We start from the raw sequence: 288358 nt of genomic DNA on the forward strand, positions 1-288358 counted from the left end.
ACCAGTTAGCCTAACATCAATAGTATGTAAACTCTTAGAGGGGATGATAAGGAACTATATACAAGATTTTAGTAATGAGAACGGTATCATCAGCAGTAATCAGCATGGATTCATGAAGAATTGTTCTTGCCAAACCAATCTACTAACCTTCAATGAGGAGGTGAGTTGCCACCTAGATAAAGGAAGGCCCGTAGACGCGGTGTATCTGGATTTTGCAAAAGCATTTGACACAGTTCCCCATAAACGTTTACTGTACAAAATAAGGTCCGTTGGCATGGACCATAGGGTGAGTACATGGATTGAAAACTGGCTACAAGGGCGAGTTCAGAGGGTGGTGATAAATGAGGAATACTCGGAATGGTCAGAGCTGGGTAGAGGGGTTCCCCAGGGTTCTGTGCTGGGACCAATCCTATTTAATTTGTTCATAAACGACCTGGAGGATGGGATAAACAGTTAAATCTCTGTATTTGCAGACGATACTAAGCTAAGCAGGGCAATAACTTCTCCGCCGGATGTGGAAACCTTGCAAAAAGATCTGAACAAATTAATGGGGTGGGCAACTACATGGCAAATGAGGTTCAATGTAGAAAAATGTAAAATAATGCATTTGGGTGGCAAAAATATGAATGCAATCTATACACTGGGGGGAGAACCTCTGGGGGAATCTAGAATGGAAAAGGACATGCAATGCCAAGCTGCTGCTAACAAAGCAAACAGAATATTGGCATGCATTAAAAAGGGGATCAACTCCAGAGATAAAACGATAATTCTCCCACTCTACAAGACTCTGGTCCGGCCGCACCTAGAGTATGCTGTCCAGTTTTGGGCACCAGTCCTCAGGAAGGATGTACTGGAAATGGAGCAAGTACAAAGAAGGGCAACAAAGCTAATAAAGGGTCTGGAGGATCTTCATTATGAGGAAAGGGTTGCGAGCACGGAACTTATTTTCTCTGGAGAAGAGACGCTTGAGAGGGGATATGATTTCAATATACAAATACCGTACTGGTGACCCCACAATAGAAATAAAACTTTTTCGCAGAAGAGAGTTTAACAAGACTCGTGGCCACTCATTAAAATTAGAAGAAAAGAGGTTTAACCTTAAACTACGCAGAGGGTTCTTTACTGTAAAAGCGGCAAGGATGTGGAATTCCCTTCCACAGGCGGTGGTCTCAGCGGGGAGCATTGATAGCTTCAAGAAAATTAGATAAGTACCTGAATGACCTCAAAGTACAGGGATATACAATGTAATACTGACACATAATCACACATAGGTTGAACTTGATGGACTTGTGTCTTTTTTCAACCTCACCTACTATATAACTATGTAACTGGTCCTTTATGGACTGAGACACTCCAATTGCTGCAAAAGCCAGCTGCACCACTGAACTTGCCAGAAAACTTTTTGGAGGAAAAAACTGCTTACCTGGGTGTTTCCATTCAGAATACATCAGCTTTTTTAGCCATGAATGGATAGGAAAGGCATCCCCAGATGGGGGAGGCTTCAGTGATCCCAAATCAGAGGTGGGCTCATCAATAGACTGCGCTACTGGCAGCAAAAAAGTTGAGTGAACCAACTTAGTAAGGGAGTGTACCAACAAACCTTCTTGTGAGACCACACCCTCTATATTAGGATCCTCGGAAGAGGAGATATCAGCGTCCTTCTGATCTTTGGGGAGAACTTCCTGATCCCCTTGCACCTCAGTATGAGGGTCCTGAGCACTGGATGGGGATCTGCTACGCTTGGATCCACTATGGAAAGTGATCATAGCATCAATCTTCTGTTCCAAACTTGAAATGGTAGAAGAAAAAACCTCCTGGGTGATATATATAAGGGCTGAAGTGTCCAGCGCTGGCTCACTCTGACCGGCCACATCACTCTCAGAGGAGGTTGACATTTTCTTGGACATGGATTTAGGTTGTTGTAAAACAATTGATCCCTTAGAACCCTTTGAGGAGTTCCTTGTCCCCCTTTCACTCATAGCCTGATGCACAGAGCAGAGGCATTACCAGAAGGAATGCATACACTGCTAGGGCTATAGTTCAGCAAAAAATTGCTGCTATTAATGCCCAGCCTGAAGAAGTAAGAATGTGTCAAAAGGATAGAATGCCTGTGTCAAACCTGAAAAAATGCCACCTCTTTGCTCTTGTGTCCCTCCACAGCCAGCAGCAGCACACAGTGTGCTTATAAAAGCTTGCCTCCACGTGCACCTGGCGTCGGAGAACGCCGACAGCCCTGCCCCCCATGTCGCCTACGGCTCCACCCCCGTATTCAAAAAGATGGGTTTTCCTGCGCGAGCGGCGGACTACAGGTACCCTCAGACCCAAAGCGAGCATGGCGGGGGGGATTTACAAAAGCCGCCGAGCAGCAGATGCGTTTTCCTTTTTGTTTTATTTTTAAAAAAGGATCCAGGCGCTTTTCCCCGCACTAGGGGGGGAATTCCAGCATAGGGGGCAACAGGCGGGGAGACAAATTCCCCTTAGGCTTACTGGAGGCTCTGCTGCTTTGGCCGGAGGAGAAGGAGGAAGTGGTCGGCTCCTGACACCACGCTGTTTCCAGCATGAGGCAGTGAGTGTTTAATACGGCCCCCAGTGGTGACACATAGGCATGAGAACATTTTTTTTTTTTTTTAAAAGGAGACATTCATAAGTAAATTCAAAAGATTTCTTAGAAAACTCCACTTACCTTTCCCGCCGCAGGGTTTTCTGTGGTAAACCAACAGACTCAATCTTCACCCTTCACGGTGGGTTCCGTTAAGCCTTCAGGAGCAAGGGACCCTAGAGGAAACCCACAATCGTGGACCTGCAACAGCACCCTGCCAGTAAAACTTTATGGCCTCACTACTAAAAAGTACTGTATCCCAGGGTCCAGCTGTCTAAAAAGAGAAGCATTCACAGCCAAAACCTTGTTTCTTCGAATACGAGGCCCAGGTACCATTCTATTTGGCCCAAAATAAGACACTTTGAATGGATCCGGTCAGCATGGCTAGCCCCAGCAAGGATTGCTCCAGTGGAGCTCAGTACAGCACATCTTTTCTCGTGACCAACACCTTAGACACTGGCGAAAAAAAGATGAGGTACTCCCAGTAGTGGGAAGGGTTATATAGGGAGTGCACTTCTTGTCTTAGGGCCTGCCAGCATCCATCACCTGAAGGTGGCCTATAACCCACATAGTAACTACTATGGCTCTGTGTCCCCTCATGTATGAAAAGAAAGAAGAAGACTTCTTAGGCCATTATTGGTTCAAATGAGATTGGCTAATATTAAATATAGCTGGGGGTTATCAGCATCCCTAGTAGCCCAGAAAGAAGGCAGATCTGTGAGACTAAAATATCCAGAGGACTTAGAAGATTTATGTAAGGAAATAGGTGTTCCAAAGTTGGACATACCGGGATGGACAGAAGGATGAAGTCATGAAAGAGGGGGGAAAAGATATTAGCAGAAATTGTAGAAATCACAGAAAATCGCAAGAACTAAAAAAAAAACAGAGAAAAAAGGAAAGGAAAAAAAAAGAAGACACTATTCAAGTGGACTCTGGGGGGGAGGGGTTTGGGGAGGAGGGGGATGGGGGGAGATGGGAGTGGAGAAGCGGACTGAGCAGTTGGGAAGCCTGGAGCACCCTGGGGAAGAGCGGGCCGCCACGGTTGGAGTAACACCCCAAGGGTTGGAGACTCGTAGGAGGGAAATGGAGAGGGACTCCATTTGCGAGTCAGGAGCCAGAGAGAGGCGGGGGGACAAAACTTAGACCCCATAAAGAATAATCGTAAACTCAGAAATAGATTACATTTACATGAAAATAGGATGCAAATAACCCATCCCTATGAAAACAGGTTGCAAATAACTATAATTTTTTGACCTACAATGTGCGAGGGCTGAATACACCAACAAAAAGGCATAAAATCTTGAAAGAGATCGAGCATCATGGGGCCGGGGTGGTCTTCCTACAGGAGACACACCTGTCTCATGAAATTAATGTGAGGTTGTATTCCCATCAGCTTCCAACTTGGTACTATAGCGACTCAATGACAAATAAGGCAAAAGGGGTTGCAATTGGAATAGGCAAGGGAGTTCGGTTCTCCTCGGATAGATTAACTGACCCGGAGGGAAGATTTCTCTTCTTAAGGGTGAAGCTGTTGGGAATGGAATGCACATTGGCTAATATTTATTGCCCTAATAAAGGCCCAACTGTATATTTGGGGGGAGCCCTGGAAAAATTATCTGAATTTAAAAAAGGGAAAGTGTTCATGGCGGGGGACCTGAATTTTTGTATGGATCCAAAACAAGATAGTACGTCCCGTGTACAGGGGACAAGGAACATCCAATTGAAGGCGATAAAAACAGAAATTACACCAACACCAGTTAGTAGATATATGGAGAATACAACATCCCAGGACACAAGATTATATGTTCTACTCCCCTGTACAAGGGACATACACTAGGATCGATTATTGGCTGATAGAACATAGAATTCTAGACTTGGTAGTCTCCACCAATATAGAAATAACTACACTATCTGACCATGCGCCAATGACCATGAAAATAAAGATACTAGAAACTGAGATACAAGCGTATTCATGGAGGCTAAATGAAGATCTTCTAAATAAACAAGGGGAGGACATAATAAAAAAAAGAATTAGAGCAATATTTTAGCTGAAAGGGAACCAGTGAGATTGCGGACGATACCCTGTGGGAGGTTCATAAAACCTACATAAGGGGAATCCTGATCTCAATGGGAACTAGGAGAAAGAAGGAAAGAATAAAAAAGGGCAAAATTGATAGAAGAAATATACCTATTGGAGCAAAGACACAAAAAAGGGAGAGGGCAAGATCAGGAACTGTCACAAAAACTAGTAAAAAAAAAAAAAAAAAAAAAAGAGATGAATCAAAAGAACTATTAGAGCAGGAAATAAGGAAACTTTCAATAAAATCTTAAAGGAAAGATATCAATGGGGGAATAAAAATAGCAAGTGTCTAGCAAGGATGTTAAGAAAAAAAAAAAATCAATGAACTTCAAAGGGAAATTATGTATATTACAAAGGACATAGTAATGGTATTCCGAGACTTTTATGAACAACTATACTCAGTATACCAGAAAGGACAATGGGATAAGGGGAAAAAAGAAAGAATAAAAGAATATCTAAAAAAAAAAAAAAAAAAAAAAAAAAAAAAAGCTAGGATCCCCCGGATAACAGAGGAAAGAGCAATATCCTTAGAAATACCAACAACGGTAGAGGAGATTAATCGGGCATTAAAAGAATCAGCACTAGGAAAAAGTCCAGGGCCAGATGGGTATACAACATACTTAAAAAGGTTTAAAGACATCCTGACCCCAAAACTATACACATATATGAATGGATTGGGAAGGAGATACGAGATAAGTAAAGAGGCTTTACCATTATAGCAAAAGAAGGCAAAGATAGTACTAAGTGTTCAAACTATAGACCTATATCATTGTTAAACATGGACACAAAATTGTTCGCGAAAATATTAGCAACAAGGATGAAAGATTTAATGACGGAACTGGTCTATCCCGATTAAGTGGGCTTTGTACTAGGGAGAGACAATGGGTAAGAACACTTCTGTTATTCCAAAGAATAAAAGGGAGAGCCCCCGCTCTACTCCTGTCGATAGATGCCGAAAAGGCATTCGATAGGGTAGACTGGGGATTCATGATGAGCACCCTAGAGAGCATGGGGATAGGCCCAAGAATGATGCAGTGGATACAAGCATTATATAAAGGTCCTACAGCAATGGTGAAAGTAAATGGAACATTGTCACCCCCCTTTAGAATGAATAACGGCACGAGACAGGGATGCCCCCTGTCTCCGCTCCTGTTTGTGCTGGCGCTGGAACCTTTCCTGGCGACAGTGCTGGGGGATGCAGATATAGGGGGCTTCAAATTCGGAGAAGAGGAGTATAAATTAGCTGCATTCACAGGCAATATAATATTCTATAAATCAAACCCCCGAATTACAATGCCCAATCTTATGAAAGCACTAAAGGAATATGGAGATCTATCTAATTTTAAGATCAACCAGAGTAAATCTGAAATATTAAATATAAATATGAAATTGAAAGAGGAACAGAGTTTACAACAAGAGTTTCCATTCCCTTGGAGGAGGAAGGAAATAAAATATATTGGGATCAAATGGCATTGTCAGAGGAAATATATCAAGCAAACTATATCCCATTATTAGAGGAGATAAAAATAGAAATAAAAAGGATAGCAGCACGCCCCCTATCATGGATGGGCCGGATTAACACCCTAAAGTTGATACTACTTCCGAAGATCATGCACAAGTTTCAGATGCTCCCCATATATATAACCCCAGCATATTTTAGAACTTTGAGAATTTTAATCACTAAATTAATATGGCACAATAAGAAACCTAGAATTTCTCTGGAACTTCGGAAGAAAGTAAAAAAAAAAGCCAAGGGGGATTAAATGTACCTGACTATCAAAAATATTACGAGGTGGTTCTGTTAACACGCGGGGTGGAATGGGCTAAATCAAACAATGAGAAAAGGTGGGTTAATATAGAACACATAATGGGTAATACACATTTAGGAAGGGATAATTGCATACCACCACATAATAGGACATTGGGAAAAAATACACACACACATTGACACGGATGCACTACACAAGAAAAATAAAATGGGAATATAACTCACCATTGATGGCACGAAAGGAAAATAATTTATTTGTACCGGGGAAACGTTTGATAGGGGGGAACTGGATTAAAAAAGAAAAACTCACAACTACATGATATAATACAAGGGGGAAACATTTGCACTTTACAAGAATTAAAAATAAAAAGATATACTGGAGATTAATGAATGGAGGTATTTTCAGCTCTTCAACACTTCATAGCAGCACTTCCTCACCCAATAAGAGAAGGAGAAGCACTTTTGTACCATGTACCATGTGATTATGTACCATCGAAAAAACAAGTGGGAATATATCTAGGATATATAAATCTTTGACAGAAGGGGAAGATCTGGAAATTCCAACATTTATAAAAAATTTGGAGAGGGAATTGGGGAAAGAAAGAAGGAATCAAGAAGTAGGAAAAAATCTGAATCTGGTACATGGATCATCAGTAAATAATGGGATGGTGGAAATGAATTATAAATGCGTAACCCGGTGGTATAGAACCCCAGAAATACTAGGGAAATATCAAATAGCACAAACAACGGAGTGTTGGCGGGGCTGTAAACAAACGGAACCATGGCCCATATATGGTGGGGGTGCCCTAAAATTAGAACGTACTGGAAGGAAATACAGAGTTATATCAAGGAAATTACTAATATAGATATACCTGAGGAACCATGGACATGTCTTTTTCATGGGGTAGATATCCCGACAAAAGAATATAGAAACTCAATAATTGTACATATGATGAACGCTGCAAAAAGCTTAATACCAATGAAATGGAAGGAAGTAGAGAGTCCAAAAATTAGAGAGTGGTTTGATAAAATAGAAGAGATACGGTATATAACATGGAATTTCTAAGACAGAGCCATGAGGATACTAGAGAGGGATTCATTAAGAGATAAGAATAGTGAAACAAGTTTAAATTAAGAAATACAGTGAGATTAAGATTACCTAGAGAAGAAGAGAAAGAAGGGTCTGAGAATGGGGTGGAAGGGGGGGAGGCAGGAGGGTAAGGGTAGATAAAGGTATGGAAACAAAATTTGTTAATGTATATCCCTATTGAGTAGGGAAAATGTTTTTACCTTCTTGTGTATAATAAATTTTGATAAAATAAAGAATTAAAAAAAAAAAAAAAAACACACAAAACGCAGCACTTGCGTTTTGGAAGCGGGTCCATTAAACTCTATTATGTGCAAAACGCTGCATTTTGCAGGAAAAAAAAGTCCCTGACCCTTTCCAAAAAGGCAGAGGCACAAAAATGCATTGATGTGAACATGTTCCATAGGAACCCATGTTAAAAAATTTCCCTGCATTTCTGCAAAATGCATCAAAAAACACATTAGTGTGATTCGAGCCTTAGGTTTCGCTGGAAATTGGCAAAGCATTTTATCACACCGATCTTGGTGTGGTCAGATGCTTGAGGGCAGAGGAGAGATCTGGGGTCTAATAGACCCCATTTTTTTGTATTTGTCACTACCTATTGCTATCATGGGGGATATTTACATTACCTAAGATAACAATAAAAAAAAAAAAGGAACAGTATAAAAATAAAAAAGCAAAATAAATAATAAAAAAAACCCTGTCCCCCTGTGCTCATGCGCAAAGGTGAACGCAAGCGTCGGTCTGGTTTCATATGTAAACAGCAATTATACCATGCATGTGAGGTATCAACGCAAAGGTCAGTTCGAGGGCAGTAATTTTAGCAGTAGACCTCCTATGTAAATCTAAAATGGTAACCTGTAAAGGCTTTTAAAAATGTATGTAGTTTGTTCACCTCGTCGCTGCTTGTGCGCAATTTTAAAGCATGTCGTGTTTGGTATCCATGTACTCGGCATGAGATCATCTTTTTTATTTCATCAAACATGTGGGCAATATCATGTGTTTTAGTGCATTAAAATAAAAAAAGTGTGTTTTTTCCCAAAAAATTGTGTTTGAAAAATCACTGAGCAAATACTGTTTGAAAAAAAAAATTGCAACACCCACCATTTTAATCTGTAGGGCCTTTTCTTTAAAAAAATAATGTTTGGGGGTTCAAAGTAATTTTCTTGCAAAAACAAAATGTATTTTTTCATGCAAACAAAAAAAATGTCAGAAAGGGCTCTGTCTTCAAGTGGTTAAAGAGCGGATGATGTGTTAAGCTTCTAAATGCTGTGCATAAAATGCCAGGACAGTTCAACTCCCCCCCAAATAACCCCTTTTTGGAAAGTAGACACCCCAAGCTATTTGCTGAGAGGCATGTTGAGTCCATTGAATATTTTATATTTTGCCACAAGTTTTGGGAAAATTACACTTTTTTTATTCTGTTGCACAAAATTGTCACTAAATGATATATTGTTCAAACATGGCATGGTTATATGTGGAATTACAACCCAAAATACATTCTCCTGCTTCTCCTGAGTACGGGGATAACTCATGTGTTGGACTTTTTGGGAGCCTAGCCGCGTTCAGGACTCCGAAAACCAAGCACCGCCTTCAGGATTTCTAATGGTGTAAATTTTTGACTTCACTCCTCACTACCTATCACATAAGGCCATAAAATGCCAAGATAGCACCAACCCCCACCCCCAACGACCCCATTTTGGAAAGTAGACACCCCGAGCTATTTGATGAGAGGTATGTTGAGTCCATGGAATATTTTATATTTTGCCACAATTTGCAGGAAAATTACACTTTTAAAAAAAATGATTGCACAAAGTTGTCACTAAATGATTCCTTAGTGACAACTTTGTGCAAACATTTTTTTTAAAAAAGTGTAATTTTCCCACAACTTGTGGCCACCAAGCATCTAAGGCAGTGCTGCAAATGATGGTTACCAATAAAATAAAGTAACATTACAGTATAACAGTAAGACATATACCATACCTGCAAAGCAAATACAATAAAACATAGTTTCATAGTTACATAGTAGGTGAGGTTGAAAAAAGACACAAGTCCATCAAGTCCAACCTATGTGTGTGATTATGTGTCAGTATTACATTGTATATCCCTGTATGTTGCGGTCATTCAGGTGATTATCTAATAGTTTCTTGAAGCTATCAATGCTCCCCGCTGAGACCACCGACTGTGGAAGGGAATTCCACATCCTTGCCGCTCTTACAGTAAAGAACCCTCTACGTAGTTTAAGGTTAAACCTCTTTTCTTCTAATTGTAATGAGTGGCCACGAGTATTATTAAGCTCTCTTCTGCGAAAAAGTTTTATCCCTATTGTGGGGTCACCAGTACAGTATTTGTAAATTGAAATCATATCCCCTCTCAAGCGTCTCTTCTCCAGAGAGAATAAGTTCAGTGCTCGCAACCTTTCCTCATAACTAAGATCTTCCAGACCCTTTATTAGCTTTGTTGCCCTTCTTTGTACTCGCTCCATTTCCAGTACATCCTTCCTGAGGACTGGTGCTCAGAACTGGACAGCATACTCCAGGTGCGGCCGGACCAGAGCCTTGTAGAGTGGGAGAATTATCGTTTTATCTCTGGCGTTGATCCCCCTTTTAATGCATGCCAATATTCTGTTTGCTTTGTTAGCAGCAGCTTGGCATTGCATGCCATTGCTGAGCCTATCATCTACTAGGACCCTCAGGTCCTTTTCCATCCTAGATTCCCCCAGAGGTTCTCCCCCCAGTGTATAGATTGCATTCATATTTTTGCCACCCAAATGCATTATTTTACATTTTTCTACATTGAATCTCATTTGCCACGTAGTCGCCCACCCCATTAATTTGTTCAGGTCTTTTTGCAAGGTTTCCATATCCTGCGGAGAAGTTATTGCCCTGCTTAGCATCGTCTGCAAATACAGAGATTGAACTGTTTATCCCATCCTCCAGGTCATTCATGAACAAATTAAATAGGACTGGTCCCAGCACAAAACCCTGGGGAACCCCACTACCCACCCCTTACCATTCCGAGTACTCCTCATTTATCACCACCCTCTGAACTCGCCCTTGTAGCCAGTTTTCAATCCATGTACTCACCCTATGGTCCATGCCAACGGACCTTATATTGTACAGTAAACGTTTATGGGGAACTGTGTCAAATGCTTTTGCAAAATCCAGATACACCACGTCTACAGGCCTTCCTTTATCTAGATGGCAACTCACCTCCTCATAGAAGGTTAATAGATTGGTTTGGCAAGAACGATTCTTCATGAATCCATGCTGATTACTGCTGATGATACCGTTCTTATTACTAAAATCTTGTATATAGTCCCTTATCATCCCCTCCAAGAGTTTACATACTATTGTTGTTAGGCTAACTGGTCTGTAATTCCCAGGGATGTATTTTGGGCCCTTTTTAAATATTGGTGCTACATTGGCTTTTCTCCAATCAGCTGGTACCATTCCAGTCAGTAGACTATCTGTAAAAATTAGGAACAACGGTCTGGCAATCACTTGACTTAGTTCCCTAAGTACCCTCGGATGCAAGCCATCTGGTCCAGGTGATTTATTAATGTTAAGTTTCTCAAGTCTAATTTTAATTCTGTCCTCTGTTAACCATGGAGGTGCTTCCTGTGTTGTGTCATGAGGATAAACACTGCAGTTTTGGTTACTGAAGCCCCCCGATTCACTCGTGAAGACTGAGGAGAAGAATAAATTCAATACCTTCGCCATCTCCCTAATCCTTTGTAACCAGATGTCCTTCCTCATTCTTTATGGGGCCAATATGGTCTGTCCTCCCTTTTTTACTGTTTACATACTTAAAGAATTTCTTGGGATTTTTTTGCTCTCCTCCGCTATGTGTCTTTCATGTTCTATCTTAGCCGTCCTAATTGCACTCTTACATTTCTTGTTGCATTCTTTATAAAGTTTGAATGCTGAGGATGATCCCTCAACCTTGTAAAACATAGTAAAAATAAAACATTTTTTAATGCAATCTGTGTAAAAGAGAGCAGAACAATAGAGAGAACAATATAACGACAAGTATTTTTGGATTTTTATATTTTTTAATTTATTTTTTACTTTTATTTTTAACTGTAACGGTTGTAGTGGTTGTAACGGTTGTAGTGGTGGTAACAGTTCGGGTCTGTCAAAATGTGATGGCATTTTTGGAGACCCTGTGAATGTGTTCCCTAGTCTGTGCAGTGCTGTACCCTACGCTAATACTCCACTAGTGTGTGGTAGCGTTCAAAACATTCACCGATGCAAAGATCGGGATGGTCAGGACAGGAGGGACAATAATAGCGGGTGTCACGTCTATATCCGTGAGTTATACAGACACAACATTTTCTTTGGGGGGCTTGTTGGGTAGGGGCACCAGGGAGGACATACGGAAAATGCCTCTCATGCAGCCGGCTTACTGCATTTGGATTGGGAAGTTGGGCCACAGCACCGTCTGGAAACAGAAGGGCTGTGATGATCTCTTCCTGGAATTTATGGAAGGATCCAGTTCGTCCTTGGTCACTACATGATTCCTTAGGATGGATTGCGGGAGTGATGAGTGAACGTGTGTGAGTGAGTGCTCCTCCCCCCTCCATGTTCCCGGGCTGATCCCACAAGCAATCATCTGAACTACGGAGCAGTTTGTGTGAGAGAACGCTCTAACCCCCTCCCTGCTCCAAGGCGGACTTCACAGGCTGACTTGAATCCGACAAGTAACCAGCTGAACTTTTGATCAGAGTGCTTGATCGAGTGTCCCGCTATTCCCCTCGTTTTCGGGTTAACGTTACAAGCATCTAGCTGAGTGGCTGTTTAGCTGAAGATGACAACCCGCAGACAAGCCGCATTACAACGAGCGGGAAGGGGACAGAGCTCAATGGATGGCATCCGAGCCTACCTGTCGCCCCGTGCCTCCGAGCATGGGGAAGGACGACAAGCGGGGAGACAGGATGCAAGGAAGCGGAGTGGAGCTAACACCACTGGCGGCACGGATAGAGTGGAGCGGGGGATCCCGATGAAGAAGCCGGCTACCCAGGAGATAGGAGAAGGTCCCGCTGTGTATGGTAAAAGATCACCTACAGCAGGCAGGGGGGAGGAGAACTCCTGAACAAAGCCCTCCGGGTGGTGGATGGAGCCCCAGGAAGAATGGAGAAGAAGTGGGGGCTAAGGAACAGGGTCAATTAAACCCTGGTGTAGGACACCCATTGATGGACATTGATAAACAGGGCTCACTAGCACAGGACCCAGGTGTAATGAATCATTTGGAGGCTAATGGGTGGACATTAGAGGCGATACAAGGCACAGAGACCGTGGTGGTGACAGGAGGGGAAGCCCCAGCTTCAAATTTAGATCAAATTCCTATGAAGAGCTCCCAAATAGAAACAGAAGTGGACACAGGTCAGCGCCTGCTTGAACATAACCAGACTTTGATGCTTGACCAGATGAGCCCCCAAAAGAGGGAGAGGAGGTCTCAGGGGCCGACTGGACAGAGGGCAGACTCGGAGAGGGACACTTGGGAACTATTGAGGGCCCTTCCTACCAAAAATGATATTCAACAGCTAATTAATGCGGTGGAACAATCATGCCTGCAGGCAGTGGAAAGTTTAAAGGAAGACATCAGGGACTTGGGGTATAGAGTAGAGAAAGTGGAAAACAAACGAGACACCATAGTACACGCGGTGGCGGATGTTCAAGACTCCATTAAAAAGTACGAGGAGGTACTAAATTCTTACAGGGACCAGCTGGATGATTACAAAAACAGGGATAGAAGACAAAACATTCGTATAAAAGGATTGCCTGAATCAATTGCAACGTCAGAATTAGTTCCTATAACACAAAAAATTTTTGGACAGATTATGGGGGACCAAGCACCAAATACCATAGATATAGACCGGATACATCGGGATCCATCCCACAGTACAAAGGCTGAAGAATCTAGAGATGTTATTTGTAAAGTGCATAAATATGCAGTGAAAGAGAACATAATGAGGATGGCCCGTAGCAAGCCTACGATCATGTTTGAAGGTTTTAATATAGCACTGCACCCAGATATATCAGGCCGGACTATTTTTAAGCGACGGTCAGTCCGTCCACTGTTTGAAGCTCTACGGGTGGCAGAGATTAAATATCGGTGGGGGCTCCCATTTAGTTTGACAGCCTCCAGGAACGGAAGATCAGCTACATTACGAACAAAAGATGACTTAGAATCATTTGTGGGGAAACTTGACCTTCCTATAGTGGATTTTACAGATTGGAGAATAAACTTTTTAGGGCCCCCCTTACAGCGGTCTGACTAGTGGCAAGAAGTACCGGCAAGGGCCAATACGGGCACAGCCCAAAGAAGACCTAGATAGCTGATGAAAGGACTAAGCAGAGAGGGGACCCGTATAGATTTTTTTTTTTTTTCACCTAGGAAGGGGACTGTAAACTAATGCCTGGGAGGAGGGGGCAACATATGAGGGTGTGTGGTGGGAAATGGGGACCATTTTTTGGTCAATAGGTCAGCCCCAATTGAGGGGATTAGTTGACCTGCTAAAAGCAAGGAAGGGAGGTGATCGGTGCATAAGAGGTGCTTATCTGCACAGGCCCCTTCCCTGATTTTTAGATATACTCCAAGGGGGAGGTTTTTGGTATGAAAGAGGTTTATGTAAGGTTTCTCTTTATGGTATATATGATGAGCTGTTTTTTTTCTTTTTTTGTGGTTTTGTGTTTAATGTTGGGTGTTATTGTGGTAATGGGGTAGGTAGGATTAGCAGAAAGGAAGACAGAGAACAAGGTCAAGGGGATAATATCAAGGGACTGGTATGGGGAGTCCTAAGGATAAATTAAAAAATGACTGCCATATTGAAACTTCTGTCATATAATGTAAGGGGATTGCGTTCACAAAATAAGAGAAGGCGCCTCTGGGTGGAAGTGCAGCACCATGGGGCCGATGTTATCTTCTTACAAGAGACCCACTTTAGGGGCAGTTCTAACCCCAGTTTACCCCAGAATACAATGAATCAATGGTACCATGCAGTGTCACCAATTGCAAGGTCAAGAGGGGTTACAATTGCGTTTAAGAAGTCCTGCCCATGGAAAACGGAGACCTTGCAAAGAGATCCAGAAGGACGTTTCCTATTTGTGAAGGGTACACTGCATGGGGTACGATATACCTTTGCATCGATTATATGCACCTAATGAAGGGTCTGTTCATTTTTTGGTTAGAACATTTAGAAAATTGGAAGAATTCAGAGAAGGATGTTTAATGGTGGGCGGGGACTTTAATATGGTGCTGGATCCAAGTATAGATACTTCAACGGGTAGAACCGCCCTGTCCTTCAGAGCCATAAAACAGGTTAAGCAAATTCTACGTTCCCAACACCTTGTAGATAGCTGGCGAGTTCTGCATATGGGGATTAAGGACTTTAGTTACTACTCTAAAACTCACGATATGTACTCACGGTTGGACCTTTTCTTGGTGGACCAATTTTATTTAGAGAATGTCCTCGCGAGTACAATTGAACCTGATGACGCATACTATGATGCGAAACGCGTAGAGGCTGCTTGGAGTTTTTTGTACCCACGTGATCGGGAACGGTCGTGGTTGGTGAGGACGCGAACGGATACGAGGGGTGGAACACAAGCGGAACACGGAGGTCGCACAGCACACATAGGCGAACCAGGCTATAGTTCCTACCCGTCCCTAACTGCTGGATAAGCTCTGTGCCGGCTCGAGGGCACTTGTAAATGTGAGTGCACAGTCTGTCTTTGTTTTTACACAATAAATAGTTTTAAAACGTTATTGTGCGATGATCGTTTTATCCATATTTCATATGAGGAACAATAAGGTCCAATGATAGCCGTTGAAGAGGTTTTTTCCCTAAGTGGAGTGGTTATCCCATGAATGAACCAAAGGTGTAATATCAAAGAAATATCTGGTGAGTGGCCAATCTCACAGGTGGTGGTGGAGCACACAGTCACTTTATGTATATTGAAGGAACACAGGAGCACGCCAATCACGGCAATTGATAGAAGATTTGCAAGCATATATCTGGGGACTCTGTTACATATGTGATATATGTCATCGGATTGTTTATATGATTTTGGTCTAATGTGTTGTATTTAAGATGAGGTTTTCAAATAATAGGTAGGGTATATGAATATTGTAAAGGGTGTATAGATGGGAGTAGCGCATTCACACACAAAAAACAACACAATTGAACCTATAACTATGTCAGATCATGCCCCAATAACCCTGACCCTTCGTCCAATTCAAATGGGTCGTCTAGAGCGAACGTGGCTTTTGAACGAGTCATTGTTGGATAAGGAGGAAATAGTGGAGAAGTTAGGTATTAAAATAAAAGAATATTTTGAAATAAATAAGACAGAGGAAGTGTCAGATCAAGTGGTATGGGAGGCCCATAAAACATTTATCAGAGGGGACCTGATTGCTTATGGATCATATATAAAGAAAGAAGGTAAAAGAGAGATAAATGAATTATTAGAGAAGATTAGTGTTTTGGAGATGAGATAAGAAAAATCTTGACCCCGTGGATAGCAGGCACTTGGAGAGCTTGCGAGTAGAGCTCTCACAGTGCCTTGAGCGAAGAGTAAAAAATAAAACTAGGTTTTTTGCGAATAGATCATATGAACAGGGAAATAAGTGTGGACAGCTATTGGCTAAACAACTTAAAAAACAACAAGACTCTAGACATGTACACAGTTTATCAGTTCAAGGTAAGAAGGTAATTGAAACGAAAGCCATAGCGGCAGAATTTGGTAATTTTTATGAGGCGTTATATAATACTTCCAAGACAGATCCACCGGGAATAGGGGACGGAGAGAGATATGGTAGGAAGGAGATATGGGACTATATTGAAGAAGCCTCTATGCCTATGCTACCCAGAACAATCATAGACGAAACTGAACGTCCAATCACAGTAGAGGAGCTGAGTAAAGCGATAGCAACGCTACCACTGGTAAAGAGTCCAGGGCCGGATGGGTTGACGAACTTGTACTATAAAAAATTTCTTCCAGTATTAGTAAAACCACTAACTATTTTAACTCAATTAGTGCCTCTAACCCACTACCGCCAGAAGCACTTCTGGCGTACATAACGGTACTGCCAAAAGATGGGAAAGACCCCCAAATCTGCGCAAATTACAGGCCTATCTCTCTGCTTAACTCGGACACTAAACTGTTAGCAAAGATCTTGGCCCTGAGGCTTCAAGAACATATTGGAGACTTAGTTCATCCGGACCAGATGGGGTTCATGAGGGGACGTGAGGCGAGGGTTATAACTACTCGTGCGCTTCACGTTCTTCATTGGACGCAGTTTGGCCCGGACAGAGCCCCAAGGATCATTCTGTCAATGGATGCCGAAAAGGCGTTTGACAGAGTGAATTGGGGCTTTATGGGAGAGGTACTGGGGAGGATAGGCCTGGGGGAACGAATGATGGGATGGATTATGTCCCTGTATGCAGAACCAAGAGCAAGGATCAAGGTCAATGGCACATTATTAGATTGCTTTAACATACGAAATGGCACTAGGCAAGGGGTGCCCATTATCCCCTTTGATATTTGCAATAATAATGGAGCCATTTCTACATAAAATCAGGAATAATAGGGAGATAACTGGGACGTGCATAGGCCCTGTGGAACATAAGGTAGCAGCATATGCGGATGATCTCCTTTTTTTCTCTCCGCCCCACAGACATCTATAGCTGCACTTATGGTAGAAGTACAAAAATTTGGTATTGTATCTAATTTTAAAATTAATTTTGAGAAGTCGGTCATCCTCCCTAGCCATGTTCCGGCAGCAATGGAAAGGTCATTGAGAGGTATGTACCCATTTGTCTGGAATAGAGAGTCTCTAGTGTACTTGGGGGTACATATTAGTGCAGACCAGAAACTACTGTATGAACTTAATTATGGCTCATTATTGAAAGAAATAACAGAAGAGTTAAAAAAATGGAAGGGTAAATACTTGACTTGGTTCGGGAGAATTAGTGCTATAAAAATGAGTATATTACTCAGAATAATATATGTACTGCGCACTGTGCCAATCAGGTTACCGGAGACCCGATTCAGACAGGTGCATAGGTTGTTCGTGGCCTTTGTATGGAATGATAAGAGACCTAGATTGGCCTATGATATCCTGAGAAGGAATAGGGCTGAGCGGGGCCTGGGACTACCTGATATAGCATCATATTATAAGGCCATGACCCTAGTTCGGATACTGAACTGGTGCCATGACGCACAGAAAAAACTATGGGTTCAAGCAGAAATGTCAATGGCAGACAGAAATCGGGCAGGAGCACTTTGGATCCAAGGCCCTCTGAGAGGGCTTTCCCAGTGGGCGTCACCGTTAACACTGAACTCTTTGGAGGTGTGGGATAGGTTGAATAGGAGAGGTAAATATGCTCCCCAGATATCCCCTCTGGAGGGATTCCTTTGGTTCCCCCCGGGAGAGGAGATGGGGTATCTGGGGGCTTGGGGCCGGGATGGGGACACCAAGTGTGCCAAGTTTGCCCCAAGTGGAGTCCTACTACCCTTGACAGAAATGGTGTTGAGATTTGGGACGATACATCTGGCAGAGTGGAAATACCATCCAATGGCGAGTTTTTTCAATAAAATAAAGCCCTTAATAAGATCTATGAACTCACTCACTATGTTTGAAAGGCAATGTGTACAAATGCCAGAATCTAGACATATGCTATCACAAATGTATAGAGTGATTCTTAGTGGGCAGGAAGAGACAAATGAATATTTCGTAAGAGAATGGGAGAGGGAATTGGACCAGGTATGGACAAATAAACAAATTAAAAAAACGATCTTATTAACGTTTACCACTTCCATAAGTTCAAAGGTGCAAGAAATGGCATATAAGTTTCTGGTAAGATGTTACAGTACTCCAGCTAAATTAGCACAAATCTTCCCAAGTGATAGGTGCTGGAGAGGTTGTGGACAGAGGGGTACCTCTCTCCATTTGTGGTGGACATGCCCAATAATTAAGTCATTTTGGGAGTCAGTGGCCCCATGGATCGAGAGACTGACAGTAGGTCCTCTGGAGTTTAAGCCTCTACAGTACCTATTTAATGGAAAGCCGGGGCCCGTCAAAATTTATAGGGAAAGTATAACTCCGCACTTATTAAACGCAGCGAAAAAACTCATTCCGAAGTACTGGAGGCAAGTCCAGGGCCCTACAGTAATAGAATAGAGAAATGAAGTCAACTTAATAATGGAGGGGGGGGGTTGGGAGTGAGGAATGGATAGATCACTGATTAGTATTGAGAATGGAGGGAGAGGGAGGTGGGGGAGAGGAAGGAGAAAGGAGAAGGAGATTATTATAATCTTGTTTAAAAGGAAGGAAAAAGGAAAAAATTATAATACTTTTTTTTGTTTTGTTTAGGATTGATGGGATAGGTGGGGATAATTGTGGAATGATGTAATGTAATGGTGTAGTCTGTGTTTGTGGCTTGGGTGGAATGTAGGGGTATATAATGTTGTATAATTGTTGTATTTATAAAATGAAATAAAAACTTTGATTATAAAAAGAAAAATGATTCCTTATAAATCCTATAGGCGGTGCTTGGTTTTCGGGGTTCTGTTCGTGGCTAGGCTCCCAAAAAGTCTCACACGAGGTATCCCCATACTCGGGAGAAGCAGCAGAATGTATTTTGGGGTGTAATTCCACATATAACCATGGCACGTGTGAGCAATATATCATTTAGTGACAACTTTCTGTATTTTTTATGTCATTTTTCAATTGTGACAAAAAAATAAAATATTCAATGGGCTCAACATGCCTCAATTATTTCCTTGGGGTGTCTACTTTCTAAAATGGGGTCATATGGGGGGGGGGTTTGTACTGCCCTGCCATTTTAGCAGCTCAATAAATCGAACTAAAAGCTGCGAAAATTTCAAAAAATGCACCCTAGTTTGTAGACGCTATAACTTTTGCGCAGACCAAAAATTTACGCTTGACATTTTTTTAATAGCAAAAAGTAGAAAATATCAGTTTTCTAAATTTTCGGTCTTTTTCTGTCTATATCGCAAAAAATAAAAATCGCAGAGGCAATCAAATACCATCAAAAGAAAACTATTTGTGTGAAAAAAAGGACGCAAATTTTGTTTGGGTACAGCATTGCATGACCACGCAATTACCAGTTAAGCAGCGCAATGCCAAATTATAAAAAGTGCTCTGGTTATTGAGCAGCCAAATCCTCCGGGGCTGAAGTGGTTAATTTGGGATACAGTTGGGACGGACTCTGTTATATTGCAGCCATTTGCTAAAATCATTTAAGTTCATTTTTTTTCTCATTAATGTACACACAGCACCCCATATTGACAGAAAAACACAGAATTGTTGAGATTTTTGCAGATTTATGAAAAAAAGAAAAACTGAAAGATCACATGGTCCTATGTATTAAGACCCTTTGCTGTGACACTCATATTTACCTCAGGTGCTGTCCATTTCTTCTGATCATCCTTGAGATGGTTCTACACCTTCATTTGAGTCCAGCTGTGTTTGATTATACTGACTGGACTTGATTAGGAAAGCCACACACCTGTCTATATAAGACCTTACAGCTCACAGTGCATGTCAGAGCAAATGAGAATCATGAGGTCAAAAGGAACTGCATGAAGAGCTCAGAGACAGAATTGTGGCAAGGCACCGATCTGGCCAAGGTTACAAAAACATTTCTGCTGCACTTAAGGTTCCTAAGAGCACAGTGGCCTCCATAATCCTTAAATGGAAGACATTTAGGACGACCAGAACCCTTCCTAGAGCTGGCCGTCCGGCCAAACTGAGCTATCGGGGGAGGAGAGCCTTGGTTAGAGAGGTAAAGAAGAACCCAAAGATCACTGTGGCTCAGCTCCAGAGATGCAGTTGGAAGATGGGAGAAAGTTGTAGACAGTCAACCATCACTGCAGCCCTCCACCAGTCGGGGCTTTATGGCAGAGTGGGCCGACGGAAGCCTCTCAGTGCAAGACACATGAAAGCCCGCATAGAGTTTGCTAAAAAAAAACACCTGAAGGACTCCAAGATGGTGAGAAATAAGATTCTTTGGCCTGATGAGACCAAGATAGAACTTTTTGGCCTTAATTCTAAGTGGTATGTGTGGAGAAAACCAGGCACTGCTCATCACCTGTCCAATACAGTCCCAACAGTGAAGCATGGTGGTGGCAGCATCATGCTGTGGGGGTGTTTTTCAGCTGCAGGGCAGGACGGCTGGTTGCAATCAAGGGAAAGATGAATGTGGCCAAGTACAGGGATATCCTGGACGAAAACCTTCTCCAGAGTGCTCAGGACCTCAGACTGGGCCGAAGGTTTATCTTCCAACAAGACAATGACCCTAAGCACACAGCTAAAAGAACAAAGGAGTGGCTTCGCAACAACTCCCTGACTGTTCTTGAATGGCCCAGCCAGAGCCATGACTTACACCCAATTGAGCATCTCTGGAGAGACCTAAAAATGTCCACCAACATTTACCATCCAACCTGACAGAACTGGAGAGGATCTGCAAGGAGGAATGGCAGAGGATCCCCAAATCCAGGTGTGAAAAACTTGTTGCATCTTTCCCAAAAAGACTCATGGCTGTATTAGATCAAAAGGGTGCTTCTACTAAATACTGAGCAAAGGGTCTGAATACTCAGGACCATGTGATATTTCAGTTTTTCTTTTTTAATAAATCTGCAAAAATGTCAACAATTCTGTGTTTTTCTGTTAATATGGGGTGCTGTGTGTACATTAATGAGGAAAAAAAATAAACTTAAATGATTTTAGCAAATGGCTGCAATATAACAAACAGTGAAAAATTTAAGGGGGTCTGAATACTTTCGGTCCCCACTGTATTTATTATAGGAAAAAGTAAAAAATTGTTTTTTTCAAAATTGTGGCTCTTCTTTTGTTTATAGCGCAAAAAGTATAAACTGCTGAGGTGATCAAATACCACCAAAAGAAAGCTCTATTTGTGGAAAGAAAAATTGTCAGTTAAAGCGTCGCAGTGCCTGTAACGAGCCCCTCTGCTTGCTCGGTTCCACTCTCCCGACACTCCTCTGCAGCTATTGAATCAGATTGCAACGTCTGATGGTTCGGTCATCCAATGCTCCGGGATTAGAACTTCAGCTATGTGCCGTTCTAACCCAGTTGTGATAGCTCAGAACAAACACCAGGCAGGCTGTATGTAAGTTCCTGCTCATATTACTCTAACAATACAGCTGTAACCTAATTAACCTTATTAACATGAGCTAATTAACTAATCCCTTTAGACAGCCTAGATGACTCAGACATGACCTTTAGGCCAGACTGGCCATCTTGTAGTTCAGAAAATCCAATCAACATTATCACAATAGCAGAGTTAATTAACACAAACAACAATGGGGATCTAATGACTCTTAGATCCCATACTAGAGACTTATTTACAATACACATTTTAGCAGACAACAGACAGGTAGCTGGAATTGATGACATTAGAATTTAACAGTAGGAGTCCCAACGGTATGAATCAAGTCACTATTCCAATATGGCAAATCAAGGGTCCCCAGAGTCTGTGTGTCCTGGGGGACCAGGACCCGAATCCACAGTAATACCGCCTCAAGGGTCCCCAGGCATACAGCTCACAAAGAGCACTGTTCCCCCAAATGTCAGGGCCCACGATCGATCGGCAAGAGGCTAGCATACAGTCCCCTCTAAAAGTCTCTCTCCCAGCTAGGTCTGTCACATTTTTCCCCTTTCGGCAGGAGACTAACACAGGAGGAGACCCCAGACGGGTTGACTCCGAAGTTAGTCAGTAGTTCCAGTCCTCTAATGCCTGTACCCACACAGTACCCCAAACAAATTGTTCCAAACAGAGTATTACTCACCCAGCCAACCTCTGCCTCTCTCAGAGAACATATCTGCCGCTGGGGAGAGGCCTGGACTGGCCCTTCTCCCTGGAGTCCTTTCTGCCGCTGGAGAGAAGACAGGGTGTCTGGGCTAACTCCGTCATGCTGTTGGGGATCTGGGCCGACTGCCCAGCATCCCTGAGGTATATAGGTGGAGACTGAAGTCCCATCCACCTTCACAGGAAATCCATCCTCTGTAAGTTGAGGGCAGAGGCTGGCAGTACTCGGCCCTGTTGCCAGCTCTTCTGCTGGAAACCCCACACCATCTGCTCCGGCTAGCTGTTGGGGAGGGACGACAAACACCTCCTCTCCCTTCTCCCCCTGTATCCTGATCTGCTGCTGGGAAGTGACCACCGCCTTCTCACCCTGAGCCTCTGGAACCGACACAGGTGTAGGGCAGAGATCTTGGACCCTCTGTCCGGTTGCCAGCGCTTCAGCTGGGGAAGTTCCTTGTAACTTCACAGATACTTCTGTTGGTGCTGGGCAGAGCACAGTGAAGTTTGGCCCTAATAACAGCTCTTCTTCTGCTGGAGGCTCACCAGGTTGTTCTTCCTCAGCAGAAAAGTCTATCAAATCCCCTGTCTCTGCAACTGGTGTCTGGGGATAAAGGTTCACCATCTCCTCTCCGTAGAACCCAGAAGATGCTATCAGTGCTGGGCAGAGGTTAGCAGAGCTCTGCCCTGTTGTCAGCACTTCAGCTTTGGGGATAGCAATCTCCAGATTTTCCACTGCCGATTCCCTGGCATTCTGTTGAACAGGCACATTCCTCCATCCAAAATCATCCAATGCAGAAACAGGTTCATCAAGGTCAGTCAGCACTTGCTGCATCCGCCATAAGACCTCCGCCTCCATAGCTGTGGGGCCAGGTTGGCAAAGCACACTGTTACTCTGCCACATTGTCAACTCTTCAGCCAGGATTTCAGAGTTGTCAACTGGTATTTCCTGATAGTCCCAGGCAAAGGGAGCACCACCCTGCTGCTGAGCAGAGTCTAACAGCTGTTTGTAGGCGATCTCCAGCTCCCATTCCTGAACGGCCAGAAACTCCAAATCTTCCTGTGCCCAGTGCACTTCTGAGACATTCAGTCTCCACTCTCTGTGCTCCATTATTTCCTCCAAACGCCACTCCCGATCACTCCCAAAGTCAGGATCCCTTGACAGCCTCCAGTATAATAATCCCAGGCCATCGTAGTCAAAGCCTTCCGTGGGGCTGTCATCCGCTGTGCACGGGCACACTTGGGCTACATACTACTGGAGGGCTCTGTAGCTCTCGTCCAACCGCATTTCTGCCCGGATCAGCCTGCTTAACTCGGCTGTCCACTCCTGGTTCGGCTGTTCCCCCAAAAACAGCATTCGCACTTCATACTGCGACCAGTACCTCACATGGATGGAGGGGAGAACTTTTCCCTGGTGTCACTGCTCACGGGCTAGCGCTTCCTTCCAGAGTTCACAGTGGATAGAATCAAACCATCCTAGCAGGACCTGCTCTGATACTGGTCCTCTGTGCTGTATCTGCTTCTCTCGCAACCTCCTTCTGAATTCCTCTTCCATGGTGGCTGGTATCTCTCCTCTCCTGCTATCTGGATCTTGGATCCAGGTGATGGTTTGGATATGTTCACGGCAAGGAAGCACGATCCCACCATTCCTTCCACGGCTCTCAAGTAAGTTTTTCAGCGTGGCTCTCCTGCAGGCTGGTTTGGAGTGTCCCAGTAACTGGGGAGCAAATCCCACTTCTGCCACCAATGTAACAAGCCCCTCTGCTCACTCGGTTCCACTCTCCCGACACTCCTTTGCAGCTATTGAATCAGATTGCAACGTCTGATGGTTCGGTCATCCAATGCTCCGGGATTAGAACTTCAGCTATGTGCCGTTCTAACCCAGTTGTGATAGCTCAGAACAAACACCAGGCAGGCTGTATGTAAGTTCAAACAGGAATCTCTCTTTATTGACAGGAATACAGTCTTTTATACAATGCTCATATTACTCTAACAATACAGCTGTAACCTAATTAACCTTATTAACATGAGCTAATTAACTAATCCCTTTAGACAGCCTAGATGACTCAGACATGACCTTTAGGCCAGACTGGCCATCTTGTAGTTCAGAAAATCCAATCAACATTATCACAATAGCAGAGTTAATTAACACAAACAACAATGGGGATCTAATGACTCTTAGATCCCATACTAGAGACTTATTTACAATACACATTTTAGCAGACAACAGACAGGTAGCTGGAATTGATGACATTAGCATTTAACAGTAGGAGTCCCAACGGTATGAATCAGTCACTATTCCAATATGGCAAATCCAGGGTCCCCAGAGTCTGTGTGTCCTGGGGGACCAGGACCCGAATCCACAGTAATACCGCCTCAAGGGTCCCCAGGCATACAGCTCACAAAGAGCACCGTTCCCCCAAATGTCAGGGCCAACGATTGATCGGCAAGAGGCTAGCATACAGTCCCCTCCAAAAGTCTCTCTCCCGGCTAGGTCTGTCACAGTGCCGTATTGCAAAAAATGGCTTGGTCAGGAAGGGGGTAAATTATTCCAGGGCTGAAGTGGTTAAATCATAAACACAACAGAAACTACCCAAATGACCCTGATCAAAAGTTTACATACCCCATTTCTGAATACTGTGCATTACCTCCTTTAACCACTTCAGCCCCGGAAGGTTTTACCCCCTTCCTGACCAGAGCACTTTTTACGATTTGGCACTGCGTCGCTTTAACTGCTAATTGCGCGGTCATGCAATGTTGTACCCAAACGAAATTTGCATCCTTTTCTTCCCACAAATAGAGCTTTCTTTTGATGGTATTTGATCACCTCTGCGGTTTTTATTTTTTGCGCTATAAATGGAAAAAGACCGAAAATATTGAAAAAAAAATGATATTTTCAACTTTTTGTTATAAAAAAAATCCAATAAACTCAATTTTAGTCATACATTTAGGCCAAAATGTATTCAGCCACATGTCTTTGGTAAAAAAAAAAGTCAATAAGCGTATATTTATTGGTTTGCGCAAAAGTTATAGCGTCTACAAACTGGGGTACATTTTCTGGAATTTACACAGCTTTTAGTTTGAGTGCCTATCTCATTTCTTGAGGTGCTAAAATGGCAGGGCAGTACAAACCACCCCAAATGACCCCATTTTGGAAAGTAGACACCCCAAAGAAATTGCTGAGAGGCATGTTGAGCCCATTGAATATTTTGTTTTTTTGTCCCAAGTGATTGAATGACAAAAAAAAAAAATATATTTTACAAAAAGTTGTCACTAAATTATATATTGCTCATATGCGGAATTGCACCCCAAAATACATTTTGCTGCTTCTCCTGAGTACGGGGATACCACATGTGTGGGACTTTTTGGGAGCCTAGCTGCGTACGGGGGCCCCGAAAACCAATCACCGCTTTCAGGATTTCTAAGGGCGTAAATTTTTTATTTCACTCCTCACTGCCTATCACAGTTTTGAAGGCCATAAAATGCCAAGATGGCACAACCCCCCCCAAATGACCCCATTTTGGAAAGTAGACACCCAAAGCTATTTGCTGAGAGGCATGTTAAGTCCATGGAATATTTTATATTTTGCCACAAGTTACGAAATGACAAGGGGGAAGGGGAAATTGGGACTTTAAATGAAATTGTGCCTGGTAAGGTCGCATATTTCCATCCCTATGACTATACTTAAGAAACCCACAAGCATTGAGCGAGCAAGTAAAAAGGAAAGGGTTGGGACTGAAGCCAATGGTTTGCAAGCCGACACATGAACGGTGGGTTAATAAACTTTATTAATAGTTAAATACAAACAATGGTATCCAACAATGTATGGTTAACATTAGGTAAATTGTCATAGGATGCGTAATAGCACTAATAACCGAAGATCAGCATAAAAAATTACTAACATCAAATGTCACAGCAGATAAAGTAGATAATAACATTGGTACAAACATCATTGCTAAGTAAAAACAAGGGACCACCAGTGTCAGAGTAGGTAAACAATTAATAATGAGGTAAAGCCTGCCTGATTTCTGGCCTCAAAATCCTGTTAGAGAAGCAATAACGTATATATGCTCGAATGGGTAGATAAAAAGGGACTGGTAGCTCGACACGTTCCGTGATTCACGACCACTCATCAGGAGCGGACACGTCATGTTTCTGAAATTTATAATATTAGAATGAGTAAAAAAGTTAGAGTGGGTACAAGAGGGCAGATAATCCCCCGGGAAATAAAGAGTACTCACTGAAAGCATAGGTTAGTGGTGAATGGCCAGATGTGGCAAGCTGTCCGAAGGCACTGCAACCGGGAGCTGAGGCGGGCACCCTCTTTATCCTTAGGGTGCCTTGTGGTCCTGTGTCTCCTCGAGGCGTGCCTGTGTTTGTCGCCACAGCGACAAACACAGGCACGCCTCGAGGAGACACAGGACCACGAGGCACCCTAAGGATAAAGGTGGCAGGTGAACCAAAGTGAAGGGAATGCCTGGATGAAGGTTAGGGGGGAGGGGAGAGAAAGTGGGGGAGATGGAAGTGTAGGCGGGGGGGTGACCGTGGAGGGAGAGGTGAACAGAAGTAACGAAGAGAGAAAGGGTGATGAATAGGACTGGGAAGTGAAAGTGAGGTAAGGTTGCACGTGAAAAACACCAAAGGGAGGAAATTATGGGGTAGTGAGAGATGGTGAAGAAAGGGTATTACCTGGTGTGGCGTGAGAAAAATTTGTGGTGTGCAGAGAGGGACACCGACCACCGCCACAGCGTGTCTCGAGTGCCGCATCACCTCAAACAAGGGCACCCATATATAGGCGCCGCTGCGGGGAAGCCCGCGTGCATGACGTTGGCGGGCTTCTGAGAGGCATGGTGAGTATTTTGCAGCTCTCATTTGTTTTTGAAAATTAAGAAGAAAAATGTATTTTTTTTTTTTTTTTTCAATTTTCAAAACTTTGTGACAAAAAGTGAGGTCTGAAAAATACTCACCATACCTCTCACAAATAGCTTGGGGTGTCTACTTTCCAAAATGGGGTCATTTGGGAGAGGTTTTTGCCATCTGGGCATTCCATGGCCTCCGAAACTGTGATAGGCAGTGAGAAGAGAAATAAAAAATTTATACCCTTAGAAACCCTGAAGGTGGTGCTTGGTTTTCGGGGTACCGTACGCGGCTAGGCTTCCAAGAAGTCTCACACATGTGGTATCCCTGTACTCAGGAGAAGCAACAAAATGTATTTTGGGGTGTAATTTCACATATGCCCATGGCATGTTTGAGCAATATATCATTTAGTGACAACTTTGTGCAAAAAAAAAAAAAAAAAAAAATTGCTTTTTCCCGCAACTTGTGTCACAATATAAAATATTCCATGGACTCGACATGCCTCTCAGCAAATAGCTTGGGTGTCTACTTTCCAAAATGGGGTCATTTGGGGGGGGTTTGAACTGTAATGGCATTTTATGCACAACATTTAGAAGCTTATGTCACACATCACCCACTCTTCTAACCACTTGAAGACAAAGCCCTTTCTGACACTTTTTGTTTACATGAAAAAATATTTTTTGCAAGAAAATTACTTTGAACCCCCAAACATTATATATTTTTTTAAAGCAAAGGTCCTACAGATTAAAATAGTGGGTGTTTCATTTTTTGCGATTTTTCAAACGCTTTTTTTGGGAAAAAACACACTTTTTTAAAATTTTAATGCACTAAAACACTATATTGCCCAAATTTTTGATGAAATAAAAAAGATGATCTTAGGCCGAGTACATGGATACCAAACACGACATGCTTTAAAATTGCACACAAACTAAATACATTTTTAAAAGGCTTTACAGGTTACCACTTTAGATTTACAGAGGAGGTCTACTGCTAAAATTACTCCCCTCGATCTGACCTTCGTGGTGATACCTCACATGCATGGTGCAATTGCGGTTTTTGACGGCAGACCGACACTTGCGTTCGCCTTTGCGTGAGAGCAGGGGGGGACAGGGGTGATTGATTTTATTTATTTATTTATTTTTGCTTTTTTATCTTATTTTTAAACTGTCCCTTTCATTTTTTTTTAATCATTTTTATTGTTATCTCAGGGAATGTAAATATCCCCTATGATAGCAATAGGTAGTGACAGATACTCTTTTTTGAAAAAAATGGGGTCTATTAGACCCTAGATCTTTCCTCTGCCCTCAAAGCATCTGACCACACCAAGATCGGTGTGAAAAAATGCTTTCCCAATTTCCCAATGGCGCGGTTTACAGCCGGCGAAATCTAAGTCATGAAATGCTCGTAGCTTCCGGTTTCTTAGGCCATAGAGATGATTGGAGCCATTCTGGTCTCTGATCAGCTCTATGGTCAGCTGGCCGAATCACCGGCTGCATTCTCGGGTTCCCTGTTGGGACAGGAGAGCCAGAGAAAACCATGGAAGACGGTGGGAGAGGGGGGGAAATTCCCTCCCACTGCTTGTAAAAGCAGTCTAGAGGCTAATTAGCCGACCGCTGGCTGAAAAGAATGATACCAAGATGATGCCTAAACCTGCAGGCATCATTCTGGTATAACCACTCAAAGTCCAGCAACATACCAGTACATTGCTGGTCCTTGTTGGGCATATATTGTATTTTTTTTCATGCAGCCTGTGGACTGAACGAAAAAAAGATTGATCGTTGGGTATGCCCACCATTAGAATACCTCCCTTCATCCACCCACTTCTAAAGATGGGCATACATGCACCATTTATATATGCCGAAGCATGGGGGCATCCGCCCCAAAAGTTAGGAGCAAATCGCTCATGCAAAAACAAAAACTCTTGCGCATAAATGTGTTAGCCCGACAGTTCAAAGTTCAGGATGGACGGTAAGTTTCAGCCTTGCTGCCCTCAAGGATAAGGATATCCTAGCGATCAAACAAAAAAACAAAAAAGAGAGGGCGCACCGGTCTTGTGCATTATCCTTTAACAAGTTTATTTAAAAGAACACGTAAAAACTACTACTCACAAAAGGTAGATGAAAATTGCGCTAAAGATAATGTTTAACTTGTGACAATCTGTCCACTGGTGGCAGTCTCCAGATCCTATGAAGAGGACGTGCAAACCGCTGCTGGCTGACGCATCTTGAAGGTTAGACCTTCTTCTTCAGAGCCTAACAGTCAATCGCTCCTCTGCCCCTATGCTTCGGCATATATGCTCTTTTTTTTTTAAACTGTGGTGGTGAAATCACCTCCGACAGCGCTGGAGTCAGGGATTTATGTATCGTGGGAGCAAACCCTGTTGCTGTCAAGAGAAATAAATCCGCGCTGCAGCTGAATGGCATACCTGAAAACAAAAAAATGATTAACAATAAAACACAGTAAACAGTAAAGTATAAAAAAATTACATACCTGAAAAGCAAACATGATAAAACATAATAACAATAAAACATTGCAGAATAGAATACAGTAAAAAAGAGCAGAACAATCTTTCCAGCGCTTCCTATGTAGTCAGGGCAGTTTGTTGGCTCTACGTGACTATCTATTCCCTCGTAAACCATAAAACTACATGTATAGCCTGTGGCCTTGTCACAGGGCTTATACATCTTGACCCCGTTTCTGGCATGCTTGCTGGGAATGTACTGTTTGAATGACAAGCGGCCAGAAAACTTAATCAGGGACTCATCAACGCAGACAACTTGATGGGGAGTAAACAAGTCTGCAAAACGTTGGTTGAAGTGGTTTACGAGGGGCCGAATTTTGTAGAGCCGATCGTATCCAGGGTCTCCACGAGGACGACGGAGTTCATTGTTGTTGAAGTGCATGAACTGCAAAATCTGCTCGTATCGTGCCCTGGCTATGGAAGCAGAGAACACGGGCATATGGTGAATTGGGTCAGTGGACCAATATGACCGCAACTCACTATTTTTGGTTATGCCCATGAGGAATGAAAGGCCCAGAAAGATCTTAAATTCAGAAACCGTAATTGGTTTCCAATCTCTGGCAAGGGAGGACTGGGGAATAGAGGCGATGTGTTGACCAGCGTACAAATTGCTTTGGTCCACAATAGATCTATAGAAATTTTCGGTGAAAAACAGCGAGAAAAAATCAAGTGACGTAAAATCAACTGTTTCCACATGAATGCCGGGTTGGCCAGTGAATGGGGGGGGGGGGGGGAGTACGGGTGCTGCAGAAGTAGTGGGTTCCCAATTAGGATTGGCGAATGCAGCAGGAAGGGCACTATGGGCATGACAGGCCTGTTCATCTTCTTGGTGGCAGCGGGACACTACTTGTGCTTGCCACCTCGCCAGTTTCAACTGCACTTATGGGACTCGCCACGGCACCAAGTGTTACTGCAGTGTTGGATGTACGACCAGGGTGTACTAGGCCGCTGGTGCTTGCCAGTTCACCAGAAGGAAAAGCGGCGCTGGTACTTCTCTGCTCCATATGAGAGCCCTGCGGTTCTTGCACCTCAACAGCAGAAGATGATTGGGGTCTGGTACGCCTGACCTTGGTAGGGACCACAACTCCGTCGTCAGAGCTATCTGTCATGGAGCCGCTGCGGTCTACAGGTTCGTATTCTGAGCCTGAATCTGACAGATGAGTGACTTCCTCTTCACTATCTGTCATGCTCAGAAACGTGTAGGCCTCTTCACTAGTGTACCTTCGATTTGCCATTTTGGGCTCCAAATTTAGTGGTACACTAGTGAGACTCACAGGCAAAAAAGCTCCTGTTAGCGACTGTATCAAAACGCTACCAAAAAACTGTTATCAATCGCAGGGATCAGGCCTAACTGCGAACGCTGCAGTTATGTGTGTTTAGTGTTTTGTAAGTGACAGTGATCGATCGATACTGCACTTGGGTGGGCTGGGCGGAGGGGCAAAACGCAGGTGCTAGCAGGTATTTGGGCTGATCCCGCTAACACTGCGTTTTTGGGAACCCTAAACTGCTGGGGACGCTAGTATAGATCTGATCAGATATTGATCCGTTAGATACTATACTACTAAGGGAGGTGTATGGTGCGTGCGTGGGTGTTAGCAGTACTGGCACTAACCTGACGCTGCCTGGTGCTACGCAGACCCTATAACCTAATTTATATCACCCGCCGGGCGATTAGGGGGTTAAACCTTTATTAGGTAATAAACGGCGGATGCCCTAACACTATAAAAAATAAACTAACTAACCAGCATCACCGTAACAGTTAAACACTGATCACTGGTGACAGGGTTAACTAGGAGGCAATCAGGGGGTTAAAACCTTTACTAGGTAGTATATGGGGGTCCCTGACGCTATAAAACGCTGACGGCGAACCTAAATACTTACCTCCCTAACTAGCGTCACCTGTGACACTAATACAGCAATCAGAAAAATGATTGCTTAGTGACACTGGCAACGGGGGGTGATCAAGGGGTTAAAACTTTATTAGGGGGTTAGAGGGGTACCCTAGACCTAAAGGGGCCTAACACTAACTGACCTACCACTTATAACTGTCACAAAATGACACCAATGCAATAATCAGAAAAAAAAACTGCTATTGGTGTCACTGTGACAGGAGGTACAGGGGGGTGATCACGGGGTTGGGGGGGTAGGGTGTGTGAAAAGTGTGCCTAGAGTGTTCTACTGTACGTGTAGTGTTGGTGCAGACTTACTTGATGTCTTCTCTCCTCGGAAGCCGGAACGAAAAGGCTTCACGAGGAGCGATGACATCACTTCCTCTGCTGCTGTTTACATTACAGCAGCAGAGGAAGCATTCCATTCGCCAGGAGCGATCGTGAGGGGGTGGCCATGAATCTGGGGCCTCCCCCTCGGATTGCTCCGGACGATAATCCGACCGCCTGCGGGCAGGCAGGGATGTACAGGTAAGCCCTTATGCCTGCCCGTGCCATTATGCCGACATACATCGGTGTGTGGCGGTTGGCAACTGATTAACATCAATGACAGTTTGAAGTCTTTTGTGGATGAGGCTCCTTATCTTCTCAGATTGTAAAGCTGCCAATTCCTCTTGGCAAAAAGCCTCCAGTTCCTGTAAATTCTTGGGCTGTCTTGCATGAACTGCACATTTGAGATCTCCCCAGAGTGGCTCAATGATATTGAGGTCAGGAGACTAAGATTGCCACTCCTGAACCTTCACTTTATTCTGCTAAAGCCAATGACCGGTCGACTTCGCCTTGTGTTTTGGATCATTGTCATGTTCGAATGTCCAAGTACGTCCCATGTGCAGCTTCCTGGCTGATGAATGCAATTGCTCCTCCAGTATTTTCTGATAACATACTGCATTCATCTTGCCATTAATTTTGACCAAATTTCCGGTGGCTCACACATCCCTAAAACATCAGCGATCCACCTCCGTGTTTCACAGTAGGAATGGCATACCTTTCATCATAGGCCTTGTTGACTCCTCTCCAAATGTAGTGTTTATGGTTGTGATCAAAAAGCTCAATTTTGGTCTTATGACTCCAAATTACTTTGTGCCAGGTTTGAGGCTTGTCTCTGTGCTGTTTGGCATATTTTAAGCGGGATACTTTGTGGCATTTGCGTAGTAATGACTTTCTTCTGGCGACTTGACCATGCAGCCCATCTTTCTTCAAGTGCCTGCTTATTGTGCATCTTGAAACAGCCACACCACGTTTTCAGTCGTGTATTTCACCTGAAGTTATTTGTGGGTTTTTCTTTGCATCCCGAACAATTTTCCTGGCAGTTGTGGCTGAAATTTTAGTTGGTCTACCTGACTTTGGTTTGGTTTCAACAGAACCCCTCATTTTCCACTTCTTGATTAGAGTTTGAACACTGCTGATTGGCATTCTCAATTCCTTGGATATCTTTTTATATCCCTTTCCTTTTTTTTACAGTTCAACTACCTTTTCCCACAGATCCTTTGACAATTCTTTTGCTTCCCCATGACTCAGAATCCAGAAAGGTCAGTTCAGCACTGGATAAAATATGCAAGGGTCTGTCAGTCCAGAAACTCATTGACCTTTTATTCACACACACACTAATTACAAGCAACCAGATCACAGGTGTGGATAGTTACCTTTAATAGCCATTCAAACCCCTTTGTGTCAACTTGTGTGCATGTTATCAGGCCAAAATCACCAGGGTATGTAAACTTTTGATCGGGGTCATTTGGGTAGTTTCTGTTGTGATTACAATTTAAAAAGTGTAAAACACAGTTGATTGATAATAAATGGCTTCAGCCAAACACTAACCATGAGTGAAAGAAATGTTGTGTTATTCATATTCTCTGAAAAATGGCCAAGAAATAATACATTTTGCCAGGGTATGTAAACTTATTACAACTGTGTGTATATTAGAGCTGCACAGATTTGGCTAAAATGAGAATCACGATTTTTTTGCTCAGAATAAAGATCACGATTCTCTCGGTGTTACATCATCTTTCACATTCTACAAAAAAAGTGGGCTAACTTTACGGTTTCGTTTTTTAAAAATTCATTAAAGTGTATTTTTTAAACAAAAATTGTGTTTGAAAGACCGCTGCGCAAATACGGTGTGACATAAAATATTGCAACAGCCACCATTTTATTCTCTAGGGTCTCTGCTAAAAAAATATATATATATCATGTTAGGGTGTTTGAAGTAATTTTCTAGCAGAAAATGATTTATACTTGTATGCAACAAACTCGCAGGGTGGTACGTAAATGTGGATATGGTTTGTTATGACTTTATGCCGGGTGATATCAGCATTCATTTTTTGATCTCACCTTTTTATCCCTTTTACCAGCTATGTGTGGTCTAGCCTTAGCGATTTTATGGGGCGACATTGATGCTTTATAGTAGAGAATAGAAAAGTGGAAGAATCTAGTAACCTAAATTTTGTCACTGTACATTTATTTATATGGATATGAATTAATATTGAGGAAGGACCATATTATCTTTAGGGGATCAGATATTTCTGAGCTACATGCACCAGCATTGCGACGTGGGGGAGAGACGTCTCTTTGTTCTCGTTGTGTATTTGTTGGTTCATAGGAGTTTTTATTACATGTGACATTATTTTATGTGTTATGTCTTTTTTCTCTTTAGGTTGCACCGGTGTCTCATTTTCCTGAACATAAGTTTGTTCATGTTCTTTATTACTACATGCATTTTCAATATGTGAATTTTCAGCAAGTGGGAAGGATTGGCTCCACCTGCCTAATGGTTAAACTTTGGATTCTAGATGCTCACAGGTGCACTCCATATCATTATGACATACATGTTGTATCTATTTGTCTAATTACTTAGGTGTGTATATATTTCTGTATGTATATACTGCACGTTAGCTATGACTAAGCACCGTGTCTGGTGTGAAACATGTCAGCGGCTGTGCAGTTAGTCTGTACTTACCCTTGATTTTAATTTTTCAATAAAGGTGAATATTCGGAGTGCGGCTATCCAGCTATTTATTTTTTCAATTTCATCTCTGTTGCAAACAGAACCAGCACCCTATCTAATTGCGAAGACAGCTGTTTTTGGGAGAGGCTATCATGCTGGAGCGGTGAGCTCTTACATTTCAATCAGCATAGACAGAATAACTGTTTTTAAATAATTTTAACCACTGACAAATGTAACCCGAATCACCAAGATGGATATTGGTTGGCACTTTGTTTTTCCATAATATATTCCTTTTAATGTTTCCCCTCCTTTTAAATAATTTTCCCCATCACTTTAAAATAAATAATGCTCTCTCTTTAACGTTACTTATTTTAATATATGAATATATAATTGTTGGTAAATATCTCTCTCTCACATAACATACCCCTTATTTAAATATATTCGTACCCACAGCCATTAGCTTCTTTATTGTTGAATCATTACTTATTGCCTTACAAAGACAGAAGAACGAATAACATGTACCGTATATCCGAGTATAAGCCGAGTTTTTCAGCCCATTTTTTAGGCTGAAAGCCCCCCCTCGGCTTATACTCGAGTCAGGGTCTCGAGTGGGGGTGCAGCCTCACTGTGCCCATCTGCAGCCGTACATTTGATTACTAAAACAGCGAGTGTCTCCCGCTGTTATGCAGTCTGTTCGGCGCTGTCCATTGTAACAAAGCCCTGCCTCCTCCGTGATAGAGGAACACTGATACAATGCTGGGAAACTGTATTAGTGTTCCGCCTATCACAGATGAGGAGGCAGGGCTTTGTTACAATGGATGACCACCGAACAGACTGCATAACGCAGCGGGAGACACCCGCTGTTTTAGTAATCAAAGATACGGCTACAGATGGGCACAATGAGGCTGCAAATGGGCATTGTTTACCCAGTAGCTGCTGCATTTTTCCACCCTAGGCTTATACTCGAGTCAATAAGTTTTCACAGTTTTTTTTTGTGGTAAAATTAGGTGCCTCTGGCTTATATTTGGGTCAGCCTATATTCAAGTATATACGGTATTTTAAATAAACATGTATTTGTTTGGATGTTTTCTCTGGTCTACGCTCCATGTGAATTTCTATGTACACTGTTTAGATCAATAGCCGTTTAGATCTGATGAAGAAGCAGATAATTTGAAACGTTATCGCCATGTTCTGACGTCACTTCTGATGCGACTCCGAGTGTGTTCAATGCTGGTTCCGAGACAAGACGGATGTCCGGCCGTTTGTTCCTCTCCTCTCGTGTTAACATCTACATACCACCATCCATCGAGGACCCGCTGAGTGACTACAGTATCATATTGTTATATGCCTATTGATCCTTATAAAAGGATGAGTAGCCATTTGACTGATTTGAATTAAATATAACATTCGTTGCATCTCCTGCTGCACTTAGTTTGTGGCGCACCTTGTATTTCTCCCATTGTTCTTCCAGAGACTGCTTCATTCTTAAGGGAGCTGCCACTAATGCTGCATACGTATACTTCCTGGACTTTACAGACCTTTAGTTGTGTTATCAGTGTGTTTCACTACCCTCTCGTGCCCCATGCTGTTTTTTGTCTTAATGTTGCTTCAGGGTTTAAGCATAGAGCAGTTATTGGGGGGCGATTTGCTAAAGGCAGAGACTGTTCACTTTGCAAGGGAAGCTGCATTTTAGCAAGTGAATTTCCCCCAGAGCTTAATGAGTGTGAAGTTTCACTTTGCAGATAATAAAGTGCAAGAAAAAAAAAAAAAAAAAATTCTGCTAGCGCATGATTGGATGATGGATCTCAGCAATTTCACCTCACTCAGTAAACTCTTAGGCTGTTCACTTTGCAAGAGAACTTGCTTATTTGCCTTTAGTAAACCAACCCCATTACATAGTTGGTAAGGTTGTATAAAAATACTGGTCCATCTGGTTTTACCTGCGTGTGTGTTTGCCACTACCAATTTCCATACTGGATCAAATGCCTTTGTGCAATCTGGATACACAACCTCAACAGGCCTTCCCTCTATCCAAAATAAAGCCTCCTCATAGAATGTTAAAAGGTCACTAAATGAAGTTCACTCAGTTAGGGGCAGATGTCATTCCTTTGCCTATAGCTATACCACGTGAGTATCCTCTTATTGGGACTTTCAAAGGAAATCAAATCTACATTATTTAAAATCATTCATGTCTATTAAGATTCCTTAAAGCATTTGTTACCCCAAAACTTCATATTCCGGATACGTGCTTGCAGTACCAAGTTTCTCACCTTGTATGAGAAACCATCCTGTTCTCTTTGTAAGCTTCCTTATGTTTAATCCCTGGTGTTCCTGTCAGTCCCTCTGCTTTCCTAATAAAAACTGACCACACTAAGTAGGAGAACGTGGTCAGTTCTCTAGCTATGCTGGAAGCTGTGTGCTCTCCAATGATCAGACTTGTCCTGACACGCCCCCGCTGCACAACCCTTCACTGGGAAGCTCAGTGTGCTTCTGCTTCTACTCCCCCCAGTTCTTATGCAGCTAAAAACAGAGGGAATGTGATCACAAAAAAAAAGAGGAAAAAAAAAAAAAAAGGTATTCATAATGCATTTTTATATCTATACAAACAGTCAAAATTGATATGCAAAATACTGGGTGTTAGATGGCTGGAACTCCCAAAGATTATTCTTTCCTGTATAAAAACAGTTTTATCTTGTTTGGATGGAGTGGAAATCCAAAGCATTTCACATATAGCTTCTGCATCAGGGATATTTTACCAACAAGAAAATATAACAATCCGTCTCCAACTTGTCACTGCCCCATCAATGCGTTTTGAACTTTACACATCGCTTCTTCATCAGGGATATTTTAGTACCCTACAAAAGCAGAACAAAAATGTAGATAATATCCAATATACAGACACTGTTCAATTCTTTCCATATATTTCATACATGAATACTTAAAAGAAATTATAACAACCCATTGCTCTCCAACTTAAGTCATTCACAAGCAAGGACTGCCAATATCCAACTAGGACTATTGTTCTGTGTAAAAGGGACCTTTGTAGTGAAAAAAGGAGGAGAAAGGAAAAGTAAGTTTCTATATTGGTTTGCTACTACACGCCTAATTTAAAGTGCATAAACACATAGCATCACCCAGCCATTGAACATATAAAAAGAGCCTATTAATTTCAACACTCAAAGTTGCAAACATAGATGGGTTTTCATATAAGGTCTGGAATCATTTGCATGTGAATAAGGCCTCATACACACAGACGTTTTTGTTTTTTGTTTTTTAAAAAGAAGAGCAGTAAAGCTCGCTTGTGTGCTGAGAATTTTGAAGGGGGACCCCGCAAAAATGTAAGATTCATTTTGCGCGAGGTTCCCCCCCTCCCCCAAGACGATACCAGACCTTTCAGTCTGGTATGGATCTTAAGGGGAACCGCCATGCCCAAAAAAATGATACATACCAGACCCTTTTTCGAGCACGCAGCCCGGCAGGTCAGAAAGGGGGGATGGGGACGAGCGAGCGCCCCCCCCCCCCGGACCATACTAGGCCACATGCCCTCAATATATGGGGGGGTGCTTTGGGGCAGGGGGGGCTCTGCACCCCAAAAGCACCTTGTCCCAATGTTGGTGAGGACAAGAGCCTCTTCCCAACAACCCTTGGCTTTGGTTGTCGGGTCTGCGGGCAGGGGCTTATCGAAATCTGGACGCCCGCTTTAACAAGGGGGCCCCCAGATCACTGCCCCCCATCCTAAGTGAATGAGAATGGTGTACATTGTACCCCTACCCATTCACTTTAAAAATAAACACTGCACAGGTTTTTAAAGTATTTTATTAAGGCAGCTCCGCCTCTTCTGGCTACATTTTCTCCCTGTGCCGGTCTTTCTCCCCTCTGTGGTTCTTCTCCTCTCTGCTGTCTTTTTGCTCTATTGCTGGGTCTTCTCCCACTGCTCTTCCGATGTTGACTCGACGCGATTTCCCGGTGTAATGCTGGGTACGCCGTGTGCAATGACTTATGTTGGCACGGGGAGGGGTCACCCGATGACGCAATTTGGAGGCCAAGCCCCTTGTGACATCACCGCCCATGGCATAATGGGGCAATGACCTCACAAGGGGAGTGGCCTTCAAATTACATTGGGTAGCCCCGCCCCATGCCAATATAAGCCATTGCACGCGGCCGACCCAGCATTATACCGGGAGATTGCGTCGAGTCAACATTGGAAAAAGAACAGAGGGAAAAGACCAAGCAAAAGAGCAAGAAGACTCGGGAGAGGGAGATGACAGCGCAGAGGGAGAAGAACCGGCAGAGGGAGAAGACTTCACTAGAGGAGCTGAAGAGGGGAGAAGAAATCGAAAGAGTAGCCAGAGCGGATTTAATAAATTAAAAAACCTGTGTAGCGTTTTTATTTCTTAATACTCATTCACCTAGGGTGGGGGCAAGGATCTGGGGGGCCCCCCTTGTTAAAAGGGGGCTTCTAGATTCCGATAAGCCTCTGCCCACCACTGGGCAAGGGTTGTCAGGAAGAGGACCTTGTCCTCATCAACATGAGGACAAGGCGCTTTGGGGTGGGGGGCACAGGGGCCCCCGGCCCCGAAGCACCCACCCCCCATGTTGAGGGCATGTGGCCTGGTATGGTCTGGGGGGGCACTCGCTTGTCCCTCCTTTCCTGACCTTCTGGGATGCGTGCTTGGATAAGAGTCTGGTATGGATCTTGGGGGGACCCACCATGTCATTTTTTTTGGCGTGGGGGGGAATTCCCCTTAATATCCATGCCAGACCAAAGGGTCTGGTATCGTCTTGGGGGGGAACCTCACGCAAAAAAATATTTTTTTTACATTTTGGCTGGGGTTTCCCTTCAAGATTGTCAGCACACAAGTCAGATCATCTTGATCTGACTTTTGGTGCGACTTCTATTCAAATCAATAGGCTCCCATAGGGAACCATTGATTTTGAACAGAGGCAGAGAAAAGCCGGAGGAGGCTTAACGCTGTGTATACAGCATTAAGCCTCGTTAAACCGCGTTTAACACCTTTTATGGGCATCTGGGGTTTTTAGAGCTCTAGCACTGGAGCCTCAGAACGTGCTGGTCCTGGTTTTTTTTTGGAGTTTAAAAACACACACTATATATAAAATTATATATTATACACACACACACATATATACACATACACAGTATCTCACAAGTGAGTACACCTCTCACCTTTTTGTAAATACATTTTATTATATCTTTTCATGTGACAACACTGAAGAAATCATACTTTACTACAATAGTGAATATAACAGTGTAAAATTTGCTGTCCTCTCAAAATAACTCACAGTCATTCACATCTAAACTGCTGGAAACAAAAGTGAATACACCCCTAAGTGAGAATGTCCAAATTAGGCCCAATTAGCTATTTTCCCGTCCCGGTGTCATGTGACTCATTAGTGTTACAAGGTCTCAGGTGTGAATGGGGAGCAGGTGTGAAATTTGGTGTCATCACTCTCACCCTCTCAAACTGCTCACTGGAAGTTCAATATGGTACCTCATGGCAAAGAACTCCGAGGATCTGAAAAAAAGAATTGTTGCTCAACATAAGATTGCCTAGGCTATAAGAACATTGCCAAGACCCTGAAACTGAGCTGCAGAACTGGGGCCAAGACCATACAGCAGTTTAACGGGACCGGTTCCACTCAGAACAGGCCTCGCCATGGTCGACCATTGCTGCAGAGGTTGAAGGGGTGGGGGGACAGCCTGTCAGTGCTCAGACCATATGACGCACACTGCATGAAATTGGTCTGCATGACTGTCGCCCCAGAAGGAAGCCTCTTCTAAAGATGATGCACAAGAAAGCCTGCAAACAGTTTGCTGAAGACAAGCAGACTAAGGACATGGATTACTGGAACCATGTCATGTGGTCTGATGAGACCAAGATAGATAAACTTATTTGGGTTCAGATGGTGTCAAGCGTGTGTGGTGGCAACCAGGTGAGGAGTACAAAGACGAGTGTGTCTTGCCTACAGTCAAGACATGGTGGTGGGAGGGTCATGGTCTGGGGAGCTACAGTTCATTGGGGGAACCATGAATGCCATGTACTGTGACATACTGAAGCAGAGCATGATTCCCTCCCTTCCGAGACTGGGTCGAAGGGCAGTATTCCAACATAACCCCAAACACACCTCCAAGACGACCACTGCCTTGCTAAAGAAGCTGAGGGTAAAAGGTGATGGACTGGCCAAGCATGTCTCCAGACCTAAACCCTATTGAGCATCTGTGGGGCATCCTCAAACAGAAGGTGGAGAAGCACAAGGTCTCTAAAATCTACTAGCTCTGTGATGTCGTCATGGAGGAGCGAAATGGGACTCCAGTGGCAACCTGTGAAGATCTGGTGAATTCCATGCCCAAGAGGGCTAAGGCAGTGCTGGTAAATAATGGTGGCCACAGAAAATATTGACGCTTTGGGCTCAATTTGGACATTTTCACTTGGGGTGTACTCACTTTTTGCCAGCGGTTTAGACATTAATGGCTGTGTGTTGAGTTATTTTGAGAGGACAGCAAATGTACACTGTTATACAAGCTGTACGCTCACTACTTTACATTGTAGTGAAGTGTAGTTATTTCAGTGATTTTATATATATATATATATCTATATATATATATATATATATATATATAGATATATATATAGATATATATATATATATATATATATATATATATATATATATAGATATATATATATATATATATAGATATATATACACACATACACACACACACACATATAAATATACACACAGTGGATATAAAAAGTTAAAATGTCAGGTGTCTGATGTAAAAAAAAAATGACAAAGATATCATTTCAGTTAAACTGTACAACTCAGTTGAGCAACAAACTGAAATCTTTTAGGTGGACCGAAGTAAAAATAAAACAATATGGTTGCATAAGTGTGCATACCCTTAAACTAATACTTTGCTTAACCACTTGCCTACAGGGCACTTACTGCCCAGGCCATTTTTCAGCTCTCAGCGCTGTCGCACATTGAATGACAATTGTGCGGTCATGCTACACTGTACCCAAACTAATTTTTTTTTAATAATTTTCTTCACACAAATAGAGCTTTCTTTTGGTGGTATTTAATCACTGCTGGGTTTTTGTTTTTTAGTAAAAAATAAGACCAAAAATTTTGAAAAAAAAAAAAAAAAAAACATTTTTACTTGGTTTCTGTCCGTAAATTTTGTAACAAAGTAATTTTTCTCCTTCACTGATGTGCACTGATGAGGCAGCACTGAGAGGCTGAACTGGTGGGCAAAGTGCCGATGAAGTGGCACTAAAATGCCGCACTTATGGGCACTGATAGGCATTGATCGACAGCAGTGATGGGCACTTGATGGGCAGCACTGAAAGCCAGCACTGACTGGCATTGCTAATGGGCACTAATTGCTGCCACTGGTGGGCACTGATTGGTGATACAGTTGGCGCTATATTTTAATCAGGGCACTGATCATCGGTGCCCCAATTACATCTAATACTAATGTGTAGATGTCCCCCTGCGTGGAGATGCCGCTGATCGGCTCTCCCCGCCACACACTGTCAGAGCCGATCACATGGTTAACCACTTCAGCCCCGGAAGAATTTATCCCCTTCCTGACCAGAGCACTTTTTGCGATTCGGCACTGCGTCGATTTAACTGACAATTGCGCGGTCGTGCGACATTGTACCCAAACAAAATTGACGTCCTTTTTTTCCCCACAAATAGAGCTTTCTTTTGGAGGTATTTGATTGCCTCTGCGGTTATTTTATGCACTATAAACAAAAAAAAGAGCGACAATTTTGAAAAAAAACCCACATTTTTTACTTTTTGCTAATATAAATATCCACCCCCCCCCCAAAAAAAAAAAATTTTCCTCAGTTTAGGCCGATATGTAGTCTACATATTTTTGAAAAAAAAAAAATTCGCAAGAAGCGTATACTGATTGGTTTGCACAAATGTTATGGCGTCTACAAAATAGGGGATAGATTTATAGCATTTTTATTATTTTTTACTAGCAATGGCAGCGATCTGCGATTTTTATCGTGACTGCGACATTATGGCGGACATATCGGACAATTTTGCCACATTTTTAGAACCATTGGCATTAATACAGCGATCAGTGCGATTAAATATGCTTTGATTACTGTAAAAATGTCACTGGCAGTGAAGTGGTTAACACTAGGGGGCGGTGAAGGGGTTAACCGTGTTCCCTGGGCGGTAATTCTAACTGAAGGCAACTGCGGCGGCTGGTCCGGAAACGGTTAAAGAGCCGCGGACGCAGTTCTTTACAGAGATCGGGGTTGCACCGTGCCCTAGCAACACGGCGCGGCTGCGGTCGCCGTGCTGTGCACCCCCTGCAGCCGTCCTGGGAGCCGCACCGCCGTCATTTGATAGGCGGGAACTAGTTAAGCACCCTTTGATTTTATTACAGCACTTATGCCCCGTACACACGGTCGAACATTGATCGGACATTCAGACAACAAAATCCTAGGATTTTTTCCGACGGATGTTGGCTCAAACTTGTCTTGCATACGACCGTTCTGAACGCGGTGACGTAAAACACGTACGTCGGGACTATAAACGGGGCAGTGGCCAATAGCTTTCATCTCTTTATTTATTCTGAGCATGCGTGGCACTTTGTCCGTCGGATTTGTGTACACACAATCGGAATTTCCGACAACGGATTTTGTCGGAAAATTTTATATCCTGCTCCCAAACTTTGTGTGTCGGAAAATCCGATGGAAAATGTGTGATGGAGCCTACACACGGTCGGAATTTCCAACAAGGTCCTATCACACATTTTCCGTCGGAAAATCCGACCGTGTGTACGGGGCATTAGTCTTTTTGGGTACGAGTTCATCAGCATGGCACATCTTGCAAAAACACTCCAAATCTGTCAGATTGCGAGGGCATCTCCTGTGCACAGCCCGCTTCAGATCACCCCACAGATTTTCAATCAGATTCAGGCCTGGACCAATCAAACTTTAATCTTCTGGTGAAGCCATTCCTTTGTTGATTTGGATGTATGCTTTGAGTCATTGTCATGCTGAAAGCTTTAGTTCCTCTTCATGTTCAGCTTTCTAGCAGAAGCCTGAAGGTTTTGTGCAAATATTGACTGGTAATTTTAACTGTTTATAATTCCCTCTACCTTGAATAAGGCCTGTTTCAGCTAAAAGAAAAACTTCCCCAAAGCACTAAGCTGCCACCATCATGCTTCACTATGGTGTCCTTTTGGTGATGTGCAGTGTTTTTTTGTGTCAAACATATCTTTTGGAATTATGCCCAAAATGTTCAACCTTCGTTTCTTCAGACACATTTTCCCACATGCTTTAGGAGACTTCAGATGTGTTTTTCCAAAATTTAGCCGGGCTTGGATATTTTTCTTCATAAGAAAAGGCTTCCATCTTGCAACTCTACCCCATAGCCCAGACATATGAAGAATATGGGAGATTGTTGTCACATGTACAACACAGCCAGTACTTACCAGATATTTTCTGTAGCTCCTCAATGTTGCTGTAGGCCTCTTGGCAGCCTCCCTGACCAGTTCTCTTCTCATCAATTTTGGAGGGACGTCCAGGTTTGGGTAATGTCACTGTTGTGCCATATTTTCTCCACTTGATGACGGTCTTCACTGTTTCATGGTATATCCAATGCCTAGAAAATTATTTTGTACCCTTCTCCTGACTGATACCTTTTAACAATGAGATCCCGCTGATGCTTTGGGAGCTCTATGCGGACCATGGCTTTTGCTGTAGGATGCGTCTAAGAAAATGTCAGGAAAGACCTACTAGAACAGCTGAACTTTATTTGGGGTTAATCAGAGGCACTTTAACCACTAGCCACCCGCCCACTGTCATGATGGTGGGACGAGGCAGCTCTTGTTCTGGGCAGGAGTCATATGACGTGATCACCTTCCCGAGCCACTAGGGGGCGCGCGCCCAACGCATCACTGGGGACCCAATGCGCATGCCTGGCGGCCGCAATTTTTTCTTGGGGGGGGGGGGGGGTAAAAATATTTCAGTTCATTTTCCAATTGTGTTGTACAGTTTATAGGTCACATTAAGGTGGAAAAGTTTTGATTTTTTTTTTTTTTTTATCTTTGTCTCATTTTTACATCACAGAAACCTATTGAACACATCACCATTTTTTCTAGGTAAATATATTTCTAAAGGTGCTATTGACATAAAATTTTCACCACGTCGGTAACAACCCATGCAATCCATCCATGCAAAGAAACCAAAACAAATACCTTCAGAAATTAAGATGTGTAATAAAATGGAATAACACAGGGATAAAAGTATTGAACACGTTAACTTTAATTTAATACTTCATATAATATCCTTTGTTGGTAATGACAGCTTCAAGATGCCTCCTGTATGGAGAAACTAGTCGCATGCATTGCTTAGGTGTGATTTTGGCCCATTCTTCCACAGTCTTCAAATCTTGAAGGTTCCATGGGCCTCTTCGATGAACTCTGATCTTTAGATCTTTCCAAAAATGTTCTATTGCATTCACATCAGGTGATTGGCTGGGCCATTCTAGCAGTAGTATTTTCTTTGAAACCAATTGAGTTTCCTTGGCTTTGTGTTTGGGATCGTTGCCTTGCTGAAATGTCTACCCTTGCATCTGCATCATCCCGGCAGATGGCAGATTTTGATCAAGAATGTCTTGGAACATTTTTCAATTCATCCATCATTCAAAGATATGAAGTTTGCCAGTACCGTATACTGAAACACAGCCCCACACCATGATGTTCCCACCTCCAAACTTTACTGTTGGTATGGGGGTGTTTTTGGGGTGATGTGCAGTGCCATTTGACCTCCAAACATAGTGAGTATTTTGGCATCCAAAGAGTTAAATTTTGGTCTGATCTGACCAGACTATATTCTCCCAGTATTTCACAGGCTTGTCAAAATGTTGAGCAAACTTTAAATGAGTTTCAACATACTTTTTCTTTAGCAATGGAGTTGTGCGTGGTGAGCATGCATACAGGCTATGGCAGTTGAGTGCATTACTTATTGTTTGGTTAGAAACAAATGTACCTGCTAATTTCAGGTCTTTCTGAAGCTCTCCACAAGTGGTCCATTGCTCTTGGACAACTCTTCTGATAATTCTTTTAACTCTCCTCTGTCAGAAATCTTGTGAGGAGCACCTGGTTGAGGTCGGTTTATGGTGAAATAATGTTCTTTTCACTTACAGATTATGGCCCCAACAGTGCTCACTGAAACATTCCGAATTTTAGAAACCCTTCTGTAACCAATGCCATCAGTATGTTTTGCAAAAATAAGGTTGCAAAGGTCTTGATCGAGCCCTTTGCTTTTACCCATCATGAGAGGTTTCTGGTGTGACACCTGTTTATAAGCCATCAGTTGAGACTGAACCAGCTGAGATTAATTTGCACTGACAAGGGGCAGGATTGCTTTCTAATTACTAATAGATTTCAGATGGTGTCTTGGCTTTCCATGCCTTTTTGGCACCTCTCACCTTTAGAGCCCATTCACACAGGGGCAACACGACTTCCAGCACGACTTTGGGAGGCAACTTGGACACGACTTGAGTATGAATCACAGCACGACTTGGGGCAACTTACAACACAACTTGAAGTCGCCTCCAGGACAGGGAACTTTACAAGTGGCCAATCAGAGCTTATAAGCTGTGTGTGAGGAGGGGGCTGGGTATTTAGTGGAGGAAATTACTTTCTGTTTCTTTTCTGCTTCCTGTAAAGTTGCCTCAGTATGAACAGTGATCAGACTTGGAGGCAACTTCCATTGAAATCAATGGGTACAAGTTGCCTTCAAGTCGGATTGAAGTACTACAGGAACCTTTTCTGAAGTCGGAGCGACTGTAGTAGTGTGCATTAAGACAGATCCATTCACTTACATTGATTTTTTCGTGTAGCGTGACTTGAGGCGACTAGGGGCGACTTGAAGTCGGATCCAAAGTTGCCCCTGTGTGAACTGGCTCTTATGTGTTCAATACTTTTTCCCTGTGTCATTCCATTTTATTACACATAACTTAATTTCTGTACTATTCTGAAAATTTCACGTCAATAGTACCTTTAGAAATCTACTTACCTAGAAAAATGGTGACGTGTTCAGTACTTATTTTACACGCTGTGTGTGTGAGATTATATATATATATCTATCTATATATCTTTATATCTTATAAACTCCTCAGTTTGCCACAAAACATAATTAGTTCTGGTTTGGCGAGAAATTTTATCTCCAAGAGGGAGTAGCAATGGGGGCTAAATTCGCCCCAGTTTAGCCAAGTTGTTTATGGCCAAATGGGAGGAGAATGCCTGTCGTCTATACCCAGAGGAGACCGGAGTTGGTTCTCTGGGCACGTTATATAGAGGACATCCTCCTCCGATGGAACGGTGATCAGGAATCCTTACACAATTTCATCTCAGGCCTCAATACCAATGAGAGAGGTATTTCTCTGAGTTATGAGGCAAGCAGGGAAAAAATACGTTGACTTGGGTAGCAATTACCAATCAACAGTTCGAAATTAAGATACATTTCAAACCAACAAAATCATCACAGGTCATGGCTGAATTCAGTTCCACACAAACAATTCATTCACCTACAACGCAATTGTACCAACATTCAAGATTTCCTTGAAAAGGGTTACCAAAAAGTGGCTTGAGATAGGGAAATAGAAAGGGCGAGTAATGTTGAAATTAATTCTCTCGATGGATAAACTTCAACAGAAAGATGACAATATTAAATGGTGTCTTTACTTTTTCAGTACAGAACAAATTAAAGCTATTGTCAACAAACATTGGGACATCCTTACAAATGATGCATATTAGGTTCTATTCTACCAGAAAGGGCAAAGGTCCTTTATAGGGGAGCCCCCTCATTAAGAGGCAAGATTGCCCCAAATGTGGTTGATCCCCCTAGGAGAACCACATTTTTTACAACATGCCAGGTTATTACCAATGTCGCAAAGGCAAAGTTTGCTGTCATAACTCCTGTAGAAAAAAGACAAACTTTTGAAGCCACTATACCTGAACTGAAATATACAATGAAACACTTTACATATGCTACAAAAAATATTGTTTACCTAATAACCTGCCCATGCAGTAAATTATATATAGGTAGAACTATATGTTCGTTCTCCGTGAGGGTAAACGAATATGTTGCGACATAAGAGGAAAACAAATCAGTGTACCTAAACATTATTTGAGATACCTTAATAAGAATCCTAGTGGCACTTTATTTCAAATCATAGATAAATATTTGCCACCAATATAGGGGTAGATCAGAAGTTGGGGGTGTTTCCAGATTAGAAACCTTTTGGATCTACCAGTTAAGGTCTTACGTCCCACATGGTATAAACGTGGTGTGGGACATTAACTCTTTTATAAATACCTCTTGAGGTGGAACATTATTCTCTCTCTGGTTTTGATGTTACCCTATAGAGATATTTATTGTTTTTTTGGGCTCAGGTGAGAGGGGTAAGAATGAGTATTACCAGTTTATTACATTATTTTATTTTTCTCATGTAATGTTAGATAGGGGTGTCGTTTAACCGCCTAAGGACCAGCCTCGTTTTGGAATTTAGGTGTTTACATGTTTAAAACAGGTTTTTTGCTAGAAAATAACTTAGAACCACCAAACATTATATATTGTTTTTTTTCTAACACCCTAGAGAATAAAATGGCGGTCATTGCAATACTTTTTTCACACCGTATTTGCGCAGCGGTCTAACAAGCGCGCTTGAATAAAAAAAACACAGTAAAGTTAGCCCAATTTTTTTTATATTGTGAAAGATAATGTTACACTGAGTAAATTTATACCCAACATGTCACGCTTCAAAATTGCGCCCGCTCATGGAATGGCGTCAAACTTACCCTCAAAAATCTCCATAGGCGACGTTTAAAAAATCCTACAGGTTGCATGTTTTGCGTTACAGAGGTCTAGGGCTAGAATTATTGCTCTCGCTCTAACGATTGTGGCGATACCTCACATGTGTGGTTTGACCACCGTTTTCATATGCGGGCGCTACTCACATATGTGTTCGCTTCTGCGTGCGAGCTCGTCGGGACAGGGGGGTTTATTTATTTTACATGATTTATTTTTACACTGTTTAAAAAAAAAAAAAAAAAAAAAAAGGTGTCACTTTTATTCCTATTACAAGGAATGTAAACATCCCTTTTAATAGAAAAAAAGCATGACAGGACCTCTTAAATAGGAGATCTGGGGTCAAAAAGGCCTCATATTTACACTAAAATGCAATTAAAAAAAAAAAAAAGTAATTAAAAAAAAAAAGTAATTAAAAAAAAAAATGACATTGAAAAAAATGTGCCTTTAAGACGTATGGGCGAATGACGTTTTGACGTCGCTTCCGCCCTGCAGTGTCATGGAGACAAGTGGGCGCCATCTTAGCCTCACTCGTCTCCAGGCACAGCAAGGAGACAGACGCGATTGCCTCCGCCGCTACCGACGGCTCCGGTAAGCAGCGGAGGGCACCTGATTCCGCCACCGATAAAAGTGATCTCGCGGCGAACCACTTTTATCTGAAAGCCGACCGCGACACAAGAAAACAGGGATACCGGGGTTATTGGCAGCTAGCTGCTGCCATGAGGATATCCGCCGCCAAACTTTGGACGTACATCGGCGACCCACGTGTTTCCCAGCAGACAGCGGGGGGCGGGAAGGGGCGTAGACTCCTGCGGGAGTCTATGCCCGGAAGTGGGTGCAAATACCTGTATTATACAGGTATCTGCACCCCCCACCCCCCAGAAAGGTGCCAAATGTGACACCGGAGGGTTCCAAAAAGCGGAAGTTCCATTTTTGTGTGGAACTCCGCCTTAATTACAAAGTTGAGACATTTTTAATGGGCGGCTAGGAACGCATGTGGATCACTTGCGCAAAACAAATTACGATCGGTTGCGATAGAGGCTTGGAATGGCACGTGTTGCTTTAACCAAATCGAGGCGTGATAAACATGCAGAGCGCCATCTTGGAAGCAACTTCTGGGATAGATCGTCACCGATTTGCTTAGCAGTGAAGGATGGGGCGCTCAGACTCCAGATGATATCTTTTTAGACGAAACATGTCGGGTTAACGCTCATCTAACCACTGTTTTACTACAGATACTGCATTGTATAACAATAGGTCTGTTTATTTCCTGCTTGATGTAAGTGCAATATTCCTTTAATAAATATTATTTTAAATGATTTTACACTATGGATATTTCTGAGCTTTCATGATTGCCCTATTGAAAGAGGTTTACCTTGCTTGATATGGAATCAGATTGGTGACCTGCCATACAGCGGTAAGTTTGGGAGAGCTCAGTGTTGATAGTATTTGAGTCCATCCAATCTGGTAAGTGTATTTAAACCTTTGTATTGGTGGCGGCTTACACACCAGTGTGACTTCTTGGTTGGATTGGCTTGGTTCCCTTCTATCAAAATTGAAGTTTAATACATCTGTGACTTTGTTATTTTAACTCACATTCACTGGTTTAGTGTGGATAATCATATTTGGAAATGATCGTATGTTATATCATTATTTGGTTGAATACACATTTTTGCATCATTGTAATTTTGGTATAAGTCACTTTACATCACTATATATAGCGCAGCACTTTTTAACCTTTTTCTGTGATTGCACAATGGTTTGTCAAGTTGTGGTGCTTGCAGCTGTTCAATTTAAAAGGTTAATAGCGCAGTATATTAGAGATTATTACTTATAAACTCCTCCCTTATCAACGGAGGGATCTCCTGTCCTCTTCTTACTCCACATGAAGGATGGGGAAAAGATGGTGGCATTAGCGAAGTCCCCGGCATCTCAGGTAGCCACGCATGCACGTACGTCACTGCTGGTTCCAGCCGGAACCAGAGACGCCGTGAGTGCCATGTTTGATTTGCCGCCAGCACATCAATTGCGCTGTATTCCACCCAGTTTGGCATTAGACCGAAGTGCCTAGACAGGTCAGGACACCACAAGAGCCACCCAAGTCCACCCGGAGGAACGATCTACTGGAAGACCAGAGATGCCCAGCAGGCATGGCCGATAGCCATTCAGCGCCTCCTGGTGTGAATACCAAAAGCCCCACCTACACACGCAAGGAGAGGGGGCTTTTTGTGCCGGACTTTTAATGTACCCACTTCTAGGGAGAAAAAAAAGGATCTTAAAAATCAAGGAGCAATAGTTTACAAAACACATATAAAATACATAAATACAAGGGTATAAAAATACCTGATCAAATCCAAATGTTAATTATACCTATTGCAGTTATATAATTAGGTTTAATCTAGGGCTGCAACTATTTTCATAATCGATTAGTTGGCTGATTGTTTCAACTAATCGATTAATCGGATAATAACCTTAAAAAAAGTGTGGTGTATAATTTAGTTAATATGTAAAGTTTAAAAAAAAGCCCATTTATTCTTAAATATCTGTATGCAGTGGTTAATATAAATAAGCAGCTATATGGATAGGGAGCAAAATCTCTAATCCACTCTGAGAATAACAGACTGAAGAGATATACTGAATATACTATTAGAGGTTGAATCTGGTAAATATCAGACTCATATCAAATTTTTTATTTAAATAAAAAACAAAATGATAGACTGTTTTGGGAAATACGCAGCGGCTGATAAAAGCATAGGTGTGAACATGTCCCATAGGAAATCATGTTAAATGAACTGCAGTGTGTTTCTGCAAAAATCAAAAAATATATAGGTGTGAACCAGGCCTAATGCCGCATACACACGGTCGGACTTTTCGACCGGACTGGTCCGACGGACCAAAGCCAACGGACAATCCGATCATGTGTGGGCTTCACCGGACCTTCAGCGGACTTTTTCAGTCGCAAATCAAGTAATATATTACTTTTACTGTTTCATAGTACAAGTGAGCCCCTTATGCTGCTGCTACTAAACATCTAATGCCGCGTACACACGGTCTGACTTTTCGACCGGACTGGTCTGACAGACGTTCCAGCGTACTTTCAACAGACTTTCTAACGAACTTTCTAACGAACGGACTTGCCTACACACGATCACACCAAAGTCCGATAGATTCGTACGTGATGACGTACACCGGACTAAAATAAGGAAGTTGATAGCCAGTAGCCAATAGCTGCCCTAGCGTCGGTTTTTGGCCGTCGGACTAGCTTACAGACGAGTGGATTTCTGGGTCCGGCGGAGTTACGACGTAAAGATTTGAAGCAAGTTTCAACTACAAAGTCCATCAGATTTGCAACTGAAAAAGTCTGCTGAAGGTCCGGTGAAGCCCACACACGATTGGATTGTCCGTCGAACCAGTCCGGTTGAAAAGTCCTATTGGGGCACTCCAGTAGTGTAGCGTGGGTTGCCAGCACCCGGGGCAAGGCAAGTAATTTGCGCTCGCTAACCTGCAGACTTTTAGCACTCCCCTTCAAATACAATAGTACTGACCTACCTGATTCCTATACTGACTACTACACTAACCTACTTGATTTCAACACTGACCAACATGATTCCTTTACTGACCATTACACACTACACTAACCACTATACTATACTGTCCACTATACTATACACTACACTGAGAACTACACTGACCACTAAACTATACTGTCCACTACACTGACCACTAAACTATGCTGTCCACTACACTGACCACTATACTGTCCACTACACTGACCACTATACTGTCCACTATACTGACCCCTACACTGAGAACTATACTGAGAACTACACTATACTGTCCACTACACTGAGAACTATACTGACCACTACACTGTCCACTATTCTATATAGTCCACTACACTGACTAATATACTGTCCACTACACTGACCAATATACTGTACACTACACTGACCAATATACTGTACACTACACTGAGAACTACACTGACCACTATACTATACTGTCCACTATACTGACCACTACACTATACTGTTCACTACACTGACCAATATACTGACCCCTACACTGACCAATATACTGTCCACTACTGTATACTACACTGACCACTATACTACACTGACCACCATACTACACTACACTGACCACTATACTATACCTGTCCACTATACTATACTGAAAACTACACTGACCACCATACCACACTAGACTGACCGCTATACGGTCCACTACACTCCCCCCGCGGCCAGTAACACAACTCTCACGAGGGAGTCTCACTCACCTTCGTGTCTGGCTGGCCTGCATCAGTGCGGAGGAGAAGACAGCAGCGGCTTACCTTACTTCTCCGCCGCGCTCTAGCTGCCATGTTCAGTGTCCGGCGCAGCGCACTGTGATAGGGCGTATGGGGGTCATGTTCGGAGGCTGGACTTCAGGAGCGATCGCGGACAGGCCAGCTCTACGCCTCACATGACCCCCATACACAGGGCGCTGGACACTGAACATGGCGGCCGGAGCCCGGGGACACAGGAATTTAAAATTAGGAGGAGGCAGCCAGTGACACATACTGGCGCCCCCTAAATGTCATGCCCGGGGCCACGGCACCCCCCACGCTACGCCACTGGGGCACTCTGAAGGCAGAAAGAGCCAGAAGTGCAGGTGGGGGACCCCAGAAGAGGAGAATCAGAGCTGCTCTGTGCAAAACCATTTCACAGAGTAGATAAGTATAACAAGTTTGTTGTTTAAAAAAAAAAATAAAAAATCACTTGAAAGTGTGTGCAGGGAAGATCAGCATCTGAATCCAGAGAAGTTGCTGATAGACTGGAGGTAATATAAGGAATTACAATTACATTTAAAGTAAACTTTTACCAGTATTGTGCATTTTTTATATAAAATGATCATATCCATGAAAAAACAGTCTCAGCTTTTAGTACTACTTTAATGTAAAAGATTTCTATCTCCCTTCCACCCTTCATATAGCTTCATGTCTGACTCCTAGGTAAAATATCCATATATCCTACTTCTGGGTATATTTATTATTATATACAGTATATGATACAAGTAATATTACTTTTACTGTTTCAAAGTATAAATGAGCCCCTTATGCTGCTGCTACTAAACATCTAATGCCACGTACACACGGTCGGACTTTTCAGCTTACTTTTAACGGACTTGCCTACACACGATCACACCAAAAGTCAAGTACTGACCACTTTGCAACCGGACTGGTACGACGGCTGGACAATCCGATCGTGTGCTGGCAACCCACGCTACGCCACTGGAGTGCCCCAATAGCAAGCTGCAAAGTATAGTATAGTGTGCCCCTATAGCAAACTGCAAAATATAGTATAGAATGCCCCTCTAGCAAGGTAAAAAAAAAAAAAAACTTTAAGCCTTTAAAACCACTCCACTTCCTGCCCAGGACTACATGCCGCACGAGGCATTGCTCCTCACACATTCACAAGTTCTTGACTTACTTGACTTCCTGACATGTATGGATGGTGTACTGAGCTGTATGTGTGCTGCATTGCATTTCCTGATATGTAAACAAATAATGCATTCTGTATGCAGGCCAACTAATCAGCTGACCGATTAATCCATTATGAAAAGAGTTGACAACTATTTTCATAATCAATTAGTTGTCAATCAATTCATTGTTTTGGCCCTAGTTTAATCTAATAAGTGGTAAATTTATATAAGAAAACAGTGAAAAATGGGGCCACGGTCAAAATTTCAGATCTCAAGCATCCTATTCATACTAGCGATGGGAACATGTGTCCCATCCTACGACAATTTGTACCTGGGGTGGTAGTGGCTGAGTGGGAGCAGGGATTCCTTAGATAAAAACGTATTGCTATACACTAGACACATTAAGGATATATTTTTTTGTATGGGATGGACCAATAAATCAATTAATCCAATGCCAAGAGAGGATGAATAACAATTTGAATCTTTTTTCACTATGAGCTATGATTTGAAAGAAGTCAATTTCCTTGATGTTACAGTCTGCAAAAGATAAGGTGATTCACCCATGAGCAGGCTGTACAGAAAGGAAACTGCTGGAAATACCATCTTACAGGCGGAAAGCTTCCACTCGCAATTCCCCAAAAGATCTATACTATACAGCCAATTTTTGCAGTTAAAAAAAAACAAATTGTAGCAATAAGGAGGACTTTCAGAATGAGGTAATTAAACTGACAGAGATTGATGGAATGAGAATATTCAAAAACATCCAAGAAAAGCCTACAACATAGCTAAAACCAAAGTAAGAGATAATTTGATTTTTAAACATAAGGAAAAGAATAGGGCTACAGACAATACAACCAGATTGGTTCTCAAATACGATAATAAACATCAGGATATTTGTAAAATTACTAAACATTGGCCAATGTTAACAAAAGATCCAATAATAGGACAGCTAGTTACCTGCACTGCTTCTATAACATATAGGAGAGCAAGTTCTCTTAACCACTTCAGCCCCGGAAGAATTTACCCCCTTCCTGACCAGAGCACCTTTTGCGATTCGGCACTGCGTCGCTTTAACAGACAATTGCGCGGTCGTGCGACGTGGCTCCCAAACAAAATTGACGTCCTTTTTTCCCCACAAATAGAGCTTTCTTTTGGTGGTATTTGATCATCCCTGTGCTTTTTACTTTTTGCGCTATAAACAAAAAAAGAGCGACAATTTTGAAATTATTTTTTACTTTTTGCTATAATAAATATCCCCCAAAAATATATAAAAAAAAACTATTTTTTCCTCAGTTTAGGCCGATACGTATTCTTCTACATATTTTTGGTAAAAAAAAAAAAAAAAAAAAAAATTGCAATAAGCGATTGATCGGTTTGGGCAAAAGTTATAGCGTTTACAAAATAGGGGATAGTTTTATGGCATTTTTATTAATTTTTTTTTTAAATGGCGGTGATCAGCGATTTTTATTGCGACTGCGACATTATGGCGGACACATCGGACATTTTTGGGACCATTGTCATTTATACAGCAATCAGTGCTATACAAATGCACTGATTCCTGTGTAAATGACACTGGCAGTGAAGGGGTTAACCACTAGGTGGAAGTGTAGGGGTTAAGGGTGTCCTAGGGGCGTGTTTCTAACTGTAGGGGGGATGGGCTGTGTGTGACACGTCATTGATCTCTGCTCCGATGACAGGGACTAGGCAGAACGGGGAAGATGCTTGTTTACATTAGAATCTCCCCGTTCTTCCTCCCCGTGAGGCGATCGTGGGTATCCCCGCGGCGATAGAGTCCGCGGGGATAGAGTCCGCGGGGATACCCACGCATTATGAGAATGCATAATTACAAAATGGCTAAAGTAGTCTTTAGAGCACTGGATAGGACACATTTCAGGCAGAGGAAGAATTAAATTCTTCCATTATAAAGCGGAGTTCACAAAAAAGTTGAAGTTCCGCTTTAAGGATTCCCCACCCCCTTACATGCCACATTTGGCATGTAATTTTTTTTTTTTTGGGGGGGGGGGGGGGGATGGCTGGAGTGGGTACTCAGCACCCACTTCTGCTTGGGCAGCCTAGGCAACTCAAACGGAAGTTCTAATTTTTCCCTTCCTCCCTGCAATCTTCTGGGATATGTCACAGCTCCCAGAAGATTGCCCGGCCATTAGGAAGGCACATCGCGACTCACGCATACACATCCGGCTGTGAAGCCGCAAGCTGTCACAGCCGGGAGTCCACACTTGTGATGCCGGCGCCATAGAGAGGTGAGGGAGAACACCAAGGGTTCGGGCGGCCCGCATCGCTGGATCATGGGACAGGTGAGTGTGTGTATTAAAAGTCAGCAGCTACACTTTTGACTTTTAATAAACACAAAAATGACTGGAACTCTGCTTTAATAACCACACTTCAAGCATTTGTGTTTATACCTTTTAACTGTGTATATATTTCAATCTTGCTCACTCTTGGGTTACAAAGTTACCCTACTAGTATTGGTCTTGAAAACTTTAGATTCTCAATCATCTGGTTTCAGGGCTCCCCTCCGCCTTCCAACTTTGCTCACTAAGTTAATCAGAACTCCCCCCCCCACTGAGTCAATCAGAAATTCTGCATCATATTAAAGTGTGCTTGAATAGAATGGGAGGCCTTGAATAAAGCTGAACCAGAATTGGAAATTTTAACCACTTCCATACCGGCGTAGCAGGAGCACTCTCCTGGGGGGGCGTCATTTGATGTCCTCTGCTTCTCGCCCGCAGCGTGGCGATCAGGGATCAGGCATGTCCCTCGCACACAGCCCATCCCTGATCAGGGTAAAGAGCCAATGAAATCGGCTCTTTACCACATGACTGGCTGTGTCCAATCACAGCCGGTCACTTTGGAGATCTGCATGCGCACCCCGGGGGCGCGCAGCGTGGCAATCAGGCGTGTCCCTCGAACACAGCCCATCCCTGAACAGGATAAGGAGCCTATGACATTGGCTCTTTACCACGTGAGTGGCTGTGTCCAATCACAGCTGGTCACAAATGTCAACAAAGCGCCGTTTCTGGGTTCTCCTCCTCAGCGTGTAAAGAGGAGACCTGGAAGAAAAAGTGCAGTGATGTGGCCGATCCCCCCCCCCCCCCCCCAAATAAAGAGTACCTGTCATAGCCCACGAGTGTACCCATCACAGCCCATCAGAGTACCCATCACAGCCCACCAGCCACCAGCATCAGAGTACCCGCCACCAGCATATTTTACTTTTTATTTTTACACTGACCTTAACAAAATTTTAGGTCACTTTTATTACACATCCATTGTAATAGAAAAAAAGCATGACAGGACCCTTTAATGTGAAATCTGCCGTCAAAAAGACCTCATATTTACACTAAAATGCAAATTCCCCCCCTTAAGACCATTGGCGTCACTTTTGCCATCCAACAGTATGGAGCCGCGTGGGGGCCATCTTTCCCTCTGCTCTGCCGCAGAGACCACTTTTATCTGAAAGCGGATCGCCCACTATTTAAGAGAATACCGGGTTATGGCAGCTATCTGCTGCCATAACAACGGTATTCCACTTCAAACAGCCGACATACGATGGCGGGTGGTCTGCAAGTAGTTAAACTAGCACAGTGCTGAATAGCAAAAAAATGCACTGGTTATGAAGGGGGTAAAATCTTCCGGGGGTGAAGTGGCTAATAAATCTACAGTCAAGCAAAGTTTGCTTCCTGAGATTGTGAGGCCACCTGTCTAAAAGTTGAATCAAATAGATTTTTCAACACAATGACGTACATTAGTAAAGCCACCAAAAGGCTCAAAAATGCAGAAATTGATGTTTAGAAATTGAGGAACTTGGGGGATTTGAAATGTATAGTATATGTAAGAAAAACAGTTATTACCTGTTAAACTCACTTTTCAGGGCGGCTTACCAAGAGAGAGGCTCCACCCACCTAGTACAGGAAACACATGATCCACATTATAATAAAAGACAAGCAGTGACCAGACCCAGTCTTAATAACCGTAGGCATAGCAACAATAAAAATGTATCTTTTAAAACAATAATAGGGCGGTAACTGGCGCCGTCCTGGAAAATGAGTGAACGTGTAATAACTGTTTTTCCAGAGTTGTCAGAGTGATAGCAAGTCATTATATCACATCTATAGGTCATATCCCTGCCCATTACCTAAAGCAAAATGGCCTGTTACATCACCAGTCATACAAGCCTGTACTACTGTATAAATCCTAAACCCTAGGAAAGATTACAGTGACCACACAACCCTAATTAAAGGGCCCAGTGTTGCAATGGATATAGCTTTACATATTCAACTACAATGTTAAGACCTCCACTGGGGGAACAACACCATAAATACAATATAAGATGAGGAAACCTAAGTTACTTGGCTTAAAAAAGAAGAATTTTCTACTTCTTCCGTCTACCTTCAATGGTAGATGACTGGAACCATGTCCTCTAACCTTACCAGATTCAGGCACGGGGAGAGCAAATGGTAATGTGTTGAACGTAAGGGATTTGAGCAAAAATTCATGGGCCTTCCATGTACATATGCAAAGACAAATACCCTCCAAAAACATGTACGTAAAACATATAGCACAATTAGAAGTATCTTGTAGAATATACAGGACCAGTATTGAGCAGTGTTAATTTTGACATCAAATTTCGATTTAGTTATAGACTTTGGACTAATATTCCATTTTAGTTTTAGTCGTATTTTAGTTCACCAAAATCTAATGGGTTTAGTTAAATTGTAATGCATTATTTAAATCCTTTCGCTGCCAGGCCCTGTGCTTCATTTTGTACACTCAGGTAACCAGGCCATTTTTGCAATTTTTCCCTTAAAGCTTTCAGAGTTTATAAAAGACCCCCAAACCATATATTTTCTGAAAGCACATGCCCAGTAGAATAAAAAGAAGGTGCTGATTGCTAAGGTCCCATGATATTTGCGCAAATGTTTATCCAAACAATATTTTTGCAAAAAATCCACCAAAATCATGATTAGCAGATAATTACACAGCAAATTTTACAAAATCCCTACTAAATATAAAAGCTTAACCTGTATTGAGTTAATAAAAAACTTAATATTTGTAACTTTTAAATTGTGCCTTTTGGCGAAATGGTGAAAACTGAACTGATGCAAAAATGCAAATATACAAAATTTCTCAAAAAATCTGAAGGTATTCATTTTTCCCTTACAACTTTCAGAATTTGTGAAAGACCCTCAAAACCATATATTTTCTGAAAGCATATGACCTCTAGAATAAAAAGAAGGTGCTACTGACTTTAGACCCCACGTTATTTGCGCAAATGTTTATCAAACCAATATATTCGCTAAAAATATTCACTAAAGCCATTATTAGCTTCACAGCCGGTTTCCTTCTGCGTATGAGCGAGTCGCACTGCGCTTTGTGAATGGTCCTGCATTCTTCTGTGTGCGTCTCAGAAGGCTGTAGGGGGAAGAGGAGGGGCCAAGCAGCTTTCTAGATTTCTGCTGCGATCTTACACGGAAGTGGGTACCTGTCAAGACCAGATACCCACTCTCCCCCCTCCCCCATAAAAAAGGTGCCAAATGTGGCAGTGGAGTGGGGGAGGGTGCAAACAAGCAGAGCTTCCCTTTTGGGTGAAGCTCTGCTTTAAGCTGTAATAGGCAGTGGACAGGGTGCCGATGCCGCAATGCTTTGCACCTGTGGCAAACTTGACCCAACTTGTAGCGTTGTCTTCCGCCACACACTACACATTCATGTCAAGGGGATGCGCCGCAAACTCCCTGCAACCTTGTGCAATGCATGCGGTTGTGGTGCACTTGTTGGTAAAACGGGGCTATGGTTGGTGGGGAAAAGGCGTCGCATTGCTTCCTCACTGCCTGTCAGCCTCTGGAGCTCGATCGAAATGTGGATTGGGCTTCAGAGACCAGGGAGATTTAGACATGTCTAAACCTACCCTTAGGCTACTTTCACACTGAGGAGTTTTGCAGGTGTTTTTGCGCTAAAAATAGTGCTTTCACACTGGGGCGGTGCGCTTGCAGGATAGGAAAAAAAGTCCTGCAAGCAGCATCTTTGGGATGGTGCGGGAGCGCTGTATACACTGCTCCTAAACCGCCCCTGCCATTGAAATCAACGGGGCGCTTCAGCAGCAGAGCTTTTCGGGTGCTTTTAACCCTTTCCTTGGCCACTAGCGGGGGTTAAAACTGCCCCGCTAGCAGCTGAAAAGTGCAAACGCCACAAATCTTGTAGAACCTTCTGCAACAAGGACCATCTCTTGAAGAAGACTAATGTAATAACAAATATCACAAATATAATGTCATAGGTTGTGGAATTGATATGTCTGAATGGCCTGAGAGATAGCATAAAGATACCCTGGTAAGGGCTCAGCGACCAGAGATTTCTTCTCTAACCCATTTACAACACTGCTGTCTATGTACTTAAATGCATAAAGACAACATGTTGAAGATTGCACGTGACAATGTAAAGGACATGTAAAAGCCTCCTAATTCATACAGCCACAAACCAATAAGGGCTAAACTTCAAGCAGCCCATTTGAACTATTACATATGCAGTGTTGAGATACTGAATCACATATGAGATAATCCACAATGGTACCAAAAGAATATAAACAAAATAACACAAGCATTAGCTCCAAATGTTGTGCATTTTAAATACATAAAAAGACATAACATACTGGTGAAATATGAGGTCAGAATCAGTGTATTCATCTAAAAACCAAAAAGCATTAATTGATGCGCAATTGATGCCTATGCCACAAAGCCAACAATTCGCATAATCACATGCAATATAGCCTGGTCTCTGACTACCATCCATTCTATATCTATCCAGTGGTGGAACCCAGGGAGTACCAGATGACAGAAGTCTATGCCTAAGCACAAACTGGAGTGCATAGCAGATACTGTTAACTCACAATAGGTACAGATTCAGCTACTAGACATAACCAAATATTTTACTTGGAACAGAAGCAAATATGTCTCCTTAAAACAACATATTTAAACCATGTATATACACAGTGATTGCTGTACACCTAAATTGCTTTATATATCCCACACTAAGGTGGGAGACAAAGCCTCCCAGCTCATAACAAATCCAAATCTAGTGATAAAAGCTGCTGACACCTTTGGAAGAGATGGCGACCACATTAATCCTGAAGTGTGCAACCAGAGCAATCAGAAGGCAAACACCTACAGGCATTAATGAGTAATCAAACATAGGTTTGCCTGTGCACCCCTTGCATGGAGGTTAAGCCCAGGAGCCTGTCAATTAAATGTTGCAGAATCCACATTTTGTGTTTTTAGTTCATCCTAGGGGAGGGATATTGCCCAAATCCAATTAGTCCTAAATAAATCACAGCAGACCCCACTAGGCTTTCACCTCCCCTTGCTGAAAAAAAGGAGAGTGTAAACATGGAGTAAGCAGACCCCAGTAGCCATGCACAATTGTGACCTAAATGTAGGAAGAAGGCGTTAACAGGTTGTAGCTTCTGCTGAACTCAGTTTTCCAGCATCATCGCTGCAGATTGATAGGTGTCAACAGCCTCTGCCTTCAAATAACCACACTAATGGAGAAAAGGAACACAAAGCACATTCACCCTGTGCTCGTAAGAGGCACGCAAACACCAAAGAGAGGACATCCTCCTAAGGGTGACCCCCACACTGTGCCTCCCCACAGTACAGGTATGGTAGGAAGGAGAGCTATAGGCAAAAAAAAAGAAGGTGTAGTGAATTGCCCTTATACTCACACACAGTGATAGCACAAGTGAAAAGTGTTCTGCTGCTGCCAGCACTTTATAGCTTATCTGTAGCTATTGTGATAGATGTGAATGAAAAATAAATAAGTGCTTACCCTGGAGCTTGTTTTCGCAGCTGTTCAAAGTCTGGCACTCAACTTCATATTTGGTGGGATTGCCCAATTGCCAAAAAATGCTGGCAGGCAGTTTTTGACTTCAAAATCTTTGATACACCTATACAGCCCAATCCTGCTACAGCCCTATTAAACCTGATTGGATCGCACAGAATCAATTTCACCTTCCTTTTACAGCTCCTAACAGCCGCAAAGCAAAACATAGCTAAGGCATGGAAAATATTTAATTCTAGATGAAACCATACACAGAACTAATAAAGCTCTTATGCTAAAATGGAAGCAATCGAAAGAGCTTGAACTGGTCAATTGAGAAACTCTGGATTCCTTGGGTTAAGCACTGTTTACCTCCAGACTTTGATGACACCATTATTGCCTTGGTAATTTTACAGGCAGTCCCCGAGTTACGAACATCCGTGTTACGAACGACTCCCACTTACGAACGAAGGTGGTGTGATGTCACTGCTGGCCGCTTGCACTCCACACTGGTCCCAGATACCACCGAGCAGCCATCTTGCAGCGCCGGACACAGTGCTGTACTGCATGGCCGCAAGAGCCCAAAAAGACAACTGCACACATAGAAGCGCCCGAAACATCCCACTTTACTGCACAGGTTGGAGTTGCACTTAAAAATGCACAGTGCTGACTTACAAATTTGATTTAAGAACAAACCTACAGTCCCTAACTTGTTCGTAACCTGGGGACCGCCTGTATTTGCCTTGACTATACTTTCTATTCATTTGGGATCACATTGTCACCGTAACACCTCCCCCCCAATCCCTTCCCCCCCCCTTTTTTTCTATCTACTCCTATTTTTTATTTTATACCTATCTTTTAATATTGTGTGGTACCTACAGTATAAACACATTATCTCTTCTGTTTTTAATATATACCCATTAGATTTATCTCCTTATTACTGCTTTTGCAAAATGAATAGTCACTAGCTTACTTTTTTCCTTCTGATAGAATTTTCTAATGTTTTTGTTGTAATACTCTATTGGTTTATTCGTTGCCCTACTCGTTAAATTTTTACATTGTTATGTACTCATCCTGTTCATAAACCCATATGTTTAGCTTTATTGCAATTTGAATATTGTACCACCATCCTTGTATGTACTCAATTTGTCAATCTTTATTATATTTGAAATATAAACAAATTTGACGAGGAAAAAATAAATAACTGCTGCACTACCAGAAAAACATGTGGTTACTGTGCCTTACAAGTTCAATAAAATAAAATGCAAAGGTGTACAAACACTCAACCAAGTGTAGCTTGTAAATCCAGCAAAATTGAATGACACATAAATTAATTAAAGTAAATATGATACAATGTGCAAATCCAGGGAAAAGAAAATAGAAAATAATTGCTAATTACTAAAATAAAGTACAAATCTATTCAAACAGTGCAGTAAAGTATTCAGGGTGATCAATGTTCACTATAAACAAAGTGTCTATTCCAACTGAAAGAAACTGTCCTTTTTTGTATATAATGGTGGTATATCCCTTCACCATTAGCTGTGACTGTCCTTACAAATGAGTAATCTTTTCTTTCACCCACCGTAGTGTCACCTCTGTGCTCATTAGCCTCTCACATTGGCACAGCTTAGGGTAAGCATGTAATATTACAAATCTGGTGATGCTTTAGCATCTGCTCACTTCTAGGAGTCCTCTGTTTATTCTCCCAGTCAGCTGTTCTCTATGGTGGATCAGGGCTCTTCTCTCGATGTCATCCACAGATATATATGAAAGACCATTGTGTGATATCGTTTGCAAAGTTTATTAAATCCAAACAGCTATTACTCACATTTAAAAAACACGAAAATCCACAAGTGCCAAAATCGTACCAGTGCTGGCATCACTTCCATCACACTATGGGAGAGTCTTTCATATATATTTATAATATATACATAAACTGTGGATGACATGGAGATGACCCTCAGGAGCACCACAGAGCCCTGATCCACTATAGAGAACAGCTGACTGGGAGAACAAACAGAGGACCCCTGGAGGCGAGCAGATGCTAAAGCTTTAACAGATTTGTACTATCATTTCATGCTTACCCTAAGCTGTACCAAGGTGAGAGACTAGTGAACACAGAGGTGACACTACGGTAGAAAGGGAAGATTACTAATTTGTAAGGACAATCACAGCTAATGGTGAAGGGATATACCACAATTATATACAAAAAGACAGTTTTTTTCCCCCCTTTTCCCTTTTGTGGATTTTGACAATGCATATTATTTACTTTACTAATATATGCATCATGCCATTTTGCTGGATTTACAAAATAAACATGGTTGAGTGTTTGTACACCTTTGCATTTTATTCATTTATTATTTTGTTGACCTTGTAAAGGCACTGTAACCGCACTTTTTTTGGTAGCGCAGCACTAATTTATAGGCAAATAACCCCACCACACAACTTACCTTGGAGCCATCTGCCAAATTCATAGGTGTCATGGCGGAACTAGACAGCATGGTGTAGTTTTGCTGATCAGCAAGACTCCTGGGAAGATTCAGGTGTGCCTAATGCTTCATCCCCCACACATATGCGCTCTCTCCCCGGTGTCTGGATGACACCAGGGTATACTCACAAACCCACCATATTGCTGTCCATTCAGGGGAACCTACAGCATAGCAGGCTGCACTCTGGAATCCCGGAGGTGTTACAGATCAAGGGTCCAGAGGAACTTTCTGGTGACATACTCTGTGGTTTGTTTAAATTCAAATTCTCAGTCTCAGGAAACATGGCACTTCTCATGAACTGGATGAGGGGAGGGTGTATGAGAAGAAAGTGATTAAAAAAAAGTGAGCAAATGTGGGGCAACGGTAATGAGTGTAAGCAAAAGTTGATAACATGGGGTGAAAATTAGAGTGTAGCATTAGTAAGAGTGCGCGTGTTTGTTCAGTCTAGGGAACCAGTCTTTCAAACTTAGTGGTTGTTTTGATCGCCAATAGGAAGGCATGCACATTCTGACTGGAGAACTTTTTGTCACTGTAACAATTGCCTCACTGAAAGAATTCTATTCATGTTTCAGGGATAACAGTAAGATAGGTGAATTATGACCCTTAGATTGTAAGCTCCTTGAAGGCAGGGACTGATGTGAATGTACACTATATATGTAAAGCGCTACATACATTTATGGAGCTTACAAGTACCTGTAATAAAAAAAAAACAAAAAAAAAAAAACACTATCTACAAAAAGCTGAACTTAAGGCAGATAAACACAACATAGGATTATTGACTTACAGTGCATCTGGAACGTATTCACAGCACTTTAATTTTTCAACATTTTGTTCTTTTATAGCCTTATTCCAAAATGGATCAAATTCATTATTTTTCTCAAAATTCTTCAAATACTCCACAATGACAACATGAAAAAAGTTTGTTTGAAATCTTTGCAAATTTATTAAAAAAAAAAAAAAAAAATATCACATGTACATAAGTATTCAGAGCCTTTGCCATGACACTCAAAATTTAGCTCAGGTGCAACCTGTTTTCAATGATCATCCTTGAGAAGTTTCTACTGTGGTAAATTCAGTTGATTGGACATGATTTGGAAAAGCACACACCAGTCTATGCAAAGTCCCACAGTTAACAGTGCATGTAGGGAACACAAACCAAGCCATAAAATCCAAGAATTGTTCTGTAGACCTCCAAGACAGGATTGTATCAAGGCACAGATCTGGGGAAGGGTACAGAAAAATGTCTGCGGCATTGAAGGTCCCAATGAGCAGAGTGGCCTTCATCATCCGTAAATGGAAGTTTGGAACCACCAGGACCTCTTCCTAGAGCAGGCTGTTCGGCCAAAACGGAGCGATCGGGGGAGAAGGGCCTTAGTCTGGGAGGTGACCAAAAACCTGATGGTCACTCTGACAGAGCTCCAGCATTTCTCTGTAGAAAAACTTCCAGAAGAACAAACATCTCGGCAGCACCCCACCACCACCAGACGTAAGCCACTCCTCAGTAGAAGGCACATGACAGCCCAACTGGAGTTTCCCAAAAGGCACCTGAAGGACTCACAGACCGTGAGAAACAAAATCCTCTGGTCTCATGACACAAAGATTAAACTATTTGGCCTGAATCGCAAGCGTCATGTCTGGAGGTATAAAGGCACCGCTCATCACCTGACCAATACTATCACTACCGTGAGGCATGGTGGTGGCAGCATCATGTTGTCAGCGGCAGGAACTAGACTAGTCAGGATCGAGGGAAAGATGAATGCAGCAATGTACAGAGACATCCTCGATGAAAACCTGCTCCAGAGCACTGTGGACCTCAGACTCGAAGGTTAATCTTCCAATAGGACAACAACCCTAAGCACACAGCCAAGATAACAAAAGAGTGGCTACGGGACAACTCTGAATGTCCTTGAGTGGCCCAGCAAGAGCCCAGACTTGAACCTGATTGAACAACCCTGGAGAGATCTGGGAAAGGCTGTGCTCCCCATCCAACCTGATGGATCTTAAGAGGTCCTGCAAAAAAGAATGGGAGAAACTGCCCAAAAATAGGTGTGCCAAGCTTGTAGCATCATACACAAAAAGGCTGTAATTGGTGCCAGAGGTGTTTCAACAAAGTATTGAGCAAAGGCTGTGAATACCTATGTACATATGATTTTTTTCGTTTTTTATTTTTAATAAATTTGCAAAGGATCTCAAACAATCTTCTTTCATGTTGTCATTATGGGGTATTGTTAGTACAATTTTGAGGAAAAAATGAATTTAATACATTTTGAAATAAGGCTGTAACATAACAAAATGTGGAAAAAGTGAAGCACTGTGAATACTCTCCAGATGCATTGTACCAGTAAAATCCCTTCATTGCAGTACATCACAGGACACAGCAGAGCAAATTCTTAGACCATTGGATTATGCTGCACCTCCAGGTAATTTGACATTGGCAAAAAGCAAAGCTTTGCTCAGCGCTATAAAACCCAGTCCACTCCCAGCATTATCTTATCTTGAATCATAAATACTATACATGGAAAAAAAAATACACATATACACCTAGATGTTCAAACACTCTAATCAAGCGTTAAATTTAAAATCAGACATAGTCCAGAACCAGAGTTAAATAAAATTTGAATTCAAAAACTGGTAGTAAATAATGAACACAAAAAGTTGTCTCAGTCCAAGCGTGTCAACATTCAGTAAAAACACTCTTAAAGCAATAACTGTACCATTTGTCCCAAAACCAACTGCTTCTTCCTCCACCATGTGCCAGCCCAAGACCTCTTACACTACAAATTTGATGTTTTTATATTGACACATTTGGACTGTGGGACTGCACTTTGTGTTTGTTTATATTTATTTACTCCCACAATTTTTTCAGGCACTAATTCGGACCTGAATGGCACCAGAACTTGAGAGAAAAAAAAAAAACACACCTCACCCAAGGCTAGAAACCGCAGCCGCACACATGTGAACCCAGGAAAAAAATTATGAATTGAGGGCATGCCTTCAAGACAGACTTGCACAACCCTAACTACATTCAGACGGTGGAAAACAATCTCCTTAGGATGCTTGGGAGCTGAAAAAAGGAGGCAACACTATGTCCTGACTCAAATGAAATACCAAGATCACGTTAGGCAAAAAAAAAAAAAAAAGAAAAGAAAAGGAGGTCATAGTGAGGAAACAACCATGTCCTTGCGAAGTACAATAAACAGTTCTTTACAGGATAAGGCCACCACAGGTTCAGGCACCCTTCTAACCGAGGTAATGACCCAAAAAAAAAAAAAAAAATTACTAAACGGTACGCTGTTCCTTTAGTTTTGTGAACTCATGTGTTAATGTGCTAAAATAGCAGATAAGGTGAGTGAATTAATCTGACACAATCACTCCTATAACTTGTGCTCAAACAATAAATATGAATAATGTGTATAAATATACTCTAATCATTGTTTTTGCACCATTTTAGTGGTAAACCTATCATAATATATTACTCAAAAGATTTTCCAGTGTGCCAAAAACAAAAATATATATTAAATAAATTTGTAAATAATTATTCCACTGAAAAAAAGGGCTCCATCCACAAGAAAAGAGGATGGCCTCTTACCAGATTAGATGGATCCCTGCTACAGAGATCAAAGGGGCTTGTGCAGGAATGATCACAGGTGTGGAAGTTTCAAACAGCATGTCTTGATATGCTTGCAGGGATAAACTCCATGTTTCCAAAGACCATATATAGAAAAGAGAGAAGCCTCAGTGTAAGTCAGCCAAACATTTTTATTAAAAGGATACACTTAAATTGAGGTTAAGATATCCAAGCATGAACTGCATCACTAGTGGCAGTATGAGCCTGCCAACTAGTTAAGATAGCATTGCAAGTACTCTCCGATGCAAAAGAATCTCCATTTCCCAGTATAGGACAGTTGTGTGGAAACGCATCGGACTGGACAGTACTTGCAACACTATCTGAACTAGTTAGCAGGCTGATACCGCCGCTAGCGATACAGGTTCATGCTAAAAAAATAAATAAAAAAAAAAAATTTACCTCAATGTAAATGTAACCTTTATCCTTTCAATACAAGTTTGGCTGATTTACACTATATATGGTCTTTGGACAGATGGAGTTTATCCCTACAAGCATATCAAGACAAGCTGTTTGAAACTTCCACACCTGTGATCATTCCTGCATAAGCCCCTTTCATCTCTGTAATAGGGATCCATCGAAACTGTTAAGAGGCCATCCTCTTTTCCTGTGGATGGTGCACTTTTTTTCATTTTCTTTGAGCACTGGTGGACATGGAATGGAATATTTAATTTACACATTCATTTGCTACATACATTTTCTATCAAGTGTGTTGACTTGTTTTATGGACTTGAGTTTTTGGATTGCATATTATATTTTTGTTTTTGGCACACTGGAAAATCTTTTGAGTAATATATTGTGACAATTTTTTGCACCATTTTAGTGGTGAACCTATGATCAGGCGTACATTTATACACATTATTCACATTTATTGTTTGAGCCCAAGTTATAGGAGTGATTGTGTCAGATTAATTCACTCACCTTATCTGCTATTTTAGCACATTATCACAAGTTCACACATCTAAAAAGGAACAGCGCACCATTAGTATTTTTTGTTTTATTTAACATTCCTTTCCAGGATTTGGGTTGCAGCAGTCCTATACCAGACCAGCGCAAAGATATATTAATAGTTTATAATGGCCACAAAAAGGCAACCTTGCGGGAAAGAAAAGACAAGCCCCTGAAGGATCAGAACCACCAGATTGAGGTCCCATGGGGTTAATGCAGAGATTACTTGTGGTACAATGTGAGCCACCCTTCACGCCGATGTGACACATATGCGGCCTCACGGAAGTGTTCTTTTTTTCCATGGGGCCACATATATGCATATCTCCCTTTGTGCTGTGAGTGCACTGCACAGCACACTTCCAGCACTGGGTTCTCGCCCTAACGATCAGGACCCAGGACTGTCAGTTCCAAGTCACCTGATCGCTGTGATCGCATGATTGGCTATCAGTGATCAGTCACTGTGAGCCCGCATTGTGTTTATTTCCTCTTCTGAATGAACATGAAGATGCATTGCATTTTCCTCTAGCAAAATACGCACCATTGTTTCTGGGCTATACCACGGGTACAAAAACAGCACACACATTTGGTATCGTTGCAATTGTCCGAAGCAGGAACATTTATTTTGTGTTGTTCTTTGGTTGTAAATGATGTTAATAGCATGAAATATACAGCTAAATATAATATACACATATACATACACACGTGTGTTAAAAAGTATTTGCCCCCTTTCTGATTTTTTTTTTTTTGCATATTTGTCACACTTAAATAACTCAGATCAAACTAATTTTATTACAAAAAGATATCCCAAGTAAATACAAAATGCAGTTTTTAAATGATGGTTTCATTTATTAAGGCAAAAAAGCTGTACAAACCTGCCTGGCTTTATGTGAAAAAGTAATTGCGCCCTAAACCTAAAAACTGGTTGTGCCACCCTTGGCGGCAACAACTGCAATCGTTTGCGATAACTGGCAATGAGTTTCACATTGCCGTGGAGCAATTTTGGCCCACTCTTTGCAGAATTGTTTTAATTCAGCCACATTGGAGGGTTTTCCAGCATGAACAGCCTTTGTAAGGTCATGATACAGCATCTCAATTGGATTTAGGGCCGGGCTTCGACTAGGCCACTCCAAAACATAAATTTTGCTTTGTATGAACCATTTGGAGTTGGACTTGCTGTTGTGTTTCGGATCATTGTCCTGCTGCATAACCCAAATGCACTTGAGCTCATGAACTGATGGCTGGACATTCTCCTTTAGGATTTTCTGGTAGAGCTCAGAATTCATGGTTCCATCAATTATGGTAAGTCGTCCAGGTCCTGAAGCTGCAAAGCAGCCCCCAGACCATCATGCTACCACCACCATGTCTGACTGTTGGTATGATGTTCTTGTTATGAAATGCTGTATTTGTTTTATGCCAGATGTAATGGGACGCACACCTTCCAGAAAGTTACATTTTTGTCTCATCAGGCCACAAAATATTTGCCTAAAAGCCTTGGGGATAATGAAGATTTTTTTGGTAAATGTGAGATAAGCCTTTGTGTTCTTTTTGGTCAGCAGTAGCTTTGGCCTTGGGACTCTCCCATGGATGCCATTTTTGCCTAGTCTCCTTAATTGTTGAATCATGAACACCAACCTTACCTGAGACAAGTGAGGCCTGCAGTTCTTTGGATGTTGTTCTGGGTTCTTTTATGACCTCCTGGATGAGTCGTCATGCTCTTCGAGTAATTATTGTAGGCCGGCCACTCCTGGGAAGGTTCACCACTGTTCCAAATTATCTCCATTTGTGGAGAATGGCTCTACCCGTGGTTCACTTGATTTCCAAAGCCTTAGAAATGGCTTTGAAACCCTTCCTAGACCAATACATGGACATTACTTTTTTTCTAATCTGTTCTTGAAATTTTTTAGATTGTGGCATGATGTGTGGCTTTTTATGATCCGTTAGCGTGCTTCGCTTTGTCAGACAGCTTCTATTTATGTCATTTCTTCATTCAACAGGTTTGGCAGGATTCAGGCCTGGGTGTGGCCAGTGAAATTTAACTCATCTTTCCAAAAAATTGTGGTTAATCACAGTTCATTCATGATTCAGCATGGGAGGGGGCAATTACTTTTTCACATAGGGCCAGGCAGGTTTGAACAGCTTTTTTCCCTTAATAAAATGTAATAATTTAAAAACTGCATCTTGAATTTACTTGGGTTATCTTTGTGTAACAATAAAATTTGTTTGATGATCAGAGTCATTTAAGTGTGACAAATATGAAAAAAAAAAAATCAGGAAGGGGGGAAATACTTTATCACACAAGTGTGTGTGTGTGTATGTATATAATATATATATATATATATATATATATATATATATATATATATACATACACACACACATACACACATACATACATACATATACACACACACACACACACATATATACACACACACACTTTTTTTTTTTTTTTTAACCATTTTGGACCCGTTTTCCTTTGATATAAAAAAAAAAAAAAAAAAAAAGATCAGTTATAAATGAACCACCAAAAGAAAACCCAATTTGTCCTGAAAAAATAAAAACAAGGTATAATCCACCTGGATACACCAAGTAGTTATGACGACAATATATACAGTTTTACTGTCAAACTTGCAAAACTGTGCTTAGGCATTTAGATTGATTTTACCCTTAGGCGTGAAGGGGTTAAACAAAAGCCCTGCTATAAGGCAAAAACCTGACCCTTAATAGTTTCAGGGTAATTAACTAATCCAAGACTCGCTGAAGTAAAGATGAAACCTGTCCCAGGATGATCTCTCTTGGCACCAAGCAAAGAAGGCTTTCCATGTGCTGTGGTAGCCTTTGTGGCACAACAACTTTATGGCCTTCAGCAAGGTGGGGGTTCACAGATTCCAAAGGTCCTCCTGTCTTTTAGGACCAGAGCTTAAAGTGGACCTTCGGTAATTTTTTTCAACTTTCCATCTATAAAATCTTCTGCCCTTGTTTTAACTTTGGATAGTAAAACATTTTTTTCTGCCAGTAAATATATATACAGCCCACTTCCTGTTTCTTGTCTGGTAAAAAGCCTAAGCTTATGACATCATGCACAGCTCTCTCACTCTGCCGAGAGTTTGTCAGGAAGGGAGGGGGGTGAGTCATGTCAGGAAGGGAGGGGGGTGAGTCACGAAAGGGCCAATGAGAGCTGTAGGTGTGCCTCTGTAAATCCAGGAAGTGAACAGGCAGCAGCTTTAGCTGCCCACAATTAAAATGGATGCAGCCAGACTTAGTGGAGGGAAATTTCTGCAGCATATTTGGCAAGTACAGAATCACAGTATATATAAAATAATATGCAAAGTGGTCGGAGGGAAGCTTCAGAATGGCAAAGATGTTTTTTTTTACAAATTATGTAAGCAGACTGCAGTTCCTCTTTAAACAGCCAGGTTGTTTAAGCCAAGGTAAGCACATTTAGTGTCCCACCACCTAGAAGTCTGAGATCCCAATGTTGCAATGTGGCCCATACTGTACAATTTAGAAATGGAGAGGTTCTGCCCAGTGTGATTGGTGTTACAGGCAAACACCTGTAACACCTGGGTGAAGGATTGTGTATATGGGATTGTATTTTTTTTTTTTCTGGTTGAACTAGATGGACTTGTGTTTATTTCAACCTAACTATAACATTTAACAAGGTCCAGTGCACACAGACGGTTACAGGTCTTCTCCCCAGGGTTTAAAATCAGCCTGTAGGGATTCTCTACAAAACAAAGGTTCAATAGACGAACATATTTTTAATAACACCATTGAAAGAAAACTCTCAAAGCAGAGAGCGCCATGTTTATCACCTACTGACACTAGCGAAAAACCAAAGCCCTGATGGGAGTGGAAGGGGTGATGCAGGGCTGAATCAAGCTTTACTATTTGGCAATGTTCAATCACCGGGGGTGTGGTATATCTCAATGGTCTAAAAAAATCGGATTTTTATAACAGCTTACCTGTAAAATCATTTTCTTTTGAGGTACATCAGGGGACACAGAGCCTCAGTAATTGCTGATGGGTTATATAGGGTATCACTAGATGATTGGACACTGGCACACCCTAGACAGGAAGTTCATCCCCCTATATAATCCCTCCCCTTACTGGGAATACCTCAGTTTTGTAGCAAAGCAATACAAGTGTATTAGAAGAGGGGTGGGACCTCTGTGTCCCATGATGTACCTCAAAAGAAAAGGATTTTACAGGTAAGCTGTTATAAAAATCCTATTTTCTTTCTTGTACATCACAGGACACAGAGCCTCAGTAATTACTGATGGGATGTCCCAGAGCAATGCTAGCTGAGGGGAGGGGAACCACACAAAGTAGGGTGTAATCAGACCTGAGGACCTTGTACCACTGCCTGCAGCACACTATGCCCAAAGGCGTTATTCCTCATGCCTCCTCACATCCACCTGATAAAATTTGGTGAATGTATGGACCGACGACCAGGTTGCGGCCTTGCAGATCTGAGCCATGGAGGCCTGGTGATGCATTGCCCACGAATCACTAATAGCCCTAGCCTTGATCTGAAAAGGCGGAACTTTGTTTCAAAACAAAAGCTTCAACAATTACTTGTCAAATCCATTTAGAAATGGTAGATTTCGACGCTGCCTGTCCTCTGTTAGGAGCTTCTGGCAACACAAACAAAACATCTGTTTTGAGAACCTGAGCAGTTGCTTCCAGATAGGTTTTGACTGCTCTCACTACATCCAAAGAATGTAGTGACCTTTCTTCCGTAGAACAGGGATCTGGAAAAAAGGAAGGCAGAATAATATCTTTGTTTACATGAAAACCTGAAACCACCTTTGGTAGAAAGCTAGGATGAGGACGTAACAACACTCTATCCTTGTGCATTATTAGATATGGCTCTTTACAAGAAAGATCCTCTAATTCTGATACTCTTCTGGCAGAAGATATGGCCACCAGAAAAATGAATTTCCTTGTCATCAGAACTAAGGGAATTTGATGTATCGGTTCAAAAGGCTGCTTTTGTAAAGCTGACAGAACTAAATTCAAGTCCCAGGGTTTTAGGGGCACCTTAACCAGAGGATTAAGGCGCGTTACCCCCTGTATAAAGTTTTGGACCAAAGAATGCGAAGCAAGTGGACGTTGAAACAGAACTGATAAGGCTGAGACCTGGCCCTTGATGGTGCTCAAGGCTAACTTCATCTCTAACCCCATTTGCAGAAATTCAAGGATTCTGCCTATATATTTTCTGGGATGCCAACCCCTGGATTCACACCAGGAGACATATGCTTTCCAGACTCTATGATAAATCATTCTGGAAGCTGGCTTCCTTGCATTAATCAAGGTAGAATTCCAAGGACCTGAAAGCCCACGACTCTTTATAACGTGGGTTTCAATAGCCAAACCGTCAAATTTAGCATTTGTAAGGCAGGATGGAACACTGATCCCTGGGATAGCAGGTCTGGACGCGACGGTAGGGTCCAAGGGGAACCTACTGCCATCTTCACTATTTCCGCATACCAAGCTCTTCTGGGCCACCAGAAGCACCAACTTCTTTTCCTGCTTGATCCTGCAAAGAAGTCTTGGCAGCAGCAGAATAGGAGGAAATGCATAAATCAGAGAGAACCGATGCCATGGAGTCACCAACGCATCTGTCCCACATGCAGGTGGATCCCTTGTTCTTGACACAAAGTTGTCGATCTTGTTGTTGAACCTGAATGCAAAGAGATCTACATCCGGAACTCCCCATCTTTGGCATATGGCCAAGAAGATGGCGGGGTGAAGAGACTATTCCCCTGGAACTAACTGCTGGCGACTTAAGTAGTCCACCTACCAGTTCTCTACCCCCGGAATGAAGATTTCCGATATGCATGGCACATGCTTCTCTGCCCAGATTAAGATCTGGTTTACCTCTCCCTGAGCTGCATGACTCCTGGTTCCTCCTTGGTGATTGATATAAGCTACTGCTGTGGAATTGTCGGACTGGATCCTGACAGGGCAACCCTGTAACCTGCGTGTACAGCTTTTAGGGATAGATATGCCGCATGGATCTCCAGAATGTTGATGGGTAACTGCTCCCCAACCTGAAAGACTGGCATCTGTTACCACTGTCCAGGTAACTGGTAAAAAGGACTTTCCTTTTTGCAGATTCTCGGGAATCAACCAACTGAGGCTCTGACGCACTGTAGGAGACAGGCGCATTGGAAAATCCAACGCAGGGGCTTTTTTGTTCCAGACGGACAGGATACTGTTTTGCAGCAGTCTCGAATGAAACTGAGCATAGGGAACTGCTTTGAATGAAGCCACCATCTTTCCCAGCAGCCTCATACAAAGGCGAATAGAAGGACCCTTCTTTGCCCTGACTTCCTGAATCAGATTCTTTATGGCACTGATTTTTGCCTGGGGTAAATATACCCTTCTCTGGGCCATATCTATGACCAGACCCAAATACTCTAGTCTTCTTACTGGATTTAAAGAAGACTTCTCTAAGTTGAGGACCCAACCTAGGTATTTTAATGTGGTGACCAAGTTTTGGTCCAAGCGGGCCACTGACCGATCTACCAAGAGCAGGTCGTCTAGGTATGCCATTAGCGTTATACCCTGGGATCTTAATCTGGCTAGCGGAGGAGCCAAGATCTTTGTAAACACCCGAGGTGCAGTCACTAGCCCGAAAGGCCGGGCTACAAACTGAAAGTGCCGTTTTTCTACTTTGAAACGCAGATATTTTTGATGAGCAGGGAAAATAGGTACATGCAGGTATGCATCCTTGATGTCTATTGATGCCGGAAGCTCTCCTCCTTGTAGGATTAAGACAACTGATCGGATTGAATCCATGCGAAAGGACCGTACCTTTAGGAATCGGTTTAGATCTTTGAGATCTAGAATGGTCTGACATCTCCATTTGGCTTTGGTACCGTGAAAAGGTTTGAATAAAACCCCAATCCCTGCTCTTGTGTGGGAACTACCACGATAACCTTTTGCGACAAGTTGCTCCAACGCTAGAAAGAGACTTTTTTTTCCCTGGGTCTTTGGGGACATTTGATCTGAGGAAACGAGGAGAGGGGAAATCCCGGAACGCTATGTTTGTAACCTAGAGTCATTGTAGACACTACCCATCTGTCCTGAAAATCCTCCTGCCAGACCCTTGAGAACTTTAGCAGTCTTCCCCCATTCGAGCAAGCGGGGGAACCCCTTCATAAGGAGGTTTTAGCTTTTTGTCTTGTAGACTTCCTCCCCCAGGACTTCTTCTGTCCCTGGGGTTGACTCTGAGATTTAACTTTTGAGCCTGACGGAGGAGGCCGTCGTGACTGCTTGGAGGCTGATGCCCCTGGCACTGGAGAAAGAGCCCGTTTAAAAGGAAGGACGTTTACCCCTTTTCTTTACTGGTAAAAGAGTGCTTTTCCCACTAGAGATCCTTTGGATATAATTGTCCAAATCCTCTCCGAACAGTCTTGCACCACGAAAGGGAAATCCTGCTAGGAGTTTCTTACATGGTGATTCGGCTGACCAATTTTTCAACCATAAGATTCTACGCATATGTACCAACCCAAGCGCAAGGCGAGAGGTCAGAATCTCTGATTGCGTCAACAGCAAAACACAAAGCCGCTGGTAAGTTAGCCAACCCCTGAGCTTGCTGTTTAGGTAAAACTTTGAGCACCTGTTTAACATGGTCTCTCAAGTATTGACAAACTCCAATTGCTGCCACTGCAGGTTGAGCCACTGAACCTGCCAAGGAGAAAAAGTTTAACAGCAATTCCAATTTCTTATCAGTTGGATCCCTAAGCATCTGAGCGTTGTCAACAGGACAAGTCAGACTTTTATTTACGGAGGAAATGGCGGCGTCAATTGCCAGTATACCCCACATCTTAGTAAATTTTTCCTCCATAGGATAAAGCGTTGAAAACTTTTTAGGAGGGAAAAAATGTTTATCCCACTCAGAATAAATAAGCTTTTCCAGTAAACTATGAACAGGAAAGGCATGTGTAGTTTGAGGAGGCTTCTGTGAACCCAAACAAGAGGAGGGTTCTTTGACTCATCCTGAGAAGCTGAAGAGGGCCCTTCTCCACTAGATTCCTCAGAAGAGGAATCATCAGTCTCATCCCGATCTTGAGAGGGATTCCTCCCCCTTTTCCCATAGTTCCTCTGTTTGACGGTCCTGGGTGGTAGAGGGGGACCTAGTGCGTTTTCTTCCACTGAGTGAAGATGCGATTAAGCCCACTAATCTTTCCTCTAAACCATTTATGGTTTAGGAAAAAACCTCCTGCGTAATGGATACAGGGGTGCCAGAAGTGGCAGAAGCAGTTGCAACCCCTGACGACTAACCCTGGCCAGCTACCCCAGGTCCTTCAGGAGGGGAAGGTGCTGCAGAGGGGAGGTCCTCAGATCCTGAGGGGGATCCCTTTGAGCCCCTATTTTTCGGGGTATTTGTACCTCTTCGGCCCATAGTGCCAAGCAACAAAGATAGAGGTACCACAAAAAATGCACTGACTGCTGAGCGATGTAGTTCAGCAACTGCCGCTGATACCAATACTCAGTTTGGTGCTTAACCACTTCCCGACCGCCGCACGACTATGTACGTCCTAAGTTTGAACGGGGATATCGTTGTTATGGCAGCAGCTAGCTGCCATAACCCCCGTATCCCCGTTTTCGTGCGGCGGCCGGCTTTCAGATAAAAGTGGTCCCTTCGGCGGATTCGCCGCGAGATCACTTTTATCGGTGGTGGGAGAGGGCCCCCCCTTCCCGCCGCGATCCGGTGCCCTCCGACGCTTACCGGAGCCGTCGGTAGCGGCGGAGGCGATCGCGTCCTGTGCCGTGGTGTGTCTGGAGACGAGTGAGGCCAAGATGGCGCTCACTCGTCTCCATGACACTGCTGGGCGGAAGCGACGTCAAAACGTCACTAACGTCCACGCCTCTTAAAGGCATATTTTTTCAAATGTCATTTTTCTAAATGACTTTTTTTTTTTATTGTAAATATGAGATCTGAGGTCTTTTTGACCCCAGATCTCATATTTAAGAGGTCCTGCCATTCTTTTTTCTATTACAAGGGATGTTTACATTCCTTGTAATAGGAATAAAAGTGACACAATTTTTTTTTTTTAAACAGTGTAAAAATAAATAAAATATTGTAAAATAAATGAGAAAAAAAAAAAAAAAAAAATGTTTAAAACCCCCCTTGTCCCGTTGAGCTCGCGCGCAGAAGCAAACGCATACGCGAGTAGCGCCCGCATATGAAAACGGTGGTCAAACCACACGTGAGGTATCGCCGCGACCGGTAGAGCGAGAGCAATAATTCTAGCCCTAGACCTCCTCTGTAGCGCAAAATATGCAACCTGTAGAATTTTTTAAACGTCGCCTATGGAGATTTTTGAGGGTAAAAGTTTGACGCCATTCCACGAGCGGGCGCAATTTTCAAGCATGACATGTTGGGTATCAATTTACTTGGCGTAACATTATATTTCACAATATAAAAAAAAATTGGGATAACTTTACTGTTTTATTTTTTTATTCAAAAAAGTGAATTTTTTCCAAAAAAAGTGCGCTTATAAGACCGCTGCGCAAATACGGTGCAAAAAAAAGTATTGCAATGACCGCCATTGTATTCTCTAGGGTGTTAGAAGAAAAACCATATATAATGTTTGGGGGTTCTAAGTAATTTTTTAGCAGAAAAACCTGTTTTAAACACCTAAAATCCAAAACGAGGCTGGTCCTTAAGTGGTTAAAGCGGGGTTCCACCCAAATTTTGAACAATATCTGTTTGTATTCTCTTCCTTGCCTAGATGCTGACATGCCATTTAAAAAAATTTAAATCGCCGTAATTACCTTTTATTTTTCTATTCTTCTTTGCACTTCCTGGTTCTCCTCCCGTGGGAGTAGGCGTGTTTCTAGCCTCTCCCAGACTCCTGGGAGCTAGTCTCAGGCTTCCCAGGATGCCACTGAGCATGTGCGGGAACGAGCGGTGAATGCTGGGAGCACAGCATTCACCACATCCAGGAAATAAATGCTTGTGGGCTTCAAATGCCCACAATGAAGATGGAAACCGCCTGCAGCGAATAATATAAGTTATTCTTTCCGACGAAATCTGACACAGGCAGACATATTACACACAATATGTGAGTATGTAATGCTGAGAAGAAAAGTTTGTGAATGAACTCAAAAAAAAAAAAAACGATAGATAGGTGGACCCCCGCTTTAAGTAAATGCTGCCTGGGAAAGCCTGTGTCCCACACTCACATGCGCCCATCAGCTTTGTGTCCCTACATAAGCTGCCTGCACCTGAGAGTGCTCTTATAGCTTGTGTAGAAAGGCGAGGTGGGCGTCTAATCACGCCGGACGACGCGTTAATGCTCCGCCCCCCTCCTCCCATGACCCCTCCCGCCCCCCCCCTCGTTTTTCAAAAACTTGTGCTTTTCCCGCACGAGCTGAGGCTCCGATCCTCAGAACAAGATGGAGGGGAGACTGGGGCGGAGGGGAGAGAAGGGACGTTGGATGGGAAGCTGCCGAAATGGCGGTGGCGGCGGGTGGTGGGGTATACTACCGCTCCCTGCTAAGGCTCACCTCGGCCCCCTAAGCCATAGGGGAGAATCCCTGAAGATAAGAACCCCCCCTTTACCCACATCCTACCTGGAGCAAGGCTGGAGGAGTGTGCAGCATGGACACTGACACAGACAGAACAGGCATGAAAGGTATGTGCTCTTGACAGCCCCCGATGGCAACTATAGGCATAGCATACATTTGACTTAAAGGAGAAACCTACTAGAATTAAATTCTTGATGAGTCTCCCTTATCTTTTCCACCTGCAGGGTTCTGTATAACAGACCCAATCTTCACCTCTCACGGTGGGCTCCGTTTAGAAAAAAAACATTCAGAGACTGGGGCCCCCTTGAATAGGGGGATCCGCAGTTCTGGGCCCGTAAAGCACCCCGCCAGGAATATGGCTGAAAAAAACAAATACTGGATCCCGGGGTCCAGCTCTCTAAAAAGAGACGCGTTACAAGTAAAACCTTGTTTCTTCGGATACGGGGCCCGAGTTCAATTCGGCCTGGAAAAGACACCTTGAATGGATCCGGTTCCATGGCTTGCCCCAGTGCGGATATTCCAGCGGAGCTCAGCCAGCACATCTTTACTCGTGACCAACACCTAAGGGTCCTTTCACACTGGGGCGGTTTGCAGGATCTATTGCTCTAATAATAGCGCCTGCAAAACGACCCGAAAGTGCCGCTGCTTTCATTCCAGTGTGAAAGCCCCGAGGGCTTTCACACTGGAGCGATGCACTGGCAGGACGGTAAAAAAAGTCCTGCTAGCAGCATCTTCGGAGCGGTGAAAGAACGGAGTGTATACCGCTCCTGCCCATTGAAATCAATGGGACGGCGCGGTTATACCGCCACCAAAGCGCCTCTGCAGAGGCACTTTGCGGTGGTTTTTAACCATTTCTCGGCCGCTAGCGGGGGGTAAAACTGCCCCGCTAACGGCCGCATACCGACGGTAAAGCGTCGCTTACAATAGCGGCGCTTTACCGCCGACGCCCGCCCCAGTGTGAAAGGACCCTTAAACACTGGCGAAAAAACTGAGGTATTCCCAGTAAGGGGAGGGATTTTATAGGGGGTTGAACTTCCTGTCTAGGGCGTGCCAGTGTCCAATCACCTAGTGATACCCTATATAACCCATCAGTAATTACTGAGGCTTTGTGTCCTGTGATGTACGAGAAAGAAAAGAACTCTGTGCTGTACGAGTGGGAAATGAGTGCAGTTTTGCATTCTTTTACAAACATTAAATATACATTAAAATTTAATTTTTCTGAATTTGACCTGATATTAACCTCTTGCAGCACACTAAACAAAAAAAGATCAAACAGTGCAATCTACTGTGTCACTATCGACTGCTTAGCTAGGGAGGGCAAGTTCAGTAAGTGTAACTTAACCTACCTTACCAGACATGGCTGTTGTGTAGTGGAGCTGTGTGAATAAGTGGATGGAGATAAATAAAATTCATTTGGCAGGCAAGTATTTCATAAGTGTATTTGGCAGTTTGCCTGGAGCTGAAACTTTTAAAGCCTAAAGTATAGTTTTAAAAAAAATCCAGCGCAATGGACATTACTTACTATTCATCCAATGCACCCCTTGCCCCTTGTGCAGCTGGATTCTGCATTCCTTGAAATTCCCACCCTTTCCACCTACCGCCTCCATTTATAGAAGCCGTACTCTATGGAAGGTGGTGGGAAGAGCAGGCAGTCAGTAAAGCTTGATGCATGCCTGTCACAGCTTCCTCTATATTAGCCCCTGCCATACTGGAAGATTATTGCAGTGTGAGTAAGGTGGGGCATTGGAGAAAGATTTCAAGGAATGCGGGAGCCAGTAAAAATCAGGGACATAAATTAATCCAATGACGCCCTTGTGCTGATTTTTCTTTTAAACTAAACCTGTAGGGCTTAAAGCATTAAAAAAGGTAATGTAGGAGAAAATTATATATATATATATATACACACACACATACACATATATATATAATTCTCTATTGCAATGGTTGCACTTCAACACACAGACATAAGTATAGCCAACGATACAGAACATTAATGGGACGATTTCAAATCATCATGTAAACACATTACACAATTTATTCCTATGCGTAAAAAAAAAAACAAAAAATAAAACATTTGAAAATGTTAAACTTGAAGGAACGTTTACATAGTTACAATAGTTACAACAGGTAAATCACACTGGCAACTATGCAAAATGAAGGGCAGGATGCTAGAGAGAATAGGGCCAAAACAATCAATAAGAGCAAGGCATTCTGACAACCGATTGGCGACTGGAGCCTTCATCTACCATCAACAGCTCCATTTTTATTTTTATTCAAGTTAGTGAAAAAATAAAACAAACACCCTTTTTCATAATTTATTTACATATCTTTTCTTCTTGGTCTCTTTAAACATCAAAAACAGGTGTTATATCCACATATCTGGTCATAAAATGACTAGACAAACATGCTAATAAAGGTCCTGGATGAAATGGCCTACAATTTTTAGGCCTCAATGAATTCAGTTCATTCTAAAGCCATTGTTCCACATTTTGGAGAGATTTTTTTTTATCGACAGTTGTAGGATCAATGGATTTGTATATAGTAAATGTGTGAACCATACAATTAAAAGTATCCATGTCTTTGCTTAGTAACCATACACCTACAATTTGGACTTCTATTGAAAGGAATGTGATAGGTCATTAAGTGAACAGATATGTGATAAGTTAAAGTCAGCAAGAATTTATGCAAGTCAAGTGTTGTCAACAAATTTTCAATTTATTTTTATGAGGGAAAAAAGCAGAAGCCATGTTCACTTCAAGATTCTTCATAATTCGACATTTCCAAGATTGTCATACACCAGTGACCCGTGCCATACAATGAGGCCCCAACCTCCAAATCTCAAGTCACTGCTGTGCCATGCAATGATGTAGAAGTTGGAGAAGGAGAACCACTGCGCACAAAAAGAGAAACCAGAATCTGACGCTTCCATGAAATATCAAATACTGAAGACACTTGTGCACATAGAAAACTGAAGGCCAGCCTTCTTGTGGCTATAACCCATTCCACCTTACAATCATTCAGTCACAAGCAATCCAAAAGACAATGCTAGAATATAAAAAGGTGAAGGAGCTCTGTCCCTAAATTGACTCCAAAAAGAATTTTACATGGGAGTACAAAAATATTATCCATATTGTCCATTGAGAGACACAGTTAGGCCTCTTGCACACTAATGTTTGAGCTTCTGCTTTTTTTGGATGTAATTCCAGGTGTTTTGCGCGTATTGGCACATTTGCACACAAAATAAAATATATGCCTACGGAAAATGTATTAATAGTTATGCCCATATTTGTGCGTCTTTTTTTTTAACCCATTATAACGCAGCGCTTGTTTACACACACACACACGTGTGTAAAGGCACATTGTAAACAATGGGCTGCCTTTAAGATCAGAAAAAAAAAAAAAAACGGATACTGAGCTTTTTCAAGATGCAGTGTGCAAGAGGCCAGATCATAACATAAGTAACCTCAGGACATGCAAAAGCGGTTCAAACTGACGGAAGATAAACACTCAAACACAGTTATAGCTAGACCAATAGGAGGGGAGGGGGAATCATACAACAAAGGGTAACTAATAATCTCAAAAAGGGGAATTGGCACTGCTAAAACATTGCACAAGTGTCAGAAAGATTGCAATTTTTGCTATACAGCTCTTTCTATTCATAGCTTGGTGTTCATGCATATGTTTTAGGTGGGAATTAGATTTTGTATCTTTTTTGGTTCTCCATTGACTTTTGCATGATTCATTACACTATATAGGGACTTATTTTCACATATTGAATAATATAAAATTTAAACTTCAAAAGCACCATTATTCCATATACAAATGGGTACTTACAAAATAGTTGATAAAAACAGGGAGATATCAAAGACCTATTAGATTGTAAGCTCTTCTGAGCAGGGCCCTCTTAATCCTATTGTATTGTATTATATTATAACTGTATTGTCTCCCTTTTATATTGTAAAGCGCTGCGTAAACTGTTGACGCTATATAAATCCTGAATAATAATAATAATAATAATAACGCCCTGTAGGTTGGTGAAACATGTCGACGTATTTCTGGTGGCACTGACATTTCCTGCTCCTTGGAACGCACTTCCTGGTTTCTGGAACGCACGTCGTGAGCAGCATCCAGATCCATCTCTAATCCCTTTACATGCCTGTTTTTATCAACTATTTTGTAAGTACTCATTTGTATATGGAATAAATACCTTTTCAAACGGTACTTTTCACTATTGGTTCAATTTTTTCCTTTTTGGTGCCTGGTGATTCTGCTGAGAAATTCCAACAAGAAATCCTTTGATCTGATGTGCACAACACCACTCCTGAGCTTCTCTGGATACCATCACATAAGCCTGAAGTGACCCCCAGACTGCAAAGCTGGGGGTCATCACCATTTGGTGAGTGGGGACACATGTGGGGGTGGCGTTTCTGCACCTGAAAAGTCCTGGCGTGTCTGTGGTCCATTGCACTTCAAAAGTTTTTATCCCATTGCGGATCAGAACATTCAGCACATTTGGACTTTATTTACATGTTTTTTGCTTTGTATATTCACATCTGCACTCATCTACACTTGGTCACATGTTTAACATTTGCGAGCGCCACATTTCCATTATTTTCACATAAATCTTACTGTTCCCTATAGATCTCCCATTGTTACATATCAATTTACCATTGATCTTTATTAGGTGACACTTATGCAATGTTTTAGCAGCGCCAATTCCCCTTTTTGAGATTATTTGTTTATTGGGCACCACTTTGTGGTGTCTTTGTTTGGAGAGGCTGCAGCAATTTGATTTTTTTCCTAAGCGCGGAATCCTTCATTTAAATACAAAGGGAAACGAAGGTCACCAAATATCCGCTAGCAGAACCTTTCCATCAAAATTCTCAAACAGCCTAGTCTTTTTGTAAGATCAAATAAGGCTCCCTGCAGACCAGGGCTGATAACTCAGAAACCATCCAGGCTAAAGTGATTGCCACAAGAAAGGTTACCTTACAGGATAGCATCATCACAATATATGTCCCAAATAGGTTAAAAAAAAATGGGTCGTTGTTAACACTGACCATGCTAGATCCCATGGGTAGGGTGCAGGCCTAAAAAGGAGGAACAACCAGTGTAATTCCTTGTATAACAGTACAAAACAGTGAATGATTAGCAAGAGAATGTTTAGCAAAAAGGAAATAGAATGAACAGAGCAAATACCTAACCTGGATTATGCTAAGGGTCAAGTGTTGTTCTATTCCCAACTGTAGGAAAGAAAGCACACAACCCACTAAAAACGCACTTGGAGAAAACACCCAGAAGACTCACACCAGTGAAAATAAATTTGCCATGTGCGTTGTTAAATCTTCTGGGAAGATGATGATTTACAAGCTTTTAATCTTATGATTACAGAATCTAAAATGCCCTCTCTCAGAACCTACGTTTCAACAGCCAAGCTGTTAAAGCCAGTGAGCAAGAGCATAGATGGAGGATCGTTCATTGAGAAACGGATCTGGCCGAACTGGTAAAGGTTATGAAGCACTGGCTTAAAGATTAACAAGGCCAGTGAACCACACTCAACGAGCTATCAGAATGACTGGAAATGCTGGACCCTGATCCTTCAAAATAGACAAGGTAAATGAAATAAACAGCTACATAGGATTTTTAAAACTAGGTGAGGAACAGCCAAACTCTCTTACTAAGGTGAGGTTGTGGAAGACAGTTTCATATTACAGGTCATACACCATGGCAAGACTGAGCACAGCAACAAGACAAAAAGGTAGTTATACTGCATCAGCAAGGTCTCTCCTAGGCAAAGATTTCAAAGCAGACTGGGGGTTCAAGATGTGCTGTTCAAGCGCTTTTGAAGAAGCACAAATAAACTAGCAACATTGAGGACCGTAGACGCATTGGTCGGCCAAGGAAACTTAATGCCGCAGATGAAAGACACACCATGCTTACGTCCCTTTGCCATAGGAAGATGTCCAGCAGTGCCTTCAGCACAGAATAGGAGGAAACAAGTGGGACACAGGTACACCCATCTACTGTCTGGAAAGTTTGGCCATAAGTGGTCTTCATGGAAAAATTGCGGCCAAAAAGCCATACCTCAGACTTGGAAACAAGGCTAAGTGAACTCAACTATGCAAAAAACATGGAAACTGGGGTGCAGAAAAATGGCAGCAGGTGTTCTGAAATGAGTTGAAATTTTAAAATATTTGGTTGTAGCAGGAGGCAGTTTGTTCGCCGAAGGGTTGGAGAGTGGTAAAATAACGAGCGTCTGCAGGCAACAGTGAAGCATGGTGGAAGTTCCTTGAATGTTTTGGGCTGCATTTCTGCAAATAGGAATTGGAGATTTGGTCAGGATCAATGGTGTCCTCAATGCTGAGAAATACAGGCAGATACAGTTGTGCTCATAAATTTACATAGCCTGGCAGAATTTGATTTCTTGGCCATTTTTCAGAGAATATGAATGAAAACACAAACTTTTTTTTCAATCGTGGTTAGTGTTTGGCTGAAGCCATTATCAAACTGTGTCTACTCTTAAAATCATAATGGCAACAAAAACTACCCAAATGACCCTGATCAAAAGTTTGCATACCACAGTTCTTAATCTCGTGCATTGCCCCCTTTAACATCAATGATAGCTTGAAGTATTTTGTTGTATTTGTGGATGAGGCTCTTTATCTTCACAGATGGCAAAGCTGCCCACTCCTCTTGGCAAAAAGCCTCCAGTTCCTGTAAAATCTTATGCTGTCTTGCATGAACTGCACGTTTGAGATCTCCCCAGAGTGGCTCAATGATATTGAGGTCAGGAGACAGATGGCCACTCCAGAACCTTCACTTTATTCTGCTGAAGCCAATGACAGGTCGACTTGGCCTTGTGTTTTAGATCATGGTCATGTTGGAATGTCCAAGTACGTCCCATGCGCAGCTTCCTGGCTAATGAATGCAAATGTTCCTCCAGTATTCTTTGATAACATACTGCATTCATCTTTCCAACAATTTTGACCAAATTTCCTTTGCCTTTGTAGCTCACACATCTAAAAAACATCAGCCTTGTTGACTCTTAAAATATAGCATTTATGGTTGTGTCCAAAAAGCTAAATTTTGGTCTCATCACTCCAAATGACTTTGTGCCAGAAGGTTTGAGGTTTGTGTCTGTGCTGTTTGGCGTATTGTAAGTGGGATACTCTGTGGCATTTGCGTAGTAATGGCTTTCTTCTGGCGACAACCATACAGCCCATCTTTCTTCAAGTGCCTCCTTATAGAGCATCTTGAAACAGCCACATGTTTTCAGAGAGTCCTGTATTTCAGCTGAAGTTATTTGTGGTTTTTTCTTTGCATTCCAAACAATTTTCCTGGCAGTTGTGGCTGAAATTTTAGTTGGTCTACCTGACCGTGGTTTGGTTTGAACACCCCTCATTTTCCACTTCTTGATTAGAGGTTGAACACTACCGATTGGCATTCTCAATAACTTGGATATCTTTTTATATCCCTTTCCTGTTTTATACAGTTCAACTACCTTTTCCCACAGATCCTTTGACAATTATTTAGCTTTCCCCATAACTCAGAATCCAGAAACATTAGTGCAGCACTGGATGACAGATGCAAGGGTCTGTCAGGAGTCCAGAAACTCACTGACCTTTTATACGCACACACACACCAATTACAAGCAAACTGATCACAAGCGAGGATGGTTACCTTTAATAGCCATTCAAACTCCTTGTGTGCATGTTATCAGGCCAAAATCACCAGGGTATGTAAACTTTTGATCAGGGTCATTTGGGTAGTTTCAGTTGTCATTATGATTTAAAAAAAAAGAGTAAACACAGTGGAATTATAATAAATTGCTTAAGCCAAACACTATCAGTGAAAGAAATGTTTTTGTGTTATCATTCATATTCTCTGAAAAATGGCCAAGAAATCAAATTCTGCCAGGGTATGTAAACTTATGAGCACAGCTGTACATATCAATCATGCCATACCATCAGGGAGGCGTATGATTGGCCCCAATTTTATTCTGCAGCAGGACAATGATCCCAAACTTACAGCCAATGTAATTAAGAACGATCTTCAGCGTAAAGAACAAAAAGGTCCCGGAAATTGTTTAGCCCCCACAGAGCCCTGATCTCATCAAGCCTGTCTGGGATTACATGTGACAGAAGGATTTGAGGCAACCCACATCCACAGAGGATCTGTAGTTCTCCAAGATGTTTGAAACAACCTACCCGCCGAGTTCCTTCAAAAACTGTGTGCAAGTGTACCTAGAAGAATTAATGCTGTTTTGAAGGCAGAGTGGCCACACCAAATATTGATTTGATCTATTAAACTATTAAACACTTCTATTTCTGAAAGCAAGATGTCCCTTTTCAAAAGGTCCTGAGGGTAGGAAAAATAGGGAAGTTGTCTTCCTAAGAGAAGCTGTTACTTTGCGGTAAACTCTGGCGGCTGACTATGTCCAGGCAGCGAAGAGCAATTTCTTTCAAGTGCTTTGGAGCACAGCACAAAGTAGGCAGCACTAGGTCTTCATTAAGGTGGACTAGTGATAGAACTTTCCTTATCTTTATGAAAAAGGACTCCTTAGAAGAGAAAGATGCAAACCCAGAGACATGAAGGATGCCACCTTACAGGAGAGATCATCTAAGGGGATTTGCCTGATGGGTTTAAAGAGTGGTGTTTTTTGAGGTCCCAAGTAAACACAGAGCGCCGAAAGGGTAAACACAGGCTGCTGTAGGGGAGGCCTGATCCAAGATACACCTTAAATAAAGGCCTTGACAAGAAGGAGCAAGGTCAGAGGCTTTTGAAAAAGAATGGACAAGACCGAAACCTGTCCTTTCAGAGTGATTAAGGCAAAGTTATGGTTGGAGAATGGCCAGAATGCAAGGCACAGAGTAGTCTCTCGGATTGTTGAAGTTCCTGGGCTCAAAAACAGTACAAATCTGTATAAAATTCCTTAGAACCCCCAAACAGATTTTTTTTTTTAGCAGAGACACCAGAGAATAAAATGGCAGTCATTGCAATATTTTATATTACACTGTATTTGCACAGCGGTCTTTCAAAAGGCAATAATTTTGAAAAAAAAACCCCACACTTTAATGAATAAAAAAAAAAAAAAGAAAAGAAATAACACACAGCATGTCTCTCTGGGAGTGTTTTTGCTTTTAGCAAAGTAGGAATGAGTCAGAGACCTCTTATGTCCCTCAAGGCCTGGGTTATAACAGCCATGCCATTAAAGTCAGCGACTGAGAAGCAGGATTGAATAAAAAGGACACAGATAGCAGGCCTGGCCTGTTGGAAAGAGGCCAGGGATTGTCTGAGCATGTCTGTGTACCAGATTCTTCTGGGCTAGTGTGTGTGTTCAATGCGAATTCCACCTGGCCTGCTCCACAAACTAGGAGGCAAGCTATAGACTGAAATGAGAACCAGGAATCTCAAGGCATCCGATGCCAGTGCTAGAGTTAAGTTGGTCACTTGTTGAATCTGAAGGCCAGGATGCCCCATCTCTGACATAAGGTTGAAGATGTCAGAGTGAAGGGCCCATTTCCCTTGATCCAGGCGGTAACAGCTGAGGTAATCTGCCTTCTAGTTGTCCACTGCTGGGATGTGGACAGCAGAGATCGCTGGACAATGTTTCTCCATTGGAGACACAATCTGGCTTGCTTCCTTCAAGGCTGCATGACCCCTGGGGCCCCCTTGGTGGTTGATATAGGCCACAGCTGTGGTGTCTGACTGCACCTTAGTTGGGTGTCTTCACAGGATCCAGTGTTGCAGAACCATCCTTATTGCTCTGAGCTCCAGAATTTTAATGAGAGCTTGGCTTCCATTGATAACCCTGTTCATTGAATCTGTGAAGGACTGAATACTGCACCCCAGCCTGAAAGACTGACATCTTATAATTTTTCATTGATATGGAAGGATTGATTTTGCCATTGTTAAAGCTAGTCTGGAGATTCACAGAGCTAGGAATTTGCTTGCTTGGCTGGACAGCCGCATGGGTCAGTTGAGGGAAGGATCCTGCTTGTTCCATGCCAATAGGTTGTGTTGAAGTCTTGAATAAAATTGGGTGAACTGCAGAGCCTCAAAAAGGCTACCCACGAGACCCAGAATGTTCATGGAGAATCGCACAGATGGACGTCTCTGACCCAAAGTCCTGAGTCTGAGCTCTAAGAGAAAGTGGTTTCTTCTTGAAAAAAAGACTTGCGTGGAATGTGTTTAGAATCAGGACCCAAGAATTACAAAGGGAAAAGCCTGTGGACGATTGTAGTTGGAAGGCAGATAAGTTCTTCATAAGATTGTCTAGATCAGTGTTTCTCAACTCCAGTCCTCAAGGAGCACCAACAGGTCATGTTTTCAGGATTTCCCTCAGATGAAACAGCTGTGGTAATTACTAAGGCAATGAAACTGATCAAATCACCTGTGCAAAATAGTGGAAACCCTGAAAACATGACCTGTTGGTGCGCCTTGAGGACTGGAGTTGAGAAACATTGGTCTAGATAACCTATGACCTGCATGCCCTCAGTTCTTGGAAAAACAAGGAGGGGTGCAAGGACCTTTGGGGGCAGAGGATAGGCCAAATGGCAGTTCGACAAACTGAAGTGATCGTCTTATATTGCAATGAGTAGAAAGCACAGATATGTGGTGGATAATAAGAAATATACAGATAGACATCTTGGATGTTTATGGAAAGAAAGGGCTGAACTTGGGTTTTGGAGTGTGGGTTCCCAGTGAGGTCATTACCCTTGTGTGTTTTTGAGCTATGAGAGTGCCTGGATTATGGGATATAGGATTTTCTGAAACAATTTCTGCTTATGTGAATGTAGCTTTCTAGTAAAAAGTTTTTAATTAGTATTTCGCTATTGTTAGCCTGTTTTTCCATGCTTATGGCATTTACATCTTGACGTAACCATCCAGATTCATATATGAGGAAGGCAATCCAAAGTGGATTACACAGAACATATACCTCTGATGCAGCCGATGCGAATGGTGAAACTGGTCAGGTTATTTTCTTACCCTCCTTGCTCCAGCACTCTGGGGAGGGGAGGCCCCCCTCCAAAGTCTTTCTTAATGGACCAGAGACCACAGATTTTCTATATAAATGGATTAGAGCACATGTGCCTTATGGGATGGACTGAATTAATTACGTCTGACTTGGATAGCTAAGTATTCCTCTACTAATAAAATGGGTATTTACCTTCCAATTTGAAGCTGGTGTCTTCTTTTGTAAGCAAATACTGTTCATGCCACAGTGTATGGTTTGGCTTTAGGAGAGATCCCTGATAATGGGGCTTTGGTTTCTTGTTGGGAAGAACCTAATATACATTATTGGGTCAATCTACACACATGGCGGACTCAATATATGGTATACCCAGTCATATGAACTTTATAAGCCTTCAGCCTCCCATTGGAGTTACGCATCACCATTTACCCATATGCAACACAATTGTCTACAATATGAGGTCTCAGCGAGCCTAAAGTTGGGACTTGCCCAGCTATCCCTCAGAATTTCATGCTTACCAATCAAAAGGGCACATGTGATAATGTGGTCTGGTTAAAGTGTTACCACAATTTTTCTGTCTACTATTGAGAACATTATGTCCCTGTATTGGGATTACACCAACCATTGTGTTATATTGAGCTATTGAGGATACACAATTTCCAAATAACTATCTTCTTAGGGGGTGTTTTTTTCTGCAGCTGCTGTAGATTTTTAAATTTTGACAATTGTGTTTTATGGTGGTGGGGTGGTGTGTTTGTATCATCTTTTTGATATAGAATCATATACTTTTTATTCTTATATGTTTATCTTTGCAGAGTTGTCTCCCAGGTCCCATAGGGTACACACAGTGGTTTTGAGAGGGTTATACTTAGACGTAGGAGGTACAGCATTAGTCAGGGTTTTTTTTTGTTTTTATAACTGGATTATACAGAAGTGCTTTCAGACTTCCCATTAATGTTTGGGGTTGATTGTGATGGTGAGCAGCTATCCTATGGGATTAGTCACTGAGTGTTTTTGATTTATTTCTACCTTATCAGCACAATGGTGGCAGGAAGATTTTAATTTGCATCTTGGGTATTTAATCATTGACTTAGAGGTTTTATGGACTATACAATGAGTTTTTTAGATTTTCTGGTATGATACTCAAATGTATATATTTGCTAGGGTTTAAAGTAAAGTAGGCACTGCTTTGCTATTGATTTGACATTGCTTGTAAAGTTTCAGTAAAGTCTGCCTTAGTCTGAATGCCTCAGCGCTAGAATCGGATGCACAAACCAGTGTTAAAAAAAAGGGCCCTGCTCCAGTGCAAGGGAAGTTTTGAGGCAGAGTGCTGTGTAAGAATTGGACAGAGTGAAAAAAGTTTGTCGAAGCGTTTGCGGTGGCTCCCTTTCAAATGGTTTCCACCATAACTACAGGTGAAGGTAATTCTCTGGGGGTGGGGGATACCCATGGCATAGGGTGCGGAATACAGGGTAAGCATGTCCGCAAAGGAGTATGCAACAACCCGAAAGCAGACTGTCCTGTAGCAAAGTCCTTGTAGCAAAAGGGTGGGAAGTGCTCAAGTACCTTACAATGGGCTATGGGTGGAAGTGGCAGAAAAGTGTGCAACCTGTGGTGTAGCACCTGGTCTTCCACCTAAAAGTAAACTCTGAGTGGTTGAGTTTTAGCACCAAGTTTGAAAAATTTACCCTGTAAAGTGAAATTCAAACACAGTCCTAAGGTGGTGGTAAAGCTATTACCATAGTTGTACAGATCCAGATACTGTTTGTACTTGTGTTTTAGAAGATGGTGAAGTTGATTGAAGAGTTGATTGAATAATCTGAAAATAAAAATATAAAGAAGCCAAGCGTGGTTTCTCCATAAAGGAGAAGAGGCCCACCACCTTAGGACACTGGCAAAAAAAAAAAAAAAAATGAGTAGGATAGGGCAATCAGCGGGTGGGTCCTCAAAAGCTTGCCAGTTTCCAATCAACAGAAGGTTACAGACTGTTACTCAGGGTCTTGAATGCTCAGCTTGTGTCCTGTACTATACAAGATAGGAATTTTGTCTGTCTTACTTTGTAGTACATTACAGCACACAGGATAGTATTTTGATTCACTGAATTATAGTGCCACCTTCAGGAAAAGAGAATACCAGTAAAGCTTTAAGGGCAGCCCAGTATAAAACCTCCCGTTCCCAGCAAACTTAACTAGTTACCGACCAACCGCTGCAGTTGCATTGCTCCCGTGTGAATCGCCGTCATTGTACACAGCGATTTGTGCGCGTACCCATTCGTGAGCAATGGATCCAACCAGCGGGTCCGGCAGACTCAATGTCCGCCAGCCACCTGTGATCGCTCCAGAGATGGGCAGAACAGAGATCTGTCAGCGCAAACAAACAGATCCCCATTCTGTCAGGGGAGGAGAAAGATCGTCTGTTCCTAGTGATTAGGAACAACGATCTGTCTCTTTCTCCAGTCAACCCAGCCCCCATACAGTTAGCAACATCTCCCAGGGAACACACTTAAACCCTTGATCGCCCCTAGTGTTAATCCCTTCCCTGCCAATGACATTTATACAGTAATCAGTGGCTATTTTTAGCTCTGAAAGCTGTATAAGTGTCAATCGTCCCAAAAAAAAAAAAAAAAAAAACTGTCAAAAGTGTCCGATCTGTCCGCCGCAATGTTGCAGAGTCCCGCTAAAAATCGCAGACCACCAATACTAGTAAAAAAATAAATAAAAATGCCATAAATATATTCCCTATTTTGTAGACGCTATAACTTGAGGAAACCAATCAATATACGCTTATTGCAATTTTTTTTCAACAAAAATATGTAGAACAATACATAGGAGCATAAACTGATGAAGAAATTAGTTTTTTTAAATTGGGGATATTATAGCAAAAAAAAAAGAAAAACATTTTTTTCTCTTCAAAATGGTCGCTTTTTTGTTTATAGCGCAAAAAACAAAAAACTGCAGGAGGTGATTATATACCAAACAAAAGCTCTATTTGTGGAAAAAAACAAAAAAAGGACATCAATTTTGTTTGGGTACAGCGTGGCACGACCGCGCAATTGTCAGTTAAACCAACGCAGTGCCGTATCGCAAAAAATGGCCTGGTCATTAAGGGGGCAAATCTTCTGGTGCTTAAGTTTTGTAGCAAGCGATGATAGAACTGGATCATAATAAAAGACAGGAAGTGACTTGGGACCCATAATGTGCTCCAAAAAAAAGATTTCACAGGTAAGACAAAAAAATACCAATTTTCTTTTTGTCATAATTGCAAGACCAAGTGGCAGTCTTGCAATTAAAACCAAAAAAATGCCATGAAGCACTAACTGGTCTAGCGGAGTGTGCTTTAACTTGAAAAGGTGCGACTTTACCCCTGAGGTCATCGGCTTGAATGATGAGCTGTTGAATTCATATAGCAATAATGGAACGAGAAGGCGGCTGTCCCCTACAGGGACCTTAAGGGAAAAAAAAAAAAGAGCCAGACTGAAAAAACAAAACAAAAAAAAAGGAGCTATGTCCGGAGACCTATTCAAAAAGTGAGCACGACAACCAAACAGAAGATATGTCTTTAGGAGGTTTAGGAGCAGGACACAGCAGGAAAAGAAATGTCCTAGTTAAGGTTAAAGAAAGAAGTCACCTTGGGAAGAAAAGGGGACCCTGGCCTCAAAATAACTATCCTGTAGCACAAAGAAGGGTTCTTTACAGATTAAGGCTGCCAACTAAAACCTGCCTCATATCTTGCAAATAAGAACAGAGAAATACACTTAATGGTGTTTAAAAAGGAGATTTTAAAGAGCCAACAGAACCAGGCTGAAATATCAGAGTTACTGGGAAACATACAGAAGGAACACCCTGGTCTTCACAAGAAAGTTTGTAGTAAGCAGTCTCTGATATAGAATCACTAGGGTTGAGATTTAACCCTCAACAGCATTTGCAGATTCAGATCAGACTGGAGAAAAGAGGATTCATTCCAGAGAGTACTTCCTAGGATGACTTACTGGTCTTGCTCCACAAAAAAATACACACTTTCAAGGTGTAATAGTAGATTTTGCAAGAGTGTATGGATAAATTAAATCGGGTTGGTCCCTATCCCTCAGGATCTGGGCTTCAACAGTCAAGCCATTTTTAAAGCCAGTGGTCGAAAAAGGATGGAAAACTGGTAATTGGGAAATAATATAGTCTTGATATGCCAGGAAGATGGGGATGTGCAAGTACGCATTGGCTAATGTCCAGAAAGTCTCCCAAGTGGAGGGAAGCAATGACTGACTGGAGAGATTTCTCAGTGTTTTTGAACCCAAAACTACAGAGTCTCGAGATCCAGTATGGGATGGATGCCCCCTTTCGCTTTGGGGACAGTGAAAAGGCTGGAAAAGAAACCAAACTCCTCTCCCACCAGCACCATGGTTATGACCCCCTGTGAGAAGAGCTAGTCCAGAGCAGGCTTGGAGGTCCGCCAAACTTTTGCAGGGACGTTGGCAAGTTTGACAACATGAAGCGAAAGGCAGGGACCAAAATTCTAGTTTTCAGTCCCAGATGACAACTTTCCCAGACCCAACCATCTGCCCTAGAGCCAGATGGCTACGAAGGCGAAAAAGATGTCCCCCACCTTTTACACATGGGGGCACATCCTTATGTTGAGGAAGGCTTACCACAGGATTTGGTGGCGTCTGGGAATCCAGGGCTCATGGTGGAACTGAGATCCAAGCTTGGCCTTGGCAGTTTGGAATAAAAAAAAAAAAATAGCTCCCTTTAGATTTAACTTTAGCCACTGGAGGGAGTTTTTGGCTTCTTTTTCTGGGACAAAAAGGATATTCTGATCCCTTGGATTTCCTTGATAAAATTGTCCAGGGATTTGTCAAAAAGGCATTCCCTAGTGAACAGCATCCTCAACAAATGCTTCATGCATGGATGCTCCGGAGTCCAAAATTTAAGGGCCCTCCGTATATGTACCAAAATGAGGCCCTTCCAGGAAATGCAGGAGGATTTCCACTAGCCCATCAACGCAATAGTTCAGGGCCATAGGTAGAAGCACCAGGTGCTGAGGGATGGAAGGATCCATCAGTACAGAACCCGGATCCTGAGACATTGCCTAGGACTTGCAAGAGTTTTGCGGATAAACATGGTCTCAACAGCATGTTGCATAGCAGGGCCTGCAAGGACAAAGAGCATTAGAAAGTGCCTTCAACTGTTTATCTGTAGGATCCCTGAACATTGCAATAGCTTCAAAAGTAACAGTTAAGGTCTTGCTTAACCACTTCAGCCCCGGAAAGTTTTACCCCCTTAATGACCAGAGCATTTTTTGCGGTTTGGCACCGTGCCGTTTTAACTGACAATTGCGCCGTCGTTCAACGCTGTACCCAAACAAAACTTACATCTTTTTTTTCCATAAATAGGAGCTTTCTTATGGTGGTATTTGATCACCCCTGCGGTTTTTATTTTTTGCGCTATAGACAAAAAAAAGCGACAATTTCGAAAAAAAAAAAATACAAAAGCCAATATTTTTTACTGTTTGCTATAATACCCCACTTTTTTTTTTTCAAACAAATTTCTTCATCAGTTTAGGCCGATATATTCTACATATTTTAGGTTAAAAAAAAAAAATTTGCAATAAGCGTATATTGGTTTGGGTAAAAATTATAGCGTCTACAAAATAGGTATGGCATTTTTTTTTTTTTTTTTACTGGTATAGTGGGGATCTGTGATTTTTATCTTGACCGCAACATTGCGGTGGACAGATCAGACACTTGACACTTTTTTGGGATCAGCAACATTTATACAGCGATCAGAGCTATAAATAGCCCCTGATTACTGTGTAAATGTCACTGGCAGGGAAGGGGTTAACTGTATTCCCTATGAGTGTTTCTAACTGTGGGGGGTGATCTTACTGGGACACTGGGAACAGTAAATTCCTGTCATGTCTGTCAGAACGAGGAAATGCCTTGTTCACATTGCATTTCCCTGTTCTGCCTGTGTAAAAAGCAATTGCGGGCCACCGGAGGACATCAAGTCTTCCCGTCCCGCAGGCCAGCTCCCACAGCATTGCCGAGCCCGCCCCAGAGCAAACCGCCGTACACCTACGGCAATTCAAGGAGAGTCATTGTGCCGCCGTCAAACGGTCTTTAAGCAGTTAAGGTTAACAGGGACAGCCCACTTTTCTGGAAAATTCTGTTCAATAGGATACTGCATAGAAAAATTTAGCTTGGAAGGAGCGATGACCTTTTCAGGTTGAAGCAGGTCACCGTACAAAACAAGCTGCAACAGTGAAAGTACAGGGAAGGTTTTAGCAGGCCAAGATATTTTAAGAGAGCCTATGCTTGTGACCTTTGGCAAGGCTGAAACTGGCAGTTCTAAGACCCCATACACACTATACAACTTGTTGTCCGATTTACCAAAACCATGTAGTGCAAGGGCCTGCCTGATTGCATACAAATTGAAACTCTTAAAAGTGTTACTAAACCCAGTAATATGAAAATAGTTCATCCCCCCCCCCCCCCCCTTCTAGATCTTTTTACATTATAATACTGCCACTATATACCTTTTTGGATGATTTGTACACCACGTTCAGTGATGAACTGCACAGTTTCTCCAGTGCTGAGAGTCCAGGAAGGAGGAGATTTTTACTACATGTGTGATGTCAATATCATGTGACCTGGCTAGCTGAGAAGAAACTGTTCTCTCCAGCATAAAAGACACACAACTGAGCATGTGCAGGTTGTGGGTTTAGTAACATTTTAAGGTTTGACCTCATATTATATGGTTTTGGTAAATCTGAAGGAAAAAAAAAATCTACAGAAAATTGTATATAGTGTGTATCCAGCTTTAGCACATGCACACTGCATCAATAAGGACTGAAATTGTGTCCTTAACCACTTCAGCCCCGGAAGATTTGGCTGCCCAATGACCAGGCCATTTTTTGAAGTATGGCACTGTGTCAATTTAACATTTAACAATTTGACAATTGACAATTGTGCGGTCGTGCGACGCTGTAACCAAACAAAATTGACGTCCTTTTTTTCCCACAAACAGCTTTCTTTAGGTGGTATTTGATCACCTCTACGGTTTTCATTTTTTGCGCTATAAACAAAAGAGGGACAATTTTGAAAAAAACAAAAAAAAAAAACAAAAAAAAAACAAAAAAAAAAAAAAAAACAAACACATACACATTTTACTTTTTGCTATAATAAATATTCAACATTTAAAAAAAAAATTGTTCTCAGTTTAGGCCGATATGTATTCTACATATTTTTGGTAAAAAAAATAATAATTCGCAATAAGCGTATATTGATTGGTTTGTGTAAAAAATTATAGCATCTACAAATTAGGGGATAGATTAATGGCATTTTTAAAATTATTTTGTTTTTAACTAGTAATGGCGGCGATCTGCGATTTTTATCGGGACTGCGATATTGCGGCAAATTGGACACTTCTGACACATTTTTGGGACCATTGACAATTATACAGCGATCAGTGCTATAAAAATGCACTGATTACTGTATAAATGTCACTGGCAGGGAAGAGGTTAACACTAGGGGTGATCAAGGGGTTAACTGTGTTCCCTAGGTGTGTTCTAACTGTAGGTGGATCATGGTACTGACTAGGGGAAGAGAGAGATTGATGTTCATACTTAGTATGAACACCCAATCTGTCTTCTCTCCCCTGAGAGAACTGGGATCTATGTGTTTACACACACACACAGATCCCGGTTCTTGCTCTGTCACAAGCAGGCCCCCCTAGTGGCCAAAAGGCGAAGCGATGTAAAGCAACATAGATTTGCCCAGCTGAGCAAACCTGCCGCAGCAAAACTGCAGCAGCTGGTTCAAAAGTGGTTAACCACTTAAAGACCAGGCTTTTTTCTGACATTTATTTATAAGTAAAAATTATAATTTACTAGAAAATTACTTAGAACCCCAAACATTATAGATTTGTTTTTTAGCAGAGACCCTAGAGAATAAAACTGCGGTCATTGCAGTATTTTATGTCACACAGTATTTGCGCAGCAGTCTTTCAAACGCAATGTTTTGGGGAACAAAAAGTAAACAAAACAAAAAACACACGATAATTTACTACTTTTTTTTTTTTATAATTTGAAAGGTGATGTTACGCCCAGTAAATAGATACCCAACATGTCATGCTTTAAAACTGTGCCCGCTCAGTGAAATGGCGACAAAACTACAGTACTTAAAAATCTCCATAGATGACACTTTAAAATTTTTGTTACAAGTTACCTGTTTAGAGTTAGAGAAGGTCGGGTGCTACAATTTTTGCTCTCACTCTAATAATCGGGCCGATATCTCACGTGTGGTTTGAACACTGTTTACATACGCAGGTGCGACTTGCATATGAAGCGCTGTACTTTTTTTTTTTTTCTTATTTTTATATGGTCTCTAATTTTTTTTTAAATCACTTATTCCTTTTACAAGGAATGTAAATATTCCTTGCAATAGAAATAAGCATGACAGGTCCTCTTTATTAAGAGTTCTGGGGTCAAAAAAGACTTGTCTTTAAGCCCAAGAACCTGAAGTAGTGTGGAAGATTTCTCCAGTCCTCCAAGGGCATAGAGCTGATAGGGGGCTATCTTGCCCTCTCTCTAATTCTTGCCTAGCTATCGGCCGCATCAGATGGGTTCCGGGCTTACCAACGGCTCCGGTAAGCTCAGAAGCAACGAGAGGGGGGGCACCTCTCCCACCGCCTAAGGGAAAAAAAAAAAACAATATTGGGGTTATGGCAGCTAGCTACTGCCATAACAGTATTTAACCCCAAAATCATTCCCAGTTAGGCAGTCTGCAAGTGGTTAGGCTTTGGAGACATGTCAGTATTCCAACTCTGTACCATCATCACATTCTCATTTTCCACATTTAGAGGAAGATAAGTGACAGATGCTGTTGGAAAGGTAGATGAGGTTCACTTGTGGCTCCTGTGGGATGAGGACTAAGACTGAAAGCGGACTTGAACATTTTGACATGGTAGCAGAAAAATCCTCCCTTGACAAACCAGAGGTGTGGGCCACTCCAGCAACTCAGGCTTGGGGGCAGCAGTCAGAATGACACCGTAAGAACCCTTGACTAGAAAAGCAGCAGACACCCTTTCCATTGTTAGCCCAATATTAGGGGTACTTATAACAGTACACTGCATGGCAGGAAGTGTAAATGTCCCTTGTGACATCCACTAAAGGCAGCAGGAAGCCCAGAAGACACATCCTATAGAATCGCCGGTGTAAGTGAGGGTAATAGAGACGGCACAAGAAGCTGAACCTGGTCAGAGTATGTATCCCAAAATAGCACATACGCAGCGAATCTGACCTACAATAAAGCTGTGCAGACACCTGTGCCAAAACCAAGGAAACAAAAATGGTGCCAAGTTTAAACAGCAAGTGTTCCTTTCCCGCCACTAGCCTGTGACTGAAAATTGTTGCAGCTAGCACAAATAAGTGGTCCTGGCCCTGTAGAGTATTCTGTGGCTAACTCAACATGCCTAGGTGAACACCAAATGCAGAAGCTAGTTCTCGGGGGAAGGAGGGGTGGTATGTGTGACATTACAATTTGATGCTGTATAATGCCCAGGACGAAGACTAGAAATAATCTATCTAGAAGCTGCAAATAGGAACTTTAGTGGCTCTGAAGAATCTTGATAGAACAAAAAATGGTCTTGATAAAAAGTTAAGAAAAAAAAATGCTTCTTCCCAAGCAGATAGAAGATAATACATTCTCATAAGGACCCCTGTGCATTGGAAGCAGTTATACCAGGCTGTCCTTACACCTTTGTCAGTGTCCAATTCTCCTGAAAGAGTCAGTATAACCAAGGATTTCAGAATACTGTCCTGTGTCAGTAATGCACCACTAAGAAACTTCTTTGCTAGGAAAGAGCCAGTCATCCTGCGCCAAGCTATGTAGGATGACTTCTCTTAGAGTCAGACGTGTTACCAACAAGAAAATGGTATACTTTAAGAAAAAAGTGGCACACATCCCCCAAGAAATTAATGGACCGGGTCACCTATGTGAAGCTATGGCTAATAACCACTGCACATTGCATACATAGAAGCTGCTCTCTACCAATAGCTGTTGATAGTAGATAAATCTTCAAAATAACAGAAAAACAGCAGAATTAAAGTGTTAGCAGATAAGGGGGCTGGTCTTCAATTTTCTATGTGCCTAATGTCCATTTCTCCTGTGGGTGGCAGTAAAATCCTAGGTCACTCAATTATGAAACTGTCTCTCAATGGACAAGAAAATGCATTTTTACAAAGAGAAGCAGCAAGGGGAAAAGGGTGTGCTTGAAGCATAACTCAGAATCTACTTTTTAATATAAGAACACAGAGAGAAGTGCACAACTAGCACAATAATACACTTAACTGAAAAATTAGACAAAACTAAATGCATTCAAATGAGCCATATCAGGTGTGCGCCTTTAACATTACCACATTGATCATGACAGGATCCTGGCCAGGGATGCAGCAAACTCAAAAACAGACTCGCTTCTATTTTACAAGCTGTGCAGGAAGACAAATGGGGAAAGGATCACACTAACTCCTGGCTGGAGCCTGCCCCACTATGGAGCTCGCAGAGGGCTGTCAGGGTGTAGTATGTTGATGGCCACTCCATAAAGCTTCCTGGGTTGATACGACCATGCATTTCAGGGGCAGCACCCTTTCTCAAGTCTGCCAGCACCGCATCCCCCACTGCTCAATACAGAGACAGTGGGAACACTTGAGACACTTTGGTTATACACATTGGCACAGTTGGGACTATGTATAACCAAAACCTCCAAGAAGCGCTCCCACTGTCTCTATATTAAGCAGCGAGAGAGGCAGTGCTGGCAGATTTAAGAAGGATGCTGCCGTCATGGCAACCCAGGAAACTTGATCAGGGAGTGGCCAACAAGACTACACAAGCCGACATTCCACTGTGACCTCCATAATGGAAAAATCTCCAGCCGGGAGTTATGCCCTGTACACACGATAGGATTTTCTGACAACAAAACCCATGGTTTCTTTCCGACGGATGTTGGCTCAAACTTGTCTTGCATACACACGGTCACACAAAGTTGTTCGGAAATTCTGAACGTCAAGAACATGGTGACGTACGATGAGCCAAGAAAAATGAAGTTCAATAGCTAGTGCGGCTCTTCTGCTTGATTCCGAGCATGCGTGGCACTTTGTGCGTCGCAATTTTGTACACACGATCGGAATTTCCGACAACGGATTTTGTTGTCGGAAAATTTGAGAACCGGCTCTCAAATTTTGTGCGACGGAAATTCCTATGGAAAATGTGTGATGAAGCCTACACACGGTCGGAATTTCCGACAACAAGGTCCTATCACACATTTTCCGTAGGAAAATCCTATCGTGTGTACGGGGCATTAGTGTGCTTCTTTCTCCGGTCTGCCTGCACAGCTTGAAATAAGACTGAGAGGCTGTTTGAGTTGCACTGTATCCCTGTCCAGAATCCTGTCGTGATCAATGTGGTATTGTTAAAGTCTCTTATCTGATCTGGCTCATTTGAGCACATTCAGTTTTCTCTAATTTCTCAGTAATAAATGTCTTACTGTGCTAGCTGTCAGCTTCCCTCAGTTTCCTTACATTTTAAGTCAGTGCATTCCCTTGTGCATGATCCCTGGGAGGACTGCAGATCAACTATCATGGAGAGGGCATAATTCAAATGTCATTGCTCTGTGAAGCCTATTATAAAGGATACTTCAGCGCGATAAGTGGAAAAACTTTTTTGGCGGGATCTGCTTTTGGATCCGTACTAGAAAAGCTACAGATGGTACCTTGGTGGTTCTTATAAGCAACAATGCAGTCAGCTTTAAAGAGTAACAATCCACACAAAAATGCATTCACCATATTCTCCATGATTCAGGTTCTCTTGGTTAGCTCATGGAGAAATTTTGACATTAAGATGCCATCTGTAGCAGTAAAAATGGCAATGTTTAATTGACAAAGAACCAAGGCATGATATCTTGTGAAGTGTCTAAAAAAATGTATGAAGCAAGTAGAGAATTCAGCTGAACCTTGACCACCTGTAACCTCCAAATATCAGTTTGGGGGAGCGGGGACAAAAAAAAAAAAAAAAAACACAACATTTAATGAAAAATAGGTAGCTATTCAGGACCCTTTTGCTTCAATACAGGTGACCACGAACAACATTAATATCACTGTTAGCATACTTACTCTACGACTGTGACATTACGTGTAAGCGATTGCTCAAAAGCACTGAAGCAAAAAGGTCATCATGACATCCAAGTAACAAGCTTGAAAGGTCAACTGTACCTTTGGTAAGGTATGCCTATACATATGCCTGACTGACAGCCCACCTGAAGATTTTCATTGACCTGGAGCCACACATCCTTGCTCTATGCACTCTTCATTCTGCACATACATGTTTTTCATCCCTATAAGGAGATATGTACTCAGCAGAAGAGGTGAAAATTGACAAAAATTTGATTCCCCATGGGAATGAATAGGGACGAGGGCACATTGTGTAAAATAAGGAGAACACAGAAGGGACCCGTTTGGAAGCAATGTTGAGTGGCTTTGAGCAGGGCTTCATAGTGAAAAAGCGCTGAATGGAGGCCAAAGTATTTATTCAGGCAAGTTGCACTCAGGGGTGGGGCCATGCTTCAAAGGACGATTTGACAGTACCAGCTGTTCTATAAGAAGGGGGCCATCAAAGGCAGCCAATGCATATAGCTCAATACGGATTTCGATAAATATCTGCCAGAAGAAAAGTAGTAATAAAACAAAGGAAAAAACAAAAACAAAAGAAAACAAAAAACAAAAAAACAAAAGTTGAGCAAAAGAAAATCAAATTTAATGGTCGTAAATGCAAAATAAAACAAAACAAAACACAAAAAGCAAAAACAAAAACAAGAAACTCCAAGGCAGTCCATAGAAATTCTGGGTAGGGAATTCATTTTACTTAACTATGAATCGAATCATTAGATTAATACTTTAAAATTAAAGTTTTTTTTTTATATGCAAAGTGGTCATGTATTTCTACAAAGAAAAAAAATCAAACAGGGATGCAAAATAGTTAAATGCTCAAATGTTCTTGTGTTGGAAGTTAATCTCACACTTACAGTCACCCACCCAACATCCTTGGAAAAAAGGTATCCTAACTTATGCTGTACCAATACAAAGTGTACCATGCAGTGTGCATGGAACAAAGGAAACATTATAGCTACAAGAAACATTACTTGAGTTTAGATACTAACTCTAACTGGAGTTTTCAAATAACTCTTTGGTCCTTCCCTACCTTTCAGCTGGGTTTGTGGAAAAGATTGGAAACCTTGTACAGGTAACTGCATTTTTCATGAACTTTTAAGGACCAAATCAAATAAATCATAGCAATATCACATCTTCAAAAAGAATTGATCTGAAAGATGCAAATCACTTATTTAAATATGGGTGGTGTAGAAGTATACAGGAATTTTTTTATCTAACACACAATTTAAAAAAAAAAAAATTGAAATGTGTGGCTGGATTCTTACAAAATGCCAACTACAGAATTTGAAAAACAAAGGGAAAACATTTCCAATAAGTAACTGGAAAATAACTATAAGCTATAACATACAAGTCATTGAATGCCCCACAGTGACCCTGCATATAGGATAAATTACACATGCTGATACTAATGTCGTCATTTTCAGAAATCTGAACTGTAAACAGTTACTGTTTAGGCAAGACAACAATAACAGGGGGAGAGAAGCACTGTGTGTGCATGTATGTATGTATGTATATATATATATATATATATATATATATATATATATATATATATATATATATATATATATATATATAATACATATATACATACACACACACACACGCAGATATTTAAGCTGGCAACATGACAGCTTGGTTTAAAAAGTTTCCAGCATCTGGAAAAGATAAACCCACAAAGCAAACCTTATGAAAGTCTTTAAAGTTAGCACATGCTTATTTTTATCACCTGTAGGTATGTTATCTAACCATATTTTATCTGTATACTTAAAGAAAATAACTTAAAAATTGGTCTAACGTGTTGGGAACTCTCAAACATTTGAACATGTAAGTTGCATCCCCAGAGTATAAAAAAATCTTTTTTTCTTTTTTAAGACTAAAGACAGACACTTGTGAAAATTGGCGCAAAATGAGTTGAGTTTTACACTAACAAAGAAAAAAAAGTCTTCCCCCGACTTCAACCTTATGTTCTCTATTTCATACAAAATCTAAGAGCAAGTTATTTGTGGGACTTGCTCGTTTTGAAGGAAACTTGCAAGGTTTTGTCCCCTAAACGGTAGCCATTAAGACTTGCAATGGCCATGGCAGCTTCTTCATAGTTTGTCATGGTCACAAAACCAAAACCTTTGCACTTGTTGGTGTTAAAATCACGGATAACCTTCACGTTAGTGACTGCTCCAAAAGGACCAAACATCTGCCAGAGGATTCCTTCATCTGCATCTTGCCCAAGGTTGTAAATAAAGATGCACCATCCAGAGGAAGCATTGCTAGCAACATTCACACCAGATATACTGCTCATATGATCAACTCCCATGGGTGAAAATCTATTAAAAAAAAAAAAAAAAAAAAAAAAAACATTCCAAAGTTTAAGGTTTAGGCAGAAATAAACAGATCAAAGTAAAGACATTTTCCTTACATTTGCAAGCTATATTTTTGTGGACTTTCAATAATTTTAAAGCCAAAATCCATCCTTACATTTCATATTTCACAGTTGTACAGGCTCCAATCCTGTACTAAAATTGCTTATTCCGATTTCACTATGCACTTTAAGCTTCCCACAGTGTACACTAGCAGCTGCAGCAAGTCAGGCAGAGCCCGCCTCAATTCCTGGTCAGACTCCGCATAGTCTAGTCATTTCCTTCTCTGCTTGTCCATATTCCACTCCTTTTATTCATTGGATCTCAGTTACTGTTTTCATGGAGGCTCAGCATCACATATGGGCATTGCTTCTGCCTCCTGTTTTAAGGGAAGCTATGTACAGCAACCTACCAGCCGCTCCCACCATCCATGATCTGTCTACATTGTACAGGGGGTCCCCTAGTTACAAAAATCTGACTTACAAACGACTCCTACTTACAAACGGAAGGAGACAACAGGAAGTGAGAGGAAATTTACCCCTAGGAAGGGAAATTCTCTTCTGTAAGAGCTATTATGGGGAAAAGGTACCTCCACTGATGCTTTATCACCAAGGCTTGCTTCCACAACAACCCAAAATTTTCAAAATCCAATTGTCATTGGGACAGAAAGTGAGGTGAAATCTTCTGAACAGGGGCACACACGGCAAACAAATGTTACAGGGGTGTTAACCCTTCTCTATGCTATCCAAAAAGCTGGAGCTACACTTAAAAAATGTACCTGTTCCGACTTACAAACAGATTCAACTTAAGATCAAACCTACAGTCCCTAACTGGTTTGTAACCCGGGGACCCCCTGTATAGAGAAGCTAAGACACCTAATGACAATGTCGCTAGGTCCAAGATAACATGATAAACTGACCGCCATCCACCCAAACGTCCTTTAATGTTTACCCTAAGATCCAGTACTCTTATTTTGATCTTCAATTATACTGAACTGTAAGTTAGCAATTTTATGTTGCCTCATTGGCCAAATGTTGTGGCCACTCTCTCCATTACCTGCATTCTCAATATAAAAATATTCATTAAAAATAAAATAAAAACAGACTGTCATTATTTTACAATTCTTCTCATTAAAAGGGGATTCAGGGAAGGCAAAAAAAGCAGTTTAAACTTCAGCTTTAAAATACTTTGTATTTTGCCAGAACAGTAGTAAATCTCCAAAGGAATGGAGAGTACACAGCAAAATCTCTCTGGAAAAGTGCTTATATTGTTTAAAATCCACTAAGGCACTGCCTCGCCTTGCTCTGCTTAGCCTCAGTTGCGCTCTACTCACCATCACTGTCTTAATAATCAGGGAGTCACTAGAGACCAATCTCCTGACAGCCTCATGATTTACTGCAACTGGGGGGGGGGAGCAACAGGAATGAGAAGGACTGTGCAGAGGAAGAACAGATTAGGGAGAGAGAAGAGAAAAGCAGGAGAGGTGTGACAGGACAAACTCTGCTGTCATGGAGACACAAAAGATTTAAATTTACAAGGATAGTGTCTTATCCTATCTCCCTGATTCTCTCCCCTTTCTTCCTGGGCAGCAGCAGCACTGTGAACTTCAGCAGCATTCTTCTCTAGCTGAGCCAAGACATACAAATCGAGGCCAGAAATGCACACATTTTAATTGAAGAAACTTTTCAATAAGTGACTGCTCTGGACTTCTGCAAAATGGTGGCCTCCGGGCAAGAAGCAGAAGCTATGCTGGAGGCAATTTACAGCACGTACTAATTTTGGTAGCATAATTTTTAATGTGGAATATATGTTCTTTTGTTAAAGAACATGGTTTTCAAATTGTTATGGAAAAATCCACATTAATGGTTTAAAACCTGTCTAGAGAACAGGTCCATCACAAAGGGACACTAGCAAAAAAAATAGTCTCATGGAGTGAGTGGAGTAATATGGGTACCCTCAGCAAGTTTTTTGCCAGTGTTCAATCACCTGAAGGTAGACAGTACATAACCAATGGTCTATGAACATCAGTCCTGTATCCTGCACTATATGCTGAAGTTTATTTTGTAATCAGATATTGACATACCATAATAGTAATTCACTGGAAAATCAAATGGATGTGGTATCTCTTGGGAGCATCCAAATGAAAAAGTGTAAGATCTAAAAATGGGTAGTAAATATGAAATTGCTGCAGTTAGGAAAGGCACAGAGAGAGGATCAAATCTGGTGTTCCAGAGCATGGTAAATAGCATAATTACAGGGAACTGCCATTTGCAATAATGATCAACCGGCAATTTGAAGGACAATCATGTAACAGAAAATAAAAACGTGAAACTACCTGAACCTAACCCATGCCCGCATATAAAGGAAGGTTGGATGAAAAGTATGCCCAACCAAAAACAAACCTGCGAACAGCTGGAGGTTGAAGTAGAAAACCAATAACCTATAAGTATTCAGATTAGGGAGATCTTATAATATGAAAGCCCTCTCAACAGCAATCTAAAATGAGAAAGGGGAGGAAACGCAAATGTGAAACAAAGAAGGCTAAAAAACTAGGTCCCTTTTAAGGAAGGGGTGGAGGGATCTACACAACGATGTAACGGGTTGGAGGGACCTACACAAGGCTGGGTGAGGATATACATGCAATAGGTGTACAGGAAGCTCAGAAAGAGTATAAGAAAGGGGACCTTCCAACTTAAACCTATAAATAATTTAGTGGTTTGACAAGCACAGTACAACCTGCCTTACAGATGTGAATAATCAGTCTGATAAGAAAGAAGACACGTGTTCTTCCTGTAACTAGGTCCCATTAGGACCTCTGGAATTACAATTTTCATCCTTGAGGAACTCTGCAGTTAGGTAACAAAGTGCTGTATATTGGCCTTTAGGGAAGTACAGAACAAGATAAATATTTCCTTGCAAGGAAAGAATAGAGAGATTGCACTCATGATCAGAGCCTTTTAGGTTTAAAGGTGAGAAAAATCAGATGCAAGGCTCTAGAAGCAAAACAGAGTCCTGCATAGAAATATCATGGACATTTAGGACAACCTTGCAGCCGAATCTTACAGGATAGGATATAATTAAAGCACTATACCCACCTAAAATCATTCAACATTTAAAAAAAAAAAAAAAAAAAAAAAAAACTAACGATAGTTCCTAAAGATCTTTACATGGAAGAGAAAAAAAATACAATCGAAAAGGAATACATGTTGTCCTGGAAGATTTCCAAAAATGGAGCTACCAGGTAACCAAGTCTTCAAGGACAGCATATGAGAGGATAAGCAAGAAAGAATTACTGGGGGAGGGGGCAACAGCTCCCAGGACTTTCCTGTCAAAAGCTTGGTCCTGGCTAGAAAATTAGACAATCAGAAAGCGGTGTACAGATTTCTAGAAATTCGACTATGTAATTGCCCTACTGATCTATTCAGGAGAGGTTTACTTTGTTATCCTCCCAAAATGAGGCTCAAGCTCCAGTAGGATGAATGCTGATGTCCTCTCTGGGTTTTAGTTGTTGCAACTGACAACAGCTCCTCTTATCAATAATAGCTACTCTTTCTGATAATAAATCCTGTAATAGTGCTCCTCTTATCTACCTAGCAAAAGTATTTTTGCAGCTTTATTACCTTTCCTGGGTCCTAAAAAAGAAAACAAACCAGTTGTGATAATTTCTCCATAGCTTCATTTTTTTCAAGGTGAATAAGCATATTTTAAAGTCTACGCCACTTTATTTTTTTCATTAGCCAGACTAGTACAGCAAGATTTAATAAATTACTTCTCAAGTTCTGTGAAAATCAGTTACTAATTTAGGTACACAAGCAAGATCTGGTTTAGGGACAATTTTGTCTGGTGAAAGTTGTACAGTAACAATCTGTCATGGATAGCGCAAGTATTTTGTCAACCCTTCCAACAGATACCAGAGCAACGACGACTATCTGAGGAGTTATATTTTAATCTGCGCAATCTTCAATAAAGTTGAAAGGACCTTTCAGAAACCCCTCGATTTCGTGTAGAGAGGTCCCATGTGGGAAAGTTTAGAGATTTCAATGATTGACCTGACAGGTCTGCCACAGAATTTTGTTTGGGCCAAAGAGAATTCTTCCAGATGTTCCTGTATATGGGTGAAGTCGTGTTTTTTTCCAGCTGGCTAGTAACGTTGAAAACACACGGTCAGAAAAACCCTTCCTCAATATGACCTCTTCAGAAATATTGGCATCGATGAACACAGAACAGAAATGGGAATTCTTCAAAAAGACTATGCAAACTTACTGCAAAGAATATTCCCATGGGCAAATAAGTTTAAAAGGCTAAAAATAAAATCTATGTGGCTCACAGCCAAAGATAAAAAAGCTATAAATAAGAAAAGAGCTTTTAAAAAAAAATATAAAAATAAAGGAACACTATCGTCATTTAAATGTTAAAAAGAATATAACAGAATATGCAAAAAAGAAATCAAGGATGCAAAAATTACGAAAAACGAACGACTGATTGCAAAAGATAGGGACAAACCCCAAAAAATTCTCTAAATATTTTAATAGTAAAAAGGTCAGGTTTGAGTATGTAGTCTCCTTAAAAGATAATCAAGAGTGGGTGACGGGGAAAAGAGAAGGCAAATTTATTGAATACTTTAACCACTTGCCGAGCGCCTAACGCAGATATACTGCGGCAGAATGGCATGGGCAGGCAAAATCACGTACCTGGTACGTGATCTGCTTCCCGCGGGCGGGTGGCACACCCCCCCCCCCACCCACCCACCGGTGCCCGAGGCAGTCGGCATCGTTAGGGGGGCGATCAATACTGAGGGGGAGGTCACTCATTAGTGGCCACCCCCTTGCGATCGCTCCCAACGAATGAAAATCTTCCTCTGCTGCTGTAATGTAAACAGCGGCAGAGGAAGTGATGTCACCTCTCCTCGCGTCGGTCATTTTCGTTCCGGCGCCGAGGAGAGAAGACATCCAAGTGCACCAACATTACACTAACAGTAAAACACACTAGGCACACTTTTCACCCTCGATCACCCCCCTGTCACAGTGACACCAATAGCAGTTTTTTTTTTTTTACTGATTATTGCATTGGTGTCAGTTTGTGACAGTTATAAGTGGTAGGGCAGTTAGTGTTAGGACCCCCTTTAGGTCTAGGGTACACCCCTAATAAAGTTTTAACCCCGTGATCACCCCCCGTCGCCAGTGTCACTAAGCGATCGTTTTTCTGATCGCTGTATTAGTGTCACTGGTGACGCTAGTTAGGGAGATAAGTATTTAGGTTCGCCGTCAGCATTTTATAGCGTCAGGAACCCCTATATACTGCCTAGTAAAGGTTTTAACCCCTTGATTGCCCCCTAGTTAACCCTTTCACAGTGATCACCGTATAACTGTTACAGGTGATGCCGATTAGTTATTTTTTATAGCGTCAGGGCACCCACCGTTTATTACCTAATAAAGGTTTAACCCCCCGATCGCCGGCGGTGATATAAAAGTTAAGTTTCAGGGTCAGATAGGGTCTGCGTCGCCCCAGGCAGCGTCAGGTTAGTGCCAGTACCGCTAACACCCACGCACGCAGCATACACCTCCCTTAGTGGTATAGTATCTGAATGGATCAATATCTGATCCGATCAGATCTATACTAGCGTCCCCAGCAGTTTAGGGTTCCCAAAAACAGTGTTAGCGGGATCAGCCCAGATACCTGCTAGCACCTGTGTTTTGCCCCTCCGCCTGGCCCAGCCCAGCACACCCAAGTGCAGTATCGATCGATCACTGTCACTTACAAAACACATAACTGCAGCGTTCTCAGAGTCAGGCCTGATCCCTGCGAACGCTAACAGTTTTTTTGGTAGCGTTTGAACCAGTCGCTAACAGTCAGGAGCTTTTTTACCTGCGAGTCTCACTACTGTACCACTAAATTTAGAGCCCAAAATGGCAAATCGAAGGTACAGTAGTGAAGAGGCCAACACGTTTCTGAGCATGACAGATAGTGAAGAGGAAGTCACTCATTTGTCAGATTTAGGCTCAGAATACGAACCTGTAGACGACAGCCGCTCCATGACAGATAGCTCTGACGACGGAGTTGTGGTCCCTGCCAAGGTCAGGCGTACCAGACCCCAATCCTCTTCTGCTGTTGAGGTGCAGGAACTGCAGGTCCCTCGTATGGAGCAGAACAGTACTAGCGCCGCTATTCCTTCTGGTGAACTGGCAAGCACCAGCGGCCTAGTACACCCCAGTCATAGTCAAACCAGCACTGCAGTAACACTTGGTGACGTGACGAGTCCCATAAGTGCAGTTCAAGCTGGTGAGGTGGCAAGCACAAGTAGTGTCCCGCTGCCACCAAGAAGACGACAAACACAGGCCCGTCGTGCCCTTAGTGCTCTTCCTGCTGCATTCGCCAATCCTATTTGGGAACCCACCACTTCTGCAGCACCCGTACTTCCCCCATTCACAAATCCAAATGCAATCGGCTGCATGAGAGGCATTTTCTTTATGTCCTCCCGAGTACCCCTACCCAACGAACCCCCCAAAAAAGATGTTGTGTCTGCAGCAAGCGTGGATATAGGCGTGACACCCGCTATTATTGTCCCTCCTGTCCTGACAATCCTTGTCTTTGCATTGGTGAATGTTTTGAACGCTACCATACACTAGTTGAGTATTAGCGCAGGGTACAGCATTGCACAGACTAAGCACACTTTCACAGGGTCTCCCAAGATGCCATCGCATTTTGAGAGACCTAAACCTGGAACCAGTTACAGTTATAAAAGTTACAAAAAAAAAAAAAAAAAAGTAAAAAAAATATAAAATAAAAAAACAAATATAGTGGTCGTTTTATTGTTCTCTCTCGCTATTGTAATGCTTTTTTTACTGTATTCTATTCTGCAATGTTTTATCCTGTTTGCTTCTCAGGTATGTAATTTTTTTTATAGGTTTACTGTGTTTTATTGTTAACCATTTTTTTGTTTTCAGGTACGCCATTCAGCTGCAGCGCTGATTTATTTATCTTGACAGCAACAGCATTTGCTCCCACGATACATAAAGCCATGACTCCAGCGCTGTCGGAGGCGATATATGCCGAAGCATGGGGGCAGCAGGGGTGCAGGAGCGACTTGCTTATAACTTTTGGGGCGGATGCCCCCATGCTTCGGCATATATAAATCGTGCACGTATGCCCATCATTAGAAGTGGGTGGATGAAGGGAGGTATTCTAATGGTGGGCATACCCACGGATCTTTTTTTCGTTCAGCCCACAGGCTGCATAAAAAAGGAAAAAAAAAAAAAAGATTACAATATATGCCCAACAAGGACCAGCAACGTACTGGTATGTTGCTGAACTTTGACTGGTTATACCAGAATGCTGCCTGCAGGTTTAGGTATCATCTTGGTATCCCTTTTCAGCCAGCAGTCGGCTTTCATGTAAAAGCAATCCTAGCGGCTAATTAGCCTCTAGACTGCTTTTACAAGCAGTGGGAGGGAATGTCGCCCTCCACTGTCTTCCATGTTTTTCTCTGGCTCTCCTGTCCCAACAGGGAATCTGAGAATGCAGCCGGTGATTCCGCCAGCTGACCATAGAGCTGATGGCTCCAATCATCTTTATGGCCTAAGAAACCGAAAGCTACGAGCATTTCATGACTTGGATTTCGCAGGATGTAAACAGCGCCATTGGGAAAGCATTTTATCACACTGATCTTGGTGTGGTCAGATGCTTTGAGGGCAGAGGAGAGATCTAGGGTCTAATAGACCCCATTTAAAGAAATGCCCATGCCATTCTGCCGCAGATTACAATATATGCCCAACAAGGACCAGCAACGTACTGGTATGTTGCTGAACTTTGACTGGTTATACCAGAATGCTGCCTGCAGGTTTAGGTATCATCTTGGTATCCCTTTTCAGCCAGCAGTCGGCTTTCATGTAAAAGCAATCCTAGCGGCTAATTAGCCTCTAGACTGCTTTTACAAGCAGTGGGAGGGAATGTCGCCCTCCACTGTCTTCCATGTTTTTCTCTGGCTCTCCTGTCCCAACAGGGAATCTGAGAATGCAGCCGGTGATTCCGCCAGCTGACCATAGAGCTGATGACTCCAATCATCTTTATGGCCTAAGAAACCGAAAGCTACGAGCATTTCATGACTTGGATTTCGCAGGATGTAAACAGCGCCATTGGGAAAGCATTTTATCACACTGATCTTGGTGTGGTCAGATGCTTTGAGGGCAGAGGAGAGATCTAGGGTCTAATAGACCCCATTTAAAGAAAAAAAAAAAAAAAAAAAAAAAAGCACCCGTCCCCCCCTGCTCGAGCGCAAAGGCGAGCGCAAGTGTTGGTCTGGCGTCAAATGTAAACAGCAATTGCACCGTGCATGTGAGGTATCACCGCGAAGGTCAGCAGTAGACCTCCTCTGTAAATCTAAAGTGGTAACCTGTAAAGGCTTTTAAAAATGTAGGTAGTATGTCACCACTGCACGTTTGTGCGCAATTTTAAAGCATGTCGTGTTTGGTATCCATGTACTCTGCCTAAGATCATCTTTTTTATTTCATCAAACATTTGAGCAATATAGTGTGTTTTAGTGCATTAAAATAAAAAAAGTGTTTTTTTCCCCAAAAAATGCGTTTGAAAAAAAAAAAAAAAAAAAATGAAACGCCCACCATTTTAATCTGTAGGGCCTTTCCTTTAAAAAAATATATATATGTTTGGGGGTTCAAAGTAATTTTCTTTAAAAAAAAAATATATATTTTTTCATGTAAACAAATAGTGTCAGAAAGGGCTTTGTCTTCAAGTGCTTAGAAGAGTGGGTGATGTCAGAGTGGGTGACATAAGCTTCTAAATGTTGGGCATAAAATGCCAGGCCAGTTCAAACCCCCCCCAATTGACCCCATTTTGGAAAGTAGACACCCCAAGCTATTTGCTGAGAGGCATATCGAGTCCATGGAATATTTTATATTGTGACACAAGTTGCGGGAAAATGCTATGCTATGTGGTCCCTTGAAATCTTCCTCCTTCCTCTCCTAGGCTCCTTACGTCACTTCCCTTGGCGCCTCCGCTCGCTACTGCTCCTGGGAGATGTGCGTCATCATTTCCCAGGAGTCAGTGGGCAGCGCCAAGGGCTTCATTGCCATCACAATGGGGCGGGCACTTCCACCGCCGCTGGTTGCGATGGCAACCTAGTAGTTGACAGCGCTGCGAGAATGACTCAATACGCATGCGCGAGATCGGGCGGTGCATGCTGGTTACTCAGCAGCACTGTATCCCGGAACAGAATGCTTGTGGGCTTCACATGCCCACAAGCAAAATGAAAAATGGTCACCACTGCATTATCAAAGTTCTTTTAACAGATGAAATCGGACATCGGGGGACAAATTATACAGAAGACGCGAGTGTTACAATGCCAATGACTGTAGTTGGAACTCTGCTTTAAGACGATCAACATATACAAATACATAAGGGGTCCATATAGCGAACTTGGTGTTGAGTTGTTATTCACTTTAAGGTCATCATAGAGGACAAAGGAGCACTCTAAGTCTCGAGGAAAACAGATTTCATCTCCAAATACGGAAAGGTTTCTTCGCAGTAAGAGAATGTGAAATATACTCCAAGAGGTGGTTCTGGCCAGCTCAGTAGATTACTTTAAGCTTTTCACTGCCAGGTCCATATGACGTGCGGCCTTACAGCACTGCTTGCAGTACAGACCTACATTCCTCCTCCGGTATAAACTCATGGTCACTTGAGTGACCATAACCTTCTATCAGAAATGTTCAGCAGACTCTGCTGAACAAAACAATAGCTCTGATTACTGGCTAACAAGCCGCTGATCAGAGATATTCAGCTAAAATGAACCCCCCCCCTCTACCTTTCACTCAGTACTTCCTCTCCTCTTGCACTACCTCAAATGCCTGCTCTGTCCCCCCCACACTTGTCCTCTGCCTAAACCATTTGGCCCCCTAGCACTGATTCTCACACCCCGCATCAGCCCCCCCCCCCCCCCCTTTAATACCTAGAGCAGGGAGGGAGTTATATATGGACTGAGGACGACCCATGGGAGTGGCCAAGTGTTTTGTTTTTTGTCCTGCCTAGTCCTACTCCCGCAGAGGCGATATAACCCTATCGTTAGGAGTAAAGAAGGCTGAGTCTGTCAATGATTGAGAAAATGGTTCCTGTTCCTTTAAAGCATTGTTATACAGCACAGTGCTGGTGCTGTATAATTTGGACCCTTCTATCACCTGAAATACCTGGCTGATCCTGCCTGGTTCTGCCCTTCCCCCTGTTAACGGACCACAGTTTATCATGGCTGCTGAGCCCTGACACCATGGTCAGTTTATGTGCCTCCCTCATCTGCAGCCCTGCTCTGTGTCCTCCGGATTCTAGCAGTTTACAACCACTCTAAACTAGGGCTTATTTTAGGGGTAGGGCTTATAGTGCAGCCCTCCCCGAAAACCACAGGTTTTATTTTCGGGGAAACAGTAGTATGTTTTATAGAAAAAATGGCATTTATACCTGATTTTAGAGCGCTGCTCACGTGACCAGCGGCTTCTCTCCTCCTTTCCCAACCGACGTCAGTGGGGGATTCTCGGGCCCTCCCCCTGCAGCTGTCACGTGAGAAAGGGGAAAGCCAGCCGGTCAAGTGAGTGGCACTCTGAAATCAAGTATAAACACTATTTTTTCTATAAAACATGTACACCGGAGCACCTAGCATTCGAAACCAGAGAGGATTGTATAAAGTGGGCAGTGACTTAACCACCACTTCAACCTCCTGCATCCTGCTACAGATCATTCACTGCCACCCATTCTCAGGAACTGCAAAATCCTATGCGGCAGATACACCATCTACTGACACGGCATGTTAATCCAAAAACTTCTGAATGAACCCCCTGCACACTGCTATACATTCTTTCTAAAAAAAATTTGCACAAAACAGGGTTTTTTTGTTCACATACATTGCAATTAGCTGCATCAAAGTAATCGCTCTCTGCCCAGTTCCTACTCTGCAAAATGTAAATGCTCCTGTGAATATAAAGCCAGATAGTTAATTACAATTTTTTAGTATTAACACCACTTTAGCACCTGATGGGATAGATTGAGCTTATATATATATATTATATATATATAGATAGATAGATCTCTCTCTCTCTATATATATATATATATATATATATATATATATATATATATCTATCTATATCTATATGCTGTGTCGGTCAGTAAACAGATATGAACTTGTAGCTCTCCTACAACTTGTGTCTATTTGCCACAAATTGGCACTTTATCCACTGGAGCATTGCATTTTGCAGAACAGAGCATAGTCAGGGAGGGATTACTCTGATGTACTTGGCCAGCTTAACCACAAGAAGATTTACCCCCTTAAAGAGGAAGTAAACCCTTCATTAAAAAAAAAAAAAAAATATAGTTTTCTCCCTTCCTTGCAAAGTAAAGAAATAATGTGCTAGTATGCATCGTTTACTAGCACATCATGTGACACTTACCTGCAAACAAAGCCCACGTTGCCCCCGCTACAGACCGCATCAATCTTTGCCTCTCTTCTTCCAGGGCCGTGGACTGCGGCTCTGTGTAATGCGCGCGGGAGGCGCCGATCACGGCACTCGCTACTGAAGAAACGACACGGGTGCCCATTTCTTCAAAGCTCTTGCGGCGAGGACACTGGCACAGTATACTGTAAATATCTCCTAAATGCCGCAGGTTTAAGAGATATTTGCAGTACCTATAGGCAAGCCTTACCTATAGATGCAAAGAGTAAAGGGAGGTGTACAACCTCTTTAATGACTAGAACATTTCTTTAGATAGGTCACTGACAACTGTACGGTCATACAATTTTTTCTCTTTTTTTATTTTTTACACTATAAAAAAAAAAAAAATTTACTTTCTCCTATAAAACCTATATCCCCCCAAAAAATAATAATAAAAAAAATCAAATTTCTTCATAAAATTTAGGCCAATATGTATTCTGCTACATACACTACCAAAGTTTTGGGATGCCTGCCTTTACACACACACGAACTTTAATAGCATCCCAATCTCAGTCCATAGGGTTCAATATTGAGTTGGCCCACCTTTTGCAGCTATAACCGCTTCAACTCTTCTGGGAAGGCTGTCCACAAGGCTTGGGAATGTGTCTATGGGAATGTTTGACCATTCTTCCAGAAGCGCATTTGTGAGGGCAGGCACTGATGTGGACGAGAAGGCCTAGCTCGCGGTCTCCGCTCCAATTCATCCCAAAAGTGTTCTATTGGGTTGAGGTCAGGCTATTCAAGTTCTTCGACCCCAAACTCACTCATCCATGTCTTTATGAACCTTGTTTGTGCACTGGTCTGCAGTCATGTTGAAACAGGAAGGGGCCATCCCCAAACTGTTCCCACAAAGTTGGGAGTATGAAATTGTCCAAAATGTCTTGGTATGCTGACGCCTTAAGAGTTCCCTTCACTGGAACCAAGGGTCACGCCAACCCCAGAAAAACAACCCCACACCATAATCTCCCCTCCACCAAATGATTTGGACCAGTGTACAAGGCAAGGTCCATAAAGACATGATGAGCGAGTTTGGGGTGGAGGAACTTGACAGGTCTGCACAGAGTCCTGACCTCAAGCCAGCTGCGGGCCAGGCCCTCTCGTACACATCAGTGCCTGACCTCACATATATGCTTCTGGAAGAATGGTCACACAGTCCCATAGATCCACTCCTAAACCATGTGGACGGCCTTCCTAGAAACGTTGAAGCTGTTATAGCTGCAAAGGGTGGGCCAACTCAATATTGAACCCAACGGACTAAGACTGGGAGAGCGGTCGGAATTGCCGGTTGCGCATCTGCGTCATGCCAGACGCTCCACGCCAGGCGTCAGCTGACGTCATGACGTACCAGCCACAAAATCAGACATTGTTGTAGAAATTTCCTTTCTATATGAGATTAAAGGTTGTGTGGCAGACTGCCCAGAGGAAGGCTGTGGGTCGGGTTGCACTGATACCAATACTGGTATCGGTGCCGATACTAAGCATTTGCACAAGTAATAGGTACTCGTGCAAATGCTCTGATACCGGAACAGATTTCTTCAGGAATTTCCCCACTGACAGCTGAAATGTAAAAAATAAAAATAAAAAACACATGCCAATTATCGGTTGCTAAAGCAGATATCCAGACATTTCTGGTTTTATTAAAAAGTCAGCAGCTACAAAAAGTGTAGCTTGGTTCTCTCTCTCTATCAGGCTGCTGATCACCTAGGCAGATAGCTAGATCACGGTTTTGTAGGAACTCGGCAGGTAGGTTGTTCTAAACATCTTGCAGAACTAACCACAGATCTTCTGTGGATATAGGCCACTTCAAATCTCTTCATGCAATCCCAGACAGACTCGATGGGGAGATCAAGGCTCTGTGGGGTCAAACTGTCACTTTCAGAATGACTCCTCCTGTACACTGAAGATAGTTCTTAATGGCACTGGCTGTATGTTTGGGGTTGTTGTCCTGCTGCAGAATAAATTTAGGGGAAATTGCATGCCTCACCGATGGCATGATGGATAAAAACCTGCCTGTATTTCTCAGCATAAAGGACACCATTGAGCCTGACCAAATCTCCATTTTAATTTGCAGAAATACAGCCCCAAACTTGCAAGGAACCTCCACCACGCTTTACTGTTGCCTGCAGACACATTTTTGTACTGCTCTCCAGCTAACAAACTGCCTCCTGGTACAACCAAATATCTTCACTCATCGGTCCAGAGCAACTGCTGCCATTTTTCAGCACCCAAGTTCCTATGCTTTTGTGCATAGTTACTAAACGTTGTTTCCACATCAGAAGTATGGCTTTTTGGTTGCAATTCTTCCATTCTTCCTTAGCTGACCGCTGGGTCTGCAGTCCTCAACGTTGCCCAAAAAAAAACTTGAACGGCACATCTGCTTTAAAATCTTTGCCCGGGAGAGACCTTGCTGATGCAGTATAACAACCTTGTGTCTTGTCTTGGCATGGTGCATGACCTGTGACAGGAAATGGTCTTTCACAACCTCATCTTAGTATCAGAGTTTGGCTGTTCCTCACCCAGTTTTAAGTCCCCTACACAAATGTTTCTGTTTCTGTTAATGACTGTTTGAACCTACATATGAAATACATGATCATTAACACCTGCTCGGTATAACTGGTTAACCATACACCTGACTCGAATCCTACAAAATCCCTGACTTGAATTTTGCGCCAGAATCCCTGGCGCAAATGTACAAAGTATGCAAATATAAGAATTGATGCTGGTTTGATGCAAAAGGGTAGTCACCCCAAATATTGAATGATTTAGATTTTTCATTATTTTTATCATTTTGCAAAATGCAAACAAAACAATTAAAATATATATTTTTGAAAGCATTCTTACGTTCACAGCCTTTCTGAACACCTGCTTTAAACTTTTGCACAGTACTGCATAACCCACAGTAAAGAATAAAGATCCTGTGCCCTGGACTGCACAACTAAGAAAGTCTATTTCCACCTTTGCAGCCAAATTGGGATAGCACCTACTTTAGATTTTGTACGTACGTATGTGTACACACACACACACACCTTTTTTTGCCCAAAAACCCCATACGAAGGATGTTATAAAATCAGTCTGTATATGCAGTAAAGCATGCTTGTTATACTAACTGCGAAATGTTAACCCTGCACATTGTGTAAAAAGGCTGTTTGATCCGGTCTTCTTTTGCCACGGCAATCCGACCAAAAGTTCGCCCCGCTCTTCCTCTGCAGCCTCCTGGGACATGTTACAGGTTCAGAAGTGTAGCTCATGCATGGGCAGCTGGCTGTGAAGCTGCAAGGAGTCACAGCTGGCTGTCCAGTTAAGATAACGACGCCTGGACCTGAACACTGGCAAAAAGCCGGGTGAGGACGCTGATGGATCCCGAGACAGGCAAGTGTGTGTTTTTTGATTTGGTCGGCGGCTACAGTATTTGTAGCTACTGACTTTTACTTTATTTTTTTATTTTACAGGGAAAAGATCCACTTTAAGCTGACTGGCTCCATTCGCTGCTACTCCCTTTCACACTGCAGCCCGATTCATACCAGGACAAAATCAGTTACTTACACTGTTTAAACATACATGGATTACAGAGCTGCATTCATTTGTTTCTTTTATACTTTTATATACTATATGCCTAGGGTTCAGCTTTAAAAGGATTTCTCAAAATGAAAAGAAAAAAAAAGAAAAAAGAAGAAGATGCACTGTACAGAGATATTGAATTTTCTAAATACGCCACTAAAAAGGTAATACACAGAAAGCACATTTCTACCTTCACTACAATTAGAAATTGTAAGTTTAACTGGATCCCTCGACCCAGACACAAATCTTTCCACCTTGTGGTTGAACCTGCACGCTAGATATATATCTAGTGATGCCCACCAAAAACAAATCTCCTGCAACACCTTCACTCTCCCAAATCTATCTGCTGACAACTGAGGAAGTCCGCCTGCCAAATAATCACACATGGAATGTTGTACAGCAGTCAAGGCCTCAGAATGACCTTTTGCCACTGCCTACACAGGTCATCTTTTTTGAGCTACTCAACTTCTGGTCCCACACTGTGGTGATATATATATATTATATATATGCTGTCATGGCATTGTTGAACTGAACCTGTGTCCGTCGCTCCTGAAGGCAACTTGCTCATTTTGGATGTTGATGGAAAGCCAACCATGTCTCCTGTACCATCATTGTCCCGAAAAGGACTCCCCAGCCTGACAGGCTGGTATCTGTTATGAGCACCATTCAATTTGGCAGGAAGGACTTTCCTGACTCCAGTGCTGAGCCACCACACTAGGGAGATCCTGCCCTTGGTAAACTGGCACATGGGGGGGGGGGGGTTGGTCTGATCGTCCGATGCTGAAATACAATGCTGATACAGTGTTGAAACGCCCTGAACATACTGCATCACTTCAAACAAGGCCTACCACCATACTGAGGAGATTCATGCACACCTCACTAAGGGTCCACATCCAAATGGAGAGTTTGCAGTTGAGATCGAATGGATAGGATGTTTTTAAGTCGAATATATATTTGACCAAGGGCAGTATGCAAGATGTACACCATGTAGATTGGGTGGGTGTTAGAGCTGCACGATTCTGGCTAAAATGAGAACCATGATTTTTTTTTGCTTAGGAAATAGATCACGATTCTCTCACGATTCTCGCGGCGTAACATCATCGTTCACATTAAAACAAAAAAAAAAATTGGGCTAACTTTGCGGTTTCGTTTTTTTTTTTTTCATTGAAGTGTATTTTTTCCCCAAAAATTGCATTTGAAAGACCGCAGGGCAAATACAGTGTGACATAAAATATTACAGCAATTGCCATTTTATTCCCTAGGGCCTCTGCTAAAATATATATAATGTTTGGGGGTTCCAAGTAATTTTCTAGCAAAAAATATTGATTTTAACTTAAGAAGTTTCAGAAAAAGATTCAGACTTTAAGTGGTTAAACTTCCTGTATTTACATGTTGTTGAAAACTTGGCAGACTGCATGGATTATTTATTTACACAGAAGTTCTATCCCTTTGATCTAAGAAGGAAGCTTAGATACAATGTTTTAAAGTTAAAAGACTTGGCAGAATACCCAGATGCTTTGTTTTGACAGCTGAGTGAGCAGATAAAGTCTCTCCACTTGTTTATATGAAAGAATCGGCAACCTCTGCAGGAGATTGTCAGGGGAGGTGAATCGATCACGATTTTTTTTAACAATTGTGCAGCTCTAGTGGGTGTCAGATCAGAGCAGATTTTAGTAGTCTGATGATCCAACCCAAGGCTTGCAATGTCTGAATCATCCATGGACTTATGAGCAAAATGGACCCTCAGTAGTAGGTTGTCCAGTTCTCCCACTATGCAGCAACCCTGGGAATTAAGCAAGGCAAAGGACAGTGGCCAGAAGTATTTTGGAAAAACCTTGGAGCCATGGACAGACCTAAAAAGTGCAACAAACTGGAAGTGACACTTGCCTAGGGGCAAAACACAGAAAGCAGTGCAGGGGGAAAATTGAGACATGCCAATAAACATCCTTGATGATCAGAAAGTCCCCCTGCTGCAGGGAAACCATGACCAATCTAGTAAATTCTACTGGGAATGCTTTGATGTGCAGAAACTTATGATCTAAGATGGGTCAAACGTTGCTGTTGGGCTTCGGGACTGCATAAGGTGGAGTAAAAACCCTGAAACCTCTTACCTGCTGCAATGTGATAAGTGACCCTCGAGAGAAGTTGCCATAAGGAAACCTAAAGAGACCCACCCACTAGAGCTGCACAATTAATCATTAAAGAATCGAGACCGTGATTCTATCCCCTCACGATCTTAACACCACATTTTACCCGATCCAGTTCAGTTTCTGCTCACAGCTGACAGAAAAAAAAAAAAAAAAAAAAAAAAAAAACACAGGCAGCCTGCCAAGTTTAGCTTAGGCGGAGATAAAGAGAAACGCTAACAATTTAGTTCTTTAGATCAAAGGAATGTACTTCAGTCTGTAAATGAGGTCAGTTTAACCACCTAAAAACTAAACTTTTTGCTAACACTTGTTGCTTACAAATTAAAATCAGTATTTTTTGCTATAAAAAGACTTGGAACCCCCAAACATTATATTTTTTTTTAGCAGAGACCAGAGAATAAAATGGGGGTTGTTGCAATATTTTATGTCACACTGTATTTGTGCAGCGATCTTTCAAACTTAATTTTTTGGGAAAAAATACACTTTAAATGAATAAAAAAAAACCCAAAACTGAACAGTAAACTTAGCCCATTTTTTTTTGTATAATGTGAAAGATGTTACGCCGCGAGAATCATGAGAGAATTGTGATCTTTAGTCTAAGTAAAAAAAAAATCGTGAATCTCATTTTGGCCAGAATCGTGCAGCTCTACCACCCACCATGGAGAAAAGGGAAGATTGGAAGACATGGAGCAAAGATGAAGACAGGAATGAAACTCCAGCTTCACTCTGAGGGTATAAAATGTATGTATAGGAGATATATATTAATTAATGTATTTGGTGTATACATAGGTATGCAAGATTTATGCATTTTACATATCAAATGGTCATGCAACAGGCATTTGTGGGCCAAGCAGTTTGAAATGTTTAGCTAGCCATACGCAAAGGAGGTTATTTCTAAGAGGTAAAACCCAGGGGGTGAGTTAAAGGTTTGTGATAAATTACTTTTTGGCCATAAACAATACAAGTAGTATCTAATGATAAAAACTGAACATGAAAGGGGTCTCAAGTATTTATGGGGCACTTGTTTATGGTAAAAAGCATTTTTCAAAGGGTAACTTGTTTACCTAATTAAGGCTATTTAGCCTTAAACAATAAGGAAACACCTGAACAACTTTAAATTGAAATTTATGCCTGCAGCGATTCTATGCCAAGAGACATTCTTTGTCACACATAGGATTAAAAGTTAAAAAAAAAAAAAAAACAAATCAGGTAGCCCTACATTTGAGTCAATGTAGGGAAGCTGTATATCAAGAAAAATGTATTGCCGACACATTATTATGTAAGCACAGGTCTAGATTATAACACACATTATTGCATGAATGGAAGCTACGAATGTGCATATTATAGATTGGACATATATATATACACACACACACACACACACATATATATATATATACACTGGATTGTGTAATGTCTATGCTTGCTATGACCGACTATATTTTTAATGAGACCATTAAGGCTGCTGTTCGTTGTGTTATTTGATAGTCCCTTGTGGACTATGTCATCTGTTCTGGGATCCAATAAATGGTAAAGGACTCTGTGGTAAAGGACCAAGTTGCTGCAGAAATTCATATTGGATTAGGGGAGCTGGTCTCATACTCCTGTTTCCACAAAAACACTATTACATTATTATTAGTCTTCACCCATTTTTTTACAACACTCCAGAAAAAAAGAATATATCCAAAAATCTGGAATGTCCAGAGATCAGAGGGCCCAAAAGTCCCCAGAGACATCCCCCAATTAAAGTGGGGGGTACCTGGTCATTATACAGAAGATTTGGGACCAGATTTTGCTGACTACCATTGTTTGTGAAGTGTAATATAAAATCACACACATAGGTTGAACTTGATGGACTTTTTCAACCTTGCCTACTATGTAACTATGTGATATGATTTATATTAGAAGGGTGTAATTAACAACATAGCCCAGAGAGGAGCTTTAGACTCACCATGCATGTTACAATTTTTGTACAATTTTTAGATTTACCACAACTAATGTAAGGACCTACCTCAACATACACTATATTGCCAACAGTATTTGGACACCTGCCTTTACATGCACATGAACTTTAATGGCACCCCAGTCTTAGTCCGTAGGGTTCAATATTGAGTTGGCCCACCCTTTGCAGCTGTAACAGCTTCAACTGTTCTGGGAAGGCTGTCCACAAGGTTTAGGAGCATGTCTATGGGAATGTTTGACCATTCTTTCAGAAGCGCATTTGTGAGGTCAGGCACTTATGTTGGACGAGAAGGCCTGACTTGCAGTCTCCGCTCTAATTCATCCCAAAGGTGTTCTATATCGGGTTGAGGTCAGGACTCTGTGCAGGCCCATTCAAGTTCCTCGACCCCCAAACTCGCTCATCCATGTCTTTATGGATCTTGCTTTGTGCACTGGTTCAAATCATTTGGAGGAGGGGGAATTATGGTGTGGGCTTGGCCCCTTTGTTCCAATGAAGGGAACTCTTAAGGCGTCAGCATACCAAGACATTTTGGACATTTTCATGCTCCCAACTTTGTGGGAACAGTTTGGGGATGGCCCCTTTCTGTTGCAAAGAAAGGTCTATAAGCACATGGATAAGAGAGTTTGGGGTGGAGAAATTTGACTGGCCTCAACCTGACAGAGCACCTTTGGGATGAATTAAAGCATAAAATGCAAGCCAGGCCTTCTTGTCCAACATCAGAGACTGACCTCACAAATGCGCTTCTGGAAGAATGAGTCTATGGGAATGTTTGCCCACTCAACGATAAGGACAGCCTTCCCAGAAGAGAACCCTACGGGCTAAAATTGTGTGTAAAGGCAGGCGTCCCAATACTTTTGGCAATATAGTGTACATCCAATCAGGTAGGCCCAGAGAGCTAAAGGAGAATGTAAAGACATAACGTGGGCTTATCTTTAGATAAGCAACTAGTTTATTCAGCATCCATTCATGACTGAGCTGTTTTGTATGTAGAACCTTTAAAGGGGTTCTAAAAGGTTAACATTTTTTCTTGAAAATAATAAACACATTATACTTACCTGCTCAGTGCAATGATTTTGCACAGAGCAGCCCCGAACCTCCTCTTCTTGGGTCCACCACCATTTTTGGCCCCTCTCCCATGCTGAGTGCCCCAGAGCAAGCTGCTTGCTCTAGGTAGCACTCATGCACACTCGCTCCTGAGCTGCCTGGGTGTATCTATGGGACACAGTCTCGGCCCCGCTCCCTCCTCACTGGCAGCGATTGACAGGAGGGGGGCCGGGAGAACCGCTGTTCTCATGCATCGCTGGATTAAGGTCGGGCAAGTATTAGAGAGGGCAGTTGTACACGGAAAACATTCACCTTTTACAACACTTTAATTTCATTCAATCTGCAGCATGCTATATACTAAATGTTTTACCTAAATCTCTGAGCTTGATGATGAACTGGTCCTCCAAATCGCCGTGCTGGAGAGTGACAGAGCTGGGAAAGTAGTGCCATGTTCTTGTTCTGGTTTGGATTAGCAGCAAACTTCACTGTTATGGGTTCTGATGCACCTGGTGGTTTGTGGCCATTGAAGCTTGCAATTGCCTCTTCCGCTTCTGATCGTTTGTCAAATCTTATAAATGCAACTCCACGAGATAAACCTTCAGATAAAGAATATTAAAAATTACATGAGACTGTGATTAACAATTTAAATAGTCTAATTTTTGAAGTAGAACGTTTGAAACATTTTTGTTTACATATTTGTCAGCACAGGATAGCCATTTTTTTCTCATTTCATATCCAGGAAATCACATATGTATGATGGCAGGCAGTTTCCCAACATACATCAGCTGTCAGGATATTTGAAAAACATTTCCTGATCACTTTTTTTACCCCAAGGCAAAGAGAGATGCTATCTGCTCCACCTTTTTCTTCTCCATTGATAAACCTGCTTGCTTGACAGAATAGACATTGCATATTTACCATGTACTCTGAAAAGCTCAGGGGGTTTAGTGAATCCTAGCTTATGCCCTCTAAAACCTAAGGGAAGCCCAAGGCGAATGGCACTTATCTTTAGTAATAGCAGTAATTCTAGAGGCTGAAAAAACAAAACAAAAACACTCCATACACAGAACCCTACACCCACAGTTGATCCAGAGAAAGACAGATCGGAAACCCCTATAGCATGGTCTAAGTTGCACCACAAAAGGTAAAAAAAAAAAAAAAAAAAAAAAAAAAAAAAAAAAAAGATATTCCCCGAATAATCGCTCTTACATAGTTAGTCTAGTTGAAGAGACACAAGTTCATCTATTTCAAACAAGTCTCTGGTGTTATTACTTGTAAATATTAAAAATCGGTAGGTAAATTCTGCACACTGCGAATGCAGCCAGAATTTTCTAATCAACTGAACTGGTTATAACTAGCTCCTTAATTATATTTCACATATTCACAGCTCTTACTGTGACATGGTCTTAGTACAAGGAGGTTTAACCTCTTTTCCTACAGTCAGAAAGAGTGCCTTCTTTATCTTAAATTACCTAAATTGAATAACTTTGAACAAAGTTTACTATATGGACTAGTTGTGCATTTCTACACGGTAATCATATCCCCCACCCTTAAAACTCCTTTTCTCAAGTAGGATTTACTGTAATTCAGTTCAGCTAATCTTCCCTCATAGCTGAAATCTTTCATGACACTTATCAATTTGGTTGTCCTCTGTCCTCTCTCCAGTTCCCCATATCCTTTTTCCATGAACTGATGCCCTAAACTAAACTGCATATTCCAGATGAGGCCTTTTAATTCCTTGTACATGGCTCAGTCTCCCACCGGTGCAGCTGAGAGGCTGAGCCAGCTGCCGGGCCAGGCATCTGTGTGAATCCTTACTGTAAAGACCAGCTGAGTGATGTCAGCAGGCTTTAGCCCACTGTTGGCTGAAAATAGGTCACAGGAGTGCAGAGCAAACTGCACTCTGGTGATCCTTTTCAGAAGTAGAGCCAAAAAAAGCTTTGGGCATATGTCTCCTTTAATACAAGAAAATATTTTCCCTAACTCATCTTTTAGGATAGCATACCTTTAAAGAAGCTCCTCCTCTTATTCAGAGGAAACCCTGCACCTCAGAGCTTTAACTAGCTTGCCTCCAGTTATAGTGTTTCCTCTGGCCAGATGGAGAAACTGCAAAGACTGACCAGAGAGATCTGCTCTCAGGTGCTATCTTGATTGTTATGAATTCTTCTGTATTGTTTTTTTAACTGAAGATTGGCCACTCCAGTGCCCCCATGACAGGTGGGGATTGTTCCTGGGATCCACTCTCTTTTGTGCCTGTTAAGGGTCTGAACTAGTGGGGGGTCCTGCTTCCACGTGGAGGAAGAAGGAAATATTTCATCTGCAGTCAGTGCTGTGGTGGGCAGCATCTGTTTCTGCATCCAGAGGTGGTGTAGGGTCACTTCTGGGAGAAGGCGGGGCTTCCACTGGGCATGTCAGCTTTCAGTACCAGCCTCTGGAATGCAGGGAGGACAAATCAAGCAGTTGGTTGGTGTTTGCGCCCCACATAGTGGCACAAGGCAGCTGGAATCCTATATAGGACATGAGGCAAGATGCAAGCTCAGATTCTTCAGCTACAGGAACATCTGGAACCAGACATTCACAGCTAAGGAGACCAGTCTGGGGTGAATCCTTGCCTGGATTTGTTTGCATTGCCAGTGTTAGTTCTCACATGTTTCGGTTTAGCCCCTTGGTGGTCAGGAGTCTGTTCAGAACACAAGGGGTTAATGTCAGGTAAAACCTTCACACCATGTGTCAGCTGGTAGAACACTGCTCAGTGTTTCTCGCAGAAGGGTGGTTGTGTCTTTTTTGTGTTGCAGAGTAAAGCCTCAGGGGAAAGAAAACAAACAAAAAAAAACCTCCTTTAGTGGCAAAACACAATTGTGCTTTTTTGCAAAATCACTTTTAGACCACTTTCACACTGGGGCTGCAGCTGCGTTAGCGCTGCTCGTTTTAGCGGCAAATTTCTGCCGCTAGCGGGGCGCTTTCAACCCCAAAAGAAGGGGTTAAAAACTCCTGTTTGCTGCACTTTCGGAAGTACTTATCAGGTGCTTCAGAAGCACTGCCCATTCATAGGAATGGGCAGGGGCATTCTGGGAGCGCTGTATTCAGCATTCTCAAACCACCCCAAAGATGGCGCTTGCAGGACTTTTCCAAACGTCTCGCAAGCGCACCGCCCGGGTGTGAAAGCACCCATTGTAATGAATGGGAGGCAGTTTTCAGGTGCTAAAATGCCTGAAAACTGCCTCAGTGTGAAATGGGTCTAAAGGAGTCCTGAACCAAACCCTTGTGCCGGCCATGTAAATCTGACCCCATTGGAGAAGAGTAAAGTGGTTGTAAAGGCAGAAGGTTTTTTTATCCTAATGCATTAAAAAAGAAAAAACCTGTGTGCAGCAGCCCCCATAATACTTACCTGAGCCCATCTCTATCCAGCGATGCTGCATGAGTGCCTCGGCCAGCCTGATTGGCTGAGACACAGTAGCAGTGCCATTGGCTCCCGCTGCTGTTAAAGACAGTTAGCCAATTAAGAGAGAGGGGATGGGGTGGAGCCGAACCACGGCTCCGTGTCTGAATGAACACACGGAGCTGCAGCTCAGCTTCCCCATATTAAGTGGGGGCACTCAACATGAGGGAGTGGCCAGGGGCGCCAAAGAGGGACCCGATAAGAGGATCCGTACTGCTCTTTGCAAAACCATTTCACAGAGCAGGAAAGTATGACATGTTTGTTATTTTTAAAGAAAAGGAAAAAAAACAAAAATGAAAACAGAACTTTAGAATAACTGCAATAACCTGGTTTCTTCTGTTAAACAGGAGTTAACAGCTATTTTTCAGTTGCTCAGGTCACATTTCCAGTATCCCAGTTGCCAACCAGTCAGCAGTGTTCTACTGTGCAGCCACACTATAAACTAGTTCTGGGGACCTGCTACAGATGAGAAAAGGAAGAAAAGTCTAGCTACTGGATCCCAGGCAGAGTCTTCGGAAGAGGGGCTAGAGGTGGTGGGTAGGTGGACCTTGAAACATAAATGGACTCTGGGTGAGGTAGACAAGCACCTTAAATTTGTGCAACTTTAAAGATCCAGGAAGATAAGAAGCAGCCTTCACTCTATCAACACGTACCAGGGATTAGAAGAGAAAAGGCAGAGTGTTCCCAGCACATAAGGCCCTTACATATGCTGCAAGTTAGGTGTGGCGAGATCCTGTGAGAAAGCCGTTTTCCTGGTCCCTAAAATTGCTGTACGATAACGCTTTGGTTTGGAAAAAAATCTGAAGCTAGGTGGTGGCCAGGAACATGGCGTACTGGCTCTTGAGGGCACACATTGAGGCGGGTACCAATAGAGGAGTTTTGGGCTTCTTTCCCTCCCCTCATGACAGGTATGGGTTACATTGTGGCAGTTTTAGGACAACAGGGAGTGTAATCAGAAGAATGTATGGGGCCCTATCTGTCCAGAGTCAGAGACATCTCAGGTTCTCTCATGATGGAGTGGTGTGTCGCATTTGCAGTTCCAGGCACTCCCGTTCAGTCTCTCCTCATTGCCAAGGATCTTCACCAAGGTGAGGGTGGAAGCAACAGTGTTTGTGTCTGCAGGGGATGTCCATGGTGGCGTAACTTCCATTTCAGAGAGCCAATTACTTCTGGTGATTGGCTGAAGAATTTTTGAAGAGAGTCTAGGGCGGCTGGCACAGGTAATACAGTAACTTTTTTTTGGGTGCGAGTTAAACTCTAGGTCACAGAAGGCATTCCTGCCAGAAGAAAATATATCAAAGAAAAACGTGGCAGTATGTTTTCAGGGGAATCAGATCATACCTATAAGCACACCCATGTCATCAGCTATGGGACTACTGACTTCAATCCCAGCTGTGAATTGGGTAGGACTACATTTGCATCCATTGCAGCACTTGATCCTCTGGGTTTGGGATCAGCACCAGGACCGGGCGGTGGCGTAAGAGTGCTAGTTTAGGTCCAGCGTGCCTTTCAGTGGTGGAGAAAGGCCTCCAAGCTATACCAAGGTCTGTTTTGGGTGTTCCCCATCACCAAGCAGATTACTACAGATGCAAGTGCGTGGGGTCGGGGGGCCATATGGAATCAAGTTTTACGCAAGTCGGGCAAACAGAGAATCTATGAGGTCTCCGGGTCTTCTTTCAATCTAACTTGGTGGGGCAGCATGAGCAAATTCTACTGGACAATACACTGGCAATAGCCTGTGTCAAAAGGCTAAAATCCTGAGGTGGGAATCTGACTTCCTTAAAGGCAGTGCCTTTAAAAAGGAGAATTAAAACAGCTTGCGGACTTCTTCAGCAGACGTTAGCTAAGGAATTTCGAATGGGTTCTGGCGCAGGAGATTTTCAAGTTGCTCAAAGAGATGGGGATTATTTTGGGATGAGAAAATACAAAGGTATTAGTGTTTAGTATTTTTTACTTTCCTGGGAAGGCAGGATAGAGCACTGAGAATGGATACTCTGGTTCAGGCCTGGCAGTTCTGCCTATGTTATGCCTCTCTAGTCGCGCTTTAATTTCAGAGGAAATTAAACTCTAATTTCGATTGCCTCCTATTGGTCCAGGAGAGATTGGTTTTCAGTCCTGGGACTGCCTCTCAGGTAAGATCTGTTAGCTCAGGGACTGGTTCTACATCAGGTGGATCAAACATGGTGGTTGGTTTCTGAGGAACAGTTATTGAAAAAAATGTTTTTTCAGATCTCCTGGAAGCTATTATTTCGGCGAGGAGGAAGGTGGTGAGCACATCTATGTACATACAAATTTGGAGGCTGTTCAGTGTATGGTGCAGCAATATGAATGCATGAAGGTTAAAAAAATAAACCTTCTGCCTATTGAACCATATTAAATTGTGTCAGGATTTGAAGTTTCCCTGGTGTGTTGTCTTTCTTAGCGTGCTGGAGGTGCTCTAAACATACTGAAGGGCTGGCTGGAGGCAAGCTGTTTAATAATCTAAGGTGCAGTGTTTACTGGGAATAAGGTGAGAAGTTTCTCTCAAGGTGTTGTCCTGAAAGACTTTCGGAGAGATGTCACCAGTTAGTGTAACTTGGATTTTACTTGTAAAACAAAAAAAAAACCAGCAGCTTGGCACTGCATGAGGTTATTAAGTCTATGATCTACCAGGAGACCCAGATCCTTAATCGCTGACACCCCCAGGTTTACTCCTCTTAAAATATATGATGCATGCATGTTCTAGTCTCTAAGTGCATACATTTACAATCATCAACATTAAACCTCATTTACCACATAATTGCCCAATCAAACCATGCATTCAGGTCTGTCTGCAAGTCGGAGACATCCAATAAAGATGTTATTAAACTACTTAGCTTGGAGTTACCTGCAAAACACAGAGTTGGTATTGTAAATCCCCAAAACGATATCATTTGTAAATAGGGAAAAGGGCCTCAAAATTAAACCTTGGTGTATACCACTAATAACCTTAGGACTAGTGGTGCACTGAAATTTCGGCCGCCGAAAATGATCAGTCAAAAAATCTCCGGTATCATGTCCGCAGTCTCTGACCATCTCCGGTATCATGTCCGCAGTCTCCGACCATCTCTCCAGTATCATGTCCGCAGTCTCCGACCATCTCTCCAGTATCATGTCCGCAGTCTCTGACCATCTCTCCAGTATCATGTCTGCAGTCTCTGACCATCTCTCCAGTATCATGTCTGCAGTCTCTGACCATCTCTCCAGTATCATGTCTGCAGTCTCTGACCATCTCTCCAGTATCATGTCTGCAGTCTCTGACCATCTCTCCATTATCATGTCTGCTAGAGATGCATCAAATGGAAATTTTGCTAATACTATTTAGCAAGTTTAAGAGATTGCAGACATGATACAAGAGATGGTCAGAGACTGCATTTTTCTTGAACTTTCTTAAAGGTGCCAATAATGGTCAACAAATTCATATTAATTTAAATTGGTGATATTAATTAAAATGTTGTATACTATAATACAATTCTATATAAAAATATTTTTTTTCAAAAACTCATTTTCAGTATAAGTTTCGGTTTTAGGCCTAGTGTATTTTTCATTTTCGGTATTAGTCTTTCATAAACCAAGCTATTGCTTAGAATATTGTGTCTTGCACTTAATTGGGGTGCAATTGGAGGTCCCCACATTGGCCGTGTGCAAAAACTGATCTATGTGATCTTTTATTTAACTCCCTGGTAGCTTTCCAACTACAGATGTTCAACAGGTCTTGTTAAGGGTTGATTCCGTTTTAAATATAGGCTCCACATTGGCCGTGTGCGCCAATGTGGGGACCTCCAGCTATTGCAGAACTACAAGTCCCATGAGGCATAGCAAGACTGACAGCCAAAGCATAACACCAAGAGGCATGATGGGACTTGTAGTTTTGCAACAGCTGGAGGTCCACTAATTGAATATTCCTGGTGTAGGAGAGACTGAGAGCTGACCATGTTATGTCAGCTTGCTCCCTGCTGATGGTGGCTTGCATGTGGATTTTGTGAACATAAGTGGAATTTTAAACTAAAGTGGAGAGTTAATAACCAGGACTTGAAAACAGGAGCTAAGACAGGAGTCTTCTAACCTGTAAGTAACATCTTAAACTTCCTAAGTAATTGTATTGTAACTGGGAAATGAGTACTAGCAGGGTTGAAGGTTTTGCTCAGTGCACAGTGTGCCGCATGTATGCAAAATTGGTGCAACAGCTCCAGGATGGATACCGCTGTGACAGATGTGAGCAGGTTGCCCTTCTGGAAGCTCACATTAGAGATCTGGAGGAGCAAGTTGCAAAACTGGGCATAAAGGACAACCTTGAAAGGGGTCCTCTGCTCGCTGAGCAGGTGGCCAGTAGGGTTGATGTGGAGGGGCAAGTCAGGATTATCAGAGAGGGAGATGGGTTAATGTAGTTAAAGGGAGTGGAGGGGGCTCCTAGAAAAGGAAGGCCAGTCTTGTATTTGTGCATCAAAACAAATTTGTCAAGTTGGGTGAAGATGTGGAGGTGGCAAACACAGAGGTGGCAGCCCTGGATGTCACTGCTACCCCTAACAGCCGGGAGAGCAGCCCATCTAGTAGAGGTGGTGAGGGGAGTGCAGGTAGGCCTAGACAGTTGGTGGCAATAGGGGATTCTATAATCAGGACTGATAGAATTTGTCTCCAGGATCGCCTCAACCGAATGGTTTGCTGTCTCCCTGGTGCTAGGGTTCAGCATGTGGTGGACCGGGTAGATAAATTACTGGGAGGGGCTGGGCATGACCCAGCTGTCTTGGTGCAACTTGGAACCAATGACAGTATACATGGAAAGTGGAGGCTCCTTAAGAATCAATTTGAGAACTAGGCTGTAAGTTGAAGGGAAGGACCTCCAAGGTGGTATTCTCTGAAATATTGCCCGTGCCATGCGCAACACAGGAAAGGCAGGGGGTGATTAGAGAGCTGAATGCATGGCTAAAGACCTTGTGTAGGGAGGAGGGATTTGGGTTTCTAGAGTACTGGGCTCACACTTAATTGGGGTGCAACCTATATGCTAAAGACAGTTTGCACTTGAATGGAAGGGGGTCTGCTGTGCTGGGAGAGAGGTTTATGGGAAGGCTGGAGGAGTATTTAAACTGGGATTGAGGGAGGGAGGGTGAACTAGAATTACATCGGGCAGACAGGTCAGTTAGGGGTCAGACATTAATGGAGGGTGGAATGGGGATAGATGGGGGGAGGGTTATGGCAGGTGACAAGAAAGTTCCCATGTTGCAAACAGCCATTGGAAACTATAGTGCCATTTGTACTACTAAAAATTATATGAAAAACACCAGAGCAAAATGTAATAATGCATTAAAGTGTTTGCTCACCAATGCCAGAAGTCTGCCAAGCAAAATAGGTGAGTTGGAAGCTCTGGTGCATGAGGAGAGCTATGATGTAATCGGTATTGCTGAAACTTGGCTTCAATCCTCACATGACTGGGCTATTAATATTCCTGGCTATGCACTCTTTCGGAGAGACAGGGTAAAAAGGAAAGGTGGCGGGGTCTGTCTCTATGTGAGAAGTGATCTCAAAGCAAGTGTATAAGAGGACCTGGTTGATGGAGACTGTGATGAGTCTGAAGCATTATGGGTGGAACTGCATATAGATGTGCGTAGTTCAAAGTTAATTATTGGAGTTTGTTATAGACCACCCAATGTTAACGAGGAGGTGAAGACTCAGCTCCTTACACAGATGGAAAGGGCTGCAAGGGCTGGGACGGTGATAATAATGGGGGATTTTAACTACCCAGAAATTGACTGGAGTAATGGCACTGCTGGGACAGTTAAAGGGCAAAAATTTATAAACCTATTACAGGACAATTTTATAGTCTGGTTTATTAAGGCCCCAACTAGGAATGAAGCTCTGTTGGACCTGGTAATCTCAAACCATCCAGAGCTTATTACTAATGTTCAGATAAAGGAACACCTGGGTAGCAGCGATCATAACATGATTTCATTTGATGTTAGCTGTAAACAAGAAATACATACGGGAAAGATAAAAACACTTAACTTCAAGAGAGCAAATTTTCCAAGGATGAGGGCTGCTCTCCAGGATTTAGACTGGGAGGGAATATAGGCATTGATAAACACAGAACAGAAATGGGAATTCTTCAAAAGACTGTTTGGGACCTCACTACAAAGTATATTCCCATGGGCAATAAGTTTAAAAGGCTAAAAATAAAACCTATGTGGCTCTCGGTCAAAGTTAAAAAAGCTATAAACAATAAGAAAACAGCTTTTAAAAAATATAAAAATGAAGGAATACCAGTGTCGTTTAAATGTTACAAAGAATTTAACAGAATATGTAAAAAGGAAATCAAGGATGCAATAAACAATGGCTCAAAAGTGATATGGTCCAGAAATATTTAGACAGAATAAAGGTGGATAAAGCACCTGGAGCTGATGGCATCCACCCACGGATCCTAAAAGAATTGAGCTCTGTAATTTCAAAGCCATTGTATCTAATTTTTAGGGACTCAATGATGGGAATAGTACTACTGGATTGGCGCAGGGCAAATGTGGTGCCTATATTTACAAAGGGATCAAAGTCTTTACCAAGTAACTATAGACCTGTTAGTTTAACCCTTTCATGACTAAGCCTATTTTTGAAATTTGGTGTTTACAAGTTAAAATCCGTATTTTTTGCTAGAAAATTACATAGAACCCCCAAACATATATATTTTTTTAGCAGAGAATCTAGAGAATAAAATGGAGATTGTTGCAATATTTTATATCACACGGTTATTTGTGCAGCGGTGTTTTAAACGCAAATTTTTGGAAAAGGTACACTTTCATGAATTTTAAAAAATCCAAACGGTAAAGTTACCCCAATTTTTTTGTATAATGTGAAAGATGATGTTACGCTGAGTAAATAGATAACAAACATGTCACGCTTTCTAATTGCACGCACTCGTGAAATGGCGACAAACTACGGTATCTATGAATTTCCATAGGGGACGCTTTAAATTTTTTTTACGGTTACCAGGTTAGAGGTACAGAGGAGGTCTAGTGCTAGAATTATTGCTCTCGCTCTGACGATCGCGGCGATACCTCACATGTGTGATTTGAACACCGTTTACATATGCGGGCGCAACTTCTGTATGCGTTTTCTTCACTGCGCGAGCTTGCGGGGACAGGGGGCGCTTTAAAATTTTTATTTTTTTTTTAATTTATTTTATTTATTTTTATACTTATGAATTGTGTTTAAAAAAAATTTTTTTTTTTTTTTTTTTTTTACTTTTATTGCTGTCACAAGGAATGTAAACATCCCTTGTGACAGTAATAGGTGGTGACAGGTACTCTTTATAGAGGGATCGGGGGTCTAAAAGACCCCTGATCCCCCCATTACACTTCAAAGTATTCAGATCGCCGAAAACGGCGATTCTGAATACTGAGTGTTTTTTTTAAAACCGGCACCATTGGCAGCCGAGTAAACGGGAAGTAACGTCATGACGTCGCTTCCGCGTTTACAATTAGAAGGCTGGAACGAAGCCATTCATGGCTTCGTTCCAGCCCGCCCCCAGCAGCAGCTGATTGGACACTGGGCATCCCGATCGCACGAGAGGCGGCGGTGTCCCCTCCCGCTCCTCCGGTATAACAGCCGAGCGGCTTTTAGCCGCATCGGTTGTTATACACGGATAGCAGATCGCCGGCTCTAAACAGCTGCAGGCATCATCCCGGTATAACCCCGGAAAGCCGAGTACGCACATCTGCTTACGGTCGGCGGGAAGGGGTTAACTTCTATAGTCAGGAAGATACTGGAGCATTTAATAAAAGACCACAAAGACGAGTTCTTGCTGGAAAAAAAACAAACATTTTAAGCAACAGACAGCATGGATTCATGAAAGACAGAAGTTGTCAGACAAACCTGATTTCTTTTTATGAAGAGGTAAGTAAAACCTTGGACAGAGGGGTAGATGTGGACGTGGTATACTTGAATTTTGCAAAAGCATTCGATACAGTTCCGCACACACGGCTCATGTGTAAGATAAAGTCTACAGGCTTGGAAATATCAGTTTGTAAATGGATAGAAAACTGGCTAAAAGACAGAATTCAGAGGAGTAGTGGTTAATGATTCTTACTCTGAATGGTCTAAGGTTAATCAGTGGTGTACCCCAAGGTTCAGTGCTGGGACCTTTACTTTTTAGTAACTTTACAAATGACATTGGGTCTGGTATCAAAAGTAACATTTCTGTCTTTGCACACCAAGCTATGCAGTGGAATGATGTCCTTACAGGATGTCTCCAATTTACAAGCCGACCTCAATGCACTGTCTAATTGGGCGACTATGTGGCAGATGAGGTTTAATGTTGAGAAATGTAAAGTTATGCACTTGGGGGCTAAGAATATGCATGCATCATACATGCTAGGGGGAGTACAACTGGGGAAATCCATAATGGAGAAGAATGTGGGGGTTTTGGTAGATCATAAGCTCAATAATAGCATGCAATGCCAAGCTGTGGTTGCGAGCAAAGTCCTTTCTTGTATTAAGAGAATTATGGACTCCAGAGAGATATCATTTTGCCCCTGTTCAAATCATTAGTAAGACCTCATCTGGAATATGCAGTTCAGTTTTGGGCACCAGTTCTCAAAAAGGATATCGGGAAACTGGAGAAAGAGCAGAGAAGGGCAACCAAACTGATAAGAGGCATGGAGGAGCTCAGCTACGAGGAAAGATTAGAGGAACTGAATTTCTACACTCTTGAGAAGAGAATAAGGGGGATATGATCAACATGTTCAAATATATAAGGGGTCTATATAGTGAACTTGGTGTTGAGTTATTCTCTTTACGGTCAACACAGAGGACACGGGGCACTCTTTACGTCTAGAGGAAGAGAGATTTAATCTCTAAATACGGAAAGGTTTCATCACAGTAAGAGCTGTGAAAATGTGTAATAGACTCCCGACTGAGGTGGCTCTGGCCAGCTCAGTAGATTGCTTTAAGAAAGGCCTGGATACTTTCCTAAATGTACATAATATAACTGGGTACTAACATTTATAGGTAAAGTTGATCCAGGGAAAATCCAAACGCCTTTCGGGGGGGATCAGGAAGGAATTTTTTTCCCCTGCTGTAGCAAATTGCAGCATGCTCTGCTGGGGTTTTCTGGATCAACTGTGGGTATAGAATTGGGTATATTTGATTGTACGATATTTATTTTTATGGTTGAACTGGATGGACTTGTGTCTTTTTTCAACCTATGTTACCGATGTCTATAGGACGAGAAGGATGTGCATGTGTGGCATTAGAAAGAAAATCGATACACAAGTATAGTTTGTGCGGGGAGGAGTAGAATGTATAATCCCTCGTATCAGTGTGTTGTAACCTCCATATGTCAAGAGGAGAGGGAGGTGCCAGTCAGTGTCAAAATGTGGCACAAACGAAAGTTCATGTCACCCCCCCCACCCACCCACCCAAAATGAGGATCCTTTTTGGAAAAGTGAGGGCTCAGGTGTTTTTTTTTTTGTTTTTGTTTTTTTTATATAATTTTTACAAAACAATCCTAGAAGGACCTGGCATCGTAAATGGTTGCAATAGTGACCTTGATGTCACCAATAACTCCCTTCAAGGAATATATCTTCCGTCATTCCCAGTACGAGACTCTGAAAAGGTCCAAGTTAGAGATGAAAATAGAAATCCCTTTAGACTTGTATGCACTGTTACAACAGCGGTTGGATGTGGGAAAATTACAGTAATAGGACCTTGTTCTTTTTAGATGCATTTTTTGAATGTGCTTTTAAGTATTAGGATCAGTGAGAAGTGCCCTTCTGTTTTTACGGGAGTTTAGGCCTTTGTCATTTATGATGACCTCATGCATTCAGGTGAAAATCAGACACCTTCAGAGAAAAGGAAGGGCACGGACGGAGAACCACCTTATCCTTGTGCAAGAACAGAGGGAGACTCACAGAATAAGGCACAGAAGTGATGGCGACCAAGGAGGCAACCTTTAAGAAAAAGTAAGAAGGGGAAAACACCAAATACGCCAGAAGGGGGGGTTCTGGAAGAAGAGAGTCAAGTTCAGGTCCCACAGCAGCAACGGGGAGCAACACACAGGAGATGCCATATGATGAACCCCTTGGATGAAGGAATACATGGCCAAGGGATGTCAAAAAAGGACTGCATAGGCAGAAACTGCCTTTATTGGTACGCAAGGCAAGCTGTCGTGCAATGCCCTGTTGGAGAAAAGCCAAAACCTGAGACACCATAAAGGAACATGGACGGACACCCAGAGCCTCGCACCAGGCAATTGAAGCTTCCAGGTGTGACGATATATCTTCCGCAATATAGACTTGTGTGCCTTGGACATTGTAGGGAACACCAAACCAGATAACCAGTTCCTGAAAACCTGGCTCCAATGGCCATGCTGTCCAACCAGACAGTAAAACAGGGTGGTAGACTAGACCCTGGGACAGGAGACGCTCCCAAAAAGGAAGTTGCCAGGGAAAATCTGTGGCCAGCCACACCACTCCGGCATACCATGGGACGAGGCCAGTTTGGAGCTACCAGAAAGTCCGGAATCCATTCAGCCTCTCTCTGCACAGAAAGCAAGGGGGTAGCTTGAGGGAAAAAAGAGGCATAAATTAGACAATACTGGTCCCACGGTGCCATCAGTGCAACCACCAGTGGGTTCCACACTCTTGCTACAAACCTCGGTACCTTCCTGTTGAGGCGGTATGCCAGAAGATCCATGTCTAGGGTTCCCCAGGGTAGGCAGAATTGATTGGAACACTTCTGGGTGTAGGGTCCACTTCCCCTGATCCACTGGGACATGCATGGCAGAGAGCGCCAGAAAAGGCTGTTCCATCTACCTCAAAATGCGAGATGCCTCCAGTGCCGCTGTCGCAATGCTCGTTTCGCCTTGGTGGTTGACATAGGCCACTGCAGTAATGTTGTCCAATTGACGCCTGACTGGTAGCCCCCGGAGAATATCTGACAAATGTTCCACAGACAGCCCAATTGCTCCCAGTACCAGGACATTGATGGGTAGCCAAGCCTCCTTCGGAGTGCAACGATCTAGTGCCGATGTCGAACCTAGGACACCTCCCCAGCCAGACAGGCTGGCATCCATCGTAACTACCATACAGTGAAAGGGGGGGAAAGGACTTTCCCTGTCTGCAGGGGAGGAAACCGGAGCCACCAGCGGAGGAAATCCCTCATCGACTAACAGATTCAAATCTGGTTGTCCAGGGAAGCAGGAGACTTATCCGATGTCAACAGGATTTCCCTCTGCAGAACTCTGGTACAGAATTTCGCATATGGGACCGCAAGGAGGGAGACACCATAAGACCCTGAGCCTCCCTGTAAGACTGCAGGGAGGACAGCTTGCGGAACAAGAGTAATTGAACCGCAGTTCAGTGTTTTCGGAGCTCATCCATCAGGGAAAACCCTGTGGCCAAGACTCCGGTCCAGACAAGCCCAGCCTCCTGGTCGGGGTCAGAGCAGAGTTCTTGAGGTTCTGGAACCATTAAAAATCCTGCAGGGGGTGCATCGTGATCTCTACATTGTCCGTCAGGGAAGCCTGGGAGTATGCCTGCAGGAGCAGCTTGTCCAGATAACTCTTTACGGGAAACCCCTAGTTTACTCAAAATGTCAGGACTGATCCTGCACCGCCCTACACAGGGCACAATGGCAGAAGGCAAAGATTGGAGTGAAAAGAGTTTCTCTGATAAGAAAGAAATTCTATCCTGTCACTGAGCAGTTTGCAAACTCACTTGCCTGGAAGGAGAGAGGTCCACAGGCAGAGGACCAGCCAAGACAACCCCCACCCTGGAAATGGGTGGGGGTAAATCTTCATACTGAAGAGGATTTGTCCGTAGGCTTGTGCGGACAGAAGCGTCTGGCACCATCTGTGGGGGCCTTGAAGAGGTTGAAGCCCTTGTCAAAGGAGCCAGGGGAACAAAAAAGCCTCTTGTGGGCAATGAAGGAAAACCCAGACTTTCAACATGGTTCAATCCCCTTCTTGGCCTGCAGGAGGAAGGTACTCTTGCTCCAGGTAAGGCCCTTAAAGTCATCCAAGAGATGTTCTTCCTGTAAAAGACAGATCTGCTAAGACCTTTTTAGAAGTCTGGCCAAAGACCAGCTTTTGAGCCAAAGCACTTACTGAAGCACCACCACTGAGACGTAGAGCTTGAAAAGGAGCCTACACCAGGGCCTTCAGGGCCTAGACCAGAACCACTTATACCCAGATCCACTTGTCCAGTGGACAAACTTTGTCGCAGAACCTTGGCCCATTCAGTAAGCGAATGAAATATCAGGGAAGTGGCCAACACCAGCCCCGCAATACTAAAGCTAGAGGGGGTGACCAATTCTGCCCAGTGGTCCACAGGATCCAAAAAAAAAAAAAAAGGGGAGACTCCTCCACTGGTATCCCAGCTGCTTTAGTCAACCTCAAAATAGGGGGATCCACTACAGGAGGCGAGATACCCCTTTTAAAGAGGCCCTTTTGAAAAAGTGTAACATACCACAAAGCACTACTGAACCACAAAAGGACGCTTCAGACATTTCCGATCTTTGTAAATAAACAAACCAAAGTATGCAGGGTAAGGAAAAACCGTAACGGCCTAGCCAGCTTGTGCATACCAAAGGGGACAAGCACATCGTTGGCGGTCCTCAATTTTAAGCGTCTCTCGCACAGTATTCAGTCTGGTCACCAGCGATTTCTCCTGTGCAATTACAGAGGCAGAGGACTCGACTCTGCTGTCCGAGGAATCTGAGGCATCGTCAGAACCAGAATAGCCAGAGCCTGCGGCGGGCAAGCCCAACTCCAAAATGTCGAAAGGCACAGGTGACAGGGGAGGGTTACTTCTTGCACTCCACTCGGACACTGCCTCCACCTGGGAGATGAATAACTTCAGAATCGCCAATAGAAAGTCTAGGTGCTTCCATGACATTACTTCTCGCCCAGTGTGTCCCCATGAGACGCAACTCGCTGGCCGCCCTGGTACAGGTGAGGTGTGTCAAGGTGTTGTCCAGCATATTGTAACCAAGCTTTTTTTGTGGCATTAGTCAGTAAAGACTAGAAGTGCACCAAACAGAATTTTGGTGCCGAAACCAAAAATGCAGGATGCACCTGGTTGAAGACCGAAAATGAAAAATTAGTTTGATCCCTGCTGAGCAGGTGGATGATAGGTCCGTCTCTCTGTGCAGACGGACCTGTCAAGAGTCCCGCTCTCCTCTATTGGGAAATCGGATGAAAATGGACTGCCTGTCAGTTTTCTTTCGACTCCATCCGTCTGGACTTAAAGGACAGGATCAGACAGCAGCGGGTGTGAGCGGACACGTTATCACTGACATCCTCCGCTCTAATAAATATGATTTTGAGAGTGTATTATGAGATTTTTTTTTTTTTTTTTTTTTTTTTAAGAGCACAGCATTATCCTGGAATGTTAGAGGGCTCCATAATGCTAGCAAACGTACTTCTAAGCTTACAACTTTAAAGCATTACAATCCTACTATTGTCGGTTTACAAGAAACCCATCTGACAAAAGGGTTCTTTACAGTTTTTTAAATGTACTCCACGCAAATATCATTTAGTGTATACAAACTATTCTAGGGGCGTGAGTATATTAGTTGCAAATGGAACCCAAATTACGATATTGCAATCACTGATTGATAAAATAGGGCAATATTTTTTTTTTATTGTGTAGTTGGGATTGGCATGTGTATTTTGGCAAATGTTTACATACCATATGGGAGGTATTGAAGCATTTGCTCCAATTTGTCATAAGTAATCCGTTGGTTCCGCTCATTGTAGCTGGAGATTTTAATAAAAACACTGGATCCAACTCTAGATATATTTTAAAGTTTCCAACCTCTTAGCCCTAGGGAATGTACGCCAGTTGCCCACTACATCTCAGAAGCAGGGCTTATAGATTTCTAGAGCCTCTGTACTTTTGCTTCGCACGTACACATTTGTCTTTGTCACATATTGATTTCGTTTTTCGGAAATTAGCTTATTCATTGTCACCCCAGGATAACTACCTTGCTAGGGGATTGTCAGACCAGTCTCTCTGACCAATAACCGCTTGCCGACAAGTGCGCAATGATATAGGTCGGCACAATGGCACAGCTGCGCAAATGGGCGTACAGGTACATCCCCTTTAAAACGCGGCTCCGTGACCATGGGACCTGATGTCCCGCGATCGTGTCAGAGCAGCAGAACGCGGAGATGCCTATGTAAACAAGGCATTTCCCTGTTCTGCCTAGTAACATGACAGACCTACTGCTCCCTGTCATCAGGAGCAGTAATCGCTGTCATGTCCTAGGTAGCCCAAGTGTCAGCTATACAGTAATCAGTGCATTTTTATAGCACTGATCGCTGTATAAATGACAATGGTCCCGAAATAGTGTCAAAAGTGTCCACCATAATGTCCCAGTCACGATTAAAATCGCAGATCGCCGCCATTACTAATTAAAAAAAAAAAAAATTTATAAAATTGCCATAAATCTATCCCCTATTTTGTAGACACTATAACTTTTGCACAAACCATTATACGCTTATTCCGATTTTTTTTACCAAAAATATGTAGAATACATATCGGCCTAAACTGAGGAAAAAATTTGTTTTATATATTTTTTGGGAATATATTATAGCAAAAAAAAAAAAAAAAAAAGCTTTTTTTCCCCCAAAATTGTCGCTCTTTTTTTGTTTATAGAGCAAAAAATAAAAACAGCAGAGGTGATCAAATAACATCATAAGAAAACTATTTGGGGGGGGCACCGTCAATTTTGTTTGGGTGCAACGTCACACGACCGCGCAATTGTCAGTTAAAGTGACGCAGCGCCATATCACAAATAGTGCTCTGGTCAGGAAGGGGGTGAATTCTTCCGGGGCTGAAGTGGTTAAACTTGGGCAGTCAAGACCTCGGGAACTTAAATCTTTTCTGGATTACTCTTTTTGATCATACAGATCAAATATTACAACAATGGCTTTTTAATTGATAACGGGCATTCAGCCCTCTCTTTAATAGTGTGGGACACATTAAAGGCTTATCTAAGGGGTTTATGTTTAAAAAAAAAAGTATCAGCCATTAAAACTAATACTAGGAAATGGGAAACTAGTGCTAGGCAGCAAGTTGACGAGACTGAACAGGCATAGCTAGCTAATCCCAAAAGGGAATGGCTTGATGCTCAGGAATTTTATCACTCAGAAGCTATACATTGAGGGGAAAAAAAAAAAAGTTTTTTGTCTCCCAAATTTTTGTGAAAAACTGGACATCTGTTAGCAATGGTGGCTAGATCACAGACACAGTCTGCCCACATACCTGCTTTGCAGTTATCCACAGATGACATAGTTAAGGATACTCCTATACAGGGATTTAGACTGTTTTATGAAGATCTTTATATAGTGAACAGGATCTTCATAATTTTCTGAACGATGTTACCTTGCCTGAACTGGGGGAAGCAGATATGAAGGTTTTGAGTGCACTCATTACTTTAGAATTACAGGCAGCAGTCGCAACCTTCCCTAATGCAAAGGCTCTGGGGAGTGATGGACTGCCCATCAAGATATATAAAACTACCGGAGCTGCTTACCACAATATATGGTAATAGACTGGGGCAACTCCCTCAGTCTATGTATGAAGCAATTATTGAGTGGTTATCAAAAGCAGGGAAGGATCTGATGGCAGCAGATTCTGATAGACAAATACCCCTGTTAATGACGGATCTTAAAATATTGGCTAAGATGTTGGCAACCAGACTATCTAAAAGTTATAGTAAAACTTGAGCATTCAGACCAATCCGGATTTATTCCCGATAGGTCCACTGCCATTAACATCCATAGATATCTGAATTTCCAGATCCAACCAGGTAACGTTGGTTATAGAGCTATTCTGTCCTTAGATGCCACTATGGCATTCAGTAGTATGGAATGGAATTACCTTTGGTGCATTCTGGAGAAGTTTAAATTAGGGCAAGAATTTATTACATGGGTTAAGCTGTTGGATCACGCTCTAATAGCCCGTCTTAGAAATAATACTTTATATGCACCATTTATGTTGCGTAGAGGTACCAGGAAAACTTTCTCCTCTTATTTGATTTGGCATTAGAGCCTTTGGCGGCAGCTGTACGGGGGGATGATCAGATAGTGGGATTCCCGAAAAATCCATGAGATGGAGAACAAATTGGCTCTATATGCATATGACGCTTTGGTATTTTTGGGCGATACTACAACATCTATAGAACGTTTGATGTCTCTTATTATTGTACCAGTATACATCTGTCTCCGTGCCCCATCACATCTGTACAAGGGGAAACATCTGTCAATGTTCCCATTGACATCCGAACCAGTGCACACAACTGTCAGTGCCCCCATGAATATCTGTACCAGTGCAATAGTGTTCCATTGTGACATCAACATCTGTCAGTGTCCTGGCAGAAAATGGAAAAAGGACGGCCGCATTCCAAAATAATGCCTTTATTGAATAAAGCTTAATCCATACAATAGAAACACAGGTCCAGATGATAGATGATGCGTTTCGCACCATTAAAGGCGCTTAATCATAGCTATTTTTACCTGCTCGGTGTGTATTCCTTTACCTCACTGCTTATGCAATCATTTTTGCTGTTACATTTCCTACATGGAGACATCTATCATGGATATTCCTACATCGGGATCCATCATCTCAGACACCGGGTTCAGTAGGACCCTTACTGCCCCATCTGCTATTTGACTTTGCTGAGCCGGCACCCTTCATCTCCTACTACTAGGATGGTGTGAACACAAGCGATACCACCTGGAGCAATAATTACCTTGATTTGGTGTTCCTGATCTGTCAGTGTCCGCCAGTGGACGATCAACATCTGTCAGTGTACAAGTGCACAAAAACATCTGTTAGCGTTCTGGTGTCCCACCAATGCATAAAACATTTAAAGCGCACCTGTCCAAAGAGCGAACGCACACGATGACCCTGTACGCATACGTAAACAGCAATCGCACCACACGTGAGGTATCGCTGCGAACGTCAGAGTGAGAGCAATAATTCTAGCATCAGACCTCCTGTGTAACTCTAAACTGGTAACCAATAAAGGCTTATGGACATTTCTAAATACTAAAGTTTGGTGCCATTTCACAAGCCTGCGAAATTTTAAAGCGTGATAGGTTTGGTATCCACTTACCCGATGCACTACCATATTTTACCAAAAATGTGGGTATTCTATTGTCTGTGTGCAATGAAATTAAACTGTATTTATGCATTAGTGTGTAAATTTGCATTTCAAAAACTGCTGCGCAAATGTGACATAAAAATTTGTAAAACCCACCATATTATATAGGGCCTCTGCTACAAATATATATAACGTCTGGGGGTTCCAAGTAATTTTCTAGCAAAAAGACAGATTTTTACTCGTAAACAAAGTGTCGGAATAAGGTCTGGTCTTAAAGTAGATAATGGCTGAAGTACTCCTTTGATGTTGCGCTTCTCTATGTGGCCAGGCTGTACAAAAAATCTCACATATATGGTATCGCTATACTCAGGACGAGTAGCAGAATGTGTTTTGGTGTGTAATTGCAAGTATGCCTATGCCGTGTGTGCGAAATATGACTATTTTGTGAAAAGAAAATATTTTTTTCACTTTCCAAAGAATTGTGGGAAACGATTACAAACTTCAAAAAACTTGTCATGCCTCTTTTAAATACCTTGGTCTACTTTCCAAAAAGGAAAGTGGGGTATTTGTACGGTCTTGACATGTTAGGACCTCAAGAAATGATAGGCCATCAGTACATCAGGTGTGATCAATTTTCAATGATTGGTAAAATAGCTTGTAGACCTTATAACTTTCACACAGACCAAATAATATACACTGATTTGGGTTTTTTTTACCAAAGAAATGTAGCAGTAAAAATATGTCAAAATTTATGAAGAAAAATTACTTATTTACAAAATTTTATACCAGAAATAATATCACTGCCAGGCTGATCCAGAGAGGGCATTCAAGTACAGTGATTAGGAAAAGGATTAGATCATGTGGGAGTGAAGCAGACTTATTCTTTAAGGGACACCAGGTAGTAATAGGACGTATGAGAGAAAAAAAAGCATAGAAGGGAGAACTGATAATAATGGTCCAGCCACATTTGTTACTACTTTTTCTAAGTAGTACTAGCAGGTGGTGGATATAGCTAAAATGAATTTGCCCATTCTCTACTCAGATACAGGTCTTTATAATAGTACTGGGGACATGTTGCAGTTTCTCCAGTCGCAGGGCCCTCACATAGGGTTCCCTTCCATCTCCTAGTCTCTCTACATCGCAGAAACGCCAACCCACTTGGTTGTCCTACCCTGGTAGTTTCCCATGCAATTCAAAAACATGCAGATACTGTCATCTGAATGCCCCCATCAAGTCATTTAACTCAGGGGAAAGCTTTGAAATCTAACCGTATATAAAATTTCACACTATCGCGGTGCGCTTGCAGGACGGTAAAAAAAGTCCTGCAAGTAGCATCTTTGGAGCAGTGAAGGTGCGTTGTGTATACACCGCTCCTGCCCATTGAACTGAATGGGCACCGCTGCCAAAGCGCAGCTGCAGCGGTGCTTTTTGGGTCGTTTTAACTTTATTTTTTTTACTTCTGGCCCCATTGCATCAATTTGAGAATTAAGAGGCTAATTGGACGTCTTTGTGACCAATGAAAGGGGGGCGGGGGTGGGGAGTGTTTCTTACTAGTAAATATTTTGCTTTGTTTTTGTACATTAATGTTGTGAGTTAGGCTATTATGGCCAAAACATCACACACATCTTTTATGGAAATACAATAAATCTGGACTGATTTAAGAGCATGTATGGAGTTGCGGATTGTCTTTCATTCATGAAAGTGCCCAATATTGACATGGTTAATGACTGGAATAGTACCACTGGATTGGCGTAAGGACAATGTGGTATCTATATTTAAAAAGGGATCAAAGTCTTTACAAAGTAACCATAGACCTATTAGTTTAACTTCTATAGTTGGAAAGATACTGGATGGAGAGTTTAAGTCCTCATGCACACGGACGTTTTTACAGCTGCTTTTTTGAGCTTTTTTTGCAGCTTAAAAAGGCCTGTCTATGTTAGTCTATGGCTTCATGCCCACCTAGGCGTTTTTGAGCTGCAAGTGGCATAGGCGTTTTTAAGCTGTAAAAAAAACCCAGGACCAGTGGGTTTTGAGAGACGTTTTTCAGCTGTAAAAACGCTCTAACGCTGAAAAACGTCATTCACCAACGTTTAACGTTTTTGATCCATTGAAAAAAAAAAAAATGCTAAAAACCGCTAACGCGGAAAAACGCTCAACAACGCTATTGCAAAAACGCTGAAAAAAGTTTAAAAAAAATCACTGCAAAGATACTGGCGTTTTCATAACGTTATTTTAACAGCCTGTGTGCATGAGGGCTAATAAAAGACCACATAGATGAGTTCTGGAAAAAAAAAAAAAAAAAGGATTTCTTCTGCTGAAGGTAATGAACAAGATATTAACTGTATATCAGACAGCAACCCATATGATGTGAAGCTGAATGCAATCCCCAAAGCAGGGCAGCCCATTCTGGAATCCACAATAAAAGATATAATTTCCCTAAGAGGTGGATTACAACATGACATGTTCATGCAAAAATCTAAAATGGAAATTGATGAAATAGGGGAAGAGTGGACTATATAGAGACTAAAAATGTGTGAATTTACATCTGCTCACAATTAAATGGTTGATTCTTACTTTGAGTTGGAAGATGAGGTTAAACAACTCAGAATGAAAATGGTGGATTTAGAGGATCGCGCCAGACGCAATAATGTGCCGTTCAGAGGTGTATCCAAAAAACGTTAAACCGCCTGCATTGAAACGCTTTATTGAACGCTCGCCGTCCGCGCTATAGCCGAATGACGGCCACAGCGTGGACCTGAATTTCCGGGAGGCCGTCATATGACGGCCTCCCCTGTGCACGCGCCCCCTGCAGGGCGTGCGCTGTGATCACCGAGTCACTGAGACTCAGGTAATCACAGATCTGGGTAAGGGGCCGGTCCCGGCCCCTTACCACGTGTGATCAGCTGTCAGCCAATGACAGCTGATCACATGATGTAAACAAAAGCTCGGTAATCGTCTTTTTCTCCTCTTGCTGACAGCGTGAGGAGAAAGAAAAGCCGATCACTGGCTTATCTGCAAGGGACATCGGTCCTGAAGTGGAAGAGGCAATTATGCCTCATCAGTGCCCACCAGTACCCCCTACCAGTGCCACCTAGCAGTGCCGCCTATCAGTGTAACCGATCAGTGCCGCCTCATCAGGGTACATCAATGAAGGAGAAAAATTACCTGTTTGCAAAATTTTATAACAAAAAAACCCCCAAAAAATATAAAATTAAAAATTCGGTCTTTTAAAAAGTTTTTTAACAAGAAATTAAAACCGCAGAGGTGATCAAATACCACCAAAAGAAAGCTCTATTTGTGGGGGGGGGGGGATGATAAAAATTTGGGTACAGTGTAGCATGACTGCGCAATTGTCATTCAAAGTGCATCAGCGCTGAAAGCTGAAAATTGGTCTGGACAAGAGGGGGGGGGGGGGGGGGGGGGTTTAAGTGCCCAGTAAGCAAGTGGTTAAAGATATGATAAAGCCAATTCCATCGATCCCACATCAAGAATTGGGAATTGACCGAGCAGATTACCTAAACCGTCTCATTCCACAAAAATTACCAAGAGACGTCATAGCCAAAATTAATTTTTATGAAGTGAAAGGGCAACTAATGCAATTTGCACGTCATACCCCATTACCCGATCATCTTGTATTCCAATCTATCATAAGTGACGACCTTGGCCCACAAAAACCTAAACTCAAATTACCAAGATCCTATGAAACCATAGCATGCTCTAGAAATGGGGATTCCCCACAAAAATACTCATGGATCATAAAGGTACCTCATATGCAATTAATAATCTAGAGCAAAGTTAAAAATCCTACGCTCGTGGGGCATTCTCCCAAACAAAGAACATTACGGATAAATCCACACCTGGAAAATTATCACAAGAATAAGCCACAGATGAATCTTCTTTACATTGCAAGATAATACTATGCATTCTACAAAACGATATGCTGCAGTTTTATGGAATCAAAAATTCCTAACATATCACTCAACCAAGGACTTTGACGCTCAGGGATCCCGTTAATTGGTTTATCTCGTGTTTTTCCCTTTAACACCCGGAAATTAGTACAAGTGCAATGTACACTGGAGTTGCCCTGCAACTCTTTTTTTTCCATTCCTTCATGCCTAAATTAAATTAAATTTTTTTTTCCCTCCAATGACCCTTATAGTTGTTATATGGTCCAACACCTCCACCTACTGGAAGAAAATGATAACTACATCAAGAATCTAAATTGCACCTCTTTTAAAACTCATCTATATATAAGGCAAATTACACTCTTCAGCAAATGTACACAGACCTAAAAATGAGTCCTAAACTATTTTCACTAAATGTAAAAGGACTAAATAGTCCTTTGAAAAAAGTTAGAGCTCTATGGACGGATGTCTTATAATACGAATGTGACACCATCTGCATCCAGGAGTCCCATTTCGCTTTGGACAAAGCACCCAAAATTTAACCACCACAAATTTCCTCAAATTTTCTCATCTAGCTGCAAAAAAAAAAAAAAAAAAAAAAAGAGCACAGCAATTAAAGACACCGTCTCAAAATCCTCATCAATTCATTAAAAAAAAATCACCAAGAAAACTCGAAAAATACAGAAAGGAACTCATCTTTTGTGGCAACTTCAACGCACCAATGGACACTTCCCAGAAAGGAATAATTTCCAGAAGAGGTCTATCTTCATTTTTTTCTTCAGAAGACATGTGTGACACCTGGAGATGTTTACACACAATGGAAAAGGACTATACATTCTTTTCACATGTTCACAAATCATATTCCAGAATAGATTTCATTGCCGACAGACTTCTGTCAAAGATCACGAAAGCCTACATCCACAACATAACTTGGTCTGACCATGCACCAATCACACTTGAAATAAACCAAGGCCTAGCCTGTTTCAATAACTACCTCTGGAAATGTTCCAAGGATGAGGGCTGTTCTCCAAGTCTTAGACCGGGAGGGAATATTGGCATCCATGAAGGGAACTGAAATGGGAATTCTTCAAATATAGTGTGTAAAGACACTGCAAAATATATTCCCATGGGCAATGCCTCTCTGTAGTCAAAAACGAACAGTTGACCATTCAGGAAATGCCTTTTATTTTTCATCAGGTAAGAAAAAAAAAAAAGGCAGGGGAAAAAAAAAAAAAAAAAAATATGAGACTTTTTTTTCTCTGCAGTCATTCTTCTAGGTTTCTAACTTACGAAGAGACGACCAAGAAGCAGTCTTATAACTTGAACAAATGAGCTTTATGCTAAACAGCCCAGGAAGCACCAACACTTGTGGTAAAATGGGCCTTCCAGGAAAGGAGAAAACATCTTGATCCCATAGGCCTGAGAAAAAAGATGACAAATCCACCTAGATATACAGTAGATTGAGTTTGACTCCTGTGAGGAGCCTTGGGCAGAACAATCAGGAAATCAGACTGTAAAACGAAGCTGAAGACTTCAGACGAACTCAACTCCATCATCACTCTCTCAAGAATGCTTTAGGACAAAACAGCAACAATATGGAGGGGAATTTATCAAAACTGGAGCAGCCAGTATCTGGAGCAGTTGTACATGACAATCATTGAGCTTCAATTTTGCATTTTAAAAACAGAAAAAAACAAAGCTGTTTAACAGAAAAAGCTGAAGATAGAAGTTGATTGGTTACTATGCACCATTGCTCCACACTTGGTCTGCTCCAGTTTTGATAAAGTAACCCCGCAATTACCTGATTCAGGTGGAACAAAGAAGAAAGATGATCAGGCCTCAACACTACCGCTATCCAAGTGAAGAACTAGTGAGGTTGTCCAATGCAAGAAAGGACAGCCAACTCAAAGACCCACCCTGTGAGCTGAAGTAATGGCCACTAAGAAGACAAACGTGTGCTTAAAGCAGGGGTCCCACCTATCTATCTTTTTTTTGAGTTCATTCACAAACTTTTCTTCTCAGCATTACACACTCACATATTGTGTGTAATATGTCCGCCTGTGTCAGATATCGTCGGAAAGAATAACTTATATTATTCACTGCAGGCGGTTTCCATCTTCATTGTGGGCATTTGAAGCCCACAAGCATTTATTTCGTGGATGTGGTGAATGCTGTGCTCCCAGCATTCACCGCTCGTTCCCGCACATGCTCAGTGGCATCCTGGGAAGCCTGAGACTAGCTCCCAGGAGTCTGGGAGAGGCTAGAAACATGCTTACTCCCATGGGAGGAGAACCAGGAAGTGCAAAGAAGACTAGAAAAATAAAAAGGTAATTACGGCAATTTAAATTTTTTTTTAAATGGCATGTCAGCATCTAGGCAAGGAAGAGAATACATACAGATATTGTGCAAAATTTGGGTGGAACCCTGCTTTAAAGTGTTGTCAAACACAAAAGCAAACATTAGATTGCAGCTTACCAATGCTTAGATGTTGCTTTAACTGCTTGTGTGAGCTGGAGTCCGGCATCAATTTGTTAGTACATCCAACACTCCCCTCCCCAGAATGACAATGCTGCTGTCCAAAGATGCACTTGTGCTCCTTCTATCAGACTGGGGGGCACTCTAATAAAGGAGGTGTGCTACTGGCTAGATCACAGGTTGAATACAGAGGGGGGAAAAAAAGCATAAACAAAAAAACTAATGTAGCCACCACATCTGACTGGTAAGCTGTATTACATTACATTTTTCGGCTTGGTGTTTAATACCACTTTAAGAAATGACAAAGGAATCTGTCGAGCAGGGGGGTTCAAAGGTAAAGTATTGAAAAAACGCTAAGACCTAAATTAAGGTCTCAGAAAGAGGGGGCCGTACAGGAGGAACAATCCATGTGACACCTTGTATTCGACTAAGGATTGAAACGCAATAGGTTTCTAAAAAAGCAAAGCCAATGCTGAGATTTGGTCTTTGATGGTCTGAAAATCAAAAAGACATCTCCACACGGGAGTGGAGAAAGATTCAAAAAAAAAAAAAAAAAAAAAAAAAAAAACACACACCAAGACATACTGTCGAAAAGGGAACAAAACTAGCCTCTCAGGCCCATCCAGTTTGTTGTTGAATGTGGATGCTGGGAGATCCGCATTTGGCATCCTCCAACACAGAGAAATCTCTGAAAACCCCTTTGGATGAAGGACCCATTCTCCTAATACAGGCGTGGATGGCTGAGAAAATCCACTTGTCAATCTTCCACGTCGGCAAGATGGGTGGCAGAGAGGGTAAGAACATGAATTTCCACACAGGACAAGATCGGGTCTGCTTCCTCCTCAGCAGCATGACTTCTTCCCTCCCTAATGGTTGATATCTGCCACAGCTAAGACAATGTCTGTCTGTACCCTGACAGGAAGACCCTGGAGGCACACAGACCAGCGGAAGAGAGCTAGCTGAATCACCTAAAATGCCAGATTGTTGTGCAGCAGTTTAAGTGTCTCCGACAACCACTTTTCCTGAGCCTTGAGGTTCTCATCATAAAGAAGAATTACCCAGTATCCAGCATCTGCATGGATAGCTACCATTGGATAGGATGCATTGGCAGAAAGAAGGTCTCTTGACATTTGTCCCAAACGGACAGGGTATTGAGCTACAGGGCTTTGGAGTGAAATTAGGTGTAGGGAACCGATTCAAGGAGGGCCATCATATTCCCCAGTACTTTCACTCATGTCTAGATTGCATGATCTTCTAATGGCCTCCCACCTGGGCTCAAAGAGACAAGCAGCTGTACCTTTACCTGAGTTATATCTGGGACTTAACCCAAGTACTCTAGACATGGAGTCAGTGCCAAGTCGAACTTTGGAAGATTCAGTCCCCAGCCAAACCTATTAAAGACTTAACCCAGTAAGTCTTTTAGAAGTATGTTGCCTACAATGGGGTTCCCCCAGGTTCCAAACAACCCCAGAAATTGAGCCAATACCTTGGTAAAGACCCTGGGGGCTATGGACGGACCTAAGAGTAATGCCACAAACTGATTGCAGCGATCCGCCACTGAAAAAAAAAAAAAAAAAAGTAGAAATGGTTGGTGAGGCCAGAAAAATTAAGATGTGTAGGTAGGCATACTTGATATCCATTGAAGCCAGAAAATCTCCTTGATGAAGCAAAGTAATAACTGACCTAGTAGACTCCATTTTTGTACCTTCAGAAACTTGACATTTGAGGGCAAGAAAAGGCCTGATGTCTCAGTTTGGTGTGGGAATTGTGAACAAAAGCCATGAGACTTTTCCACTGCCAGCACCAGGGCAATGACCCCTCGAGACAGCAGTCTTAAGGGCCACAAAGAAAACAGCCATTTTTTGTGGATCTGTAGATACTATTGAGCACAAAGTAAAGAAAAAAAAAAAAGGGACTTTGAAGCTCTTACAAAACTGGCAAGTGGGCCCTGTTTTTTGCCCCCCAGGCTGGTAGTTTACGAAAGAAACCCTTCCTGGAGTCTGAAGGAGTCACTGGTTTCTGACCTGTCACCTTTGCCACCTTTCTTAAGGAGTAAAAGTGTGCTTTTCCCCCACAGTCACCTTATGGATACTGGCATATAAAGGATGATCCAAATAAGCATTCACCCTCAAAAAGGGCAGTCTCACAATTAGTTTCTTGCAAAGTAGTTTTGCAACCAACACTTGGACCATAAGATTCTTCTCATGAGGACAGACATAGTGCCCATCCATGTGAGCTGCCTTATGGAATCATTCACCGAGCAGCTCAAAGCTCTCAGGAAATCTTCCAGGAGCTGCAAAATTACTGAGGGCTTGGCACACTCCTGCCTCAGCCACTGCGGGCCTGCTCCCATCGGAGGAAAGGATGCCTCAAAAGAGGCACTCTAACCTTTTATCCATAGAATGTTTAAAGACCAGGATCTCACCCACAGGGACTGTCCGGGTCTTGTTTAAATAGGAAATAACCAGGACAACAGCTGGGGACCCCCATTTTTTTGTATAAGTCTTCCTCCATGGGGTGCAGATGAGCAAACTGTTTTGGTGGTGAAAACTTCATGTAACCCAAATCACCACTTAGCAGTGGGAAGGGATTGGGATTTTTTGGCAGCTACCAGGAACCAAACCCAGTGACCTTAAGGGAATAAGATTTGGTAACTAAAGCTTAGTATGACCACATCTGCCAGAAAACCCACTGGAGGCTGTGTGTGTCTGGGACAGCCCAGGACCCTCAGATTGCTCCTGGTAGGGGCTCACCTACTGTACAATGGATTCCTGATCCTCAATGGCTTCCACTTCTACCTCAGGGGAATATCATCTGATGCCACATTCTCCCTCAAAACCAGAAGAGATGGAGAGCATCAACATTTGTGTGCCAGGTGTTTTAAGCCAGTGAGAACCCCCTGAGAGCAAGTGGAGGACACTGCACCTGAAACTGTGAATATGCCAGATACAGGCAGAGATTCAGAGCTAATCTGACCCTTATGGTAGCTATTCCAGGGTGAACCTTTCAGGGGGATCTCCCTACCTGAGATTATTATTTGGGCACCCATCCCCTTGCCCTTTCCACACCTCTCTGCATGAGCAAAGCCATGATTTGCAGAGCAATGATCAAGTTTGCATACCAAGGGAGGTGGCCACCAAACAGAGGAGTGAAAGCCTGGCCAGAATAGCTGTGCGGCAGCACCACACAAAAAGACAAATGTCCCTGTACTTACTGTACCCAGATAAGTAGCTATCAGTCATCAGTGGGAAGCAGGATTGGTGCAGATACAGGCTGGATTCTGGGGATTCAGTGTGGACACTGACATCACATGTACTGAAACCAGGGTCAAAATTATGCTCACCCATGCACAGAAGCATGCGATAAAATGAAAACAAAGACTCAGGGAAGCATCCATCACCTTGAGACATGAACAAAAAGAGGTTTGGTTGAGGGGTTATGCATGGGCAGGGATCCCTGTCTTTTTGGCCATTGACCATTTATCTGAAGGTGGCAGCATAGCCCCCAAGTAGTCTTGAATATTAACTCCTCTGTCTTGTGATGTGCAATTACAAAATGTACAAGGTGTAACTGTTTTAGTTATGTGGTATATCAGCCAAAATAGAAAGGAAGGGTTTGCTCGGGCCTACAGCACACCACTCAGCGCCAAATGGATAGATTAATGTCCAAAAGTGAGAGAGTAGAACTAGAGAATGGGGGAAGTATAAACACTCAGCTTCTACACTAAGTGTTCCAAAAAGCAGCAGCCGTTTTAAAAAGACATAAAATTGCAAAGTAATAGTATATATAAACGATCAAAGTAAACATACACTACAAACAGCGCTATTGTTGAGCAAAAACATATAAATAAAAAATATAAATAATAAGCAGTCAATCAAGCAAAAAGAAGTATCGCGTATCACCGTTCAGAAGATCAGCCGACTCAGTATCCAGGGGAACGGATCACTTCCTGGTTTGTATATCAGGCTGAGGTGGAACGCATACCTCACTTCCGGCGTCGTGTAAGCCACGCCCTCATGCGTTCCACCTCAGCCTGATCCACAAACCAGGAAGTGATCCATTCCCCTGGATACTGAGTCGGCTGATCTTCTGAACGGTGATACGCGATACTTCTTTTTGCTTGATTGACTGCTTTTATTTTGTACGTATATTGGTTGAGGGGTGTTTTGTGAAGATTGTGGGGTTCATCTTAATAAACAGTATTACGCTATGTGCATACTTTCTTTTTTTTGTCATCTATCTGTTTGGAGTTGTGACCCCCCCCTGAACCCCCTGGAGTGGTACTGAGAGAGATGTGCTAAGGAGTTCTTTTTCTCTTGGAGGCTTTTTTGACTTGCATATTTGGTGAGTTTGACCCCCTAGGGGGAGAGTGTCAACACAGGGTGAAGTCCTACTGACCGGTGGAAGGCGCACACTGTGATTCAGCTGTAATATCACCTATGGACATTTTCCTGATCACTTCACAGACTCTATACCTCTCTGTTTAATCACTTTTGTGCGTAGTTGGCCGCATGATTTTTATTTATATGTTTTTGCTCAACAATAGCGCTGTTTGTAGTGTATGTTTACTTTGATCGTTTATATATACTATTACTTTGCAATATCAGCCAAAATGTGAATATCTCCCAGAGTGATCTCCCTTTAACAGAGGCACACATTTTTACCGGCCCTGACTGCCAACCCACAAGCAGATACGGTACTGCTCAAAGATAAGTACACATTACTGCAGCCGCAATGCTTTGTATCGCGGTGAGGCAATTGTAATACTACATACATTAGTTTGACAGGTAGCATTGCGCAAGAGAATGGAGCCACACTACCACCACGATTTTTAAATGCTTGGCTCACAGTTGCAGAACAGTCCCGCAATAGAAAACCCAGCAATGCAAAAAAAAAAAAAAAACCTGCTAACCTACTTTTACTGTCCTCTGAAAAGTGATCCGCCTTGGATGACTTTTTAGGAGGGTGGCAAACACTACCATACCGTGTGAGCCTAATGCATGCACATTACTTAGAAAGGCATTTGTTTCAGTTTATTTAAAAATCGGTAATGTTTTTAAGTAGTTTATTCAGTTACACATATATTATTCAACAGACATCTGCAGAAAAATTAAATCTACTCACCAGTAGCCTGATCAACAAGCACTCGAGAATTGATGATACGCCCAAATCCTGAAAACATATCTTCAACATCTTTCTGCGTGATTGTCCTTGGGAGTCCACTGATATATAAATTTGCATCCTTAATATTTTCTGAGCTTGGACGGGCAAAGGACACCTAACAGAAGAAAACATACACAAATATTTATGTGCATGCACAAGTATACAGACAAGACTATAGTGGGATAAAAACCTCCATTGGGAAACAAACACTGTTCACCAGGACGTACGTGTGTGTCCAGGTGCATTATAACTAAACAGTAGTAAGAGAGGCGTCTTGGGAATAAGCTGCCCGATGAAACCGTAAATTAAGATAACTTGGTCCCAGAAGGCTGATATTTGAGTGAACAGCCAAAAGCAATGGAAGAGTGAGGGCTTAGAGATTCCACACTGAGGGCACATAGCTGGGTTGGGAGTAATGTTTGAATATTAACCTTATTTTGAGGAAAGGGTTCTTTTAGAGCTACTGTTAGAGCAGTTTAAATGTATAACTCCATCCCTCAAGGAAGTGGTACTAGGCGAGAGTGTCAACAGCTTTAAAACAAAAAATAAAAAAAATAAAAAAATAAAAAAATAAACCTAAATTTTTAGGTCTTCCTCGGGAAGCAGAATACACAGGGCTATGGGAATTGTTAAAGAGTAAATCACACCTGCATAAACACACAGTGGATGGACCCATGTCTTTTTTTTCCCCAGCCTTGTAAACTATAACTTTTCAGGGCAACAAGGACTGCTCCTTTGTCAAACCATGTAGGAGGATTGGATGGAGCACTTGTAAGGAAGGGGGGGCTGGGCAGGTATTATGTAAAACAATTTGAAAGATCACGAGAACCGCTGTCAAACGGAATCAGGAAGTCAGCCTGTTTATACTGTGTGTCCCACACTCTCGGTATAACAAGTGAAATTAAACATACTCTTTACAGAAAATGCCAAACGTTATGTGAAAAGGACTACAGGAAGTGCAGAAATACAAAGAACATTAAAAAAAAAAAAAAAAAAAAAAAAAAGGAAGGAAGAGCGTATGATTAGTACTTGCCCAAAAATACAGCAGTCGGTATACATGTGTAATCTTGTACAGATGGACAAATACCACAAAAGGACAAAATGTAAAGCTAATAAAGGAAAATGTGTATAAATGCTTGTGTACATAATTCATTAACATGCAAACCTAATACCTATGTACAGACGGACAATGTATAGATGGATAAAAATAATAAGGAATTGATGGTTAATAATGAACAATGCATATAGAAACCATAGGTTGAATTAAATGGCTAGTAAATAGATATATGTGAAATTGTACAAGTATGCCGACGTACAGAAGGACAAGGAAAAGTACATATGGATGAAGTGTGTATTAGGCTGCTTTCACACTGAGGCAGTTTTCAGGTGTTTTAGCGCTAAAGATAGTGCCTGTAAAGAACCTGAAAACTGCCTCTCAAGCCTCCCCAGTGTGAAAGCCCGAGTGCTTTCACACTGGTGTGATGCACTTGCGGGACGGAGGGAAAAAAAAAAAAAAAAAAAATAGTCCAAGCATCATCTTTGGGGAGGTGTAGAAGCACTGCATACAGCATGTAGGCACATAATTTCACCCCCGATCACCGCCCCCCCCCCCACCACCACCACCAGTTAACCTCTTTACCACCTGTCACTGTCACCCAGTACAGCAATCAGATTTTTTTTGATAGCTGTACTAGTATTATTAGTGACAAAAATCAGTGTTGGGGTAATTAGAGTTAGCCCCAGACCCCGCCTACCCCCCCCCCCCCCCCAACTAGAGGTTTGACCCCTTGATTCCCCCAGATACCTGTGATCACAGTATAAGTGTCATGGGTGATGCAGTTTAGCTAGTTTTTTTTTTTTATAGCGTCAGGGCACCTGCTGTTTTTTACGCAATAAAGGTTTAACCCCCTGATCACCCGGCGGGTGATCAAAGTTAGGTTTTCGCGTCAGATATGGTCTGTGTCGCCCCAGGCAGCGTCAGATTAGGGCCAGTACTGCTAACACCCACGCACCATACAGGCCTCCCTTAGCAGAATAGTGTCTGAACGTATCGCTATCGGATCAGATCTATGCTAGCGTACCCAGCAGTTTAGGGTTCCCAAAAAGGCAGTGTTAGCGGTATCAGCCCAGATACCTGCTAGCAACTGCGTTTAGCCCCTCCACCCAGCCCATGTGCAGTGTCAATCGATCACTGTCACCTACTAAACACATAACTGCAGTGTTCGCAGAGTCAGGCCTGTCCCTGCGAACGCTAACAGTTTTTTTGGTAGCGTTTGATACAGTCGCTAACAGTCAGGAGCTTTATTACCTGTGAGTCTCACTACTGTACCAGTAAATTTAGAGCCCAAAATGTCAAATCGAAGGTACAGTAAAGAGGCCTACACGTTTCTGAGCATGACAGATAGTGAAGAGGAAGTCACTCATCTGTCAGATTCAGGCTCAGAATACGAACCTGTAGACAGCAGTGGCACCCTGACAGATAGCTCTGACGAAGTTGTGGTCCCTGCCAAGGTCAGGCGTACCAGACCCTGATCTTCTGCTGTCGTTGAGGTGCAAGAACCCCGCAGGGCTCTCGTATGGAGCAGAGAGCCAGTACTAGCGCCGCTATTCCTTCTGGTGAACTGGCAAGCACCAGCGGCCTAGTACATCCTGGTCGTACATCCAGCACTGCAGTAACACTTGGTGACATGGCGAGTCCCATAAATGCAGTTCAAGCTGGTAATCACGGGTAGTGTCCCGCTGCCACCAAGAAGAAGACAAACACAGGCCCGTCGAGCCCATAGTGCCCTTCCTGCTGCATTCGCCAATCCTAATTGGAAACCCGGCACTTCTGCAGCACCCATACTTCCCCCATTCACTGGCCAACCCGGAATTCAGGTGGAAACGATTTTATGTCGCTTGATTTTTGTTCGCCGTTTTTCACCGAAGATCTCTATATATTTGTGGACCAAAGCAATTTGAAAGCTGGCCAATTCATCGCCGCTAATCCCCAGCTGACCCTTGCAGACACTGGAGACCAATTACGGTCTCCGAATTTAAGACCTTCCTAGGCCTATCCCTCCTCATGGGCATAATTAAAAAGGAGTGAGTTGCGGTCATATTGGTCCACTGACCCAATTCACCATATGCCCGTGTTCTCTGCCTCCATGACCACAAGCAGATCTTGCAGTTCATGCACTTTAGCGACAATGAACTCTGTCTTCCTCGGGGTGACACTGGATTTGATCGGCTCTACAAAGTTTGACCCCTCGTAAACCACTTCAACCACTGCAGCCTTGTTTACTCCGGATCAAGTTGTCTGCATTGATGAGTTCCTGATTAAGATTTCTAGCCGCTTGTCTATCAAACAGCATCTTCCCAGCAAGCGTGCCAGATACGGGGTCAAGATGTGTAAGCTCTGTGACAGGGCCACAGGCTATACATGTAGTTTTATGGTTTACGAGGGGAAAAGGTAGTCACGTAGAGCCGGAGAACTGCCCAGACTACATAGGGAGAGCTGGTAAGATAGTGTGGGACTTGGTGTCACCCTTATCCGGAAAGGGGTACCACTTGTACGTGGACAATTATTACAAGAGCGTGCCCACTTTTTAGTCACCTTTTTGATTGTGGAATTGGCACATGTTGCACTGTGCGATCTAATCGCCAGGGCTTCCCCCAACAGCTTGTAGAATCCTGACTTAGATGGGGGGAAAGGGCCTGCTTGAAGTGTAATAAATTTGTTAGCAGTGAAGTGGAGGGATTCATGGAATGTTTTCGTTCTGTCCTCGCTTCACGCAGACACAGCAGTCCAAATTCCTACAGTGACTAGTGGAGAAACCCCTGTGTCCACGAATACAACCTTAACATGGGAGGGGTGGACCTCAACGACCAGTTGTTGGCACCGTACCTAATTGCCCATAAGGCCAGACGCTGGTACAAAAAAAAAGTGTCTATTTCAATTGGCTTTGTTGAACGCTTTTGTGCAATACAAAGCTTCAAGATGGACTGGATCCTTCCTTAAATTCCAGGAAGAGATCGTCAGAGCCCTTCTGTTTCCAGATGGTGCTCTTGCCCAAATTCCCAAAGCAAATGCAGTGAGCCGGCTGCATGAGAGGCATTTTCCTTTTGTCCTTCCTGGTACCCATACCCAAAGAACATCCAAAAGAAGATGTCGTGTCTGCAGCAAACGCAGATTTAGGCGTGACACCCGCTTTTATTGTCCCTCCTGTCCTGACCAACCTGGTCTCTGCATTGGTGAATGTTTCAAATGCTACCACACACTATTAGCGTAGGGTACAGCACCACACAGTTATAGGCACACTAACACGGAGTCTTAGGGTCTCGAAAGATGTGATGGTCATCACATTTTGACAGACCCTAATCTGCAACGTTCAGTTTGAAGTTTTTTTTTTTTTTTACAGGTTTCATACAAGTGAAAAAAAATTACACAAAAAAAAAAAAAAAAAAGCCAAAAATAGTTGTGGTTGTATTTTTCTTCTCTCCCCCTCTATTGTTCTCTCTCTACTGTCTGCTCACTATTGTTCCATATCTATCGTTCTCTCCTTTATTTTTACTATGTTTTATTGTATTTGCTTTGCAGGTATGGTATGTTATACTGTAATGTTTTATTGTTAACCATCATTTACTTAGCAGGTACGCCATTCAGCTGTAGCACGGGTTTATTTACCTGGACAGCAACAGCGTTTGCTCCCACAATACGCAAAGCCATGACTCCAGCGCTGTTGGAGGTGATTTCACCACCACAGTTAAAAAAAAGAGCATATATGCAGAAGCATGGGGGGAGCAGCAGGGGTGGAGGAGCGATTTGCTTTTATCTTTTGGGGCGGATGCCCCAATGCGTCGGCATATATATTTTTTAGGCCATTCAGCTTCAGCACCGATTTATCTTTCTTGACAGCAACAGTGTTTGCTTCCACGATACCCAAATCGGCGACTCCGGCGCTGTAGGAGGCGATTTCACCACCACAGTTAAAAACAAAATGGTGCATGTATACCCATCATTACAAGTGGATGGATGAAGGGCGGTATTCTAATGGTGGGCATACCCACTGATCAATCTCTTTTTCGTTCAGCCACAGGCTGCATGCAAAAAAACATTACAATGTATGCACAAGGACCAGCAACGTACTGGTATGTTGCTGGACTTTGAGTGGTTATACCATTCTTTTCAGCCTGCAGTCGGATTTCATATTAAAGCAATCCTAGCGGTCTGCTTTTATAAGAAGTAGGAGGGAATGTTTCTTTCCCCCCACCGTCTTCCAGGGTTTTCTCGGACTCAGCTGTCCCAACAGGGAACCCGAGAACGCAGCCGGTGGTTCAGCCAGCTGACCACAGATCTGATCAGAGACCAGAATGGCTCCAATCATTTCTATGGCCTAAGAAACCAGAAGCTACAAGCATTTCATGACTTAGGTTTCGCCAGATATAAACAGTGCCATTGGGAAATTGTCACTACCTATTGCAAAGACGAACACATGCGTCGGTTTGGTGTCATATGTAAACAGCAATTGCACCATGCATGTGAGGTATCACCGCAAAGGTCAGATTGAGGGCAGTAATTTTAGCAGTAGACCTCCTCTGTAGATCTAAAATGGTAACCTGTAAAGGCTTTTAAAAATGTATGTAGTTTGTCCTGGCTGCACGTTTGTACGCAATTTTAAAGCATGTCGTGTTTGGTATCCATGTACTCAGCATAATATCATCCCTTTTATTTCTTCAAACATTTGGGCAATATAGTGTTTTAGTGCAATAAAATAAAAAAAGTGTGTTTTTTCCAAAAAAAAAAAAAAAAAATTGCGTTTGAAAAATCGCTGCACAAAAACTGTGAAAAAAAAATTGCAACACCCATTTTAATTTGTAGGGCCTTTGCTTTAAAACAAATATATGTTTGGGGGGTTCAAAGTAATTTTCTTGCAAAAAAAAAAAAAAAATGTTTTTCTCATGTAAACAAAAAGTGCCAGAAAGGGCTTTGTCTTAGTGGTTAGAGGAGTGGGTGATATGTGACATAAGCTTCTAAATTTTGTACATAAAATGCCAGGACAGTTCAAACCCCCCCCCCCCCCCAAATGACCCGTTTTTGGAAAGTAGACACCCCAAGCTATTTGCTGATAGGGATCTTGAGTCCATGGAATATTTTATCACAAGTTTGGGGAAAATTACACTTTTTTTTGCACAAAGTTGTCACTAAATGATATATTGTTCAAACATGGCATGGTTATATGTGGAATTACACCCCAAAATGCATTCTGCTGCTTCTCCTGAGTACGGGGATACCACGTGTGAGACTTTATTGGAGGCTAGCCCTGTTCAGGACCCCGAAAAAAAAAAAAAAAAAAAAAAAAGGGGCGTAAAATGGCGATTTTACTTCCTCACTACTTAAAACAGTTTCAGAGGCCCTGAAATGTCAAGATGGCACAACCCAACCCCCCTCCCAATGACCCAATTTTGGAAAGAAGACACTTCAAGCTTTGTACTGAGAGGCATGTTGTGTCTATGTAATATTTGATATTTTGCCACAAGTTTCTGGATTTTTTTTTTTTTTTTTTTTTTTTTTTTTTTTTTTACAGGGATACCTCATGGGTGAGACTTTTTGAGAGGCTAGCCACGTACAGGACCCCAAAATCCAAGCACCGCCTTCAGACTTTCTAAAGGCTTAAAATTGTGATTTTACTCCTCACTACCTATCACAGTTATGGAGGCCCCTTAATTTCCAGACAGCACAAACCCCCCCCCCCCCCCCCCAATGACCCCATTTTGGAAAGTAGACACCCCAAGGTATTTTCTAAGAGGCATGGTCAGTATTTTGCAGATCTCATTTATTTTTGAAAATGAAGAAAGAAAAGAAAACTTTTTTTTTTTCTTTTTTCAAAACTTTGACAAAAAAGTGAGATCTGCAAAATACTCAACATGCCTCTCAGCAGATAGCTTGGGGTGTCTACTTTCCAAAATTGGGCCTTGGGGGGGTTGCTATCATGGCATTTTATGGCCTTTGAAACTGATAGGTAGTGAGGAGCAGGGCTTTTTTTTTTCTCCTCAAATAGGTGCTGGAACTCCACCACAACACCCCAAAACCCCTCCACCCACACCCTCCAAATCATATAGTGGGTGTGGTCAGTTTAAATTTCACGAACAGTAGAAGGGTCTTAAAGGGGCATTAAATACCAGGATTGCATTACATACAGAGTGCAGGGGGGGTTACACACAGAGTACAGAGCTGTCACTTGTAAACACAGAAACAGGACTTCAGTGTTTGCAAGTGATTGTGGTGAGCAGCCCCCCCCCCCCCAAAGGGACTGAGCCAGAGGTGGTGGAACTGAGTTCCACCAAGTTCCCCCTGAAAAAAAGCCCTGGTGAGGAGTGAAATCAAAAATTTACACTCTTAGAAATCCTGAAAGCAGCGATTGGTTACGCGGCTAGGCTCCCAAAAAGTCTCACACGAGGTATGCCCGTACTCAAGAGAAGCAGAATGTATTTTGGGGTGTAATTCCACATATAACCATGCCACGTGTGAGCAATATATTTAGTGACAACTTTGAAAACTGACAAAAAAATACAAAATTACACAATCACTTGTGACAAATAAAATATTCAATGGGCTCAACATGCCTCAGCAATTTCCTTGTACTGCCCTGCCATATTAGCACCTCAAGAAATGAGATGGGTAGTCTAAAATCTAAAAACTAAAATCTGCGTAAAATCCAGAAAATGTACCCTGGTTTTTAGACGCTATAACTTTTGCGCAAACCAATATACGCTTGACATTTTTTTTTAACCAAAGACATGTGGCTGAATACATTTTGGCCTAAATGTTTGGCTAAAATTGACATTATATTTTTTTTATAACAAAAAGTAGAAAAAAAAAAATCACTTTTTTTTCAAAATTTTCGGTCTTTTTCCGTTTATATCGTAAAAAATAAAAATCGCAATCAAAACCATTAAAAGAAAGATCTATTTGTGGGGAAAAAAAAAGGACACAAATTTTGTTTTGGTACAACATTGCATGACCGCACAATTACCCGTTAAAGCAGCGCAGTGCCAAATTGTAAAAAGTCCTCCAGTCATTAGGTAGCGCCACACCTTTACTTTCATTTATATTACGTGGGGACACATTTGAGCGTTGGCAGCTTCCTTAGTTATATTTACTGAGTTAGATGGCTTGCGCACAAGAAACTTAATATCTAAAGTCTTTTTTTTACCCACTGGACCTCCAGAAGGTTTTACACCTTTCACGATGACCAGGGCATTTTTTTGCTATTCAGCACTGCGCTACTTTAACTAGTTAACCACTTAAGGACCAGCCTCGTTTTGGATTTTAGGTGTTTACATGTTTAAAACGGGTTTTTCTGCTAGAAAATTACTTAGAACCCCCAAACATTATATATGGTTTTTCTTCTAACACCCTAGAGAATACAATGGCGGTCATTGCAATACTTTTTTTTGCACCGTATTTGCGCAGTGGTCTTATAAGCGCACTTTTTTTGGAAAAAATTCACTTTTTTGAATAAAAAAATAAAACAGTAAAGTTATCCCAATTTTTTTTAATATTGTGAAATATAATGTTACGCCAAGTAAATTGATACCCAACATGTCATGCTTGAAAATTGCGCCCGCTCGTGGAATGGCGTCAAACTTTTACCCTCAAAAATCTCCATAGGCGACGTTTAAAAAATTCTACAGGTTGCATATTTTGCGCTACAGAGGAGGTCTAGGGCTAGAATTATTGCTCTCGCTCTACCGGTCGCTGTGATACCTCACATGTGTGGTTTGACCACCGTTTTCATATGCGGGCGCTACTCGCGTATGCGTTCGCTTCTGCGCGCGAGCTCGTCGGGACAGGGGGGTTTTAAAATTTTTTTTTTTTTATCTTTATTATTTATTTTAAAATATTTTATTTATTTTTACACTGTTTAAAAAAAATAAAAAATTGTGTCACTTTTATTCCTATTACAAGGAATGTAAACATCCCTTGTAATAGAAAAAAGCATGGCAGGACCTCTTAAATATGAGATCTGGGGTCAAAAAGACCTCAGATCTACACTAAAATGCAATAAAAAAAAAAAAAAAAGTCATTTAGAAAAATGACATTTGAAAAAATATGCCTTTAAGAGGCGTGGACGGAAGTGACGTTTTGACGTCGCTTCCGCCCAGCAGTATCTTGGAGACAAGTGAGCGCCATCTTGGCCTCACTCATCTCCTGACACACAACGGCAGAGGACGCGATCGCCTCCGCCGCTACCGACGGCTCCGGATCGCGGCGGGGGGCACCGGATCGCGGCGGGAGGGCCCTCTCCCGCCACTGATAAAAGTGATCTCGCGGCGAATCCGCCGCAGGGACCACTTTTATCTGAAAGCCGGCCGCCGCACGAAAACGGGGATACCGGGGTTATGGCAGCTAGCTGCTGCCATAACAACGATATCCCCGTTCAAACTTAGGACGTATATAGTCGTGCGGCAGTCGGGAAGTGGTTAAGGACCGAGCCTATTTTTCAGACTTGGTGTTTACAAGTTAACCACTTAAATATCAGGCACTTTCACTCCTTCCTGCCCAAGCCAAATTCAGCTTTCAGCGCTGTCGCACTTTGAATGACAATAGCGTGGTCATGCTACACTGTACCCAAACAAAATCTTTATCATTTTGTTTCCACAAATAGAGCTTTTGGTGGTATTTGATCACCTCTGGGGATTTTTATTTTCTACTAAACAAATAAAAAGACCGAAAAAAAAAAATTTCGTTGGTTACAAAACTTTGAAGTAAGTTTTCTCCTTCACTGATGGGGCGGCACTGACGGATGGTACTGAAAGTGTTTAAAGCCCTCCCCCAATCCCTAAACAGTTATCAGACTCCTCTAACAGATCCAGCGTGGTCTTGCCTGAAACACCAAGTCAAGCCCTGCTTTAACCACTTTGGCACTTGAAGGTTTTACCCTTTTTACTTTCCTGACCAGGCCATTTTTTGCTATACGGCACTGCGTTGCTTTAACTGACAACGCAAACCAAAATATATATATATATATATATATATATATATATATATCTTTATTTTATAGATTTTTTTCATTTTACACAAAACAAAAAATACAAACAATTTTGAAAAACTGATAAAGACACCCATAAACCATTACCAGAACATATATTGATTCATAATTCTATATCCTTTATGTAGTCTATATTTGTGTCTTTTTTTCTCAACATACAGTGGGGACGGAAAGTATTCAGACCCCCTTAAATTTTTCACTCTGTTATTTTGCAGCCATTTGCTAAAATCATTTATATTCATTTTTTTCCTCATTAATGTACACACAGCACCCCATATTGACAGAAAAACAGACTTGTTGACATTTTTGCAGATTTATTAAAAAAGAAAAACTGAAATATCACATGGTCCTAAGAATTCAGACCCTTTGCTTTGACACTCCTATATTTAACATTTCTTCTGATCATCCTTGAGATGGTTCTACACCTTCATTTGAGTGCAGCGGTGTTTGATTATACTGATTGGACTTGATTAGGAGCCACACACCTGTCTATATAAGACCTTACAGCTCACAGTGCATGTCAAAGCAAATGAGAATCACGAGGTCAAAAGGAACTGCCTGAAGAGCTCAGAGACAGAATTGTGGCAAGGCACAGTTCTGGCCAAGGTTACAAAAAAAATTCTGCTGCACTTAAGGTTCCTAAGAGCACAGTGGCCTCAATCCTTAAATGGAAGACGTTTGGGACAACCAGAACCCTTCCTAGAGCTGGTCGTCCGGCCAAACTGAGCTATCGGGGGAAAAGAGCCTTGGTGAGAGAGGTAAAGAAGAACCCAAAGATCACTATGGCTGAGCTCCAGAGATGCAGTCGGGAGATGGGAGAAAGTTGTAGAAAGTCAACCATCACTGCAGCCCTCCACCAGTCGGGGGTTTATGGCAGAGTGGCCCAACGGAAGCCTCTCCTCAGTGCAAGACACATGAAAAAAACACCTGAAGGACTCCAATATGGTGAGAAATAAGATTCTTTGGTCTGTCGAGACCAAGATAGAACTTTTTGGCCTTAATTCTAAGCGGTATGTGTGGAGAAAACCAGTCACTGCTCATCACCTGTCCAATACAGTCCCAACAGTGAAGCATGGTGGTGGCAGCATCATGCTGTGGGGGTGTTTTTCAGCTGCAGAGACAGGACGGCTGGTTGCAATCGAGTGAAAGATGAATGCGGCCAAGTACAGGGATATCCTGGACGAAAACCTTCTCCAGAGTGCTCAGGACCTCAGACTGGGCTGAAGGTTTACCTTCCAACAAGACAATGACCCTAAGCACGCAGCTAAAAGAACGAAGGAGTGACTTCACAACTCCGTGACTGTTCTTGAATGGCCCAGCTAGAGCCCTGACTTAAACCCAATTGAGCATTTCTGGAGAGACCTAAAAATGGCTGTCCACCAACGTTTACCATCCAACCTGACAGAACTGGAGAGGATCTGCAAGGAGGAATGGCAGAGGATCCCCAAATCCAGGTGTGAAAAACTTGTTGCATCTTTCCCAAAAAGACTCATGGCTATATTAGATCAAAAGGGTGCTTCTACTAAATACTGAGCAAAGGGTCTGAATTAGGGGTGCAACGGAGCAAAAAACTCACAGTTCGGATCGCTCCTCGGATCAGGAGTCATGGATCAGATCATTTTGGGATCAAACAAAAAAAAATAATTAATTGAATTTACAAAAACCTGTGAAAATTCCACCATATAGTCCCCACTGTAATATCCACATCTCCCCAACTGTAATATCCCCCACTCCCCACAACTCCCCCCACGGTAATATCCACATCTCCCCTATGATTGGAGCTTGCTTGCAGTTGAGGCGGCTGATGATGTTGTCAGCGTGCCGCTCACCTAGGCCGCCGCCAGGTGTACCAAGACGGCCGCCGCTCCGGAGCTAGGCCGAAACTGCGGCCTTTCCTAAGGCCGAGGCAGTGGAGCGTTCCGCGGATCGCTTGTGTGCCGATCCAAACAGGCTGAACTGTTCGGATCATGGATCGGTGACGATCCGTTGCACCCCTAGTCTGAATACTTAGGACCACGTGATTATTTCAGTTTTTCTTTAATAAATATGCAAAAATTTCAACAATTCTGTGTTTTTCTGTCAATATGGGGTGCTGTGTGTACATGAGGGAAAAAAAAATGAACCTAAATTATTTTAGCAAATGGCTGCAATATAACAAAGAGTGAAAAATTTAAGGGGGTCTGATTGTATATCCATCCAAGATTCCAAAATAGTTTGTCCGGACTCATAGAAACTAAGAAACATTAACCCACATAACCCTACAAAAAAAAAAAAAAAGGGGAAAACCCTACAGTATTGCTCTACATATATTTTGATAATTTTGCAGAGGTTCTGAACTCCTCCCATTGTTGCCATATCATTATGGTTTGTTCTCAAAGACCTGCTTCCATTTTTGTCATCTCCGGAGACCGCATCTCGCTCATCTCACATATCCATTACCCTGATTGAGGGATCTACCTCCTTCCTCCAATTTCGAGCTATGACTGTACACGCTGCTGTTAACATATGTCTTAGAATACCTTTCTTTATAGATTTTATAGAGCACGGGATCATTGACAATACAGAGATCAACACATCTGGTTGTACAGTCAGTCCTGTAATTCTCTGGTATATGTTGTAAATCTTTGACCAAAATACCAACACCCCCGGGCAAACCTTTTACCACGCAGGGATAATTATGATATAAAGATTATTATTAACTAAAATGGGTTGAGTCCAAGATGGTGCAGGGAGCAGACGTGTCCTAGTACTGCTCCGCTGTCCGGAACATTTATTCTTGTCATTACAAATGTGGGACGAATGAAATCTGCCTTGATAGCCAGTTCTGAGAGCCCGGTTCCGATTCTCCATGCCTGGACCCAAAAAACGGGGTTCTTCTCGGAAAAACAACACGCTAGTGGATCATCCGGAAGTTAAGGGCAGGGCCGCCGCCACTGCCTGTAGTAGTCTGGCCACGCAGACAGAGGCGACCAACACAATGGCTGAGACTCCTGCGGCTCCTCCGGAGTTTGCTGAGCTGATGCAGGAGATCACCACCTGCCGCACCACCCTGACAGAAAAAAATGGACCAAGTCTACATGGAGCTCGGACTTATCCGGAGAGACCTGGACACTTTCTGAGGCCACATGGAGGAGGCGGAGCAGCGTATATCCTCAGCCGAGGTTGTACATAGAGCACTCGGCGGACCTGCACGCTCTGAAAACCAAAGGAAAGCACTTGGAGTCCAGGGCGGAGGACACTGAAAACGAAAATCGTCGCAACAACTTGCGTGTCCTGGGGTTGCCGGAGGGAGCAGAAGGGTAATAACCCCACTTCTTTCATGGAAGGATTACTGCAAACCCTCCTCCCCCGGGCCTCATACTCATCCCAGTTTGTGGTGGAGCATTCTCACCGTATTCCCCGTCAGGGGCCCTCAAGGAGCACCATCACGCACCTTCATATTTAAGCTTTGGAACTTTCGTAACAGGGATCTGGTATTGTGGGAAGCTCGCAATGTGGGGGGCGTTGAAATACAAAAAAATACTAAGCTCCTTATATTCCCAGACTATTCAATTGAAACACAGCAACTACGAAAATCGTTTAATCATGTCCGAGCCCGCCTAAGAGTTAAAGGCCTCAAGTACAGTATACTTTTTTCAGCTAGACTCTGGGTTCAAGATGGAAAGTGGGTGAGCTTCTTAACATCGCCTGAAGCGGCATCCTCCTGGCTGGATACAGATCGTATGGGATGATAGCGGCTGCTATCTCCCCTTCTCTTTCTTATTCAGAGCAGTCTTAAGGCCCATACACACGCCCCATGCCTATACAAGTCGTTGCGAGGCGCTCAGACAGCATTACAGCGGGAGAGAGAGTCGTGTCATCATCGGAATAAGAGAAGAGGGAAGAAGACAACGAATAAGACTGGGCCACCGCTAGCAAGAGAGCGGCAAAAGAGCAGAAGAAAGCGGAGGAGCTCGGCAGAAGAACCGGACACCGGGAGAAGAGGCCAGAGAGAGCGGAGAAGAACCGGACACCTGGAGAAGAGGCCAGGAGAGACCCCCGAAGTCGGAAGAAGCCTCCCGGAGCTGCCTTATTACTTTAAAAACCTGTGTAGTGTGTTTTGTATTGACACTTTTTTCCCTAGGTGAATGGGTAGGGGTATGATATACCCCATACTAATTCACATAGGGTGGGGGACTGGGGGCCCCCTTATTAAAAGGGGGCTCCCGGATTCCGATAAGCCCTCCGCCCGCAGAATGCGACAACCAACGGCCAGGGTTGTCGGGAAGAGGCCCTTGTCCTCATCAACATGGGGACAAGGTGCTTTGAGGTGGTGGGCCACAGGGGGCCCCCCTCCCCCAAAGCACCCACCCCCCATGTTGAGGGCATGCAGCCTGGTACAGTTCGGGGGGGGGGGAAGCGCTCGCTCATCCCCACCCCCTTTCCTGACCGGCCGGGCTGCGTGCTCGGATAAGGATCTGGTATGGATTTTGGGGGGACCCCTGCGCCGTTTTCAGCGTAGGGGGTTCCCCTTAAAATCCATACCAGACCTAAAGGCCTGGTATGCTCCCAGAGGGGAATTCCCTCGCGCTTGCTGCAAAAGGAAAATGTGTTTTTCCTATTGCAGCTAGCGCGAGATGTACAGTATCCTGTTGCCAAGAACGCGATGGGATCATGCTGGAAACATTCTCGCGGCTGCGTACTGTAGTTTGTACAAAAGTCCGATGGTTTTGTGTACACACGATCGGACTTTGCTCCATCGGACTTTTGTTGCCGGAAAGTTTGTGCGTTTGCAAAGCCAACAAAAGTCAGATGAAAACAGAAAAGTTTGTCCGATGGAGCATACACACGGTCGGATGTTGCTCCAAAACGGCTAATTTGCATGTTTGTTGTCAAAAAGTCCGATCGTGTGCACGGGCCTTTATGCATACCTTCTGGCCCTTTATTTGTGACGCTCTGCTGACTTCTGGGCCTGTGTCTGTCTGACATGGGGATTGATATCTCCCCCCCCCCCCCCCCCACTTTTGTCAACCTCACTAGGCCTAGAGTTACAACATTTTAGTTTACCTGGTCTTGATGGGCCCATACCTGACAGATTATGACTGTTTGTCCAGCTTATGTTGCTCCTTTGTTCTGGAGCTATGCTTCCTAGTTAGTTGATCGCTTTGAAGTTATCTGACTGTTCAAGTTTTGTACCCCCGGGAGACCTGCACATCATTCTTCTCTGTATGACCCTACATGTTATGTGTTAACAGACTTATGTACTGCATGCCTCTTGCACATGCCTCCTCCACTACATGGCGGTATGCCATGCTTGGTTTGGGAAGATATGCCACTTCCAGTTCTGGGGGGAGGGGGGTGGTTTTCTTTGTAGGATTGTTTACTATAAATGTACATATGACACAGTTGGTTGTCCGCGCTCCTTTTGGGCGTGTTGCTACGTGGCATCCTGCTGGGCTTTGTAGATACATCTGGGTTGGTGCTGGTTTCTGAGTCGCCTTCTATGATGCTGACTGTTGATTTGATGGCCTCCATCAATGTGATTTTCAGGAATGCTAGGGGTTTAAATTCTCCTATAAAGCAGTCCTTAGTGTTCCAGTTTCTTAAGACCTACAAGCCCCATATTTGTGTTATTCAAGAGACCCACTTAGTGGGGGAAAAAAAAACTTAGTCTAAAGAAACCCTGGGTGGGCCAACACTATCACTCAAGTTACTCTAAATTTGCCAGGGGAGTGAGCATTTTGATACACAATTCCTTACCTTTTAGACTCTTGCACCTTGCGCTAGACCCAGACGTTAAGCTGCGATACATGCTATGGTAGAATGTTTAGAACTTGTACTGGTGGGATTATACATACCTCCTCCTGCTTCTATTAGGTTGCTCCGTAAGATAAAAGCCCTCATTGCCAATTACTCTATGGATAATGTGCTTTTTAATGGGTGATTGTAATATGCCCCCTAACCCTGAGATGGATCGGTTCACATCCACAGGGGGGACCTCTTCTGACCTGAGTGGGCAGGGGCCTATGGGCTAACCGATGTGTGGCGTTGGAGACATCCTCTAGATAGAACTTTTATGTGCCACTCTGCCACCTATAAAACCCTCTCCCTTATCAATCTTGTGTATGCAGGGAGTCCCCTCTTACCCATGGTTCAGCAGACATCTACCTTGCCAAGGGGAATCTGACCACGCACCAGTGCTGCGCAAGCTGTCCCCGGCAGCATCCACCTCGGATAAACTAAGTTGACTGTCAACACTTTGGGGTGTTCTGAATAAAAGAATTTTGATAGAGTACATAGTGCGGCCATTTCTTCTTTTGATTATATGCAGAGGCGAGCACCTGTCCAGATCATCAGGCTTTCAAAACCTCACCTGGAGCAGCAAGTCTTCTTGTTTGGATATCTAACAGATGAATGTGTATTGGAGCCTTAATCCTGCCTCTGCGGCCGTGGTTTGGGACGGCTTTAAGGCTTTTTGTAGAGGGCAATACCAGTTACTCATAGGCGTGGTTCGTAAGCAGATGAAGGCCGACTTGGCTAGGGCTGAGGAGGCAGCCACTTCCTTGGAAAAGCAATAGATTCAGACTAAAGACCCATTGCTTCATGACCAACTTCAGGAAAGCACTAGAGCTGTTCCTACGCTCCGTACTTATCTGACTAAAAAGAAGATGCTCAGACAGTCTCAAAGAATTTTGGTTGGCGAGCGCAATGGCCGGTTCTTGGCCTAGCCGGCCTGGGAGCAGTCGCCCTGTAGGAGTGTCCCTTGTATAGTCGACATGGACGGTGATAGGCAGACTGTCTAGGGAAATAACCAACTGCTTTGCTTCCTACTACGCTACACTCTACTTGTCTCAGGTAAACTACTCCATGGATGATCTTCATACTTACCTTTCCGACGTTGACTTCTCTATAGGCCGAGGTCAAGACAGGGAACAGCTTGACTCCATCACGCTCAAGGAGGTCCAGCGGAACCCTGTCCACTCTTCAGGCAGGGAAAACACCAGGGCCTGATGGATTCCCCACCAAATTTTACAGGACATACATAGATGACTTAGCACCTCGATCCCCCTTTATGCTTTTAACCTCCTTGAGAGAGGATTCCCTGTCGGCCACCATGGCTGAGGCTGTGATAGTTGTGCCCAAACCCGGCAAAGACCTGGAACTCTGTAAGCCCTACTGCCCGATATCTTTGTGGATGCTAAGCTTCTAGTGAAGATTTTGGCAAACCGTTTGAAAATGGTTATTACGGCCCTAGTGCATCCAAATTCATGCCGGGCAGAGAGACAGATATTATTATCCGCAGATTGTTTACCCATATTGACTTGAGCCAAGGAAGGTAATTCTGGGGCGATAGCAGCGTTGGACGCCGAGAAGGCATTCAACGCCGTTGGAATGTTTGGTTTCGGGCCTAAGTTTATCTCATGAATACAACTCTTGTATGCAAACCAAAATGGCCAGAGTCAGAGTAAATGGCTTATTGTCTGCCCTATTTAGCCAGAGTAGAGGGACTAGGCAGGACTGTCCTCTTTTGCCGGGACTCTTTGCCGATCATTTTGCGCCGGGACACCACGGTGAATTATCTACTCTGATGCCAATCTGAACGACTAACCCCACTCTGTTTTGCATCTGACATCAATCAGCCCACACACAGTCAGATAGCCATACAATCAGGATCTGAGCTTTTGAACTTTGATTGGTCACTTGGATGCTCTGCTGGCCACCCAGGATATCCCTTAGAGGGCACTGTTACTAAGCTGTGCTCATCTCTACAATGCTGTTATAGCCTGATTCATTCACCTGGACTACTAATTATTTAGTGAATGCAACGGGTGTGCCACATGTGGGAATACCCAAGGACTGTTTTCAATTAGCTGCAAGTGCATCAATAAAAGTATTCCATTGCTGCCCTTGGCAAATGTGTTGTTCAGCAGTGTAATATACTTCCCTCTATATCAGATAGCTACGGACGAACTCTCCATGAATTGGTCTGTTAAAATGGGGATATGTGACACAATTAGCATACAATAAGCCTCGTAAGGGACAAGTATTGCTTTGTGTCTTACTCACCCGCCCACAGACCATCAAGGCTTCCATATATGGAAGTGTTCATATTCAGTGTATAGTGCGGTTAGTTTGCACCATTGCAGCGGCCTCCTGTGTGTCCATTTTTAAAGTGACGATGTCTCTTTAATTTAACCAACTTTATGGTTTTTAGAGGGGTGGTTTACACTGCCCATGTTTAAAATATGGGTTTCTGTTCATTATTAGATTTTTGTACTATTAAAGATTTATTCAGCAATATTATGGTTTTCCAATGGTGGCTTAGCCAGCCCAGACAGAACCCTGCGGTTTCGTTGGAGGCAGCTATTCTAGGGTCCTATGCAGCCCTGAGCATCCGGGCTTATAGAGGGCCTAGGGTTCATCTTGAGACGACTCCTCCAATGAAAACGACATTGGAGTTAGAGGTCGACCGATATATTGGCGTTTAATTAATCGGCATCGGCCGATTATAACTTTAGCGTGACTTGCAAATGACTTCCGTAATAGAAGTCAATGCAAGCTGCCTGAAGTCTTCTGGACTTTTCTCCTCTCTGGGCAGCCTGCCAAGTCTGATTAAAGAAACTAATAAGATACAATGTTTCCACTTGTCAATGAACTGAACTCCATGTGGAGGAGTTCTCAGTTTAACCATTTAAAGACTAAATCTTTTTTGACATTTGTTGCTTACAAGTAAAAATCCAGTATTTTCTGCTAGAAAATCACTTAGAACCCCCAAAAATTATATATATATATTTTTTTAGCAGAGACCCTAGGGAATAAAATAGCAGTTGCTGCAATATTTTTTGTCACACGGTATTTGCGCAGTGGTCTTTCAAACGCAATTTTTTTTGGAAAAAATACACTAATGAATTTAAAAAAAAAAAAAACTAAGCAGTAAGGTCAGCTCATTTTTTTTTAGTCCAAAAGTTTTGATTACCTGTTTAAATGTAAGAAATTTTCTGTATCACTTATTACTTAAGGCTGCTTTCACACTGGAGCGGGCAGGGGTTGACGGTAAAATGCTGCTAGTTTTAGCGGCGCTATTCGGCTGCTAGCGGGGCGCTTATAACCCAGCTAGCGCCAGAGGAAGGGGTTGTATGCGCACGTGAAGCGCCGCTGCCGAATCGCTTTGCAGGCGCTTCGGCAGCGGTGCGCATTCATTTTAATGGGCAGGAGTGGTGGAGGAGCGGTATACACCACTCCAAAGATGCTGCTTGCAGAACTTTAACATCCTGCCAGCACATTGCCTCAGTGTGAAAGCACTCGGGCTTTCACACTGAGACTGCAGGGGAGCCGCTTTGCAGGCACTTTACAGGCACTATTTTTAGCCTAAAACTGTTAGATTTTATGAGATGAAGGGAAAAAAAAAATAAATTGGCTTAACATATCGGGAAAAATCGGCATCATATATCGGCCATCGGCGGTTTCTAAATATCGGCATCGGCCAGAGAAAAACCCATATCGGTCAACCTCTAGAGTATGGCAACAGTCCAGGGCCGTCTAAAAGGCCGACTCCTCATTTTCTCCTCATAATCCCCTATGGGGTAACCCACAGCTTCAGCATTTTTATAAATTGCCAGATCCCCAGCTCTGGGCATTCAAAGGGATTACAGCCCTTAAACACATTATTACAGATGGCAGACTTTCCAACTTCTCAGTGCTGAGGGAAAAATACACTATACCTGTCTCAATGACCTTTAGATATCAGCTTAGACACGCGGCACAAGCCCAATTTACTTTTTTTGCTTGCATTTTAAAACTCTTTGTGCAGCTCATGCATTTACGTAGGGCTATTCATTTAGTTCATATCAGTTTCCACAGATTTTGATTGGATTGGAACAGCCATTATATGTTGTGCTACATTTGTGGTGAGTGCACACTTAACCCCTTTACACCTGAGGGTAAAACAAATCTAAATGGTTAAGCTCAATTTTGACATGTGTTAGTAAAGCCATATGTATCACCACAACTAATTTGTGCATCCAGGTGGATTATACCTTGCTTTTTTCAGGACAAAATTGGGCTTTCGTTTGGTAGTAAACAGTTATGGATATCGCCTGATTTTTCTTTATTATCAAAAGAACACTGGTCCAAAAATGGTAAAAAAAAGGATAAAACAACCCAAAATAAATTCTCCTGCTACCGACAATACCCCATATGTGTATGTTATTTGTTGTTTGTACCTGTAGTACAGTCCAGAGGCAATTTGCTTATTTATTTTTGTCCTACCTAACACACACCGACATCAATTTAAAATAATAAAATCCTGTCCAAAATATACTGACCCTGATGTAACCCAAACATTAACCCTGGCGCTGACCTAGATCAAACCTTGATCTAGGTATTGTTCTCCATTTTAAAATTATTTTACATTTTTTTCCTTTCTGCAAGGAACGAGAGACACATTGTATCCTTCTCCAGTCACAGACTGGTCACTGCTGTAGCCAACCAGAGGCTACCACAGCGATCAGGTGACCTGGAGATCTGGGTCCTGATCAGACCCCGGTCTCGCAGGCTCCCAGCACAAAGGGAGAAACACATATGCCGCCCCACATAAATAAGGTCAGTGCAGTGAGGGCGCATATGTGTATCATTAAAGGTGTTAAAGTGGCAGTAAACCTCAGACAAGTAAAATTAGCAAAACACATCCCTCTATAGTGTGTACTTGTCTCAATTAAGAGCACTAAGTGTCATTTCTGTCTGCTGCTTTGTTCCTCTGTTATGTGCCAATCATCAAAACACACAGGGACCGTGCTGGTGATGTAAGCTGAGCTGCACCATGCATAGCTCAGTTTACATGGCAGAAAATGCTGAAAGCAGGTAGATGTATTTTATTTCAGGAGAGACATTGAAGGTTTCTTCAGCAATGAAGAGCCTGCCTAAATCGCAGCTTGTGACAGAGGAACTGTAGTTACACGTTAAGCTTTGAGAATGAAAGTTACAAGCAGACCAGTTGCCGTGCCCAGCTACTTCAGATTCTGGTTGCTCCAGTCTTAAAGTGGAGTTCCACCCAGAAATGGAACTTCTATGGATCTGATCCCCCCCCCCCCCCCCCTTCCGGTGCCACAATTGGCACCTTTCGGGGGGGGGGAGCAGATACCTGTCAAATCCAGGTATCTGCTCCCACTTCCGGGGAAAGATCATTGCAATATTGTGCGGCAAACTATGCAATGCCCGCTCCCCTTTTAGTTACACACAGCTCCCATTTGGCCATGTAAAAGGGACCAAGGGAGAGGCAGCTAAAAGGGGGAAAAAACCTAACATCAGGAAACGTCCAATTTTTCCTTTATTTCTCTTCTTTTCCATTATTCGTAACTTTGTAATTCATTGATAAAAAGGCCATTGTGGTGGTGAAGGGGGACAATAGAGTGCACAAATAAAGCACCAACAAATTCATAAAACAACTAAAAAGATGATATGGCATAGTGACAGGGGATTTATAAAGTGCAAGTTCACCTTTTCAGAAAACAAATTAAAAGATGAACACTGTACACCATTCTCCACTACCCCTGTCCTAACTGTTCTTACCTCTGTGGGAGATGTCAGTGCCCACGCATCCTGTGTAATGGTTCATAGATTTGAGATCAGACAGATCAGAACAATGCTCTGTACCTAAGCTGACTAATCAGAATTACTGTGACCCGTCCCAGAAGCCCCACAGAAAGAAGAGGGGGAATTTTAAATCCCTGAACTGCAACACATGCTGCATGGGCATCAGCAGGGACTGGGGGGGGGGGGGGGGGGGATGGAAGGTGTTCAGTGTTTGTATACCTTTTATTGTTTTAATGGCAAACTAACCCTGTATAGATATAGATGTCTGCAGTGAATAAGCCAAGGTGGTCTTTAGCACAATCTGAAAACAAAAAAGTAATGCAGTAACATTTCAACCCCAAATAAATCTAGTTTAAAGCACATATTCACCTTTATGGTTTTTGATTGCAGTCTCAATCCATTAAGTGTGTTTATTGCTCTTTCTGCATCTTTAGCATTTAAGTAATTCACAAAGCCATATCCTAAACTGTGCCCTGCAAAAGGGAAAAAACAATAAACAAAAAAATAAAGCACACACATCTACATATACACACACACGAAAAAAAAAAAAAAGAAAAAATCTAAAAATTCCTAAATCCATTTGTGTAAATATTTGAAAATGGTAGTAAACTCGCAGGATGGTTGCAGCCTAAAATATTGGAGGAGTAATTTTAAAATCTCTATAAAATTACCATATATTGTAATCTATATCTATGCCATAAACCAGTAGTTCTGCATGCACAGCTGGCCAATGGAATGAAATAACTACATAGATCCTCCTATTTTTAAATCTCATTCACACATGCGCAGAGAGCAGTACACAGTGAAAAAGCAAGCTCCATGTTAGCCAGAGCTCTGCATGGCCCTAGGAAAACTACCCATTTTCCCTCATATGTCCAAACACGGAATAAAGTTGATAAAGAAATGGCTGTGGAATTTTGTGACTTTGCCGGGGTCTCTACAACTTGCACTCAGTTCCTGACTCCCACGCTATAAAACAGCAAACTAGCTGCAGCCCAGGATTACCTTTGGTCCTTGGGCATGCCTATTCTTTAGGACTCGATTCAGACAGAGCTGGAGACTCCATTCAAGGCAGAGGAGCTTGATGCGGCTATTGCACAGACCAAACCCCTGAAAGGCTCCAGACCCTGATGGATTTTCCTTGCCACATTACAAAAAACTTTCTTCACTAGGTTGTCACCACATTTCATGATGGCCTATAACTCTCTAGTACAAGAAGGCTCTACTCTTTGAGAGTGTACATAGGTCCTTGTCCTCTGTGGATTAGACCTATCCCAAAACAGCAGTTACAGATCTACTGCATTACTTACATGTAGCTTTAAAAACTGTTGTAAAAAAAAAAAAAATCTAGAGATTATTTCCATATCTACAGACTCATTAACATGGATCAGTCCTGGCTTTGTGCTTTCATGCAAAGCAAAGGACAACACTATAGGCCCTCAACCTCGTCCATGCTGTACAGTTTCAAATGCCCATTTTTCTTGCTTTCCACAGATTCAGACAAGGCCTTTGATAGGGCAGTTCATGCAAGCCACCCCTGCAACATATTGGGCTGGGCCTACACATGCTCCGATGAATAATGTCGCTGTCTTCCTCTACTAGTGCAGCCGTAAAAGGTGAACAAGCTTAGACCTGATTTTTTTTTGTATTTCAAACAATACGAGACAGGCTGTCCACTCACCCATATTATCTTTATCCTGACCCTGAAAACCCTCTTCAGTTTCAGACACTGCAGGCTTTACCAAATACTCAGCCACAAGACTGCGGCTGATGTAATTTTCTTTGTCACCAATCCAGGCATCACCATGCTCAATATTCTCTGTGCACTACAAAGCCTATGGGTCACAAACTTTTTTTTTTGAACATTAACTTTTTTTTTGCAGTTTGAAAATAAGAGTGAACAATGCATGAAAAGATGTCACAGATGCACATTACAAAATACAGAACAGTAAAGTAGCAGTCTTAGCATAGGTTTGCTGCATTACAGCAGATCACACAGGTTGTGTAAGATGCAGAGCTAAATGACAATGCTTTTTCACTGAGGTAACTGGTCTTGACCAAGTTGAAAGCCTCGGACGGAGTAGGAGCCAGCTGCGATCTCCAGTGTCTCACTATCATAATTCTGGCGAGTAAAATATGAGTGACTACTATACGAGAATTCATCAGGAATCTCTCACTATCTAGGTTTAAGAATGCCAGAGCAGGGTTGGGTTGTATAATTACACAAGTGGTCTCTGATGAGCTGGAAGATTTTCGGCTGGAAGCTGATGTGGTTTTGTAAAATCTTGAATGTGTGAAATAGAGTGCCTGCAAGTCCACAGTCCCGCAAGCAAAAAGGTGAACTGGAGGATGAATATTAAGATAGTAAGGGATATACCAACTAAGCATCATCTTCTGTGCCAGTTCCAAATGATTCATGCAACGAGATGTCGCATATGTAGAGTTGAAGGCTTTGAGCCATTGGGAGGAAGTAAAGGGCGTAAAGAAAGATATAAAACGCCAATGATACACGTGAGCGTAAAATGTTCGGAAGTGGGAAGATTAAATTCTTGCACCAGGTCCTTTATGCCTTTGGGCATGCCATTTTTTCCATATTTTGTTGTTACAGCCTTATTCCAAAATTGATTAAAATTAATTTTTTCCCCTCAAAAGTCTGCAAACAATACCCCATAATGACAGCGTGAAAGAAGTTTGTTGTTTGAAATCCTTGCAAAATGTATTAAAAACCACCACATGTACATAAGTATTCACAGCCTTTGCCATGACAGTGAAAATTGAGCTCAGGTTCATCCTGTTTCCACTGATCATCCTTGAGAAGTTTCTACAACTCGGAGTCCACCTGTGGTAAATTCAGTTGATTGCACACAATTTGGAAAGGCACACACCTGTCTATATAAGGTTCCACATTTAACAGTGCATGTCAGAGCACAAACCAAGCCATGAAGCCCACAGAATTGTCTGTAGACCTCCAAGACAAGTTAGCATCGAGGCACAGATCTGGAGAAGGGTACAGAAAAATTTCTGCAGGTCCCAATAAAGCACAGTGGCCATCATTCGTAAACGGAAGAAATTTAGAACCACCAGGACTCTCCCTAGAGTGGGCCGTGTGGCCAAACTGAGCCATATGGGGGGGGGGGGGGGGGGGGGGGGCGGAGGTCAGGGAGGAGACCAAGAACCCAATGGTCACTGACAGAGCTCCAGTTTCTCTGTTGAGAGAGGAGAACCTTCCAGAAGAACAAACATCTCTGCAGCGCTCCACCAATTAGGTCTGTATGGTAGAGTGGCCAGACGAAAGCCGCCACTCAGCAAAAGGCACATGACAGCCTGTCTGGAGATTGCCAAGAGTCACCTGAAGGACTCTCAGACCATGAGAAACAAAACTCTCTGGTCTGATGAAACAAAGATTGAACACTTTGGCCTGAATTGAAAGCGTAATGTCTGGAGGAAACCAGGCACCGCTCATCACCTGGCCAACACCATCCCTACAATGAAGCATGGTGGTGGCAGCATCATGCTGTGGGGATGTTTTTCAGTGGCAGGAACTGAGAGACTAGTCAGGATCGGGGGAAAGATGAATGTAGCAATGTACAGAAACATCCCTGATGAAAACCTGCTCCAGAGCGCTCTGGGCCTAAGACTGGGGCGAAGGTTCACCTTCCAACAGGACAACGACCCTAAGCACACAGCCAAGATAACAAAAGGAGTGGCTATGGGACAACTCTGAATGTCCTTGAGTGGCCCAGTCAGAGCAGAGACTTAAAGATTGAACATGTCTGGAGAGATCTGAAAATGGCTGTGCACCGATCCTCCCCATCCAAACCGATAGAGCTTGAGAAGTCCTGCAAAGAAGTATGGGAGAAACTGCCCAAAAATAGGATAGGTGTGCCAAGCTTGTAGCATCATACTCAGATTTGAGGCTGCAATTGGTGCCAAAAGGTGCTCCAACAAAGTAATGAGCAGAGGCTGTCAATACATACAGTATCTCACAAAAGTGAGTACACCCCCTCACAATTTTGTAAATATTATATAACTTTTCATGTGACAACACTGAAGAAATGACTCTTTGCTACAATGTAAAGTAGTGAGTGTACAGCTTGTATAAAACAGTGTAAATTTGCTGTCCGTTCAAAATAACTCACAGCCATTAAGGTCTAAACTGCTGGCAACAAAAGTGAGTACACCCCTATGTAAAAAAAGTCCAAATTGGGCCCAAAGTATCAATATTTTGTGTGGCCATCATTTTCCAGCACTGCTTTAACCCTCTTTGGCATGAGTTCCAGAGCTTCACAGGCTGCCATTGGAGTCCTCTTCCACTCCTCCACGACATCACTGAGCTGGTGGTGTTAGAGACCTTGCACTCTTTCACCTTCCGTTTGAGGATGCCCCACAGATGCTCAATAGGGTTTAGATCTAAAGACATGCTTGGCCAGTCCATCACCTTTACTCTCAGCTTATTTAGCAAGGCAGTGGTCATCTTGGAGGTGTGTTTGGGGTTGTTATGTTGAAATACCGCCCTGCGGCTCAGTCTCCGAAGGGAGGGGATCATGCTCTGCTTCAATATGTTACAAGCCAACCTCAATGCACTGTCTAATTGGGCAACTAAGTGGCAAATAAGGTTTAATGTTGATAAATGTAAAGTTATGCACATGGGGGCTAAGAATATGCATGTATCATACATACTAGGGGAAGTACAACTGGGGGGAATCAATAGTGGAGAAGGATCTGGGGGTTTTGGTAGCTCATAAGCTCAATAATAGCATGCTAAGCCAAGCTGCGGTTTCCAAAGAGGAGGGAGGGAGGGAGAGAGAGGGAGAGGGAGAGAGAGAGAGGGAGAGGGAGAGGGAGAGAAGAGCAACCAAACTGATAAGAGGCATGGAGGAGCTCAGCTATGAGGAAAGACTAGAGGAACTGAATCTATTCCATCTTGAGGAGATTGGGGGGATATGATCAACATGTACAAATACATAAGTGGTCAATATAGTGGACTTGGTGTTGTGTTATTCCCTTAAATATCATCACAGAGGACAAGGGGGCACTCTTTATGTCTAGAGGAAAAAAGATTTCATTGCCAAATATGAAAAGGTTTCTTCACAATAAGAGCTGTGAAAATATGGAATAGACTCCCTCCAGAGGTGGTTCTGGCAAGCGCAGTAGATTGCTTTAAAAAAAGGCCTGGATTCTTTCCTAAATGTACATAATATAACTGGCTACTATACTAACATTTATCAAGTTGATCCAGGGGAAACTCGATTGCCTCTCAGGGGATCAGGAAGGAATTTTTACCCCTGCTGTAGCAAATTGGAGCATGCTTTGCTGGGGTTTTTTGCCTTCCTCTGGATTAACTGAGTGAAGGATTGTGTATATGGGATTGTATATATAATTTTTTTTTTTTTTTTGGTTGAACTAGATGGACGTGTGTCTTTTTTCAACCTTATTAACTATGTAACTATGTGAAAAGTACAAAGTTGGCATTCATGGTTCCCTCAAATGAACTGTAGCTCCCCAGTGCCGGCAGCACTCATGCAGCCCCAGACAATGACACTCCGACCACCATGCTTGACTGTAGGCAAGACACACTTGTCTTTGTACTCCTCACCTGGTTGCCGCCACACACGCTTGACGCCATCTGAACCAAATAAGTTTATCATGGTCTCAGACCACAGGACATGGTTCCAGTAATCTATGGCTTTAGCCTGCTTGTCTTCAGCCAACTGTTTGCGGGCTTTCATGTGCCTCATCTTTAGAAGAGGCTTCCTTCTGGGAAGAGTCATGCAGACCAATTTGATGCAGTTTGCAACGTATGGTCCGAGTAGGGCTGGGAGATTTTCTTTAAAAAAAAATAAATAAATAAATAATCTTCGATTCTCTTAAAAAACTTGATTCATGATTTGAATTTATTTTTTCTTTGGAAACCGCGCCGGTCCTGAGGCGCTGCGGGCATGAGTTTTTAGGCGAGGCCGCGGCTTCAGCCTAGTCTGCGGCGTCCGGCCGAAGCCTCGCCTAAAAACTCATTCCCGCAGCGCCTCAGGACCGGCGCGGTGAAAAAAAAAAAAAAAAAAAACGGTTTAAATTTTGAATCGATTTGACCTCTCAACTCGATTCAAGATTTAAATCGATTTTTTCCCCAGCCCTAGGTCTGAGTACTGACAGGCTGACCCCCCACCCCTTCAACCTCTGCAGCAACGCTGGCAGCACTCATACGTCTATTCCCCAAAGACAACCTCTGCATAGGACGCTGAGTACATGCACTCAACTGTTGGTCGACCATTGCAAGGCCTTTTCTGAGTGGAACCTGTCCATCCTGTTAAACTGCTGTATGGTCTTGGTCACCATTAGCTATCTTTATGTAGCGCAACAATTATTTTTTTTTAGATCCTCAGATTTCTTTGGAGTGGTCGAACTAGTGTTTGAACTGATCCAACAGAGCAGTCACGTAATATTTGGTAATGTCCACTAGGCCCACACCTCCAGCTTTCCTGTGTTTATTCAAGTGTGCACGTTAGAATCTAGCTCTTGTTTCAAAGATCATTTTTAAAATATAGAAGCCAGTTGTTTAAAATGCAGTGCGCTGGGTTGGATGGGAAGGGTTCGAAAAATATATAGGATTTGGACAAAGACATTTTGAATTTTGAGTGTCATTTAAGGTAATTTATTATTTTATTGGCAAGAGGTCTGTAGTTATTTGCTAGGGAAACTTTTTGGGGTTAGGGCAATGCCTAGATATGGTATGTATCACTCCATATGTACGGTAGAGTTTGTGTGCATTTAGTTGCCATTTGAACTCCAAGGTTTAACAACTGGGATTTAGAGAAATTAATTTAGTAGTAAAAAAGGCTACTGAAGTGAGTAAGGACTTGGTGGACACAGGGCAGGTACTTGAGTGGGTCTGTGAGGAGTAAAAGCGCATCTTTCAATTGATTTTTTTGTGCTATGAATCAGCAGCGGGAAAAATAAAAAGGGGTGGGAGCGGACAACTGCAAGTGGCTTTATCATAAGATTGAGGATAGAGGGTGAGAGTGAGCAGCCCTGCCGGGTGCCATTTTTAACATCAATAGAAGAAAGGGCCGCACTCCGTACTAGATCAAAATTTTTATTCAGAACATTGCAAGTGTTGACAAAAGACAGAAAGCTGGTAGATGCATTTCACACACTCCAAGTGCGCTTAATCATTATGATAAAGCGCACTTGGAGTGTGTGAAATGCATCTACCAGCTTTGTCTTTTGTCAACACTTGGGATGTTCTGAATAAAAAAAATTTTGATCCAGTATGGAGTGCGGCCATTTCTTCTACTATTGACTGCAAGTGGAGGCAAACTGAGGCGGGCACCTTTCTAGATCATCGGGCATCTAATTTCACCTGGAGCAGCGAATTTTTCTTGTTGGCCATTCTTAACATGCTGGAGCTGTAGACCTGGGCGGACGGACATGACTACAGAGCAAGGATATGGTGAATTCTGTCAATGGTTAGATGATTTTGCATTAAGGAAGCGATCACCGCTGTAAAAAGATCCAGCACAAAGTGAGGACGCTGGGAAGGCTGGACAGATTTGGGAAGGTCACAAATCTTTAGTCTGTTGCGGCATAATCTGTCCTCAAGACCTGCCAACGTTTGCTTTAAGCCAGGTCAGGTCATTGGTATGTGCTGTGTGTGCGTCAGAGTCTTAAAGTAGGAAGCACAGGTGCACAATTTGTCTTCAATGTGTCCTACAGGTTAACATATGCTTTTCAGATCCACTTTAAATGAATGCATACAGGACATATCAGCTTGTAAAGATATTGAGACCGCAACATAACCATTAAAGTGGAATCAGAGACAGGTTGGCCCGCTTTGAGAAAAGAAGAGATGGGGTCAGCTTGCCCAATACCTGGAGCAGCATGATAATGTAATGCGCTCACCTCCATTTTGGGATGTGCATCAGAGTCTCAACGGGGGCCTTAAATTCGCTGGGCTCCATGCAGATGGGGTGGAAAAGCCAGATCCAGCGGAGCCCTGCAGGTTGGATATCGTTGGGACTCCCACTATTAGCTGCAGAGTGGGGCTCGCCTGTATGGAGGCACTGGTGTGTGCAGTGTGGTGGCCATCGCCGCAATTTTGTTGGAGCCCTCTAGGGGCGAGAGGAACAAATCCAGCTTCAGAGGCGGTGAGGTCTCCTTTCTTCTGTGGGGCATAATGCGGCAGTTCCCGAGCCTCGGGAGAGTGGAAGGGCCATAGGGAGAGTATCAGATATGGGCGGGTGTCGCGGTGTCCAGTGGAGCGTAGCACTCTTGCTATGCAGCCATCTTCTGGAGCATCCATCTCACTATTGCCCTCAGTTCCCTCATCTCCGGGATAAGGACATAATTTATCCAGGTACTAACAATCATACAGGCCAATATGCTGTAAATTTTTATACCCCTGCTCCATAGTATTAAACATTACCAGCATTATCTTTTCATATCCACACACATACTAGGGCCAATTTAGACAAGAGCACATGGCCGCATCGCTCATTCACATGAGTTCTGTGAATGAATCAACTACAAGTACCGACATTCTTTGCGTATGTCGGCTTGTAGTTCTAACTGAACTGCTATGGTGCTGTTCAGTGCTCTGGTAGTTTATTGCTTCTTTCTGCCCATAGGGTGTATGGGCACACAGCTTACACTGACAGTCTGGAGGAATCCTGCATGGCTCTTACAAAACCTTTACCTGCAAAAAAAAAAAAGTGCATTTATTGTTATTTTTTCTCCTTTAGGCAGACATGAATATTCAGGACAAAGCGACCATGTGTGTAAATAGCCTACAACTAGACCACTTTTATTGATTCTCCAGCACTTCTCTTGTTGCTGTCACCACAAAATACCTGAGCTTCTGGGTATGGGAGAGCATGTGTCCACCTCCAACAATACAGTGCACAGGTCCAGTAGCCAACCATACTCAAAAGAGGGGATTGCTAGAACCTCACCAAATGAATAGTGATCTGGTAAGTAATATTAATAAATGTAACTTACCAGTAACCTAGTTAGCCACTGACTCAGTCAATGGTGTGATTCTTGTAACGCAAATTGCATCAAAGCTAAAATCGGGGTAAAAACCCAAAGAACAGGAGGTTACTAAAGAGACCAAGCAGCTTATACTAACTAGATCTTTATTAAAAAAAAAGGTATATATAATAAATTTCATACAAAAAAATATATCCTACATTAAAAGCGGAGCCCCACCAAAAAAGGGGAAGCTCCGCTTGTTTGCTTCCTCCCCTCCTCCACTGCCACATTTAGCACCTTATTTGGGGGGGGGGGTACATGTTTGACGGGTACTCGTCCCCACTTCCTCAGGAGACCTTCCAGCAGGGAGGTCGCCCAGAAGTTTGGTCCCCCCCTCCTTCCACCACCGCCGTCATTCAGAAAAGATCTACCGGGGTGCCAATGTCGAGGGATTCCTGGACAAGCAAGTGTCCCAATATTAAAAGTTAGCAGCTACAGTATTTTTAGCTGCTTAATTTTTGGAGGGTGGGGGCTGGAGCTCCGCTTTAATCTTCACCATAGCTGAAATAAAAAAAAAAAAAATAATAATAAAAAAGGACGCAGTCTAAAAATCACAGCAGCTGCGCAAACACACCATGCATACTGACATATCTAAAATCGCACCAAGACTAACAAGTCATCGGGGAAAGAGCAGCCCAGAGACATGCTTTATTACACTCAGACTGCATTATGGGCACGGCCAGGCTGCGATTATGGGCAAGGCTGATGACCTGTGACGTCCTAGCCATGCCCCGCTATGTCCAGCTTCAGCCGTTGCCATAACGGTGCTAAATCAGCTAAAAGTAGTTGGATCTGTATGTGCGTATATATACATATACACTGATCATGTGTACATTGATTGCCCCAAACTTCCACCATGACAACTACTCTGATTATTTAATAGAACGTCGGAGGAGTGCATGACCCACGTATAAGCGTACCCTGATTTCCTCCAGTTTACAGAAGTTCCACCCGGCTATCATAGGCCTCCAAGAAACCCACCTTACCAGGGACACTGAATTGTTTGCAATACCCCTGGGTTGCCAAGGTGTTTCTAACCACTCACGCTGTCTATTCTCAGAGAGTAAGTGTATTGATACAAAAAAGTCTCTGGCTTATCAGGAACTAGACTCTGATGGACTCACCTGGGCATTTTGTATTTCTGCATTGTAAAACTGTTTACTTTAACCTTTATTTTTGCCTTAGTGTACAGTGGGGACGGAAAGTATTCAAACCCCCTTAAATTTTTCACTCTTTGTTATATTGCAGCCATTTGCTAAAATCATTTAAGTTCATTTTTTCCTCAATGTACACACAGCACCCCATATTGACAGAAAAACACAGAATTGTTGACATTTTTGCAGATTTATTAAAAAAGAAAAACTGAAATATCACATGGTCCTAAGTATTCAGACCATTTGCTCAGTATTTAGTAGAAGCACCCTTTTGATCTAATACAGCCATGTGTCTTTTTGGGAAAGATGCAACAAGTTTTTCACACCTGGATTTGGGGATCCTCTGCCATTCCTCCTTGCAGATCCTCTCCAGTTCTGTCAGGTTGGATGGTAAATACTGGTGGACAACCATTTTTAGGTCTCTCCAGAGATGCTCAATTGGGTTTAAATCAGAGCTCTGGCTGGGCCATTCAAGAACAGTCACGGAGTTGTTGTGAAGCCACTCCATTATTTTAGCTGTGTGCTTAGGGTCATTGTCTTGTTGGAAGGTAAACCTTCGGCCCAGTCTGAGGTCCTGAGCACTCTGGAGAAGGTTTTCATCCAGGATATCCCTTTACTTGGCCGCATTCATCTTTCCCTCGATTGCAACCAGTCGTCCTGTCCCTGCAGCTGAAAAACACCCCCACAGCATGATGCTGCCACCACCATGCTTCACTGTTGGGACTGTATTGGACAGGTGATGAGCAGTGCCTGGTTGTCTCCACACCTACCACTTAGAATTAAGGCCAAAAAATGATATCTTTGTCTCATCAGACCAGAGAATCTTATTTCTCACCATCTAGGAGTCCTTCAGGTGTTTTTTTAGCAAACTCCATGCAGGCTTTGATGTGTCTTGCACTGAGGAGAGGCTTCCGTTGGGCCTCTCTGCCATAAAGCCCCGACTGGTGGAGGGCTGCAGTGATGGTTGACTTTCTACAACTTTCTCCCATCTCCCAACTGCATCTCGAAGCTCAGCCACAGTGATCTTTGGGTTCTTCTTTACCTCTCTCACCAAGGCTCTTCTCCCCCGATAGCTCAGTTCGGCCGGACCGCCAGCTCTAGGAAGGGTTCTGGTTGTCCCAAACGTCTTCCATTTAAGGATTATTGAGGCCTCTGTGCTCTAAGGAACCTTAACCTCCCTGACGGTATTCCCGAGTGTGGCTCAGGGTTAAATTTCAGCACCATTAGCGGCAACACTGAGCCACACTCGGGATTGCATTGCAGGATCCTGGAGCGGTATACTTACCTTGTCGCCAGGATCCTGCAATGTCCCCCCCGTGCTGTCTGCGGGCTCCGTCCTCTGCCCGAACCCTCTCTGTGCCAGGCTCCATTCCCTGCGAGCGTCACGACGCACAAGGGCGGAGCCTGGCGGCATATTCAAAAAATGTAAAAATCATAACACATACAGTACTGTAATCTTACAGATTACAGTACTGTATGAAATTTCACATCCCTTTTGTCCCCAGTGCTTTGTCCAATGGCCTGCATGCAGTTTTATATTATATATACTGTTCTTTCTGCCTGGAAAGTTGAGATTGTTCATAGCAACCAAAAAGTGTCCCTTTACATCAAAAGTGGCTTTAGACCAGCTAGAAAACAGCGATAGTAAATTAAAACACTTGCAGAATTGAGCAATTGTGAAACAAGGGGAAATTTATTTTATTATATTATTTTTTTTTAATTATTTATATTTATTATAATTTATGATTTTGTGTTTCAAACTTCATCATACCTGGGATATCTACTAGACTCTTGGACAGATTTAAGTGTGTTATTGTTAAGAATTACAGGCCTACAATATAAAACGCCAAATTTCCATGCAAAATAATTGTACCGCTTTCAGCACCTAAAATCCGAAATAATCATACCGCCAGGGAGGTTAAGTGCAGCAGAATTTTTGTAACCTTGGCCAGATCTGTGCCTTGCCACAATTCTGTCTCTGAGCTCTTTAGGCAGTTCCTTTGACCTCATGATTCTCATTTGCTCTGACATGCACTGTGAGCTGTAAGGTCTTATATAGACAGGTGTGTGGCTTTCCTAATCAAGTCCAATCAGTATAATCAAACATAGCTGGACTCAAATGAAGGTGTAGTACCATCTCAAGGATGATAAGAAATGGACAGCACCTGAGTTAAATATATGAGTGTCACAGCAAAGGGTCTGAATACTTAGGACCATGTGATATTTCAGTTTTTCTTTTTTAAAAATCTGAAAAAAATGTCAACAATTCTGTGTTTTTCTGTCAATTTGGGGTGCTGTGTGTACATTAATGAGGAAAAAAAATGAACAAATGATTTTAGCAAATGGCTGCAATATAACAAAGAGTGAAAAATTTAAGGGGGTCTGAATACTTTCCATCCCCACTGTATATAATGTTATTGTATGTTAATAAGTAATTTAACCGGTTTTAAACACCAAATCTCAAAACGAGGCTCTGCCCTTAAGTGGTTAAAGATATTCCGAGTGGTCATTTCTCTTTTTATAGATTGCTACTTTGGAATACTCTTCCCAGGATAAAATTGTAACAGTTGCATTATCCCAAGGATGGTGGAGGCCTGGCGCTTGCCAACCCCTGGCTATACTTTATGGCTGCACAATTACAGCAATTGGCGCCTTGTCCCCCACCCCTGACAGAGCCTCTGCCCGTTTCATGCTCATAGACACTCGTAATCCATTCCGGGGGGTCTGGAGGCTCAATTGTTCCAGAAACCAAAATAAACAAATGCATACCTTCGTGGTCCTTTAGAAAGTATGGACCAAGTCTAAGCAATTACAACGTTTGACGGGGGTTTACTATATGTAGCCTGATCTGGGGCAATAAAACTTATGCCGAACTGGCCAAACTCCAGAAGGGGCTTGGATGGCGCACTCAGACCAACCAACTTGTCGCACATTTTTGAAGACGGGAGACTACTACTGTCTTTCCCAGATCTACAACGCAAGTTTGCCTTGCCCTCCAATATGCTATTTTAATATTTACAATTGCAGCATGCAATTAGGGCCCAGGGGGAGGCTGTGGAATTGGTACAAATCTCCCACCTCCATTTTCCATATTCTCCAAAATGCCTCTGAGACCAAAGGTTTTATTTCAACGTTATCATATGCTCTTAACAGAGTTTCTTAAAGTTGATGTAAAGCCTTACATATATCCAGTGAAGTTAATGGCCTCAGATGATACACGGGGATGAAACAAATCTCCCTACATACGTTTTACATGAATATCTGCTAGCTTCATATACAGTTTAGAAAGTGCACGTCCTGTTAGAATTTTCTGTTCCCCATTCACCTGTGGTGTGAATTCTTTGCTTATACTGGGAAACGGCTGATTGGAGGAAAGGCACACACCCCCCTCCACATAGGCAGATACTTTCAGAGCTGTGATTTGAATAGACCAGCTCTCTGCCAATTTATAGCAGCCACCCCGGTTTTATCAGTTGACTGAGAACTTGTCAGAAGTTATCATGCTCATAACGGAACGGAGCAGGAGAAAGCCACGGGACTTAGGGCTTTGAAGAGAGATAGAAAAACACTGCAGATATATCTGCCCAGCTCAAATTTCATGAATGGGGGTTTACAGCCACTTTAAAGCTTACACCATAAAAGGTAATGTCCCAGTGGAAGGTGGACCTAGGTTCCCTTTTGGGTGACCAATGGGAGGAAGATTTTCAGTCTGTCACTACCTGCTACTTGAATGTAGTGCAGAAGGTATTCCAACTGTACATTCTGCTAAAAGTACACTACACCCCCAAAAAACTAAACAATATGAGCAGGCTGCCAGACCCATTGTGTGGTAGGTGTAGACAGGTGCCTAAACTTCATACTGTAGATATTGGAGAGAGGTCCTCACCACACTCAATCGTGTCTTCCAAACAGCTGTTCTTCTAGTTCCAATTGGCTGCTTGCTAGGTGTTCTGGAAGAGGTGATTCCAGAGGAGATGACAAGAGTAGCTTTCTCTCAGGCTCTATTGCAGGCTAGGAAAATTATTCTTATGGGGTGGAAATCAGCCATCTCACCTGTCTGTTAAAACTTGGATACATCATATGGGGAATATTCTTCTCGAATGGTACACATATACCAGCACAGAGGTAGACCTGGTAAGTTTGATAGATTATGGGCTCCCTGGCTTGATACTCTGAGCCCGTAGACAGACTTCTACAATGCCCTGCCAGTTGAATGCACCCACTGGTACGGAGTATGTCAGCAGTCTCCTAGGACTCTAATGCTGTATTATTTGGCTCATACTAACATACAACAGAGGTCTTGGGCACTGATTCGGTGAGATGCTTGACTCAATTTTTATCATTCTGATGCAACCATTTGTACATTGCGTCTTGCTTTAATACAGCACACTGGACCGACCGTTTTCGTATACAAATAAAATTATATATATATATATATATATATATATATATATATATATACACATATATATATATATATATATATATATATATATATATATATATATATATATATATATATATATATATATATATATATATATATATATATATATATATATATATATATATATATATATATATATACATACACACATACCCCTATAAAACCTTTTTGCGATTTAAAAAAAAAAATAAAAAAATAAAATCATGCAGACAGGTAATTTCTGAAATGCGTACTCAACTCTGCCAGGCTTCAAAAGTAAGGAAGCAGGTGTTATGAGAGTGGTATAAAATGGGTCAAATAATTTTACAGTTATTAGCAGGTTTGCTTTACCTAGTTTAAGACACTGGACGTCCTACACATGCCCAAAAATATGCCATCATTGTTTACAGGATGTGTGTAGCACGTCTTGTCCTTCTGCACTCTCCCCCCCAAACTTCCCAGCTATTCTCGGTATCAAAAATAAATAATCAGTGTGCGGTGTGTGTTCTATTTCATTCACCTGCAGATCAAGGGGATGAACATTGATCTGCAGATGTCAGTTAAAGTGGTTGTAAATGCTTACATATACCCTACAGGTAACAAAGCTTACCTGTAGGTTAAATGAGTAGCTCCTAAACATGCACCGTTCAGGAAATAATTTAATATGCGGCAGCCGGTGATGTCACCAGCGCATATGCGCTCTGAATAGCATACCCGTGCCATTCCTTCCAAATACTATGCCGTGGCACGACTCCGGTGCAGCCTGCGAGCCTGGAAGACAGACCAAGTGAAGATGGAAGCCCTGTCAGTGGTGACACAGAGCTGCTGGAGGGATTGGTTTCAAGGCAAGTCTTTCATAATGTGCTAGTATGTGAGGGCCTACAAAATAGGCGATAGAGTTATGGCATTTTTTTTTTTTTTTACTAGTAAGGGCAGTGATCTGCAATTTTTGTCGGGACTGATATTGCAGCAGACAAATTGGATACCTCTGACGCTATTTTGGGACCACTGACAAGTATACAGCGATCAGTGCTATAAATATACACTGATTACTGTATAAATGTCACTGGCAGGGAAGGGGTTAACACTAGGGGGGCGATCAAGGGGTTAAATGTGTTATCTAGGGAGTGATTCTAACTGTGGGGGGAGAGGACTGACTGGGGGAGGTGGCCGATCAGGTGTCCCTATATACAAGGAACACAAGATCTGTCTCCTCTCCCCTGACAGGACGTGGATCTGTGTGTTTACACACAGATCCACTGTCCCTGCTCTGTGGCAAGCAATCACGGGTGCCCGGCGGACATAAAGGCTACAGGGTACGCGCATCGGCTCCTGAGTGACGCGGCAGGAGCGCCCCCTAGACAGCCGGGAAGCCCAGGACGTCATAGGATGGCAGCCCAGGATGAGAGTCCACCTTGCGGCTGTCATATTAATATACGCAGGATGGGAAGTAGTTAAAGTAAACTATTTTACTTGTCCCTACAGGTAAGCTTACCAATGTATAATATTTAGGAGATAGTCACATGGGCAAAAGCCGATGATATCACCCACAAATGTGCAGTGACTATCTGCTCTTATGCGCAGTGACGATCTGCTTTTAAGGCATACAGCGTGCTGTGGAATGCAGAATACCGTGCTGTGCCAACCGCGCATGCCTTCATCGCAGCCACGGCCATTCATACAACCAGAACCTGGAAGACCGGGTGAAGATGGAAGCGCCGGGAGTAGTGACAGCACTGCGCTGAAGGGCTCCATGTGCGGGTAAGTCTGTCATAATGTGCAATGCATACTGGTACATTAGGACTTAAGCCTGCAGTGGGGACCATTAAAAAAAAGAGAAAAAAAAATATTGTGGTGGCTTACTTCAATTGAGATAAGTATACACTATATAAGGATACGTTTTGTTCATATTCCATGTCCGAGGTTTACAACCACTTTAAAGAACCCCGACAAGTAGTTCAGTAGTAGTAGTTTTTTTTTTTATAAAATATGTTCCTTTGTTAAACTCTTGATTAACCCTTAGTTTACGCCAATGAGCCCTAACTACTCCTTATTTCTCCACTTCATTAAACGTATTTTCCTGCCAATTTTTTTTTTTTTACCCAATTTTTTTTTCCTTTTAGTACTACTTTATTAGCGATGTTTAAACATTTTTTATTTTTAGATTTGGTTTTGTTTAAACCATTTTTAAAAACTATTTTTAAACACTGGTCAAAAAAAGAAAAAGTAGGTTTAGTTTTATTGTTGAAGGTCTGTGAAAAAAAACAAAAAAAAAAAAAAAAAACTTTCCGTGCCAAATTCCCGCACCACATTCCAATCTCATTGCCCTTGCAAGCTGAGACAGGTGTCAGGGCAAAGCTAAGGACACCCCAAACGTAGATCACAAATGCAGTGTGTTTGTCCTCGCCTGATCACATGGTACAAAAGGGTACCATATGATACGGTTGCAATGTGTTTCCAAAAGTAGTGCATGCACCGCTTCTGATGAAGTGCGGTGCCATTTCAGCCCACTGAAAAAAAGAAAGGGGCTGAAATAGCATTGCACAGCATGTCTCCATGCTGTCAGAATACAACAGATCAGTGGGGAGTTTTATTTGTTCAAACCACTGGTTGAAGGAATAAAAAACAGACTCATCTATGGACTGCCTTAAACTGTCCATAAACTGTTCCAGTTTTGAACAAAAATTCTTAGGAAAATTCGTACAAAAATTCTCAGAACATTCAAATGCCATACAAGAGATTTTGTTTGCTTTAACATTTGATTTTGGAATAAACGGAGTTTACTGAACAAAAACCACATACACTGTTAGGAATTCTTTTATTGAAGAAAAAAAAATTCCCCATCCTATTCCTTCAAATCAAAGCTGCCAACACCGGCAGCTCCTACCTGACCTATGCACAGAGGCGTAGCTTGAAGCTTGTGGGTCCCGATGCAAAAGTTGACCTGGCCCCCCCCCCCCCCCCCACTACTTCCAACGTGCGTTCAGATACATCCACCGTACGCCAAGATACCCAAAGTGGCTTAAGAGTTTTGAGTTCCTCTTTACATCAGAGGACAGGGAATACTGCTGGAGAAGCAGGACAGGGATTACCGCTGGAGAAGCAGAGGACAGGGACCCCTGAAAGGTCACTTGGCAGAGCTCCTTTACCATTCCAGCACTGTATACAGCCCCCCCACACTACTTTACACACAGTCTGTCAGTCTTCACAGGGTGTATCTGGCTTTTATGTTGCCCTTCTGATCTGTGAAATTCTCTGGTCGGAGCGGCAGTGTCAAGAGAAGCAAAATGATACCCCGGCTCCACTGCCAATATGGTGATCTATAAACTGTGATCCGGTGCTCTATCCAGGACATTCAGGCCCCAAAATGCAGTACTTGAATCAGAAAAGGTTCTGGCGACTCGGAAGCTCTTGAATAAAAGTCCTTTATTGGGTTACATGGGTACAGACTATGCTGACGCGTTTTGGCTAAGAAGCCTTCATCAAAGCATTGCTTTGAAGGCTTTTTAGCCGAAACACGTCAGCGTAGCCTGTACCCATGTAACCCAATAAAGGACTTTTATTCAAGAGCATCCGAGTCGCCAGCCCTTTTCTGATTCAGGAGCGGCAGTGTAGTTGCAGTTGGCAGATACACCCTGTACAGATCATGGCTAACTGGCTGTGTTGTAAAGGAATGTGATTTCAGCCCTGCAGAGGAGGAACAGTATATAGTGCTGTAATGGGAAAGGAGCTCAGCAGCCGGGCATAGCATGCAGGGTGGAGGGGGTGGTCAGGGGGCAACTTAGATCTGGGAGGGCAAAGCCATGTGACACAAAATCTGGAGACTGCAGCCCTTCAGGTCCCCTCCCCCCGAGGAGGTGTTAAGGGATTTGTTTTAGCAATTTCTGAAGGTTTCTCTGTCAGTGTTGGGAAGGACACCTCCCGGAGGTGTGTGTCTTTTCTCCAGTTGTCAGGGAAGTAGGGTAAGTAGACATCCCCGGATGGGGGGGGTACAGAGAATCCCAGCTGGTGACTAGGAGACACTGAGTAGTGTCATAGCTCATCAGTGACATTGGTCCCATCATAGCTACAGGACGGCACGCTCCTCTTCTTGCCTCGCTGAGCTTGGTTACCATTACATGTTGCCAGCACACAGCACAGACACTTCCCCATCCTGGGCTGTTCTCACCTCGTGCAGCTCTCCATTCAGGAAATGGCTCACAGCTTCTCCCCAGCCAATGGGAACAGAGGGGTGTGGACTGTGGAAGGCAAAGTAGAAGCTCAGTACTTGAGCGTGGCTGTGGGGCCCTACAGCAGATCGGAGCTGGATTTTGTGGAGAATATGATATGACAGGGAGGCTGCAGGGGCCCCCTGGAGCTAGGGATGGGGTTGCGATTGTGACCCCTGCAACCCCTTATGCTATGCCCATGCCTATGCATGCCACATGCCTTAAAAGGAGAAAGGGATGAGTGGGGTGAGAGGAGAGTAGGCTGCTAGGATGCACAAAAAAAAAAAAAAAGGGGGGGGGGGGGGGCCACAAAGTGAGGGTATGCCTCCAATGAATGTTTTCATCCTCTTACTAAGTTTTAGATTTACCAAAGTAGTGCTTTTGGATACAGATATAGCTGTTGCATTTTATCCAGCATTTAGAGGCCAGTTTTACTTTTTTAGCAAACTGAAAAAACATACTAACCTGCAACTTTATCTCGAATTAGCTTTGCAGACTCCACCTCGCCAATGCTGCTGAAAAGGCTGCGCAACTCATCTTGTGTCATATTCTGGGGTAGGTAGTTAACAATTAAGTTAGTTCTACCATTATCATCCCTGCATACATCATCCATGTGATCTTCATAACCGTTAGACATCTTAAAATATCTGTAAAAAAAAAAAAAAAAAAAGTTTAATATATATATATTTTTTTAATATGCAATAAACATTTACATAGGAACAGATAGGTTTAGAGGGTCATTCCAGACAAAACTGGATATTTCTATTACAGCTGGTAGACTTAATTACCTGCAATTTGCACTTCAATGCACTGTCCTACCTGCAGAAATGCAGGGAAAGAAGTTCCCGACCCTTTTTTTTTTTTAAATCGCGTTGCACGGAAACGCACGGTACCAGGTGCTTTTGAGAGTGTGAGATGCATTTGCCATTTATAGCACCCTTGCGCATTTGCTAAAGAGCAGCACATTTCCAACACACAGTAGTGTGCACCTAGCCTCAAAGTGGAACTTCAGTCATTTTTTCATCTTTCCATCTATTAAATCCTCTGCCCTTGTTTTAACTTTGGATAGTAAAACATTTTTTTTTTCTGCCAGTAAATACCTAATACAGCCCACTTCCTGTTTGTCTGGTAAAAAGGCCTAGGCTTATGACATCATGCACAGCTCTCTCTATCACTCTCGTGAGTTTGCCAGGAAGAGATATGGGGGGGGGATGAGTCATAAGAGGGCCAAAGAGAGCTGCAGGTGTGCCCGTGTAAATCTAGGAAGTGAACAGGCAGCAGCTTTAGCTGCTCACAGTTAAAAATGGATGCAGCCAGACTCAGTGGAGGGAGATTTTTGCAGCATATTTGGCAAGTATAGAATAACAGTATATATAAAATATGCAAAGTGTTTGGAGGGAAGCTTCAGAATGGCGAAGATGTTTTTATTACAAATTATGTGAGCAGACTGCAGTTCCTCTTTAAAGTGATTCTAAAAGGTTACATTTAAAACAAAAACAAACATGTTATACTTACCTGCTCTGTGCAATAGTTTTGCACAGAGCAGGCCTGATCCTCTTCTTTTTGGGTTCCCCTCCCGTGGTCCTGACCCCTCCCCTCCCGCTGAGTGCCCCCATAGCAAACCTCTTGCTATGGGGCATTCGAGCAGACTCGCTCCAGAGCCGCGCTTCTGTGAATTACAATTGCCAATCCACACACAGAGTATAGCTCAGCCCCACCCCCCGCTGTCTCCTCATTGGCTGTGATTGACAGCAGAAGCCAATGACTCCCACTGCTGTGTAAGTCAACGAGGAGAGAAAGAGACCCGAGAGCCAGTGCTCTCATGCACATCGCTGGGGATGGGGCTGAGGTAAGTATAAGGGGGAACTCAGGGTAAAGCTGCACCAAGAAGGTTTTTTACCTTAAAAGTGTTTAAGGTCAAAAGTCTTCTAAAGTTCCCTCTGGTATATATCACCAAGCTCCCCAGTGGATGTCATTTTTAAAAACATGCAGTATAATAGCTTACTCCAGAGCACGTTCGGTGCTCAGCTGACTGTCCACCAGTCTCCTGTCCCGATCATATAGCTGCAGGGAGAGGTGCTGGAAAACCCCTGACATCAGCCGAGAGGAGGAGAGGAGACCAGGGGGCAGTCACGTGAGCGTCAAACGGCACTCTGAAGTAAGCCATTATACCGCATATTTTTAAAAAGGACATCTAGTGGGGAGCCTAATATTATATAATAGACTGAACTTTAGAAGAAAAACATTTTTTTTTATAGCAGGAGGGGAGCATCGGGGAGCTGACAAGCAGAGAGGGGGACAGAGGAGACACAGGCACAGAGCAGGGCTGCGGCTGATTGAGACGTATACGCTGACAGCGGTGTCAGGCCTCAACAGTCCTGATTATCTTGGTCAGCGTACAGAGGGGAGGGAAGAAGCTGGCACGATCAGCCAGGTATTTCAGGTGATACAAGGGGCCAAATGACACAGCACAAGCACTGTGCTGCACAATATGCTTTAAAGAAACAGGATCAATTTTAAAGTTGAAGTAAACCCTATGGTTTTCAGCCAAGGATGCTGCTATCTTGGCCTGTTTAATCTTCAGCTGCCATGATGCTGCACGCGATCACTTATGACATCAGCCATTGAATAGTTTGACAGTTTGGTTGAGAGCAAAGACAATGTGACAAGTTCCGCAGCACGCTTTAAAACGGTTAACCACTTGCTGACCGCCTGCCAGTTATACTGCTGCGGAATGGCAGAGGCAGACAAATCCCAATCATTGTACGGTGGGCGGGCATGCGCCCCCCCTCCCCGATGATCGGATTCGATCAGGAACCAATCAATCCCCAGGCCAATGAAATCTGGCCTGGACCTGGTGATCGGTCCTGACAAATGATTTCCTTCCCCTGTCTGTGTAACTGTAAACACTGACTGAACGCTCACCGGGGAGGGGTAATGTCATCCCTCCTCGTGTCGGTCTTTTCGTTCCAGACCGAGAGGAGAGAAGACATCTAAGTAAGTGCACCAACACTACACTGCCACCAGGTCATGTAGGCACACATTCACACCCTGATTACCTACCCCCCCCCCCGTTAACCCCTTCACCACCTGTCACCCAGTACAGCAATCAGATTTTTTTTGATTGCTGTACTAGTGTCATTAGTGACACTAATCAGCGTTAGGTTTAGGGATCCCCCAATAAAGGTTTAACCTCTTGATTACCCCGTGTCACCTGTGATCACAGTATAAGTGTCACGGGTGACACAGTTTAGTTAAAAAAATTTTTTTTTTTTTTTTATAGCATCAGGGCACCCACCATATTTTACCCAATAAAGGTTTAACCTCCTAATCACCAGGCGGGGGGGGTCGCTAATAGGAGCTTTTTTACCTCCGAGTCTCACTGCAGTACCAGTAAATTTAGAGCCCAAAATGGCAAATCGAAGGTACAGTAGTGAAGAGGCCTACACGTTTCTGAGCATGACAGATAGTGAAGAGGAAGTGACTCATCTGTCATATTCAGGCTCAGAATACGAACCTGTAGACAGCAGCGGCACCCTGACAGATAGCCGACGAAGGAGTTGTGGTCCCTGCTGTCATTGAGGTGCATAAACCGCAGGTCCCTTGTATGGAGCAGAGAGCCAGTACTAGCGCCGCTATCTCTTCTGGTGAACAGGCAAGCACCAGCGGCCTAGTACATCCACCACTGCAACACTTGGTGATGTGGCGAGTCCCATAAGTGCAGTTCAAGCTGGCGAGGTGGCAAGCAGGAGTAGTGTCCCGCTGCCACCAAGAAAACAAAGACAGGCCCATCGAGCCCATAGTGCCCTTCCTGCTGCATTCGCCAATCCTAATTGGGAACCCACTACTTCTGCAGCACCTGTGCTTCCCCCATTCACATGGCCAACCCGGAATTCAGGTAGAAACAGTTGATTTTACGTCACTTGATTTTTATTTGCTGTTTTTCACCAAAATTCGCTGACCCTTGCCAGAGAATGAAGACCAATTACGGTCTCCGAATTTAACCACTTGCCGACCGCCGCATGTACATTTACGTCGGCAGAATGTCACGGCTGGGCAAATGGGCGTACCTATACGTCCCTTTGAATTTGCCGTCCTGTGGTCACGTGCGTGCGACCCTGCCGCAAGTAGTATCGCGGGTCCTGCGGATACCCGCGACTGTTTCACGGAGTTGAAGAACGGGGAGATGCTAATGTAGACAAGCATCTCCCCGCTCTGCCTAGGGACACTGTCACTGATCATAGCTCCCTGTGATTGGGAGCTATGATCAGTGACGTATCACTCGTAGCCACGCCCCCTACCAGTTAGAATCACTCCCTAGGACACACTTAACCCCTTCCTAGCCAGCTAGTGGTTAACCCCTTCACTGCCAGTGTCATTTTTACAGTAATCAGTGCAATTTTATAGCACTGAACGCTGTAAAAATGACAACGGTCCCAAAAATGTGTCAAAATTGTCCGATGTGTCCGCCATAATGGTGCAGTCACGATAAAAATTAAAAAAAAATAAAATAAAAATGTCATAAAACTAACCCCTATTTTGTAGATGCTATAACTTTTACGCAAACCGATTTTTTTTACCAAAAATATGTAGAAGAATACGTATCGGCCCAAACTGAGGAAAAAAAAATAGGTTTTATATATTTTTTGGGGATATTATAGCAAAAAGTAAAAAATGCATTTTTTCAAAATTGTCGCTCTATTTTTGTTTATAGCGCAAAAAATAAAAACCGCAGAGGTGATCAAATACCACCAAAAGAAAGCACTATTTGTGGGGAAAAAAAGACGTCAATTTTGTTTGGGAGCCACGTAGCATGACCGTGCAATTGGCAGTTAAATTGATGCAGTGCCGAATCGCAAAAAGTGCTCTGGTCTTTGGCCAGCCAAATGGTCCGGGGTTTAAGTGGTTAAGACCTTTCTGGGCCTATCCCTCCTCATGGGCGTAACTAAAAAGAGTGAGTTGCGGTCATATTGGTCCACTGACCAAATTCACCATACGCCCGTGTTCTCTGCCTCCATGACCAGGACACGATTACGAGCAGATCTTGCGGTTCATGCATTTAAACAATGAACTCTGTCGTCCTCGGGGTGGCCCTGAATTTGATCGGCTCTACAAAATTCGGCCCCTCGTAAACCATTTCAACCAATGTTTTGCAGCCTTGTTTACCCCATCAAGTTGTCTGCGTCGATGATCCCCTGATGAAGTATCTTGTCATTCAAACAGTATCTTCCCAGCAGGCGTGCCAGATACAGGGTCAAGATGTATAAGCTCTGTGACAGGGCCACAGGCTATACATGTAGTTTTATGGTGTGGGACTTGGTGTCACCCTTATTTCGGAAAGGGGTACCACTTGTATGTGGACAATTACACAAGCGTGCCACTTGTTTGATCATTAAATTGGCGCATGTGGCACCGTGCAATCTAATTACCGGGGCTTTCCCCAGCGGCTTGTAGATTCCCGTCTTAGGCTGGGGGAGAGAGCCTGCTTGAGATGTAATAATTTACTTGCTGTGAAGCGGATGGTTAAGAATAACGTTTGTTCTTTCCTCCCTGCACGCAGACACGACAGCCCAAATTTCTGCGGCGACTGGTGTTGTGGAAAAACCCCTCTGTGTCCACGAATATAACCTCAATATGGGAGGGGTGGACCTCAACGATCAGTTGTTGGCGCCGTACCTAATTGCCCGTAAGGTCAGACGCTGGTATAAAAAAAAAAAAAAAAAAGTGTCTGTATACTTATTTCAATTGGCTTTGCTGAACGCACATGTGCTATACAGAGCTTCAAGACGAACTGGATCCTTCCTTAAATTCCAGGAAGAGATCATCAGAACCCTTCTGTTTCCAGACGGTGCTCTGGCCCAATTTCCCAACGCAAATGCAGCAAGCCAGCTGCATGAGAGGCATTTTCCGCATTTCCTCTCTGGTACCCCTAGCCCAGTGGTTCTCAACTCCTGTCCTCAGGACCCACCAACAGGCCAGGTTTGCAAGATAACTGAAATACATCACAGGTGATATCATTTGCTGCTCAGTGATTGCAGTATTCCAGTCTGCATCTCCCCAAGGTAATACTTAAAATCTGGCCTGTTAGTGGGTCCTGAGGACAGGAGTTGAGAACCACTGCCCTAGCCAAAGAACACCCCAACGAAGATTTCGTGTCTGTAGAAAGCGCGGATTTGGGCATGACACCCACTTTTATTGTCCCTCCTGTCCTGACCAACCTGGTCTTTGCATTGGTGACTGTTTCGAACGCTATCACACACTAGTTGAGTATCAGCATAGGGTATAGCACCACGCAGTCATCGGCACACGTACACATGGTCTCGAAAGATGTGATGGCCATCACATTTTGAGAGACCCTAATCTGCAACGTTCAGTTTATAGTTTATTTTATTTTTTTTATTTTTTTTTACAGTTTTTATAAACGTAAAAAAAAAAAAACAAAAAAAAAAAAAAATAGTATTTTTCTTCTCTCTATTGTTCTCTCTCATGTTAATCACACACATAGGTTGGACTTGATGGACTTGTGTCTTTTTTCAACCTCACCTACTATGTAACTATGTTCGCTCTACTGTCCGCTCACTATTGTTCTATATCTAGCGTTGTCTCCGTTTTATTTTTATTGTTGTTTTATTGTATTTGATTTGCAGGTATGTAATGTTTGTTTTATTGTTAACCATCATTTGCTTAGCAGGTACGTCATTCAGCTGCAGTGCGTATTTATTTATCTTGACAGCAACAGCATTTGCTCCCACGATACATAAAGCCGTGACTCCAGCGCTGTAGTTCTTCTATGGTTTTCTCTGGCTCTCCTGTCCCAACAGGGAAAGTGAAAATGCAGACGGTGGTTCCGCCAGCTTACCATAGAGCTGATCAGAGACCAGAACGGCTCCGATCATCTCTATGGCCTAAAATACCGGAAGCTACGAGCATTTCATGACCTATTGCCATCATAGGGGATATTTACATTCCCTGAGATAATAAATACAGGGGGCTGCACATACAGGGGTTGTTCCAAAGAAGTGGGGTTCTTTAAATAAGTGGCACTTCTGCTCTTGCACCATCCATCTGAACATCATCTTCTCTCTTCACAGGTAAACCTGCATTTATACCTCCACATACCTTAAAACTCAATATTGCCTGACTGCACAAATGCATATTTGGTAAACCTGCGTTATACCTCCACATACCTTAAAACTGAATATTGCCTGACTGTACAAATGCATATTTGGTAAATCTGTTTGTCACCACTGTTTCAACTCCATCTGTAGCCATGCTCACATTATTTCAATGTTTATTTAGCCATTAAGTCTTACCTAAATTATGTGTTCCATTATCTTTACAATTTTGGCCTTCTAGTCCCCTTGCAGTTTGATTGTGGTGTGAAAGTTATGCCCTGCTAGCTGTGTTCCTAATATGCCCTCCTAATTGATTAATTGCCAGATTCAACCCACACCCAGTATAAAAACAAGGCCTTCCTTACGGGGGAACACATACAGGGGGCTGCACATACAGGGGTTCTTCCAAAGAAGTGGGGTTCTTTAAATAAGTGGCACTTCTGCTCTTGCACTTCAGCGATTTGCAAAAAGTTAACTATAAAAGACTGCAGGTGACCCCATTTCCAAATTCTATCATCTTCCTCTCTGAAACATGCACTCTTTACCTCTCCTCCTTTTCACAATTGCTGCCTCTCTCCTCAAACTCTTTCTTCATCCCTCTGCTCCACCCCACAACCTGTACACATCACCCTCACTTCTCCCCTCCCCCTATTACTGCACTCATCACCTCTTTCTAACTCTAAGCCCACTTGCTAACATACCCCCCAGGATATTGAAGCATGTCCCCTCATACAAATCATATTCTCATATTACCTCCCTCACTCTTCTGCTTCTAATCGCTGGAGATATTTCCCCAAACCCTGGGCCCCCCTTATTTAACTGTGCCCAACACACCCATCACCCTACACCCTCTGGCAGTAGTCGCAATCTACACAATTTAGTCTCCATTCCTCTTCTTCCCAACTCCAGCCTCCCTCTCTCCTGCGCCCTCTGGAATGCCCGCTCTGTCTGCAACAAACTCACTGCTGTTCATGACCTCTTTGTCACTAATTCCTTTAATCTACTTGCTTTCACAGAAACCTGGCTCCACGAATACGACACCCCTTCTCCTGCTTCCCTCTCCCAGGGTGGCCTTCACTGGACTCACGCCCCTAGGCCTAATGGACGCAAGGGAGGTGGAGTGGGATTCCTCCTATCCCCCCAGAGCACCTTCCAGGTTACTCACCCTCCTCCCTCTTTTTCACTCTCATCATTTGAAGCTCACTGTATACGTCTATTCTCTCCTACTTCCCTAAGAATTGCTGTGATCTACCGGCCCCCTGGACCATTATCGACTTTCCTTGATGAGTTTTCTGCCTGGCTACCCTACTTTCTCTCTTCGGATATTCCCACAATCCTTCTCGGTGATTTCAACATCCCTGCTAATACAAACACTCCTGCTACTTTTAAACTTCTTAGTCTAACCTCTTCATTTGACCTGAAGCAATGGGTACAGGCTTCTACTCACTCTGATGGCAACACCCTTGACCTTGTATTCTCTTACCTATGCACTCCATGCAACTTCTCAAACAATCCTTTTCCTCTCTCCAACCATCACCTTATTAGTTTCTCTCCCCGTTTTCCACCACCTTTCTCCCAAATCGCCTAACCATCACCCGTAGAAACGTTCGCAACTTCAACTCCTCTCTCCTCTATTCAGCTACTGACCACCTCTATGACAAAATATCTCCCCTGTCCTGCCCCAATCAAGCCATGTCAATCTACAATAAATCTCTGTCCTCCACCCTGGACAAGCTCGCTCCCCTCACTACACGCAGAATCAGGCCTCGACCCCTACAACCCTGGCAAACAGATGACACTAAAATTCTCAAAAAATGTAGTCGCGCTCTTGAGCGTCTGTGGCACAAGACTAAGTCTCTCAAAGACTTCAACCAATACAAATCTGCCCTCCAAAAATACTATTCTTTCCTCCACACTGCCAAGCAAACCTATTTTACAACTCTTATTATCACCTTCTCATCCAATCCAATCTTCTCTACCTTCAACTCTCTACTTTGTCCTCCACCGCCTCCCCCCACTGACTTACTCACTGCCCAGGAAATCGCTAATCACTTTAAAAACCAGATTGATACAATCCGTGATGAAATCTCCACTCTACAGGTATCTCCCCCAGCTAAGACCCCATGTCAGGTACAACTGACACTCCCCCCTATTCAAATCTGCTACTCCAGACAAAGTTGCTAAACTCCTATCGCCCACCTAACCACCTGTCCCCTGGACCCTGGACCCTATTCCCTCTCAAATGCTACGGTCACCCTCTGACCCACATCTTCAATCTCTCCCTCACCTCTGGCATCTTCCCCGATGCTCTAAAACATGCACTGGGTACTCCCATACTCAAAAAGCCGTCCTTGGACCCTACCAATCTTAACAACCTACGCCCTATCTCCTTGCTCCCCTTTTCCTCTAAACTCCTTGAACGCCTGGTTTACAACCGAGTGACCACCTCATTAAAAACAACCTTCTTGATCCCCTTCAATCTGGATTTCGCCCTCAACACTCCACAGAAACTGCTCTTTTAAAACCCACAAATGACCTACTAACTGCAAAAACCAACAGACACTATTCTGTACTCCTACTTCTAGATCTTTCAGCTGCCTTTGACATGGTTGACCACCCCCCACCCCCCCCCCCTCAAAAAAAAAAACTTTACTCCCTCGGTCTCCGTGACTGTGCTCTTCAGTGGCTCTCATCATACCTATCCCAACACACCTTCAGTGTCACTTACAATTCTACTTCCTCCACTCCTCTTCCCTTCTCTGTCGGGGTCCCCCAAGGTTCTGTTCTTGGACCTCTTATTTATTTTCAATCTACACTTCTTCCCTTGGGTCAGCTGATAGCCTCTCATGGCTTTCAATATCATTTCTATGCTGATGACACACAAATCTATCTCTCCACCCCTCAACTCACTCCATCAGTCTCCTCACGCATTATTAACTTACTAACCGACATATCTGTATCGATGTCACACCACTTCCTCAGCTTAACTTGTCCAAAACCAAGCTTATATTTCCTCCCCCACGTGCCTCTTCCCCTGACTTCTCTGTCAAGAGCAATGGCAAAACCATCCACCCGTCCCCACGTCAGGGTGCTAAGTGTTATCCTGGATTCTGAACTCTCCTTTCAGCCCCACATCCAATCACTTTCCAAAGCTTGCCGCCTCAACCTCCGCAACACCTCTAAACTACGTCCCTTTCTAACCAGTGAAACCACAAAGCTCCTGATTCACTCCCTGGTTATCTCTCGCCTTGACTACTGCAACTCACTCCTCATTGGCTTACCTTTAAATAGACTATCCCCCCTTTAGTCCATCATGAATGCGGCTGCCAGACTCATCAACCTTACAAACCGCTCAGTGTCTGCTACCCCTCTCTGTCAATCCCTCCATTGGCTACCACTCGCCCAACGAATTAAATTCAAAATACTATCAATAAGTTACAAAGCCATCCACAACTGTGTCCCCAGCTACATCACTAACCTAGTCTCAAAATACCAACCTAATCGCCATCTCCGTTCCTCCCAAGATCTCCTGCTCTCTAGCTCCCTCATCACCTCCTCCCATATCCACCTCCAAGACTTCTCCCGAGCCTCGCCCATCCTCTGGAATTCAGTACCCCAATCTGTCAGACTGTCTCCAAATTTATCCACTTTTAGGCGATCCCTGAAAACTTTCCTCTTCAGAGAAGACTATCCTGCCTCCATCTAACAACTGCACTATTTTCTCCAGTAGCTCATCCCCCACAGGTATTACCCTTTTGTATAACTTGACCCTCCCTCCTAGATTGTAAGCTCTAACGAGCAGGGCCCTCTGAATCCTCCTGTATTGAATTGTATTGTACTTGTACTGTCTGCCCTAATGTTGTAAAGCGCTGCGTAAACTGTCAGCGCTATATAAATCCTGTATAATAACAAAAAAAAAAAAAAAAAAAAAAAAAAGCACCCTCCCCCCCCCACTCTCGCGCAAAGGCAAACGCAAAAGTAAACAGCAATTGCATCATGCATGTGAGGTATCACCGCGAAGGTCAGATCGAAGGCAGTCATTTTAGCAGTAGACCTCCTCTGTAAATCTAAAGTGGTAACCTGTAAAGGCTTTTAAAAATGTATGTAATTTGTCACCGCTGCACGTTTGTGCGCAAATTTTAAATCATGTCGTGTTTGGTATCCATGTACCTGGCCTAAGATCATCTTTTTTTATAATCCATCAAACATTTGGGCAATATAGTGTGTTTTAGTGCATTCAAAAAAAATGTTTTGTTTTTTTTTTTTCTGAGGAAAAACAAAGGGGGGTTTGAAAAATTGCTGCGCAAATACTGTGAAAAAAAAAAAAAAAAAAAATTATATATATATGTTTGGGGGTTCAAAGTAATTTTCTTGCAAAAAAAAAAAATATTTTCAAAAAGTGTCAGAAAGTTTTGTCTTCAAGTGGTTAGAAGAGTGGGTGATGTGTGACATAAGCTTCTAAATGTTGTGCATAAAATGACAAGACAGTTCGACCCCCCCCCCCCCCCCCCAATAACCCCATTTTGCCCATTTTGGAAAGTAGACACCCCAAGCTATTTGCTAAGAGGCATGTCGAGTCCATGGAATATTTTATATTTTGACACAAGTTGCAGGAAAAAGACAATTTTTTTTTTTTTTTTTTGCACAAAGTGGTCACTAAATGATATATAGCTCAAACATGCCATGGGCATATGTGAAATTACACCCCAAAATACATTCTGTTGCTTTTCCTGAGTATGGGGATACCAAACGTGTGAGACTTTTTGGGAGCCTAGCCACGTACGGGACCCCGAAAACCAAGCACCGCTTTCAGGCTTTCTAAAGGGTGTAAATTTTTTATTTCACTCCTCACTGCCTATCAGTTTCGGAGGCCATGGAATGCCCAGATGGCACAAAACTCTCCCAAATGACCCCATTTTGGAAAGTAGACACCACAAGCTATTTGCTGAGAGGTATGGCGAGTATTTTGCAGACCTCGCTTTTTGTCACAAAGTTTTGAAAATTGAAAGAAAAAAAAAAAAAAAAAATTTTTCTTTTCTTTCTTCATTTTCACAAACAAATGAGCCGCAAAATACTCCCCATGCCTCTCAGCAAATAGCTTGGGGTGTCTACTTTCCAAAATGGGGTCATTTGAGGGGGGGGGGGGTTGGCCTTCAAAACTGATAGGTAGTGGGGAGTGAAATAAAAAATTTACGCCCGATAGCTGGTGCTTGGTTTTCGGGGCCCGTACTCGACTAGGCCCACACATGTGGTATCCCCCTGTACTCGGGAGAAGCAGCAGAATGTATTTTGGGGTGCAATTCCACATATAACCATGGCATGTGTGAGCAATATATCATTTAGTGACAACTATTTGCATTTTTTTTTTTCTTTGGTCATTATTCAATCACTTGGGACAATAAAATAAAATATTCAATGGGCTCAACATGCCTCTTAGCAATTTCCTTAGGGTGTCTACTTTCCAAAATGGGGTCATTTGGGGGTTTTGTACTGCCCTGCCATTTTAGCACCTCAAGAAATGAAAGGCAGTCAAACTAAAAGCTGCTAAAAGCTGCGTAAATTCCAGAAAATGTACCCTAGTATGTAGATGCTATAACTTTTGTGCAAACCAATAAATATACGCTTATTGACTTCTTTTTTACCAAAGAAATGTGGCTGAATACATTTTGGCCTAAATGTATGACTAAAATTGGGTTTATTGGATTTTTCTTATAACAAAAAGTAGAAAATATATTTTTTTAAAAATTTGTCTTTTTCTGTTTCTATCGCAAAAAATAAAAAAATTGCAGAGGCAATCAAATACCATCAAAAGAAAGCTCTATTTGTGGGGGAAAGAAAAAAGGACGCAAATTTCGTTTGGCTACAACATTGCATGACCGCGCAATTACCAGTTAAAGCAGCGCAGTGTCAAATTGTAAAAAGTACTCCGGTCATTGAGCTGCCAAATGGTCCGGGGCTGAAGTGGTTAAAGTGATGGGTTTACTTCCCATTAATATTTCAACAGAGGAATAATACCTACCATATTTTTTTATCCTGCTCAACTTTATCCCTACCTATCATATTGCATTCTACTGAATATAAAACAGATTAAAAATCTTACACAGTAAGTGGTAAGTTGATTCGTAGTAGCCGCAGTAGGTGTGCAGACTCCTGGAAGCTCAAAAAGATACTGTTTATCTCCAGAATCTACCAAAAACTAAAATCTTGGCACTCAGAGCTGACTAGGTTTCTTTTTTTCTCCCCTTCTCTGCAGGAATGAAAGGTGACGCAGTTCCTTCTGTACAACCAATGGACTTCCAAACAGAAATCACAAGCTTTCTTAGGCCAAACAAGTTTACCAATTATGAATTTTAATGTTTCTAACCCTGTCTCCAAACTAATGATTTTAACAATCTTCCACTGTAAAAAAAAAAAAAAAAAAAAAAAAAACACACCACCACACACACACTTCTGCCTTTAGAACCATCTTAACTGTAAAGGCCCCTCTTATGTACAAACCCAAAAGACCTTGGAGTGCTGCTAGTACCATCATCACACTACAGCATTAAACTTTAACCACTAAGACCAGGCCTTGTCTGGAACTTTTTGCTTGCAAGTTTAAAATTAGTATTCTTTGCTAGAAAATGACTTAGAGCATATATATATATATATATATATATATATATATATATATATATATATATATATATATATATATATATATATATATATATATATACACACACGTGAATATTTTTTTAAAGTAGGGACCCCAGAGAATAAAATGGCAATCATTGCAATATTTTATGTCACACCGTATTTGTGCAGCATTCTTACAAACACAATTTTCTGGGGGAAAAAAAAAAAAAAAAAAAAAGTAAAAAAGTTAGCCCCATTTTTTTGTAATGTGAAAGATATTAGGCCGAGTAAATAGATACCCAACATGTCATGCTTTAAAACTTTGCATGCTCGTGGAATGGCAGCAAACTAAGGTACTTAAAAATCTCCATAGGTGACGCTTTGAATTTTTTTTTTTTTTTTTTTTTACAGATTAGCTGTTTAGAGTTACAGAGGACGATCTAGTGCTAGATTGATCTCTCTCGTCTTAACGATCGCAGCGATACCTTACATGTGGTTTGAACATAGTTTAGATATGTGGGAGCGACTGACGTAGGTGTTCGCTTCTGCGCACGAAGGGATAGATCGCTTTAAATTTTTTATTTTACTTTTTATTTTTACACTGTCCCTTTAAATTTTGGTTTTGATCACCTTTATTCCCATTACAAAGGAATGTAAACATCACTTGTAATAGAAATAAGCATGACGGTCCTCTTTATTGCGAGATCTGGGGTGAAAAAGACTTCAGATCTCACATTTAAAAGCAAAAAATGAAAAAACAAACATCCCTTTAGGGCCGAAAGTGACGTCGCTCGGGTCTTCCAAGGGCATAGAGCCGAGGTGGGGGCTATCTTGCCCACACACTGATCGGACCGGCTCTGAGCTAACCGCCGCCTATCAAATTGATCCCGTGGCGAATCTGCCTCCAGGACCACTTTTATTAGACCCAGAATCGCCCACAGTACAAAAAAATACCAGGTTTATGGCTAGCTAGCTGCTGCCATAACCCTGGTATTTATTGTCAATGTAATGACGTAAATGTACTGTGGGCAGTCTTGAGTGATTTATTTTCCAGCAGCTACATAAAAATTATGTGCAGTAGAGGGTATGACTTGCACAAAAGGAGGACCTGTGCTAGGGAACTGACTCTTAAGTAGTTAGATTTTCTAGCAAGGCACATTGCAAGAGAATAAAAAATGCTTTTTAGCACAGTAGTGTCAGTGCTTATGTTGCAGAACATCCCTTACTTCCTTTCCAGTGAATCATGAAAAGATTGGCAGGATATACACCAATACTTTAACCACTTGCCACCCGTCATATAGCAATATGACATCGGCAAAGTGGTTGCGATATCCTGACTGGACGTCATATGACGTTGCCAGGATATCAAGCCACTGCACGCCCCCAGGGGGCGCGCATCACGGCGATTGTTGTTGCGGTGTGTCATTCTGACACACCGCAACTCCGATCTAGGTAAAGAGTCTCTGACAGACCCTTTACCACATGATGAGCCGTGTCCAATCACGGCTGATCAGGATGTAAACAGGAAGAGCCGTTGATCGGCTTTTCCTCACTCGCATCTGTCAGAGTAGAGAGCAGATCGGCTGCTCTCCTGACAGGGGGGGGGGGGGTGTGGTCTGTGCTGATTGATTATCAGCGCAGCAACCCCTTGGATGCCCACCCAGGATGCCGCCACTACCACCAGGGATGGCTACCACACTGGACCACCAGGCATGCCACCCTAGAACACCAGCGAAATGCCAATCTGTGCCCAGGCAGCTGCTAATCAGTGCCAAAGTAAAATGCCTGCCAGTGCCATCAGTGTCGCTTATCAGTGCAGCTTATCAGTACCTATCAGTGAAGGAGAAAAAAAACTTATTTACAAAATTTTATAACAAAAACAAAGAAAACCTTTTTTTTGTCTTCAAAATTTTCTGTCTTTTTTCATTTGTTTAGCAAAAAATACAAACCACAGAGGTGATCAAATACCACCAAGAGAAAGCTCTATTTGTGGGAACAAAATACATAATAATATAGTTTGGGTACAGTGTAGCATGACCACGCAATTGTCATTTAAAAAGTGACAGCGCTGAAAGCTGAAAATTGGCCTGGGCAGGAAAGTGTGAAAGTGCCCTGTATTGAAGTGGCTAAAACATGCAGTGCTCTTCATGTCAAGTAGATTGTTCTACATAAAAACCCTTAAAGTTCTTTTCACCGGTAGCTTATGGATACAGTGCTGTAGTAATCTACCTGTGGGTATACCACCGGCATGTTGACACGATGAAAAACTGAGGGGCGGGAAATCTACCCAGGCCCCTACCTTAGACTTCTGGAAGTCCATCGTTAATAAAATTATAGCATTGTACAAATCTACACATGAATCCAATACATTCTCTACTGCGATGCCCCCATGATTAGTGCTAACCTGCTTTTTATTATCCTAATAAATCTAGTATACTGTGGGAGAGTCGTTTCCTGTCATATGCTTGAAGCATACCAGAAGTATCGTGTGAGGCTATCTTACTCTTTGGTTGCCATTTACTTTATAAAGAAAAGGCCACGCTATACCTACTGATAAAATGTTTTACAGTGAAAAAAAATAGAAAAGTATAAAAATTGCAGCAGCTCAAATGTGAGATACACACATGTATAAATTGCAAAATGTAAAAGAGAAGCTGCACTTAGAAAAAGAGTTACCAGGTACCTTACTCTATTTTTAAATAGTCTTCCAGGGCAGCATCCGAGAGATAGGTTCCTCCTCCCTGAAAACAGGAAACACATTAGTCCACCATTATAAAATTTCACAGTCTTACCTGCGTGCCTCAGTTGCATTAAAGCACCGAAGGAAATCTCAGTAAGCTTGAAGCTCCCCCATTGTACCTGGTTTTTATCGTTTTAAGGGTGGGAACTAGTGCTGCCCTGGAAGACTTAGAAAAAGAGTTACCAGGTACCTAACTATGTTCTCGAATCGTCTTCCAGGGCAGTATCCGAGGGGATCAAACAATACTTACAAGGGTGGGGATAAAGACTGGAGCACCTTGCGACCAAATGCCTGGTCTTGGTCGGACAGCTGGTCTATACGATAGTGCTTTGCAAAGGTACTGAAGCTCGACCATGTCGCTGCCCTGCAGATCTGCGACCGGAGGTTGCCCAGGCTCTGGTTGTGTGTGCTCTGATCCTGACAGGAGGAGTGAGAGTTTGTGCCTCGTAGGCCATCTGTATGTCCAATCTTATCCATCTGCTGATGGTATTCTTAGATACCTGCTTCTCTTTGTTGACTCCTGCATAATGGACAAAAAGAGAGGTCGTTCTTCGCCAGTCCTTCGTTCTTTCGAGGTATGTCACAAGTGGGTTTCTTACATCTAGTTTGTTGTGTCTTTTTTTTGCTGTCCATAGTTTTTGGAAGCAAAGGGATGATGACATTTTGTTTTCTATGGAACGTTGAAGACACCTTGGGTAGGAAAGCCGTGTCTGGCGAGGGAATTATTTTGTCTAAATGTATTGGGCAGTATGGTTCCATCAGACAGGGCTTGGATTTTGCTCACTCTTCTGGCCCGATACCAGGGCCATAAGAAGTGCCTTTTTAAAGTGAGGTTTTTGTCTGGGCTATCTTCCATCGGTTCGAATGGAGGGGAGAGAAACCCTCTGAGTACCGTGGACATGTCCCAAGTTGGAGTTCTATTCATTTTAGCCGGTCTAGCTCTTTTAAGTGACATTAGGAATCGCTTTATCAGCGGATCCTCTGCGAGTCTGGTGTCCATGATTGAGGAGAGTGCTGCCACTTGTACCTTCAGCGTGCCTATGGAGATATTTTTGTCTGCCCTATCTTGCAGGAATTCCAGAACTGTTGGGGATTGATTTGTTTTTGTTACAGGAGACAAACTTTTCCTCACTTTCTCATAGATTGCCTTAGTTACTGGCTTTCTGCTGTCTAGGATGGTATTGATCACCTTGTCTGACAGTCCTTTATTCTGAAGTCTTATCCTTTCAGTAACCAAGCCGAAAGCTTCAGGATTCTGTGGTTCGGATGGTTGACCGGGCCTTGTGATAAAAGATCCAGCCGGTCCGTCAATGTCAGATGAGGTTGGATGCTGAGGTTCTTCAAGTGGCTGAACCATGCCCTTTGGGGCCAGTGTGGTGCTATTAGTATCACCCTTGCTCTCTCTGTCTTTATTTTTTTGAATCACTCGTAGTATTATGGCAGTTGGTGGGAATGCATAACACAGTTGCCATCTCCAGTTTTGGCTGAAAGCATCTACTCCACTGTTGCCATCTGTGGAATCTAGTGAGAAGAATGTTGGCGATTTTGTGTTCGCTTTGGAGGCGAACAGATCTACCTGGGGTACCCCCCTCGTCAGGGTGATTTGTGCGAAGGTCGATTGGTTCAGTGACCACAAAACAGGGACCATAAAACAGTGGCCTCTTTTATGGTCTTCCGGCTCAGGAAGTCTGCCAGTGTATTGATTGTCCCTTTCAGGTGGATGCCCAATATAGACCTTATGTTTGGTTCTGCCCATAGCAGGATAGTTTCTGTCAGTCTCATCAAGCTTTGGGACTTTATCCCTCCCTGCCTGTTTAGGTATGCCAGTGTCGTGGTGTTGTCAGATTGTATCCTTACGTCTCTCCCCCATATTGCTGGTTTAAATGCTTTTAATGCTTCCTCCACAGCTTTTAGCTCTCTCATATTTGAGGAGGCTTGGGACCATCTGGGAGCTCCATTTTCCCTGTGTGCAAAGGCCCTCCGTGTGTGCCCCCCAGCCTAGGGAGCTGGCATCGGTGGTGATCCTGACGGGTCGGATTGAGTCCGTTTGGGCCCTTCGATGTATCGAAGCGGATGGAGCCACCACTGGAGTGTTTGTTTGACCATGGTCGGAACTGGAATGGACTTGGATGAGTGGTTGCCTTCCCACTGGGACAGAATTTTGCAGTGGTCTCATGTGGATCTGCACCCATGTGATGGCCGGTATTGAAGCCGTCATCAGCCCTAGTACTGCCATTTCCTGTCTGATTGCAATGGCGTGGGTTCCTTTTAGAGAGTTTACTGCCTGCGTTATCTTTCTGCTCTTTTCTTCTGTTAGAAAGATCCTGGTTAGTCTGGAGTCTAGTACATAGCCCAAATACACCACTCTCTGGTTTGGGGTCATCTGATTTTTCTGCATTCACTATCCACCCTGGGTTTTGCAGATGGGACATACTTGTGCACAAGATTGACCTCTAAGGTCTCTGCTGAGTCTGCAAAGAACAGTAGATAGTCTAGGTATGGTATGATGCCAATGCCTTGTTGTCTTAGACCTTTTAGTGCTTCTGCCATTATCTTTGAGAAGATTCTGGGTGCCAAAGAGATGCCGAAAGGGAGAGCTGTATATTGCAGGTGCAGAGTGGTTGCTGGCCCTTGTATTGCGAACCTCAGAAATTTGAGGATCCTCCTTTATGGGGACATGTAGGTAAGCAACCTGTAGGTCTATTGTCGCCATAAATGACTCCCAAGATAGGATGTTTCTGACCGAGTAAATAGTCTCCATTCTGAATTTTTTGTATTTTATTCCTCTGTTGAGTGGCTTGAGGTTTAGTAGGAGTCTTAGTTTGCCTGACGGTTTTTTTTCTTTGCAAAAATATGGGAGTAAAACCCTCTTGGTTCCTCTTCTTGAGGTACATGGCAAATCACTTTCTGATCTAGTAGATGCTCCAGTGACTCTAAAAAGGCCTTGGCTCGATCTTCGTCTTTTGGTAGCTTGGTTACTAGGTACTTGGTTGGGGGGCGGGTGGAAAATGTTATTGTGTAGCCATCTGTTATGGTGCGTATGATGAATTTGTTTCTTGTTGCTTCCATGCATTGGTGGGAAAAAGCTGCAAGTCTGCCCTCACCTGATGACAGTCACTGTTTTTTGGGTTAGGAGGCTTGAGGATGAATTCACCCTGGCCTTTTTTGTTTTGTTTTGTTGTCCCCAGCGCTTCTTTGCTCCCAGCTTGTTGAATTTTTTAATCTGCCGAAAGGGCGCTTTCCCTTGTTTCTTTTTAGTTTGGGGAAAGCCCTTGTTCTTTGCTGCGGTTCTGTCTAGTACTGTTTCTAGTTCAAGCCTGAACAGTAGGTCTCCAGTGAACAGAATTCCGCACAGTCTGTTCTTAGAGGAGATATCATCTTCCCAAGATTTCAGCCAGAGGGCTCTTCAGGCTGAGTTGAGTAGCGCTGTGGCTCTTGAAGATATCCTGACAGTTTCAGCTGAGGCATCTGCTAGAAAAGCTGCCGCTCTAGTCAGTGTAGGGATGGTTTTTTATTAATTCTTCCCTAGATGTGTCATTTTCCAGTAGTTCCTGAAGCTGGGTTAACCAGATTAGCAGGGTGCGGGCTGTGCAGGTGGAAGCTATTGCTGGATTCAGATTCACAGCCCCCGCTTCCCAGGCCCTCTTTAAAAGGGCTTCTATTTTCTTATCCATGGGGTCGCTGAAGGTACCCGCGTCATCGAAGGCTAAATCAGTTTTATTTGCGATTCTTGCCAGGGAGGCATCCACTTTTGTTGTCTGTCTCTGCAAATGGATATCTGCGCTTGACCGCAGCTGGTATGAAGAGTTTTTTCTCTGGGTCTTCCCACTCTTTTTTGACAATGTCTTTCAGAGTTTGGTGTACAGGAAATGTTCTAGGTTTCCTGGGTTGTAGCCCTTTATACATTTTGTGTAGTGTGAGCTCTGCAGCTTTTTGCTCTTTAATACCTAGCGTGTTGGCTATGTCTTTTAGAAGGTTATACGTGTCTTCTGCTCTATTTCTTTTTTGAAAGAGCTGAGCAGATCTTTGGAGGTAACTTTGCGATTCTTTGGCCACCATTTTGTCTATGCATTTTTTGGCATAGAGGTTTTTTCTATTCAGGTGAAAACCAGTGGCTGCACGAAGCACATGCTTTGCTGCCTTTGCCTTACTTTCCTCTGGGGTCTTTGCCTGAAATCAAGCACAAAAAGGGTCCCCGTGAGGTAAGCGGTAGAAAGAAAAAAAACTGCCTGTAAGTGGGCAGTTTTGTAGTGAGGCTAAGACAGGGGTGAACCCTGGAGTACACTGGTTTACCTTGGAGCTGTCCTGGCTTGCAGGATCTGCAGGGCGGAAAAGCGTCAGCCACCAGGATCCTCTGCTTAGAGGAGCCTTTTTAACTGCCTAAGCTCCGGCCCCAGCTGACCCTGTGCAGGTTGGTGGATGTACCTGCACATACCGCTGTTGCTGGTGTCCTCCTTCCTGAGCTTCCATTAAGGAGGGGGACTCTGCTGCTACTTTTTTTTAATTTTTTTGAAATTCCCACCTTTCTGAACTGACCTTCTGGCCCCACGGAAAAATGGACGCCAACAGGAACCGTGTGACCATAAGTGACGTTTTCCGGCGTTAGCGTCATCTTGGTACACTCCATGGAGCCTCCACGGGAAAGGAGCCGGCTCTGCAGGGTACGGAGGATGCCAATCGCAGCGTTGAGGCAATCGGGCGGGCTGATGGACAGCTGTAAGAGACACAGAGTGGAAAACTGACACCTACCCACGCGGAGAGAGGTATCCACCACATTGTGATCACAGGGCCCAGATCGAAGCAGAAGCAGCAGGTCCCACCAGCATGAAAACAAAACGGTATGGGGGAAAAAATAGCAGTGCATCTGTATAAGTTTGGGGGAATGATTGCAGACCCCTCTATAGGGGTGAAATCTCAGGCAGAGCAAGTTTGCTCAATATTGCTGCTCCTGCTCACCCTCCCAAGGCCCCGCTGGGCTGAATGGGATGCTGGCAGGGGGTCTCCTGCAAGTAGCACAGAGACAAAATAAAATAACAAACGTTTCTTGCAGCTCCTGTAGGTCCGGAGGAAACACAAACAACTGAGGCACGCAGGTAAGACTGTGAAGTTTATAATGGTTGACCTGTTCCTGTTTCAGGGAGGAGGAGCCTATCTCTCTGATTCTGCCCTGGAAGACGATTCCAGAAAATAAAATAAAGTGAGCAAGGGATTGTGGTACAAAAGAAAAACCACAGTCTGTATACCACTAAAGATAATGAATAATAAACAGTGCTCAAGGGATCATAGAAAATAATCCAATTGTTGCATGCAAATGAAGTGAACTCTTGACAAAAACACCACCAGCAGATGTGCACCTCCACCACATGAATTACGCGCTTACCGAAAAGGCAAGCTTGACAAGCCTGTAATGTTGATCAATATCCGGACCTGTATCCAACAATAGCTCACAAGAGTTGCGCAAAAGGTGAACCAGGTAAGCTCAAATCATCGGACATTCAAGATTTAGCATTGACCATGTACCAAGGAAAATGAAGAACTCGCCATAGTATAAATTGGACTATTTAGGATTTATCAAAAATAAAATATTGCACTTACAAGAGATGAAGATAAAAACTTCCATAAAAGATTGCCGGCCGGCTTGCAGACACCCGTCCGCTCCCAAGGTACACCGCAATGACATCAGCACGTCAACCTCATTTTATATGCCCCTAATAAGCGCATGATCCAATCCAATGTTGGGAAAATATCCTACAGACATGCGCTGTGCAATCAATGGATGAGTCCAGTAGCAACGAACTCTGGTCCCCACACACACACACACAATTTCCGACGTCTTTTCAGCCTCATCATTATAGCAACACCAGGAGTATTTCCTCACATATGCTCATTATGGGATCCATAGTAAAAGCATCTTAATTGAGGTAGATACAAGTACACTGCTGCTACTCACAGAATGGCTGAAATAGTTAAGACAGATTTTTTGTGCTTTGGGAGGGTCTTATGATGTTATCCTAAATAAACGCTCTAAGATGCGAACGCAGCTAAACGTGGCATGCATGTTTTCAGGCTGTCCAAAAAATTGTTCAGAAGAGGTTGCCTCAGGTCTCATGTACACTGACGCTCAAAAAAGCTGCTTCAACAGCCACTTCAGCTTTTTTTTCTGCCTGTAAACTCCCCTCCACTTTAGCCTGTGTGTCCAGCACAAAGCATTTTCAGGAGTATAGTGGCAGAGTAGTTTAGAAACAGAAAATAAAACACCATTTGTGCGTTCGAGGGGAAGCTTTTGAGAAAAAAAAAAAAAAGCTCAAAAGCTCCGTGATGCGCATTAACGCTTATGCTTTCCTATGTTTATGCATTCTAATGGCCAGAATTTTGCCCAATAGAATGTATTAACGCAAGAGGTGTGAACGTACATTAACGCCCTTGCAAAACGCATTTGCTGCTGCTTAACTCCAGCAGGAGTGAAAAGCATCAATAGCATACAGTGTACATGAGGCTTAAGACATGATGCCAAATATACTGAAAAATAGTTTTTGGGTTCAGATACACTTTAATCACATGACTTCCATAAGATTTACCCCCCCCCCCCCATGACCAAGCCATTTTTGGAGATATGCCACTGCGTTTTTTTTAACTGATAATTGTGTGGTCACGTAAGTTACAGCGTCTACAAACTTTAGAATATTTTTATGGAATTTTTTTTTTTTTAACTAGTAATGGCGGCAATCGGCAACTTATAGTGGGACTGCGATCTTGCGGCCGACAAATTGTACAGACACTTTTTGGGGACCAATGACACTAATACAGTGATCAGTGCTAAAAATATGCACGGTCACTGTACTAATGACACTGGCTGGAAAAACATCATCAGGGGCAATCAAAGTGTTAACTGTGCGCCTAGCCAGTGTTTACATACTGTGTGGGAGGTTTTTTTTACTAGAAGGCATGGAAAAAAAAAAAAAAAAAAACACATTATAAATGCCCTTTTCTCTTTTTTTTTTATAAGTGATCACATGCCCTCTGTTCTCAGCTGCATAAGAGCTGGGGGAGGAGAGGCAACAGCACACTAAGCTTCCCAGTGAATGGCTGCGCAGTTGGGGCATGTCAGGACAAGTCTGATCACTGAGTTTCCAGCATAGCTAGAGAATGACCACGGGGTGTCCTCTACTGCTTAGTGTGGTCAGTAAATAGGAAAGCAAGGGGACACCAGGGATTCCACATAAAGTAAGCAATACAAAGAACAGGATATTTTCTCATTACATTGTACAGCAGGCACATATCAGGAATATGACGTGTTGGGGTAACAAATGCTTTATCATTGACTATTTTTAATCCTTATGCTGTTTGCAAATAGATAAGAAAAGTAAATATAAAATACTTTCCCATCTCTCTTCAATTACTTCCTGGTTTCCAGGCATAGGGAAATGATGTCATATATCCCAGCGGTCTTCAGGAGGGGCTCTCGGCTAAGCACACCTCTCCTGTCTGCATGCTTGAGCTATGGGCAGCTGGATTCCAGGAAGTAAATGCTAAACTCATCTACTCTTACTCAAGATTGTCATGAGTAGAAATGTGTGGCTGCAAGAAAAGTCCATACATGTCCACTGTGGTTGAGGTTTCTGTGTTGAGAGCATGCTCACTTCCAGCACAATGAGCGAGCTGTCAGAAAGACAAAATTCATGCTCTAGTTATGATCGGGAAATGGAGGGATGGACTCCAGATCATGCGACAGCCAATCACAGTGGTCGCGTGATAGGGAAGTCCCTCCCACCCCAAGACTCAGGGCTGCAACAACCCTAAAATTATATATTATAAATTAAGGAGGAGCTCAGGCGTGTTCGCAACTCCACGTGCCCGCCAGGTAGCCAACACTTCGCAACGCTAATCACGAGCAGTGAGACATTTCCCGATCCGTGGCTTCACAGATCGGGAAATGTCTCACTATCTGTGATTAGCGCTGCAGAGTGTCAGCTTCCTGGCGGGGGTGGGCATGTGGAGTCAACATGCCTGAGCTTATCCTTAACCACCTAAGGACCGAGCCTCTTTCTGAGATTTGTTGTTTGCAAGTTAAAGGGGAGCTCCACCTTAAACAAAAAATATTAAAAGCCAGCAGCTACAAATACCGCAGCTGCTGACTTTTAATAAATGGACACTTACGTGTCCCAGGGTCCAGCGATGTCGGCAGCCGAAGCCGATCGATCGCTCGTCTCTCGGCTGCCCCCACCGCCATCCTCAGCGAGTCGCGCTGTGCGTCTACACTGGTCCCCGTTGTGTTGTGGGAACTGTGTGTTTCCCACAACACAACAGGGGAGGGGGGCGGGCATTTGCGGCTAGCTATTCCCGGAAGTGGGTGCAGATACCTGTATTATACAGGTATCTGCACCCCCCTCCCCCCTGAAAAGTGCCAATTGAGGCACCGGAGGGGGGAAGAAATCCGATGAGCAGAAGTTCCACTTTAGGGTGGAACTCCACTTTAAACAGTTTTTTTTTTTTTTGCTAGAAAAATTACTTAGAACCCCCAGACATTATACATTTTTTTTCTAATACCCTAGAGAATAAAATGGCGGTCGTTGCAATACTTTGTCACGCCGTATTTGGGCAGTGGTCTTACAAGCGCACTTTTTTTTGGAAAAAAATACTTTTTTGAATTAAAAAATAACAGTAAAGTTAGCCCAATTTTTTTTTTTTATATTGTGAAAGATAATGTTAGGCTGAGTAAATTGATACCAAACATGTCACGCTTCAAAATTGCGGCCGCTCGTGGAATGGCGACAAACTTTTACCCTTAAAAATCTCCATAGGCGACGTTTAAAAAAAAATTCTACAGGTTGCATGTTTTGAGTTACAGAGGAGGTCTAGGGCTAGAATTATTGCTCTCGCTCTACCAATCGTTTTCATATGCGAGCGCTACTCACATATGTGTTTGCTTCTGCACGCAAGCTCGGCGGGACGGAACGCCTTTAAATTTTTTTTTTTTTTTCTTATTTTACCTTTTCATTTTTACACTGTTCTTTAAAGAAAAAAAATTGTGTCACTAATAATAATAATGTAAACATCCCTTGTAATAGAAAAAAAGCATGACATGACCTCTTAAATATGAGATCTGGGGTCAAAAAGACCTCAGATCTCATATTTACACTAAAATGCAACAAAAGAAAAAATATTTTATCATTTGAAAAAAAAAAAAAAAAAATGGCCCTTTAAAAGCTATGGGCGGAAGTGACGTTTTGACGTCGCTTCCACCATGCAATGACATGGAGACGGGTGGGGGCCATCTTCCCCTTACTCGACTCCATACTACACACGGAAGAGAACCCAATCACCTCCGCCGCTGCCTCCAGTAAGCAGCAAGAGGGTGCGCCCTCTTTCCCACCGCCAATAAAAGTGATCTCACAGCGAATCCGACACAGAGACCACTATTATCGGAAACTGGACCGCCCGCTGAAGAAGATACCGTGGGTTATGGCAGCTAGCTGCTGCCAAAACAAAGATATCCCTCTTCAAACAGCCGCTGTATATCGGCGTGCGGCGGTCCAGAAGTGGCTAATTATATATTTTTTTAACCCTTTCCCCGTCCACCCTGGAATCCCCTTAAGATGATCTTAACGCCCAGAGGGGCTGGAAGAATCTGCGATCATGTGACCATGGTGATTGCCCGTCACATGATCCGAAGTCGGTCCTGCTTGTCTATCGATGTTTTCTCAGAACCGAGAGCCATTTTTGTCAGCTCAGTCTTCGCTCCCAGCACATAAACATAGCCTGCCCAGCGGTGCATATATGCACGGTGTGTGTGCATTAAAGCCCAGATTTTTTTCTGCCACAGATATGGGTTACTGGGGCGTAAAGGGGTTAAGAATCTTGGTATGCTATGCGTATTTCTTCCAGATCTCTGCAGTAATCCAGCATGAAACTCATTTACTTTGCCTCTATGCAGCAGTTTCTGTAATGAAGGCCGCAAATTTCTGCTCCCTCCCCTTGTGCAGAGCAACTGGTCTTGGGTCAATCACTCCGTAGTTGGTGGACCTGAAGGGTGGATCACACCCAGAGGGCTATTTGAAGCACAGTAATGTTATTGCTACTTTTACAAGGCAAACACACAAAGCCGTTTTATATACTTTGTGGCTATTATTACAGCTTGCACAACCCGAGGAGCTCATATGGCTGAGTGAGGCCATATTCTAAATATATATTGAAAAAAAAAAAAAAAAAATCACTAGTATTAACTCACACTACATCAGCCAGTTTCGCGTGATGTATAAAAACAGTGGCATAAGGATTCTATAGCAAAGCATTGCACATCGCCTTAAAATAACATAGCGATGTTAATTAAACGCAAGTCTACGGGTAAACCTTCACGTTTTCAACACATCGGTTGATAAATATACGCTTCCCAAAGCTCCCCACACCATCCTCATCGTCATCTCGTTTGCTTCAATCCCTCTTCCAAAGGATTGAAGATTTTAGTAAAAAAAAAAATGACGCCTCGTCGTAACGTTTTTAACAGGCCGCAGTGCAGCCTCTAGCAAACGGCCTAGCGTGGATGAGGGCGTGAAGCGAGGTCTTCAGTCCTTTCCAGCTCTGCTCCGTGCCATCACCCGGGAATTACCACACACAAACACAAACACAAACGAAATCTTACCCGCGCGAGCGTTCCACTCTGATGAGGCAAAAGAGCGGCGCAGAACAGAGACAATCGTTTCCAGCAAAAAACGAGCGACAAACCTGACGTCACACGAGATGAAAAAAACTAGAAAAAAGAAATATGGCGGAAAGGGGTGCGCATGCGTAGATCTTCTAAGTGTCTCTGATTGGTGAAAGACCTCACTAATCGCTTACCGTTGCCTGGCCACGATGCTGGAAGGTTCCGCTCTTTGTTACCACTTCCGGCTCATGGTAGGAGTGCACGTGAGAATTCGCGGGGGATTTCTGCGTCCGCGATTCCATTTTCTGTGTTGTATTTTGTGATGGAAGCTTAATAAAAGGCAATTCGTTTGAATATGGTTTGGTGTTCATCTAGAAGACTAATTAGGACAGTGAGCAGAGTGTAAATCGTGGGCTCACGTTAATCAAGTCCAATGTAATCGTTTAGTAAAATGTACTGCAAGTTTTTAACCACCATACCAACCAGGCCAATCCTGACATTTCTCATCTACATGTAAAATTCATCATTTTTTTGCTAGAAAATTAGATAGAACCCCCAAACATTATATATGTTTTTCTTAGTAGAGACCCTAGAGAATACAATGGCGGTCGTTGCGACTTTTTGTCTTGCACAGTATTTACGCAGAAATTTTTCAAATGTGTTTTTTTGTGGAAAAAACAGTTCTACGCTTTAAAAAACAAAACAGTAAAGTTAGCCCAATTTTTTTGCATAATGTGAAAGATGATGTTACGCAGAGTAAATAGATACCTAACATGTCATGCTTCAAAATTGCACACGCTCGTGGAATGGCGCCAAACTTCGGTACTTAAAAATCCCCATATGCAACGCTTTCAAATTTTTTACTGGTTACATGTTTTGAGTTACAGAGGAGGTCTGGGGCTAGAATTATTTCTCTCGCTCTAACGTTCTCAGCGACACCTCACATGTGTGGTTTGAACACAGTTTTCATATATGGGCATGACTTACATATGCGTTTGCTTCTGTGCGCGAGCACACGGGGACAGAGCCACTTTAAAAAAAAAATTTAAAATTTTTTTTTTATTGTTAATTTTACTTTTATTTTTTTAAAGTGTCAAACTAAAAAATGTAAATAGAAATTTGATCACTTTTATTCCTATTACAAAGAATGTAAACATCCCTTGTAATAGGAATATGGCATGATCGGTGCTCTTTACAGTGAGATATGGGGTCAATAAGACCCCACATCTCACCTTTAGGCTGGGAAGCCTGAAATCTAAAAAAAAAAAAAAAAAAAAAAAAACGATCTCAGCTCCCCAGCGAGGCGGCGCCGTTTTTTTTTAATGCAGAGGCCGGGTGTGACATCATAATAGAGACTCCTGCGACCATCTGGTCTGCCGGAAATCTCTATGGTAAACATCCGGGACCGGCAGTGGATCCATTCTCCGACTCACCGAACGCAGCGGTGAGTCGGTACAAGCACCAGAGGGCGGCAGGGGGGGGGGGGTATGTGACCTCTTACTGCCCGTAAGAACGATCAAGCGGCTGACCAGCCAATATGATCGTTCTTATGGTGCAGGGAATTGCCGGCTGGAAAAGCCGATATCTGAATGATGCCTGTAGCTGCAGGCATCATTCAGATATACCCCCACCAAGGCCGGGACATCATATGACGGCCAGCCGTCGGCAAGTGGTTAATGTGCAAGTAAGTTTGTAAAAATATGCAAAAGGACATGCTTTTGACGTGTAACATAATTTAAAGTGATACCAAAGCTACAAATTATTTTTTTTTAGAAATAACAAACATGGTTTGTTATTTATGGGCGGCACAGTGATGTAGTGGTTAGCACTTTCGCCTAGCAGTAAGAAGGGTTGCTGGTTCGAATCCCAACCATGATACTACCTGCCTGGAGTTTGCATGTTCTCCCTGTTCTTGCATGGGTTTCCTCCGGGTACTTCGGTTTCCTCCCACACTCCAAAGACATGAATGTGAGTTAGGGACCTTAGATCGTGAGCTCCTTGAGGGTAGGGACTGATGTGAATGTACAATGTATATGTAAAGCGCTGCGTAAATTGACAGCGCTATATAAGTACCTGAACTAATTAAAAAAATAAAATATTGGTATACTTAACCATTGTACAGGGAAGCTCCACTCGTCTCCTCTTCTTCTGGGATCCCCCATCAGTGCTTCTGGCTCCTCCTTTGCTGAGTGCCCCCATAGCAAGCCGATTGCTCCTGAGCTCCTGATTGCTGTGTGTGGCTGTTATTGACAGCAGCGGGGCCTAATGGCTCCCACCACTGTGTCTCAGCCAATGAGGAGGTGGATAGCAGTGGCTCTCGTGCACATTGCTGGTTTGGGATCGGTCTTAGGTAAGTATTAGGGTGAGTTTGGGGGGGATGCTGCACACAGAAGGATTTTTACCTTCATGCATAGCAGGGGTCTCCAAACTTTTCAAGCAAAGGGCTAGTTTATTGTGCTTTAGACTTTAGGAGGGCTGTATTGTGGCCAGTGGGGGCAGAAAATGTCCCGGGCCCAGCATCAGGTAGACTAAATATGGCCTCAGGATTGGTAGTCAGGAGGAGGAGGATTAGTGCCCCTATTAGTAGGAGGAATAGCATCCCATCAGTGGAAGAAATGGTGCCCCCTTGTTGGTGTCAGTGGGAGGAATAGTGCCCCAACGGCCAGATAAAGGCTAGCAAAGGGCCACATCTGGCCCTCGGGTTGCAGTTTGGAGACCCCTGATGCATGAAGGTAAAAATCCTTCAGCGTTTAGAACCACTTTAACCTTTCTAGTATGGGGCAAATTCTGACACTTCTCACATATGTAAAAATCTACTTATTTTTCTTACAAAAAAAAAAAAAATTTAAAGCCAAATTATATATACAGTATCTTACAAAAGTGAGTACACCCCTCACATTTTTGTGAATATTTTCTTATATCTTTTCATGTGACAACACTGAAGAAACGACACTTTGCTACAATGTAAAGTAGTGAGTGTACAGCTTGTATAACAGTGTAAATTTGCTGTCCACTCAAAATAACACAACACACAGCCATTAATGTCTAAACCTCTGGCAACAAAAGTGAGTACACCCCTAAGTGGAAATGTCCAAACTGGGCCCAAAGTGTCAATATTTTGTGTGGCCACCATTATTTCCCAGCACTGCCTTAACCCTCTTGGGCATGGAGTTCACCAGAGCTTCACAGGTTGCCACTGGAGTCCTCTTCCACTCCTCCATGGTGATATTACCGAGATGGTGGATGTTAGAGACCTTGCGCTCCTCCATCTTCCATTTGAGGATGCCCCACAAATGCTCAATAAGGTTTAGGTCTGGAGACATGCTTGGCCAGTCCATCATCTTTACCCTCAGCTTCTTTAGCAAGGCAGTGGTCGTCTTGGAGGTGTGTTTGGGGTCGTTATGTTGGAATACTGCCCCGCGACCCAGTCTCTGAAGGGAGGGGATCATGCTCTGCTTCAGCATGTCACAGTACATGTTGGCATTCATGGTTCCCTCAATGAACTGTAGCTCCCCAATGCTGGCGGCACTCATGCAGCCCCAGACAATGACACTCCCACCACCATGCTTGACTGTAGGCAAGACACACTTGTCTTTGTACTCCTCACCTGATTGCCATCACACACACTTAACACCATCTGAACCAAATAAGTTTATCTTGGTCTCATCAGACCACAGACATGGTTCCAGTAATCCATGTCTTTAGTCTGCTTGTCTTTCTTGTGTATCATCTTTAGAAGAGGCTTCCTTCTAGGATGACAGCTATGCAGACCAACTTGATGCAGTGTGCGGCGTATGGTCTGAGCATTCACAGGCTGACCCCCCCACCCCTTCAACCTCTGCAGCAATGCTGGCAGCATTCATACGTCTATTTCCCAAAGACAACTTCTGGATATGACGCTGAGCACGTGCACTCAACTTCTTTGGTTGACCATGATGAGGCCTGTTCTGAGTGGAACCTGGCCTGTGAAACCACTGTATGGTCTTGGCCACCATGCTGCAGTTCAGTTTTAGACCCCTTTCACACTGGGACACTTTGCAGGCGATGTAACGCTAAAAATAGCGCCTGCAAAGCGCCCTGAAAGATCCGCTGCTGTCTCTCCAATGTGAAAGCCCCGAGGGCTTTAACACTGGAGCGGTGCGCTAGGACAGTAAAAAAAGTCCCGCAAGCTGCATCTTTGCAGCGCTGTAGGAGCAGTGGTTTTAACCCTTTCTCGGCCATTAGCGGGGGGGAAAGGCGCCCCACTAGTGGCCGAATAGCGCAGCGAAATTGACAGTAAAGCACCGCTAAAAATAGCGGCGCTTTACCACCGACGCACCCATCGCCCCAGTGTGAAGGTAGCCTTAGGGTCTTGGCAAATTTCTTATAGCCTAGGCCATCTTTATGTAGAGCAACACATCTTTTTTTCAGATCCCCTGAGAGTTCTTTGCCATGAGGCACCATGTTGAACTTCCAGTGACCAGTATGAGAGAGTGAGAGCGATAACACCAAATTTAACACACCTGCTCCCCATTAACTCCTGAGACCTTGTAACTCCTGAGTCACATGACACCGGTGAGGGAAAATGGCTAATTGGGCCCAATTTGGACATTTTCACTTAGGGGTGTACTCACTTTTGTTGCCAGCGGTTTAGACATTAATGGCTGTGTGTTGAGTTATTTTGAGGGGACAGCAAATTTACACTGTTAGACAAGATGTACACTCACTACTTTACATTGTAGCAAAGTGTCATTTCTTCAGTGTTGTCATAGGGCTCGGGAATAAATCGATTTGAATCGAGTTGAGAGGTCAAATCGATTCAAATTTTCAGCAAATCGATTTTTTAGATTTTTCTTTTTTTCACCGGCGCTGACTCCACGCCGGTCCTGAGGAGCTGCGGGCAGGAGTTTTTAGGCGAGGCCGCGGCTTCGGCCTAGTCCGCAAGGCTGGATGCCGCGGACTAGACCGAAGCCGCGGCCTCACCTAAAAACTCCTGGCCGCAGCTCCTCAGGACCGGCGCGGTGTCCATCAAAAAAAAAAACTTGATTCAAATCGTGAATCGCGTTTTAAAAAAAAAAAAAAAATCGCAGATTATATCTTTTCACATGAAAAGATATAATAAAATATATACAAAAACGTGAAGGGTGTGCTCACTTTTGTGAGATACTGTGTATATATGTACAGTATATATATATATATATATATATATATATATATATATATATATATATATATATATATATATGAGCTGCATGATTAAATCACGGAGAATCATTATCGCGATTCTCTGCCCGCCACGATTGCACCTCCGGAGTTGAACGATTCTGACCATTCAGCAAATTGTCAGTTTAAAAGCGCGTGCCATGCAGTGATCGATGGTGTCCCCGGGATGTTGCCTGTTTCGGAGCGGAGGGGAAGCCATCGGAGCCAGCGTGAAACGTCTGACTTCAGCAAAGAAGAATATGATTGGTCGGTAAGTATGTTTCTTCTTCCCAGAGGTCTCAGGGACAGCGCACCAGCATAAGCGTGACTGCAGCACTGAGTGGCACTAGCGAAATGTGAGCTGCCTGCTGTAACGAAACGTCCCACACTCCGCTTGAGTACTTTCGTCATCTACAGCTTCCTCCCAGTCTGAACATAGATATCAGATATTCCAACCGCTCACAAGCATAAAACAAGACCATACTTGTTTATTTGCTGAACATGGACTCTTTTAATAGAACCAAAATACAAGTCTTATATACAGTTAAAGAGGAGGAGGTTCCTACCTTCTGCTCATATTACTCCGACAATACAAATGTAACCAGAAACAGAATTAACATGAGATAATTAACTATTCCCTTAAAGCAGCCGATGTGACTCCGTGCGCTCCTGAGCATTGTTGTGATTAATCAGGATTTCACTACAGGTCAGATTTGTTGTCACAGAGCTTCACACAGTAGATTATACATTATCATAAACATCAACACAGAACTCCTTCATACAATAGCAAGGTTAATTAGCACAAAAAAACAATGGGTGAAATACTCTTAGAAGCTGTGGCAAGCTGTGGCAGCCAGACTCATTTACATTATAGAAGACAACAGACAGGTGGCTGGAGTTGATGACATTAGCATCTAACAGTATGTGTCCCAACAGTATGAATCAGTCACTATTTTTAATATGGCATATACAGGGTTCCCAGAGTCTGTGTGTCTTGGGGGGATATGGACCCAAATCCAAATCCAAAAACACCACCTCAAGGGTCCCCAGGCATACAGCTAACAAAGAGCACCGTTCCCCCAAATGCCAGGGCCCATGATCGGTATGCAAAAGGTTAGCATTCAGTCCCCTCCAAAAGCCTCTGTCCTGGCTAGGTCTGTCACATTTCTCCCCCATCCAAGGTTGACCAACAAGGTCCCAGACCTCCACCTGGTCTGGACATGCATTAGTCGAGCAAAGTGAACTCACATAGTCAGTCCGTATGATCTCCATTCTTGGCTACAAGGAATAGTTGACACCAGTAGGTGTGGGGCAGAGGGCATTTACTCTCTGTCTGGCTGCCAGTGCTTCAGCTGGGTGGTTTTTAACATTCCGGGGCTCGGTCTGCTGCTGGGCTATCAGGAACCATGATTCAGACCGAGACAGAAGTATAGTTAAATCACACTTGTTTAATAATAATAAGGTTAACAGAGTAAGCGTAGTCAAAACAAGCCAGAGTTCAGTAACCAGATGGAGTAGTCAGCCAAGCAAATGTCAGAGATAAACGTAGTAGTACAGCAAGCAGGATCAGGAGCCAGAAGGAACGTCAGCCGAGCAAGTCTTCAACAGGAGTCTTACTCTGAGCACACACGGAACAGGCAGCTACAAAGGCAGTTACATCAGCCCGTAGACTAGGCCACCAGAATTGTTGGGAAATGGCCCAAACGAGTTGATTCTTCCCAGGGTGGCCAGCTGCCTTGGGAGAATGGTAAGTCTGGAGCACGGCAGTACGGAGACTCTCTGGGACAAAGCAGCGGTCACAAGGTTTCTCAGGAGGAGCATAGACCTAAGCAGCAAGAATTTTGTCACCCAAAGGAGAAGTAAGAATGGTGCTAACCGTAGCCAGAATACGATCAGGAGGAATCACAGGAACCGGAACCGACTCCAACTTGGAAGTGGAGGAAAATTGTTGTGACAAGGCTTCAGCCCTTACATTCTTAGTACCGGGTAAGAATGAGACAATGTAATTAAAACTTGACAAGAAAAGAGCCCATCGCACCCTTCTGGGAGAGAGGCGTTTAGCCTCAGAAAAGAATGTGAGATTCTTATGGTCAGTAAGAATGAGAAGCAGCACAGTGGTACCTTCAAGGAGACGTCTCCATTCTTTCAGGGCTAAAATGATCGTCAACAGCTCACTGTCACCAATCTCGTAATTGCACTCTGCAGGTGACAATTTCTTTGAAAAGTAGCCTCACAGATGCATAGCGCTCTCAGAGTTAGGACGTTGAGCCAGGGCCCCAACTCCAGTCTCAGAAGTATCAAATTCTAGGATAAAAGGCAATGTAGGATCAGGATGTACCAACACAGGAGCAGAAACAAAGGCAGCCTTGAGACTTTCAAAGGCCTTAATGGACTCCGGAGACCAACTCTGTGGGTTACCGTCCTTTCTGGTCATATCAGTTAGGGGCTTGACCAAAGACGAGAAGTTACGAATAAACTTCTGATAATAGTGGGCAAAGCCCAGGAAAAGCTGCAGAGGACGTAATCCCATGGGTCGGGGCCACTGTAGGACTGCCAAAAATTTTTCTGGGTCCATCGAAAATCCAGCAGTTCTCCAGTTTACAATAGAGATTGTTTTCTCTTAGTTTCTGAAACACACAACAGATATCTGTGTGGTGGCTCTCCAGGGACTTGGAAAATATGAGGATATCATCGAGATAAACCACCACACATAACTGCAACAAATCTCGGAGGACAACGTTAATAAATTCCTGGAAAACTGCCGGGGCATTACAAAGGCCAAAAGGCATTACGAGGTACTCATAATGGCCTGTTCTGGTATTAAATGCAGTTTTCCACTCGTCGCCCTCCTTAATCCGCAGGAGATTGTATGCCCCTCTCAAATCAAGCTTTGTGAAAACCGTTGCTCCCTTGAGGCAGTCAAATAACTCTGTAATCAACAGAATCGGGTAGGCATTCTTAATCATGAAACGATTGAGACCCCTACAATCAATACAAGGTCTCAGTTCACCGCTCTTCTTCTTTACAAAGAAGAAACCAGCACCAGCAGGAGATGAGGATTTGCGGATGAAACCTTGAGAAAGTGCGTCTGCAACATACTCCTCCATGGCCTTATCCTCCAGGACCGACAAAGGGTAAACCCGGCCACGAGGGGTATGGCACCAGGTTGAAGGTCAATTGCACAATCATAAGGTCGGTGTGGAGGCAAACTACAGGCTTGACCTTTGTCAAAGACATTGCTAAAATCGCGGTACTCCTCCGTCAGGGAGGAGAGTGAAGAGGTGCACAGGACCTTGGCTACCTTCTGGAAGCATGTCTCACTGCATTGTGGTGACCAGGAGAGAACCTCAGCATGGAACCAATCAAAAGAGGGGTTGTGCCTCTGTAACCAAGGATAACCAATAACCAGCGGAAACCTAGGTGAGGAAATAACTTGGAATTGGATTATCTCATGGTGAAGAGCCCCTACCACCATGGACAACAGAACCATCTCATGAGTCACATGGGCAGGCTGTAGAGGTCTCCCATCAAGAGCCTTAATGGCAAGTGGAGTGTCACGCAGCTGCAGTGGAATCGAGTGTTGCGATACAAAGGCAGCATCAATGAACAGGCCTGCAGCCCCAGAGTCGATTAGAGCCTGTATCTCAATGGACGACTCAGCCCAAGAAAGGGTGACCGAAACCAGGGGCTTATCCTTCTGGATAACTGGTGATGAAACAACGCCACCTAAGGTCTGTCCATGACAGGACCTCAAGGTTCGGGCGTTCCCTGGATGAGTAGGACAAGACTTCAAAAAGTGACCTGCCTAGCCACAATAAAGGCACAATCTCTCCCACCTCCTAAAGGCTCTCTCATCCGCAGAGAGACGCGTGAAGCCCAAGTGCATGGGTTCATCTTCACTACCTCATCCTTGATGGAATCCGAGCGACCATGAGAAAAAGCAAAGAAAAAAGGGAATATTTTGGGACTTTAAATGAGACGCAAGGGGGAATATTGCGCCTCCATCCCTGGTTGCTTTTGCAAAAAAGAGGGGGGGAGCGTTGGACTTTAGATGAGGTGCGTGGGGTAGAGCCAGACAAAACCATATACTTATGTTAAAAATTGTATTCTTTATTAGACCAAAGATAGGGCATGGATCAACCCATATAAACGCATAATAGCACATTGGCATATAAAATACAAAGTATCAACATACATATTGAGGATAGTCACCAACATGACACAGAAAGTAAATATTATACATCACAGTCCCTCAAAAGGAATAGGCATAACATTATGTCAGGGTGGTAGATAGGGATGAGCTTCGTGTTCGAGTCGAACCCATGCTCGTCTCGAACCTCGTCTGTTCGATCGCTCGCCGAATTGCGAACGATATGGGCCGTTCGCGCCAAATTCGAGTGGCACGTCACGGCCCATAATTCACTGAGTCATCGCAGTGCATTGCTGGCTGATGATTGGCCATGACCCGCATGCTTGGCCAATCACAGCGCCATCTGTACAGAGAGCTGTAATTGGCTCAGGGGGTTTAGTACACGCCCCACACTATATAAGGCCACCTGCACGTCGGCCCTGTGTAGTGTGTCCTGGCGTTGAGAGACAGACAGAGGGACAGTGTCATTTGATTTAAGATAGATAGATTAGGCAGGACAGTCAGTCAGTTAGCTGCACTTACATTGTATTGTGTATATATATATATGCATCCCAGGTGTTGTATATATATATATATATATATATATATATATATATATATATATATATATATATATAAATATATGTATATATATATATATATATATATATATATATATATACACACACACTGTATTCAGTTTAGCTAGATCCGTTCCTATTATTATCTTCCTACTGACAGGCAGGCAGGTGTTGTTACAGTATTTGAAGAAAATTGCTGGTGTTCTTCTGATCCTATTAGCTACAGTATTTACAGTTAGTGTAGTGCAACCTCTGCACAGTGTGCACCTAAAGCTACCTGTAGAAGATTGGTGGTGTTTTTCTGATCCTATCACTACCGCAGGCAGCTACATTATTTTTTAGTGTAGTGCGACCTCTGCACAGTGTTCAGCTAAAGCTACAAGTTAGTGTAGTGCGACCTCTGCACAGTGTTCAGCTAAAGCTCCAAGTTAGTGTAGTGCGACCTCTGCACAGTGTTCAGCTAAAGCTCCAAGTTAGTGTAGTGCTACCTCTGCACAGTGTTCAGCTAAAGCTCCAAGTTAGTGTAGTGCGACCTCTGCACAGTGTTCAGCTAAAGCTACCTGTAGAAGGTTGGTGGTGTTTTCCTGATCCTATCACTACCGCAGGCAGCTACATTATTTACACGTTAGTGTAGTGTGACCTCTGCACAGTGTTCAGCTAAAGCTACTTGTAGAAGGTTGGTGTTGTTTTCCTGATCCTATCACTACCGCAGGCAGCTACATTATTTACACTTTAGTGTAGTGCGACCTCTGCACAGTGTTCAGCTAAAGCTACAAGTTAGTGTAGTGCAACCTCTGCACAGTGTTCAGCTAAAGCTACAAGTTAGTGTAGTGCGACCTCTGCAGAGTGTTCAGCTAAAGCTACCTGTAGAAGGTTGGTGGTGCTTTCCTGATCCTATCACTACCGCAGGCAGCTACATTATTTACACGATAGTGTAGTGTGACCTCTGCACAGTGTTCAGCTAAAGCTACCTGTAGAAGGTTGGTGGTGCTTTCCTGATCCTATCACTACCGCAGGCAGCTTCATTATTTAAATGTTAGTGTAGTGCGTCCTCTACACAGTGTTCAGCTAAAGCTACAAGTTCGTGTAGTGCGACCTCTGCACAGTGTTCAGCTAAAGCTACAAGTTAGTGTAGTGCGACCTCTGCACAGTGTTCAGCTAAAGCTACCTGTAGAAGGTTGGTGGTGTTTTCCTGATCCTAGCACTACCGCAGGCAGCTACATTATTTACATGTTAGTGTAGTGCAACCTCTGCACAGTGTTCAGCTAAAGCTACCTGTAGAAGGTTGGTGGTTTTTTCCTGATCCTAGCACTACCGGAGGCAGCTACATTATTTATATGTTAGTGTAGTGCGACCTCTGCACAGTGTTCAGCTAAAACTACAAGTTAGTGTAGTGCGACCTCTGCACAGTGTTCAGCTAAAGCTCCAAGTTAGTGTAGTGCGACCTCTGCACAGTGTTCAGCTAAAGCTACCTGTAGAAGGTTGGTGGTGTTTTCCTGATCCTATCACTACCGCAGGCAGCTACATTATTTACACGTTAGTGTAGTGTGACCTCTGCACAGTGTTCAGCTAAAGCTACTTGTAGAAGGTTGGTGTTGTTTTCCTGAACCTATCACTACCGCAGGCAGCTACATTATTTACACGTTAGTGTACTGCGACCTCTGCACAGTGTTCAGCTAAAGCTCCAAATTAGTGTAGTGCGACCTCTGCACAGTGTTTAGCTAAAGCTCCAAGTTAGTGTAGTGCGACCTATGCACAGTGTTCAGCTAAAGCTCCAAGTTAGTGTAGTGCGACCTCTGCACAGTGTTCAGCTAAAGCTACCTGTAGAAGATTGGTGGTGTTTTCCTGATCCTATCACTACCGTAGGCAGGTACATTATTTACACGTTAGTGTAGTGTGACCTCTGCACAGTGTTCAGCTAAAGCTACTTGTAGAAGGTTGGTGTTGTTTTCCTGATCCTATCACTACCGCAGGCAGCTACATTATTTACACGTTAGTGTAGTGCGACCTCTGTACAATGTTCAGCTAAAGCTCCAAATTAGTGTAGTGCGACCTCTGCACAGTGTTCAGCTAAAGCTCCAAGTTAGTGTAGTGCGACCTCTGCACAGTGTTCAGCTAAAGCTACCTGTAGAAGGTTGGTGGTGTTTTCCTGATCCTATCACTACCGCAGGCAGCTACATTATTTACACGTTAGTGTAGTGTGACCTCTGCACAGTGTTCAGCTAAAGCTACTTGTAGAAGGTTGGTGTTGTTTTCCTGATCCTATCACTACCGCAGGCAGCTACATTATTTACACGTTAGTGTATTGCGACCTCTGCACAGTGTTCAGCTAAAGCTCCAAGTTAGTGTAGTGCGACCTCTGCACAGTGTTCAGCTAAAGCTCCAAGTTAGTGTAGTGCTACCTCTGCACAGTGTTCAGCTAAAGCTCCAAGTTAGTGTAGTGCGACCTCTGCACAGTGTTCAGCTAAAGCTACCTGTAGAAGGTTGGTGGTGCTTTCCTGATCCTATCACTACCGCAGGCAGCTACATTATTTAAATGTTAGTGTAGTGCGTCCTCTGCACAGTGTTCAGCTAAAGCTACAAGTTAGTGTAGTGCGACCTCTGCACAGTGTTCAGCTAAAGCTACAAGTTAGTGTAGTGCGACCTCTGCACAGTGTTCAGCTAAAGCTACCTGTAGAAGGTTGGTGGTGTTTTCCTGATCCTAGCACTGCCGCAGGCAGCTACATTATTTACACGTTAGTGTAGTGCGACCTCTGCACAGTGCTCAGCTAAAGCTACCTGTAGAAGGTTGGTGGTGTTTTCCTGATCCTATCACTACCGCAGGCAGCTACATTATTTATATGTTAGTGTAGTGCGACCTCTGCACAGTGTTCAGCTAAAGCTACAAGTTAGTGTAGTGCGACCTCTGCACAGTGTTCAGCTAAAGCTACCTGTAGAAGGTTGGTGGTGTTTTCCTGATCCTAGCACTGCCACAGGCAGCTACATTATTTACACGTTAGTGTAGTGCGACCTCTGCACAGTGCTCAGCTAAAGCTACCTGTAGAAGGTTGGTGGTGTTTTCCTGATCCTATCACTACCGCAGGCAGCTACATTATTTATATGTTAGTGTAGTGCGACCTCTGCACAGTGTTCAGCTAAAGCTACAAGTTAGTGTAGTGCGACCTCTGCACAGTGTTCAGCTAAAGCTACCTGTAGAAGGTTGGTGGTGTTTTCCTGATCCTAGCACTACCGCAGGCAGCTACATTATTTACACGTTAGTGTAGTGCGACCTCTGCACAGTGTTCAGCTAAAGCTACCTGTAGAAGGTTGGTGGTGTTTTCCTGATCCTAGCACTACCGCAGGCAGCTACATTATTTATATGTTAGTGTAGTGCGACCTCTGCACAGTGTTCAGCTAAAGCTACAAGTTAGTGTAGTGCGACCTCTGCACAGTGTTCTGCTAAAGCTCCAAGTTAGTGTAGTGCGACCTCTGCACAGTGTTCAGCTAAAGCTCCAAGTTAGTGTAGTGCGACCCCTGCACAGTGTTCAGCTAAAGCTACCTGTAGAAGGTTGGTGGTGTTTTCCTGATCCTATCGCTACCGCAGGCAGCTACATTATTTACACGTTAGTGTAGTGTGACCTCTGCACAGTGTTCAGCTAAAGCTACTTTTTTTTTTTTTTTTTGAATTTATTGACATTTTTCTCGGTTCTCTTCCCTCCCCCCTTTTTCCTTTGTTCATGGTTACACTTGTAGAGGGGTGGGAATAGGGAGGTAGTGGTCAAAAATCCTTTACACGTTGGTTATGTTGGGGGTAATCCCCCTCTTATATATATAGGTTCGGGTTGCAATGCAAAAGGGGGAAGAAGGTGTATCCACAGTTTGTGGGTTAATATGGTCACTTTAGAAGCTCGGAGGGATGGGCCCAAGGTTGGGCTGGTGGGGGAGGGGGGAGGGGGGGATGGGGCGGGGGGAGGGAGGGAGGAAGGGGGGGATGGGGCGGGGGGAGGGAGGGAGGAAGGGGGGGATGGGATGGGGGAGGGAGGGGGGTTGGGGGGATGGGGGAGGGAGATGGGTATATGGGGGCATGGGGGGAGGGAAGGGAGTAAGAGGGTAGAGTGGTGTGAAGTAGGAAGTATGGTAGAAGCACAAAAAGTGAAAACACTGAGATTTCAATCATTAATTTCGAAAGTTTTGGGAATAGAATATTATGTTGAGTTAAGACACAGAAATAGGTGCGAAGAAACACAAAAAGTAAAAGCACTAAGATCTCAATTATTAATCACAAAAATTTTGAGAATAGAATATTATATTGAGTCAAGACACAGGAATAGGTGAATGGTAGGCACTAAAATAGATAAGAGGGTGAATTTAGGTAAATCTAAATATATGAAGATATGTTCTTGGAATGTAAGGGGGGTGAAAGATGTATGTAAGAAACAAGCTATTTTTTCTATGGCCAGAACAAGGGATGTCAGGATACTCTGTCTCCAGGAGACCCACCTAGACAAAGATACAGTGAATACTCTGAGGAACAGGAACTATCAAGAGCAGTATCACTCAACTCATACCTCGTATTCAAGGGGAGTGAGTGTGCTGATAAATACTGGGTTGGTTTTCTCCTGCAGACAGAGTAAACTGGATAAGTACGGTCGATATGTTTTTCTCTACTGTAATATTGAGGGGTGGGATTGGGTTCTTGCAAGTGTGTATATTCCTCCACCATTCAAAAGAGAAATACTTAGCAAATTGATAAGCTTCATAGCGGACAAACCTGGGGTACCGGTTATAGTGACGGGGGACTTTAATACGGTTATGGGCAACTGTGTAGACAGATTCCCGACAAAGGGGACCCCTGGAGGGTTATCTAAGGGCCCACTCTCCCAATTCTGTGAGGAAGTGGGATGGGTGGATACCTGGAGGAAGTGGCATCCGAGCGAGAGACAATATTCATGCCACTCGAAGACGCATGCAACTTTATCCAGGATTGATTTAGTGCTCTGTAATGAGGAAGCCCTGAGGACAATGGGTGGGATAGATTACGAGCCAAGGGGGCTCTCAGACCACTCTCCACTGTTTTTTTCAGTCAGAATGGGGCTGAGCGCTGGAGGGGGGGAGTGGAGACTGAACCCCTTTTGGCTTGAAATAATTGAGGATGATGAGGCGATAGCCGGTTGTTTGGAAGAATTTATAAATATGAACTCAGGATCTACCTCGCTAGGTATAACCTGGGATGCCTTGAAGGCGTTCCTTAGAGGGGTCTTTATTCAGAAAATCTCCTATGCCAAAAAGAAAACACGGGCCAAGGAACATGGAATAAGAGAAAAGGTGAGGGTGGCAGAAGGGAGGTATCTAGAGGAGCCAACTACAGTTAGGTATGAGGCTTGGGTAGAAGGCCAGGAAGAATACAAGAAATTAGTACTAGAGAAAGAAGAAAGGAGTAGAATGTTTCAGAAACAGAAACTCTTTTGTGAAGGGGAATTAGTGGGTAGTACTTTGGCATTGATAGCTAGGGCAAATGGCCCCTCATCCACTATAGCAGAAATATGGGATAAGGACGGGAACATCATTAGAACTACCCCTGGTATAGTGGAAGTGTTTAAAGATTACTATGAAGGTCTGTATGGGGCCCCACAGTCGGATGTAGAGGGGGAGATGTGGGAGTTCTTTGAGAAATTGAAAATAACCCCGTTATCCAGTGAGGAAAGAGATGCTCTGGAAGCTCCATTGACGCTGGTGGAGTTGCAGGGAGTGGTAAAGGAAATGGCGAATCAAAAATCGCCAGGACCGGACGGTTTGCCCATAGAAACTTATAAGAGATACGGGGATGTCTTGCTGCCAAAATTACTGGAAGTTTTGAACGGAGCCATTGTGGAGGGTGGACTGCCTATGTCTATGACAGAAGCCACCATTGTAATTTTGTTAAAGGAAGGGAAGAACCCGTTAGATGTAGCCTCATATAGACCTATCTCACTTCTATGCACAGACATTAAGATTCTGGCAAAAACCCTAGCAAACAGGTTAAAAAAGATAATTGCGAAAGTAATCCACCCAGACCAAACCGGCTTCATACCGGACAGATCGGTGAATATGAATATTAGAAGATTGTACAGTAATATACAAGTACCTACGGAGAAAGAAGGGAATAGAGCTATACTATCACTAGATGCGGTCAAGGCATTTGATTGCCTTGAGTGGCATTATCTGTGGAAAGTACTGGCAGAGTTCAAATTTGATCCTAATTTTGTGAAATGGTTGAGTCTTTTATATGACAAACCAAGAGCCAGGGTTAGGGTTAACGGTGAGTGCTCCGGGTGGTTTCAGCTTGGGAGGGGGACGAGACAGGGGTGCCCACTGTCGCCCCTGCTCTTCGCCCTTGCATTGGAACCTCTGGCGGTCTCCCTAAGAATGTCGCAAGAAGTGCAGGGTTTTAAAAGAAAGGGCGCAGAGGAGAAAGTCGCAATGTATGCGGATGACATTCTGCTGTTCCTGGAAGATACACAAGCTTCCCTGCTAGGGGCTATGAAACTGATTAAAGAATTCGGGCGCTTTTCGGGTTTAAGAATTAACTGGGAAAAATCGTCTCTCTTACTGATAGACCCCCTGGTTAACCCGCTCCCAGGACAGGTGAATACCCTAAAAATCGTAAATCAAATGAGATACTTGGGGGTAAACATATCCAAAGACCCAGGGCAGTATATAGCTGGTAATGTGGTACCATTAATGGCAAAGTTAAAACAAAAGAGCCGGGTGTGGGGCAGCCTTCCTCTCTCGGTCGTCGGCAGATGCAATCTTATTAAAATGATATGGATGCCGCAAATTTTGTTTGTGTTACACAATTCTCCTGTCTGGATCCCGAGGCATTGGTTCGGGAGGCTGGATAGTGTGTTTAGGGAATTAATTTGGAAGAATGGAGTGGCAAGAATTGGTTTGAGAGCGCTGCGGCGGTCGAGAGAGGAGGGAGGCCTGGCGCTACCGGACCCCTGGAGCTACTTTCTGGCAGCCCAAATCCAGTTTATGAGAGGCAGTAATCTGGCGGAAGAAAGGGTAGGAAGAAAGAGTGTATGGTTGTACAATAGCAGTCATGATACAGAGGTGAAGGCAGTGGAGGCTGAACTTTTTGGATATAGCTGCCCAACATCTCAGCTAATGATTAAATGCTGGAAGTCGGTAAAGGCGGTACTGGGATATACAGGGTACTCCGAGTTTTCCCCGATATGGAATAATAAAAATCTGAAAGAGTTCAGGGTGATGGGGAGAATAGAAGAATGGGAGAGGAGGGGTATTCATTGTTTGATGCAACTGTACAGGGCAGGAAGGTTAAAAACATTTCAAGAGATAAAAGAGGAATTTGCAGTGCCCAACAGATTATTTTTTAGTTACTTGCAAGTAAGGCACGCCCTTGAGGTACAATTCAGTGGCAAGATGATAGAGTGGAGCGAAATGCCCTTGCTAAGGAATCTGGTAAATACTAAAAGGTCTAAAGGGCTGATCTCACAAATGTACAAAAGTATAAACAAGGCGGGGCGAGAAGGGGGGGTGGAACCCAGGAAGAGAGCTAAATGGGAGGAAGAGGTTGGCACAATAACGGAGGAACAATGGAAATTTATTTTAGCATTGGGGCCAAGGATATCTCTATCACCGTCACAGGGAGTCTCTTATTTATTTTTGATCTACAGACTCTATTATACACCAGAGAAATTATTTAGGTTTGGTAAGAGGCAGGATGCGAAATGTCAGCCGTGCGGAGAGGAAAAAGGAGACCTCGTGCATATGTTTTGGCGATGTCCCAAGTTATATAGATATTGGGAAAAGCTAGTGGAGGAAATCAACGAAATATTTGGGTCCTCATTAGAAATGGAGGGCAGAATCTGTCTGTTGAGTTTGCTGGAGGAAAATGATATGCCGAGGGACACCCAGACCGCCATTATAAGATGCCTGTTTCAGGCAAGGAAAATTATAGCACGAAAGTGGCAGGCAAAAGAACCCCCAACAGTAGAAGAATGGAGAAAGGAGGTTAAGGACTTGGTTACGAAAGAGGAATATTGGTATAGAAAAAGAGGCACTTTAATGAAATATAAAAACATATGGAAGTTATGGCTCGAGCATGAATGGGTTGGATAGATGGAAGAATGTGAGGTGGAATGGGTGGTGTGCGTATGGGATAAGAGGAGGGTGGAGGGGAATGGAGGGATGGGGGGGAGGGGTATGAGGGGAAAATGGAGGTTTAAAAGACTTGGGGATATTACTAAAAGATTGTATATTTATATATGGTCTTTATATGATCTGCTCGCTTGGAGGAAAATTGTGCTTTACTTTTAACTTTTATCTATGAAGTTTAGGTTCAAATAAAAATTAAACAATATATCAGCCACAATGATGTGAAAAAAATAGAGACGGGAAAAATTTTGATTTTCAAAGTTGATACGACTTCTCTTAAAACAAATTTCGCTGATGTGGCAAAAAAAAAAAAAAAAGCTACAAGTTAGTGTAGTGCGACCTCTGTACAGTGTTCAGCTAAAGCTACCTGTAGAAGGTTGGTGGTGTTTTCCTGATCCTAGCACTACCGCAGGCAGCTACATTATTTATATGTTAGTGTAGTGCGACCCCTGCACAGTGTTCAGCTAAAGCTACAAGTTAGTGTAGTGCGACCTCTGCACAGTGTTCAGCTAAAGCTCCAAGTTAGTGTAGTGCGACCTCTGCACAGTGTTCAGCTAAAGCTCCAAGTTAGTGTAGTGCGACCTCTGCACAGTGTTCAGCTAAAGCTCCAAGTTAGTGTAGTGCGACCTCTGCACAGTGTTCAGCTAAAGCTCCAAGTTAGTGTAGTGCGACCTCTGCACAGTGTTCAGCTAAAGCTACCTGTAGAAGGTTGGTGGTGTTTTCCTGATCCCAGCACTACCGCAGGCAGCTACATTATTTACACGTTAGTGTAGTGCGACCTCTGCACAGTGTTCAGCTAAAGCTACCTGTAGAAGGTTGGTGGTGTTTTCCTGATCCTAGCACTACCGCAGGCAGCTACATTATTTATATGTTAGTGTAGTGCGACCTCTGCACAGTGTTCAGCTAAAGCTACAAGTTAGTGTAGTGCGACCTCTGCACAGTGTTCAGCTAAGGCTCCAAGTTAGTGTAGTGCGACCTCTGCACAGTGTTCAGCTAAAGCTCCAAGTTAGTGTAGTGCGACCTCTGCACAGTGTTCAGCTAAAGCTACTTGTAGAAGGTTGGTGTTGTTTTCCTGATCCTATCACTACCGCAGGCAGCTAAATTATTTACACGTTAGTGTAGTGCGACCTCTGCACAGTGTTCAGCTAAAGCTACAAGTTAGTGTAATGCGACCTCTGCACATTGTTCAGCTAAAGCTACAAGTTAGTGTAGTGCGAACTTTGCAGAGTGTTCAGCTAAAGCTACCTGTAGAAGGTTGGTGGTGCTTTCCTGATCCTATCACTACCGCAGGCAGCTACATTATTTACACGTTAGTGTAGTGCGACCTCTGCACAGTGTTCAGCTAAAGCTACCTGTAGAAGGTTGGTGGTGCTTTCCTGATCCTATCACTACCGCAGGCAGCTACATTATTTAAATGTTAGTGTAGTGCGTCCTCTGCACAGTGTTCAGCTAAAGCTACAAGTTAGTGTAGTGCGACCTCTGCACAGTTTTCAGCTAAAGCTACAAGTTAGTGTAGTGCGACCTCTGCACAGTGTTCAGCTAAAGCTACCTGTAGAAGGTTGGTGGTGTTTTCCTGATCCTATCACTACCGCAGGCAGCTACATTATTTACACGTTAGTGTAGTGCGATCTCTGCACAGTGTTCAGCTAAAGCTACCTGTAGAAGGTTGGTGGTGTTTTCCTGATCCTAGCACTACCGCAGGCAGCTACATTATTTATATGTTAGTGTAGTGCGACCTCTGCACAGTGTTCAGCTAAAGCTACAAGTTAGTGTAGTGCGACCTCTGCACAGTGTTCAGCTAAAGCTCCAAGTTAGTGTAGTGCGACCTCTGCACAGTGTTCAGCTAAAGCTCCAAGTTAGTGTAGTGCGACCTCTGCACAGTGTTCAGCTAAAGCTCCAAGTTAGTGTAGTGCGACCTCTGCACAGTGTTCAGCTAAAGCTCCAAGTTAGTGTAGTGCGACCTCTGCACAGTGTTCAGCTAAAGCTACCTGTAGAAGGTTGGTGGTGTTTTCCTGATACTAGCACTACCGCAGGCAGCTACATTATTTACACGTTAGTGTAGTGTGACCTCTGCACGGTGTTCAGCTAAAGCTACCTGTGGAAGGTTGGTGGTGTTTTCCTGATCCTAGCACTACCGCAGGCAGCTACATTATTTATATGTTAGTGTAGTGCGACCTCTGCACAATGCTCAGCTAAAGCTACAAGTTAGTGTAGTGCGACCTCTGCACAGTGTTCAGCTAAAGCTCCAAGTTAGTGTAGTGCGACCTCTGCACAGTGTTCAGCTAAAGCTCCAAGTTAGTGTAGTGCGACCTCTGCACAGTGTTCAGCTAAAGCTACCTGTAGAAGGTTGGTGGTGTTTTCCTGATCCTATCGCTACCGCAGGCAGCTACATTATTTACACGTTAGTGTAGTGTGACCTCTGCACAGTGTTCAGCTAAAGCTACTTGTAGAAGGTTGGTGTTGTTTTCCTGATCCTATCACTACCGCAGGCAGCTAAATTATTTACACGTTAGTGTAGTGCGACCTCTGCACAGTGTTCAGCTAAAGCTACAAGTTAGTGTACTGCGACCTCTGCACAGTGTTCAGCTAAAGCTACAAGTTAGTGTAGTGCGGCCTTTGCAGAGTGTTCAGCTAAAGCTACCTGTAGAAAGTTGGTGGTGCTTTCCTGATCCTATCACTACCGCAGGCAGCTACATTATTTACACGTTAGTGTAGTGCGACCTCTGCACAGTGTTCAGCTAAAGCTACCTGTAGAAGGTTGGTGGTGCTTTCCTGATCCTATCACTACCGCAGGCAGCTACATTATTTAAATGTTAGTGTAGTGCGTCCTCTGCACAGTGTTCAGCTAAAGCTACAAGTTAGTGTAGTGCGACCTCTGCACAGTGTTCAGCTAAAGCTACAAGTTAGTGTAGTGCGACCTCTGCACAGTGTTCAGCTAAAGCTACCTGTAAAAGGTTGGTGGTGTTTTCCTGATCCTATCACTACCGAAGTCAGCTACATTATTTACACGTTAGTGTAGTGCGACCTCTGCACAGTGTTCAGCTAAAGCTACCTGTAGAAGGTTGGTGGTGTTTTCCTGATCCTAGCACTACCGCAGGCAGCTACATTATTTATACGTTAGTGTAGTGCGACCTCTGCACAGTGTTCAGCTAAAGCTACCTGTAGAAGTTGGTGGTGTTTTCCTGATCCTGTCACTACCGCAGGCAGCTACATTATTTACATGTTAGTGTATTGCGACCTCTGTACAGTGTTCAACTAAAGCTACCTGTAGAAGGTTGGTGGTGTTTTCCTGATCCTATCACTACCGCAGGCAGCTACATTATTTACATGTTAGTGTACTGCAACCTCTGCACAGTGTTTAGCTAAAGCTACCTGTAGAAGGTTAGTGGTGTTTTCCTGATCCTATCACTACTGCAGGCAGCTACATTATTTAAACGTTAGTGTAGTGCGTCCTCTGCACAGTGTTCAGCTAAAGCTACAAGTTAGTGTAGTGCGACCTCTGCACAGTGTTCAGCTAACGCTACAAGTTAGTGTAGTGCGACCTCTGCACAGTGTTCAGCTAAAGCTACCTGTAGAAGGTTGGTGTTGTTTTCCTGATCCTAGCACTACCGCAGGCAGCTACATTATTTAAAGGTTAGTGTAGTGCGTCCTCTGCACAGTGTTCAGCTAAAGCTACAAGTTAGTGTAGTGCAACCTCTGCACAGTGTTCAGCTAAAGCTACAAGTTAGTGTAGCGCGACCTCTGCACAGTGTTCAGCTAAAGCTACCTGTAGAAGGTTGGTGGTGTTTTCCTGATCCTATCACTACCGCAGGCAGCTACATTATTTACACGTTAGTGTAGTGCGACCTCTGCACAGTGTTCAGCTAAAGCTACAAGTTAGTGTAGTGCGACCTCTGCAGAGTGTTCAGCTAAAGCTACCTGTAGAAGGTTGGTGGTGCTTTCCTGATCCTATCACTACCGCAGGCAGCTACATTATTTACATGATAGTGTAGTGTAACCTCTGCACAGTGTTCAGCTAAAGCTACCTGTAGAAGGTTGGTGGTGCTTTCCTGATCCTATCACTACCGCAGGCAGCTTCATTATTTAAATGTTAGTGTAGTGCGTCCTCTACACAGTGTTCAGCTAAAGCTACAAGTTAGTGTAGTGCGACCTCTGCACAGTGTTCAGCTAACGCTACAAGTTAGTGTAGTGCGACCTCTGCACAGTGTTCAGCTAAAGCTACCTGTAGAAGGTTGGTGTTGTTTTCCTGATCCTAGCACTACCGCAGGCAGCTACATTATTTAAAGGTTAGTGTAGTGCGTCCTCTGCACAGTGTTCAGCTCAAGCTACAAGTTAGTGTAGTGCAACCTCTGCACAGTGTTCAGCTAAAGCTACAAGTTAGTGTAGCGCGACCTCTGCACAGTGTTCAGCTAAAGCTACCTGTAGAAGGTTGGTGGTGTTTTCCTGATCCTATCACTACCGCAGGCAGCTACATTATTTACACGTTAGTGTAGTGCGACCTCTGCACAGTGTTCAGCTAAAGCTACCTGTAGAAGGTTGGTGGTTTTTTCCTGATCCTATCACTACCGCAGGCAGCTACATGATTTAAACTTTAGTGTAGTGCGTCCTCTGCACAGTGTTCAGCTAAAGCTACAAGTTAGTGTAGTGCAACCTCTGCACAGTGTTCAGCTAAAGCTACCTGTAGAAGATTGGTGGTGTTCTCATATTAATAATATTACTACAGGCAGGCAGTTGATTTTGCTAGCAGCAGTATTAGTATATATATATATATATATATATATATATATATATATATATATATATCCCAGCTTAGTGCAGCTACATCTCACTGCAGGCCATTAGTATGTCTGCAAGGCCAACAAGGAGAGGCAGACAGTCACAAGCCAATAAAAGAGGGCAAGCAGGCTCTGTGTCTAGAGGCAACAGTGCTGGTTGTGGACACGGTGCATCCTCATCAGCACGTGGCCGTGGGACACGCTTGGCCTTTTTTTTGGCAGCTGGCCGTGTTGAGCCGCAACATGCGGAAGACTTGAGTGGATGACCAAGCCGTCATCATCCTCCTCATCCTCTCTCACCCATGCTCAGGGTATTTTGTCTGGCAAAGCAGCTGCCAACGCGGCCTCTTCCCTCGGCTCAATGGCATCAGTGACTCCTTGCCTAGCCCCACCATGTCCTCCTGAGGAGTCCCTCGAACTGTTTGACCACAGTGTAGGGTACATGCTCCAGGAGGATGCCCAGCGTTTAGAAGGCTCTGATGATGATACTGAGCTAGATGAAGGTAGTAACGTGAGCACGGACAGAGGGGGTGCCCAAGAAGGACAGCAATCTGGCAGTCATGTTACCCCTGCTGCAGCATACTGCCAGGTTTGCTCCAGTGATGAGGAGGGAGGGGATGATGAGGTCACTGACTCAATGTGGGTGCCTGATAGGAGAGAGGAGGAGGAGGAGGAGGCACATCACCGACGAGGCAGGATGCCCTCCAGGGGCCAGCCTAAGGGCAGCACACTGACTGCATCACACCTCAGAGCTCCGCATGTGCAGGATGCTGCTGTCTCTGCACGTTATTCCAAAAGTTCTTTGGTGTGGGCCTTTTTTGAGACGACTGCATCAGATGGCATCGCTGCTATTTGCAACATATGTCTCAAGCGTATCTCGCGTGGCCAAAGCATCTCCTGCTTGGGCACCACATGCTTGACCAGACATATGTTGACCTGCCATGCAGTTCATTGGCAAGCGTACCTAAAAGACCCACACCAAAAAACAAAGAGGACCTCTCCTTACTCCTCATCAGCTGGGATCTCCAACCCCACTATACCTTCAGTCCTCTCTGAGACCTGCACTGAGAGGAATGAAGGTGTAGAATTAGGTGTGTCACAGCCAAGTACTTGTGGGCAATCTGCTATACACCGATGTCAGGTTGTACCAGGCAAATTTTCCTGACCTAGCTGCTGCACCGCAAAAAGAAGTTCGCTTCCACCAATCCACGTGCCCAGCGGTTGAATGCTAGCTTGGCAAAATTGCTAGCGCTTCAACTGCTACCTTTTCAGTTGGTAGACTCTGCCCCCTTCCATGAGATTGTAGAATGTGCGGTTCCACAGTGGCAGGTTCCCAAACGCCATTTTTTCTCACGGAAGGCGATTCTGGCTCTCTACCGGCATGTGGAAGGCAATGTCTTGGCCTCGCAGGACAGGGCGGTCAGCGGCAAGGTGCATATTACCGCTGACTCATGGTCCAGCAGGCATGGACAGGGACGTTACCTAAGTTTTACGGCGCATTGGGTGACTCTTCTGGCAGCTGGAAAGGATGCAGGACAAGGTGCAGTAGTGTTGGAGGTTGTTCTGCCACTATGCCTCCAAAATGCCACTACTAGTGATTCTGACACACCTCTCTCCTCCACCCCCTCCTCTTCTTCTTCCTCCATGGCCTCTTCCTGTGCTTTGTCCTCGGAACCAGCGGTGCTCCGTAGGCGTTCAAGGGGCTACGCAAGTACGAAGGCGAAAAGATGCCATGCGGTGCTTGAGCTGGTGTGCTTGGGGGACAGGAGCCACACTGGGGCAGAGGTTCTGTCAGCTCTGCAGAGACAGGTTCAGAGGTGGTTGACGCCACGCCAACTTAAGGCAGGAATGGTGGTTTGCGACAATGGCACCAACCTCCTCTCCACCCTCCGACAGGGACAAATGACCCATGTGCCCTGTTTGGCTCACGTCCTAAAGCGGGGGTCCACCTATCTATCGTTTTTTTTTTTTTGAGTTCATTCACAAACTTTTCTTCTCAGCATTACATATTCACATATTGTGTGTAATATGTCCACCTGTGTCAGATTTCGTCGGAAAGAATAACTTATATTATTCACTGCAGGCGGTTTCCATCTTCATTGTGGGCATTTGAAGCCCACAAGCATTTATTTCCTGGATGTGGTGAATGCAGTGCTCCCAGCATTCACCGCTCGTTCCTGCACATGCTCAGTGGCATCCTGGGGAGCCTGAGACTAGCTCCCAGGAGTCTGGGAGAGGCTAGAAACACGCCTACTCCCACGGGAGGAGAACGAGGAAGTGCAAAGAAGAATAGAAAAATAAAAGGTAATTACAGCGATTTAAATTTTTTTAAATGGCATATCAGCATCTAGGCAAGGAAGAGAATACATACAGATATTGTTCAAAATTTGGGTGGAACCCCGCTTTAACTTGGTGGTGCAGCGGTTCTTGGGCAGGTACCCGGGTTTACAGGATGTCCTGAGGCAGGCCAGGAAAGTCTGTGTGCATTTCCACCGGTCATATAATGCCAGTGCTCGGCTGGCAGACCTCCAAAAGGAATTTAACCTGCCCAAGAACCGCCTAATCTGTGACATGCCCACCAGGTGGAACTCAACGTTGGCCATGCTGCAGCGACTGAACACGCAGCAGAGGGCCAACAATGAGTACCTGTGCAACTATGGCACTAGGGTCAGGGGAGCTTGTTTTTTTTTCCCCACGCCAGTGTTCAAAGCAACCTCTGCTGCCAGAGTACGAAATTCAATGGCGTAGTCGGCAACAGTTCTCGTACTCTGTTTGATGTACATGAGGCACTTGGCAGCAGAAGCGGAGCGTGCGGGAACGTCAAATACCCTTTTAAAGGAGGCCACAAAGTCGGGGTAACATAAGACAACAGGTTTTTGTGTCTCCCATAAAGCGTTTGCCCAGGCCAAGGCTCTCTCAAAAAGCAAAGATATCACGAACCCTACTTTGCTTCTGTCCATGGGAAACGCCTGGGGCAGCATCTCAAAGTAAATCTCAACCTGGTTGAGAAACCCTCTGCATTGAGCTGGATCACCCCCAAATCACTGGGGAAGCGGAGCGGAACCAGAAATACCTCTTATAAAGGTAATACTCGAGGCGGGTGCCTGCACAGAGACTGGCGCAGCAGCAGGGACGGCCTGCAACTCAGGTTGTACCGGAGCAGCCACAGTGGGAGTTTCCAGGTGAGCCATGCGTTTGTAACGCTATGGCAAACTGATCCATGCGGTGATCTTGCTCATCCAATCTGGAAAAAATATTACCAACAAGTGGATTGGCTGTATCTTCTGAATTCATGGCCTTCGCCTACTATCAGGAACCATTAATCAGACCGAGACAGAAGTATAGTTAAATAACACTTGTTTATTAATAATAATAATAATAATAATAATAATAAGGTAAACAGAGTAGTCAAAACAAGCCAGAGTTCAGTAACCGGATCGGGTAGTCAGCCAAGCAAATGTCAGAGAGCCAGAGATAAACGTAGTAGTACAGCAAGCAGGATCAGGAGCCAGAAGGAACGTCAGCCGAGCAAGTCTTCAACAGGAACACAAAGGCGAAGGCAGAGATCAAGTAAGCTGGACGACTTTAAGTAGGCAGGACTGACGAGCTGAATCAACAACAGCTGGGTAACTGTGGAGAGAAATGGGAGCTGGCAATTAGCCGACAGCTGAGTGGCCAGCTCAGAGAAGGAAGGGCTGAGCCCAGCCCTGACATGGGCAGAGAGGCCAATCGCCCCAGATTCCTGGAGCTATAGAGACATTGTAGGTGCTAGGCAGAGGCCAGTGGTGCTCTGCCCTGTTGCCAGTGATTCAGCTGGGAGTAGCAGCTTTTCTACCTCATCTTGTCGCTGGAGAGAAGGGCTGACTGCCCCGGCTCCCTGGAACTCCACAGTTGTTGTCTGCCCTGTTGCCAGCACTTCTGCTGGAGACTTTGCATCCTCCGCTCCGGCTAACCATTGGGGCAGGAGGCTGGTTTCCTCCACTCCCAAACTGTGTAGCTACCATTGGGGAGGTGATCCGGCTGCTTCCTTTTTCATTCCCTCATCTGGCTGCTGGGGAAGTTCCTTGTAACTCCACAGATACTGCTGTTGGTGCTGGGCAGAGCACAGTGAACTTTGGCCCTGGTACCAGCTCTCCTGCTGGAGGCTCATCAGGTTGTTCTTCCTCAGCATAAAAGTCTATCAAATCCCCTGTCTCTGCCGCTGTTGTCTGGTGATAGAGGTTCACCATCACCTTTCCGTGGAACCCGGAAGATGCTATCGGTGCTGGGCAGAGGTTAGCAGAGCTCTGCCCTGTTGTCAGTACTTCAGCTTTGTGGATGGCAATCTCCAGATTTTCCACTGCCGATTCTCTGGCATGCTGCTGGACAGGCACATTCCTCCATCCAAGATCATCCCATGCAGAAACAGGATCATCAAGGTCAGTCAGCGCCATAAGACCTCCGTGTCCATAGCTGCGGGGGTAGGTTGGCAAAGCACACTGTTACTCTGCCACATTGCCGACTCTTCAGCCAGAATTTCAGAGTTATCAACTGGTATTTTCTCATAGTCCCAGGCAAAGGGAGCCCAGCCCTGGCACTGAGCAGAGTCTAGCAGCCGTCTGTAGGCGATCTCCAGCTCCCGTTCCTGAAGGGCCAGAAACTCTATCTTCCAGTGCCCAGTGCACTTCCGAGACGTTCAGTATCCTTTCTCTAAAATCCATGATTTTGTCAAACCACCACTCCAAATCACTCCCAAAGTTAGGGTCCCCTGTCAGCTTCACATACAACAGTCCCAGGCCGCCATAGCCAAAGCCTTCCGTTGGGCTGTCATCTGCTATCCAAGGGCATGCTTGGGATATATGCCACCGGAGGGCTCTGCAGCTCTCATCCAGCTGCATCTCTGCTCAGACCAGCGTGCTTAACCACTTGACGACCGCCTCATGCTGATGTACGTCAGCAGAATGGCACGGGCAGGCAAAATCACGTACCTGGTACGTGATTGCCTTCCCGCGGGCGCGGGACCCCCCCCGGTGCCAGAGGCGGTCGTCATCTTTTTCCGGGCGATGAGAGGTGAGGGGGAGGCCATCCATTCATGGCCACCCCCTCCCGATCGCTCCCGGCGAATGAAAATCCTTCCTGTGCCTCTGTAATGTAAACAGAGGCACAGGAAGTGATGTCATCCCTCCTCGAGCGGTCTTTTTGATCCGGCGCCGAGGAGAGAAGACATCCAAGTAAGTGCACCAACACTACATTGTCAGTAGAACACGCCATGCACACTTTTCACCCCCCTTCACCCCCCGATCACCCCCCCTGTACCCCCTGTCACACTGACACCAATAGCAGTTTTTTTTTTTTTTTTTGCATTGGTGTCAGTTTGTGACAGTTATAAGTGTTAGGGCAGTTAGGTTAGCCCCCTTTAGGTCTGGGGTACCCCCCTTTAGGTCCAGGGTACCCCCCCTAATAAAGGTTAACCCCGTGATCACCCCCCGTCGCCAGTGTCGCTAAGCGATCGTTTTTCTGATCGCTGTATTAGTGAAACAGGTGACGCTAGTTAGGGAGGTAAGTATATAGGATCGCTGTCAGTGTTTTATAGCGACAGGGACCCCCATATACTACCAACTAAAGGTTTTAACCCCCTGATTGCCCCCTAGTTAACCCTTTCACCAGCGATCACCGTATAAGTGTTACGGGTGACGCTGGTTGGTTAGTTTGTTTTTTGTAGTTTATTATAGTTTTAGGGCACCCGCCGTTTATTACCTTATAAAGGTTTAACCCCCTAATTGCCCGGCGGTGATATAAGTTACATATTCAGGATCAGATAAGGTTTGCGTCGCCCCAGGCAGCGTCAGGTTAGCGCCAGTACCACTAACACCCACACACACAGCATACACCTCCCTTAGTGCTATAGTATCTGAACGGATCAATATCTGATCCAATCAGATCTATACTCCCCAGCAGTTTAGGGTTCCCATAAACGCAGTGTTAGCAGGATCAGCCCAGATACCTGCTAGCACCTGCGTTTTGCCCCTTGGCCCAGCCCAGCCCAGCCCACCCAAGTGCAGTATCGATCGATCACTGACACTTACAAAACACTAAGCACACATAACTGCAGCGTTCCAGAGTCAGGCCTGATCCCTGCGATCGCTAACAGTTTTTTGGTAGCGTTTTTATACAGTCGCTAACAGTCAGGAGCTTTTTTGCCTGTGAGTCTCACTAGTGTACCCCTAAATTTAGAGCCCAAAATGGCAAATCGAAGGTACACTAGTGAAGAGGCCTACACGTTTCTGAGCATGACAGATAGTGAAGAGGAAGTCACTCATCTGTCAGATTCAGGCTCAAAATACGATCCTGTAGAGGACAGCGGCTCCATGACAGATAGCTCTGACGATGGAGTTGTGGTCCCTGCTAAGGTCAGGCGTACCAGACCCCAATCTTCTTCTTCTGTCCTTGAAGTGCAAGAACCGCAGGGCTCTCGTATGGAGCAGAGAAGTACTAGTGCTGCTATTCCTTCTGGTGAACTGGCAAGCACCAGCAGCCTAGTACACCCTGGTCGTACATCCAGCACTGCAGTAACACTTGGTGACGTGGCGAGTCCCATAAGTGCAGTTCAAGCTGGTGAGGTGGCAAGCACTAGTAGTGTCCCGCTGCCACCAAGAAGACAAAGACAAGCCCGTCGAGCCCATAGTGCCCTTCCTTCTGCATTCGCCAATCCGAATTGGGAACCCACCACTTCTGCAGCACCCGTACTTCCCCCATTCACTGGCCAACCCGGAATTCAGGTGGAAACAGTTGATTTTACGCCACTGGATTTTTTTTCGCTGTTTTTCACCGAAGATCTCTATAGATCTATTGTGGACCAAAGCAATTTGTACGCTGGTCAACACATCGCCACTATTCCCCAGTCCTCCCTTGCCAGAGATTGGAGACCAATTACGGTCTCCGAATTTAAGATCTTTCTGGGCCTTTCCCTCAACATGGGCTTGAATAAAAAGAGTAAGTTGAGGTCATATTGGTCCACTGACCCAATTTAGCATGCACCCGTGTTCTCTGCCTCCATGGCCAGGGCACGATACGAGCAGATTTTGCGGTTCATGCACTTCAACGACAATGAACTCTGTCGTCCTCGTGGAGACCCTGGATACGATCGGCTCTACAAAATTCGGCCCCTCGTAAACAACTTCAACCAACGTTTTGCAGACTTGTTTACTCCCCATCAAGTTGTCTGCGTTGATGAGTCCCTGATTAAATTTTCTGGCCGCTTGTCATTCAAACAGTACCTTCCCAGCAAGCGTGCCAGATACGGGGTCAAGATGTATAAGCTCTGTGACAGGGCCACAGGCTATACATGTAGTTTTATGGTTTACGAGGGCAAAGATAGTCACGTAGAGCTGACAAACTGCCCTGACTACATAGGAAGCGCTGGCAAGATAGTGTGGGACTTGGTGTCACCCTTATTCGGAAAGGGGTACCACTTGTACGTGGACAATTATTACACGAGCGTGCCACTTTTTAGTCACCTTTTTGATCAACAGATTGGAGCATGTGGCACCGTGCGACCTAATCGCCGGGGCTTTCCCCAGTGGCTTGTAGATTCCCGTCTTAGGCTGGGGGAGAGAGCCTGCTTGAAGTGTAATAACTTGCTCGCTGTGAAGTGGAGGGACAATAAGAATGTTTTCGTTCTTACCTCCCTTCATGCAGACACGACGGTCCAAATTCCTACGGCGACTGGTGTTGTGGAGAAACCCCTCTGTGTCCACGAATATAACCAAAATATGGGAGGGGTGGACCTCAACGACCAGATGTTGGCGCCGTACCTAGTTGCCCGTAAGGCCAGACGCTGGTACAAAAAAGTGTCTGTTTATTTATTTCAACTGGCTTTGCTGAATGCTCATGTGCTATACAGAGCTTCAGGACGGACTGGATCCTTCCTTAAATTCCAGGAAGAGATCGTCAGAGCCCTTCTGTATCCAGACGGTGCTCCACCTCACCTTCCCCAGCCAAATGCAGTAAGCCGGCTGCATGAGAGGCATTTTCAATATGTCCTCCCGAGTACCCCTACCCAACGAGCCCCCCAAAAAAGATGTCGTGTCTGTAGCAAGCGCGGATTTAGGCGTGACACCCGGTATTATTGTCCCTCCTGTCCTGACAATCCTGGTCTTTGCATGGGTGAATGTTTTGAACGCTACCATACACTAGTGGAGTATTAGCGTAGGGTACAGCACTGCACAGACTAGGACACACTTTCACAGGGTCTCCCAAGATGCCATCGCATTTTGAGAGACCCAAACCTGGTACCAGTTAAAAAAGTTACAGTTACAAAAAAAAGTGTAAAAAAAAAAACAAAAAAAAAAAGTAAAAAAAAAAAAAAAAAAAAAAATAGTTGTTGTTTTATTGTTCTCTCTCTATTCTCTCTCTATTGTTCTTCTCTTTTATATTGTATTCTATACTGCAATGTTTTATTGTTATGTTTTTATCATGTTTGCTTTATAGATATGCAATTTTTTTATACTTTGTTTTTTTATTGTTAACCACTTTTTAGTTTTCAGGTACGCCATTCAGCTGCAGAGCGGATTTATTTATCTTGACAGCAACAGCGTTTGCTCCCACGATACATAAAGCCGTGACTCCAGCGCTGTTGTAGGTGATTTCACCACCACAGTTACATACTTCAGCATATATGCCGAAGCGTGGGGGCAGCAGTGGGTGGAGGAGCGATTTGCTCCTGCCTTTTGTGGGAGGATGCCCCCATGCTTCGGCATATATATATTTTAGGCACAGGTTGCGTTAAATGTTTTATTTTTTACTATGTTTTTTTTTGTATTTGCTTTGCAGGTATGGTAAGTCTAATGCCCTGTACGTACGGTCGGACTTTGTTCGGACATTCCGACAACAAAATCCTAGGATTTTTTCCGACGGATGTTGGCTCAAACTTGTCTTGCATACACACGGTCACACAAAGTTGTCAGAAAATCCGATCGGTCTAAACGCAGTGACGTAAAACACGTACGTCGGGACTATAAACGGGGCAGTGGCCAATAGCTTTCATCTCTTTATTTATTCTGAGCATGCGTGGCACTTTGTCCGTCGGATTTGTGTACACACGATCGGAAATTCCGACAACGGATTTTGTTGTTGGAAAATTTTATATCCTGCTCTCAAACTTTGTGTGTCGGAAAATGTCCGATGGAGTCCACACACGGTCGGAATTTCCGACAACATGCTCCGATCGGACATTTTCCATCGGAAAATCCGACCGTGTGTACGGGGCATTACTGTTATACTGTAATGTTACTTTGTTTTATTGTTAACCATCATTTGCTTAGCAGGTACGCCATTCAGTTGCAGCGCGGATTTATTTATCTTGACAGCAACAGCGTTTGCTCCCACGATATGTAAAGCCGTGACTCCAGCGCTGTCGGAGGTGATTTCACCACCACAGTTACATACTTCAGCATATATGCCGAAGCATCAGGGCAGCAGTGGGTGGAGGAGCGATTTGCTCCTGCCTTTTGCGGGAGGATGCCCCCATGCTTCGGCATATATAAATGGTGCATGTATGCCCATCATTAGAAGTGGGTGGATGAAGGGAGGTATTCTAATGGTGGGCATACCCATCGATCAATATCTTTTTTTTCGTTCAGCCCACAGGCTGCAGGAAAAAAAGTTTACAATATATGCCCAACAAGGACCAGCAATGTACTGGTATGTTGCTGGACTTTGGGTGGTTATACCAGAATGATGCCTGCAGGTTTAGGTATCATCTTGGTATCATTCTTTTCAGCCAGCGGTCGGCTTTCATGTAAAAGCAATCCTAGTGGCTAATTAGCCTCTAGACTGCTTTTACAAGCAGTGGGAGGGAATGCCCCCCCACCGTCTTTCATGTTTTTCTCTGGCTCTCCTGTCCCAACAGGGAACCTGAGAATGCAGCCGGTGATTCAGCCAGCTGACCATAGAGCTGATCAGAGTCCAGAGTGGCTCCAAACATCTCTATGGCCTAGGAAACCGGAAGCTACGAGCATTTCATGACTTAGATTTCGCCGCATGTAAACAGCGCCATTGGGAAATTGGGAAAGCATTTTATCACACCGATCTTGGTGTGGTCAGATGCTTTGAGGGCAGAGGAGAGATCTAGGGTCTAATAGACCCCAATTTTTTAAAAAAAGAGTACCTGTCACTACCTATTGCTATCATAGGGGATATTTACATTCCCTGAGATAACAATAAAAATGATTTAAAAATGAAAGGAACAGTTTAAAAATAAGATAAAAAAATCAAAAAAATAATAAAGAAAAAAAAAAAAGCACCCCTGTCCCCCCCCCTGCTCTCGCGCAAAGGCGAACGCAAGCGTCGGTCTGGCGTCAAATGTAAACAGCTATTGCACCATGCATGTGAGGTGTCACCGCGAAAGTCAGATCGAGGGCAGTAATTTTAGCAGTAGACCTCCTCTGTAAATCTAAAGTGGTAACCTGTAAAGGCTTTTAAAGGCTTTTAAAAATGTATTTAGTTTGTCGCCACTGCACGTTTGTGCGCAATTTTAAAGCATGTCATGTTTGGTATCCATGTACTCGGCCTAAGATCATCTTTTTTATTTCATCAAAGATTTGGGCAATATAGTGTGTTTTAGTGCATTCAAATTTTAAAAAGTGTGTTTTTTCCCCCCAAAAATGCATTTGAAAAATCGCTGCGCAATTACTGTGTGAAAAAAAAAAAAATGAAACACCCACCATTTTAATCTGTAGGGCATTTGCTTTAAAAAAATATATAATGTTTGGGGGTTCAAAGTAATTTTTCTTGCAAAAAAAAATAATTTTTTCATGTAAACAAAAAGTGTCAGAAAGGGCTTTGTCTTCAAGTGGTTAGAAGAGTGGGTGATGTGTGACATAAGCTTCTAAATGTTGTGCATAAAATGCCAGGACAGTTCAACCCCCCCCAAATGACCCGATTTTGGAAAGTAGACACCCCAAGCTATTTGCTGAGAGGCATGTCGAGTCCGTGGAATATTTTATATTGTGACGCAAGTTGCGGGAAAAAGACAAATTTTTTTTTTTTTATGCACAAAGTTGTCACTAAATGATATATTGCTCAAACATGCCATGGGGATATGTGAAATTACACCCCAAAATAAATTCTGTTGCTTCTCCTGAGTACGGGGATACCACATGTGTGAGACTTTTTGGGAGCCTAGCCGCGTACGGGACCCCGAAAACCAAGCACCGCCTTCAGGCTTTAAAAAGGGCGTAAATTTTTGATTTCACTCTTCACTGCCTATCACAGTTTCGGAGGCCATGGAATGCCCAGATGGCACAACCCCCCCCCCAAATTTTGGAAAATAGACACCCCAAGCTATTTGCTGAGAGGTATAGTGAGTATTTTGCAGACCTCACTTTTTGTCACAAACTTTTGAAAATTGAAAAAAGAAAAAAAAAATACATTTTTCTTGTCTTTCTTCATTTTCAAAAACAAATGAGAGTTGCAAAATACTCACCATGCCTCTCAGCAAATAGCTTGGGGTGTCTACTTTCCAAAATGGGGTCATTTTGGGGGGTTTTGTGCTATCTTGGCATTTTATGGCCTTCGAAACTGTGATAGGTAGTGAGGAGTGAAATAAAAAATTTACGCCCTTAGAAATCCTGAAGGCGGTGATTGGATTTCGGGGCCCCGTATGAAGCTAGGCTCCCAAAAAGTCCCACACATGTGGTATCCCCGTACTCAGGAGAAGCAGCAGAATATATTTTGGGGTGTAATTCCACATATGCCCATGGCATGTTTGAGCAATATATCATTTAGTGACAACTTTGTGCAAAAAAAAAAAAAAAAAAAAAATTGTCTTTTTCCCGCAACTTGTGTCAAAATATAAAATATTCCATGGACTCAACATGCCTCTCAGCAAATAGCTTGGGGTGTCTACTTTCCAAAATGGGGTCATTTGGGGGGGTTTGGTGCCATCTTGGCATTTTATGGCCTTCAAAACTGTGATAGGTAGTGAGGAGTGAAATCACAACTTTATGCCCTTAGAAATCCTGAAGGCGGTGCTTGGTTTTCGGGGCCCCGTATGCGGCTAGGCTCCCAAAAAGTCCCACACATGTGGTATCCCCATACTCAGGAGAAGCAGCTAAATGTATTTTGGGGTGCAATTCCACATATGCCCATGGCCTGTGTGAGAAATATATCATTTAGTGACAACTTTGTGCAAAAAAAAAAATTTGTCACTTTCCCGCAACTTGTGTCAAAAAATAAAATATTCCATGGACTCAACATGCCTCTCAGCAAATAGCTTGGGGTGTCTACTTTCCAAAATGGGGTCATTTGGGGGGGGTTTGTGCCATCTTGGCATTTTATGGCCTTCAAGACTGTGATAGGTAGTGAGGAGTGAAATAAAAAATGTATGCCCTTAGAAATCCTGAAGGCGGTGCTTGGTTTTCGGGGCCCCGTACGCGGCTAGGCTCCCAAAAAGTCCTAAACATGTGGTATCCCCCTACTCAGGAGAAGCAGCAGAATGTATTTTGGGGTGTAATTCCACATGTGCCCATGGCATGTTTGAGCAATATATCATTTAGTGACAACTTTGTGAAAAAAAAAAAAAAATTGTCACTTTCCCGCAACTTGTGTCAAAAAATAAAATATTCCATGGACTCAACATGCCTCTCAGCAAATAACATGGGGTGTCTACTTTCCAAAATGGGGTCATTTGGGGGGGTTTTGTGCCATCTGGGCATTTTATGGCCTTCAAAACTGTGATAGGTAGTGAGGAGTGAAATCAAAAATGTATGCCCTTAGAAATCCTGAAGGCAGTGATTGGTTTTCTGGGCCCCGTACGCGGATAGACTCCCAAAAAGTCCCACACATGTGGTATCCCCGTACTCAGGAGAAGCAGCTGAATGTATTTTGGGGTGCAATTCCACATAGGCCCATGGCCTGTGTGAGCAATATATCATTTAGTGACAACTTTTTGTAAATATTTTTTTTTTTTTGTCAATCACTTGGGACAAAAAAAATAAATATTCAATGGGTTCAACATGCCTCTCAGCAATTTCCTTGGGGTGTCTACTTTCTAAAATGGGGTCATTTGGGGGGGTTTTGTACTGCCCTGCCATTTTAGCACCTCAAGAAATGACATAGGCAGTCATAAACTAAAAGCTGTGTAAATTCCAGAAAATGTACCCTAGTTTGTAGACGCTATAACTTTTGCGCAAACCAATAAATATACGCTTATTGACATTTTTTTTACCAATTGTGGCCGAATACATTTTGGCCTAAATGTATGACTAAAATTGAGTTTATTGGATTTTTTTTATAACAAAAAGTAGAAAATATCATTTTTTGTCAAAATTTTCGGTCTTTTTCCATTTATAGCGCAAAAAATAAAAATGGCAGAGGTGATCAAATACCATCAAAAGAAAGCTCTATTTGTGGGAAGAAAAGGACGCAAATTTCGTTTGGGTACAGCATTGCATGACCGCGCAATTATCAGTTAAAGCGACGTAGTGCCAAATTGGAAAAAGTCCTCTGGTCCTTATGCAGCATAATGGTCCGGGGCTGAAGTGGTTAATTCAGATGTCTGCTCCTTGTGTGGTTTTTCTCCCAAAAACAGCACCCGCAATCCATACTGTGACCAGTACCTTTCCTGGATGGAGGGGAGAACTTTTCCCTGGTGTCACTGCTCACGGGCTAGCGCTTCCTTCTAGAGTTTGCAGTGGATAAAATCAAACCATCCCAGCAGGACCTGCTCTGATACTGGTCCTCTGTGTTGTATCTGCATCTCTCGCATCCTCCTTCTGAATTCCTATTCCATTGTGGCTGGTATCTGTACCTCTTCTCTCCTCCCCTGCTATCTGGACCTTGGATCCAGGTGAAAGTTTGGATGTCCCAGACTGCAGGAAGCGTCCCACTGCTTGCCACCAATGTAACGAAACATCCCACACTCCGTTTGAGTGCTTTCGTCATATACCGCTTCCTCCTTGTCTGAATATAGATATCAGATATTCCAATCGCTCACAAGCACAAAACAAGACGATACTTGTTTAGTTGCTGAACATGGACTCTTTTGTTAGAACCAAAATACAAGTCTTATATACAGTTAAAGAGGAGGAGGTTCCTACCTTCTGCTCATATTACTCTGACAATACAACTGTAAGCAGAAACAGAATTAACATGAGCTAATTAACGAATCCCTTAAAGCAGCCGATGTGACTCCGTGCCCTCCTGAGCATTGTTGTGATTAATCAGGATTTCACTACAGGTCAGACTTGTTGTCACTGAGCTTCACACAGTAGATTAAACATTATCATAAACATCAACACAGAACTCCTTCATACAATAGCAAGGTTATTAGCAAAAACAACAATGGGTGAAATACTCTTATGCCGCGTACACATGAGCGGAATTTCCGTCGGAAAAATCTTGGATGGTTTTTCCGACGGAATTCCGCTCAAGCTTGGCTTGCATACACACGGTCACACAAAAGTTCGCTGAACTTTCGACCGTCAAAAACGCAGTGACGTGCAACACTACGACGAGCCGAGAAAATGAAGTTCAATGTTTCCGAGCATCTGTAGGAATTTTGCGCGTCAGAATTGGTACAGACGATCGGAATTTCAGATCGGAACTTTTTCCAACCAAAAAATTGAGAACATGCTCTCAATCTTTTGCTGGCTGGAATTCCGCCAGCAAAAGTCCGATGGAGCATACACACGGTCGCATTTTCAGACCAAAAGCTCTCATTGGACTTTTGCTGGCGGAATTTCCACTCGTGTGTACGGGGCATAAGAAGCTTTGGCAAGCCAGACTAAACTCATTTACATTATAGAAGACAACAAACAGGTGGCTGGAGTTGATGACATTAGCATCTAACAGTATGTGTCCCAACAGTATGAATCAGTCACTATTTCTAATATGGCATATACAGAGTTCCCAGAGTCTGTGTGTCTTGGGGGATATGGACCTGAATCCAAAGTAACACCACCTCAAGGGTCCCCAGGCATAAAGCTCACAAAGAGCACCGTTCCCCCATATGCCAGGGCCCATGATCGGTAGGCAAAAGGCTAGCATTCAGTCCCCTCCAAAAGCCTGTCCTGGCTAGGTCTGTCACACCTGCTATACTGCTTTTTTTTTAAGAATCAGCAAATGCTTTTTATTCTCTCTCTCTTCCAATCAATCTCTCTCTCAAATTCAATCAATCGCTCAAATTCAATCAATCTCTCTCTCTTTCTCTCTCTCTCAATCTCTCTCTCTCTCAATCAATCTCTCTCGCAGTCAATCAATCTCTCTCAATCAATCTCTCTCAATCAATCTCTCAACCGTTCTCTCAATCAATCTCTCAATCAATTTCCCTCTATTAATCTCTCTCTCTCCTAAAAAAAAATTACGTCGCGAGAATCGTGAGAGAAAAGTGATCTTTTTATTCTAAGTAAAAAAATCGTGATTCTCATTTTGGCCAGAATCGTGCAGCTCTAATATATATATAATATATATAATATATATTTTTTTTAAGCAAAGGTCCTAGAGAATAAAATGGGTGTTTTTTATGTCACACAGTGTTTACACAGCAGTATTTCAAACACAATTATTTTTGAAAAAATACACTTTAGTGAACTTTAACCAATTCAGCCCCGGAAGAATTTACCCCCTTCCTGACCAGAGCGTTTTTTGCGATTCGGCACTGCGTCGATTTAACTGACAATTGCGTGGTCGTGCAACGTTGTGCCCAAACAAAATTGACGTCCTTTTTTTCCCACAAATAGAGCTTTCTTTTGGTGGTTTTTGAACGTCTTTGGTGGTATTTGATCTGCGGTTTTTATTTTTTGCGCTATAAACAAAAAAAGAGCGATGATTTTGAAAAAAAAGCAATATTTTTTCTTTTTGCTATAATAAATATCCCCAAAAAATATATAAAAAAACATTTTTTTCCTCAGTTTAGACCGATACATATTCTTCTACATATTTTTGGGAAAAAAAAAAAAAAAATCGCAATTAGCGTTTATTGATTGGTTTGCGCAAAATATAGCATCTACAAAATAGGGGATAGTTTTATGGCATTTTTAGTAATAATTTTTTTTTTTTACTAGTAATGGGGGCGATCAGTGATTTTTATCGTGACTGCGACATTATGGCGGACACATTGGACACTTTTGGCGATATTTTGGGGCCATTCGCATTTATACAGCGATCAGTGCGATTAAAAATGCACTGATTACTGTGTAAATGTGACTGGCAGTGAAGGGTTTAACCAGGAGGGGTGATGCAGGGATTAAGTGTGTCCTAGGGATGTGTTATAACTGTGGGGGGGCTGGTCTATGTGTGACACGTCACTGATCACCGCTCCCGATCACAGGGAGCGGTGATCAGTGTCATTAGTCAGAACGGGGAAATGCTTGTTTACATCAGCATTTCCCCATTCTTTCTCTCTGTGAGACGATCGCGGGTATCCCCGCAGACATCAAATCCGCGGGACCCGCGGTCAGATCCACAGAGCTCGCGGCAGGCGTGCGCTCCTGCTATCCGGACCTCGCGAGATCACATACAATAACATGATTTCATGCAGCACTTATACCCCCTTCCTGCCCAGACCAATTTTCACCTTTCAGTGCTCTAATCGCTTTGAATGACAATTACTCAGTCATGCAACGCTGTACTCATATGACATTTTTGTCCTTTTTTTCATACAAATAGAGCTTTCTTTTGGTGGAATTTAATCATCACTGGGTTTTTTGTATGTTTTGCGCTATAAAAGAACGAACATTTGAAAAAAAAATTATTTTTCTTTGTTTCTGTTATAAAATTTAGCAAATTAGTAATTTTCCTTCATAAATTTTGCCCAAAATTTATACTGCTATATTGCTTTGATAAAAGTAACCCAAATAAGTGTATATTATTTGGTCTGTGTGAAAGTTTCAGCCCTCGTTCACACTGAAGCGATTTGACAGGTCAAATCGCATGACAAGTCACAGCCTATTGTCGGCATTGGCATCGTTCCAATTGGTGCAACGCCACACCGATTTGCAAAAGTAGTTCCTGCACTACTTTTGCCGATTTCGGGTGCGACTTTAACCCCTTCCTGACCGGCGCATGCCGATGTACGTCGGCAGAATGGCATGGCTGGGCAAATGGACTTACAGGTACGTCCATTTGAATTTCCCGCCGTGCCATTGCGCGCGCGCCGGCTGGGAGCTCCGTGAGTCGGGTCGCGGGTCCCGGGTCCCGTGGACTCGATCGCCGCGGGGATACCCGCGATCGCCTCACGGAGAGGATGAACGGGGAGATGCTGATGTAAACAGCCATCTCCCCGTTCTGCCTAGTGACAAGTGTCACTGATCTCTGCTCCCTGTCATCGAGAGCAGTGATCAGTGTAGTGACACTGCTAGCCCATCCCCCTACAGTTAGTAATCACTCCCCAGTACTGACTTAACCCCTCCCCGCCCCCTAGTGGTTAACCCCTTCACTGCCAGTGTCATTTACACAGGAATCAGTGCATTTTTATAGCACTGATTGGTGTATAAATGACAATGGTCCCAAAAATGTGTCAAAAATGTCCGACATGTCCGCCATAATGTCGCAGTCACAATAAAAATCGCTGATCGCCGCCATTACTAGTAAAAAAAAAAAATTATTAATAAAAATGCCATAAAACTATCCCCTATTTTGTAAACGCTATAACTTTTGCACAAACCAATCAATAAATGCTTATTGCGATTTTTTTTACCAAAAATATGTAGAAGAATACGATAGGCCTAAACTGAGGAAAAAAAATGTTTTTTTATATATTTTTGGGGGATATTTATTATAGCAAAATGTAAAAAATAATGCATTTTTTTCAAAATTGTTGCTCTTATTTTGTTTATAGCACAAAAAATGAAAATCGCAGAGGCGATCAAATACCACCAAAAGAAAGCTGTGGGGAAAAAAGGATGTCAAGTTTGTTTGGGAGACACGTCGCACGACCGCGCAATTGTCAGTTAAAGCGACACAGTGCCGAATCGCAAAAAACGCTCTGGTCAGGAAGGGGGTAAAATCTTCCGGGGCTGAAGCGGTTAATAGACACCTGTGTATAAGTTAGCACTCGAAGTTGCATAGACATGCAGCTTTGAAATCGTGCACCTTCAGATGAAGTTGCACTATTTCAAAGCCGTGTTCAGCGTGAGGCTGGGTTCACACATGTGCGGTGCGAACTGCAGCTCCGGTTTTGCTGCGAAGATAAAAATGTTTCATTCAGCGGTTCCTCTCTGTTGTAGCTGCAGATCAGCTGACCAGGGGGAGAGAATTTGTGTTCAGAATGGAACACATCTGCAAATCAGATGCATTCCCATTGAAGATTATGTGCCTGCAATTTGCACCGCACTGTCTAGAAAACACACCTGTTTTTTGTGCAATGCAGACTGCAGATGCAACACACATATGTGAACCAGACCCATTGAAACGAACATATTTTCAAATGTTCTGTAAACTGGATGCTCTGTAAGTTGCATCCAATTCGCTTATGTGTGAACCCAGCCTGAATGAGGGCAGAGAGTCTTTTTTTTAACAAAAAAGTTTATTTAGATTTTCACAAAACAATCTATATCAGGTTAAACATAGCTACAGACATCGTTCAAAGTTTTCCTTACATATCATAACAGATGTAGAGAATTAACAGCAAAAGCAGCATTATGTTTAACGTGAACTTTGCGTCAGATGTTTCAAAAGACAGTACAAGCATAATTGCTAAGGCACCTATCTAAGGTTGTGGTGGGAGGGGTCTCACTGATTACCTTTAGTTCACTCACTCTGATCTCTCAGAATCAAGAAGAGACATAGAAATTAGTTGGTGTGAGGTGATTTGTGTTAGCCTCGGTTCACACCAGAGGCTGCACGACTTGCAGGTCGCCTCACCGAGGCGACCTGCACACGACTGCCGGGGCGACTTGCAAAACGACTTCTGTATAGAAGTCTATGCAGGTCGCCCCAAGTCGCCCCCAAAGTCGTACAGGAACCTTTTTCTAAGTCGGAGCGACTTGCGTCGCTCCGATTAGAACGGTTCCATTGTACTGAACGGGACGCTACTTGTCAGGCGACCTAGGTCGCCTGACAAGTCGTCCCAGTGTGAACCGAGGCCGAGGTGTAGTGGGTAATGGCCCGCACGCCTCAGTCAATAGTTAGATGTCTTGCCTTCACCCATGCTGCCCAAATCTTCCCAAACTTTTTTGGGCAATTTCTTCCCATGTATGTCATTTTGTATAATGGCAATGCCGTATTTACCGAGGACTGCCAGAGTTGTCTGGTGGGTGGCTGAGATTGATTCCATTGCAATAAGATTGCTTTCCTAGCATATAGTGTGGTGTAGAAGATGAACAGTTTCTCCCCCCCATGTGACCTCAAGGAAGTCGCACATACCCAGCAGAAGAGGGATCGGGCTGTAGGGGACCTTCATTTTCCCGATAGAATTAATATCGGTAAGTATATATTTCCAAAATTCTACCACTCCAGGGCAGGACCAGACCACATGGAAGACATCAGCACTATCCGTACTGCATCTAGGGCATCTCGCCATTCTATCAGGGTTAATTCTCGCTAAGCGTGCTGGAGAGTAGTATACACGATGGAGAAACTTCAGTTGCATGAACCTATCCCTTGCTGAGATTGCAAGGGGCAGATATTGCTGAATTCCCTCTTCCCAATCCTCATCCGCTAACTCCGGAACATCCCTCCGCCATAGCTCATATAACTGGGAGACTCTAGACGTGTCTCGGGACGCAAGCATATTGTATAGTGTGGACAGTGTTTTACCACTATCCGGGGATCTAAGCGTACTCTCCACTGGCGACATTTCCAAAACCAGCGGACCAGGGAACTGGGATCGGAACGCATGGCGTAATTGAAGGAACCTAAAGAACATGTGTTTCGGGAGATCTGTTTCTCTTTTCAGGGCATCAAAGGAAATTAGTCATCCCTGGGACACTATATCCCCCAGGGTTGTGACCCCATGGGGTCACATTTTAACTAAGTTGACTCGGCCAACCAGAGTTGGGGTAAAGATTTCCAGGTGGTGCATCTTTGGGATAATTGATTGGCCACTGGGTTTAAGTTAAGGGTCATATATTTTTTTAAATCTCGATGAATTTCCACACCCAGATATTTAAACTGGGGGAACCCTACGAAGCTGCCCATCCATCTGCAAGAAGGCGGATCCAGCGTGGAGAGGGAACAGGACTGACTTTCCCCAATTTATACATATGCCAGAGAACTTTCCAAAGCTATTGGTTACTGAAAGGGCTGCCTGCAGGGAAGTACCATTGTCCCTAATGTACAGTAAGCATATAACGACACCTTTTCTTGTACGGGTCCCCGTGTAATCCCCCGGACCTCAGGTATAGCTCGGAGGAGGGCAGCCATAGGTTCATTGCCAGGGCAAAGAGCCCCGGTGAGAGGGGGCACCCCTGTCTGGTTCCCCTGCTCAGGGGGAAGGTCAGGGAGAGCACTGTGCCTGTACGTACTCTGGCCGTTGGGGCTTTGTACACCATCCTGACCCAGGAGACAAAGACTGGACCGAACCCGAATCTTTGGAGGACTTCCCAGAGATAGCCCCACTCCACAGAGTCAAAGGCCTTCTCTGCGTCAAGAGAGGCCACAATTTCATCCTCAACATCTCCCTCCCCAGAGGTCAGGACCGCATACAACCTATGGATGTTTATGTCCGTACTTTTACCCAGCATGAAGCCTTCGTTCAGACGCCTGGCGAGAATTTTAGTCAGCACTTTTGCGTCCAAATTAAAGCGTTTGTAAAGGTGTTTTTTTTTTTTTTTAAAAATAACAAACATGTTATACTTACCTTCACTGTGCAGCTCGTTCTGCACAGAGTGGCCCCGAACCTCGTCTTCTGGGGTCCCTCGGCGGCTGTTTCAGCTCCTCCCCGCAAGCATTCACCACCTTAATGCGAGCTCCCTCGCACGGTGGTGAGTGCTTGCGGGCGCGCTCCCGTGATACAGCCGGCGGCTATAGCCGCTCGCTGTATCACTCGGCCCCGCCCCCCGGCGCGCCGCGTCATCGGATGTGATTGACAGCAGCGCGAGCCAATGGCTGCGCTGCTTTCAATCCATCCACTGCAGCCAATCAGCGGCCAGGGTGAGCGGAGGAACAGATGTCGGGAACGCGAAGCTGACTTTCGAGGCGTCAGGTAAGTAAAACGGGGGGCCTGGGGGCGGCGGTTCTGTCAGAAGTTTTTTCACCTTAATGCATAGAATGCATTAAGGTGAAAAAATTTTTACCTTTACAACCCCTTTAAGCAGGGATATGGGGTGGTATGATGGGCACAATTGGGGGTCCTTCCCTGGTTTGGGTATAACCACTATGATGGCTTGTGCCATAGAGAGTGGGAGCTCCCGGTTTGTAGGGCAGAGAGTCTACAAGCTATGGTGCTAATTATTGAAAATTGATGACACCTAATCTAATGACAGCCTATCTCATTTCCTGAGACACTAACAAGCCAGGAAAGTACAAATACCCCCCAAATGACCCCTTTTTGGAAAGTAGACATTCCAAACTATTTAGTAAGAGGCATAGTGAGTTTTTTGAAGTTGTCATCATAAATCACCAGAACAAAATGGCTTACACCCGAGAGTCCTTAAAGCACTCAGTCAGGTTATAGCCAGACCGCTCTTCCTAATCTTTATGGACAGCATACTGACAGGATTGGTACCAGCCTATTGGAGAAAGGCCCACGTGGTACCAATATTAAAAAAAGGGCAGAGATATATTCCTGGAAACTATAGGCCTATCATCGGTAGTTTGTAAACTATTTGAGGGGATGATAAGGGACCACATCCAAGAATTTGCTGATGAAAACAGTATCATTAGCAGTAATCGGCATAGGTTTACGAAAGGTCACTCTTGCCAAACCAACCCAGGGGTCAAGTCTTGGGGAAAAAAGTGTGGGAACTCACCCAAGATTTCCCCCCCAATGCAGCCTCACCACCAGTGTCCCCAGAAATGCTGCCTCACTACCAGTGTCCCCAGCAATGCAGCCTTACCAGTGCCAACCAACGGGGGTCAGTCTGCCCTGGGAGCCACACGGCGGCCACTGTCCAAGGTCCCGCCTCCTATAATACACGCTGTCATTGTTCCGCCTATCACTGGATTCTAGGAGGCGGGACCTTGTACAGCGGCTGCTGGAGGAGGAGTACCGAGGGAGGGGAGTGCCGGGATGACAACCCCCCCCATAATGTGTGGCACCCGGGGCGGACTGACCCCCGTTGGCACAGCTCACAGTCCTGCAGGACACGGCTGCTAATAGGAACAGCGTAAAAAGTACAGGAACATCGTTCCCATGCGTTCCCGCAGGACTGGAGCCCTGAACCAACCTATTAACCAATTCCCATCCGGGCCAATTCTGGCACTTCGTTCCTACATGTAAAAATCATCATTTTTTTTTTTTCAAGAAAATTATTTAGAACCCCCAAACATTATATATGTTTTTTTAGCAGAGACCCTAGGGAATAAAATGGTGGTCGTTACAACTTTTTATGTCACACGGTATTTGAGCAGCGATTTTTCAAATGCGTTTTTTTTTAGAAAAAGAGCTGTTTCATGCATTAAAAAAAACAAAATCGTAAAGTTAGCCCAATTTTTTTGTATAATGTGAAAGATGATGTTACGCCGAGTTAATAAATAACTAACGCTGTTACGCTTTAAAATTGCACACACTCGTGGAATGGTGCCAAAATTTACTGGCACTTTACTTAAAAACCTATTGGCAACGCTTTAAATATTTTTACAGGTTACTTGATTAGAGTTACAGAGATGGTCTTGGGCTAATATTGCTCTAACACACGCGGCAATACCTCACATGTGTGATTTGAACGCTGTTTACATATGTGGGTGCGACTTACGTATGCGTTCGCTTCTGTACACGGGGACAGGGGGCGCTTTAAATGTTTTTATTTTTTATTCTTTATTTTACTTTTATTTCATTTTTCTTTTACACTTTCTCTTTAAAAAAAAAAAAAAAAAAATCTGATCACTTTTATTCCTATTACAAGGAATGTAAACTTCCCTTGCAATAGGAATAGTGCGTGGCAGGTCCTCTTTATGGAGAGATGTGGGGTCAATAAGACCCCACATCTCTCCTTCAGGCTGGAAAGGTGGAGATAAAAAAAAAAAAAACAAAAAAAAACAACAAAAAAAAACCTCCCCCTTTTCAGCCGCGTCTTCGGCTTTGTTTCCCCTTGGCCCGGATGTGACGCAACGTCACACCCGGGCCTCCGAGGGGCATAGAGATGACTGGGGACCATCTGGTCACCGGAAATCTCTATGCTCAACTTCCGGCGGCGACCGATTCGTTCCCTGGCTCGCCATTCGCAGGAGCAAGCTGGGAGAAGCACCGGACGTCCCCTTCCGCGATGGTAAATGAAGTAGAAAGTGCACTGGTAAATGAAGTAGAAAGTGCACTGAGACACATTGAGAGATATTGTCTCTCCGCATGGTAAAACCAGTTGTGCTTTTGTCCAAAGGACATGCGCATGCGTGTAAAAACTCTGCCAGCACGTAAAACGCTGTGCTGAAACAGATATGTGTAGGTATGCCCCTGTTCACGGAAAGCACAAATGGGGGCACAAAGATGGCCATGTGGTTTGTGCAAAAACAGAAATGTGTTCATTCAAATGGAAATCCACAAAAATATATACAAAAATGCATATATCAAATGTACATAAAAATCTAAAACACATATGCATATATATATATAGATAAAGAAACAATATGCACAAAATAAATATATGTATATATTCACATAAATCTGTACACATATATATATATATATATATATATATATACACATATGCACACATATATATATACATGCACACATATACATGTCCACATGCATACACACACATGTGGAGAACACCCCTACACAGCATGTATTGTGCCTATGTAGAACCAGTGTCATGGCGGTAGGGTGGGAATGTGTAGTTTGTGCAACGCAATAGCGGAGAGTGGCGGGAGTGGATACGTTAGGGGGATAATCTGGTGTTGGTGACCAAATATTGGAGGTGGCAGACAGGTGGGCTGATGACAGAACGCACCTACCTATGGATGAAATTAGAATGTAAATAGATTGTATTTTCTTTTTGCGGTCCTGTTAGGCTGTCAGATGTGCCTGTAGTGAAACATAAGTTGAGCAGGGAAAGTAAGCAAGCTCTTATGGACACTGCTGGGTTTAACAGGATAAGGAAGTTACAAAGACCATTGTGGCTAACCTGTCTCAGGAGAAGTGTGTAGACACAGCTGTAAACTGTAGAGATCCTTTGGAGTGGAGAGCCGTGTGATCCTGGCAGCAGAAGGGGGGGGGGAGGACGGAGGAGGTGTCCTTGAGGCAGCTGATGGCTGGATAGAAAGCGTCTTGCTGCCTAGGGATAGGAAAGGTTTTGTGATGAGGTTGTGCTGGGGGTTTAAAAGACTCTGGGGGGCGGGTCCGAGGGCATGAATGAAAAGGCTATTATTGAATCCAATTAAGCCATATAAAGTAATGTGATATGAAAAGTGTGACTATGATTTGAATAGTGAACCGGAGGTATTTCGTGCAGAACATGTACATATATATATATATACATATATACACATACACACACACATACACATACACACACACACATATATATATATATATATATATATATATATATATATATATATATATATATATATACATATATACACATATACACATATATACATACACATACACACACAGGTTTATATGGGTTGTATAACAGCAGAGGTGGATAATATGAGGAGAAATGGTGTACATGAAACTGCGGGGACAGAAGAGGGTATACAGGGTTTACCGTATGGTGGAATGATGGTGATGATATGAAGGGGATCACAGGTAATAAGGGGGGGGGGGCTGGGGATGGCTAGGATAGAGGGTGGGGGCAAAGCATGAAGGTGATATTCTGTATCTAGATGGCACCGTGGATATCTAGATCTTCATTCATTCCATCGGGAACCAATGACCCAAGAGTGAAAATCCAGAATGATTATTGTTTACAGAGTCTTCTGAATCTCCTCCCATTGTCAGCGTCTTTTTTGATAGCTTCAATGCCAAACACTTTGATGCCTGTTGGATTGCTGTTATGACATTCTCTGAAATGCCTAGGTACTGAATAGCTGTGGCATTTTTTATTTTTACTCTGATGGTACGTGTTACTATTGATTATGCTGCATTTGTGTTCGCTAAATCTTGTCCTGAGTGGACGTATTGTGCGCCCAACATACAGAAGACCGCATGGACAGATAAGACCATAGACTACATAGGAGGTACCGCAATTGATGAACTGTTTGATTTTGTGGTACTGGCCGTCGGACCCCATGATTTCTTTTTTGCGGTGTGCCATGAAAGCACAGGCTCCACAGTTTTTGGGTGGTAGAACTGGATTGAGGATGGGATCCTGCTTGAGAATGTTCCAATTTTTCTCGATGGCTCTCTGTATGTCGAATGCTTTGGTGTTATATTGTGTACTGAATCTGATGGGGTTGGAGATATTGCTGTCAGTGGTCCTTTTATTGCCGCTTGTTTTGTTAGCCTCCATTGCCATAGTGACAGAGGGATGTTCGTCATACTGGGTCCAATATTTGTAAAAGGCCTGTTTGATGAGTGATTCTTCATAACCCTTCTCAAGAAATTTCTTTTTTAAGATGGATCCCTGTTTTTCATAGTCACTTTTCTTAGTGCAGGTTTTCTTCAGCCTGCAGAATTGCCCGTGGGGTATGTTACGGATCCATTTGGGATGGTGGTGACTTTTGGCGTGGAGGTAGGAATTTCCAGCACTAGGTTTGAAATGGGTTTTGGATATAATGCTGCCTTCCTCGATTTGCAGGTCTAAATCCAGAAAGACGAGTGATGTGTTGTCGACCACATGGGTAAAAGAGATACCATAAGGATTGGAGTTGCAGTATTCCAGAAATTTGTTTAGATCCATATGTGATCCGTTCCAAATGATCAGGATGTCATCAATGTATCGGATGTAGAGGGCGAGCTGATCTTTAAAAGGATTGTTGGCCCAGATGAACAGATCTTCCCACATGCCCATGAAGAGGTTTGCGTAGCTAGGTGCAAATTTTGCTCCCATGGCAGTTCCCTTGGTTTGGCGAAAATACTCGCCCACGAAGGAGAAGTAGTTGTGAGTGAGGCAGAATTCGATGGAGTCGAGGAGGAATTTGGTCTGTAGAGGGTGTATGTTACTCTTGGAGAGAAAGTGTTTGGCTGCTTCTATGCCATATTTGTGTTCGATGGAGGTATAGAGAGAAGAGACATCCAATGAGAGCCATTTGAAATGCGGTTGCCAAGAAAATGATGAAAGGATGTCGAGCATGTGTCCGGAATCTTTTACGTATGATGGTAGTTGTATTACTAAGTCTTGTAGGAAGTGGTCGATATAACAACCTAGATTGCTGGTTAAGCTGTCGATCCCAGCAATAATAGGTCTGCCCGGTGGATTTGTCTGATTCTTGTGAATTTTGGGGATATGGTAGAAATGGGGAGTCAGTGGATGCTGTTTGTTAACCACTTGACGACCGCCTCACGCCGATGTACGTCGGCAAAGTGGCACGGACAGGCAAAATCACGTACAGGGTACGTGATTTGCCTTCCGCGGGTGGGGGGTCCGATCGGACCCCCCCCCGGTGCCCGAGGCGGTCGTCTTTTGTCCAGCGGCGATCGGTGATGAGGGGGAGACCATCCGTTCGTGGCCCCCCCCTCGCGATCGCCGCCGGCCAATGAAAACACTCCTTTGCTGCTGTATGCTAAACAGCAGCAAAGGAAGTGATGTCATCTCCCCTCGGGTCGGTATTTTCCGTTCCGGCCCGAGGAGAGAAGACATCTATGTGAGTGCACCAACACACACACACACAGTAGAACATGCCAGGCACACAAAACACCCCGATCCCCCCCCCGATCGCCCCCCGATCCCCCCCCAATCACCCCCCCCCCCCCCGTCACAAACTGACACCAGCAGTTTTTTTTTTTTTTTTTTTTCTGATTACTGCATAGTGTCAGTTTGTGACAGTTACAGTGTTGGGACAGTGAGTATTACCCCCCTTTAGGTCTAGGGTACCCCCCTAACCCCCCCTAATAAAGTTTTAACCCCTTGATCACCCCCTGTCACCAGTGTCACTAAGCGATCATTTTTCTGATCGCTGTATTAGTGTCGCTGGTGACGCTAGTTAGTGAGGTAAATATTTAGGTTCGCCGTCAGCGTTTTATAGCGTCAGGGACCCCCATATACTACCTAATAAATGTTTTAACCCCTTGATTGCCCCCTAGTTAACCCTTTCACCACTGATCACCGTATAACCGTTACGGATGACGCTGGTTAGTTCGTTTATTTTTTATAGTGTCAGGGGACCCGCCGTTTATTACCAAATAAAGGTTTAGCCCCCTGATCGCCCGGCGGTGATATGCGTCGCCCCAGGCAGCGTCAGATTAGCGCCAGTACCGCTAACACCCACGCATGCAGCATACGCCTCCCTTAGTGGTATAGTATCTGATCGGATCAATATCTGATCCGATCAGATCTATACTAGCGTCCCCAGCAGTTTAGGGTTCCCAAAAACGCAGTGTTAGCGGGATCAGCCCAGATACCTGCTAGCACCTGCGTTTTGTGCCTCCGCCCAGCCCACCCAAGTGCAGTATCGATCGATCACTGTCACTTACAAAACACTAAACGCATAACTGCAGCGTTCGCAGAGTCAGGCCTGATCCCTGCGATCGCTAACAGTTTTTTTTGTAGCGTTTTGGTGAACTGGCAAGCACCAGCCCCAGGCGTCAGGTTAGCGCCAGTACCGCTAACACCCACGCACGCAGCATACGCCTCCCTTAGTGGTATAGTATCTGAACGGATCAATATCTGATCCGATCAGATCTATACTAGTGTCCCCAGCAGTTTAGGGTTCCCAAAAACGCAGTGTTAGCGGAATCAGCCCAGATACCTGCTAGCACCTGCGTTTTGCCCCTCCGCCCGGCCCAGCCCAGCCCACCCAAGTGCAGTATCGATCGATCACTGACACTTACAAAACACTAAACGCATAACTGCAGCGTTCGCAGAGTCAGGCCTGATCCCTGCGATCGCTAACAGTTTTTTTTGTAGCGTTTTGGTGAACTGGCAAGCACCAGCCCCAGGCAGCGTCAGATTAGCGCCAGTACCGCTAACACCCACGCACGCACCGTACACCTCCCTTAGTGGTATAGTATCTGATCGCATCAATATCTGATCCGATCAGATCTATACTAGCGTCCCCAGCAGTTTAGGGTTCCCAAAAACGCAGTGTTAGCGGGATCAGCCCAGATACCTGCTAGCACCTGCGTTTTGCCCCTCCGCCCGGCCCGGCCCAGCCCACCCAAGTGCAGTATCGATCGATCACTGACACTTACAAAACACTAAACGTATAACTGCAGCGTTCGCAGAGTCAGGCCTGATCCCTGCGATCGCTAACGTTTTTTGGTAGCGTTTTGGTGAACTGGCAAGCACCAGCGGCCTAGTACACCCCGGTCGTAGTCAAACCAGCACTGCAGTAACACGTGGTGACGTGGCGAGTCCCATAAGTGCAGTTGAAGCTGGTGAGGTGGCAAGCACAAGTAGTGTCCCGCTGCCACCAAAAAGACAAACACAGGCCCATCGTGCCCATAGTGCCCTTCCTGCTGCATTCGCCAATCCTAATTGGGAACCCACCGCTTCTGCAGCGCCCGTACTTCCCCCATTCACATCCCCAACCAAATGCAGTCGGCTGCATGAGAGGCATTTTTATGTCCTCCCGAGTACCCCTACCCAACGAACCCCCCAAAAAAGATGTCGTGTCTGCAGCAAGCGCGGATATAGGCGTGACACCCGCTATTATTGTCCCTCCTGTCCTGACAATACTGGTCTTTGCATTGGTGAATGTTTTGAACGCTACCATTCACTAGTTGAGTATTAGCGTAGGGTACAGCATTGCACAGACTAGGCACACTTTCACAGGGTCTCCCAAGATGCCATCGCATTTTGAGAGACCCGAACCTGGAACCGGTTACCGTTATAAAAGTTAGTTACAAAAAAAGTGTAAAAAAAAAAAAAAATATGAAATAAAAAAAAATAGTTGTTGTTTTATTGTTCTCTCTCTCTCTATTCTCTCTCTCTATTGTTCTGCTCTTTTTTACTGTATTCTATTCTGCAATGTTTTATTGTTATTGTTATTATGTTTTATCATGTTTGTTTTTCAGGTGTGTAATTATTTACACTTTACTGTGCTTTATTGTTAACCATTGTTAACCATTTTTTTGTCTTCAGGTACGCCATTCACGACTTTGAGTGGTTATACCAGAATGATGCCTGCAGGTTTAGGTATCATCTTGGTATCATTCTTTTCAGCCAGCGGTCGGCTTTCATGTAAAAGCAATCCTAGCGGCTAATTAGCCTCTAGACTGCTTTTACAAGCCGTGGGAGGGAATGCCCCCCCCCCACCGTCTTCCGTGTTTTTCTCTGGCTCTCCTGTCTCAACAGGGAACCTGAGAATGCAGCCGGTGATTCAGCCAGCTGACCATAGAGCTGATCAGAGACCAGAGTGGCTCCAAACATCTCTATGGCCTAAGAAACCGGAAGCTACGAGTATTTCATGACTTAGATTTCGCCGGATGTAAATAGCGCCATTGGGAAATTGGGGAAGCATTTTATCACACCGATCTTGGTGTGGTCAGATGCTTTGAGGGCAGAGGAGAGATCTAGGGTCTAATAGACCACAATTTTTTCAAAAAAGAGTACCTGTCACTACCTATTGCTATCATAGGGGATATTTACATTCCCCGAGATAACAATAAAAATGATTAAAAAAAAAAATATGAAAGGAACAGTTTAAAAGTAAGATTAAAAAAGCAAAAAAATAATAAAGAAAAAAAAAACAAAAAAAAAAAACACCCCTGTCGCCCCCTGCTCTCGCGCTAAGGCGAACGCAAGCGGCGGTCTGTCGTCAAACATAAACAGCAATTGCACCATGCATGTGAGGTATCACCGCGAAGGCCAGATCGAGTGCAGTAATTTTTCCAGTAGACCTCCTCTGTAAATCTAAAGTGGTAACCTGTAAAGGCTTTTGAAGGCTTTTAAACATGTATTTATTTTGTTGCCACTGCACGTTTGTGCGCAATTTTAAAGCATGTCATGTTTGGTATCCATGTACTCGGCCTAAGATCATCTTTTTTATTTCATCAAACATTTGGGCAATATAGCGTGTTTTAGTGCATTAAAATTAAAAAAAGTGTGTTTTTTCCCCAAAAAATGCGTTTGAAAAATCGCTGCGCAATTACTGTGTGAAAAAAAAAAATGAAACACCCACCATTTTAATCTGTAGGGCATTTGCTTTAAAAAAATATATAATGTTTGGGGGTTCAAAGTAATTTTTTTGCAAAAAAAAAAAACTTTTTCATGTAAACAATAAGTGTCAGAAAGGGCTTTGTCTTCAAGTGGTTAGAAGAGTGGGTGATGTGTGACATAAGCTTCTAAATGTTGTGCATAAAATGCCAGGACAGTTCAAAACCCCCCCAAATGACCCCATTTTGGAAAGTAGACACCCCAAGCTATTTGCTGAGAGGCATGTCGAGTCCATGGAATATTTTATATTGCAACACAAGTTGCGGGAAAGAGACAAATTTTTTTTTTTTTTTTTTTTTTTTGCACAAAGTTGTCACTAAATGATATATTGCTCAAACATGCCATGGAAATATGTGAAATTACACCCCAAAATACATTCTGCTGCTTCTCCTGAGTACGGGGATACCACATGTGTGAGACTTTTTGGGAGCCTAGCCGCGTACGGGACCCCGAAAACCAAGCACCGCCTTCAGGCTTTCTAAGGGCGTGAATTTTTGATTTCACTCTTCACTGCCTATCACAGTTTCAGAGGCCATGGAATTCCCAGGTGGCACAAAACCCCCCCAAATGACCCCATTTTGGAAAGTAGACACCCCAAGCTATTTGCTGAGAGGTATAGTGAGTATTTTGCAGACCTCACTTTTTGTCACAAAGTTTTGAAAATTGAAAAAAGAAAAAAAAAAAATGTTTTTTCTTGTCTTTCTTCATTTTCAAAAACAAATGAGAGCTGCAAAATACTCACCATGCCTTTCAGCAAATAGCTTGGGGTGTCTACTTTCCAAAATGGGGTCATTTGGGGGGGTTTGTGCCACCTGGGCATTCCATGGCCTCCGAAACTGTGATAGGCAGTAAAGAGTGAAATCAAAAATTTTCACCCTTAGAAATCCTGAAGGCAGTGATTGGTTTTCGGGGTCCAGTACGCGGCTAGGCTCCCAAAAAGTCCCACACATGTGGTATCCCCATACTCAGGAGAAGCAGCTAAATGTATTTTGGGGTGCAATTCCACATATGCCCATGGCCTGTGTGAGCAATATATCATTTAGTGACAACTTTATGAAAAAAAAAAAAAAAAAAAAAAAAAGTGTCACTTTCCCGCAACTTGTGTCAAAATATAAAATATTCCATGGACTCAATATGCCTCTCAGCAAATAGCTTGGGGTGTCTACTTTCCAAAATGGGGTCATTTTGGGGGGTTTTGTGCCACCTGGGCATTCCATGGCCTCCGAAACTGTGATAGGCAGTGAAGAGTGAAAGCAAAAATTTACACCCTTAGAAATCCTGAAGGCGGTGATTGGTTTTCGGGGCCCCGTACGCGGCTAGGCTCCCAAAAAGTCCCACACATGTGGTATCCCCATACTCAGGAGAAGCAGCTAAATGTATTTTGGGGTGCAATTCCACATAGGCCCATGGCCTGTGTGAGCAATATATCATTTAGTGACGACTTTTTGTAAATATTTTTTTTTTTTTTTTTTTTTTGTCATTTTTCAATCACTTGGGACAAAAAAAATAAATATTCAATGGGTTCAACATGCCTCTCAGCAATTTCCTTGGGGTGTATACTTTCCAAAATGGGGTCATTTGGGGGGGTTTTGTACTGCCCTGCCATTTTAGCACCTCAAGAAATGACATAGGCAGTCATAAACTAAAAGCTGTGTAAATTCCAGAAAATGTACCCTAGTTTGTAGACGCTATAACTTTTGCGCAAACCAATAAATATACGCTTATTGACATTTTTTTTACCAAAGACATGTGGCCGAATACATTTTGGCCTAAATGTATGACTAAAATTTAGTTTATTGGATTTTTTTTATAACAAAAAGTAGAAAATATCATTTTTTTTCAAAATTTTCGGTCTTTTTCCGTTTATAGCGCAAAAAATAAAAACCGCAGAGGTGATCAAATACCATCAAAAGAAAGCTCTATTTGTGGGAAGAAAAGGACGCAAATTTCGTTTGGGTACAGCATTGCATGACCGCGCAATTAGCAGTTAAAGCGACGCAGTGCCAAATTGGAAAAAGACCTCTGGTCCTTAGGCAGCATAATGGTCCGGGGCTCAAGTGGTTAAGGAAAAGGAGTTCGCTTTTCGCGATGACTCCATTATCTTTAGCTTGATTTAATAGGACTTCGAGGGAGGTTGCAAAAGATGGTAGTGGGTCAGCAGGGAGTTTCTCATATGTGTCGGTATCTCCAAGGAGTCTCAGGGCCTCTGCCAGATAGTCAGCTTGATTTTGAATTACTAGACCACCACCTTTATCATCTTGCCTAATCATGATGTCTTCTCTATTCTGGAATTTCTTAAGGATCTCTTTGGGGACTTCGTGGTCTTTGTTCTTAATGTTTATGGATTTGTCACTGAGACAATTTTTTTGACAGATCCTTTTAATTTCGTCCAGCACTATCTCATAGAATATTGGAATGAATTTTCCTTTTGCCCAGTGGGGATGGAAGGAAGACTTGGGTTTGAAGTCGGTGTGTGTGATCTGTTTTTCCATGAGGGCTAAGAGTTCTGGTTCAGTTTCATAGTCCTCGCAGGCTCCCTCCTGAAAAAGACTCTCCAAGTTTTCGAGTGCGTTGTCCGTATTTAGTGCAATATTGTCAGATGGGGGGCTTGTGGATAAGGATGGTGCTTCAGAGGGTGATTCGCGAAGGGCAAAATACCTTTTCAGGGTGAGATTTCTTATATACCTATTTAGGTCTAAAAAGATCTCAAAAAGGTTTGGAGGGTTTTTTGGGGCAAAGTTGAGACCTTTGCGAAGGATGTTGAGTTCTGTGTCATCGAAGACTGAACTAGATAGATTGAAGATCTTAATTGTAGTATGTGTTGGAATTATCTTTTCCCTTTTTTTGGTGCTCTTTCCTCCTCGTCTACCTCTTCTTCTCCATCTTCTCTTTTTCTTACCGACCTCTGTTGGAATTCCAGAGGGGTTTTTTGTTGTTGTTGTGCCGTGGGGTTCCAGTTTCCCACAGCTGTGTGTTTTCCATCGGTATTTGCTGAATGGGTGTATTGTTCATCTGGTAGCTGGTGTGGTGGTTGGTTGTGGTGGTATCTGGCAGTAGAGTGTGGTTCATGCTTTTTGTTGAGGTAGTGACAGAGTCATAAGTATGACCTTGTGTTTGCTGGGCTTTGGCTCCTGATGGTGGAGTTCGGCCATTTTCCAGTTTATTGGCCCATTTGTTTTTATTGTTGTGGGATGAAGGATAGTAGGCTGCTGTCGCCTGGTGGTATCTCTGGGTCGGGAGTTGCCCCTCTTTCCTTTTCCCTTGAATATTATTGGTGGGATGTTTCTGTGGTTGGGAGTTTCTGTGCGATCTCTGTCTTGTGGTGTTGCCCTTATTTGTTTTTTTGTGGCGTGGAGGGCCCATAGGGCATATGTCATTACGAGGGAGTGATTTTGACTTGTTTGTGAGAGGGCCAGCGCCATCGGTTGGTCTTTTCCATTCAAATTCGCGCCCATACAGATAGTCTAATCTGTCCCTCTCAAATTTGCCTGACTTCTTACTGATGAGATTGGTTTCAAAAGTGACCATGTGGTCATATGCATATGCGTTTTAGATTTTTATGTACATTTGATATATGCATTTTTGTATATATTTTTGTAGATTTCCATTTGAATGAACACATTTCTGTTTTTGCACAAACCACATGGCCATCTTTGTGCCCCCATTTGTGCTTTCCGTGAACAGGGGCATACCTCCACATATCTGTTCCAGCACAGCGTTTTACGTGCTGGCAGAGTTTTTACACGCATGCGCATGTCCTTTGGACAAAAACACAACCGGTTTTACCATGCGGAGAGACAATATCTCTCAATGTGTCTCAGTGCACTTTCTACTTCATTTACCATCGCCCCCCCCTCCCCCCCCTTATATGCATATATGTTTTTTTTTTTCTTTTTTTTTTTTTTTTTAATGCATTTACATGCGTTTGTATTATGCACGTGTATGTATATGCATGTATGTGTACACGAGTATGTGTGTGTACACTTATGTATGCGTAGATTTTTTCATTTGTATGTATTTAGACTACAATCTCATGTTCTGTGCTTCAAAATCCCACTACCTATCATTAATTCTTTGTACTGATATGGTAATTTTTATTTCTAATATATTTATATTATATACTTTTTATCATTTTATGAATGCATTTTTCAATGTAAACTTATCTTACGTCTCCAGTCTGTAGTGTACGGTATATATTGTTCTTATTTATACCCCATCTAGAACACCTGGGTATGGAACTTGGAATAATCAGTTGTCCATCACAGGACACATCCTCCTACTAGCCACACCACCTTTCCCCATGTACACATGTCGGCCTACCGGCCCATACAGACTGTGCTCCAGTTCTCCTGGCTCTGATGAAGAGGTTTTCCTCGAAACGCGTCAGCATTTCTTAAATCCCTGCCTCAATATGGGCACACCCCAATTTTAACTTCCTAGTACTTATTTTGTTACCTGTTTTTCCTTTTTTTTTTTAAATATTATGTAGTATTTGTATGATTTTATATCTATATGACTATATGTCTATATTCTTTTACATAAATAAACCATACATTTCTTGATGTAAGCGTCTGATCACGCGCCTTCCATCCACTTCCTACTAAACATTGAAATACATGTGTTTTGACTTGTCCTGCGACTTCACATGTGTCAAGTTGCACAACAACTCGCAGTAGTGGAAAAACAACCTAAGGCCACTTGGGACTGAAAAGTTGCATCACAAGTTCTACCCCATGATTTACAATGAGTACCGTTCATATGTGTGCGACTTGCTTACGCCCATGCCGTATACACAGCTGGCACACATCTTTATTACAGAAATCCATATTTGGTATGGAAATTAACCACTTGCTTACTGGGCACTTAAACCCCCCTGCTGTGCAGACCAATTTTCAGCGCTTTGAATGACAATTGCGCGGTCATACTTAGCCAAATGTTTTTTTTTAAAGTTCCCACAAATAGAGCATTCTTTTGGTGGTATTTGATCACCTCTGTGGTTTTTTTCTTTTGTTCCAGAAAAAAAAAAAAAAAAAAGAAAAGAAAGATTTTTAAAAATAATTTTGCAAAATTTAATATAAAAATATACAAACAGGTAATTTGTCTCCTTCATTGATGTACGCTGATGAGGCAGCACTGATTGGTTACACTGATAGGCAGCACTGCTTGGGATCACTGGTGGGCATTGATAGGTGGCACTGGCAGGTGGTACTGGTGGGCACAGATGAGGCAGAATTGCCTCTTCGGGACCAATGTCCCTTGCACCTAAGCCGGCGATCAGCTTTTATTTTTATCCTCACGCTGTTAGCGTGAGGAGAAAAAATAAACCGAGCTTTAGTTTACATCATGTGATCAGCTGTCATTGGCTGACAGCTAATCGCGTGGCAAGGGGCCTGGATCAGCCATTACTTCGATCTGTGAACACCCGAGTCTCAGTGACTCAGTGCGTGCTGCGGGCCCTGCAGGGAGCACACGGGGGCCCGTCCTATGACAGCCTCCCAGAAATTCGGGTCTACGCTGTGGCCGTCGTTTGGCTATAGCACAGACACCAACTGGTTAATAGAAAAACAGATGCAGATTTCTAGGACTGGCCAAAAATAATGTTTAGAGTCAAAGGCAACTAATGACTTTCTATTAAAGGTCTAAATGGGCCATTAACATGCATCACAATTGAACTTAGGAATGTGTCTTTGCAAAGTTAAACTAATTAAAATCCTTTCTTATTTTTGCTTGAGGATAGACTGCAGAGGAATTAGAAGTTTTGTCAGATGTCTACACTCCTGATAGGTTGAAGACACCTCCCAAATTTTGCCAATTTCTCATTCAAAATTATTCACTTCCTGTCACATAGCCAAACAGGAAGTGAGGGTAAAACCCTACCAATGTATGTCCTTGGGGACAAACCGGTCAATATAAATAGTTTCCCCATTCGGGAAATTGCACTCTAGCATTTTGCCATGTACATCCCAAATTATTATGTATCTTGGGGTTTATTTACTAAAAAGGTAAATCCACTTTGCACTACAAGCGTACTTAGAAGTGCAGTTGCTGGAGATCCGAGGGGGACAAGCAAGGAAAAAAAAAAAAAAAAAAAAAAACAGCATCTTTGCCTCTACATGATTGAATGATTAAATAACCAGTGCTTCCCCTCAGATGTTCATCAACTACACTTGTATTGCAGAAAGGATTTGCCTTTAATAAACCACAAAATACCTAATAATTTTGGGTGTACACAACAAAGTGCTAGAGTGCAATTTGCATAGTGGGGGTACTAGTTAGATTGACCTGTGTGTCCCCAAGGAAAAATATTGTTAGGGTTTTACTCTCACTTCCTGTTTGGCTATGTGACAGGAAGCGAAGCCAATTTTAAGAAAAGGGACACAAAGCACAACCTTAATAAATAAAAATTAAAAAAAAAAAAAAAAAAAAAATCTTGATTTCCCTCAAATGTCCACAATTAGAATAGGATTGTCTTCCGCTCGAGTTTTAGTTCAGTGCTCTAAATCAGTGCTTCTCAACCCTGTCCTCCAGTACCCCCCAACCGGCCATGTTTGTAGATTTTCCTTGCACAGGTGCTTTAAATCAAAGTCAATGGTTTTGTATTTTGGACAGCTATTTTAGACAAGATACAATTTCCTAAACATGTCCTGTCAGGGGGTACTTGAGGACTGAGGCTGAAAACCACTGCTCAAAAATCAATCCATGCATGTGCTACCATGAAGGCACTAGGAAAGTAACTTAAAACAAAAAAAAAAAAAAAAAAAAAAAAGGGGGATTTGTCTAAGACATGCCAATCAGCCTAGTTAAGCTGCAGCTGGGAAATCCGTTGCATGAAAAGAACACACATAAAACATTAAAAAAAAAACATATAAAATTTGAAACAATTTTATTGGTCAAAAAAAAAAAAAAAAAAAAACACACACAGGACTTGGAAAAGAAGCAAGGAAAGCAAAATACACACATTTATGTTAATTTGAGACACTAACAGAATAGGTTTGAGGTTTGACCCTTTTGCAGTGTAAATTAACAGGAGTTAAAAGGAGTGCACCCACAAATGGACATCTATTAAGGATTAAAACAACATTAGGCACAACATCTTGAGGAAGAATTTTAAAAATAAGGCAGCACAGACAGTTAAATCAAAGTGAACAACGTAAAAACAACAAAAATTGCCAACATAAAAAAGATTTCATGGTAAAATAACTACTACCCAAAAAAAACAACAAACCAAAATAACAAATAAATTGCATAAAAACACATCTGTTTTGCAACAACAAAATACAAATAGAAAATACATGCATTGGAAACTCGATAAGGACACCCAAATGTACTCTCTTGCCAGCCCCCACATAATCTTGGCTCTTTTCAGGGCAAAGTAAAGAATGCTATCTGCAAGCTTTATATAACATAGGTTTGTGTGCTAATGAGGCAATTGCAAACACATGCACAGTCCATGAAACACACAAAATTCACCCAATGTAGAGAGAACTTAAAAGTGAGTACACCTGTTAAGGATGTCCTTCACTTACTAACCCAAAAAACACACTCTGAGCATGCCCAGAAACATCCAAGTAACGTTCACACACAAAAAGCACCACCAAAAAAAAAAAAACAAAGTCCCTAAGCATGCCCAGACCAACCCAAATGCATTTCACACACCACAAGGCACAGGAAAAAAACAAAGTCCCTGAGCATACCCAGAACAACCCAAATGCAGCTAGCACAAAATAAGCCACCCCCCTGTCCAAAATTAAGCACATCATCCAGCATGCACCAAAATTACAGATGGGACAAAGCACGCCCCAGTTCAGGGGGGGCAACTAAAGAGCCTAACATGTGCAATAGTTATACAACAAATACCATTGCAGTCTAAGGGAACTGACTTGGCAATTTTACTAGTCCCCACTTGGCTGGCTTATCTTCTAGTTATTGGCCTTAAAATGAGTATGGGGCCCAGGTCCCACCCTATGGGACATATATCAATGTCACCAATTGGACAACCCCAAAAACGAAACAAGGAGAAATGCCTTTAAATATGCCAAATTGCTTAAGGGCCAGTTCACACCAATGCAGTCCAGTGCATATTTTATGCATCAAAAATGCATGGAAATTCGGTCATATGGTTTTCAACGGCATAGTTCACACCAGTGCTTGCAGTTCCAGTGCGTTCCAGTTCCAGAAAAAAAAAAGTAGAACATGCTGCATTTTTTCTGCACTGGACTGTACTGGAAAGCTGTAAAACGCATCAAAAACGCACTGGGACGCACTTGTCCTTATTTAAGGTTAAGAAAAAAGAGGGGGACAAAAAAAAGCACTGGACTGCATCAAAAATGCACCAAAAACGCACTGGAACGCATCAAAAACGTGCATGCAGAAAAGGACCTGGAACGCGTCCGGACTGCGTTTCTATGGTGTGAACTGGCCCTAAGCATTTTACAGCGTTCCAGTACAGTCCAGTGCATAAAAAATGCAGCATGTTCTACATTTTTTTCTGGAACTGGAAACGCACTGGAATTGCAAGCACTGGTGTGAACTATACCATTGTAAACCATATAACCTACTTTCCGTGCGTTTTTGATGCAGAAAAAATACGCACTGGACTGCATGTGGTGTGAACTAGCCCTTAAGGAATAAAAGTTATTTAAAAATACTTGCGGCTATAATCAAATATATACAAAATAATTCTGCGCTGCCAAGGGAGAAACAAGCAGCTAACACAACCAACAAGATGTTACAGAAAGAAAAACACAATAAGTGTAACGCTATAAAAATATGAAAACGTCCAATGTAAAAAACATTAAACCAGCAGTTCCAAATGCAATTGATAGAGAAGAGTCATCCGTATGAATGAAAATGGGGAGTCTTCAGGAACTAGACACTTCAAGCAGGAATGTAAAACATCTGGAGTAGAGACATACACAACACCACCAAAAATGAAGAGGCTTACCAGATTGGATGGACCCAACGGGGCATATGCCGAGTAGGGTCGGATAGGCTTAGGTGGTGAGTGGCTGTAGGTGGCCCGAATAGCCCACACGTTGATGTATCCTTCAAACCTATGCTGGAACCAAGAGGGTCGAAATATATGGAACAAACAACACGTTGTTGTATCCCTCGGAGCGGTGTTAGAAACCAAATGATGACGGTAACAAGTGGAGAAAAGGAAGGAATGGCCACATAGTGTGAATCCGTATAAAAAAATTGAATTTTTTAAAATGTGATATACACTCACATGTAGATCCGTATAAAAACAGCGCTGTAGAAAAGTGGCGACAGTGGGGTCCTACCCGACGCGTTTCATCTTCATAGACGTTGTCTGGGGGGTTCCCCCCACTGCAGCCACCAAGGTATATATAGGGGGTACATCTTCATGATTCCCATGAATTCCTTTATCAATTCCTTTATTTAAAGTCTTCTTTCTTCTTTCTTCTGGTTCTTCTGGTTCTTCCTCCGGTGTTCTCGTCCGGCATCTTCCTCCGCAGCGTCTTCTTCCCTTCTTCTCGGGCCGCTCCGCATCTATGGGAGGCTCCCACTGTGTGGCGTCTTCTAATGGTTCTTAAATAACGGAGGGCGGGGCCACCCGGTGACCCCGCCCCCTCTGACACACAGGGACTTCCTCGAGGCTTTCCCCGTGACGTCAGAGGGGGCGGACAGGGAAGTCCCCGTGCGTCAGAGGGGGGCGGGGTCACCGGGTGGCCCCGCCCTCCGTTATTTAAGAACTGTCAGAAGACGAGAAGCATCACACAGCGGGAGCCTCCCATGGATGCGGAGCGGCCCGAGAAGAAGAAGGGAAGAAGACGCCGCGGAGGAAGATGCCGGACAAGAACATCGGAGGAAGAACCAGAAGAAGAAGAAGATGAAGGTGAAGGAAGAAATCGAAGAAAGATAGAAGAAAGAAGATGGAAAGAAGAAGAGTTGTCAAGGAATTGTCAAAAACTGTCTCTTGTCATTTTTAACATTTTTGACAGTTTTTCTGAAATGGTAGGGGTACTTTTTTACCCCCTTACCATTTCACATAGGGGGGAGGGCCGGGATCTGGGGGTCCCCTTGTTAAAGGGGGCTTCCAGATTCCAATAAGCCCGCAGACCCCCACAACCACCTGGCAAGGGTTATGGGGATGAGGCCCTTGTCCTCATCAACATAGGGACAAGGTGCTTTGCGGGGGACCCCAAAGCACCCTCCCAATGTTGAGGGCATGTGGCCTGGTACGGTTCAGGGGGGGCGCTCTCTCATCCCCCCTCTTTTCCTGCGGCCTGCCAGGTTGCGTGCTCGGATTAGGGTCTGGTATGGATTTTTAGGGGGACCCCACGCCATTTTTTAAAAAAATTTTGGCGCGGGGTTCCCCTTAAAATCCATACCAGACCTAAAGGGCCTGGTATGGATTTTGAGGGGCACCCCCACGCCATTTTTTTTTTTTTTAGCGTGGGGTTC

The 288358-nt window shown here is 43.3% G+C and overlaps 1 protein-coding gene across 2 annotated transcripts; it reads right to left on the minus strand.

Moving 5' to 3' along the window:
* Positions 1-103167: 103167 nt before the first annotated feature.
* Positions 103168-224938, minus strand: ELAVL1 (ELAV like RNA binding protein 1). 2 transcript variants are annotated; one of them, XM_073594631.1, is made up of 7 exons: positions 224785-224938; positions 198138-198319; positions 179230-179333; positions 157217-157370; positions 145359-145409; positions 125532-125757; positions 103168-104927 (listed from the first exon to the last, which is right to left on the minus strand). In XM_073594631.1, exons 2-7 carry the CDS (start codon positions 198307-198309, stop codon positions 104603-104605), a joined length of 1032 nt encoding a protein of 343 aa, XP_073450732.1. In that variant the 5' UTR covers positions 198310-198319; positions 224785-224938; the 3' UTR covers positions 103168-104602. The 2 variants fall into 2 exon arrangements, with proteins under 2 accessions (XP_073450732.1, XP_073450739.1); XM_073594638.1 differs by lacking the exon at positions 145359-145409.
* Between the last annotated feature and the right edge of the window lie 63420 nt (positions 224939-288358).

This window comes from Aquarana catesbeiana, linkage group LG01 (genome assembly GCF_042186555.1).
Source record: "Aquarana catesbeiana isolate 2022-GZ linkage group LG01, ASM4218655v1, whole genome shotgun sequence".
Taxonomy (NCBI): domain Eukaryota; kingdom Metazoa; phylum Chordata; class Amphibia; order Anura; family Ranidae; genus Aquarana; species Aquarana catesbeiana.

What these genes read in the sequence shown, in the direction of transcription:
- ELAVL1 (XM_073594631.1), bottom strand. Translation starts at nt 198,309, where the DNA reads ATGTCTAACGGTTATGAAGATCACATGGATGATGTATGCAGGGATGAT. An exon ending in GCTTGTTGATCAGGCTACTG is followed by an intron (nt 145,410 to 157,216) that starts GTGAGTAGATTT and finishes GTACACTGACAG; the next exon opens with ATGTTGATCGTCCACTGGCG. An exon ending in ATCAGGAACACCAAATCAAG is followed by an intron (nt 125,758 to 145,358) that starts GTAATTATTGCT and finishes CTTTATCTGAAG; the next exon opens with GTTTATCTCGTGGAGTTGCA.